Below are 275,104 nucleotides of genomic sequence, written 5' to 3' on the forward strand. Positions count from 1 at the left end.
TGAAGATTTTTTTTTTAATTATGGATTTTAAATATATATATATATATATATCTTTTTTCATGGGAACAGAGATGAGTTCCCTTGAGTTTTTTTTTTTTTTTTAGATTTTTTTTAAATATTATTATTTTTTTTATGGGAACTCGTCTCTTCAAGAGACGATTTCCTTTAGACTTTTTTTTTTAAAAAAATTGTAATAAATATTAAAAAAAATATTAATTTTTTTTAATGGGAAATCATCTCTTCAAGAGACGATTTCCCTTTTGAAATTTTATTTATTTTTTAAATAGAAATAAAATCTTCTTTTGAAAAGACGATTTTGGTTAAAAAAAAAATTATCCGTTTACCCTATCTTCTAGGTGACAAAAACTACCATATATTTCTAATAACTTGTTTTACTATAATAATTTAAGAATAATTTTTTTAAATTAATGTACTATTGAGAAAAGTCCCCTCTTTGACATATCAACCTCCATTTTGCTTCATCGGTCGCTGAAACCTGAAATTTCATATAAAAAAAAAAACGAAATTTTCATCCGTACTCCTTTAGTGCACATCGTTGTACTCTTTTCAAGTATATAGTAAAGTATTTACTAATATCAAGAACTTAAGATGCAACTTAACATGCGTTGAGACCGATAGATAATGGATTGACCTTACTTTAGCTTGTTACTCATCTATTCATCTTGTTTTAAGGTGAGCCGTTAAGTTTAGATAAATGTAAGATGGTCAGCCTTCGAAAAGTATGTTTCTCTTATTATTGTATATAATTTTGGATCGTGATATGCCTTGTATGGGCTTATCATATTACTAATTAAAAATCTAAAGGACTCATTAACTAATACATGTGAATACGAACCACAACCCAAAGGCATTTACCTTGATTACTCAATCATGGTTAATCCAACATGGTCGAGTGATTAGTTATAAAAACACTATTAGTCCCACCACATGAGGTTTATAGGAACTACTTAAAGAGAGAAGGTGAATAGTGGTAAGAGAAAGTCTTTGAAAACATAACATGATATAATGAACTAAAGTTTCATTAATAAATTTATTTATTATGATTTTGATTCCATTTTCTATCCTTATAAGTATTAATTATTATTTGAGCATTAAAGTCATTATTACTTGTATTATATGTGATTTTGGTACATTATGAGTTGTATAGAAAATCCAAATTTTGGGTTATTTGTAAAATAATAAGTAGTTTACAGTCGATTAACAAATTTGAGTAATTTATCGAAGATTGTAGTGTATTATATCTTAATTAAATAAATGATTTATCTTGATTATGATGATAATTTTCTCATAGTGAGTATACTAGTGTGTATAGTTACATATTAGATAAGACTTGCAGTGAATCATGACACTGGTTATCGATGAATTGAGATTCACCAAGCTACTATGTTGCATAGGTTTGAGATAATGTGTCATCTTTAATGATCCTAATGAATTTTTTATTGAAATTTTGACATATACTCTTGAAGATATAAATTATGTTAGTTGATTATATAATAGAAGATTTGAAACTTAAATATTAGAAAAGTCCTCTTAAGAAGTTTATAGTATATATCTTGCTAGATTACAAACATCAATTCATGAAAAATCTATATGAAATGGATAACAAGTCACAAACTTGAATTTATAGCTCGTTCTAGTATCATAGAATTCTAAAGTGTAGTTGATTATGTAGTGCGATGTTGAGTCATATTCATAATTGGATTATGAGAGAACTAGTATTTTCTCATAGGTTTCAATAGTCCTTGCTCGAACTCATAATACTTAGTGACACTTTTATTAAAGGACTTATGGGTTCTTTATTCATGTGTGTATAAGAGTGTGCTGGTAAAAGTGTCAGATTATACAATCATTTATGAATAGTTTTTTTGGATTAGGTTAATTAATTAAAAGCTAATAAAACTAATTAATTAACTATGACCTAAATGAATTATATTAAATGACTTAAACCTAATATAGACTCAAGTCACTTATGCTTACGGGAAGTCAATATAAACCCCCTTATAGATTAGGACTTCCAAGACACTTTGATATTCAGTCTTCTACTTGGTGGCACTATTTGGTTTTCGAGATTTATGATACCTATGATATCTGTTCTTTGGATTAGATTTGATCTTAGATATCCAGATCATAGGTACGACCTTCTCTTCTCTAGATAAAAGTTTTTAAATGGTAATACTTCCATTATGCATAGATGGAGAGAATTTTTTGCAAGTTTTTAAATGGTAATGCTTCCATTGTGCATAGATGTAGAGAAGTTTACGATTGCATAACGATCCAGGGATGGGAATGGATATATTTAGGTATTTCCAACAAATAGATAGGTTAAGCAATTCATATTGAGTTTTAACTTTATTTAGATTTTATTGATATCAATTACCCTTAATAAATTTAATGAGTAAAATCTAACTATTCCACACAAGAACACCAAATATAATATGGAAAAACTACCTACATAGTTTCTCCGTAACTCTATAGATCTAAAAAATCACAAATTGAATTATCGCAAATAAATCCATTAAATATGAAAATAATTTATATCGAATCCCATAGTCTTAGACAGGTGATAATCGATACAATCTTTCACATCCTTGATTTAGCTCTTCATGCTTCTTAGCTTATTCCTTAATTATATGTTGACACTAGTAGATCAATACCTTATATTTGCCAAAAAATAAAATAAAATAAGATAAATAAAGATTGTGCTTGAAAGCTTAAGCAATGAAGAACGAAGGTTATAAGGGTGGCTATGTTCTCATGTTTCAAATAAAACTAAATAAAATCTTCTATTTATATAAAAAAAATCTAGGAATTTGGAAAGTAATTTTAAATTTAATTTTACAAAATCACCCTTAAACATATGAAAAATGAGTTTAACATGTGTAAAACAAGCTTAAAAACATAAATAAGAGGGTCAAACATTTGAATGCCCTTCAGGGTAGGTTTGGACACTTCTTCGGTTCATTCAAATGTCTTGGTTCCCTTCTGTGCTCTCAACTTTTTTTTTTTTTTCTTTTTCTTGTTTGTGGTTTCTTCAAAATGTACACCCGGTAATCATGCCTTTTAGAAAAATGAATCATGGAATAGCTTGAAGTTGAATGATACTGATAAGACCTTTATAGGAAAGACGCATTGGATTTAGTGAGTATTGTCAACCTAGACAAACACATCAACAATCACCTTTTTTATAATTTTGTGAAAAAAAATAAAATAATACAATAAGGTTTCCCAATCTCTTATAAAAATTTCATTGATCCTAAATTTAAAATTATCTTAATTATCATCTATCATCAATATTTTCTACCTGTAATTTCATTGATATTTGCAAACAAAAAAAAAGTAAGAGTGAAGAAATAGATAAAAAATAGTAAAATATATCTATGGACAAAATCACTCCTTTTTACCTGATACGTCAAAATATGTGTGTGAAGAGTCAAGAAAGCAAATAGAGTGAGAGTAAAGCAATCAGTATTAGAAATATCTCACTTTCTCTCCTACCTAATACATCAAAGTATAGAAATTATTAATCTCTATTCGATTAAAAATGTGTTTGACAATTATTTTAAAAAGTGTTTTTAGTATCTTTAATACTCAAAATATAAAAATTTTCAAGTATTATAAATATTATAAACACTTCCTAAAATTACTGTCAAACAAATGGACCTGGGTAAGTCCTGGTTGAAATACCACTGACAACTTGAATACAATATGTCACACATTCTTGATCTAGATTCTTGTCACTATTGATCCTTAATTAACTTGGGTGAATGGATGTAGTGCTCATAACAATTGTGGCAATTGATCAAATAACATGTTACAAAAGATCGTGGATTGAATGATCAACAAAAGGAGGTTGATGCAGAGCTTATAATACAAGTATCGTGAAATTACGATGCAATATTGTAACTTAATTTTTTTTTTAGTAATCATTAACATTGCATTTCTTTTATTATTATAATATTTTTTTTGATAGTTATATTGTGAATTAAATTGATTAAAAAATTATGAAGTTAATATAATAACAAATATAACATTTTTCTATTTCATTATAAGACTTAGAAAATAATATGTAATATCATTATATTCTATTAATATTTCATAAATGTAACTATTAAAAAGTAAAAAAAAAGAGAGATATATTTGATTATTTACCTCTTATTAGACAAAAAAAAAAAAAAAAAAAAAAAATTGACCCCGAAGCCAGTCATAAGTTTCCTTTTGACCTTTGGATGAAAAAGAAGAGGGAAAGGGTAATGATGAATGGAGTTTGACCTACTAACTTGCATTGAGTGTCCCATTTTTCACGCGGGGTCTCTTTCATCCTATTTATTTGAATAATACCTCAAAGTCATTATCATATAATATCAATTAAATATTGTCACGCGGGCTATGCCATTCAGAGATGAAAGAAATACGCTGAAATAAGATGATCAATGAGGAAGTAATATTGTCAAAAAAAGAAAAAGACATTGGTCAACTCCTATGGAACAGAGTTTGAGCTGAAGATTTTACAACCACCCACTTGACAAAAAATATGGATTTATTTTTATTTTTATTTCTTTTCATGTTTTTGTTAAAGAGGACAATAAACTATTCGTGGTTGGTGCGGAGGGAAGTCAGCCATTGGAACCTTCAACAAAAGTCGTAGTTCTCTGTTTTATATAATTGAGCTTAATTAGGCACCCACCACCTTGAAATGGAGAGCCCAGATTTGATGTGTGGTTGGATGATATCAGTGCATCACCCCACACAACGCTTATTTATTTAAGCACCGGACCATTCGGTTGGTGAAAGTTGGCACCGGCCTCACCTTCTTTTTTCTTTTCATTAAAGGAAAAATATTGGCACAAAGTATCATACGTTAATTTGTATGCATAGGTGATATGATGTTGTATTAAATGACAATTTAGACATTAGTTCAATTGAGGTGCACGAATTTCGTACATCATAAATTCATGAAATTCAATACTCAGATCACAATGTCTCAAATATTTAAGTCACACCCAAGTAAATACCTTGGAATGGGCTGCCCTCAAAATGGTTGATGGGTTGTTCGTATTCTGGTGGCGTAATAAAGTTTTTGACTAATGTTCTACTCCAGTGTTATTTCAATTTATGTCCACTCTAGATATTTAGGTAAGATGCGTACCAATTTTAAGTAGCTTTTTTTTTTCAAGGAATCTTCACATCACATCAAGTCTAATTGTATTTGTACCACGTGTCTTTTAATTTTTTATTGGATTGAATTATCTTCATAATAAAGATATAGTATCTCTCCAATAATTGAAAATCGGATTAGTTAGATTTTTTAATTAATAAAATATTTGAATTAAATTTTAATGGTCAAAGAGTAAAGAATAGAAGTATATTAAGAGATGGCTTGTTTAAATATTTACCCAAATAAAATCATAAATCATTTAATTAAAAAAATATTTATAACATATAGTCTATTATTTGGAGGTTAGATTTTCTTAAAGATATTATAAAATTTGATTTTAAAGATTATCGGAAAACATCTTTTATTCAAAAATATAAAATATGTGGATATTTTATTTTGTAAATTTTTTTTTGAAAAAAGCCCTTTTAATTAACTTTTGAATTTCAAGTTACCCAAATCACATATCTATGAATAAATTGGGACAAAAAAGTCCAAAATATTCTTACTCATTATGGGAAAAAAAAAAAAAAATGAATGAGGTTGATCACATAGCAAGCCACCCTCATAAAGGGAGACATGTCATGCTGTTTTAAATCCTCCAACACCACTTCAACATTTGATGCATTTACATCGATGGTTGGCCATGAACATCGCCAATAATTAAGTTTGGTGGCACCCATGCATCAAAGTTGAGCAAGGGGGGAGCGAGATTGGACCTCGACCCGATGTGTATCAGTTTATGGCCCCACCAACCCATACCTTACCCATTTTAATAGTCTTTTGAAGTTAAGTCGAAATTAATACCAATAAAGCTTTGTGAGCCTGTGACACATATTTGGATCTTTTTGAACTCCTGTACCACACTCAGACGTGCAGCACTTAGGCACGATTAAGATAATTTTTTTATTTATTAAAATTTAAAAATTTAAAAATAATTTTAACTAGACAGCAAAATAAAACATAATAAGAAATTGTATTTTCTTGATTTTCTATTAAGTTTTTTTAATATTATATTTATTATTTTTTAAAATAAATTAGTTAGAAATAAAAACTTTTATTGACGTTAAAAACGAAAAAGTCTTTAACCTTTTTAAAATTCAAATCAACCAGGATAAGGACTCAAATCACTAAGTTTCTATCATTTTAAGCATGTAACGAATCATTTATAAGCGTGCTGGGACACTTGGGTGGGTCTGATTCCGTTACGTCTAAAGTGGAAGTCATTTCAGTGATCCAAATTTGTGGTGAGTGGTGGTGACAGCTGGGCTCGGGTGAGCGAGAGAACAGGCCATTGGTTAGTACCAGACTACCAGTGGCTGTCCATTTCACGGACTGGTCAATTATTAGAATGAGAACAAATTAATCTTCTTAAGTCAGATGTTCTCTTTGACATTAACTTATATACATCTAAACTACTTTTTTACCCATATTTTACAATTAATCCTCAATTTGATGTGGTCAAGTCGTTTTGTAGATGGCTCATTACTTTTAAATTGGAACGAATTTTCGCTTTATCTTTTGATTTTTCCTCAACCGAAGTTTTATTTATCTACTTATTTTGAAATAATTCCCGATAATATCAAATTAAAGTCATTATCTCATTATTTGAATTATTTTAAGTTTTTAATTACTATGACTAGACCCATTGAATTTTGTATTCAAAATTTTGAAAATAATAATAATAGAGTAATTTATTTTAATTTGGGCATTTTGAAAATAATTGGAAAAAAAGGAGCGAATAACGACGGTACCTTTAGAAAATAACAACAAATCATATAGAAAAATCATTCACAAAAGGTAAAAAAATGAATTGTGATGTCCTTTAAAGGAATTAAGAATTGTTTGAGGATGAGCGCGGATTTCCTCCGCACAAACAAAGGGAAAAAAAGATATTCCAGTAAAAAGAAAATCTTTTAAGGGTGGTATCTCTCAAAATTTACATTTATGCTGGGAAACTTGGAGAGCAAGAATCATGAGGGCACTATCGTAAATACCAACAACTACAGCTCTAATACTGACAAAAATCGCAGCAAACGGTAAAAGAAACTGCTAGACCATACGTTGCCGACTCGCGGCACAACGTTTCCTGCAACGCTGGTAAGCTATCGCACCCTTCTTATAGGAGCGTGGACTCACGTTTAGGAGAAAAGAAAAGGCCTTGCGCTTCAACTTTTGATTCTCGGACTCCTACGGTTGAAAAGGAGCGTGGACAGCAAGCAAGGTGGTAGGTGATGGGGGGCGAGTTAGCCAATCCTAGTGGCAGGTCATGGCAAGATATGCATGACATGGGATGGGATGGTCATGCACCGTAAATGTGAATGTGCCTTAGGCCATGCCAGCTCATCCGCATTTCAGCATATTTATTATTTTATGTTTATGAATTTTTCCTTTATAAAATGAGAAAATCAGTATTTATTTTTATTTGCTCTGCTTTTTAATTCATTTTTTTGACCGCTTGGGAAAAGGTGAACGGCGAGGGGGCAGGGATAGAGACGTGAAGGAGAGAGTGCAGCAAATCTCAGTAGAGAGAGAAATTAAAACCAAAACAAGGTATAATATTTTTGTTTTCGATCTTCGATAGATGTTTTGTTTTTTAATTTTCTGCTGTTTTATTGTATAGAGATTTGCGTCGCTCTCTGGTAGCAAGCATTTCTCGCCCACCCTCATTTTTTTTTTTTCCCTCTCTCTGTAAACGAGTCTATATCACTGTTCTGCACAACTGGTAATAACTCTTAACAGATCCTTGTCATATTGTAGAGAGAGAAAATCGTGGCCATAGATTCGTAATCCTCACTTGTGTTTTGTTGGGCTTTATATCTTAGGCAATCTCATTCGATTTTGCTCTTCTTTTCTTCCTTTCCTCTTGTGGTAGCAAGAACAGTGAGAGGCTGCGTTTGTGGAGGAACAGAGCAAGAGAGGCTGAAGAGGGGATTTATGTCGGCTGAGTTTGTTTTGGTGGTGATTGGGGCTCTATTGCAGCTCTGGCGTATTTGTTTCTCAGTGTTCTACGTTCACTGCATGCTTCTCCTCTGTTTGCAGCAGAGGACCAATCTAGTGTTTCCATCTATTTCGATGCGTTTGAGACCAAGAAGGTAATAAATCGCTTATAAACCTTCTTTTTTCTGTTCCCTATTTTTATTGGCGAAGGATCTGAAATGGGTTTGTGGGGTTTTGTGTGGGTTTTGCAGGACTTGTTCTGGAGTAAAGTGTTTTGGGGGTTTTCATATAAAGCGGTTCTTCTATCGTTTCCTGTTTTTGAGAGAGGCTCTCACTTGATACTTCTTAGATCTTGAGGCTTTTCCCAGTTTTCTCCTAATTTTTGCTATTTAAAAAAATTTTCCTAAAATTTTCTGGTATCTTTCTGTAATTTTTGGGTGGAAATATTCCATCGGATGCCTGAGCCTCGGAGACAGCCAATGATTCAGGATATGCCTTTCAAGAGAGCTAAAGAAATTTGCTCTGACTTCAAGATGAGAAAAATCCGGGTTATATGCTATGATCCGGAAGCGACTGATTCTTCATCAAGCGAAGATGAAGGAGGAATTTCTAAAAGAGAGAAGCGTGGGAAGCGTATTGTCAGGGAAATCAATCTACCCGTTGCTGGGTCGCCGCAATCCAATGCCATCGAAACGGAGTCTTCCTGTCAAGATAGTAACAATGGTGGCAAAAACCCTAAAAAGAGGTTTTTACGAAAGCCCCCATCTTCGAAATACAGGGGCGTTCGCCAAAGGAAATGGGGCAAATGGGCTGCGGAGATTCGAGACCCCTTTAGAGGTGTTCGCGTCTGGCTGGGCACCTACAATACTCCAGAGGAGGCTGCCAAGGCTTACGAGTCCAAAAGGCTCGAGTTCGAAGCCATGGCAGCATCGGCCAACAAGAGCCAAAATGTTTCTTCCTCGGTAGTTGTCTCCCAGTCTCAATCCCATAACCCTGCTGTTTCCGACGACTCTGATAGCTTGTTATCGCACACTTCGCCTTCTTCCGTACTCGAATTAGAGACCTCGACTTCACACTATAATGGAGGCGGCCACGGCACTGATACAACCAAAGAAGGTGTCGGAACCAATCTTATCCATGCTAATGGGGCTGAGCAGCAAAAACCCATATCTGATTTTGCGGAGGAGCCATTAATGGCGCCTCCAATCGGGCAAGAGCTGAACATGGAAGCAGAGTTCGAATCATTCTTTGACGACAACAATTGGGGCAGGATTCTAGATGACTTTAACTGCTTGGATGATCTTAGAATTTTCGGTTTTGACAATGAAGAGCCCAGCGACCTTCCCGACTTCGATTTCGACCTGGGCAATGACGAGTTTGCCTGGATGGATGAACCCCTCAATATTTCATGCCCATAAGTTTTGCAGCTAGGAATAATCAGTGGTAGTATTATAGTGGTCCTTTTTATCTATAAATGCAACAAAAATACATCTCATGAACGGTAAGCTGAGTTCTTGAGATGGTGAGTGCCTGTGTGAGTGATTTTTATTTATTTGTTTGTCGAGAGACATGGAGAGGAATGAGCTCATTGTACAAGGAGAGGGAGTCCTCTGGGTTTTCCTGTGCTGTTAGAGCAGTCCAAGGGCTTTCCATCCTCAATCCTCCCTGGAGGGTTGCAACAGGGTCACCACAGTTTTGCTCATTTTCTCCTCCTTTTTCCTTCTATAAGTTTTATATCTATATCTATAAGTTTTATATGTTTGGTGTTCAGTTCTTATGAATGATTTGTTAGAGCTAGCTTGTGCTTTATTCTTGAGGTCTTTTCGCTGAGATTTTGTAGTTAAAAGGGATTGAAAGATACAAGTTCCTAATGCTTTAATTCCACGGCAACGTTGTTATCACTGGACTTTGGTTGCCACATGTTATCTACCCAGAGTGGGAGAGAGAGAGAGAGCGCAGCAAGATTGGACTCGGCGGATATAGCGTAAATGAGAGGAGGTGAGAGCCATGGGATGTGGGAGCGTGTGAGGTGATATTGGAAGTGGGCCAAAGTTGGTTTTATTTTCCCCATTTTATCTTTTGACAAACAAGCAGAGAATATCTGCAGCCTGAGGGGCAGGAAAGGGAAAAAGGTTATCCATCTAAGCTAGCTGTATTCCAATTGCACTGCAACACAACTTGGTCCTTTGGCACAACTCTTTCAATGAAACCTTTGAGGGGCCTTTCTTGCTAAGGGGCTGCATGCATGTAGTTTGTCTGATGAATCAGGATCGCATTCTTGGTGTACGTCTATCATAATTAATATTAGGAGTTTAAACTCAAATTTATAATTAATTTGTTGGTTACTTTTGATTAGGGTAGAATTCATAAAGAAATGGTGTAGGAAATTTTCTGGAATCTTTTAAATATTTGTAACACGTGCCATTAAGTACCAAGATAAGAGTATTTTTCCTTAATTTTTGGGGAAGGAAGATCGCATCAATAGTGGTTGTTATACTACTCATCATTTTGTCATTCTATTTTTCATGCGTTGTAGCAGATCTACAGAAGGGGTATAGCATGAAGAATCACTGCATTGGAATCCCAAATTAAATTGGGACAACAGTTTCGGAAAAGTCAGTCTCATATTTTTATTACTTAATTAATTTATTATTGAATATATGGAGGACTAATTCGCGAAAGTAGGTTAAATTAATTAATTCAGCTTACCAATTTAAAAATGTACGAAATAATTTGCGCAAATACAGCTAAAAAATTGACTACTTGGAGGCGTTCAAATGTTTAACGTCGAAACTAAAAAAGTGTCTCAAAAAAAAAAAAAACAGCAGTCCATGCAAGTTTATATCACATTTGCCTTAAATTGAGGGGCAGCGGACTTCCCATCAGGCGCAGTTCCAAGCAGGCGGGTACAAATGAAGTAGCCGTACACCCAATCGATGTTGCAGCCTGCAGGAATGAATGCTCTCACCTAGCCTTTGCAGGTCTTTTAAGACTTCCCAACTTGAACAAGCCATGCCTGTGTAAATATGGCAATCTTTTCCAAGTATCACACCCTACAGGTCAATTGACTTCGTCAGTGTGACAGTGATTTTCACTTTGAAACACACCAAAACATAAATGGGTGACAGAATTAAAGCAGGCACTAGGAACCTTTAGATTTAGCAATACTGCCCTAAAAAATTATTAAGGTAACAGTCAAGGAATGAAGGTCTGATGAACCAAGGGTATTTTATTTGGTGCTAATGCCTGAAAAATGCATCAACTTCTGACTTTCGAATCCGTGGCCAGAACGAATTTAACTCACTTGTTCATAGATCAGAAGCATTAACAAGGGGTAAACAATAACTCAATAAAATGTACAGGCGAAGATCTGAGGCTTCCAACTCCTAAAGGGACTATCAATCACAAAGTTGATGACGTGAAGATTGAGTAAATGGGGTTACAATCAGTCTTTGGTATGAGGAGGGTCTAGGGTTTTGTGATCTTTCTTTATTAGAAGTAGGGTTGCATGTGGCCCGATCGACCTCAAGTTGTCCTAAATCCTAATAGCTAGCTTCAAGTTCTACTGGGTCAAACTCTCATATACTTAATGATATGAACTGGTAAGCGCAGTCCTCATTAGCTCGACTTAGCGTAAGCTCAAGTGTGTGTATTTCCAAGGTTGTACCTATTTTTTTTGATATACAACAAGAACGTGCAATAAAAAGCAAGGTTGTACCTATTATTTGGTTGGTCATCCTTGATGATTATGTATAAAATACCACTGATTATCAAAAGCGAGCCGTATGGTTTAAGACTTAAGAGGGATTTAATGGTGAGTACCATTCAACTGTTAGCGTCTACTTCCTACATTTCTCTCTAGCCTTTTTTTTTTTTTTTTTTCCTTCTTATTAATTTCTTATACAGTGCAATTGACTACCTATGACTTATTTATTGCTGAAGTGCTTGGTAGTTGAGATCTGGTCAGTCATGAGAGTTTTCCTTGAACCATGAATGTGAAGGAAAGAGCAGTGTAGCACGCTTTATATTAAGTTCCAATTCAAACATGTATAGCTGTAATCCAAATACGACAATGTGATAAGAGACGAAGTTTCCTTTATAATAAGTTTAATAACTGTATTTCAGACTTTTGGAAGCTATACTGACTTTTTGAGTCTTAATATAATCAATGTAGAGATATTTCTATTGAATGTTGGCTCCATATTTGTACATGGCCATTACTAAATACTCCTCAAAGATTCGGTTCAGTAGACCTTTTTAACAATCATGGAATTCTTAAGACCTTTTTGAAATCTTATTTAAAGGTGCTTAACAAAGAAAAAAAAGGGGGGGGGGGGGGGGGGGGGGTGAATTCGAGCCACAATAGTTTCATGAAATTGAGGTAGTTGTACTTAGAAGTGAAGTGAGACTTTTTATTGTCCTATGGCTAATGGAATACCTTTTACTGTGCTTCTGGCTACATGGACTCCCAAGTACCCTCATGTGATTCAGTGTTCAGAGCATTAGGGCTGGTCCGTAGTGAATGACAGCCCAGCCCAGCCCAGCCCAGCCCACTTAACCCTCAACCTTGGGCTCCATTAGGTTGTTGATGAATCTTTCCTTTTCTTTAAGATTTATATTTATTAATACCTTATTTTCAGTTTTGAATTAGTGATACATGACAGAGTTCCAAGTTCAGGGTGTTAGGATTTCTTATAATTATGCAGAATGATTATAAGCCTAATTCTTGCATAACAATCATAATCCTGGTCTTAGAACTTAATGATTTTCACAAAGTAAATAAATAATCAAGCATGAAATTGATCTTGAAGGTTGGTTTTGAAAAAGAAATTCCTTGCAGAGAAAATAAATTTAAGCATAAAAACTAACAAAGGTGCAAAAACATATATTAGGGACATCACATGCATGGATCTTTGTTTTCCATTTCAGGAAAGAGTTTCGTTATTCTCAATATTTTCGGATAATACTAGTCCAGAAGAAGTTCGCGGAAGACCGTATGGACCTTACAGAAAACCTTTGTCTTGGAAACTTTTGATGCAGTCATCGAACATTTGAGCAAGCGTTTTGAAGGGAGGAAGCCCCAACTGAATAATTTTGCTGGTGTCCATGCTATGTGGGTGGCTATCTCCTTCGCTGCTGCTACACCTATAATCCCATCACAACTCATTTCAGGCAAGGCAGAAGTAAAAATATATGGGATTGGTCCTGCACGTTGTTTCATCAAAGATTGCAAGAAAAGAGTTTGAGTTGGGGGTTTGCTCACTTGCTTTCAAATGGATAGGCTGGATATTTGGCCCTGAGCATGTCAATGATCTGGGACCAGTGAGCTACTGAGCTTGAGCATACAAGCCTGCCTGATGCTTTGCTTTCTTCCATAGCTAATATGTGTGCAGCAATGACGTCATCTATGTGGACAAACCCCACTATCGTGTTTGGGTATTCCCCACGTAAACCTAATTAAGAAGTTGAGGAAGTTATGACAAATTTGTGTACTTCTAGCACAGGAGCTCAAAGCATAAACACTCCAAAAAGGATTGCATTTCTTCACTACTCACTTAGCTTGAATCATCATACTGAATATCGTATCTCCTCTATAGTCACTATCTGGGGTTAGGCCATTCACATCTGGTGTCCCATTCTTATTGTCTTTTTCATGTTCCCATTATGCAGAATATACCACACTTCGTTTAACAGGGGAAAAACAGAGAAGGGAACTTAGTAATATGTCTGACCTTTAACTACGGACAGTATCATGTGCAGTGTGCTGGTTGGCTGCCGAGCAAGCAAGGGACCAACCACAAAAGATGGGTTCACCACCACTAGGTCTATTCCATTTTCCTTTGCTAATTTCCATGCCTCTTTCTCTGCTTCTGTTTTTGCATATGCATACCACAGCTGCATCCAAGCAAGTGTTTGACAAAGAATTAATTAGCAACTAACAAAACTAAGATAATTGTACTTCAGCATAGCATCTGTGTTGGGAGGAGTGTAGTTACATTGTAGCGTTTGCAGTATTCAGGATCACTCCAGTGAGACTCATTAAGAGGAGAAACTTGTTGGACATCATCTCGGTATCTTATGGAAGAGCAGGAAGAGGTCAACACAACCCTTTTCAGACTGCTAGATTTTGAGCATGATCTCAGCACATTCAACGTTCCATTTATACAAGGATCAATCAAAGTTGCCTGCGTTACATTATCAACATATAAATACAATTGATGCACATATGGGTTTCGATGTTATCCTTACCTTAATGTTCTCATCATATGGCACAAGAACTGGAGAGGCAGTGTGGAAGACCCCATCAACGCCTTGAACAGCCTCATCGAAACTTCCTTCCACCATCAGATCAGCTTTCATAATCTTCAGTCTCTCCTTGGCTCCACTCAATTCCCAAAGAAAACCAACTTTCTCAACATCCCCTGGTGAAATAAAGAATCCACAGAAATAGTGACCTAATTTTACTGATGGGTCTTGTGGGTGGGTATCCAGTGAGGTTTAGGATTGAAGACTGGAAGAGTTGAAGTAGCAGAAAAGCTTCTTTCAATTGAAACATACCTGGGTCTCGGACTGTGGTTCGTACGCAGTGACCATCTTCCAGCAAACGCTTAACCAGGTAAGCCGCTATGAACCCAGTTCCTCCTGTTACACAAAAATTAGCCATCTCTCTCCCTCCTTTTCTCTAGTGCTCGATGCAGCTGATTAAATAGCGTTGATTTTGATGGTATCGTAGTGTCACACGCAACGCATTTCACCTTCTTTCAAATTTTATACATTCCTGGGTAGAGAAGCATGTGGGCAGATCATTCATTCATCATTCGTGGCTTTCTTTCGTGGGCTTGTTTAGCCGTATATGGTTGAATTCTTTGCTCAGAAGCTCCCGTTCTTGAATCTATTTTATGTACCCTTTTGGCTTATCTTATCGCAGTCTTTCTCTACGGCCTCCATCGGGCGAATGCTTGTCATGATCCTCTTATATAAGCCAAAAACCAATGATTTTTTTCTCTTTTCTTGTATTTGTTTGTTATTGTGGACCTGCATTCTTCACGTGCGTTTTCGCTTGACGACATGATTGATTTTTCATTCGTTTAGTGAAAATTTGATTTTTAGAAAAAGATTTGGAGTCGTCGCTTATTTTTTAAAGGAAAAAAAAAGAAGAAAAAAAAATGTGATTCTTGAAGGAAAAACAGGTTTGTGAAAAATTGAGTCTGGATTCGGGGGTCAGGTTACCTATTGGGAAGGTACGATGGGAAACCGTAACACTCCTTTAAGCTTGTATACGTACGACCTCTACTAAATGAATTAAAAGAATTGTGACAATTAATTAATTAATTATGGATATCAGGAAAAATAATCATGCAAATTAATATGTACAAGTCATAGTGAAAATCAATATACACAAAAATAATGATGAAATCTAATTACAAGAATATACAAAATAAATAACAAGATAATTATGCAAAATGATTTATTGAACTAAAAAAATATTTCAAAAGAATGGTTTTCAAGAAATTTTAAAGAATTTTGTTAAAAACAATTTTCAATTAATGATTTCAATTTATTTATTTACAAAAAAGAGTCAATTTATTTTATTAATTTCATTTGTATTTAATTTTTAAAAAAGTTATTTACATTTATTGTATCAAAAGAATTTATTACAAAATTTCAATTTGACAATAAAAATTATTTTACTTGCTTTTACAAAAAATGAATGAATTTTTACAATTTTATTTACAAAAATATTTCAATTTGTTTTCATTTAAGAAAAGTGATTTATACAAATTATTAAAAAAAATATAACTTTATTTGCAAAATAATTTTTAATTAAAAAATAATTTTTGGGACAATTTTATTTACAAAACAATTTTTGGACAATGTTTATTAAACAAAGAAATTTTCGAACAATTATTATGAAAAACAAATTTTCAAATTCTATTAAAAACATTTTTTTGGATTTTTCTAAAAGTTTTTTTTTTTGAATTTTTATTAATAAAAAAACTTTCTTTTATTAAGAAGAATATTTTGAAATCATTATTTTTATTAAAACGTATTTAGTGAATTCTTCCTCTTATTTAAACAAAATTTCTAGTTTGTGCGATGTTCAATTCTGTACACACTCAATAAATATATACAAACGAATATTTATAAGAATTAATAAAAATAAAAACCAAAAGAAAAGTGAGAAATAAAATATATATCCAAATAAACTTACAACAAACTCAATGTCTTCCTATGACTTTTCAAGTCTCACTTTCTTCCATGAAATTTCGTGTTCCACGTGTTATAAATTTGTACTCAACCAACAGAATTGCAAAATGTGCTCATGAAAAAATAAAAATAGTCCAAATGTAAATATCCAAAAATGTACAAAATCCAAAACAAATATTTGAACCCAAATCCTAACTTCAAATTAGTCCTATAAATTTCACCAATTAAAAATGGGCTCAAATTAACAAATATAACCTAACAAAAATATCTCATATGTCATAGACCCTAATCCAAAGTTTCCAAATTAATAGCTAAAATATAAGCTCAATTAACCAAACTCAAAACATGATAAATTAAAATAAATCTCATTAAGCCTAAATCTAATATCTCATAATCCAAGTCTAATTTAATATGTAAACTTAAATCCACAACCAAAATAAAACCAATTTAATATGCAAACCCACATCCAAAATATACTACAATATTACATTATATCCAAATTAAATAATTCAAATGAGTACAACCATAAAAATTATCAACTAATTTAACCCAAATTAACAAATTCCAAATTAATTCACCAACAACAAATTAGCCCAAATTTCATATTAATTCAACAATTACTATTAAAATAAAGGAAATTAATAACAATAACAATAACAACAATAATAATAATAATAATAATAATAATAATAATAATAATAATAATAATAATAATAATAATAATAATAATAATAATAATAATAGAAAATGAGTGGGATGAGAAAGTGAGAGAATGAGAGAAAATGAGAGGGGGTTGTCGGCCAACAAGGGGTCGCCAGCTGCGACTGGCCGGTGATCTACTGACAGTGAGGGTTGATGAGTTTTTGGGAAACAAAAATGAAATAAAAATAATAAATAAATAAAAAAAGATGATAAATAAATAAAAAATGGGAGGAAGAAAAAATGGAGAAAATGAGGATGGAGGGGTGTCAGAAATGGCGTCGGTGTCACGCCACCGACAGTGATGATGGAGTTAGGTGGGGATGTGGGCATTGGGGCAAGCTAAAAGAAAATAAAATGGAAAAGAAATGGAGGTTGGTCGTCCATATGTGTTGTGGAGGAGGAAAAAAAAAATGAAAAAATGAAGTGGGGAAATGGGGAAGCACGGTTGGGAATCAGAGTTGGGGGGTGGTTAGAAAGAAGAAATCTATAAATGGGGAGAATGGAGGTTTGGGTGAGGTCGTTCAGTTGCCAACCCTAAAAGAGGGAGAAAAAAAATGGAGGGACCAAAATGGGAAGCCTGGAAAGTGGGTAAGAAGAAGAGAAATAAAATAAAAAAATGAAAATGATGGAAGTAAGGTGAGAGGGGCATGTCTCCATGACGTTGAAAGGATGAAGAGTAGGTGAGAGTAGGTAGAGGAGAGAAAAAAGAAGAGAGAGAAAAGATGAGAGATGAGAAAGAAAATAAATAAATAAATAAATAAATAAAAAATATAAATATAAAAATATAATTTAATATAATATAATAATAATAACAAATAAAAATAAAAGTAAAACAATTTACAAAATAATAAAAATTAAGAATTACAGGATGAGTGGGTAAAAAATATCATATATAATCGGGATTTAAAATCTAATGATAAAATTGGACTCAAAATCAACGTAAAAATAAAAAATAGGACAAATTTTGGGATCTACAAATATGCCCCTCTTCGGTAGAGTCCACGAGTGAATTAGTGTATACACAAACGAAACGAAGTGAACTTTGCTGAAGAAAAAGAAAGACCACCAAATTTGTCCCAGTATGACACGGGGTCTTTTAAACAAAAATAAGAACAAAGAGGCTCTAAAACCCTATAAAAATGAAATGGCAAGAACGGAAACTCCTAAGGTGCCCTTAAATTTACACTATGGATCCAGGCTCCCTTTTAAAAAGACCTTTAAAAAGTGGCTCAAAAATCGATATCGAAGTCGAGTAGTAGTCGAACCACCAAGAATGTAGGAATGAGTACAAAGGGAAAAACCATACGTGTACCATATGAGGACACAAGACATAATGGGTACCAACAATACAATCAAGACACATACTATGAGCTTACAGAGCTATATCATGTACAAATGATGAGAAGAAACTCTAAAATATCATAATGAAGTAAGAAACACATATGCAACAAAGAGAAGTAAGATGGAATGTGAAACTGTAAGAACAAAACATGTAATGCTAGTGATCATGAATATCATGAACTATGACTTTGAATGACAAGACTAACTTTAAATGCTAAACTGAGAAAAGAATGGCCTGTAAGCTAAACCAAAAAAGCTAACTCTAAACACTAAAGTAGAAGGCCTATAGGTGAAGACCTACAGTGGTGATACAATAGAAATGCCCATAGATGCCAATCTATGGTGGTGATACAATTGAAATGCCCATAGATGTCTAATCTATGGTGGTGAGATAACTGAAACAAATGCTCATAGATGAAAATTTATGATGGTGAATCTGAAATACCCATAGATGTCTGATCTATGGTAGTAATAACTGATCAAAGCCCATATATGAAAATCTATGGTGGTGAAATAACTGAAATGCCCATAGATGAAAATCTATGGTGGCAAAATAACTGAAATGCCCATAGATGAAAATTTATGGTAGTGAAACTGAAATGCCTATAGATGTCTGATTTATGGTGGTGAAAACTGATCAAGGCCCATAGATGAAAATCTATGGTAGTGAAACTGAAATGCCCATAGGTGTCTAATCTATCGTGGTAAAATAACTGAAATGGCCATAGATGAAAATTTATGGTGGTGAAACTGAAATGCCCATAGATGTGTGATTTATGGTGGTGAAAATTGATCAAGGCCCATAGATGAAAATCTATGGTAGTGAATCTGAAATGCCCATAGATGTCTGATCTATGGTGGTGAAAACTTATCGAAGCCCATAAATGAAAATCTATGGTGGTGAAAACTGATCAAGGCCCATAGATGATAATATATGGTGGTGAAACTAAAATGCCCATAGATGTTTGATCTATGGTGGTGAAAACTGATCAAGGCCCATAGATGAAAATCTATGGTGGTGAAATAACTGAAATGCCCATAGATGAAAATCTATGGTAGTGAAACTGAAATGCCTACAAATGTTTGATCTATGGTGGTAAAAACTGATCAAGGCCCATAGATGAAAATCTATGGTGGTGAAACTGAAATGCCCATAGATGTCTGATCTATGGTGGTGAAAATTGATCAAGGCCCATAGATGAAAATCTATGGTGGTGAATCTGAAATGCCCATTGATGTCTGATCTATGGTGGTGAAAACTTATCAAAGCTCATAGATGAAAATCTATGGTGGTGAAAATTGATCAAGGCCCATAGATGAAAACCTATGGTGGTGAATCTGAAATGCCCATTGATGTCTGATCTATGGTGGTGAAAACTTATCAAAGCTCATAGATGAAAATCTATGGTGGTGAAAACTGATCAAGGCCCATAGATGATAATCATGGTGGTGAAACTAAAACGCCCATAGATGTCTGATCTATGGTGGTGAAAACTTATGGAAACCCATAGATGAAAATCTATGGTGGTGAAATTGAAATGCCCATAGATGTTTGATCTACGGTGGTGAGAATCACTAAAAGAAAGGGGATGCCCTAAACAAACTGATGAAAGAGAGGAGTGCCTTAAACAAACTGAAGGAAGAAGGATGCCCTAAACAAACCAACAGTAGGGAGATGCCCCTAAATAAATTGAAGGAAAAGGGGATGCCCTATACTACCTAGAAGAAATGGAGAATGCCCCTAAACAAGCTAAAGGAAAGAGGAATACCCTAAACAAACTGATGATAGGAGGAATATCCTAAACAAACTAACAATAAGGGGAAATGAATTAAACAAACTAGAAGAAAGGGGGATGCCCCAAACAAACTGACGGTAGAGAGATACCCTAAACAAGCTAACGGTAGGGGAATGCCCTAAACAAACTGATAGTAGAGGGATCTCCTAAGCAAATTGAAGAAAATGGGGAGTGCCCTAAACAAACCGACAATAGGGGAATGCCCTGGACAAACTAATAGTAGGAGGATGCCCTAAACAAACTAATAAAAGAGGGATGCCTTAAACAAAGTGACAGTAGGGGGATGCCCTTAAACAAATTAAAGGAAAGAGGGTTGCCCTAAACAAACTAAAAAAATGGGTGCCCTAAACAAACTAAAGGAAGAGGGATGCCCTAAACAAGCTAACAGTAGGGGGATGCCTTAGGTGATAACTCGTAAAGATCGACAAATGGGTTAACAATCATGAAATCAACACGAGATGTGGTAAACCCAAAGAGGAGGTATGTCCCAGTAGAAGAGCGCTAAAGGGGGTATAGCCCAACATGACGACTCACAAAGATCAAGAAATAGATCGAGTAATGAGAAAATTTGCAAAAGATTTGATGAACTCAAGGATGGGGGTATGTCCTAGTATGGCGACTTGCAAAGATTAAGAAATAGATCGAGTAATGAGAATATTTGCAAAAGATCTGATGAAATCAAGGATAGGGTATGCCCCAGTATGATGACTTGTAGAGATTAAGAAATAGATCGAGTAATTAGAAAATTTGCAAAAGATCTGATGAACTCAAGGATGAGGGTATGCCCTAGTAGAAGAGTGCTAGAGGGGGTATGCCCTAGTATGACTACTCGTAAAGATCAAGAAAAAGATGGAGTGGTGAGAAAATCTACAAAAGATCTGATGAACTCAAGGATGAGGGTATGCCCCAATCTAAGATAGTAACCAACATAAGACACAAAATGACACCATACAATACACTCTAGGATATGCTCAATGACAATGTAATGAAAAAGTCTAACATCAAAGAATAAATGCTTAAATGAAACTAATACAACACTGAAACTATGTTGACAAAGCAAAACTAAAACAAGGGACCAAACAAAAGTTGACCAAGACTCTAAGCCTAAAATGTAAGCGGGTCAAGACACAATATGTCAACTATCAACATAAAAACATCATCACAAATATATCAACAATCTAATAGACCCTACCATCATGGAAGATGTTGAACCTAATGTCCAAAGGCATGTGAAAACTCAACTAGAAAGCTCAAGACTAGTCTGTATCCTCCTCTGATCAAGAGAATATGATAAGGTCATGTAAGATGATGAAATATGTGGGCTCAAAATATGTAAGGCTTTGATAAGATGGATGCAGGTATAATGGTGTCAAATGTAGGATGTATGGGTGTGTAACAAAGGAAAGTGGGTATCCAAGTCGAACCAAGTATGTTGAGAAGACTGAACCCAAGGTGTCAATAACTCTATGATTCATCAAAAACAACAATCACAAACAGGAGGTTGAATCTCAATGTCAAAATTAGCAAGGTGGCTATGCTCTAGTATGAATGCATATTCTCAAAATGGGTAAACCCTCAGTACAAGATAATCTCTGGAAAGTATGTGTTTGGCATAAACTGTCATATCACAAAATCTATCACCAATGAGTGGGCTATGCCCTAGTGTAAGCATCTCCAAACCAAACATCGATGAGAGGAGTATAACCAATCATACATCATTTGATCAAAATGAATCTTCACTCCTCAAAGTCATCGCGGTAATGTGAAGAGAGTATCTAACCTCATCTAAAGAAATATCATGTCCCAATTTGAAAAAGATCAAGCAAAGTGGTATGTGATTGAGCCAAAATATGTGCTCTAATGGCACATATTCGATATGATTTGTGCACCAAAGGACATTAAAATCAACCAACTTGACCTATATCAATGCTAAGGCCCTAGCCATGAGTTTAATCTATACTTTGGAGATTTATCTCAGGTTCAAGGGAAGAAAATTGTGCAAATTGAATGACTTTAGATTTTAAAAGATCAAGAGAGGGCTAAATGAGGAAATAAGTGAGTCAAGACTCATTGAATGTAAGGAAAGGCAAAACAAGGATATCATGAGGTTGGAGGATGATAAATGACCATTATGGAGTAAGAAAGAAGGCAAGAAAGCATGGAAAATGAGGCATGAAACAAGATTCAGCTACATGGAAATTTAGAACTCAAAAATCTGATGGCATTATATACTCTGACTTTGAGGATAAATTTGGAGCACTTTCTGGAGTCCATTATATACATACTATATATCGTTTCGAAGCTCGGAAGTCAGGAGTCCAATGCTTCAAACAGTTTGCAAATCGGAGTTAAAATGAAGAAGTTATGGCCATTTGAAGGGAACTGCACCAAGTTAGAGGGTCATTTCGAAATGATTTCGAAATTCAACTTATGAATTCGAAATCCACTTCGAAATGACACCAATTTCGAATTCACCCACTGCTACTTTGATGTTCCGCCTCCTCTACCTCGGGAATTGCATCTAAAGCACTCCATCCACCCTAGGTGGACCCCACACGACTAGAAATCACCATTTTATTATTTTTTAATCATTTTTAGGAAATTATTTTGTAATAAGTGGCCAATGAGAGTGTGCCACATGTTAGGTAATTGAGGATATTATATAAACTCTCTCAATTCTAGGTTTTAGGGATCTTGGATTTTTTTCTGGAGAGTTTGACATTAAAGGTGGAAGAAGACGAGAACTTTGGTTTGTTTTCTTTTTCTTCTTTATTGAATATATTGTTTTTAGTTTCTTTTGATTCAAATTATGGATTTTTACCCTATTATGGATTGTGAATGTGACATCACCCCCATGAGAGGCTAAGAGCCAACTTGGGGCTTGAAGCATGAAAACCTAAGGGCTAGGAAACCTATAGGGACAATGGGTAAATTACTATAACAATGAGATTAATTATTGGTTGGGTGACAATTTATTATTATTTTTATCCTATCCTTGTGAGTTCGTTTAGGGAATGATACGGTAGGTTATTACTTGATACTAGTGATTCTTGATAATTCTTGATCATTAGTTATCCTCGTCTTACCTACCGTTATTTGCTCCTAAACAAAGCTATAAGGAGTAGGAAGGGTTAAAAAGCCAAATCTTAAATTGATAATCAATCTCATTCATTTGATGGTGTTAGGAATCTGTTTGAAAAAGGAAAAATTAGGTTTCGGATGCAATTTTGAGTTATAGAACCCAACTTGATCGCGAGTGGCCAAGGATCTCAAAACCCTAAGATCATATTACTTAAAATACCCTTGTTTTCTATAATTTCTATACCCTAGGTTGGATTGTGGAAAACCTCAAACTTGAATCAATTGAATTTAAAATCAATATTCATTTTCTCTTATTAATTGAATTTCTTTTACTTGGTTTTACATTATTCACATATTGTTTTTCACTTAAGGATTTAAACAAAAAAAAATTCATTTATTCTAGTATTGAAAATTTTCATAAGCCAGTCCTTGAAAACGATACCCGGAATACTACAAAAGCCGTAGTGACTCTTTCTCTAGTTTTTTCTTGACCAGAGTTACTACGTAAAAAAGCTAAGTATTTTGGTACAATAGAGAATTTTCGGTCAGTATGCCTCAACAAAAATGCACTCTGATATGATCATGCCTAGATGTAAGCTAGTATCTCTAAGATCAATCGCCAATGAAAGAGTTATGCCCCGGTATAAGGCAATCTCTGAAATGACTAAACTCTGCTGCATACTCTCACAAGTGTCTATGTCCTGATCCAATCATCTCAAAAATCTGTCAACAATGATGAAAAGGCTATGTTCCTATAAACACATCCAATAAAATCACCAAGTCATATCTCATACTCCAATGTGAAATGAATCTAATCACCTCCAAGGAACAATTATGCCTCAAAAACCATCATCGACTGAGAAATATACCCCTATGTAAAGTATACCAGATGAAATACACCAATCATGTCTCATGCTCCAATGTGAAAAATGACGTCTAATATCATCCGAATGATGTCCATGACTAAAAAATCCATCATCGACTAAGAGGAGTATGCCCTAGCATAATGGTCATCTAAAAAATCATACCCCGACCAAGAAAGGTTTGCCCCAATGCGATGTATCAAGCAGGATGGCTGCATACCCAATTAAAAAAAAAAAAACTCTCTAAGGTGGCTATGCCCTAGTATAGAATCATACCATAACTCTTGGTCCATCACAATCAGAATGCTCTCGAACCAATCCTAAGTATTGCCCACATAAGAGTTATCAAACACAATGTGTGATGTCATGACCTTAGGGTGGTTTTAAGACTCAAGACGTAACGTAGGCTAAGGTAATAATGTGAAAAAATGAATGGAAACTAGACTCAATAATCCTAATGTGAAACCTCATACCCTCGTGTATAAAATGCAGTGTGTAGAGAGTTTCACAAACCATGGATCTAAGGACGTCTAATATGAATATATTAGGAAGAAAGAATCCAAGATGAATGTATCAATGATGAAATAGAAGAAATGAAGAATATCGAATTGCTGATGGGATGTATAAGAATGATGTGTGGAAAATATCGAACACGGAATGTAAATCGATATGAACAAAAAACAACGTAGGCAAGACGAATGAAATATCATGAGAGGAACAAATAGATTGAAGGAAAATGAATTAGCACTAATCCACTCAAATCAAGCCATGGAGTACAATCAATTCACTAATGTATGTAAAGATAGAGAGTACAATGATCTGGAATCCCTAGGAAAATGTCACTTGTCTCTTACATGTAAAATACATAACAAGATAGACACAAGAAGATGATAGTCTCTTGAAAGTTCACATACGAACTTTCATAAGCAACTAACTCAATAAAGCAATCTCAATGACCAGTATATACACTCAATGGAGAATGACACTATCTACATACATAAATGCATTTTTTTTTTGCGCATACTCTGAATATCAACAAATGAACTCCATTGAAAATTCGTAATAAAATGGATATACTTTTAAACAATGATGTACATGAACTCTCTCTGACAAAATGACCTTCTCAACTAAGGATCTCTAAACCAATGTCCATGAGATATGAGTGGAAAGGGACATGACTGTCTTCCATGCACTGAAATGTGAAAGATCATCACTCATGGCATGAAAAAAAATGTGATAACAAAGACAAATGATAGAACAAAGGATATAAACAATGAGGTATGATAATAAATGATGGTAAGACAACAAAAAAATAATGAAGAAGATGAGTCAATAAGTCCATGGCTCATGAGACTCCCAAATAAAGCATATATACACTAAAAGGCCCCTATCCCGGTGTAAAAAGTGAGCAAGAATATAAGAAAGAAAAGACTATGATGCTCATGCGAGGCTCAAAAGGCTAGCAATGGTCTAGATGTTAATAAAGGTAATAGAGTGTGAGCTAACCGAAATGAAGGCCACCCATCCTACGACCATGGTCTCAAACATCGTGCTCTCAAACCCTCAAATGATCAATACTAAAGATCGATGCCCATATGATATAACCACATCAACCCTCTGGAATTGTGCGCTAAACCACACTCCAAATGCTCCATAATAATATCAAAGATGATCCCCTAAAAATGAAATAAACAATGATCTCATCAAACACAAGTGCTCATGCCAACTCTCATCATACAAGATCCATCTTTATACTCATGGCAGAATAAGCAATAGTCTCATCAAGCAATTGACCAATTTCACATCGTAAGCCGCCCAAAGATCATAAGTCATCCCTCGCCATGTAAGATCAACCCTAGGCTCAAACTCCTCAAACTCTACCTGGTCAGATAAAAGAAAATATATGTAAAGCTAGAACAACTGATGATGAAAGGATCATGTAATGGTGTCAAGGGAGGTGCTATGTAAAACTCACAATGGATGAATATAGGTCAAAGCAAAGTCAAGGTGTGAGAGTGGGTAAGACATTGCTCTGATCATAAGAAGATGGGTCATAATCTCAAACTCTCTAGGTCAAATCTCCGATCCTAGGCTAATAGACTCAATATCCTCAATGATAGGTCAGGCCTCAAGACTACAATGTGCAAGTGAAGAGATACCTCAAATCAAAAGTACAACATAACACATGATATATGGTCCTATGATAGCAATCTAAAATTGGATAAATGACAGAAACTCTAAGGCCATAAAGGTTTCTATGTGAGATGGCTACAAATGTGACTAAAGAATTTCTATCAATAATCCAGAAAATGAATGAGGTGTGAAAAAACAATACTATCATGAGATTGATACTCTATCTATAACAAAATATCCTTGATTCACTTTCAAACCAAGCTTAATAAAGAAAAATGATAAGGTGATAAAGGCGAACCTTTAAAAAATGGTGCAAATGTGAAAACATGTCTTTCACCTTCCTATAATAAAGATATCGGGTTGAAAACAATATTAGGCAAATCGACCAAAAAAATGAAGTATCGAGCCCAGGACAGGTGGAGAATGTAAAAAAGTGAGCTTGATTAATGAGCATATCCCAAAACGTCAAGAAAAAAGTGACAACGAAAACCAAAACCATAAAGGAAAGGGTGATCCAATTGATACTCAAATTTGCATGGATCTCTAAGCACTCATAACTGAAGACCAAAAAATAAATGGAGGATTGGATCCGAACTGTAACTAAGGAGGCTCTGAAGGCCCTCAGATGTACCCACGTGTAGGGAAGGAGGTCTTGATCGAAGGATTCAAGGCTCAACCCATAAGGTCAAAGTGGCTCTAAAAAGAAAAATGGTGGACTTTGAAGGATCCCTAACAGAAGTGATCGTACCCTCCAAGTGTACGCAACCCTCTGCATGTCTTCGAAGAGACGGGACACTTTCATGCAAAGTGGTCATCATCTCCATACATGCACTACCTTGACATCCTAAGGGGTTTCCTATGGTGAAAGCTCTCACAACTCTTAGCACTCAGTAGTCGACTAAAATGCATAATGAGTGGTGTAGGTGCATCCGAAAATCCTATAAAGATAAAACAGAAAAAAGAAACACATTGATCACACAAATATCCATAAATCTAGCTCTAAACTATACAAGTCTTCAAAGGTCGGACTCCAATCAGCATTAATGTGTTGGCTACCTCCAAAATGCTCCCAAACATATATATGACCCATCGTTAGACCTTACTTCTAATCACTAGCTCGGTCGAAGAGTAAACAAAACAACAAGTCTCATATCAAATACGAGATCAAGGAAAACAAAGTCGACTGAGACTAGAGACTTGGAGATAAGGGGATAGGTGTGTGTCCCACATAGACAAGCAACTCATGCAATCACACAAAATGAGAGAAGTCATGCAACAAACAGTCATGCAAAGCATATATATATCACTCATATCTACACACAAGCTAGTCAAGAATATGATAATCGAGATGAATATCTAGCAAGGATAGCATGCTCCATGATAATCAAGATAATATACAACCAAGAGAATCAATCATGTCAAGATGAATGGGATAGGCAACAAGAAGAATGTACATGTCAAAGTGAGCAGAATAATCATGGTAAGAGCAGAATCGATCAATATCATCAGCATGCCAATGTTACAAATGGATATAACAATCAAACATAGAAAATCACCACATCAAAATCCTCAATGTGCTATGGTCACTCAAGCATAGAGAAACACATAGGAAAGGTATCCATCAACCAACTAATTAAATGCCACATTTGCCTAAACTCGAGTTCAAGTTTGACCATCTACTTATCTCCAGCGGAGTTGCCATTTTGTAGACCCGCGTTCTTCACATGTGTTCCCACTTGACGGTGTGACTCACTTTTCATTCATTTAGTGAAAATTTGATTTTTAGAAAAAGATTTGGAATTGCCCATTATTTTTGTTTTATTTTTTAAGGGAAAAACAAAAGAAAAAAGAAAAACCCTAAGTGTAACTCTTGAAGGAAAAACAGGTTTGTGAAAAACTGAGTCTAGGTTCAGGGATCAGGTTACCTATTGGAAAGATACTGTGGTAAGCCGTAGCACCCCTCTAAGTTCGTATACGTACGACCTCTACTAAACGAATTAAAGAAATTGTGATAATTAATTAATTAATTATGAATACCAATAAAAATAATCATGCAAATGAGTATGTACAAGTCATGGTGAAAATCAATATACACAAAAATAATGATGAAATCTAATTATAAGAATACACAAAAAAAATGACAAGATAATTATGCAAAATGATTTATTGAACTAAAAAAAATATTTCAAATAAATCAGTTTTCAAGAAATTTCAAAGAATTTTGTTAAAAACAATTTTCAATTAATGATTTCAATTTATTTATTTACAAAAAAGAGTCAATTTATTTTATCAATTTCATTTGTATTCAATTTTTAAAAAAATTATTTGTATTTATTGTATCAAAAGAATTTATTACAAAATTTCAATTTGACAATAAAAATTATTTTACTTGCATTTACAAAAAATGAATGAATTTTTACAAAAATATTTCAATTTGTTTTCATTTAATGAAAGTGATTTATACAAATTATTAAAAAAATATATAACTTTATTTGAAAAAGATTTTTTAATTAAAAAAATAAATTTTGGGACAATTTTATTTACAAAACAATTTTTGGACAACTTTTATTAAACAAAGAAATTTTTGGACAATTATTATTAAAAACAAATTTTCAAATTCTATTAAAAACAATTTTTTAATTTATTTTTCTAATAGCATTTTTTTGAATTTTTATTAATAAAACTTTCTTTTATTAAGAAGAATATTTTGAAATTATTATTTTATTAAAACATATTTACTAAATTCTTCCTCTTATTTAAACAAATTTTCTAATTTGTTCGATATTCAATTCCGTGCACACTTAATAAATACATACAAATGAATATTTACAAGAACTAATAAAAATAAAAACAAAAATAAAAGTGAGAAATAAAATATGTACCCAAATAAACTTACAACAAACTCAATGTCTTCCTACGACTTTTCAAGTCTCACTTTCTTCCATGAAATTTCGTATTCCACGTGTTATAAATTCGTAATCAACCAACATAATTGCAGAATGAACCCATGCAAAAACAAAAATAGTCCAAATGTAAATATTCAAAAAATGTACAAAGTCTAAAACAAATATTCGAACTCAAATCCTAACTTCAAATTAGTTCGATAAATTTCATCAATTAAAAATGAACTCAAATTAACAAATATAACTCAACAAAAATATCTCACATGTCATAGACCCTAATCCAAAGTTTCCAAATTAATAGCTAAAATATAAGCTTAATTAACCAAACTCAAAACATGATAAATTAAAATAAATCTCATTAGACCTAAATTTAATATCTTATAATCCAAGGCAAATTTAATATGTAAACCTAAATTCACAACCAAAATCAAACCAATTTAATATGCAAACCCACATCCAAAATATACTACAATATTACATCATATCCAAATTAAATAATTCAAATAAGTACAACCATATAAATTATCAATTAATTTAGCCAAAATGAACAAATTTCAAATTAATTCACCAACAATAAATTGACCCAAATTTCATAATTAATAATAATAATAATAATAATAATAATAATAATAATAATAATAATAATAATAATAATAATAATAGAAAATGAGTGGGATGGGAAAGTGATGGAATGAGAGAAAATGGGAGGGGGTCGTCGACGGCGATTGGCTTTGATCTATCGACAGTGAGGGTTGATGGGTTTTTGGGAAACAAAAATGAAAAAAATAAAAAAAATAAAAAAGAAGATAAATAAATAAAAAAAATGGGAAAAAGAAAAATTGAGAAAATGAGGATGGAGTGGCGCCGAAAATGGCGCCGACGTCATGCCACCGACAGTGATGATGGAATCGGGTGGGGATGTGGGCGTTGGGACGAGCTATAGAAGAAAATAAAATGGAAAAGAAATGAGGGTCGGTTGTCCATGTGTGTTGTGAAGGAGAAAAAAATATAAAAAAATGAAGTGGGGAAATGGAGGAGCACGGTTGGGAATCAGAGTTGGGGGTGGTCAGGGAGAAAAAATCCAGAAATTGGGAGAATGGAGGTCCAGGTGAGGTCGTCTAGTAAATGGAGGGGCCAAAATGGGAAGCCTGTAAAGTGGGTAGGAAGAAGAGAAATAAAATAAAATAAAAGGAAAATAATGGAAGAAATGTGAGGGGGGCATGTCCCTATGATGTGGGAAGGATGAGGGGTGGGTGAGAGAGTAGGTAGATGAGAGAAAGAGAAAGATAGAGAAAATAGAAGAGAGAAGAAAGAAAATAAAATAAATAAATAAATAAATAAAATATAAATATAAATATAAACATAAATATAAAAATATAATATAATATAATATAATATAATAATAACAAATAAAAATAAAAGTAAAACAATTTACAAAATAATAAAAATTAAGAATTAAAGGGTGAGTGAGTAAAAAATATCACATATAATCAGGATTTAAAATCTAATGACAAAATTGGACTCAAAATCAACGTAAAAATAAAAAATGAGACAAATTTTGGGGTCTACAGTTATATATGTGAGATTTGAAAGAATAAAAGACGAAGAAATAGTCTCGTATTGAAATTGATGATTGTTAAGATAAAACCTTTAAAAACATAATATGATAAAACATTTACGAATTTATTATTTATTTATCCATTTTATGCATTATTTTGGTGTGATATCTTTTTCATTGTACATTGACTTAAATGCATTAAGAGTTGAAGAAAAACATCCTAGTTATGAGTTTCTTATAAGTAGATGATTTTTTTATAGTTGTAAAGTTAAACAATTTATTTGAGACTATAGTATATTATCTTCTAATTTAAGAGATGATTAGTTTTGGTCATTGAAATGAATTTCTCATGGTGAGTATACTAGCGTATTCGGTTACACATTGAACAAAACCTATGATAAGACATGATATCTGGTTATCGAATAGTCATGACCTCACTAAGTTACTATACTGCATGATCCCTCAACCTTAAGAGGAAACTCAACTTATGCTAAAGATTGCAGTGACTTTGAGTTATGGGTGAAACCCTTAGGTGGTCGTATCTTCCCTAAGGATTAGATTACCATCGATAGAAGTTGATATGTTTAGGAAATCTATAACCATAATAGTTCTTTAATTGAAACTCAACATATGTTCTTTATTACTTATTAAAGCATACCCTTTTGTCTTTATATCCAATAATTTATTAAGATGTAATTCATTGAAATATTGAATATTGATGATGATTGAAGCAAAAAATCTCCACTAAAAGTTGAATTGTAGGAAAAATTTGTAAAAATTGTCGATGTATTGATATGGCTAATAAAATTGGTGATGTTTCTTCTAGGTAGCGTGTCATCATAGAAAATCGGAGAACTACCGAGAAAAAATGGTGGTTTTTTTGGGAAAAATTGGCAATGCTTCCATTGTTTCACTCTTGGATCGAAACTAGGTTCTTGGATTTGTACCAAATAGTCTATACCATTGAACCAAAACTTATTTTATTTAAAATGTCCACATAAAAATTATATATATATTAATTAAAATGAAATTATTGTAAACAAATTAGTTTTAATTATCTTGTTATCTATTTTGTATTTAGTTAAATACACAACAAATATAAATTCAAAAATAAAATTTTCAATATTTTTAAATAAAAAGAATGCTTATTTAAATATCATTGTTTTGCTTATGGTAATTTATTATTATTATTATTATTATTATTTTTAAGAAAGCAACTTCAAATGTCTATTATTATTTCTTATATATTTCTTTGATTTTTTTTTTCAACATTTTCTTGAGTTTTGATTAATTTTTGTCTCATCAAATTTTTTTTTTTTTTTTGTCAAAATATATATCCATTGATATTTCTTGATATATTTATGATTACTGATATTTTTATCTTTATTCATATGCCATAATTTACTTGTAGAATAAGAAAAAGAAAAGTTAGGGAATATCTCTTTAAATATCCTAAGCTATAAAGGAAAAGGTTGTTAGATAGATATGAGCTTGTGAATGACTATGCATAAGAGATACAAATGAAAAAAAGAATGAGAGACACACACTAGAACTTAAGGGCTTGTAGTAAACTGCTTATGGCACAATGAATACAACGAAACCATCATTTACTCTTTCAATATCTATTTCAATTGTAAGGTTAGTCCATGATCTTTCAGAACAAATGAATCGATACCTGGTTTGTTCCACCATCCCACTCAATGAATCATTAAGATTCATTTTAGCTAGGGTGTTGGTACAAGGAATGAGGAAACATGAATTCATTTAGGGTTAAATAATTGCATTTGGTTTAGTTTTCACATGCATAACAAGTGGTATAAATGTTTCTATTCTCATAGCAACAAAATGATATAGAGTCCAAATCAAGAATTTTAGAAAAATTAAGGAAAACATAACACATATCTGATTAAAGACGGAATCAGTTGTTCTCTCATAAGAATATGATACAAAAAATGTGCATCATAAAGAAATGAAAGATTGGATTGATTAATTTTATCAAATATGGAGATAGTTGGAAATTGTCTCAAATTTTTAATTGTTATATATATTGATATGTTAGTCCCATACTAGATTTCCTTGTAAAATAAGTAATAATATTTGTATAAATATTCTAGATTAAGAGGAAAAAGTTATAAGATGAAGATAAACTTATAAAGACTAGGTGATAGACAAAGACTTGAGGAAGAATGAGAGATAGGTAACTTATGGTTCATGGTTAGGGTGTAGATATAAAGAGTGGAGAAATATGAAATATTTTGAAATATAATAACTGTAACAAATTTTTATCCTTTATAATATTATTTGTGGTATGGTGAAATGATTTTCTCTCATTCATAGATGTAAATACTATCGGTTAAACTATATTAAAATATTATATATGTACCTTTATGCGTGGATTGTTCTATCTTTGTACTTTACACTAATATGTTAGCATTAAAGCTTTTGCATGCATAACATATGCAACATTTGAATTTAGGTGTCATTTATTTAGGTTTGGATGATTTTAGTAAAGATATCGTCTAATATGACTCCTTATTGGTTTGATGCTGTAAAGAGAACGACGGTTTTAGCATTCATAAGTAGCTTTATTATATATGGGCATTGTTCATGATTTTGGTATTTATAATCATATATAATTTTTTGGTATTGAAGTTCGATGAAGACTAGTCACATAGAAGAGAAATATTTTTTTCTTTTTTAAGTTTGTGAGAACTATATAGGGCACATTCAGATGACTATTATTTTGAAATTAAGCATAGTTATGAATGTTGTTTTAATTTCTCCTTAGATAAATTTTGGTTAGGCTCTTAGCACAAATTGTAAGGACTTTTTTTTTTCCTTTCCTTTAAGGTTCCGGAAAAGGTGTTTTTGAAAAAGTTGTGAAATTTTGTAATGTATATATTGATGAGTTCATCTCTTGGCTAAGCACTTTTTTTTTTTTTTTAATAGGTCATATGACTCATATCTAAAGTGCCTTTTAGTTGATTTAACATATGCATTTCATTTTTGCATGGCTCCAAAGATTGTTCACCAATTTTCTTTTTTGGTTTTTTAGGGTCTCAAAAAGCTCCAATTTTTTTGTCATAAGTAAAGTGATCATCTTATTTAGAGTATAAGTTAGGATAATATAAAGATTTGATATATATTTTTTCTTTTATTTATTTATTTATGACTATGATGTTTTTTTGTTAGTATTTGTTATGAATATGGATGACAATCAAGATTGGGTTTGATTTTGGAATATGAGTGCTTGAAAAATGTCATGGCTGGTGGGATAGTAATTTTGGAATTCTAACAAAATTTTCTTTAATTATTTTAAATTTCACCTATTAAATTAATTTGATAATTTACAATTTTAAAATTGCAGAGAATTTAAACACTAATCTTTATACCAAAGAGTTCGAAGAAGATTAACTCTTAAACAAAAAGTGATAATCAAACTTCAAATAGTCAATACATGTAAAATTATATTCAAGTTTACCTGAGAAAAATTTAATGTCTAAGTTATGAGTTAAACTTGGCCATATTATGAAATATTTAATGAACCATTTTATAATTCTCTTCTTTTATTTTATGTTCTTAATGATTGTATTGGAATTTCACACTAGCAGTGTTCTAGTTTAAATTATCAAATTAATTGTTGAATTAAGTTATAATAAAAAAAAGCAAGTTTAATGGATTGACTTAGACGATAAATTATTATTAGGAAAAAAAGAAGCATTTGTATTATATCTTAAATATACATGATAATAGGTCATATATGTGTCATTTTCACGGGTTATTCGTATTAAACAAGTTTATAAATTCAACTTTAAGCAAAAGTTGAAGAGTGACAATTAAGACAGTATACATGTACATAAATGGTCCATGTAAATCAAAGAGTGGCAAGAAATTTGCCTCTTCACCGCCATATTTAATCTCCATTAAATTAGTTATAGCTATTTCATGCATTGACTTTACCAACGGGTCTTGAACTAATATGGTTTGTTACTCACAAAAGCTAACTATTTTGAGGCTGATGTTTTGATTTGAAAACATGAGCTTGAGTTTCGCTTTGTGAGGACTTTAGTCACTTGATCCAAGGACAATACATGGTGCACTTCATCAATTTTCTCTTGTGAGTCATAGTTGGGAAGCCAATCTTTAACAACCCCGTACAAGGAGGGCCAATTTGCCACGATTCAATGTTTAATTGTGACCTCCGCCACCGCTTCACTCCAATTCGCTCAATAGATCGTAGCAAGTAGGAGTAGCCCAGTCTCACCATGAAAAAACAAGGAGCCGTGGCCCATTTTGTAACATCAGACATCAATTTGGCCTAGTACCATCACAAGCTAGAACAGCTGTCCATATAAACCCTACCTCAAGTTTATTTGGGTTGCTTTAATCAAATACAGCCAATCTTTAAAGTAACTTTCAAAACATGATATTTTTTAAATTATTTCAAATGTACAATAATTTATGCTATTTGAAGAAAAATATACAATAATTTTTTATTAATCATTAATATAGACATTTGTGTCCTTGTCCTCCTTTCTATATGGTCAAAATAAATAGTACTGTCTTTATTAATCTAGCTCACTGCTCACCCATCTCCCAACAGTCAGAATGTTGACAGCCAACGTACTGAAGACAAATACACTTGTTCGGAGTCCGGACAAAGCATGAGTTGTCGACCACGTCAGTTGGAGAGGCCGGGTTAAATATTGGGTACATAATATATATTTCATGTAAAAGAAGGCCAAGGAAAAATGGGGAAATGGACAGGAAACTTAAGAGGAAAAAAAGAGAGCGTTTGACGGGCTCGATTCGAGCCATCACGACTTTCATTGTTAGGAAAAAAAGATGGTCATTGCTCAGGCCATCAGTCGAACTTTTTCAGGTCAGGATCTGCACAGTGTCAATAGTTATACTTAGCCTTTTGTATCCTCCGTGAAGAAACAGCAGTATATAATATATAGAAACTAATTTGATATGAGTCCGTTTTCTTTTTATAAAAAAAATATTATAGGAAGGGTTTGTGCCCTCTTAAGTCAACAATTTGAGAAGCTAAATCTCAGTTGATCAGTAGGAGAAGCACCCATTTTGGTGGGGAACAAATAATAAATGGTACATATAAACGAAATGGGTGTAGGCTGTAGAGGAGGCCAAGTAGCAAAAAGGGAATGGTGTTGGATTTAGCTAAAAGCTTTATGAAATTAAATACCCAACTAAGCGACCGTTGAGTGACGTCAGAGTTTCATTAAATCTGCTCATCTGCACCATTCATTGCTATGGTCCCGTGGGCCTTTATATCCACACCACCCTTTCCAACTAAGCTCTTCACTCATTCCATCGAGGTGAAGGCAGTGCTCCTCTCTTGGGTCTCACTGGCTCACTCACTCAGTCACCGCCAAGATGCCTCAAGCCTCGCCTGAGCTTTCCAGCTCCGTCAAGCTCAAGTATGTCAAGCTTGGCTACCAGTATCTTGTCAACCACATTCTCACCCTATTGCTCATACCTATCATGGTTGGTGTTCTCATTGAAGTTTTCCGTTTGGGTCCAGACGAGATTCTCAACCTTTGGAACTCTCTTCATTTTGATCTTGTCCAAATCCTTTGCTCTTCTTTTCTCATCATCTTCGCTGCCACTGTCTACTTCATGTCCAAGCCACGATCCATTTATCTGGTAGACTACGCATGTTACAAGCCTCCGGGGATGCTCCGGGTTCCATTTGCGACCTTCATGGAGCATGCTAGGCTCGTCTTGAGCTCGCAGCCTAAAAGTGTTGAATTCCAAACGAGAATTCTGGAACGATCCGGGCTTGGAGAGGAGACTTGTTTGCCTCTCACGATCCATTATATACCCCCTAGGCCGACGATGGAGGCAGCGAGAGACGAAGCGCAGCTTGTTATATTTTCTGCCATGGATTCTTTGTTGAATAAAACTGGGCTTAAGCCTAAAGATATCGATATTCTTATCGTGAATTGTAGTATCTTCTCACCAACGCCGTCTTTATCGGCTATGGTGATCAATAAGTACAAGATGAGAAGCAACATAAAGAGCTTCAATCTCTCTGGGATGGGGTGCAGTGCAGGACTGATCTCCATTGATTTGGCTCGCGATCTTCTCCAAGTTCATCCCAATTCCAATGCTATTGTTGTTAGCACAGAGATCATAACACCGAATTGTTACCAAGGGAATCAGAGAGCAATGCTTGTTCCCAACTGTCTATTCCGAATGGGTGGAGCTGCTATTCTTCTAACCAACCGTAGATGGGAACGCAGGCGGGCAAAGTACCGTCTTGTTCACGTGGTTAGAACCCACAAAGGAGCCGACGATAAAGCTTACCGCTGCGTGATGGAAGAGGAAGACCCAGAAGGCAAAGTAGGGATATCGCTCTCCAAAGATCTCATGGTCATAGCTGGAGAGGCTCTCAAGACCAACATCACCACCACTGGCCCTCTCGTCCTTCCTGCATCAGAGCAACTTCTGTTTCTTCTCACACTCATTGGCCGCAAAATCTTCAAACAAAACTGGAAGCCTTATATCCCAGACTTCAAGCTAGCTTTCGAGCACTTCTGCATCCACGCTGGCGGGCGTGCAGTGATCGATGAACTACAGCAGAACCTGCAGCTCTCGGCCGAGCACGTGGAGGCATCACGGATGGCGTTGCACCGTTTTGGGAACACATCTTCATCATCACTATGGTATGAGCTGAGCTACATTGAAGCAAAGGGGAGGATGAAGAAGGGTGATAGAATTTGGCAGATAGCGTTCGGGAGTGGGTTCAAGTGTAACAGCGCTATTTGGAAATGCAACCGCAGCATCCAGCCACCGACGGATGGGCCTTGGCTTGATTGTATTCACAGGTACCCAGTTCACATTCCTGAAGTGGTCAAGCTCTAGCCTGGATTTATTTGTCTCTGATTTAAGGGTCCACGGAACAAGTAATTACATTTACTTCTATCATGAAGTCCTCAGCTTCATCTGCTTTCTCTGCCAACCCCTTATTTTTACTTGGTTTTGCTGTTGTATTTCATATATTGACTTGATAAGCCCTTTAATATATGTTGTTGTGTTCTCGGAAAAAAGACGTCATAAACTATGTATTCTTGTTGCCCTTGAAGCAAGAATATAATTACAAGCATGAAACAATCAAGTATAGCTGTGCCGTTTATTAAATGGACGTTGTTATGCTTGTTTTGACCCTTTCCTTCCTTTTTTTTCCGTCACGTTTCTTTCTAGCATCGTTTTGTTTGATTAGAGGTCATTGAAGACTATCACTAAATAAGAATTGGGCAGAATTTTGAGAAGATTGTATAAAAAAACCCATCAAAAATGAACTTCAATATCATTAAAAAGTTAAATCAGAGAATGAGCTCACGGGATTCATAAGCAGGCCAAATTCCTTTCCCCTGTTGCATGGAGGGATGAAGACTGAGGAGCGCACCTCTTCATGATGGACATTAAAATGAGATGAGAAATAACTCAAAAATGGCCTGAGGAACAAGTAGAAACTATAGAGTCCTATCAAGTTTCGTAATGGAGCTACCTTGAGTGAGTTGGTAGCTACATGTTTGCTGTAATTGATCTGATATTTTTACTCCATTTAGCTTCCACCAGTCAAGACAATATCCTTATCCAGGTGGATGACAAGTTGAACGAGACGCTAGAAGAATTAATATGAACTACATATAGCATTATATGAATGAGATGAAGCACAACTTGATCCAAAAAATAAAATAAAATAAAAAGCTAACGGTGGTTTCTGCTTGCATAGCAGAGATGCATAAATAGACTTGGCTGCTGCTACCAAACTGATTTTTGCTGTTTGTGAATATAATGTTCTGATCAACCATTAAGGCGACCCCAAACTGACATGTTAAAATTGATATCTGAACTAACAGTTGACCACTTAATATGAAGCTAGATGAACTCTTAGAATCTAGTTACATTCAAATATTTTGTGACTCATTCAGTACAAGCCTTAAACCCACTTCAATTGCCATGGGAATGGGTCAATTGGACACATTAGGCCTACTTTGTTGTCAAAAGAATAATGTGCCTCTTGGAGCGTGCGGAAAATCCCCTCATTTCTTTTGTGATTTTAGATAAGATTCACTCTATTAATGAAGTTTGTTTGCCAACAAGATATAAAAAGGAACGAAACTAATGATAAAGATGGTTGGGTCAACTTGACGAATGTTTCAAGTAATGGGAATAATATTAATGGTGTGTAGATAGGAAGTAATCGGAATTAATACATCGTTTGTATGGTTTATAGTGACAATTCAGAAGCAAACATTTTAATTCTGTGATGTTGCTATAGTGGGGGCAGCTTGCACCAACTTTTTATAAATGATGGTTGTGTGGAAGACAGCCACGTAGCACTCCTTCAGTCTCTCAGAATGCAGCTTTTTCGGATTGAAATCTCAGTATAGTTCAGTACATAAATATACAAACACTAACTCTTGACTGTGTTCAGTACATAAATATTGGGAGGCCGGTCACATCTCTCCCTTCACATTATTAGTTCGGTATAGGGATGGCAACGGGGCGGGTTTTTTCGGGTACCCGCCCCGCCCCGCCCCTAATGGGACGGGGTTAAAATTTATTAAACGGGTTTGGGACGGGTTTGGGATTTTTTTTTTAAACCCGGGGCGGGTTCGGGTATTGCCCCACCCCGCCCCGCCCCGCCCCGCCCCGTTTACATATAAAATTATTTTTAAATTTAAATTTAATTTAATTTTAAAATTAATTTAATTTAAAATTTAATTTTAATATTTTTAATATATAGATAATAATAAATTTTTTTAAAAAATAAGTTATAAAAAATATAATAATTTTATTATTTATAAAATATATTTATTTTAATGTAATTTAAAATTTTTAAAGTAAAAAAAAAAAAAAAAAAAAAAAAAAGCTAAACGGGGCGGGGCGGGGCGGGTATGGGAATTTCCCATACCCGCCCCGCCCCGCCCCGCCCCGTTTATTTTTTTTAATGGGACGGGGATGGGAATTGATTTTGCTAAACGGGGCGGGGTTGGGATAGGGGCGACCCGTCCCGAACCCGCCCCGTTGCCATTCCTAGTTCGGTACATAAATATACAAACACCAACTCCTTCGGTATCAAAAAGCTAGGAAAGGGGGGATTGTGTTATTCATTTTTCTTTTAGGCTAAGGGAATGATGCAATTGCTTTCATATAACTGTCACTGCAATTAGAAAAGCCCTATTCTGATTTTACTCTTGATTTTTGTTTTCTCTCTAGAAGTTCACAGAATTGGAGGATAAATGAGTTGAAGACATCAGCTTTTGTTATCTGACAGTTGAAGAAAATTTTAGAACTCTAATTTTTTTAAAAATGGAATAAAAATATTTTATTGATTTGGTAAATCAACAATATTCACTTAATATGTAATCAGTCTTAAATATTTTCAGCCATTAGATTAGGAGTATGAACTTTAATGAGAATTATCTATTATGTTCACAACATTCTATGCCATTGTCCATTTATAAAAACAAGATTTTTCTATGATTGGAAAATTCCACCTACTTCTCTCAAAGCTAGAAAATTTTTGATTATGTTAGTTTTTTTCACTATTTTCTTAAGTGACTAAGATTTCACTAGTTTAAAAGGGTCTCCAAAAAGCCCATGGCCCACGGTCCGGCCCAGTGGGCTAAAGCCCCGCCCGAGCCCATTTCTGGATGGGTCGGGCCATGGGCCCCAAATTAGGTCCAGCCCGTAAGCCCGCCACTTTAAAATATATAAATATATATATAAAAATATTCAAGAAATAGAAAATGTTACATTAATAAAAATATTCATTGTTAACTATTTTATTCATTGAATGTATACATTACATTTGAAAATGTGGGAAAAGTTTACATTACTACAAAATAAATACATCCCAACTAGGTTGACACCTACTTATTTGTCAATCATTTGTACTTTTCAACCATAAAAATAAAAATAAAAATATGACATACATTTAGTAAAATATTTTAATCATTATCTCCTGGCGGTGATGGCGAACTAGTGAAATTGAAAGGTTGTTCTGCTCTTATTATATAACGAATCATTTCTTCACGACAATAAGATTCATCGTAAGAAAATGTTTTTAGATTTCCACTTTCATCTTTACCTAATTGCATATAATTTCTAATATATACATTATTTTTAGTTTTACAATTTTCATGATGCCTTTTTAAATGACTTGTACCTGCATTTGAGCCACCACTAAGAAGTTTGTTACAAATTTTACATTTTGCTTTTATTTCTTTTTTATTATTTTCTAAATTTATTTCTATTATATCAAAAAAAATCCATATATTTGAAGTAAATTTTTTGCTATCACATGCATTAGATGAAGAACAAGAACCACTTGCCATAATTATAATTATTGATAAAATATTATGCTAAAAATAATAAATGTAAAATTAAAATGTAACAAATAAATAAAAGAAAAGGTGAAGTATGTTACTAAATTGGAGAGCCGAAGCAGAAATTCCTTCAAATTTGAACTCTTTGAACCACCAATGCTTGTTTTTCACCACCAATAATATTGAATAATTTGAGACAAAATGCAATAATCGGAAATATTGTGGAATGGGAGAGAGCTTAAGAGTTGAGAGAATAGAAAAAAATTGAGGGTATTTAATATTTATAGGGATTTAAATATTAGGATTTAATTTTAAAAAAAAAAAATTTCAAGACCGTTCAACGGTCATAAATTTGAAATTGAATTATGAGTGACATGTTCAACGGTCATGTGACCGTTGAACAGCCAACTCACTTTTATTTCTTTTCAAAAATCATACAACATTTCTAATATATATATATAACTAATGCAAAATAGTTACACAAAAGAGGGTCAGTTCAGTTGGTGGCTAGCTCCCTTATGGTTCCATAAGGGAAGGGGATAAACCCCTTCCCTTCAAAACTGAAAATTATTTTAATTTTTATCCCGACTCACCAGCTTGGCCCGCCGGCCCAGCCCGCTAAGCCCGCCCAGCTTGAGGGCCCACGAGCTGGTCCACGGGCCTTATATATATCAAGGGCCCGACCCGTTGACCAGTCAACGGGCTCAGTGGCCCGCCTCGGGCTAGGCCATGGGCCTTACTCCTCTGGGTCGTGCAGCCCGGCCCGGCCCGTTGGAGACCCTTAGTTCAATCCATCAATTCAACAAGATAATGTCGAGAGTTATTGAGGTTATGTCTCATGGGGATTATCAATAATTGGTACCCGCACATAGGGGGATGAAAGTAATTTTAGAACAATGTGTCTATATGTGCCTCTCAAAAATAGGTTAGTTTTTGTTTTTCTTCATTTATTTTATTTTTTTCATGACTCATTGGTACTATATCAATATTACTCACTTTGGTTTACAACCATCACAATCACATTTATGACTTTAAAACATATTTTTAAAAGTACTTTCCCTTATAATAAGAAAGAACTTCTCCTCGAGTGATGTGCAATGTCATAACTCATCCTCTCTATCTTCATAAGGTAATTGACTTCATTTGTTTTTGGCTTAAATACCAATTGTCATGACTCATCAATGTTGCGTAAATATTATTTGTTTTGAACCCATAACCATTTATCTTTATGATTTAAAATGTCTTCACATAGTTCAAAGGTACCAATCTTTATATATAACCATTATGAACTTCTATTATTAGATGATATGTGATATCACAACTCACCCTTTTATGTAAGTCCGATATCCTTGTTGGTCTATGACTTACAAATTATAGATGACTTTGTATGCTTTCTAATAAGGAGTGAGTTTGATATTATCTATTATGAACTATTTACATTGTGTGAATATTATCCGTTTTAGGCTCACAACCATTACGATTATGATCATGACTTTAAAACACATTTACATAGATATTACAACTCACCATCTCATACGAGTTTAATGTTCTTGTTGACCCACGACTCACGAGGTGTAATTGATTTTGTATACCTTTTAACCAAGGATTAGTTTCAATAACATCTATCATGATTCAATGATTGAGTATTGTTTGCTTGGGACCTACAATCATTATGATTTCAAAACATATTTATACGGTTCAAAGGTATTACCTCTTATAATAACTAGAAACTTTTCTTTCCCAAGTGATGTGAGATGTCACGTATTTATTGTAGTCTTAGTTTATAATTTGATTTATATGGTGTTAAAATTGATGTGTTTTCTTTCCGTTGGAAAATTTTCATAACAATTAAAGCTACTATCTTTCCTAAGTGAAAAACAAAATATAATTTACTTTCATTTTTTAATACTGAAATCATTTAAACAAAAAATGAAAAATTTTATTAAATTCAATTAAAAAATTTGCAATTTTGATAAATTTAGATTTAGATGTGTTTTGATAAAATTATGAACAAAAACTAATATGGTTTTGTTTATGTTATGATTCTAATAGGTATACGTGGAATTATTTTGGTTATGTTTGAGTGTTAGAAAACATAGAATATATGAGTTGTAGTTTAGTAATTGATGCTTACCTAAGTTCTGGGGAGAAAAAAAAATGTTATGGGTCCATGTATCTAATTTGATTAATTTGGCATTACATTTTCTTTAGGTTGTGTTTGGTTTCTAAAAAGTACTTTAAAAAAAATAAACACTAAAAAAAATAATTTTCATATGTTTGATTGTATTAAGAAAAAAATTTTAATATTTATATCAAAGAGTTTAAACACGTTAAATGAATTTGAAGTCACCTATAAAAATAATTTATTTATTTTATTTAATTTTTTTATTTTCCATCTTTTTTTCTTTATTTTTATTTTTTTTCTTTATATTTTCTCTAAAAAATTTTAGGAACCAAATATAGCCTAATTATTTGGTGATTTTTATATTATCAAATTTTCCGACTATAGATCCTAGACTTGATACTTCATGATTGGTAGGAAACATGCCATGGTTTTTCTACTTTCTAATACTTATCCATTTATTTTATTACATGATTTTTTGTTTTTTACATTCATATAGTCAAAACACTTTGGATGTGAAAAGGTATATTGTAATAAAATTCATAAAATTACCCCTCAAGTAGTAAGTAATCATTTTTAATATATATATAATTCTTTTATCGTAATATTTTACATAACAACAGCATAAAGGAGGATTATTAAAAAATATTATTATTTATAATTTATGGTATTTAGTCTTATATTGATTTATTGTTGTTATGATAATTGTAAATTTTAGAGTTTGTTTGATAGTAATTTTAATAGATGTTTTTAATATTTTTAGGATTTAAAAATAACTTTTTTAATAAAAATTTTAAAATATTAAAAATATTAAAAACATCTATTAAAATTACTAACATATGGACTTTATTTTCCTTTCAACTCTACCATGCAAATGATTTTGGCTCTCTTTTGTGTTGCTTTAAGAAGGTCCAAAAACTTCTAGTGGTCGTCCTCATTTTATAGATTCTTGAAATGCGGTATAACCTTGGGCCAAATTGAAATTTCATGTTGTCCATTGTTAGGAACTTTCTTCCTAGAAAGTTCTGTTCTAGGACAATGTAAGTTTCAACCTTAGAGAATTATGAATTTGGCCGTCTATTTCATTTGGGAGAAATCTTTTCGTTTATTAATTTAAGATACTGGCATGTTTCGATGTTTCGTCATCAATTAGTTTAATATTTGGTGGCTAAAACGCAAAAGAACCAATTTTACAATATTATAGTCTCATTGGGATGCAGCTTTTACTTTTTATTTTTTAAAATAAAAAATAGTAATAATTTTCATTTAAAAAGCAAAAAAAAAAAAAATGTAAAAACTATAAATTTATCTTATATTTTCTAAAATATAAGATTATTAAATTTTTCTTGATGCCTCAAATAGTTTTTAAAAGTTACTATAATTAATTTAAGCTTATAAAAGCTTTTGCATTTTATACAATGTTATTATTTTTTATTTTTAAAAATAATAATATTTCAAATCCCATCTACTCCTCTCAAAGTTAGAAAAAAATTAATTCTATTTACAATGAGATTGAGAAGTTTCCATCAATATTTCCCCTTATATCTATAAAATTAAAGGATCAATATATTTATAAAAATCGATATTTTTATTCTTCACCTTTATCATTACCCCGTTATAAAAACAAAATCTTTATTTATCTTTCGCAGGGACTTGAAAATTCGAAATGAAAATCCCACCTACTCTTCTCCAAGCCAAAAAACAAATGATTCAATTATTTCCTATTCACTATTTTTTTTATAACAAGATTTAAAAGGTTAACTCAATATTTTAGTGAATATATGTTCATAGGGAAGACACTACTGTAAGCCATTTAAATTACACACTGAGTGACTATCGACCACCGACACCACAATTAATGTGAACCTATACTTACCTTACTAGTATCTTTTTAAAACATGTCAACTTTTCTTACCTCCATTTATTTTACTTATCTAACTCTCATCAGTTAATTTATGTGTGTTAGAATTTATGTATTTTTTGTCCAAATAGAATTTGATACGTTTGGATAGTTCCCTTAAATAAGAAGTATGTGGGTTGTTCCCAGTTGGATGGGGAACCAATTAATGCTTTTGGCTGGATTTTAAGGCTTTTGCTACTTAAAAATGAAGAGCATAAATCGGCCGAACTTTGATTTTTTATTTTTTTTTTTCCCTCTAATTAAATTACAACATTCTCATGTCCAAGTCATCTAGCTTTAAAAAGGTCTCCCTGCTTTATAGATGTAGATTTTGAACATTATTAAAACTAGCCATGGGTAATGATAGCCATGTCTACATGTATTTTTGCAATTTTTTTAGATAGGATGTAGAGATATCCTTTTCAATTAGGCACTGCGATGGCTTTCAAACTTATTCGAGGGTAGAACCCGTAACTAGGGTTTGGTTTAGACAGATTCAAAGTCAAGGGATCTCAACTGCCACCAACCTCCATTTCACCATCAAACCATGTCTGCACCTTACAATTATTTATTTTCGTTCAAAGCATTTACTTGTACAAGAAAGAAAATATCTCTTCTCCTTTGCGATTGTGCCTTAAATAATGCAAACCTAAACTGGGTAATAGAACCGGCCTAGAAGTTAGCACGTAATGAACTCCCAAGAGCCGTAAATCCTAAATAATGATCAAAGTTCATGTTCCAAAGTCATGAAACATCCGGTTTCAATGGATTGAATACATTGAGGAAGGTGGGTCTGACACATGGGGTGCTTGGCAGCCAGTGTGTTTGTGTCTACCTTTGTCTACTTGGGACAAGCTAATACCTTATGCCTGCAATCAAGCAACCTTTACACCGGGAAAGCCGGCAGTCAAACGCATCCGGAAAAAGAAGCATGAGAATTGAACTGTTAGCACACTGATTCCGCAGGACTCGTCCTTATTAAGACAGGCATCTAATAATAAAAGCTTGGAGGTAGGTAATCTGACCAAAGGCTTGTGAATCAAGCCCATAAAATGGGACAAGTGAGATCTAAGGGAAGAACCAAAACCGTAAAACGTCCGCGTTCTCGTTTTTCTTAAAACGCGACACCTCACGCGGCACCAACCCCCCTTTGCCACGGACCCTACCGCGCGCTTTAAAAGACAGCCAGAACTTGCATGCGCGGCTCTGTCTTCATTCTTTCGATTATCTGAAGAGGAGAGATATACAGAAAGGGGCATGGGGAAGACCAGTTCGTTGTTGGAGGATCTGATAGAGAAGGCTGGTGGGTGCGCCGTGGTCGATGGAGGGTTCGCAACCCAGTTGGAGATTCATGGTGCAACCATTAACGACCCTCTCTGGAGCGCTCTTTGTTTGATCAAAGACCCTGACCTCATCAAACGGGTATTTCTTTCTTTATCTCTCTCTCTCTCTCTGCGTGTGTTCATATAATGTGAATAATGTTGTGATGTTTGATTTGAGATTTTACGAAAACGGGACTGTTGGTTTTGTAGGTTCACTTGGAATATTTGGAGGCTGGTGCCGATATATTGGTGACTTCATCTTACCAGGTTTGTCCATTTTCGCGATATGACCCTTTTTCTTAATTTATTTGGATTTTCTTCTGTAAAGCGAAAAAGGAACTGAAATCATCGATTGCAAAGTTTTTTTTTTTATCAAAATTTGGGAAATCTAATATTGATAGTATGGTATGGATGATTCTCACATCTTACAGTTCTTCTCTTATTTTGACTCTGTTAATTTGTTTTTGTGGAAAAGGATTTCTGAAGGAAAAAAAAAAGTGTTTGGTCTGTTTTATTTTCCCTCTTTCTTCGGTGACAAAAATGAAACCGAAAGGTTCTTTCATCTTCATGGATGAAAATTTCTCTCTCCATGCCTTAAAATTGTCGTTTTCTCAGTAATTTTGTCCGATTCCATCATGTTTAGGGGATAGTTAGGTTTCATGTTGAGGAGATAGCCCAGTGCACTTTCCCATCACAACTTGGTTAGTTTTTGTAACAGGGTGCAGGGCTGGAGATAAATACTTTACAACATTAGAAATAAGTGACAATTTAACATATGAATAGAAGTAAAAGACCATATAAAGAGTAAGTGGGTATTTTTAACCATGGCTTTACATTTCTCACAAATTGGTAGAGAAGATAACTTGATGAACTGTTCTTGAATCCTTCTCTCGTTCTAATTATGAAACTTTTTTCACTCGTCTTTTAGAAGAAATCGTAGCCCATGTTTGGAATTTTGCTTACACATAAATATTTTTCATGAATTCAGACTTCTGATTTCACTTACTCATAAGTGAATTTAATTGTCATGCTATGCTTTCTTGTTGTATAAGATGTCACAATTGCTTCATTCTTTGTTTTCCAGGCCACAATTCCTGGATTTCTGTCTAAGGGACTTTCCATTGAAGAAGGGGAGTTGTTACTTGAAAGGAGTGTCAGATTGGCTGTTGAAGCACGTGATAAATTTTGGGATATCACGAAAAGGGTTCCTGGACATGGCTATAATCGAGCTTTAGTCGCAGCTTCCATAGGAAGCTATGGAGCATATCTTGCTGATGGTTCAGAATACAGGTGCCAGTCATCAGCCAACTCTTTTCTTAGAAACAGTTGGATCATATACAGATTAATCGTTGCTGATATCCAATATCCCAGTTACATAAACAATAATGTTCTTGTTAAATGAACAACTTGTATTGTAATCTTACTTGTAATTCATTTATCTTTTTCTCCAGTGGGTGTTATGGGCCAGATGTGAATCTAGATAAGCTGAAGGATTTTCACCGGCGCAGATTACAAGTTCTTGTGAGATCATGTCCAGATCTGTTGGCCTTTGAGACCATTCCTAATAAACTTGAAGCTCAGGTTTGCTCTTCTACACAGTCCATTATACACAGTATTTTAAACTTTGAAATGTGTAGATTATCAGATTACATTATTGAACGGGATTAATGCCCTTGAGAATTATTTATTATGTGGATGTTCTGAGTCTTCTGACTTCCAGCCAAAAACGGAAAAGAAAAATGGCAGTCTGACTAAACTTTTCTCTAGTGAATAATGGTAAGTGCTTTCCATGACATGTCTGGTGCCAGAAATTCTACGCGTTTCCGTCAACATATCTGGGGCCAAGACTATTTTACCTTTCATGATTTTATTCATTGATTGCATGCGCTTTCTTTTATGGTTCTTTTTACTAACAGTAGAAGATAAAATTCCTTCTTCAGTGTATTGTCATTTTCCTTTTTCTTAATCCTTTGTTGCTCATATGAAAATTCTGAAATTGACATAATATGTGAAAGGAAGTCCATTTTCGGACGCTAATTTACTCTGTAGAAAGGACACGAGACTTCTGCTAAATGACCGCCAGAGAGTAAAGAAAGTTGTGTAATATCAAACTCTGAAAGGATCTATACAATGGCTATGAATGTGATTCAATTTGGTCAATGATGTGGAGCATTTAGCCTAGTTGATTTTCTTTTTCCTTGAAAATCACCGACATGGGTATCCTAGTATGACACAGGTCACACAGCTATCTAACAGGCACCAGGATCCCACAAAACTGGCTAAAGAATTTCTTGATAAGCCAACCTGGTTTAATTACACCACATGGGCTGTCAAGTGGGTCTCCTGGTATGATCAAACCTGCAATTGAAAGTCGGTACCCTTTTATGGTCAGCAGTGTGGTTATCATTGAACCATATTTAAACTTATCCGCATTATCATCTTGTTTCTAGCAGGTCATAACTCATATTTGTATATTATAAGATAATAAAAGATTTGCACCCTTGAGATAAGCTAATGAATTTAAAACTTTTGCGTCTAGATTGGATCACAATATTTAATGGTAGCATCTTGGTTTCTGAGATTTTCAATTTTTTTTTTTTGCGGGGCCTCTTATTGCAGGCTTGTGTTGAGTTGCTTGAAGAGGAAAATGTGCAAATTCCATCTTGGATCTGCTTCAGCTCAGTAGATGGTGAGAATGCACCATCAGGAGAGAGTTTTAAGGAGTGCCTAGATATCATAAATAAGAGTAAAAAAGTAAATGCAGTTGGAATCAATTGTGCACCACCCCATTTCCTTGAGAGCCTCATCTGCAAATTCAAGGAGGTAACTTTCAAATTTACTACTGAATAAATATTATAAAATTGATAAACATAATTAGACAAAAAAGTAAAGCACCAGGATTTTCCTTCTCTGTTTATAAATTCCATAATCTTATGAATTGAACTTCTAGTTGTTTCCATGTTCAGTTGACTGAGAAGCCAATAGTTGTTTATCCCAATAGTGGTGAGGTATGGGACGGTAGAGCCAAGAGATGGCTGGTGAGTCCCACACTAAATTTCTCATCCGTTATGTTGTGAATTTTTTATAATTTCATACGCTAAACCAATTTCTCTATGGTTTTGATTGGCAGCCATCAAAGTGTTTCGGTGATGACAAATTTGAGTTGTATACAACAAAATGGCGTGATTTGGGTGCTAAACTCATTGGAGGGTGTTGCCGGACCACACCTTCCACCATTCGAGCCATTTCAAAGGTTCTAAAAGAGATGTCCTGAGCTCTCTTTTTCCATTCGAGAGAGAATCTACTCAGTAGTTGGCCATTTAAGTTAGGTTGTTCGCCGGGTCATAATTTATTTTAAGTTACATGTATTCATTGGAATAATATATTTAGAATCATTCATATTCCTTTTTTCTGACGATGGAAGGTAGGGAAGATGCATTTTTTCTGGTCAATTAACTCATACAGACGATAAATGACATTCTTGCAATTGTATGTAGAACAGACGGACCGCAGTGACCAAACATCTTCTAGCTCATAGAATCAATTTTGGCCTGCTGAATACGACTCAAAATTTTAAAAGCCAGTCGTAGTCACAGGTTAGATGATTCCTTCCACTAAATTAATGAACTTTGTGAAAGCTTGGGCAGCTGAAAGTGAAAACCACAAAAGCCTCCACGTCTTGAGCTGAATATTTTACGAACATTTGATGTGAATAGATTTAAAAGCATTACACCAATCCCCATGAGTCAAACTAGCTTTGGCGTCCAAGTGCGACGTGCGGGGCTCCAGTTGGAAGGCCTTCCAATCCCAATTTCAGTGGTTGAAACTTCAAAGTTTTGACACTAAACCCATGGCTACTATTTTTTTATTTTCCTTTTAGAAAACAAAAGGCGTCACCAAAAAGAGGTATATAGTAAGAAGGAATGGTGGGGCTGTCTTTGCCTTGACTTGGCCGTCGGTGGTTGACATTGATTTGGCACATCCAGGGTCCTTGTCATGCTTTACGGGTCTCGGTTGTTTGATAGAAGGGCCATTGATATAGGAAGGTGGTTGGGATTTCAGAGTTAGCCACAACCGTTGCAGCCAGAATAATTACTTTAGCAATATTCCCAAACAGCGCCAATGATAAGAGGGTCCATCTGAAGACCGCTATGTGTTTTGTTTCCGTGAGCCCTTGAGCTACAAGGACAAATCTGGAATGAATAGAATTAGACTCTTACGCAACCTTCATAACGCCAAGCTTTCTCTCGAGGCATATTCACTCAAATCACTGAGTTGTTACCTGAAAGCCTCTCCACACATAAGAGGCAGTCCAACACCCTAAGACGTACTTTCTATCTTCTAATTCTACGAAGGGAAGCATGCATATGCCCCAAACTAGTAATTTTGACAGGTCATGGTATAAGCAATAATAAACACAGCTAGATGTTTCTCTGCTTCGTTAACTCCCATTTTTCAGCCGCTTATTTTTCTAAACACATATAATAATGATAATAATGAAAATGAAAGTAATACCTCAGCTCATTTCTAGTTTAGTATGAATGTTGTTTAAAACAGAAGGCCGAAAACAAAGTCTAGACTAGCAAGGAACAAAGACAAGCTACCCCGCAGTTTAACAATTTCCTGTTTCTCACTCCAGTCACCAAAAACGCTGATGCAAATCCAACCACCAGAGCAACTCCACAGGCCTTCATAACAGATCATCGTCGGGGTGGACCACGCTTATCATATGGTCCCCAGACTCCACCATAACCATCACCAAATGCACCACCTGGATATCTCATCTCAGGACTTCCATTCAGCAGTCCATAACCACCACCACCACCTACAGAAAGACAATGAAGCTTAAAAAATGAAAAAAAAACAAAAAAAGAACAAGCTTTCCAGTGGTTAAGAACATTAGAAGGCTTCGAAGGTATGGGGCACATATCAAAAACAAATAATGATGATAATAATGAGAACAAAAACAACAACAATAATAAAGCAAATAATATCACCATCACAAAAATGATAATCATCATCATAAAAACAACAAAAGCACCAGCAGCAGAAGATGGTTACCTAGTCCCCTTGCTCTCCTATCTGTGTTCAATTGATCAGCTCGTAGTTTCTCTATTTCGCGAGCCATCGAAATGAGGTTTTTTTCCATTGCTTGCTTTTGTTCTAATTGCTCCTCGTTTGCTTTCTTCTCATATTCAAAAGCTCTCCTACAAATGGTATAGCCAATCCAGTTAATACAGACAAAGCACTGTCTTTTTTTTATCCCACTGGTTGTTACCCAGCCTCTCAACAAGGGTAAAGATATGAAAAGGAAAAGAATGCAAACAATAAGGACTTCACCTAGAATGGATTAATTAAATAAAAAGAAGTCTAACTATGAACCTGGCCTCTGCTAGTTCCTTGCGCATCCTATCAATATCAGCCCTCATGGCAATAAGTTGTTGATTCTCAGCTTGCAATCGAGCAACATCCTGCGTGAGACCCTGAACTTGTGCAGACAAATCTTGACGTGAAGCGTTTAATTTCTGGGCTTCAGCTCTTAATTGAATAACCTCAGTCCTCAGAGGCTCGACAGCACGGAGATCAGCTTCTAGCTTCAATCCTCTGTCAATCAACTCCCTGGCCTGTACCTCCCTGTCAGCACGGAGTTTCGGAATGATCTGACCCAATCTGTGAATGTCATCTTTCGCAGCTGCCAACTCACTCTGAAGCATTGTATTATCATCAATCACATGCCGATTCTCCGCAACAATCCTCTGGAGTTCTCTATGTTGAAGTTCAAGTTCCTCCTCCAGAGCTACAGGGTGAAGAGGAAGTGGTCCTGGTCCACGGTTCAAAACAGGCGGAGGGCCATCACGAAAACCTCGGAAACCATCAGGATTAGGAGGGCCATCACGAAAACCTCGGAAACCATTAGGATTACGAGGCATACGGTTTCTACCTGCCATGCTCAAGATCCTGCAGAAATGGTATCACAGTCACCTAAGACAGTACAAGTTTGACATTTTCAAGCTAGACCGTAGAGAACAACGATATAACAAATTATCTTCAACCGCAAAGATGAAGCAGCTCAAATACATATATCGACGAAGGTACAAAAACATCCTTGATTTTAATTAATTTCTGCACTTCTTTCATGGTGCTAATAATGGAATTGAAGAGCAATGCATTATAGAAATGGATGTCTATTTTCACAAACCACCATAATCATAGCTCCGCATCAAAGAAGGGCAGACAACCCAGCAAATCCTAATCAATAACTAAAATGTCTGGTGTCACATCTTGGCTACCCAAGGAGTAGCTTAGATGTTAAAATCACATCTTTTGGTCCATTTAAATCACTAAGGGCAACAGATCTGATAAATGAAGATTGATTATTTTCCCCAGTTAATCTTCCATCCAACCACCATGTTAATCATTCATCAATATGAGAAGTAAAATTTCCAGTTTACCATCTTAAAAAAAAAAAAGTTCATTACTTCCAAATAATCCTACATAAAAATAATTCTCAATAGTTCAAAGTGGTTGGAGTTCATATTTAGGAGCCAAGCAGTAAACAGTCTCTGGTAGTCAGTTTAATCTCACTCAATATCTCTCTTTTCCCCTTTGGCAATGAAAGGATCCCATGAGGAGAAATGAACTAGTCTCCACATCTGTAAGTGAAATGATAAATTTCAATGAAGAAATGGTTAAGTACAATTCACGTAAAACTTCTAACAGTAAAAGCTTCCCTCTTCTTCAACTTTAAGGTTATGTTCGGTTCTCAGAAAGGTTGAAGGAAAATGCAAGGGAAAGAAAATAGAGAGGAAAAGTAGAAAAAAAAAAAAAGTAGGAAAACAAGAAATAGGTTTAAAGTTAATAAATTATTTTTATATACTACTTCAAACTTTTTTTCACTTATTTGACTCTTCTATTTAAAGATTCAATAATTTAAAAATATACTAATTTCTTAATAATTTTAATTATATTTGACTTTCTTTTGCATTTTCTATTGTAAAACCAAACATGAGAAAATTGTTTTCCTTAATATTTTATTTTGTTTTCTAATACTTTCCAAAAACCAAACATAGCCTAAGAGGGGGGAAAAAAGAGATAGAAAGAAAAGAAAGATCAAAACAAATGACGCCCATCTCCATAGGCTAAAAAATAACGTCAACAAAGCCAAGTTTCAAAAAGCAATAAAAGGCTTCTTCACAAATAATTTCTTGTTATTTCTTGAAGATATGGGTAAAAGACACATGTGAACTATGCAAATAAGGGCACCCACCTTTTATGGCAAAAAATCAAAAGATGACAACAACAAAATCAAATTCCCCAAAAAAAAAAAAAAAAGAAAGAAAAGCAATAAAAGAATTCTTACAAAATAAATTCCGGTTGTTTCTTGATAATTTAATTAAAAAAAAAAAACCCACACAAGATAAATGACCCTAAACAAAACGAAATAATTGCCATGCTAGTAAAATAGGGCATATGGAATGAATTTAATTTGACAAAACTGAAGTTATATACCAAAGTCCTGATCAAGAGAGTGCTTATTGAGTAGGAGAAAAAATTAGAAGTCACCCTCAAAGGGCTGAGAATTATGGAATAAAGGGTGAGAAGGAGATGGCTAATATGTCAATAACCCTTATAGGGGTTCTCGCAAATGAAGGATTCTTGGTAAATTCAAAGAACTGAACTTCCAAACCAGGAGTGTTCAATTGATTGCAAAAAAATTAAAAAAATTAAAACAGAAGAAGAGAAAAGAAAGAAAGAAAAACAAAGATCATTCTCTAGGCCTACTTATGGGGTTTCTTGAAGAGAACCAACTAGGCACCTACTTATGGGGTTTCTTGAAGAGAGCCAACCAGGTTACAAACCTATGAGCCAATGAGATGATGCTACATGGGTAGCCAAATAGCCTTTTTGGTGAGAAATGTCATATCCGCCTCAAACCTTTCCAAGTCGAGTCCGATACCTAATACTAGCTTCAACATAGACTCGGCCAAGAATGGGGGAAGGTTCTCACGTTGGATAGGCTGCAGAGAAGAGGGTGGCAATTCCCTAACCGGTGTTTCTTGTGTGGATGTGAAGAGGAAACAATCAATCATATCTTAATTCATTGTACAGTGGCAAAAGGATTGTGGGATATCATTCTTGCGTTGTGTAGTGTACAGTGGGTCTTTCCAAATTCTGTAAAGGAGGTTCTTAGTAGTTGGAAAGGCTCTTTTGTGGGGAGAAAAAGGAAAAAAGTGTGGAAAGCCATCCCGCTATTCATTTTTTGGACAATATGGAAGGAGAGGAATAGGCTAGCTTTTAAGGGGGGAGTGTTAGCTTTTCAGAAGTTAAAAACTTCGTTTGTGTATAACTTTTGGGGTTGGGCTAAAGTGTACATTGATATGGAGTCGAATTCCCTAATAGGTTTCTTGGAGTGGTTAGCCTCCAATTAGGGGTTGGGTTGTTTTTTTTTTTGATTGAGGGGTTTGTAGCCTCGTATACTACCTGTATGCTTTGCGGCTTCTAAGCCTTCTTTAATACATTCGCTTGCTTATCAAAAAAAAAACATAGACTTGGCCAAGAATCGGTTAAACTCGGTTGACTCAGTCGAGATTTTGAGTCGACTCACTCAAAATTCTAAGTTGAATCGTCGAAGTTATTGAAATATTCTCTTATTAAACCTCGAAATATTTTCTTTCTTTTCCAAATCACAACAAAGAGTAACCAAAATTAAGAAATCTCTAAAAAATCAATAACTCTCTTCAAAATGAAAAATTTTTCAAGACCCATTATTCTACCTATGATGATGAAGAAGAAGAAGAAAAAAAAAAAAACATCCTTCATGCCAACGATATCATTGTGGTGACTACCTCATTGGTGGGAAACATCATATTCTTCCATTGAAGGCGATTTTTGCTTGTTGGTGTTGCCTCTCCTTGCTCCATCTCCATAGCATCTATGGTGGTGTGGGTGTGCGGCAGAGGAGGCTCTCTACCTCTGCAAACCGGGAACCCTCTCTCTCTCTCTCTCTCATGGCGTGGGTGAGCGTTAATCGTGTTTGGGATTAATTGGGAATTTGAAGTTATAGGCAAAATATATTGTTTTACCCTATATGCATGCTAAGGTGTTTAGAATTGGGAATTTGAAAATTATTACTTTATATGTTAAGTATGGTATGTAATGTATTATTTTATATGGTAATGGCACTATACATGGTGTATTATTTTATATGCTAATTTATGAAACCATTCTATTTATTATTACGTTAATATATTATTAAGTTTATTAGTTTTGTTAACTCATTTAATTATATTATTTTTTAAAATAACTTTTATAATTTTTTTTAACTTTTTAACTATCTTATTTTGTGTATCGCCCAATACCGAGCCGAGACACCGAGATTGATGTGCGTCGGAACCCTTCGAGTCAATGCATGATACCACGATTTTGAACCTAACACGTTCTACAAATGGCTCCACAACTATTTAAATCCAACCAAAATAGGCCTCTAGTGTTGGGCTAGTCTTGCCTCAACAATCCTCCAACATTAATGCTCAAATCATCTCCCATACCAAAGGTCAGGCCAGTGAGCCCTCTAGAAGCCCATGTCACGCTCCTCGAACCTTGTTCTAGAGTTAGGCAAGTGTCAGGCATCAGGGCATTGCGCACAAAAGTCAGAAGATATTCTAGTGTCACAATAATGCCTTCAGACATCCACATTCTTGGAGGCACTCCCTTAGTAGGGAGAGAATAGATCAAGTGAAGTTAATGATTAAAGGTGGGGAAGTAACATCTCAACATAGCAAGTGAAGGTTAGCCCCCACCTTAGCATGTTGAGGGTGATATCCATTTCACCATTTGGATTTAACTTCTCTTGCCAACCAACACAAGCAATCATCAATATATCATAGGCATTGGAAAATTCAGGAACTCACCTGAAGGCCAGTGATCATTACCCATTTTTTTAAACCCTAAGGAGTTCCAAGACCACCTTCCCTAAGCCAAACAGAACAAATGGCCCTTAACTCATCCTTCAATTATGGTTGAAAAAATGTGACTATATTCAGGTTTGATAGGTTCTTGGTTGGCAAGACACCAAACAACTCATACTACATTGGTCCTGGCCACAACTGGAATTGTAACAAGTAATCTATTGAAACAATGAGCTACTCCTCAATTTACTTGCCTCAAAGCTAGCTCACTACAGAATGAGCCAGATCTAATTTTGTGCTCTAAATAAATAAATGATAAGAATGCTGTTCAATAATTACCAAAGTTAACACTATGGCACCAGGAAATCAAGCGCAAAATGGAATTCCAAACTGGACAGAACACATAGAATAACAAAGCGCAAAAAATTAATCCGGCTTTCTAAACTATAGATAATTTCCAACAAAAAAAGCAACAAGAATACATCATTACTTTGATCTGAAACAACATATTAGAAGCCCGTTCCCCTTCAAAACATCACTACATTTCTTGGAGGCCACGATCAAACAGATGGATAACAGTGATATCATAAATGAATCTTTAAACAGCAAAAGAAAAGGTTAAATGAAAATATTAATATTTTGGCCGTTTGCCCTAGACGGAGAAAATTTCCTAGAAAAAGTATTCCGGCGAAAAAAATACTTGAGGCCTCAAAGGAATAATTCTCCATCAAGCCAAACGAAGACGGAGCAGAAAGAGGAGAAAAAACTTACAATCACGAAGTGTTCGAAACTCGAGAGAATCAAGGGGAACGCTTGCGAAAATTTCCCGGTATTCGATCAGTCCATCTCTGGGATTTAGCTAGAGACCACTCCAGAGCAAAAGCAACCCTACTTCTTAATTACTAAATTGACCTTATCGGCGGTCCTTTAGAAAATTGAAAATTCATTATTAAACTTTCATGGGCCGGAGTAAAACTTTATGGGTCCGGTCCCGCTGCGTTGGTCTTTACTTTTGGGCCCGTGCTTGAATTGAGAACAGAAGAAACTCCAACAACTTTCTTCTTCTTATTATAAATTCACATTGGATTTTGTAATTTGTGATAACTACACAATTAGCCAATTATATTTAAGTTTACAATGAAGAACTAATTGTGCAAATTTATGGAAAGCTTATATGAATCAATGGGGTACATTTTGAAGAAATATCACCAATATGCAAATCATGCGAAAAGATATGGAGCTCCAATATCTTGAGGAAGAAATATGGAGAATAGTCACCCTTACTTGTCTTCTCTCTACAGTTATTTTTTAAATTAATGTTAATTATTTTGGTTTTCTAATTATTATCTTTTTAATATAAATGTTATTTACATTATCTCATAGAATAAATGTTATTTATATTAAGTTATGTAGACAATTTCTATTTATATTATTGTTTTTGTTCGAAAAGTTCTCTTTGGAAGGTTCTTAACCTTTTATAATTTATCAAGGAAGAAACATATCCTTTATTGATGAGTGTGCCTCCTAATCATTCATATTGTAGTTGAATAAGAATGTTCGTGTTCTCGAGAATGCAGGAGACTCATTTCGCGATAACACAAAAAGACTAAATTATTTTACCAAGCGCAGGGATAATTGTGCTCAAAACCTATATCCATTACAATTAATCATCATTAGAAATTATGTAGATAATTTCTAATTTTTTATGGTATATTCATTTAAGATATTAAATTTTTATTGAATATTATATTTATTAATTTGATAAAATATCGTCAAATCATTTTGTTCATTTTACCCCACGAATTTCCATTCAAGCAAAATTTTGTTGAAAGTTTATTTCAAAAAATTTAAATATGTTTTGATTAAATTATTTAATATATAGTTTACTAATAGAATTGAATTTTGCAAAGCTTAAATTTATTGTCTTGGCATAGGAAACATAGCATCCTACATTACCACACTCATAACCCTTTGTCATCACATTAACAAAGAATGAAAAAGTGTCTCATGGTCAAAGGCCTTTTCATCGTTTAGAATTATCTGAGGGAATGACATGATAACCAAAAAATGATAATATTTCTTATAACACATTATAATTAGATGCACTTGAAATCCTAATACTTTTAATTATGTTAGTGACTACAACTTGTATTATCCAAAATGAGCTTCAAATTGAAGCTAAGTAGAGAAAAAGTTTCTAAAAAGGATATGCTTGAAAAGATAGCCACTATTTGTCATGTCTTGAATATGCTTCTACAACAACAAATATCAAGAATATTGATTAATTAAATATTTTGAATTAATTTCATATCTTCTAGTAGATGAAAAAAATAATGATCTTTTGTTGAAAAATTGTATTCACCTCATCTTACTAGGCCTATTTTATTGCATGAAATAAATTTCATATTCTTATATCATCATTGACATGATCGAGATCGAGGACACAATCATGATCTTAGTAGACATAATTCTTGATTCATAACTTAGAGTCATTATCTAAAAATTAAATGAACAGATCTATAAAGCAATGAAGAATTTTGTAAATGACCCAATAATTATGTCGGGTGATTTTTAGACTTATGATGAAGAATTAATTGTACAAGAAACAAAAGCTTACAAACAGGGCACTTTTTAATTCTAAAAAAATTCATTTGAATTATCTTTTTTCTACAACCTTTTAAAATTCACTCATTTAAATTCATTCAGTGTTATCCTTTCTCTTTTAATTTTCCTCTGGTTTCCAAACTTAGAAATTTACTTTAATTTCAAGTTTTCCTATTATTAATTTTTATCATAATGTTGATTTATCTTTGCTTGGATATCTAAATTAAACATAAGTTATTAATTATTATTGGATTTATTTTCTAGTTCAATTTTAAAATTTTCAATACTGAATTCATTATCAAATGATGTCGTTAGCAAGCACTTGATTTGCCAGTCGAGAATCTGACCCGCTCCTAGCTTTAAAACGCATCTGCAGGGTTAAGAAGAGTCCATACTTATATAGCACCAAAAACTTTCCCTCATATCTGATGTAGGATGTCATAAACACCCCCCTATATAGATATAACATCCTTATTGTGTCCCACGGGATTGCGGGGCCAAATAGACGAATACCGTTTGTGGCAATTCACTCCCGACTGTGTAGATATTGTCCACTTTAGATCCAAAAGGACCTTCACGACTTTAAAACACGTCTACAAGGTTATGAAAAGTTCATACTTATATAGTACCAAGAACTTCTTTCCCATATCCAATGTGAAATGTCACAAACACCTCCCCCCAATACAGACATAACGTTCTCGTTGTGTCTCACGGGATTGTGAGACCAAACAAATGAACACCACCCCTATATGGCCAAACAAACCCTACACTAAAGTTGGAGATCGGTTCTAATACTATTTGTAATGGTCTGGTCTCAATCGTGTAGATACTGTTTGCTTTGAGTCAAAAGATCCCTCACGACTTTAAAATGCGTTTATAGGTTACGAAAAGTTTATACTTATATAGCGTCAGGAACTTAACTTTCCTCCTATTCAATGTGGAATGTGAGAGAGAGAGAGATGGACGGAGATGTCTTTGTCAAGTCCATGAGTTTATGAAGCTTTTCCGTGTAAAAGTCCAAACTCCACAAAGATTTTCTTGTGTGGGTTTGATATGTAGAGATAAGATAAGTACAACATCATTTCTGTCAATTACTGATCATGATACTAAACAAACATAGGCAAATACTAATCAATGAGCCTGAAAAAAGATCCCATTGTTAAATAAGGTGGAGATTGATCAAGCCCAACAGCATAGCTGTCCTTACATAATACTTAATTTCATTTACAAAAATGGAAGACTTTCAATCACATTTGTCATAAAATTATAAAATTATAAATGTAAAGATATCCAATTCACTTTCCGCATGCTTAATTCTTCATTGACAAATCCAGTAAGCTGTCCCCGTTGAAAAAGAACTATCGTGTGGCTATGAATGGGAAAAGAACAACGAGACAGAAGAAGATTTACTCGACGGTGTAAAACGCCATGTGGTGGTGTACTCGTTCTGCAGAACAGACGTCCTGATGCCCAGAAAAGCTTATGCCTGTTACTGTAGAATATTTCAACTTTTGTTGGGAAGTGCTTTTGGCAATAATGGATATGAGTTCTAATTGATTGATTTCTTTCGAATTCAAGTGAAAAGCGCTAACTAAGGCAATCCACCTTTCCCTGACATGGTTGCACTCCATGTATGGAAAGGGTGAGGTGCACATACACTGAGTAGTCTCCTGAAGGAGAGGGCTGTCTTAACCCTAATGACATGGCATGGTGTGTTTATCTGAAGAGATATAAGTCAAAATCTTATCCTAATTTTATCATTATCAGAATCCGATATCCATCTCTTCAATTTCATTTCCCATATTTGCAAAGACATTTGGACCACTAATTAAAGCGAAGTGGAAGTAAAATTAAAAAGAAACACGCACCCACTAGTTACAATTCTCAAAGATTGACCCCGAAGCATTCAACAACAGCCCACTGATCCCTAGAATCAATTGTGAGCGGCCTTACCTGTCTTGGATTTCGAAGTTTCATTTCATTTCCATCTAAAACAAACGGTCAAGTATCAGTTAGTCTAATCACTCCTCCATTTCCTAATAATAATAAGTTTGCCCAAAATTTAAAATGAATTATTTTTTCCAAAAGATTGAAGGACTCCATGAATTTATAAATATCAAAAGGTTGAAGGAATCCATGACTTCATAAATATCTCAAGAAGTCCTAGTATAAATATCCTTTGAAGATAAATATCTTCTCCCCATGAAAATAAGGGTAAATAACATATGTATATACCAAATATATCGTCTTCAACATATTTGGAGAAAAGACTTGCTGCTGAGATATATATGTGACTATTAAAGTCACTCTCCATTTAAACAAAACCCCGGCACTGTGGACGAGGTTACTTTGTTGCACACCACTTTGGCACGTTGCCTGAAGATATGTTAGCTAGATAGCCGAACAATGACATTCAGTTCTGCGTGTAACCATCAATCTACAAGACGGGGAACATAGACAATAATTTTATAGGTAATTTCTTAGACCTAATGGTTTATTTCTATTAAAGTAACAAGAAATGATTATACTCCTCAGTGATGCTGATACGGATAAATGTCTTGAAGAAAAATTGGCTTCTTTTTTAGATGATTTTGAGGAAAATTAATGAAGCTGTCTTTCCTATTAAAAAAAAAAAAAAAAAAATATATATATATATATATATATATATATATATATATATATATATATTTAGCACAAGCTCAAAGAAAAATGGATATTTGGACTTGTAGAAAAACAATAAAACGTTTACAAAGAGGGTAATTTCCTTTTGTCATTGTCCCCTCCTCAGCTAATTTTAGCTTATGGGCTTCATAGATAGAATTAGGATCTGGAATTTTGAAGAGTATATCAAAATTCAAATGAGATAAAAGTAGAGTTGCTTAAAAGTTCAATCAATCAATCCCAAATGGTGAAACTTTACTGGAAAGTTGACAATTAAATGTGGAAATTCACTTAGTGGCAGGTGGCTAAAATGGATTGGGCATGGAAAGATTGAGAGGGGGACCGCAGGGAGGAGTCCGACCTCAACGGAAAGCAGGGGTATACTCGAAGAAGAAGGCAAAGCAACAAAAGGGTCTCGTTCAAATTTTAGCCAGGAAAGGATGGATGGTATCAATGACTCATTCTCATCCTCAGCCAAGGGCCCCCACCAGAAATCCATTGATGAGAGAGGTAGCCAATGGGAAGGCGCAGATTAGGATGAACTTTATAGGTTGAGCCAATGGGAGAAGAGATAAGGCCTTGTTGTGGGTCGTGGGTCCAAAAGCGAAATCCTCCTCTGCTGGAAACTCCCAAAAGTGCATCGAAGGCAAGGGCTGGACTGTTAAATAGCCTGTAAAAGCGCGGTGTGTGGGTCACACCCACTCTCCATGTACCCAATAATTGTACCATTTTGTAGGTCTCTAAACCGAGAAAGTTCACTCCCAACGTTTCCTATTAAGATTTAGTTTGATCTTCTTGTGTTTGTGTTGTTGAGGTTCCAGGTTTGATTTTGGATCAGCTTTTTGTCTGATGATTTCTGAAAAAAATGTGGCGAACGCCGTCGGTGGCAAGACGGCCAGGGCCTGTGATAGCTGCATACGGAAGCGTGCTCGATTTTACTGTGCTGCCGATGATGCCTTCTTGTGCCAGGCGTGCGACATGTCGGTGCACTCGGCCAACCCTCTGGCTCGTAGGCATGAAAGGGTTCGCCTTAAAACAGCCTCTCTCAAACTCCCGGGGGCGGATTCACTGGAGAACTCTATGCCCTCATGGCACCAGGGTTTCACTCGAAAGGCTCGGACACCGAGACATGGAAAGCCTGCAGCACATCCAGCTTTTAAATCAGATGAACTCACGCGAAACCCCCTTCCGTTCGTACCGGAGATCGGAGCCGATGAAACGTCGTACGATGACAACGAAGAGCAGCTTCTTTATAGGGTTCCGATATTTGATCCATTTGTTGCGGAGCTCTGCGCGTCAACAAATTCGAATGAAGCTGTAACAACAGTTGCTAACGATACAGAAACTGCAGATGTCACTAGAAGCGAAACGAAAGCCTTGGTAGCTGGCCGTGGTCATGATGTGGATTCTTTACATGGATTTCTTCCATCAGACATGGATCTTGCAGAATTTGCAGCTGATGTAGAAAGCTTATTGGGTAAGGGCCTTGACAATGAATCTTTTGGCATGGAAGGTTTGGGGCTAATAGATTGTAAAGAGAAGGAGTCGGTGGAGTATTCTTTACACAGTGGAAGAGTGAAGCTTGAAGAGGAAGAAGACATAGGAGGTGTAATGGCCTGCCAAGCCGATGCAGAGATCGACATGACAAGAGAGCCCTTTGAGTTGAACTTCGACTACGGGTCTGCAGCAACATGCGAAGAGGAAGAGGAGAAAGTGGCAGTGGGAGCAATGGACATGAATAATAAAGTAGATGATCCAAAGAAGAAAAATAAGATATTATTGAGGCTTGATTATGAGGCAATCATTACAGCCTGGGCCAGCCAAGGGTCTCCATGGACCAACGGCCATCGCCCAGAACTCGACCCCGATGACTGCTGGCCTGACTGCTTGGTATGTATGCTTTTCTCCATGCTCTATCAATTTTAAGCGCATGTACCCACTTCATTTTTTTTATTAATTCATATATGGTCTGGAGCAGAAGATCTAAGATCTGAAAGTTTTTACTCAATCTCACAACACTTAGCCCAACTAAGCAGCTGCTTAATAAGCCAAACTCAGTGGGGAATCGTTGGATTCCAATGCACATAATACTGCGTCTTCTTCCCATCCGACTGCAGCAATGGGAGAGTCACGACAAACCAACTGTAACCCTCGAATGTGGGGAGTACGATTACCCTTCAGTTCCTGATACCACCAATAAAACCCAAAACTTCCAATACGTAATCCTTTACCAAATTAATTCAGACTGATAGAAACAAATCGAGCAGGAAGAGAGAAGTACAGTTGTAATGATAATTGCTCTTTCTTTATGCCTCTCTCCGGTAAAATCATCGATTCATCATTCGCCCGTTATTGACGTGAACTGACGTGTTTGTTTGTGAATTCTTCAGGGCACTTGTGGAATACAAGTCCATCATCCATATGGAGAGTTTGGTGGAATGGGAGAACAACAGGCAGCAATGGGAGATGGAGGTAGAGAGGCAAGAGTGTCCAGATACAGAGAAAAACGGCGAACAAGACTCTTCTCCAAGAAAATAAGATATGAGGTTCGGAAACTGAACGCAGAGAAGAGACCCAGAATGAAGGGTAGGTTCGTGAAGAGGGCGTCCTTTGGAGGACCCGCAGCTTTTCCTTTGCTCAACAAATAACTGTCAACCGCCCAGTTTGCTTTGTTTATTTACCAGTAAACTTGGATGTGTTAGTTAGGCCTTCAACGGCACCGTCTTCAATCCAACAGTTGATGAGTATAAGCTGAAAAGCTTTTGTCACATATTGTTAAATTATATATATATTCCCCGTAATCAAACCTTAGCTTAAAGGCTTTGTTTAAGGAATCCTCGGATGATCCCATGAGTTTGCCAGCGAATTTGACCGTGCAGAAGAAGAAGAAGCCATAGATGCCATGCTTCTATGGCAGGAAATGACGTTGGGGCATGGAAAGGAACTACAAGCCAAGTGGAGCAGAATATTTTGCGGTAGAGTCCAGGGACCAATCTCAATTTTCCATAATCCAGTGGGCTCCACTGACAATACGGGAATCTAATCTCTATCAATGATCATGGCAATTTTGACATTTTAGCAAATTATTAGAATTGAAACTTATTCGATGGGAACATAAAGTTTGAAAAGTGGGATGACGGATGGCAATTGGCACCCTGTATGCTATTTACCATTTCCTGTTTCTATATATGTGGCAGCATATGATTTTTCCTAAGCAAAGATGCGATTTAATGATTTATGCCCAGGCCCCATAATATTTTTGGAAATAATAAAGGGGAAGTTGCTTTTCATTTCGATAATAATGGGAAATTTTGTGACTTGATGGTTTAGTCATTAGAGTCTTGCTGGCATCGGCTGTTTCTTCTCCTTTTATTTGTGAAGAAAAGTACTTAGTTCATCATATTTATTTTTATTTATTAGTGTGTTATAAATAAGAAAAATTATAGTTTTGAATATGTTAAAATAAAATTAATTTTAAAATGTTTCTAATTGAAAACACTATCAAAACTTTGCTAAGGTGGGATTTGTTTTTTCCAGCTTAATTCTAAATAGAATTTATATTTAACTTGATATTAAATAATGCTTAATATTATTAAGTATTAAGTTATTTATTTTTTTAATATTAAGCATTAAACTGAAAATCAATATCTTAATATTTTAATGTATTAAAAAAATATAATTTAACGTATTTCTAAAAATTCAAAATAATAAAATTGTTTTAATAAATAATTTATTATTATCATCCTTACAAAAAATAATTAATATATTTATTTTTTATATAATTAAAATAAAATATTTAAACTTAATAATCTAAAAAATAATGGATTGATAAAACCTAAATCAAATTATTTTTAAATGCTTTTTTATATTAAGCATTATTCTAGTAATTTCACTCCCACTTTCCTCCTTTTTATCCTCTATTTTGGCCTTCCGTCGAAGAGCAAATTAGGGTTTCGATTGGCCGTAATCCTCCATTTCAAAATTAGGGTTTTGTTTTCTCTCTTCCCCCCTAGGGTTGGGGTCTGGGATTTCTTCATCGTCAATGGTGGGGTGGAGGAGGCATCTGGGTTTTACATCAACAAGGTGTTGACGGACGACGAGCTTCGGGCGGTTCTGGCGAAACTGCAGAGCAACAAGGATAAAGAGGTCTTCGAGTTGGTTTGCAAGAGATGGTTACATTTGCAGAGCATCAAGCAGAAGAAGTTGTGCACTAGGACGGGGCCTCTCATGCTTCGCAAGATGGCTGCGAGGTTCTCGCGGTTGGTTGAGTTGGACCTGTCGTAGTCCGTTTCCCGATCCTTTTACCTTGGCATCACGGACTCCGATCTCAAGGTTATTGTAGATGGGTTCAGTTGTTTGCGCGTGCTTGCCTTGCAACATTGTAGAGGATGGGCTTGGGTTGGGCGTCAGGTTGATTTGGGGAGATTTAAAAAGTTTGATTTTTCTATTTAGTCAAAAAATTTAAAAATTCAGTAATAAAATTAGAAAAACAAACGTACTAAATTCTGAAAACAAATTACTTTAAGTAAAAAACAAAAAAAAATAAATGTCACTCATTTTTCGTGACCAAAATAACATGCTCATCCTTTTCTTGGAAGATTTTTGTTTGAATCTAATTGTAATCTTAACCACCCTATATAAGTCGAAAATTAAAATTAGAGTAAGTATTTCAAATGTGGTAAAGAGTGCTGTCTTTTGTATGAAAGCAAATCTCACAGAATGCATAAGCTTTTATTCACAGGAAACATACCGTTTTTTAATAGGTTAATTACAATTGTAGGCTCCATACCCAAACCGACCTTAGCTCAGTTGGTAGAGCGGAGGACTGTAGTGGGTCAGCCTGTTAGTAATCCTTAGGTCACTGGTTCGAATCCGGTAGGTCGGATTATAATTTTTGGTTGCTTTTAAACCATAGTTTTTTTCACTATCTTCCAGTTGAGTATATCCTTGAGCAAGGATGGGTAAAACCCCTTAAAATTTGGACTTCTCAAAATGATCTCCTCTAGCTGTCCACATACTTATTTTTTCATTGGATTTGTAAGTTTAAATAGGTATTCATAATGAAAAGCAGAAGGTGAAAATTTGAGGGAAAATGTCAATGTCAATGAAAAAAAATAGAGAGGAAAAATTAAAAAAAAAAAAAAAAGTGAAGGAAAATTAAATATAAAGTTAAAGATGATAAATTATTTTTATTTGTTACTTCAAACTCATTTTATTTATTTTAACTTATCACTATAAAGATTAAATAATTTGAAAATGCATAAGTATCTAACTAATTTTAATTATATTTAATTTTCTTTAAAATATTTTATAGGACAACCAAATATGAAAAAAAATCATTTTCCTTGACAATTTTTTTTCTTTTCTTTGTACTTTTCGGAACCAAACATAACGTTAGGGTTTTAAGGTAAATTGGTAAATGGTTGTGGTGAGTTCAAGTCTTGGTTAAGGGAATTATTTAGAGGGGCCCAAACAAGTTATTCCTAAATTATAAATTTTATCCGATTTCAATAAGTTTAATATCATTGATTTTAATTAAGAATAAAAGTCAATCATTTCTACATGCCTTGGTTATACGTAAATAATAATAATTTTATTCCATTTTTACATAATAAAGATTAACAAAACCTCCAAATATCCAACTTTTAGATTGATATTTTACTTTTATGAGTGCTTTAGAGTATATTTAGAAGTGATTCTAAAAAACGTTTCTAATATTTCTAATACTTAAATAATAATAAAAAAAATTAAGTATTAAAAATATTAAAAGCGCTTTCTAAAATCACTATCAAACAGACTCTTAGTTAGGATGGTAATTCAAAATCAAAATCTCCAAATGTGTTCCCAACTTGAATCTTTCAAATCTTTTCTCAATTGTTTGCATAATAAAAAACTTCAAGGTATTGAAAGCGTGTAAAGGTTAAAGTATTTAGTTGAGGTAATGAATGGAGAAAATAAAATCAACCATGTTTTTCAAAATTAATAGAAATCTTTTAAATAAGCTTTGGGAGACTTGGATAATTGTTTTTTTTTATAAAAAAAAAAAAAAAAGTATTTTTTGTGTCATGTTTCAAGATTGATCCCAATTTATATAAAATCGATTTATCTTCAACTTAATCTTTTTTCAACTATTGGATTAAGGATTCTTCTTCTTATTTAAACCCAAAATTTTCATTATGGGGCTAGAGAAAAAAAGTAGTTGTCACTCTTAATTTTCTCGAGTTCTCTCTTCAATCCATAGTGGTTATGTTTGGTTGTCAAGAAAATTCTTTTTAGTTTTTATCTACAAATTAGTTTTTTCATAAGATTTTCTAAAAAAGAAAAGAGTTGATTCATTTGGATTCTTCCATCCATTTCTTTTATTCTCATTTGATTTGTGTTTGTATTAAAATTCAATTTCTTCTTGTACAAACTCAAGAAAAGATTGAGGTTGAACTTGATGTGAACTACAAATGTGTTTTGAAAGAAGATGTGTAGTCGAAGTTGGAAGGTGTTAGTCAAGTAGTCTGGGAAAGATTGATAGAATTGAGCTGGTAAAACCTTGTACTCAATTGATTTTTCTTCATAGTAGATGCTCTTAATCGCTTGTAAACCCATGGTTTTTTATTTCTCAAAGATTTTTCACATTAAATCTTAGTATCATTATACTTATAATCTTAATATCTTCTTTACTTAATTTCTTTGCGTTTATCTTAGATTAAGAAAGTCATGTTGTTCGAATAAATATATTATAAGAGAATTTGAGTTAAAATTTTGCTTAATAATCCTTGCAATAATTTGAAATAATCTCTAAAGTGGTTTAGAAAGTAAATAATATTTGAATTTGTGATTTGTGTAGTTGAAAATTGATATAATTTTTATTAGAGAATGTTTGCATTTGCATGTAAATTGCATTGATATACTCGTTAGGAGAGTCACGATATATTCATTTTGCATGTGTTTTGACTTGTTTATAGGAAAGAATTGAAAGATAAAAAATTTTAAACAATGAAAAATATTAAAGAGGGAGCATCATTATTAAGAGAAATTTTTAAATCGTTAAAAAAACACTTATTTCCCTCGCGGATGTAATACACTTGATAAATAATTCTTCAAAAATATATATATATTTTTAAATTACAAAAGCATTTTGAAGAAAAATACTATCAAATGAGCTTATAAAGAGCTACTTTGTCTTTTTTTTTTTTCAAATTTATTTATTTATTTTTGTTTGGGTTATTTAGATTTTAGACGATCCATTGAAGTGGGCCCTAAGTCGTGTGAATATAAAAAGAACACATAATCTCATGCGCATTCCAATCATATTTTTTTATCAATGAAATTAAAAAACAAAAAAGAAAAATGGAAAAGAAATATCATCCATGAAAGGAAGGAAGACAATATAGAATCTCTAAGAAATTTTTTGCAAAGGCCACAGACTTTCATTCCATAATGCACAGTCGTCTTTCATTTCCAGGTTGGGTTGGAAAAGACAAACCCAAAAGATGGAATTTGATGTTGAGAGTGGCCCATTGGAATTAAATTTCAACCTTGGCCTTTCCCCACCAAATAACATGCCTCTATGCTCGGTCCCTACTTGAAAACTCAAAGCTTTTTGGATTTTGAAGATAACCCAAAATCACATTAACCATCAAATTAATGTACCCTTCTCCGATTTTCTTTTTTTCTTTGCAAGTGAAAGCAACCCATCAACTGCTTCAGAAAAATAAATAAAAAAAAATAAAAAATAAAAGGAAATTCTATGTGTGGTATGTTATTTTCAAGGTCATTCCCTTCTCGTCTGGGATCAGCCTGGGGTCTGGGGTTGGGTTACAGTATATCCATGTGGGTGGTGGTGGACAATTGACTGATTGGGTAACACAAGGGACATGATTGGTAAGACTTAGGAAGGACATAAAAGCTGTTCACTTTTTGGGGGTGAATAGGGACCACGTTATGTCTCTTCCATTTAAGGGCACATTCGATGACAGCCGGTCCTGACTCCTGGGCCCTAACATATTATTTTTTGTTGCTACCTACTTGAGGCATGCATAGGCGTGACTGCCTTCTGTCTGAATGCAGTTTTTCTTACCCTTGTTGCCCTGTTTTCGATTTACTCGGGGGTTACAGGGTGACCCAAAATATACTCTTGAGTGGTAATATTTTTAAAACTAGTATAATATGGGTGCTCATTGTAATTTAAACTGCTATGCCACTTTATCTGCACGTGATTGTTCACCAAAACCATTCTTACCTACCACAAATGTGGCTGGAAAGCAATCGATATTCGGATGCTATGTAGGGATGACAACGGGATGGGCTTTTTCGGGTACCCGCCCCGTCCTTAATGGGATGAGATTTAAATTTAATATATGGGTTTGTGATAGGTATGAGATTTTTTTTTTTTTTTAACCTGGGACAGGTTCGGGTATTGCTCTGTCCCGATTACATATAAAATTAATTTTAAAATTTAATTTAAAATTTTATTTTACTATTTTTATTATTAACAAAATATATTTATTTTAATATAATTAAAAATTTTAAAAATAATTCATTTAAAAAAATTAAAATTAAAAAAAAAAACTAAACGGGGCGGGGTTAAAATGGGAGCGACCGGTCCCCATTCCTAATGCTATGCATCTTGTATTTTTAGTTTTTTTTCCTTTTATCTATGTGAGAGAATCTCATAGTATAATTACCAACTTACCATCATCACTAGAAATTTCCCATGTGTTGATAGGAGCACTCTTGACATGGTCCAGAATGACACTTTTTTTTTTTTTTTTGGGTGTTTTGTGTAATTTTGATTTAGAACTCATTTGACAGAGCTTATTTTTTAATATATGAAAGTACTTTTTTTTTAAATGGAAAGTAAAAATAGAAAAAAAGAAAAAGTAAAAAAAAAATTATAATCAATAAATCACTTAATTTAACTCATCTATATAAATATTAACTAATTTAAGAATACATAAGTATTTAATTAATTTTAATTATATTTAATTTTTTTCACAATTTAACCAAGTATAAGAAAATCATTATTTTTAATTTTTTTTTTTTGTTTTTCATATTACTTTTCCAAAACCAAATATAAACTAAAGGTTTTCTGTGGGCCTAAGCACCCAATACCAAAGCCCATCCTAAAACCAGTTACGGCCCAAACATGAAGTTATTGCGTTCGTAAAGATGGAAATTGATAAGCCTGAAGCCAAGCTTTAGCCCACCCAAAACTTTTGGCGAAAGCCTAGTCCACGTTTGGGATGATATGGCGGGCCTGAGCCCGGCCCAAGCATTGACGCCCAGTAAAATCCTAAAATAGCATGCCTTAACACATAATCTCATTTATTAAATTGTTAGGTTTAGAACCGGCCCTGGACTCACATTTAAATTTCTAGCAAGACCTGGAGGCTAGCCTAAGCTGAGCCTGACCTGAACAAAGAGGCTAAAGCCCGGTCCAGCCCTGTCCATTCACATGCTTTTGATGATTTGAAAATTTAGAATTATGGTTAAAACGTTTTTATTAAAAATACATGCAAAAAAAAGTTCTTTGAAAATTCACCAAATACCTAATTTATATGTATATAAAAATACTTTTAAATATTCCCAAACATACTCTTACTGTAACCAAAATAATTGAGCTGTTTTAGCATGACAGCATTGGGATACTGAAGTAGTGTTCCCAAGTCTGACTTCTTCTTTCCAAATTAAAAAGTCAGTTCGTCGGCGGCTTCAAGTTTTTCATGTACTTTACCCAGTCGTATTCATTGTAAGTGTAATAAAAAAATGAACCCACAATCAAGTGGAAATTGAGAAAGATTAATGGGCTTTATTATAATCCCGGTGGCTTCTTGTAAATTTGTTCTTGATTCATGCACCAGTTTGTTCCTAGTTCATGTCAAAGGAATCCTTGTACTTAAAAATGCAAAATTCCACATCAACCACCGCCTTGTTCCCTTTTTATTAATTCCTACTTCTTCACAGTCTCCCCTAGGCCCTAGGTCAAAGTTCAAACCATTGGAGGCGCTTCTCCCAGGTATTTACAATACAACTATTAAAGTCATTCTATACTATTAAAATAAGACATGTGCAAAATTCCCAATATCTTACGACTTTTCCTTTAACATGCTTAATGAACGAGATTAATTTTTCCCAATTGTTATGATGTGTTAATTTATAGAGATCTATGCAAAAGAGTAGGGAATAGTTTAATTGTGGGACAAAATCCACGGTTTTGCCTAAAACCAGATTTGCTATATGTAGAGAATCTTTTTTGGGGTTTCTCCTAAGCTAACGAGTCATCAATTCCTAATGTATGTACTCGAAATTTTGTGTTAGTTTTTTTCCTAAGGGCCTTTGGACTTGTTGGGTTCTACAATATAAAAATGGGGGCATTTCAATTGGGTTCGACCAATAGTTGAACCCATCTAATCATCAACTGGTTAACAATTGGGTCTTATGTTTTTCTTACTAATATAGGGATTGACGCATGCTTAAGACATAAAAGAAAGATTAGTAGCGGTCCTTGCTACGTGTAGTAATTAAATGAATCATTGGTTAAAAAAATAATATGATGACTTCAACCGAACTTATTTCCCTTTTTTTAATGATGACTGATGAGATCGTACTGTAAGGGATGAATTCAATTCATCACCCACCGACCCCTAATACACGTTTTCCTAACATGGTAAATAATACTCCAATAACTTTTTTTTTTTTTTGATAGATGATTTTGGGGTAAGAAGGGAGGTGGGAGGGAAATGAAGATGAAAGTGTGAAACAACATGATTTCTTTTATCTTTTCCCGATTAATATTTTAATTATTTTTAAAAATATTTGTAATTAAAATAATTTTTAATAATTTAATAAGATTAGTAAATAAATAAACAAACATGCAAAATGCATGATTTCATGTAAACTACTATAAGGTGATTTGAATTCATGACCTTTTATAACATCAAGTTTTGATATTATATTTAAATATTAATTTTTTTTAAAAAAATTAATATAAAAAATAATTATAGATTAAACTTAAACGAGTAATATGAATATCTTCTTACTCCTCAAATAACTTAAAATATATATATAATAAAGGTCCTCTACTATTTATGGAAACTTGGGCAAGCAATTTAAAATTTGAAAAAACAATATGAAAACCTAATGATTTTGACAAAGTTGAAAATGCTCATCAATTCCCACATCGATTTATTTTAAAATGAAAGGATAGATGGTCCACCACGATAAACACATGAATTCTAAAACGTAATTCATGACTTTTCTTATTGTTTTCCGGCCCAAGTTTGTGGCTAATTAATACATACCATATTTCAAGGGAGACGTAATCAACACTCGTGTGGTTGCCTACCACATTATTTTACATTTTTCAAATCAATATTGACCAGACTGTCCCACAAAATTTGGGTGTGACATCGGTTCCTGACTAATCAATTGATAAAGCCAAGGCTTATTAGGGAAGAGTGGGCTACTTTGAATAGAAAAAACGAAGATAAGAGGGATGGTATTAGTTGTAGATAAGCTCGAATCTATTGTCAGATAGATGGTATTATCACCCATTGTTCCGAAGCATGTGGGATCCAATATTTCGTGCAGAAAATTTTGACCCGTTTCTGCTTTTGAATTTTAATTCCACTTTTCTCAACAGTTTTTATACCGTCATTAATAATCTTCTTAATTTTCTATGAAATAAAATTCTCTCGTGAAAGTGATTAATATGCCAATTTTGTCAAAATAAATAAATAATAATAATAATTTTACTTATTTGTCCTTTAACTTAAAGTTCAAGATTTATTTACTTATTAGATTAATTCAGTAATAAGAAATTTGTATTATCGAATTCACTTAAAAGGTCGTAGTGGATGGTTCCCATTTTGGGTTTTACCAAACAAACTTTGACTTGGGGCTTACGTCCGCCATTGATAGTCATGATTTGACAAAAAAATAATCGACGAGTACCAAACCAGGGCTGGAATTTTACTGTGAAGGGCGACTGACTGATGAACTAGACCCAGGGCAATGCACCTTCTGTTCTTGATAATTAATTAAGCATATATAAATACTCACTCTTACCCCCTTATTTTCTTATCTCTCATCACTTTTGGTGTGAAGAATTGGACCATGAGAACAAGCTGCAATGGGTGTAGGGTTCTTCGCAAGGCATGTAGCCAAGACTGCATCATCAAACCTTGCCTTGAGTGGATCAAAAATCCTGATTTCCAAGCCAATGCTACTCTCTTCCTTGCCAAATTCTATGGCCGTGCAGGTCTCATAAACCTCATCAATGCCGGACCCCAACAACTTCGCCCCGGTACTTACTCTTTTGACTCAGCGTCTTCCTTTACCAAGAGTTTGTATTTATTTTATTTATGTTTTTAATTGATTACAGCCATATTCAGATCGCTGCTTTGGGAAGCTTGTGGACGGGTAGTGAATCCAATATATGGGTCCGTCGGATTGCTCTGGTCCGGTGACTGGAACCGCTGCCTCGATGCCGTGGATGCAGTGCTCAGAGGTGTTCCCATCGCCAGAAAACCATCTGAAGCTACCTCCAGCAGCCCGAGCGACCATCCTGTAAAGGCCTATGACATACGTCATGTCTCTAAGGATTTCAAATTCCCTACTACTGAAAACCTCAATAGAGTCACAGCCCCAACCCCAAAACCGTTCAAGCGTTCTTCTAAGTCCAAGCCAAAACCTCAAGCCAGCTTGGTTTTCGACTTTGCAACCAAACCAGCCGCAGATCAGTCTGATAAGTTTTGTGACGTTAGATTGCCGTGGCCTAGCTCACACGAGTTCAATCAAACGCCGAGTCACGGACCGTCGTTAGGTTATCACCTAGAATGGCTTACAAAATTAGATAGGGAAAGTGATAAGAGCAAAGTAAAGTTGGAACTGACTCTTGGTTCTGGGACCAACTTTTAGCACCCATTTGGCTGCTCCTTTCAAGGGCCGGGCAGAGATGGATAGTTGTGGTGCTGAATCGCCGGAACAGATGTCCATTTGTTTGTTATTTTTATGATATGGGAATCAATACATTATTAGCATTTCGCAAAATTAACCAAAGTTAGAGAGCAAAGAAAAGGAAGCAACATTACACTTCTAAAATTGATAAATACTTGGGATGATGAACTATTAATCTTTATTTGTCAATTTTATTGCAGTATCACTCATTTTAACTGGAATGGATGATCGGCCCGCATGCATATATGGCGGCTCATTGACTAGATCCTGTCAACAATCATCATTTCAAAACACAGATTCCATCATTTTTTGTGTTTATGTTTCATCCATTGAAGGGCATGGCTGCAAGCTTCCCATGCTCTACAATGAAATGAAACTCCCTAGGGTTCTAATTCATTCATGTTGTAGATCGTAAAGCAGCTGCATGACTTCCGTATGGTCTAGTTAATTTCATCATGCATGTCGCATTCAGTACATTTCATTCCAAACATCCCAGATGCTCCGCCGAAAAATATGCACACAATTTTCTCAAACTTCCACGTTTGGTCAGCCCACATCATATTCCATTAACAACCGACTACGCGGCTTCGATCCAAGTCTCAGCAATTGGACACGGTTATAATTTCTTCATTTTTGCTCCGGCGGGGTCGTGGGTGTTGCAGTCACTTTCATTGACCTGCAAAACTGTTATGAAGCTTGATCACATCTTAATACATAGTAGAAAAAGAACCAAAATTATAACTTAATTGCTTATTTCTCAACTACATTTTATTATCCTTTTATGAAACTGAAAGCATTCAGATACTGAATTTATCAAACATATTTCATGGATTATTCTTGTAATCAACATAATTCAATGTGATGGAAAAGCTATTTACTTAATTATTGATATGAGGTGCTGCTAGGGAAAATACATCCAAAAAATCTTAATTGCGGGGTGAATTTGAAGATTGTTAATCCACCTTGCCCTTGAGTGCAGGGCACATCCCACTAAACTAACATTATATCACTCGTAAAAAGCAGTTCGTGCTCGTCCCGAGTACAGATTTATGTTCAACATCCGTACGTTGGAATAATAGTACTTGTTGAAGTTGGCAGATTTTCATTTCTATGTTTATGTAATCGGTAATACAAACCCAATAACATGGTCTACCGGGGCATCATTGCATAGCTGCTGTACGATCGGGCGAAACTGAAAAATATTGCCACCTTCCACATGAATTTCACGTGTGATAATGATTGTACCAGCAGCAGAAGAGGCCAGTTTCAACGAACTAGGAAGATGCGTTTCATATTTGTATCCCAAGTATTCCAAGGGTCCACAATGAGCGTGCGCTAGATGATATCTTAAAAAATTTGAGCGTCTCTTTTTTCTCATTCGGAACATTTCCCTTCTTCGACACAGTTTCAATCATTATTTTAGAGAATCCGTTTTCTATTTACTTGCTGAATCCAAGAGAAGTTGATTTTTCTAAGGAATCATTATACTAAGAAACACCATGGATGAGTATAATTGTGATGCAAATTTGCTATCATCCTGTTGAGAATATGACAATGCAAATGCAACTCGTTACGGACGCTCCATTGGAGTTGTTGGCACTGTGACATGTGAAACTGCATTATTCTATATCTGCCCATTTTAATAATCAAATTTTTAATCTTTGAAGTCTTGTCATTTTTATAATTAAAGATTTAATCTTTACATTACTTTGGACGTAAATCGCGAGATTTCATCCATAAATATATCAGCAAATTAAACCATCATGACTCATGAGTATTGATGCGCAGAGGATACTAAGTTCTCGAATATGATATTCAAAAAGTAAGGTCTAAATATTGATGCTCTAACAATTTGTTTTCAAAAATAACTTTTTTGTTTTTAAAAATAAAAAAAGTGAGAAAACATATTTGATAACTAAAAAATAAAAAAATAAGATGTTTTTGTCAACTTATTTTAATTATGTTCAATAATTTTTACTTACTTTTTAGGATTTTTTTAATAAAAAAAACTATATAAATTGAGTGAATGATTGAAAATAAAATATTATAAATAAAAATTATTTTTTAAAATATAAAAACAAAACATTTTTTAATAAATTTTTGTTCTAAAAAACATATTATTTTTCATAAATATTTTTTAAAACACTATTCAAATAAAACTGTCTTTTATTTTTAAAATTTTTTTAACTTACGTAAAACATTTAGTATAGAAAACAAGGAACATGATTGGAGTTTGAAATTCTTTTATGGAGGGACTTTTTGGCCAATGAAATTCAATATTTTAAAATCAAATTTTACTCAAGATTGTAGGACGATAGATTATTGAAGAAAATCAATCAAATTGTCTTAAAATTTTGAAGGCAAATCCACATCGCCTTTGTGATGATCGATTGGTCTCCAAGAGGGATCAAATAGTGTGCAAACGTTTTGATCTACATTTAGTCACCACCTAAGGAGAAATCTATTCTCCCTAGAGGATGATCGATTTTCTCTCTAGTTGCTCTATTTTCCATAATTTTCTCTCTGAATTAACTTCATCATTTTCCATCCTCACATTATGTCATCTCTCTCATAGAAAAATCTTGAAACACCTGAAAATTCTAGTTAGGAATGAAATTATCAATTACACAAAACACAAACCTAGAATCATGCGCTATAATGCCATATGTAGGTATTTAACTAATTCTAATTACCATTTTTATTTTCTATTATCCAATTATGTAATAATTTAACTTAATTTTGGAAATAATAAATGAAAATGATAAATAGTATCTTTAATCTCAATTTTTTTTTCTATTATTATTAATATCTTATTGATATTTAACTTTGGGAGATAAAATTTTCAATTTAGCTTTGGTGAAATCAACAGAATTTGAAAACATTGGATTGAACAAATGAGAATTAACGTAAAGGTGCACAAAAGGCAGGGAAAGCAGCAAAAAGTTTGAAGATGTTCCCTCAAACTTAGTGCGGAAGGCGTGGAACCCTTGGTTAGGGGAGGTTTAGGTAGAAAAATTGAAGCTCAGTTCTGCAAGTTTGACCTAAACGTATTGATTTAGGGGTATCGGGAAAATCAGTTCATTCCACGATCTCAATATTCGTTCCGTGTTAAATCGAACCATTCCATCTTTGTCAACATTAACACAGGAGCAGGATGCTTTTTCTCCTGGTCATACTCCACTAACGTTCCATTAATTGTCAAATTTTCTGTTCCTCCCAGTAATGCTTCCCATATGTTTATTATTCCACCATTTATAGTAGCTGTTTAGATCGATTATGGATCCAGTCATCACCATGTTGGACCCCCTTTTTTAACAATCTTTTTGCAACGGGCAATGCTTTATAAAATGGAATATTTATTGAGATTCGAAGCCATAATGGCGTATACTTGTTCTTTTGAAAGTAGCTCTCAAATTTAATGGAAGAGTCCCTGATTAATTTTTGAAGAGCTCTCTCTCTCTCTCTCTCTCCCCACACCATTTCCAAAGAGAATTGCGTAGCAAATTCAACCAAGTGCAATATTTTTTCCTTTTATGGTTAGATAGAATTGCTTCTACTTGATAGACACCTTCCCCACTTTTATTTGTTCATAAATTTCTCTTTCAATCGTAATGAGAGGTGCAGGGAGAGTTGATAAGTAGATCCAAAAATCTGGACGTGTATAACTAGTCTCATCTATTTAGTGTCAATTTTTCGGAGTAAAGATTTCTTTTTTTAAAAAAAAATATAAACTTAAAACAATTTCGTTGTGCGATATTGAAAATTAAAATAAACATTGCATAAATTCAATCAGAATAACAGTTTTAACTACTTAATTAACCTTAAAACTCAAGAGGAACAAGAGCCACCATGATAACCATGCAAGAAATTAAGGAAGTGGGCAATGAGGCAGAGAGCAAATAACCCAAAGCTCAATAAATAAAGCAGGCCTAAAGACCATGAAGCAAATTCGAACGAGAAGGTAATTCATTCACTCACAGATGAACTGAGCGGTCCCGTTTTTAAGAAAAATTGGAACTTGAAATCTCCAAAGAGCGAGGGCGATGCATGAAGAGCAGGTGTCTGAAAATACGTGCATGTTCGCCACGATACGTATACGTGGAAACACTTCACCACGACTCACTCACACCTTTGATTTCTGAACATAAGACAAAGTCATTCTATATTCAGCACTGTCACCCCTCAAGTCTTCATCATTACCACGCCAGCAAAAAAGCATACTTGGTGACAAACCACATTTTTTAATGCAACAGTGCTTCGTCCATATCTCCCATCAAGCCAGACTGGTTCAATGCTGCTGTACTTATCCAATTCATTTGCAGCAGCACATCACGAGAGAGTAGATGATGGAATGCCAATTTTGGCGATGGTCTGAGATTGAAAATTGAAATGCTTTGGACAACATGTTTATATTTCTTGTATATGGAATTTCCAGATTTGGTGATGGTCATAGATTGAGATTCAAATGATTTTGATAACATGTGTATATATTTCTGTGTATCCATCTTTTCTGTTTCGATTATGCACCCAAACACCAGAGATATAGAACTTTTAAAAGAAGGAGAAAGAAAAAGAAAATGTGAAAGGATGAAACTAAAACAGCAGGAACTAAAAGATCTCAACTATTGCCCTATCCTAACCCCAGGAGAAGATCAAGGGGAACGAGTTGAACCCCGACTAAGCTGCCAAACTTGCAGTGCATCAAGGCCCCAGCTCCAGCTTACACGCGTGGGGGCGTGAGATTGGATAGAAGCCAAGAGTGAGTTCCAACCCAGCCTCGGTTTTATCGGTTTGGCCATCGGATTTCAGAAGTTGGTTTGGTTTTGGGGGAGTCGCCAGCGAAGCCTCCACGGTTTCCACAGAGAACATGCTGTCAGTCTCCTGCTGAATCAGAGAGGAGTCGTGACTGGGCGCTCGGTTGTAGTCGACCGGGGAAAACTGGTTCCATCCAGGGTTACAAAACTCAGCCGAATCCAAATGGGGTTTGGATCGAGCACCACACCGCTTGAACCGGCTTCGAGTTTTAGCCTTGTGAAGGTCATGAGGAGAGTTTGCGTCCTTGGATAGGTGGCGTATGTCATACGCCTTGAGCGGAAGGATAGGGCGGATCGCAGCGGTATCGCAAGGGACTTCCATGATCTGCGATCCTCCAAGCACTGCATCAACCGCGTTTTGGCAGTGGTTCCAGTTCCCGGACCATAGCAACCCCACCGATCCATATATAGGATTGACGATTCGTCCACAGGCCTCGTAAAGCAGTGATCTGAATATGGCTGTGATCAACCAAAACGGGTAAAGAAAAAATACAGATCATTTCTCAAAAAGAAAACGTAGAAAAGAAGAAAAGTTTTAGAGAGAGAGGGTGGTGGGGTTATCTTTACCGGGACGGAGGTGCTCAGGCCCCGCATTGAGGAGGTTCATGAGACCGGCACGGCCATAGAACTTGGCTAGGAAGACGGTGGCATTGGCTTGGGATTCAGGAGTTTTGATCCATTCAAGACAGGGTCTGAGACTGCAGTCATCACTACAACCTTTGCGAAGAACCCTACAGCCATTGCAGCTCATCCTCATGGCTGTAGGGCGTTGCTGCCGTTGTTGCAGAGAGATTTATAGTACGGAATTGAAAAGGGTGTGAGGGATGTGTATTTAAGTGGAAAGGTTTGAGGTGGTGTCTCAGAGGCTGTGGGGGTGTTTGTGGGCGGTGACTACAGCTGTTTGTCTAAAGCGCTAGGGTTTAACTTCACGCTACCTGTCTTTTTTTTTTTTTTTACTTCCCATCCAGTAAAGTTTGAGATGCCATGCCTTCTTTGGAAATAACCCCTACTTTTGGACATTTCTAGGTTTAAGGTTTACCTTGCTACACTACCTTTAACATCATAATACAAATTCATTATGTCCTCTAATTACGCTTGAAATTGATACTTAATGTATGATAATTAATAATTCACCCTGAATATTCTTTTCTTGTATAAGGGTGCACACGACAGAACATTTATTATAATAATGCAAAAGCTGTACCAAATAGAATTATATGATGTGAGTAATGTGGATGATTTATAAATGAAATCCATGGGATTTTAATCATTTGATTATTCAAAGGATTGATTTTCATTGTCACAAAATGTTTCATTCACTCGCCGGGGTGTGGCATTTCGTTTTCCCCTTATTCCAAGAGGGACCTCCTGAGTAAGACCTCAGCACTTCTAATTAAACCATCCAGGGGCAACAATGCAATTAGGACGGAAGAAGGAGGGCAAAGTAATTCGAGAAAGAAGAGGAAGTGATCAATCAAAAGAAGAGGGAGGGCACACGAGAGGTGGGAGCGATGGGCAGGGGAGACTGGGGACGAGAATCTAAACTAAAGGACCGGGGCAGGTTGTGGCGCGTGTCAGCCACGAGTTTGGGTCTCAAACAGCGTGCGCCTCGCCACATAACATGGAAAACGGGCCCTCCGAAGCTCCCTGTTTTCGGGAGTTCGTACAAATGGGCCGTTTTCTTATTGTGGTTTCCCTCTTTCCTCCCAGAGCCACTGTGGGCTGCATATGGGTTTCGCCTCTGGTTTTGGTGTTTAATGCATTATTCTGTGTGTGTCGGCCCCAGGTAATTTTCACTCCTTCTAGAAAGGACTTTCCACGAACTTTCCCACACGAGTAATGCTACAGAATTCATTAAATATGCTATACTCAGAGGATAATTTTTTTTACAAAATTATATTTATACCTTTGAGTATATCAATTTACGACAAAATTATCAGATTTTTTACAGAGCGTTTCCCTCTTGGGATTCATCCAATCCCATCTTTTTCCAAGAAAATTTAATGAGACTAAATTTATTTTCTTCATTTTACAAAAACGGCTGGGTATATAAACGTAATTCTTAGTAGGCCAGTACCAATTTTCCAATACATGAAGGTAAAAATAATTAACTGCACTTTCAGATGTTGAGAGCTTCACGTGAGACATGGAGGCATGGAGGCATGGAGGCATGGCCCCATGGTTTGAATCCCGCGCATTTGGGATTGTTGGAGTTGAAGAAACGTAAAGCTGTTTCTGAACCTCGAGTCCAATCAACCACCTTCATCCCATGTCTCATTCTCACCAAAGTTGGCTCACCGGGGCCCTTGGATCAACTCCCTTTAGTTTAGTCAGACACAGCAAATTTGCAGGAAGGCATACTTGCAATCATTAGAAAAGCAAAATGAACAAGTAAATAAATAAATTTTCTTAATGATTAGGGAGCAGATTGGGAAGTGGTACGGGAGAAAAAAAAATTATGCAATTTGAAGTTATCCGATGCAAGTGGGAGCACATGGACCTCTACAAATAATGAACTATTTCTCAATTCTCACCGTCTCTCTCGTCCTCTTCCTTCTTGGTTGTGGTAAAAACGTTATTACTTTTTCTTCGCTTCAACAAATGATTAAGTATGGTTAATTAATCATCCCTGCTTAAGATGGGGACCGGTTATTTAAATTTGAGTTATTTTATTTGGCCCCAACCAAAGTCGCAATAATATTGCCTCGGTGTTGGTGAGGTTGATTGTCTTTACCAATGTAAGGTTGTACATTTCTTTTTATTAAATACCAACTTACATTTGACACAGGAGGAGACATACGATATGAAGGGGCGGAGGGTGTACATTCCTCCACAACACAGCAACCAGCAACGTGGATGTTTCGTTTGCTAACCCTTTCTATAGTATCAACAAAAACAATGGTATTTGGTTCTAACCTTGTTCCTTTTAAAACAAAATTCAGTGCTTTACTATGTTTTATTATTAAGGTTGGTGGGGGGGCATAAAATACTGGTAAAACTTAATTATATAACTAGACATTGCCTGATCAAGTCAGATCAACTTATCAACACTAAACATGGATTGGGCTGTTTCAATCCAATACTGAGAAGGGCTACAGGCCGCGGGCCCAATGCTAACGAGGGTCCATTCACGAAGTATGGGCTAGTGACATTCATATTGTGCGTAAGGTGGGCAATAGTTTTGGCAGTTATGCCTGTTTATTGGGGGGGAAAAGCTTAGTAGAGGACCTGAAACATACTAAAAAAAATATGATTAGAGAAACCAGGCCCGTGCCCCGTGCCAAGTCTAAATTAAATTTCAACAGAAGCCCGAATCTAAAATCAGGCCCGTGGATATAACAATAAAAAAATTGCACCCCTTTTAAGCATCCTGCTCCAGGGTCTGGAGTTGTCTTGAATCTTGATGCATGCGGGATTAACTTGCATTGTAATGGGTATGTTAGCACAATGGCGACATGTGTTGCTCGCCAAGTAGTTCTTGTTTTAACAGAAAAGATACTTTACCGTGTTTTCGCTAGCACGAGAGGACTACGCCTATGCTTTTCAACTTCCACCTATGTTTTAGGCTTAATTGCATTGAGACCACAGAGTATAGCCCAAATTCCTCCTCAATTAGTTAAAATTTGTTATTTGATTTAAAATCAAATTAAGAACATGAATGAGAATTGCTACTTATTTAGGTTTTTTATGTTAATTAGGAGTTTTGATTTAATTATGAATTAGAGTAAGATTGTAAATATGATTAATTTATTATAAATATAGATTTATTATTATGTTGATGGAGAGTTGAATGAAATAAAATATCTTTTGTTTGTATGTTGTAGATGTATAGGCGCTCAATGTGCAATCTTGTAACTAATAGCGAGTTAATATGTTAATTGTATGAATGATATCAATTTTGGTGCCTTAAATTTCATTTTGCAACAAGTGTTTTGATTGTTAATGCTTACCAAATATTAAAATTGCATAGGTGCTAATATTTAATATGCAATTGTATGGATTTTAATTATTAGAAATTTGTATTAGGCTTTAAAAGTTTTCAAGTATAATTTCACACTAGGTTCTGTTTGACAACGGCTTCATGATGTTATTTAAAAATTCAACTAAAATTAAAATAAAATTCATATTTATGGGTAAAATGTACGGCTAATATAAACACAATTACCAATGGTTTAAGCAACATTGACATAATAGGGGTCAACAAGATACCTATAAACGTAATTTGGAAAGATATCAACCTTGATAGATGTGAAAACCACCCTTGACACATGAGGCATATGAGGTGACCATAATGAGATATCCCATGTTTTGGTACTGTGATCATCATTATCGAAGACCAACATAAACCACTCATTTTGAAAGATATTCCTGGTAATCATGTTATCAACTATACAAACCATTTGTCTAGACAAAATATCTATAAACGTTGTGTTCACGCCAATACATCCATGCAAGCCCAAGTGACATCTTTTCTGTTATGAGCAATTGTCACCCAATTCAGTCAAATGACAACACGTGAAAACTTAAAAAACATAAATACTAGAAAATATTCACAAAGAAATTTAATGTATTTACAACATCAATTGTGACATAACTAGAAATCGTTGACAGAAAGGGGGATTAACAATGAAATGTAAATATATAAAGAATCATGACAAATATAGGTTTTTCTTCAAAAAGTTGCACTTTTAGCAAAAAAAAATTATAGTTCTAATAGACTAGAAATTAAATCAATCACAAGCATTTAATAGTTCATTTTAATATAAAATCACCTACCCCACTCGTTGTGGCCAAAGTTTTTTAGTCTCTTTTTTTAGGTTTATTCATCAACGCATATGCATATGTTGATAGCTATGATATGTAACATCCAATGATTGGAGACCTTTAGGTTCATCTTCTCGTGAACATGATCCTTAAACTTGTTTTTTCCATACCATATATCTACATGGATCGTGTTCTCAAGAATGACTTGAGTTTCATCTTTGAGTCCTTCACTTGTCTTTTTTTTGGTCTTCTAAGATTTCTTTTAAACCATAAAGGTGAAAAAACCATCAATTTAGTATTTATGTTTTTTGCTAGCCCGTGTTGTTAGTGATACTGGCCATTTACATTGATCCTTCTTGTAATGCTAAGAACTCGGACTTTCATTCGTCTCTGTCTCTTTCTTTCCTTTCCCTTACAGCTCCTGAGACAGATATTGAGGTCACCCTCAATACAGAAGTGAAGGAATTCAAATTTATCCATACATTAATTGTTTCCCCTATTATGGACCACCAGTCAATGCTTTCATGCTTATTACGTGCATCTACATGATCGGTGCTCATCAATGAAAACAACAAGGGCTCACCCCCTTTTTATAGCTTCACACCAAACACCATCCTTCTACTTATGACATTTATTCCACATTCATTTCGCTGTGTTGTAATTTGTTCCCATAATAACTACTAATCTTGGGCTGGGCCCTGGTAGTGCTTAACTTAAAGCCTTGTTAACAAGGTCCAAGGTCCAACATCTGAATTATTGTTGGACTTGGAGTTGGCCCAGTTAGCCTCCCATGCATGTGCAGCCTTTAATATCTAAAAGGAGAGGGGTAGGTGGAACCGTGGAAGGGGAATGTTGCTGTCCACCACAGGACTACATTCCTCATACATGTTAGCCTACTCTGCAATTTGTGTGTAATTGGGAATTTGGGAGGACCACCTTCCAGCATTAAATAAGACCCCGTTGCCAGTATCGTAAATCATGATGACGACCTTAAAATTATACCCTGATAGAGAAATACTGAGAAGAGAGTTAATTGGATTCCAAATCCAAACCACTAGCCGACGAAACACGCGGCTACCATATCACTCACCCCCTACTTAACTTCTTCCGCCGCACAATACGTGGCGCTTTTCCACATCGGTTTCCCTGCTTTTCATCTTTCCTGTTAAACGCCCACACACTCAGACTGCTACACCTTTTTCCACCATATCCAAACACCCAAACACTACGATATATATGGTGGAAGAATATCGAAAATACCCTTCAATAAATTGTCTGCTGTATCAGTATCACAGGCTCGATCACCACTCTCTCTCTCCACTCTATAGTATTTTGTCTCTCTGTACTTTTATCATATGACAAGACAAACATACACTGGGATATAAGCAGTGGAAAATGTGAAAATTTGAATTGCCCAGAATCCATTTAAAAATCAGACTCCAGCACTCCTTTAGTAACTGTATTATGGAATCTCAACTTCAAGTTCTCATGAATTATTGATTTGATGAAGACATGAATCAACTGTTTCATTGGCAGGGGGTGAACCAAAATATTATATAGTCTATGGATCAGACGGCTATGATCATCTGACTGAAGTTAGTTGTGGAAGAGTAGCACATTCGGGTTGAAGATAAGAGAAAAAAATTAAAAAATAAATAAGGAAAAGACAGGTGAACAATCAGATTTTACTTGTTATGGGAAAATGAGGTACAGCACTGCAATAATGGAAAGCAAAATTAAACAAAGAAAAACACTACATGGATTACCACAATTGCAAGCTGGGGATTGAATTGTCAATAAAGTCAATACTGATTAATACTGCTTTGAAACAAATTAACAAGCTTCTCTGCATTCTTCATCACCTCTAAAAATTGGGTCCTGCTCTGTATTGATGCAGTACTGTAGAGACATGAATCTCTCTTTCTCTCGCTCTAATTACATTGCTCCCACTCCTTTCTTTCTCTTCTTCTCCATGATTAAAACTAGAAAGGTTTATGAAGAGATAACACAGAGAGATTGAAGCAATACAAAGTCACCAATATTGATCAGTACTGTAGAGCCAAAATCTCAGCTTCTATACACATCATGATCGTCCTTTTTTTTTTCTTTTTTTTTCTTTTTTCTTTTGGATCCTCCATTCATGGAAAGCACTTAAGATACCAAAATACCCCCGGTTTCCTGCCTAAAATTACGTAAATCCATCAATATACTATCAAAAATAATAAGAAAAACGCGGGTATTTTGGATATAAGCTGAAAAAAACAAAACAAAAAAATCAAAAAAAGAAATTCGAGAGAAATAATTCTACTTGTTGTGAAGAGGATCTGGGCAACTGGGTACTCTTCTTTTGCTCTCGTCAAATCCTTTTGCAGTTCGGTTAAAAGCAAAAGCTCTTCCATTGAAGAACTTGCGGAACAAATCCTCATTGCTCTTCCTAGCTTTCATTTGGTGTCTCCCTTTCTCCTCTCCGACGCCGTTTCCGGGAAAAATCCGCATCGCCCCAGCTTGGCAGTCGCAGCAGAGCCAAATATGGAGCAGCGAGATGATCAACAGAACCACCAGAGAAGAGAACATGATTCTCCTGCCGCTTGCAAACGACATCGCCGGAAAACCAACATAAAGTTTGACAATCACTCTCTGTTGAAACAGTAGAAAAATTTAGGGGTGAGATTGTTGTCTTCTCAGGACAATGGCCTCCCCCTCTTTTTCTGTGTGTTTGTGTGTCGCAGAAGAGGCTATTTTGGGCGAGAGCGAATGATAGAGAGAGTGAGCAGGAGAGGGAGCCTCATGGGTCATGCAGTATTTCAGGGCCCACGTGATGAGAAGAACAGTGGTATTCTACTTCTAGCCTTAGTCTTTTACCATTTCGGCCTTCCTTCACTGTCAAATTTACTCAACTGCCACTTACCACCAATCACAGCATCGCGTTCAGCTTTGCATGTCGGTGATAAAATTAAGGAGCCAAAAAAAAACAGACCCACGCGCCTCATGTTACTTGGTCTCTGGAAATACAAAAATAGAAAGGAAAAAAATTCTCGCTTTTTGAGTGGTAAATGAAATGATTTTGTGACGGAAGGGGTAAGAAACAAGCAACATTACATAGATGCTGAGAGGGTAAGACACGCGCCATAAAAAATCTGTCCATAATATGTTAGAAAGGATTAAATTAAGGTGAGGGTGGCCGAGAATCTCGCCACGGTGTTGGAGACTTTGTTTGTCGACGTACGTAACAAGGAAATGTGACCCAATTGGCCTCGTACTATCTAGGTATCAATTTTGATGCCACTCCTGTGACCACTTCAAAACCCTAATCTCTCTCAATCCCCCTTCTGTTTTTCTTGTTTCTACAACCCCAAAAAGGTTTTTTTATTTTTTTATTTTTTTATTTTTTTATTTTTGAAAAAAAAGCTCTTGGCCCCAAGTTGCGAAAGACTCAGAGTCAATAGCCTCAAACTCGCAGACAAGGCATTCAGTACCACATCAGTAGACTGAGATATAGGCCTATCCTAATGGATGATAATGATAATAATAGAAGTAATACATCAGCTAGCCTTCTGTTGCCAGGCTGCCAATAGCCCACGATCCACTAGCTTACATAAACTTAGAGCATGATTAGTAATGAGGACCCCTGCATTTGGCCAAGGTACCCACCACTAGTCCACAGCTTAAGTCAAATTAATCGGTTCAGACCATGTGTCATGAGCATGCAATAGGTCATAATTTTGAATTTTCTATATATTAAAATCAGAATACAAGTCAGCGTGGTCGACATAATAACAAAATTACAAGGAGGTACGGCCAGTGTTCAATGAAGAGTCATTTCCATGTTCGCTCACCACAAACCCAGCGACCCTAAAGAAAAGGGGACTCGAATTTCTCTCGGACGAGGTGTTGGTAATTTTAGATGAAGCCCAGGGGGCTTTTAATTTTGTAGGCATGGGGTTGATATGCTATTTGATACAGCGTGGACTACACGGACTATTGTATGGGAAAATCGCCTTTTTATCAGAGTTTGAACCATGGGAGCAGTGTTTCGTGACTTTCGCCCTCGTCCCACAATGGGCAAAAATAAAAATAAAATAAAATATTAAAAGGAAAAAAAAAAAAAAGTGGGTTTTGTTTCGGTCTGTCCCTGAAAAGGAAAATGGCACCAAACCCCAGTCTAAAAAAGCCTATCTGATCCTCTGCTTGCAATAAAGTTCAAATCTTTTAGCTTCTACTTGGACTTTGTACTCTATTTTCATCTTTTTCTCCTTGTATCTTTTCATCATCTTGGGTGTCCTGTGCTGCTTCATTTGCCCTTTTCTCTTCGCCTTTACTCCTCATTTTGCCTCTTTCCCCTTGCCCTACTCTACTTCACTTCTCTCCATTTAAATGCTCCCTCTGTCTCCTGCATTTTCCCTTTCTCCTTTGCCTTCCTCTCTCTTGCCTTTTCTGCATCCTCTGCCACTTTTGATCTTCCTGCCTCTCACTGCTACATCTTGCAAAAATTTCGAATTCTTTATGTGTAGTACAGGAAGTCAGTTTAAATGTTTTGCCGGTGTCTTGAAAAATAACAAGAAAAAAAGAGTTATTCATATGGGCACGTAAGATAATCAAATGGGTTGCTTTGTATGTTCACTTTCTAATTTATCCTTGTCAAATTGCTGTGAAAGGGGAATTGGGCTGCTTCAATTTTCTGGAGTCAGCAGGGGATATTGGGAAGCTTGACAGTTAGTTGCATCGCAGAATCAATAGACTGATTTAATTGTTAAAAGTCTGCCTCACTCTTCAATGGGCAAATAATTAGTAATAAAAGCAGTCACATGCTATCAGAAGTAGTTGGTATTTAAGGTTTTTTATAGTTGAGTTGAGCTTTGACGGCCCAATGGTAAAAATATGAAAAACAATTCAACTCCAAGGGAGTGGTGAATGCTTGATATTGTCCAGAGGGATCTACGGTGGTCCTTTGAAACATCTGGTTAAAAATCTTCACATGAAAGAACAGTGAAAACAACCAAAATCTAGAACTGGGGCAATTCTCTCTCTCTTTCATTCTTTTTTTTTTTTTAGATGGCTTCATCTTATACTATGGATTTTTCAGGTTTCAAGTATGATTAGAGCCACTAGTTTTTCATGGAAGGTCTCAAAGCACTTACATGAAAGAAAGCCCGCTCTTCTTCTTCTTCTTCTTTACTCTGCCATTTGCATAACACTGATTACCGTACTGACGCAACCCTAAAGAGCTACTTTAGTATCTATCATATATATTTTGCCCCATTTTGATTTTTTGCGCAGTCTATCTCTGCATGCTTTAAACAAATTGGATTTCTGTTGATTGACTATTTTTTTGGGGACTGACTTCTTTTGCATCTGGGTTAGGCGTCCCAGCGAGACAGACAAATTAGATGCCATTATAGGCTTGTAGAATTGATATGGAATCAGGGATGTCTGCCCATGTTTCGGCTGACATTTCACGCCTGACAATGTCCTAAATTTTCGACCTTTTCAGACTGATTCTGGCTCTAAGAAATTTTTAAGAGCTAGACATGATTGACGAGGACTCTGGAACTTTTCCTATACACCCCATGGGCTGCTGGATTGTTTCCTCTTTCAAAAGTTTGTCTACTCTTGCTTCCCATTTGATACCGTACAAGGCTTCTCGGCTTCTTCTATAGAGTGGATGTGCATAGATATAAAGGCTATATACCTTGAAAAGTAACAATCACAATCCCTGAAATCGCCGGCATGGATTCTTGTTGCCCTTGCCAAAACTACCAAAATTCGAAAGGACTGGAATAACTCTAGATATACAGCATGTCCAGAAGAAAGATGAACTTGGAATTTTCATTTCATTTTCATTTTACCTTTTTTCATTTGGATCAAGGAAAAAAAAAAGTGAAAGAAAAAACAGCTTGTGAGTGTTTACCTTGGTTGGTAATTTCAAACAAAATTCTTAAGTATTTCCTAACTCGGTTTTTCCAAATTCTTCTTCAGACTACTTGCCTAATAAAGATCAAAACATTGAATGTTCTAAGAAACCAAGGTATGTAGTTGGATGGTATTGAATCAACCATATTATTTAAATATTGTTTTATTTAAAATATTTTTTAAGGAATTAGGAAGGTTTAGGAAGCATTTTTTTACTAAGTGTTCAAAATACCATGTTTCAGGATTGATTTAGCTTCAAGTTGGAGTGATTCAGGTTGCACTTTCTTGATGAAATCTCATATGTTGGATTGAGGGTTTCCTTCATTTAAAAACCTAAAATTATTTCATGTGTTGTAGAGAGAATACCAAAGAGATATAAGTTATATAACAACAGTTATCCCCTTCGGTTTTTCTCCTTTCCTAATTTGGTGTGTTTGGTTGTCAAGAAAATCTAACTTTCCTATCGTGTTTTAAACGGTTTTTAATGAATTTTCTTAAGAAAAAAAAAAGGATCAATTCTTCATTCATTCATATCAATTTCTAATCTATTTGGATTTGGGCAAAAACGTATTTTCTTCTTATGTGGATTCAAGAAGAGGGTGAGATTGAGTTTTGTGTGGACTCCAAGTGTGTACCGGAAGAAAAATGTGAGAAGTTGAAAGTAAAATGTACTAGTCAAGTAATCTATGAAGAATTGGTAGGTTTGAGTTAGGTAAAACCTTGTATTCAATTTTTGTTCTTCATAGTAAACATTTTTTATTGATCATAAACCTATGGTTTTTTATCTCTTCGAAGTTTTTCACATTAAAATTTGGTGTCATTGTCTCTTTCTCTCATTCTAATCTTTGATTTATTTTCAATTTTTAATATCATTGGTTACTTGGACATATATATATATATATATTGAATGGAAGAAAAAATGAATTGAAACATGTGTGATTACCTATTTGGTGTCTTCAAGAATTTTTCTATTCATTTTAGTTAACGATATCTTATGGTAATTGGAAATGAATTAAGGAGATATTTGTTTTTATGAATTAATCTTGGGGATGTCAAAGCATTTGCATGTAACTTACATTTGAAATTTATTGGGGGAGTGTTATTATATTCATACTTGCTTGTAAATTTTATGCTTTATTGAAAAGTTGGAAGAAAATTTCATAGATTGAAAAATTCTAATGTTAGATATATGTTAGGAGGCTTTTTTAAAATTATTCAACATCTATTCACCCTCCTCTCCATCATTGAGATTCACATTTCACAACTAAAAAAGGTAAATGTAGTTTGGACTTGAGTTAATTTTCCCTTTCATGGTTCCTTCCTTAATTTTTACTCCCATTTTATAGAGTTACTTAAAACTAGTTCTAAGTAATCTATTATCTTTTCTTTTCCTTTAAAGTTCGTTTAACTAATTAAACAAGAGAATTCAAGCCATTTCTTTTCTTTTACTTTTCATTTTTTTTTCTCTTTTTTTCTTCTCTTTTTCCCTTTTTTTCTTCTCATACTTTTTGAGGTACAACCTAAGCACCAAGGAAAAGGGAACAACATAACTATTGTGCCCTAGCTTTCCATAACAGATTTTACTCCTGCATCTTGCCTTCAACAAATATTTGTATTCACAACACCTTATATCACTAAATAACCAAAATCTGCCAGTACACAATTGCACTATACTATCATAGAGGCAACACAGACTCATAACATCAAGAGACAAAACCCAAAAGCTACCCAGTCCTTAATTAATCAAAACTATGCATACCCAGTCATTCCAACAGTTGAGCTTGCACGATTTGCTTTGCGGACTGCTTGAGTATCAGTAGCTTTTGAAAAGTACATGTAGTAATAGACATTGAGAATCATTGTCGCAACCACAAACACTGCTCCAGCAATAAAAACACCCTTCCGCAATGTTTCACAGGAGAAGTTCTGGGCATAAATCATTCCTCGATACTTTGTGTGATAGGCATTCTTGGTTGCACCTGCAATTAGACATGCTTCTGCAACCAGAAAAGTCATCCTGCAGATGCACAAACAGAAAGAAGTTCTTGAATTTCAGTATCATTGAAGCTGGCAAGAACAATAAACTATATAATCTATCCAGATGCCAAATTAAACACATTTGGTTGACCAAAAAACTATCCCAACAGTTACCCTTCCAATGATCATATTCCCTTACATAAAATCAGATTTTATTACCTATTACAAACAATTTGTAAAAAGGGGATAATTGCAAAAAAAATATGCATAGAAGCCTCTAGTGCAACAAGAAGAGTATAAATACTCCTTCCAGTTTGAATAACTCACAAAAAAAATGTGAATATCAGGCACAGATCAGATTACTCGAATAGTACTGCATCAAATTACATTGGATTCACTATTAAATTAATTTTATTTGAATAAAAGACCTGCCCAATCTTAGAGATCAAGAGGTTAATATTGATGAGTGATAAATAAAAGGGCCAAGTCCCAGATAATGTCCAATATTATCATCACAGAAGGATGGAAGGATGATGCACAATATGTCAGATTTCTCACCATGATGAGACAAAATAGATGATGGACCAAGCCCGATTTCCACCAGGAGCTAAAGGTCTCCCAAAACACATGCATTTTGTCACACCCATGAGTAGTGATTCACTTGTCAGAAGGAACAAGAATCCGCCCACCCCATAGCCAGTGGCAACATCAGAGTTGTAAACACAGTAGGTAGCATTTCGATCATCTGTAACTATTGTACCCTGTCATGCACAAAAATAGCTATCTTAATACTACAAATCAACTCAATAAGTAGCAAGACCCTGCAGATTATTGGCAATAAATACCAAACCAAGCTCAAAGTGTGCTCACACCCTACCGGCAGCAAGGAAGAAATTGGAGTTGTGGGATGTAGTATACTACAAATTTGAATTATGCCTTTACGGTACAAGAGTGATGTGGGACCACATACATTACCAAAAGGCGAAGTTAATGTGGGTAGAGGTAGCCCCACATATAAGTTCTACCATCGCTAGTAATCAGTCCTATGTTAGACACTCCCACTCAATTGCTGACACCCACATCAGTGAGCACAGGGTGAGTCAAGCCAAACCTCGCTCTGATACCAAATGATGCAGAACCGCATACACTTCCAAAAGTCTAAGTTAATGAGGGGTAGAAGCAAACTCACACATAAGGTACAACCAATGTTACCAATCAACTGATGTGGGACATTGGAGTTCCGTCAATCCTATGTCAAATAGTGTGTAGAACAAAATTCTAGTTTATCATTGACCTGGACAAGATCTGATGATGCAGGAGCAGTACTGTCCTCCACAGATAATCTTCAATAAAGCAAAACTCATTTTAATTTCAGGGATATTGGAGACTGATGAATGTATTCTTCCTTCCTTTTCTTTCTTTTTCTTCTTTTTCTTTTCTTTTTTAATCATTTTGTTCCATTTTTATCCAAACACTAATTATTTTGGAAATCTTTATGCACACCACAACTAATTAATTGGAGTGCAGCAACATATTGAAATTTCTTCATAAACTATAGCCTCAACATTAGTGTGCCCAAGGTTTTGGCTTCCCTTGCTAGACCATCAACCCGCCTAAGTTAGAACCCAAGCAAAAGATGATAACTAGGCCCTGGCATGGAAAAAAAATGGAGTTCCAATTGTCACCTGAAAGTTGTTTACCAAAACATTTCATAGATGCTGGGGCAAGAAAACGATTACTGGCAGGAGAACTTAGACAACCAAATGATCCCTGGGGATTTTTTCTGCCAAAGAACAGCACATTGAATGATCTTAAACCTCCTCTGTGTGAGTAGCTTCATAATAGCCAATAGTGTCGGTGCACAAACTCCTGGAGCCAGGTTCACAATTGATCTGGTCCAAAAGTACTGAATAGTGACTAGTCGATCCACCTGCGGCCGTTTAGTGTCAGCACCAAGCTGTAGGCAGCCCAACCATGTCCTCCAACATTCAAGTTTGAATCAGGTCGAACAGGACAGACCAGAAAATGATTGGCCTAAGGCTCAGAAGAGGAGGAGAGGATGGAAGAGATGAGAAGAGAACCAAGTGTGTAGGTGTGGATCAGTGAGGGGTTGAGCTTCAGGGAACAGACTTTGCCTTTCTTGAATGTTGAGACTCATTTATATAGTTTTCCTTCGTTGTGCTATGATTGGCTAGGTAGGTGAAAGGTCAAAGTCAACTCTTGCCTCATGAAGGAGTTGCTAGTTGGTCAGGTATCCCTACCACAGCAGGGAACATCTGGGATATCAGGCTAAGTTAGTCATTGGCTGCTCAGGCATGTATCAAGCATCGACCTTACTGTACCAAGTCATGGAGGGTTTTGCAGTTACTGGGTGTTCCTGCCTGGCTTTCCTGGCCTAGCAGGTGAGATACCAGTACCATATGCTTTTGCTCAGCTATCTGGAGACATTTTGCACACAGCGGGTCAGCTCTAGGTATCGCCTAGGTAAAGGGACCAGTCACCTGGATGCGTGGCCAAACCCGGGTACATGACTCTCACATAGGTTTTCAATAGTTTTCATAGCAAGGGAGCATTCCTGGTCAAACAATGCCTGTTGGTTATAGAAAGTCATGAGTGTATGGCCAATCCCAGGTGACAGTGTTCGACCATGCTGTGATACATGTATTTTTCAGGGATACACTAACTGGATGCTTGCATTTGGTCATACAGTTCAGATAGATCTTACCAGGGTGGGGGAGGGGGATATTCACCTATACAAGCTTATCTTACCACAATTGTTATTAATAATAGAAGGTTGGAAGCCAATAATTTATACGCCCTACATGAGCAGTTTACTTGGTGAAAAGATGGGGATAATTGCAAATGGAAAAGCATCTTTTGTCACATCAAACATTTAAGATATTTAGAATTACTTTTTAGCATGTAGAACAACTTAATCTACTATGAGTAGAACAGCCACTGGTGAAAGAAAGAAGCAGAATATAAAAGGGAGAGAATCACACAGATTTGACATGGTTCCCTATACTTCATGTATGCCCACAGGCGGCATCAATTCCACTAAGCACTGATGCGGAAAGAAAATCAAGTAATTTGCAATAGCCCTGTGACACTTATCAAATACTTGGTCCTTGCATGCATCCGAATTATTCCAAATAACACAGCTCCAAGCCTGGTTATAAAAGTCTCAACCATGTCTCATTAGGAGTTAGCATGGAGGACAAACCAGGTTTAAAATCTTGCACTGGAAAAAAACTTGGGTGCAATTACAGAAATTCCAGAATCACCCAAGAATGAAATGGGCAGGGCAGAGCAGGTTTCCCAGTTTAACATGTTCTATTGCCACCCCTATTTTAGACAAAGTCCCCATATCAAAGGACAAAGAATCCAAACCCTTAAATTGTTGGCCTATTGTTGCCAGTCTATTTTCTCACTTATCAAAGCCAAGAAAGATACACAATCATCAAATATCTAAAAAAAATTTATCCATCACCATAAAGTGGGCGGCATTAGACCAAACTTATCCAACTAAAAAAGACAATTAAACTTTTTTTCTTATATTAGAACTGAAAGACTTGCAACTTTGTGCCCAATACTCCCTCAGAAGCTATATAATATTGCTGAAAATTTGCCAGTGCCAATATAAATAGTACACGCACTCCTCCACATTTCATAGAAAAACTAAGAGCCGAAACTCATCATCAACACATTTTGCCTCCATAAAATCATTTTCAAAGCACAGATCTCTAGTAATCAGATCTCAAAAACCCTAATGCTCCAGTAAACAAACACAATCAAGCATTTGTAACAGCACAGATAGATTCAAACAGAGAACGCGGTTCACACTGAAACAGAAACCAAAGTACAAAATGCAAGAGCGAAATGCGCATAAAACCCTCACTTGGATCACAGTTGAAAGAGTAACAAAGACAAAGAAGGGCTTACGACGCTTCTGCGGCGCTCAGCAGCAACGGCAAAGCCAAAGGCGACGAGACTCAGAACCACCACAACTAGATGGACTAGAGTGGAACCCTTTCCTTCTCCCATCTCTTGGTCTAGAGAGAGAAAGAGAGGGTTTCAGAGAGAAAGAGAAGGCGAAAATAGAGAGAGAGACAGGTGAGAACAAGAAAAAGCAGTGTGAGACTGTGAAGAGCGCTTTAGTTAAAAGAGCTCACAGTGTGAAGCAGAAAGCCGTGGACACCGTTTGGGAAAAAGGAAAATGGTAGACCCACTCCAAGGAAAAAAGAGCGTCCACGACACGCGACTTTCGAACAGCTTTCTCATTCACGATTCAACTCCTTCATCCAATTAAAAAAAAGTTAAAAAACTTGGTTGCCACCCGGCGAAAAACGTGTGGTAAAATATTACTCCTACCGAAACCATCCTCTCATCCTATTAGATCTCCCCGAATACATGCTTGATCTGGGGCCCAGCGCAGCTCAGCCTATGTCGGGAAGCGATAAGTATTATTATATATGTGTGTATAGTGTATACACTGGCGGAGCCAACTGCCAAGTCAGGCTCGGGCGGGGGTTGTTGGGGCACGCCATGTTGCCCCGTCAATTTTCCAAAAATAAAAAGAAATTCCCCTATATGTTAAAAAATTTTTGGAAAATCAAAATCAAAATGAAAATTTTGCCCCCTTTAAAAACTATAAATTTAATTTTAAAATTTTTAAAAATATAAAATAATGACAATTGAATATTATTACCCAAAAAATAATATTTACTATTAATTACTAATAAAATATTAAGATTAAACTAAAATTAAAAAAATAAATAAAATCTCATTTAAAATTGATACTTATTTTTTCTTGTTCATTCAATCTTCTTTTAATATGTTTGTTTTTTTACAATTTTGTTTTATTGGGATTAATTAAATCATAAAAAATAATACTTTTAAGTTACTATTGTTTTAGAGATGATTTATTTTTAACTATCTTATATTTAGTTATTTGAAAATTTAAAATATATATATATATATATATATATATATATATATATATATATATATATATTTGATATTTATGAAAATCTTAATTTACATTTTTGAAAGTATATAAAAAAAAAATTAAGCCTTTTACATAAGTAAATAAATAAAATCAAATTATAAGATAATGAAGCCTTTAGGGCACACCTTTTCCATTTGAAAAATATCAAAATTTATAATAAAAATGATTGAATGCTTTAAAATAATTTTAAAGGTTTTTGTTATAAAATAATTAAAATTATTTAAAAAATTTAATGGTTTTTTTCCATTTTTTATTTCTTTTGAAAATTTTTAATATTTAAATTTATATTAGTTTTTTAATAATAATAATTACCATTAATTACTTTATATATTATATAATATTTTTTTCATTGACAATACGTTCCATAGAAACTGTTTACATGAAACTATTCATTGATTTTTAGGTCCTAACAGAATGTTAGAATTCTAACTCTTTTATAAAGTGTTATCTCATTAATAACCCCTTTAAGGGAGGTTAGGAAATGCTCAAAGTTGATTCGAATGAACAACGAAGTTTCATAAGTTATCCATGTAGGTAATTCGCATTTTCACAGACATGTCTATTTCATTGAATCTCTCTCCAAGACGGTGCAAGTCCCTAGCTCCACCACTATGTATATATATAGAAATATATGATATTAAAATTGATGCCTAACTTGAAATGCAATTGAAGAAGTGGGATTTTTAAAATTTAATAAATGGAAATTATTGATTTGGATACAAGTCAAGTAAAATATTAAAAGGACAATTGTGTTTTGGACTCGGTTAAACCCAAAAATTAAGTTTTGATCCATATGAGTTGTATAATTGATAGGAATGATATAAAATATGAAAAGACCAATATACCATTCAAAACTATTTTCTATTATAATGTTTGATAAATTTTTTTATCTTAAACTTTTCTTTAATAATTATTCTAAAAATTTATTATTTTTAGAAAATATTTTTTAAAAAATATATTCAAAAAATGTATTATTTAAAAAAAAATTGACATATTTTTAGTTATTTTTTATATACACAATTTAAAAAATATATATTTTTCAAGATATTTGATTTTTAAATAATAGTAATAATAATTTATTTTTATTTTTTTGGAAATTTGTGTATTTTTTTCCAAATCACTAAAATATATTAAATTTTATTGAGGTTTACAAAATGAATAAAATTTAAATTAATATTTTTCTTTTTTTTTTTCATAGTAAGCAAGGGTCATTTTTGAAAAGATAAAAAATTCATATATTTTCTTTTAATTTTTACATTTTTTTTAGGTTTTTGACTTAAATGATGAACTTACATAGACCAAAACTTAATTTTTGAACTCAACTGGATCTAAACATAATTGTCCCGATATTAAATATGAGCCACAGAGGGGGAGAGAAAATTTTATTTAAGCCACGTTGAAGGTGCTTGGACACGGACCAATAATACATGAATATTGAATATAAGGATTAATTTTTTAGAATTTTAAGCCGATAATTTTTTTCCAGAAGCGATTTTGTGTTTGAACAAAAACTTTATTTTTCTTCTCCGACCGAATTATTTACATTGCCTCATAAGTGAAGTGCTTACCACAATTTAGTATCACACTTCAAACGTTAAGAAATATCTTGTCTTTCCCGGTTTTCAAAACTGGTTTCAGTACAAAAAAATCTGCAATTAGTTATTATAATTATTTAACGTAGCTCGAAAATAGCATCTTTAGCTACAAATTTTTACGCGACCGGTCGGGATTCAAATAACTGGTGGACATCTAAGTTGGGCCTCCTGTTCACAAATCTCTTGAACGTCTAATTGGGGCAGCCCAAACTCATTTGCTCGAAGCCAAGGCCTGGGCTTGGGAGAACCTCATTAAAATTTAAGAGTTAAAGCCGCTGGGTGTTTTAGCCTGATCTGGGTTACATTTGGCCCATCTCAGCTTGGACCAATTGACGGGATTACCCAGCTTCTAGTACCCAACAACACTACATGGCTTTTTCATCCTGGGCCCACTATTTCTTTTATCCCTCACTATTATTAGAAAGTATGCAGGAAATTCTCCTACATCTTCGTAATGTGCATTGATATTTTTTTTTCTTTATTATTTTGATGGACATTTAGTCCATTAGTTCACTGAGTATATAATTTAAATGTAAATGAATACATACAGGATATGACTATGAGTTCCTTATAAACTAATACTATTATTCACAATAATTCATTAATCGAGGTAGTTCATAATGTTGTGACCTACTATCTCTTATGTAGGTGAGATAACTTGTTTTAATTATCGAAATGAGTTTTGAAGTGGTATACTAGAACTTTAATCGAAAGAGTATAGAAAAAATATAAGAAAAAAAATACTAAAAGGCATGCCTAAGAACCACAAATTTCAAGCAAAAATAATTTAATTAATGAAATGAAAAAAAAAATTGGTTGGATTTCATTTCTTTTTCTATTATTGCTTGTAAATACAATGCTAATCATCATAAATATATATATAAAGATTAGTACAGTGAAAATATTAAAATAACATTTTACCCATCAATTTCCAATAATAATGAAAGACACCGTTGATCATCCAAAACAAACAGAATTCTTTGAAAAGTCGAATCTTTTGATATCATTTCAAATCGAGGATTGTTACTTTCGTTTGGATTTTTTTATAATCCTCCCTTCAAATCAATTAATATCTATTTTCACGCCGTAGGGCAGCGAGAATAAGGGGAAAGATGTAATGGTCAAGCCTAAAAGCGGGTTGTTCAACGTCGGTCGGCAAATCGCACGCAGCCTGACTAACGTGGGCCCAAAAACCCATACGAAAACTTTTGTCGGTTTTTACAGGGTTGACAGCAGAAATTCAGGCGCAGCTGTGGAGTTGAGCCCAATGCAAAATAGATCCTAATCCTATTGATATTTGATTCCACTTGAGATGTTCTGAAAATAGGAGTGAACTAAAATCACAAAACTTGGTGTTAAATTGGTACTTGCTTTATTAGAAATTTTGGAAAAATCAGGAGAAGGAAACTAGGGTGCTACTGCTACTGGTACAGTAAGAAAACACCAAAACAAAGTCTCTACCCCTCTCTCATGGATTTGGGATTTCTGTTATGCTCTTCAAGTTCCAAACATCGTCTTCCCAAACAACATCACTATAAAGTTGATTATAAGCATCACCCATGAACTCCATGTCCCAGCAAGGGAACCACAACAACCCCCATGACATCTGCTCATCCACCACCCCACTCGACAGCCATGGCTCCTCCTCCCATGCCACCACACTCTCCAGCGCCACCGCAATGGATTCTCTGTCATCCCTCTTCTCGTCTTCCACCTTCCCCACCTCCTCCTTCACTCTCTTCTTCGTCTTCCCCACCCCATACTTGAGCACTTTAACGTGATTCTCTCCATCTCTCGACTTGGGAACTTTCACCATATTTCGTTGTCTCTTCATCACTGTGGAGTCGTGATTGAAACACTAAGGAGAGTGAAAAATGAGAAAGGAAGTGATATATATTTATAAAGAGGGGAAGGGGAAGGGTGAAGAGGAGGGGTGTTTTGGAAATTGGAGTGGTGCAGTACATGGTTTACAAGTTTCCATGATCGCCATTTCACATGCAACTTGCTTTGTCCTCGTCTACATATCAGCAGCCAGCCCACTGCACCCTCCCACGCTAAGCTGTTGACACCAAGGTATATTTGTCATTTGGACCACTGTTCTACCTGCGACCCCATACAATGAATGTTTGGGGATCAAGGGACAGCCCTGTTACGGAATGATTACCCATATCCAATAGGAACTTCCAGGGTGGAAACAAAGATGGGCTTTGATTGCTCAGACTGTTACTCAAAGTTAAGAACATATGTATTTCTACAATTTCCTCCGGTTGACCCTAGTGTCACCATTTGGCCAAACTTTGGCCCCATTGATCATTGAAAAGGTGGGGACCATGGGACTGGCTCTGTGTGAGGTGCACTGACGCTGCGACCTTTCACGGGCTTCGCCCAGGCTGGTGGGCCAATGGGCTTGAGCCTAGATAGTTGGGCCAACAGCTCAAACTTAAAGGAATATTTGGTTAAAATGACTCCACGTCAGCAAGAAAGCAGCAGCTCTTCATTTGTTTTTCCCTTTTTAATATTCTTTTTTCCATTATTTCCTTCTTTTTTTTCCTTAGTTAAGAATTTTTTATTTTTTTTTAAGAATCAAATATCCCTAAAAGCCTTCTTTCGACTCTTGTTAAAAAAAAAAAAAAAAAAAAAGGACAAGACCTTCAAATAACATACTTGAGACTCGAAAATTAATGATAAAATATCTTTGCACAAAAACTTTTGATAACCATGATAAAATTAAAATATTATTAAGTACACTTCTTTTTTTAATTGGAGCTTGAGTAAAAGGCATCAGTGCATCAATCAAACTCATGGTGACCAATACAGACCTTTTTAACCTTTCCTAATTATTAGGTCATGAAATTAACTAATTCAAATATGCAGTGGATGTGAAGATTATTTAATTAATATTTTCATTTCTTTTTAATAATTTATGTTTTTCCTTCAAGTTTAACATGGGTGGGGGTAAGCATAGTCAATAGTAGGAATCATGATTTGACAGAAGCCGTTGCCGTAATCCCTTTATGTAATTATGATAATACGATGGCGTTTTGAATAAAGGAAAAGGCATGGGATGAAAAAAAGCTAGCAACTTTGTCTACTACCACACCAGTATCGCGCACCGCAATGAATAGTATTCCACAAAAAAAGTTGAAGGGAATGATTCAATTCTAGCATAATTTCCTATCACACTGGGGTCCGGAATGTGGATAGGTGTGAAATTTCATTTGGATTTGGATGAGAAGGCATAAATAGTTTACAAATCCCGGAAAAGCTGTGATTCCAAGAAATTTCTTAGCTAAAATCATATGAACATCGAAATATAGTAATTAAGCCATTGAAAAACATAAATTTCCACATTTATCTGATGATCCAATTCTTATTCTAGGACGAACATAACAGGGAGTAGACCGTAGATCCCTGGAACATGGATACCTTAATTGTTGTCTATATCTCAAAAGTTCATGCACCACCCACCCCCCACCAACCTTGAAAGTCGATAGGCTATAATCAGACCACCTCGCGTTGGCTCGTGGGAGAGTGTCATGTGGGGACTTGGAGGCTAGCCCATACATTAGGCTTTTCTAAACATGTATGCGTGATTGGCTTGGTAGGACTATGGACGTTGCAGAAGCGGTCTGGATTCAGAGTTTGAGCTGATCATTGTCATTCCCCTTCCCCGATTCCATAATATATCACTGGACCATAGGGATTCATGTCGGTACCCTTGACCCTCCTGTTGGTGGAACTAATAATAGGGAGCAATTGGTGCCTCATGTGGGCGAATCCCTTTGAGACATAAATATGAAAACAAAAATGCTATTTGGAAAGAGCAAGAACTGGGTTGCATTCTAGAAATTTTCTATATTATTTTATAGAAGCAAAAACCTCCTTTATGTTCTGCCAGAGGGTTATCATAACATTGGCAGTGATTAAACCCATAGGTAATTTATGACGAAGTTTTGTGCATAATAATCCTTGTTGTATAATACCCTGAAGTAGGAAGGCATCAGCCTTTCTTTTGATTTTCATTTTCTAACAGAGTTGAACAAAATTTTGGCTCCCCCACATTGTTTTTCAATTTAAGCTTTGGTACGTGGGGATATCAAATGAGGGGGCAGTGAAAATGACTGCTGGAATCGAAGTAAAGAAGAATTTTGGTGAGCTGGATCCACCCAAAGGGAGGATGAATGTGGACCTCCTCGAGATTTTTCATACATGCCGAGGTGTGATGCTGACGTTACTGAGCCTTGCGCCAACCCAGAAACAAATAAAAATAGAAGAAAAGGCCAAACAGATTTGGGTATCTGTTGGCAGGTTGAGATGTCACCCAAAAATTACCCTTCGGCCTTCACCCTTTCAGACCCAGAGAGGCCATACTCGCGTGATTCATAAGCAACATCAACACGCATCATAAAAGAGAGAATGCCCAATGGAATCCAAAGGGGAACAGTTATATTTACAGTGTAAATGGCCCGCTTAGACGATTCCATACCAACTTCATTTTTACAGATTATCTTCATAAGCCGCCCATTAACTTAGGAAAAAAGAGACCCAAAAGATAAATTAAATGAAAATTTCCCCTCCTCACAGACTGTTACTTACAATACAAGGAGGACATGACAACGACACATTATCAGGCCAAACCAAACCTCCCAAACAACCTAAGCGACTGGCTCCATTATTTGGTCAACATCTCCATTTACTTACAGACACATGATTACATACAAAGACACCGCTAAACTTTATATACACTACCACTACTAGTAAAAGGATCTCAGCTCTCACACTCCGGAGAATCTCAAAATTCCTCTGCTGCTATCAACGTTTGTGTTTGTCTGTTGTAGTTGTTTTTGGCGTGTTTGTTCTATGTACTTTGTTGGTGGTTGAAATGGGTTCTAAGCAAGAGCAGGGATGCTGCAGTTTCGCCTATCCCTGTCCAGGCAATCGAACCCCTCGATTCTCACTGCCGGGTTGTTCCCAAAATTCGCCCTAATGCATCCTCCTTTCCTTGCAGACGAAGATGGAGAGGATGACAGGCCAGAGGGGACCGACACCAAAGGCGGCGAGATGGGGTTGAGTTTCTCATCCCCGAATCGAGCGTCTTGAATTAATGGGTTAGCAACTCTGCTCGGCGGTGACCCGCTGAAAAATGGGGGCGACGAGGCTACTTGTGTGCAAGATTCTGCACCATAACCACCCTGTAAAAGAGAATAAAAAAATGATCACTCCTCAATTTCATATCCACCACTCGACTATGAGATGACACAATCCACAAATTATCAAAATATCATACCAACAAGGATTTTCTTTTTCCTTTTATTTTTGTCCACACAATGGCAAGAAAAGTGCTTCGATTTTGCTAGAAATACGGGAAGTGATAATGGGACTTTACTTAGAGATTTTTCCCCATTTAAATTATTTTTTCAGGCGATTCATGTGCAGAATCACGAGCCTATTTAACAAGAAAGAAATAAAAAGCTTGTACAAAAAACAAACATATGAAGGAAAAAGATTGCACCTTTGCTAGGATGATGTCCAGAAGATCAGTCCCTGATTTTGAATCGGAAAGCTCCGTTTGATTCCTGTAAGTCAAAAACAAAAACCAGTTAAAAATGGGTTCTTCCCAATTAAATAACAAAGAGAAAGATTTTTTTTAAAAAAAAGAAAAAAGAAAAAGAAAATTACGAGAGATGCCATCGAATGGGCCTGAGGGGGTCGACAATGGTGGCATTCAAGAGACCGAGACGGCGAGGCTTGGGGCAAACCACCGGAGCTCTCCTCTCTGATGCAGGCACAGAGCACCTCATTTCTTCACAAGCTGCCAATGCGCAGTATTGATTCATTTTTGGATATCTTCTCTTACTAATAACGCCTGTTCAGAAACCAACACCTTCTCATTTAAGACACAATTAAAGATCCGTTAATATATTTTATTTTTTTATTTTTTCTAGAACAGATCCGAAACCAAATGAAGCTCAAGATCCAGTCAACCCAAAATCCCAAAATAATACTAACAATAAATAAACAAAAAATAAACATTAAAAAAAAAAAAAAAGCAAAATTATCTGTTTCCTTGAAACATTGAAATCAACCAAAACTTTTTGTATGTATACGAAATTCAAAACCTCGCGAACGAAGATTTTTTGAACAAAGTTGAATTTTTTATATTGAGATGAAGGATAGAGCACCCATATATGTCTGAAATGAGCAGATCAGGTAAGATCTGCCAAAACAAGTATGCAAAAAAAGGGAAAGGGATTTTATTGCTAACGATAATTGTTTTATTTGTTAAGAAAAACTTGAAATGATTTGAGATTTCTCCAGATCAGAGGGGAAAAAGGAAAAAAAAAAAAAACACTTCCGTACGAAAAATAAGCTCAAAAAGGAAAAATCAACACAAATGAAGCTTTTATTAAATCCATCCATTACCACGAATTTTGAGAAGCTCTGCGCAAGATCCATGAAAGGGAAACAAAATTACAGAGGGTCTTGATCTCAAATCCACAAACCATGAAAGACCCAAAAAATATATATACATCCCCAGGTGTAGACTAACAAGATGCAAAATTCAAAAGACAATAAAAGGAGAGATGGGTAGCTTTACCTCAGCTGTACAGCTCTCTTCCTGAGGAGGGACTCCAACCAAAAAACAAATGAGAACAAAGGGGGGAAAATGGAGAGTTGGGAGCGGAGGAAAGAAGGATAACAAAGGAGGGGTTGGGAGAGATTTATAGATGGAAGAAGCAAAGAGAATCAACAAAAGGAAAAAAGAAAGATAAAAAAAAATAGAGAGAGAAATAGAGGGAATTGGGCAACAGAGGGAGAAGAAAAAGCAGAGGACGGAAGGAAGGGTGAGGCAAAACCTGCAAAGCTGCAAAACAACCTTACCATTTATTTAACCAACCTCCTCCTTTTTTATTTCTTTTCTTTATTTATTTTTAATTATTTTTTTGACTCCCTCACACAGGCGGTGCGTCCCGCGAGAAGTCTCATCGGTTTTGGCACCAACTCCTTAACAAAGTATTAATAAAATAAAATAAATAAAAATCTGATAAATATCGCATCACACGTAACACCCCCGTCAATCGCTGCCTGCCTCCCACTCTCTTTATGTGTCCTTATTATAAAATTCGAATTTAAATTTATTCCTTGTTTTATTTTATTTTATTTTATGGGGATAGGAAAGTGCTAAAGGCGAAGTAAGGTCGGTGAATCGATGAACATTAATTAGAAAAAACTTCAAAAGTAAACGGATTAGTATAAAATAAAAATCAAGGTGCTACTTTTCTGTCAAATTTTTAGTATGGGAAATGAAAATTGCCTCCTTATTAGAAAAAAAAAAAATTAATATAGGAATTGAGAGGTAAAATTATTTATTTTAATCGTATTGTCAATACACAATCAATAATATCTTTTTTGATAAGCCTATTTCAAACCAACTGCAAGTCTTTTTAAAGTTTAAGTCTATTTTTGAAAGAGACCGACAATAGTTTTTTAAAAGAGTTTATTTTTTTATACTTGAAATTTGATATCGAGTGATCTTTTATTATGATAGAATTATATTGTTTTACATATTTTTTAATATTTTAAATGTCTATAATTGATTTTATAATAATGATTTTTAGGCTTTAAGTCAAACTTTTTTTATTCATGATTATCCCTAATGTAATGATTCAATACATTTATTACATGCGTAATAAATATAATCGTTACCCAAATAATTTTTTATCTATTTAATACTTAGACAGGATAAAGACTTATATCTAGACGAATGTAGAGATCCATACTATTCATAAAAATATTTTAAATGGGTCAAAGGGGTAATATTCATAAGGTTAATATGTTGATTATAATAAAGGTTAATTTTAATAAACTATTTTGAGTTAAAAATGATTATAAAGACAAAATCTAATGATTCGTAGTTAATTTGATATTGATTAACACAAAAAATGATACTTATTAAGATATGCATAGGATTCTCATATTTTATAATAAGATAAGATAACTATGTTAAATTAACTCAATTCTAATATAAGGAAAAATAAAATACAATATATATTCTCAAATCAAATAAATTTATAATTTTAAGCATTTTGTTTTTAGGTTTCAAAATAATTTCTTATTCTATATTTTCTTTTGTCTTTTCCTTTATTTAAGATGATTCGGTTATTTAAGTTAATGACTTTATTGATATTTTTATAGCATTTGTACTTATAAAATTAAATGAATCATTTATTATAAACCTCTCCTCATCCCACATGTGATTTTAGATGCAATTTCATGAACATTCTTCCTTTAACCACACATTTGACCACAACATTCAACACCCTTTAAGCAATGTAGTTTAACAAGATAGATTTAACATTAATCATGTTTTATCATGAGATTAGTAACTTTTTAGTGAGTTAATTAAACATTGATACTAAAAAAAAAGATTGGGAACAAGATATGCTCGTGAATGAGGCTAGTGTGGAAAGCCCTAGCCGCCAATTCCAAAAACTTAAATTTTCTTATTCCTCTTGTTCTAATTTGGCATGTCGAAAGGTGCTTTTTAAAATTTTTGCTATTGTTGTATTGATCCAAATTTGAAATCTAGCTTCTTTGGTATGCATAATAATGGGTACAACATTTTCATATTCCCTTTGCAAGAAACCACCATGTATATTTTTAAAGCTAGGTACTATTAGTGACGTTACATCTATTGGTCATTTAGTCAAACAACTATCACTGAAAACTTTTTTTAAAAATTTTTTCACACCATAAAAGAAATCAATTTCAATTGGGACATTTTTCTTTTGAAACAAAATTCAAATTTGGGAATGACGAGGAACAAAACATAAAAGGAGAGAAAATAAGTGAATTTAAATGGCATCCCCGTAGTTTTAACTTGTAAGTATAGTTTGTGTAAAATAAAAAAAAATAAAAATAGATGTATAATTTATCTTTTCAAGTACATATAAGATTTAAGGGGTGTTTGATAAAACATAATACTTATTATTTAATGATTTTAAATTAAATTATATTTAAATTATTAATTTAAAATTATTATTCAATTTTTACTTTAAGTATTAAGCTGATTTGATAAATTTAATTTAAAATTATTGAATTGATATTTATTTTAATAAATTATAATTATGGTAAAAAAGATCAAATAACAATGGAGGTCGTAAAATAGTAAAAAGAAATTGTAGAGGTAATTAAGATAAATGAAGTTAAAGGGATAATATGAAAATATGAATTTAAGAATAATTTTTTATTTATTACTTAAAATTGTTTTTAATTTTAAGTCATAATATTTTATTTTATCAAACATAATTTATTTAATAACTTAAAATTTTCAGGTTATTAAGTTGATTTACTAAACACCTATTAAATCCATTATTTTTATATTTTAAAATATATATTAAACATAAATGCTTATTTATTTACTATTGAAATATGATTTAAACTAATTAACTGAAATATAATTATATAACTTTAAGGAGATATATTTTTCATGTGTTAAACAAACTCAATCAATAAACACTTCCTTCCAAAATATTTTCTTCCTCCCATTGCATTTTTACTAAAAACTTCTTAACTCCTTGTTTTGTACTTTAAAGTGCTTTAACGTGCATTGGTGATCTAAACTAGTTATTTGGATTGATAATTTAATTTAAATATTCTTAAATTTGACTTTATATATTTTCGGGGTTTTAATAGACTTTGAAATCACATTAATGAGTTCATTATTAGAGTTGATAAGGTAAATATAGTTGGGTTACTACTTAAAGGTATATTGTGGGTTAAGATTTATAATATGTTTGAAATAAAATTAGAAAAATGAAAATGAAGGACGAGCTTTTGAGTATGCTTACAAGGTACGTTTGAATGCGCTTAAGTGTTTGTGCTATTTTTTGTGCAATTCCTTATTTCAACCGATTGCATTATAAAGTAGTTAACTAGTTTGGTTTAAGGTTTGAAACTTCAGACAACTTGTGTTAACCTTTTTGAAAAGCTTAGAAATAAACTAGACCGGGGTTTTAATTTGAAGTAAAAAAACCATCCAATTATTTGATAATAATAATCTTTTTAAATTCAAGAAATAATGAATTTAAAATTTAAGTCATAAAAATAACTTAGACTCAAGTATACTAACAAATAACATCTTACACATGGTTTTAGGTCACTTTAAGTCTGCAAGCATCTCAAATCTTCAAAATATTGATATTCTTTTATGGTTATTTGAGTTTTCATTGAATCTTTCCTAGTAAACCTGAAATGCTTAACTCGATTTGAACCACTAATAACTATAATTTTATTTTATAATCATTAAAACTCAATTAAGATAACCTATGAGATAACATTTGAACTATATACATGTATCACATGTAATTGTCCATAGTAGAATTATTCTTTGTTTTATTAAGTAAATTCAAATATTAATTAAAAAAAGAAAAGAACCTTAAAAAAAAGTTAAAAATTTGAATTTTTGGATTATAATAGGTAGTTTCGAGAGAAAAAAAATCTGCACTTTCCATATATAATTCAGTATTTTATAAAATATCTTTGCGTGATTAAAAATATATATTTAATACTATGGAAAAGCTTTTTTTTTGTCAACAATTTTTTTTCTTACTTTATTCATCAAATATTTCCAACCTCCAACTTCAAACCTAACAACGTCCAATAGAATAAAGGCAACTATCAATGCCCAAAGAAAATCTCTCTTTCAATTTTCAGGTACAAAAAAGACCCTTACCTGCAAGCCATACGGACCTACCATACCCAACCAAGCAAAGGTACCGTGGCAGTATGGAGGCCAATCGTGAACCGTCAAATCCTCACATAATATTGAATTTTAAACCATAATTTATTTTTTAATTTTTTAAATAAAGTTAAACTTTATAACATTCTCTAAAAAGTTTAAATTCAAAATCAATTCGAAAACTAATACATCATTAAAATATTCTCCCTTTTTCAGCCACAAATATATTTGACTTATCAACCGGAAACACTTTCCTAATGAGACATACAGGGTAGTCAAAATCAGAATCTCAAATATTTGCCTTTTGAAAGGATTATTACACGCTACGTGTTTCAAAGTAATATCTATTTCTGTTAGAAAAATGGAAATGAAGGCGGTGCGGACCTTCTGTTCCGTTGTGGGATATTTTCAACCCTTCGTTGATTTCAATTTTATCCGCAGTGTTTATTGTTTTTCAAATTTTGTATTCTTCTTTTCTTTAATGACGGAGGAGGAGCTTTCAAGGAAACAGAAAACCACATGTTAGCGGCCGTTGCCGTTTTATACTGAGAATAAGATGACGTATTTTAGCCATGTGGCATCCATTAATGCATGGGAGTGTAACGTTCTGGAAAAGTCGGAGCGGATCTCATCGTCTAATTGCTGACTTGTCCCTTTCGATTTTTGCCTTTCTGGTGTTAGGTTTTAACTTTTTAGACGGTCGATATATCACAAGGCCGGTGCCCAGCTATCAAAATTTGACTCTGCATATTTACAGTGAACTTTGGTTGTTCAAATTTAAAGAGAAAATAAAATTATCCTGTGGGGTCTGGAGAATCTGGACTATGATCTCAATCTGACTGCTTGTGATTTTCCCTTGTACCAAGTGTCTTAAAATAGAAAAAAAATATATATATACATCAAGAGTTCATGGATATTTTGGGCATAGAATGGGAATGGTTTTGATATTTTGGTGTGTCATATGGTCAGATTTTAGAGGGGTTTGAATTCATCTTATGGATTTTCAAAGATTCCACACAGCCTTTCAAAGGAGCTGAGAATTGTGAGCGATTGAGTTTGTCAATGGCCATGCCCATGCTATTATTTTGTTGTCAGTGCTGTTTGCTTGTATATAAAGGGATAGATAATGCCTCTTTTGTGTTTCTCTTTTTATATACATATATATGAACCCTATGTTTGAATAAATCATTTCCTCGAGTTTTCATATTGGCTTATAAGCTTAGTCTTAGTGAAAAAAAATAAAATAAAAATACAACCATTATCCTTTCTAATAATCTAGTTTGAAAAAAAATAAATAAATAAATAAAATGTTCCGAACCCCATTTTGGTCTCATTGAAATAAAGCTTAAATTCAAAGCAATCAAGAGAAATACGATAACATCATCATTTTTAATACCATTTCCATGTATTAGTATTAACATAAGTAGAATTGTACCTAGGGTGACAATGATTAAAAGCATGACTTTCATAACAAAAATTGATTTATTACCTTGAGACCCTATTTATATAGGTTCGAAAAAATAACTTGAGTGACGGATGTTATGATTCTTTAAAGCTAGTTAATTAAACTAATAATAGAACATTGTCGATGTTTTTCATTAAGTTGATAACTTTATTTCAACCAATACAACTTGCTTTCTTAAGTTGTAATGACTATTATCTAATTCATGTTAGTCAAGCATCAAACATTGAATATGTTCTTGGAGATGTAAGACAGAGTAAGAATAATTTAAAATAAAAAACAAAGAAAAACCTAAAATTTGGAAATGTGATAGGAAAAGCAATAACATGACTTACACAATATTTAAATATTTTCTATGAAATGTTCAAATATCGTCCTAGCGCTTGAATTCTTTTGAAGGTATGGTTTGAATCTCTTACCATAAGTCAAACATCCCTTGCAAGCATTTAAATTAGAAAAATTGATACTGTTTTTTTAAAAAATATTTGAAAATTTTCTTTTCAATGAAACCTTCCTTTCCAAAGTAGCTTCAATTAGATTTACTATGATGCACTATAAAAACTTAGATTTAAGGCTTAGAATAAGAGGATACATGGCAAAGATAATAAATATTTTATATGATTGTCAAGCTCTCAAGACCTTTGAAAATCCTCTTGGTTAAAAGGTTAGGTGGAACACCGATTTATTGGCTTCAACATAGAGGTGAGGTGTTCTGCAATGGACATGAAAGAAGAACATATACTTTAATTAATATAAGACCTAAAATAGTTGAGTTCGAATAACATAAAACTATGTACTTTCTTTTCATAATTAGTCAATGTGATTCAAAGTTGGTTGCTTCGTGGTTATTTACATTTACAATCAAACTTTACGTAACTTAATGTAAAATAATTAGAATTAATTATTATTATTATTATTATTATAATAATAATAAACTTTAAGATATTTGTCGTGAACATATATTTATATTGAATTTTCTCTAATTATAGAAAATTTGGAAAAATACTTTAGTGTTTGGAAATTCTTCTTAGTATTATGGCAATGCAAAGAATCCATAAAAGTACTAACGTCCAACACTTGTTATTTCAAGTATATGTGAGTGTGTCACCACACCTTGCCATTCTCACACAACATGCCCCCGAGTCATATAACATGTGTTACTAACATTATGTGTGCTTGCAAAACTGTCCACTGTCCATTGTCCATTGTGCAAAGCTTCGTTGCACTTGTGCTACTTAGTTTGCTCTAATCTCTTAAGGTCACCTTAGTCAATTTTCCATCTATGTGCGTTCTTGGAAGACATGATAAGTTTTCCAAGTTACAACACCTTGCTTGAGTTTAAACATGTCATCACTAAGATGTATTGAGTCGTGTGTGCGCAAGGTGTTGTCATGTATATCCATTTCATACTTTCCAAGGGATTGGGTGCTAACACCGAGGATGTAAAATGTAGAATGTTCTTTCATATATTAAAATTAATAAGTATATTTTTTATTATTTCGATCATGGGAACTTGTGAATATGCTTGAGAAAAATTTGTGGTTTGGGTTTGATATAAATCTTAAATTTTAAACTCATTATTTATAAATAATTAACCATACCTATAAGATTCATTACCATTGAAGCATTCCATTAGGGGAAGACATTTATGAACTAAATTAAATGTGTTAGCTGACAAATCTTCACTTTGATAATTCCTTTTTAAAGTTTTGAGAGATTGAGTGTTGGATAAAATTTAATACTAATTACGAAATAATTTAAGTTAAGTTATTAATTTAAAACTTATTACTTATTTTTTACTTTAATTATTAAATTTATTTAATTAAATTAATTTAAATTTTATTCTAAATTATTAAATTGACATATTTACTTTTATTAATTTTAATAAATATTTATTTTCATGGATTTTAACTTATTTATTTTCATTAATTTTAAACTATAAATTTATTTATAAAACATTTATATTTGATGTATGATAGATGTATAAGAAAATAATAAAATATTTATTACAAAAAATGAGTGATGAATGTTGAATTATAATTCTAAAATATACTTTTATTAATGTGGGCATGAAGCAAAAAAGAGTGAAAATAAATAATAAGTTAACTAATTTGATTTAGTACTTAAAGTTAAAAATAACTTTAAATTGTAATATTAAGTTATTTTATCAAATATGCTTAATCTACTCAATAATTTAAATTAATTTATTAAGTCATATTATGATTTACCAAACATCCTTACCTAAGTTTAACCTCCAATTTATTAAATGTTAATCCCATGAATATATGAACAAGGAGTAAAGAAAGATTGAAGCATTGGATTTTGGCCCTATGATACTCTCAAAAGCAATATTTTTGAATTTTAAAATATTGAAACATTTTTTCTATCTTAAAAAATAACCTTAACAATTTTTTTTTATAAAAAAAGCAATATATTGATTATTTTATAATTAATATAAAAATATTTGCAAAGAAACCATTTTCATTTTTATTACCAAGAGATCAACCCATTCATCACGGCCAGATTAGGTTCGTTTAGGTTGGCATTAGCTTCAGAAATATATTGCTTTGGATTCCATTTCGGACCGTCATCCAAAACCAAACCCAACAGAAAGACCACCAAATATGCCGGAATTTGTTGGCCAAATGTTAGCCTAAGAAATAAATTGAAATGGCGCAGTAAAAGCTTAGCTTAGTAACATAAAACTGGAAATAAAAGGCAGTCATTTTCCTAGAATCCTCTTCCCTTGGAGGAGTCAACTTCCGTAGCTCTGTCGCTCTCAAAACTTGGCTTTTCTCCAGTCTTATACAAGGCTGATGGCATTAGATTTGCAAATAAAAGTCCAGCTTTATCGATATGATTGGCGGAAAGCATGAGAAATGACACGGAGAAAAGTCCAATGTATCAAATGGTTGAGGTTGGCTCCGGCCTTGGCCATTCTATTTAATAATCGACCTAACCCAGAAGCAGAGTACCGACCGTGTCTTCCACAATCACCTCCTCACCTTGAATAATTGTAGTTATTGAAAGAGAGAGAGAAGGCTGCATCGTCTTTAACGTTTTCCCCTCTTAGGTTTATTGTCACACCCAACAAGTTAGCTGAGGCTAATATCTTGGTAGGCACGACCAACCATGTTCCCACGTATTTTCTCTTAAACCAAACACATATCTACAGCCACACACTTGGCATCTTTTTCCCAAAGCGCGTGATATACACGCGTATCAATTCATCCTTTGTCAAAAGAAGAACAGATTCAAATCCGGAGATTTAATTGAAGAAAATCTTGCTTGCCCCATTACGTACCAATTTTATTAAAATACTAGTAAAAACTGCACGTGCAATGTAACGGAAAAGGACGGATACAAACACTAGAGTAGGGCGAGCAAGTCTGATGTGATATGATTTGAATTGACTATTTTTAGGCATAGCTTGATTCTTATGTGAGATTTGTGGTTTCAAATTAAATAACGACCATGTAGATCATAACTTTCAACAACCCCCTCCCTGTGCGTTTAAATATCATCACAAAAGGACATTGTAACTTTAGCTTAATGTAACCTTGGGGCAAGAAAAGAACCAACATGAGTTAGTTTCAAGTAACTTTTAGGAGGGTAACGGCAACACTCTAGGCCAAACGGAAGACGCCAACTCAAATTTGAATCCAAAAACAGTGAGAAAAGGGAAAAAGAATAGAAGGGTTAAAACCCTCGAATGTCTTGTATGGCACTTTACATATCTCAGATATTAAGAAGAAAAAGCGGGGGGAAAAAGGGACAGAGCAGTGTGGCTGACAGGGGTTGCTCAAGAAGAAGCTTGTTCTGCTGCAGCTCTTTTCTTGGCAAAATATTCTTCAGCACGTGCAAGATTCTTAATAACTGATGGCTTTAGCCACTTCTTCCGGCCTGGTAGTACTGTGATAGAACAACCAGCAGCCTCGAGCTTCTCCTTTGCTGACGATGAGAAGGCACGGGCCTTTATATTTAGCTTCACACTTAGTTCCCCATCACCTAGAATCTGAAATCAAGAAAGAAATTAACATCTTTCCCCAAGCAAACATGAAAATATTCGTCTGATGTTTGTTCTACTTTCTGGAATTTACAATGCTTTCTACTCACTTCCATCTTGTAAGGTACATCTTATTAATTATGATTTCAATCATGTTTCAGCTGTCGCAGATAGGATATGGATAGATGAACTAAGTTTGTGGGTCTCTCTGGTGGAAACCATGTTTCTAATGTGTTCAATTTGGAGTTAGATAATTTTATTATCAGATGCTCAAAGAGCATGGGCAATTTTATGTAAAAAGATAAAATGTGTCAAAATCAGGCCTTGCATGGGCATTGGATAAAATCATGAGGATGCACTTTGCAGAAAAACCTAAAGACTGGGGATTGGTGTATTATTCTTTTATATCCTGTAGACATGAGGGCTAAAAAATTTGAAGGTGCATTTGTACACAACATGCACTCATGCAGTATAGGAAGTATATAATATTCCATCTTTCTTCTCTTTTTCCTGAGTTGGTTTCAATTGCAGTGTTTAAATTCAGGTCGATTTCATTTACGATGTAAAGAATGAGCTTCAATTTCAAGTATAAGTTTTGGTCATCCTTTTCATGTCCTATTTGATTAATATTGATACCCATTTTTACAAATTTTATTGCAATGATCTGCAAACCGTATTAGGAAATGTTGTCACATCAAGTTTTGTAGGGATCATGATACCTGAGAATTTTTCTGTGTGTGTGTGTGTGTGTTTAGTATTGAATCAAGTTTGTTACCACATGAAAAAGACCAGGAAAAATAATTCAATTGGTAGGTTACTAGGTTTCAAATTTTAAAAAATTCCATTGATCTCAACCGCCAAGATCTGTTGTAAAATGTTTAGCTCAATATGTACCTTCAAAGGGAGTCTCCTTTCTCTTCCTGATGGGTTGATCAAACCCTTCTTCTTCAAAGAATCCAGTGATACCTCTTCACCTTCTTGAAATCCAGCTGCTTCTATGTCTTTTAAGTTCACAGGGACATATTTAGGTAAACCCGCATGCATACCTTGTAAAATGAAAAAACAAGTATGGATAAGTAATCTGAATTTATAACAAGTTATGCTTGCTCTGAACTTGAGCTGAAATGAGTCAATCCAAATTTAAAATAAATGTGCTCCGAAATACATCGTGAGTAAAATTGACCTGAGCAAACATTTGTACAATTTGTCACTCCACTTTTTTTTTGGTTGTATTGTTTTAAAATATATGTAATCTTGATAGGCCACGATTTGAAAGCATTCAAGCTCAAGAAGAAAACAAGTACCCATAAAATTCAACCAGCTAAGCTATTTGGCCGGCAATTGGGACGTAAAAACTCATGCTTCTCACAACTTTGGTTACAAAAGTTGACTGATTTCTCATTCCAATAATCATATTTTTTGGTTCTAATGTTTCTACACAATCCTAAAGATCTAGGGGAAATGGAAAGCATTCTAATTTCCACACACCGGTTTGGTGCCCTAGAATCAAAGATTGACAGAATGTGAATGATCAGCTATGACAGTCAAAATGTATAGTAATAAACAATTGAATTTTGGAAAATTTTGGTTTTTGGTCAATGACAGAGTATGAAAGAGGCGTCAATGCTGTATTAAACTGCCCCAAGTGCTAACATTTAGGGCTGCACCAAGTGAAGCATTTTCTCAAACACATGCTCCGCATGTAATTCTACTCAAACGAGTGCCCAATTGTCTTAGACAAAGCAATGAGTTAAAAATTTCAAAGGACAGGACTGTGCTCTCCTCATTGAAGTTAGAATGTATGAAAAGAACCCAACACACAACACAACACAAAAAGAAGCAATCATGGAACCACTGCAGCCATTCATTACCTCCCGCAATTCCTCGCAATTTGGGGATTCGCCGGTAAAGGGGCATCTGCCCGCCCTCGAAGCCCTTCATTACCCCAGGACCAGACCTCGATTTCTGACCCCTCATCCCAAACCCACAACTGTTCCCTTGTCCCGCTGATATACCCCTTCCCTTTCTCTTGGCTTTCTTCCTCGACCCTGGTTGTGGCCCCAGATTGTCCAGCCGAAACCGAACATTATCAACAACCGAAGACGGAGAACCTTGGCTCGCAACAACCACTCCAGATTTTCTCACTTTTCCCTTTACCTCGAGCTTGATAGTCAGAAATTGACATGGGTTTGCCTTGAGATTTCTCACATTTCCCTGCACATAGGAATAAACAAGTCAGAAGAACATGATGCTGACGATTATATTGCGAAAGTGATAGAGAACATGAGAACATGAGAACCTTGAATGGAGAAGAAGGGTGATGCAGAAAGAGAGGTGTTCTGGACGAAGGAGCTGAGGAGACGGAGAGTAGAGCTGCCATGGGTGAGGAGTTGAAGTGATGTGAGGCTGTCTTCACTCGCACCAACACCTGGATAGGGGAGTTAGCGGATCCAATCCCCTACGATTCATTTCACTGCAGTCTTCGCAATTAGGCTTTGACACGTCACCATACCCCATGGAGATGAACTCGAAGCAAATATGGGCCGCCAGTTTGAGCCTGGACTCCTCCACCCATTCTTCCTCTAAATTAATGTCTAGGCCCATATAGTTGGGCCTGGACTTGGGTTCAAATTTCAAACGCAAGAAAGCCTCAAGCGCAGTTTGGAACAGAAAGATTACCAGGCAGACCTTCATTAAGTGTCCGCAGTCCCCATACACAACCATGCGTATATAATTTCATACGCACCGTTTTTATTCAAACCATGAGAGAAGTATTTTCCAATATTTATTTATCATTAATTCAGTTCTCTATTGTCCTAAAAAACAAAATGGAAAAGAAAACAGTTCTTTAATTACAAGGATAAAGGTATCAAACTTTACTGTAATGTACTCATGGATTAGAACATGATTGCATAAAAGCAGACTCCGTTTTGAGAACATCCAACCTTGCTTGGATCTTAATGATCTCATATTGCCCTGGTAATATAGTTTTAATAACTCTTTGGGGGTGAAGAAGAGTCCTTTGGCATTCTTTTTTTTTGTTCCCCTTTTCTTCCTTTTCTTTATTCTTTTGAGTCATCTCTTTTAGGCTATGTTTGGTTCCCAGAAAATTTAAAGAAAAATGTAAAGGAAAGAAAATACAAAGGAAAGAAAGAGTGAAGGAAAATAAAAAATAGATTAAAAGTTGATAAATTATTTTTTTTGTTACTTCAAACTCATTTTATTTATTTTAACTTATTAATATAAAAATTAAATAATTTAAAAATATATAAGCTTTTAATTAGTTTTAATTATATTTGATTTTCTTTGATATTTTTCATACGACAACCAAACATGAAAAAATCATTTTTCTTTGCATTTTTTTTCTTTCCTTAGTATTTTCCGGGAACCAAACATAACCTTAGAGTACTGCTCAAGACTAAAACAATGATGATATCATTAGACCTGTTCACTAGATTCCTAATATCTTGTGACCCTTCATTCTGATTCTTAAGGGAAAAAAAATGCAAAAAAAATTCGTAACTTTTTGCCCAATAAGAGCTAGAGAATGACTTGGGTTTCTCAATTGGTGATTGCACATCTTTTCCTCTTTTGTGATGCAATGTCATGTCCTGATTCACACATAACTCCTGACGTCTATGTCTTTGTTGGTGTTGGGACATTGGTCAGTAGGGTTTAAGTAAAATTTTGGATTAGCTAGCTTCTTCTGTGGAGCTCAAGATTTATTGACTTGTGATCATAACTCATATGCAGGTAAGATGTTTGAGAGGAGGAAGATGAAGTTATTTGCCTTTTTAATAAATTCTGAACTTTCATCCCACTAAACCTACAATCACAAGAGAGAGAGAGAGGAAAAAAAATCCACATTCTCTGAACTCCTTACAATACGAATCTGTTACACTGGTTCTCTGGTTATTTAACATATCTACTAAAGCATTAAAGAGACTGCATTTTCTTGCCTTCAGGGAGGTGCCCATAAATATATGGCTATTACCTTATTTTGCCAAGAAAGGCCTGTTCTTCTTCTATCTAATTGGAGATTATTGTACCATTAGTCATTTTAGTTACCTTCACACACGTTATATAGGCTTAACCAAATGTTAGCAGATGCAAATATATGAAGCGCAGGCCTTGACAGAACTCACTGTCTGCCCAAGCTCATCCACGATTCTTCATCCATGAATCTTGTGGTGGTTAAGAAGTTTAGGGGTGTAGAATCTACATGATAAACTCCACTAATTCTAGACAATTAAAAGAAAACCAGCCGGGGTTTTAATTTTTGACATTGATTGAAAACGACTACAATCAATCAACATACTAGTTCCAACGGATAAAACAAAAGTTGAGTGTGGTTGATGCAATCCGAGTTGGATCATTAAAACCCCTGATAAAGTATTAGATAGTGATGGTAACATGACTTCCAAGAGGCATAGCAAAGCCCAGGGTACTACGATACAAAGGGACCTTAAGCTACATGTGGACCAACATCCCTACCATGCCCTTCTCATTCAACATAGTGACCAGATCAGCGCCATGTCTGCAAGGCTTTGCTTGTCTTGATTGCTCTCAAGTTATAAATGTCATGTTGGGATACTGGGGCTTGCTTTAATGCAAGATGCCTCAAAGGACATGGGGGTGGACCGGTTGTGAATTGGGTGAGTTAGAAAGTTAAAAAAGCTACTATGGTAAACCCGTCTATCAAGATGTTTAACTAGTGACAACTCAACTTGAGGTTTAGTTGGAAATCCCCAATCCACGCAAAGCTATAAGCCATGGGCAACTCGGGTTCCAGGCTTTCATGGATTTCTAGAGGTTGTCAACAAGAAGTTATTGAATAATAAAAAAATAAAATTTAGAGTTTATAAAATATAAATCATATTACAAAATAAGAGATTAAAAGTTAAATATCTAATATAATTAAAATAATACAGAGTTTTTTCTTATATTTTTGTATTTTATATTTAAATAAAATAATATATGGTATAATTTAAAATAAATAAATGATTAATACTGTGGGGTTTGGATTTGGGTGGGTTTTCTGTATTTTTAATCAGTCAACCTTAATATTTTTGAGTTGGAAGCCTTATCCATGTCAATGTGAGTACAGATTGGGCAGAGGTTAGGCAGATCCCGCCCAAATTTAAAGCATAGGGGTGATGGAGGGGTGGGGGTGCTTGATTTTGTTATGTGTTGTGGTAAAAGATTTAATCTACGATGACATTAATTTAGGCACTTCATTTGATATTCCAATATGATACTAGCAGTTGATACGGAAATAGACCTAGACCCTTGAGCAAGGAAAAAAAAAACTAAGGCCACGTCCCTCTCATTATCTCCCCTTCTCTCTCGACCCAACCAAATCACAGTAGCACCTGTCTAAGCCTCTCGCCCCACCTCCTCCCTTTTTAAAGTCACGAGACCGACTGTCCCCTTTGTTCTTTCAATTTGTGTGTTTGAGAGAGTGAGAGAGATGTCTCCAGACGGCCTGGCAGAGAAACTGAAAGAGAACTTTCAAGCTCCTTTCTCCACCTTCACTCAACTAGCCTCTATATTGCAGTCTCAAACTGAAGTCTTATAATTTTCCAAGCTTTAGTTATCTTCCATCTGAAGTGTTCGCCTCATATTTTCTGTCTTTCTCTGTCGGTACCATGTAGGCCTCCCCACAACCTCCACACCTGCTTCTTCCAATCCTCTCCTCTTTTTCTCTTCTACTTTTTCACCCCCAACCCCCCTTTTAACACTCTTCCTTTATCTCTCTGTCTCTTCTTCTTTGTTTTGCAGGAGACCGGAGAGGAACCCCCTAGACCTCAACAACTTGCCCGAAGATTTCACTAGAGACGGAAAACAGGTCTTTGAGGATAGCTCCTCCTCCGGTGCGTACGATTTTCTCACTACTTCTAATCACCTTGGAAAACGATACCATCTTACGATTTATTTATTTATTTATTTTAAATTTAGAAGAAAAAAAACAAAAAATTAAAAAGGAAACAAATCCACATTCTTTTTCCAATTTCTGAAGAAAAAAAAAAAAAAAGTCCTGGAACTTCAAATGGTGGGTTGTTTATGCAGTACAGTTTCTCTTCCTGATTTTGGCATTTCACAAAAAAAATTACATTTTTGAAGCTTCAAAGGAAGAAACCTAAAGAGAGGAAGAGGTGAAGCAGAAAAAGGAGACTGTGGAGTCTAGTTTATTTTCTTAATAAATATATATGGATGATGTGGAGAATTAGGGTTAGGCTTTCGGTATAAGAATTGTCTCATCGAAGTTGCTTTAATTGGTTTTGTAGCAGGCTGTAGGAAAAAGAAAAGCGGCGGAAAGGATGGAAAAGATGAGTGTGGGAAGGTCTATGAGTGTAGGTTTTGTTCCCTCAAGTTCTGTAAATCTCAAGCTCTAGGAGGACACATGAACCGCCACCGCCAAGGTAAGTCTTCAAATATCTATTAAATATTAACAAATATTTATTAGAAAGAAGTCTAATAGCTACCTTCTCCTCAAAGAAGCCGGAACATGTGCACTATTTTTATATGGAGAGAATGTAAAGTAGTTGTTAATGATTTGCCATGAAGCGTAGTCATGTCAATCTTGTTTTTCCCAAGGGAAAAACAAAGTTGGTGCTCGCGGAAATTCTTGGTGGGGTTTTCTTGAGTTTTTGATTTGATTTGATTTGAATTGTGTTGCTGTGTTGGCGGTCAGAGAGAGAGACAGAAACACTGAACCGGGCTCGTCAGATTGTCTTCAGTAACGAAAACCTAGCCGCCCAAGGCCCTCATCTAGGGTATGTATGCCTCGTCCATGGACTACTGTCCCTTTGATTCTTCTTCTTCCTCTCCCTCTTCTTCACCTTCTCCTTTTCTTTCGTTTTTGACTTCTTTTCAGCATTAAAGTAGGAAGAAATCAAAATGGCCCAAACACTTTTAAGCTGAAAAAACACCCACTTGATCTCATCAACTGTTAAAGCTTTTTCTCTGTTTGAGTTCATCCTTTTAACACAGAATATAGAGAAATCAAATGACTTGGACATCTTCTACAACCCAAGAATATATATGTGCACACCTGATTTTGGCAATGTTCAACAATATAAAGATCCGTCTTCTTCATTTATATAACCTTTTTAGTTGATCGTTTTAGAACAAAAATATAGAAACCGACACGACCCTTAACCTGTTTGAAGCTAAAGCTAGAAGATGACTTGTGGTGATCTCATCAATGGTTTTCATTAATATAAGGATGGTCTTCTTCCTGTTTTTCTTGGCTGCAGCGGCCAACCTATCGCACCAGGGAGCTTTCATCAAACAGGCAACATGGGAGATCCAACACTACCCTTCAGATCAGTCTACCCAACAAGAATGTTTTCGGGTTCTTCATCAACACTCTTAACACCACCACCACAACCATATCTATACGCTTCGCCATCGCGCTTAGTCTCTTATCCATCACAGTATCCTCCACCCTCAATGAATGATTACTATGTAGGTCACGTCCTCAGCAGCGGCTCACAGTACAGTCATCCGGGTCTAAATTACGGAGGTGCTTCAGATTCAAATTACACCTGCATTGGAGCTCCAGTGGGACATGGGTTCCCACCCAGCAATGGAGGGGGACGGGGGTCCGAATTGGGTGGATCAGGAGGAGGAGGAGGAGGTGGTGGTGGTGGTGGTAGGGACGGGTCACTGCAGAATCAGGAGGAAGGGTTGAATTGGGGAAGGAGCTATGCAGGGTCACAGCAACGTATGGACCCTTCTTTGATCAATCGGTTTCAAGATGGGTTCTAAAGATTTTTTGAGTGCGAGTGGAAGTTTTAATCTGCTGTGACACGCCACTTAGAGAGAAAGAGAGGGAGAGGGAGAGAGAAGCAATAAACTGACAAATGTGGTCATGCAAGAAAGAGAAGGAAGTTTTGGTTTTTCTACAGGTATGGGACAGCTTTTGAGCTCATACAGAGTCTCAGCTAGTTTGGCTTGGAGCTTGGGATTGGAGGGCTTGTATTGGTGTGTTGTACCAACATTGAAAAGGAAACCAGAGATGGTAAGAAGAGGGACTTGTGCAGGTGGGACAAGGAGTTAGATATGAACTGAAAGTTTCCAACCCTTTTTTGCATTTGGAGTTCGTTTTGCATGGCAATGAATTTTTTTATTTTCTTTTTGTGTTTTTGTGCCTTCTCTACCTCCATCTTTGACCAGAGATGAGAGGAGGAAGCTGCTGTTCGCTCTCTCTCTCTCTCTCCCTCTCTCCTTCCCTCTCTCTCTACATAATAGGCATTTAAGTCTCTTGATACTCTAATGGCCTCACCATGCTTACACAATACGGGCAATGAACTAGACAGTGTTCTGGGATTCTGTTGAACTCGTTTTTGCTGAAAGTTTCCTGATCAGAGCTAATCAATTCTGTCAAGCAATGCCTGTATAAGACCTCTTTCTTGAAGCTTTTCTTTTCTTTCTTTTTCAGATCATGTTAGTTAATCACATGTAGCATTAAATGAAGTGCTGGTAGAATAATCATGGAACTGTATCCACAAGAAAAGAATAATCATGCAACAGCTCATTTTTCTTCTGCTCCCTTTCTTCTTTTGAAGCCTTTTTAAGGAATTAATCATATGGCCAAAAGGGATACCTCAATTTTTAGTTCCCTATTTTATATTTTGGCTTTCTGTAATGTTCCTGAATCAATTCCCAAAGAGTTTAACCAGGTAGATTGCCAATAATTGATTTCATTTTTCCAACCTAATTTCTGTCACCCATTGCTAATCAGCATTCTTCCCTGATCCAACCAAATCTTATATAAGGTTAATGCATGAATGCATGATAGGCATCTCCCTCATTATACTGCACAGGTTATGGTAAAGTAGGATGATGTGTAACATGTGGTTGGTACCTTAAACAAGTTTAAATTTTAGGATAGTATTTGATAGGGAAAAAAATGGAATTGATGTGCATGAGTTTGTAACTTAACCCTAATTTTTTTTTTCACTTTCTTATTTTGAATTAAGAGCGATATTGGTTTTTCCATTCGTTTTCAATGAAACTGAGAAATCTGATGGTTGAAAATGATAGAATCTTTTTATTACTAGCAAAAACAACTAAATTGTTCCATTTAGTTCTTAACTGAGATTTGTAATGGAACCATAAGCAAATTTAAGACAATCATGTAGTTCATCACGTTTCCTAGCCTGAAAGATTTTTGATGATTTACACTAATTAATTAGATAGACATACTATCATGATTCAGTATATCTCACTTTCATTACCTTACGAACCCTTGTCCCCTAATGAAATTCAACATTGTGTTAATACACTTGATATTGCTTCTGATGTTTAACTTCTGGCTAGCAGTCCTCATAAGATGTTTATGTTGAAAACCAAAATCTTGGCCTGCCCAGTGGTAAGAGTGACTGCTGGAGATTTAAATTTCAATCTACCTTGTACCTTCCAACACATTAGAAACAAGAAATGGAAAGGAAAAAAGCAAAATAAATAAATAAAAAGAAAGTAAAAGCCATTCATCTTGGCCATCGAGCAACTTCGACATCAAAGCTTCTAGCCTAACAGAAAAAATTTCCTTTCAAAATAATAATTCAGACTCCAAGCCCAGTTCATCAAACCCTAAGGAATATTTAAAGCCCTCTTTAGGCACTCATTTTCTGTCTGGTGCGTTCAAACTACTTGACCCAAGAAGATCAAACATTTGGGTACTTAAGAGTGAAGAGCTAATTAAAATACATGCGGATCCGGAGTAGGGTTACCAGTAACTGCACTCCAACTGGCTCAATGACAAATATACAGCGACGGCCGCACAAGAGACAATACTGTTTAATTATGAGAAGTTAATGATGGTAACCCTAAACCTAACTTGTGCAGGCAACTCAAAGGGATAGGTTAAGCTGGACTGCGACAACCCCCTCAGGGCCACCACTTGGTTGCACTCTGATTTCAGCGTGTCGCCTGAATGAGTTACAATTGAAGCCTATACTGCCGTTGCTTAACCTAATATGGTAACCCAGTATTGGAAAACCAGCTTGATCTGACAGCTAAATGAAATAGACTATCTAATACTTCTTAAAAAGCAAGCAAAATAAAGTAGAGAGAGAAGAAGATAATTTGGGTAGGTTTAGTTTTCCCTTGGATTCTCCAATTAAGTAAAGTGGCAAGTACCATCTCAAAAAAAAAAAAAAAAAAAAAAAAAAAAAAAAAAAAAAAAAAAAAAAACAAACAAACAAACAAAGGAAAGACCGGAGTAACCTAGAGTCTTAGGGATATCCTATATACCAATCATAAAATGCGAAAAAAGAAATTGTGTTTTTATTTTATTCATCTAGTCATCTGTAGTTGGAATTGCACCATGGATGTTGTTGCATGTTCATTTATTGAAGCATTCTTAAGAGATTTGTCATTATTCAATGAAAACTTAAAATAATTATTTTAAAACATAAAAAATAGTTGATTTTTAGTATATTCGATTAACCTAATAGAGCTTATAATATATATTTAATATGCTCATGCAGTGGGATTTATGCTTTGGAAGCATGGAAACTATTAACGGTGGGAATCAGGAAGAGAGAATGTTCCAATAAAGATTGTCACTTGGCAGGACCACCAGAGGTCCACAAATTGGTCCTCACCTCTCTCTAATCATCAAAACTAATAAGGGACGTCAACTCTTTGTGGGTTTTTTCTTTTTCATAAAAATTAGAGGCATTTACATATTTGTTTCTCTTCTCATTCCAAAACATTGGATTGTTCGAACTCCAGTTGCTGAATATCTAGTCAAATAATGGCATGAAATACCAAAATACCCAAAGAGTCGGACCATTGAAACACCCACATTAGGCCATTACCTGGGTCTAGTGCAATAGACTGAATACAAGACTAAATGTGAGAGAAATTGGGATTTCAGAAAAATAATTAAAGATGAATTAAAATGGAACAAGGGGTTGATCAGTTAAGAGCAAAAGGAGTCAAAATGTGCTGTTCTCCAGTAGAAGGAATTCCCAACAGTATTCTGAAGGATTTCTTAATGGTACTTGAACCAGAGAAACACATGTCACCAGAGGTTTCAAAACACGAACCCCATCTTCCATTTCATATCAAAAGAGAGAGCCATAGAAAACTCATCATGGGCCGAAACAATTCACTGTTGAGTGACTGTAGCTCTTTCACTCCTTCAAAGGATCTTTGTCAACCTACAGTCTCGTACCTTTCTCGAATATATCTCGGGATTGCACCAGAGAGAGAGAAAGAAAGAGAGAGAGAGAGAGGACATTGATAGTGTAGATCTTTGTAGTATATATAGGCTTGAGCGACACTAAAAAAGTTGTAGCTAACTGTCAATACTGAAACCTGAGAGAGAGAGAGTGTGTGTGTAATACACTAGGATAGCCCGCAGTAAAAGTGGACGGCTATAGACTCAGCTTATTCATGCAAATAACAAATGAGGGAATGTTTAAAGCTGCAGCATGGCTTGGTTTTCAATTTTAAACTTTGAATATTTATCTTTGTTTTATCTTCTTGCTCCAGAATCTGATAATTATATCCTTTTTTAGCAGCTTTTCCAGTGGTTTTTCTATCACTAACTCCATTCCTCAGTTGTTGTTTCATAATTATCTATGTTCTTTTCCCTTCCCTCTCTCAGGCATGAAAAAAGATACTACGACTTTTCCTTTTATTTCTCTAAAACATTTTTTTTGGTTCGTACTCTTCTCATTCAAACATGCATTAATTTCTCCAGAGACAATGCCTGTTTAGGGCGGCCTTTACATTGTCCCAGCCTTTTCAAAAGGATATCTTTATTTTTTAATATATGTATATAATATAAAAATAACTGTACTAATAATCAACATTAATCATTTTTCTTTGACATGAAAAATGTAATGATAATGGTCCTGTCATTTTGTGCAACACATTTTTTGTACTGCATTTGAGCTCAAAAAAATTAACAAAAATCAAATAAAATCCAATTATTTATTGGAAGCTAAATAATAAAAATACTGATTTTAATAAGTATTTCTAACTTTTCGAATGCTTGAAAGATAAATATATTTTAAAATTAATTTATCTAGTTGCTCAAAGGATGCATCAATCTTCTCCGGAATCATTTCTAGATATCTTATTTATATTTGTTGCATACTTTGATACCCAAATCTCTTTTTTAAATTGTATTTGTGCTAAGAAAATGCTTGTTGGCTAAATAATAGCGAAAATTTTATAGTTTGGAGAGAGCTATATGAAAATAGTTTTTGAAGAAATAGAGTAATGAAGAATGCACAATATGGATGGTAGTCTTTCACAGGAAGGGGAAATTACTTTAGCTTTCCTCAAACTGGTACTATGATCAGCACAAATTTATTTATAGATAAAAACCAAGCCCTAATCCTAGTCTAGATGTATGGTTGGTTAATTGGATGGTAAAACCCCCTTTTAGCTGTGGCTTTTTCTCAACCTTTCCGAACGGTTCTTATTTTCTTAATAATCCAAACTCTGAAGCAAGTTGATGTTTCAATTTGTATTTGTCACTCCATAAGAAGCTCGAAGCAGTTGGGAGTCTACATTAATATTGTGATTAAGGGTGTTTGCTTCTTTTTCTTCCATTTTCTATCACATGCAAAATACGTGGTTTGTACATGACTTTACTAGTTCTAAACTTCTACTGCTATATTAGATTCTTGTAGCTGGAGACGCATTTACTGCTTCAATGTCATCATTGATGACATCAACCTTCCATTACATTTTGCAGATTATAATAACTTTCAGCATCAAGGTTTTCCCAAAATGATGCATCATCGTTGAGGTAAGAAGATGATTTTAGTATTTCTACAACCTACCACGTTCCTCATTCTTTACAAAAGAAGTTTGAGGAGTATTTTTAATGGTTATAATCAATTAATAAAACACTATAAATTGCATGATACAGAAACCAAAAGGGTGATTGGTAGTATGATGTTATTTTTTATGAACTAAGGAGTGTGACACTCCTTGCTGAGACTAATCTTGTAGAGCAAAAGTGAATATTAAGATGTGAAGCCTACAAGTGAACCATATATATCTTCATGTCATGCAAAATCATCAAGACATCCATAATGTTAGCATATCTTACCTACATGTTTTGTTTCCATAATTACATGTTTAGATTACAGAGATGGATGAAAAAATTCATGTAACTAAAAAAATAATACATGAGAGATTATTACCTTGTTGATTCTAAGAAGTCCATTAGTGTCAAATTGATGTACAAAATCAAGTACAAGTCAAGTGGAAAATGAGCTATTTTAAAACAAGGTTGACAACTAGGGTTATAAGCAAACATTAGGTATTGGTTATTTTGAAGTATTTGCACCAGTTGTTAGACCTAACACTATTTACGTGATAATTTCTTTCACTATATAAAGTAATTGAAAAGATTTTGCAAATGGTTGTCGATATTAGCTTTCTTAAATGTGACGAATTAGAAGATGGGGTTTATGCTAAACAATTTAACTAGAGAAAGATTGAAGAACGAAAGAACAAAAGGTCCATAAGATAAAAAAAGAAATGTCTTGTATGAATTCAAATGAGCACCAAGAGTATGATATAGAGGCATGCTTTCCTATTTTGTTATGAATGAATTTTAAAAATGTTTATTTGAATTTACTTTATAAGTGAAATTTAATTTGCAAGTGAAATTCTTATTGTGCGTTTATATGTGAATCATTTAATGATTACTAATAGCTAGTAATCTGAAAATTGTTGGAGAATTTAAAGAATCAATGATTGGATATGATAGACATATATAAGATGGATGTGTAATATATGCAAGCAAATAATGATATCTTCATTTTTTTTCTTCTAAAAATTAAATGCAAATAATATTAAAGAAGAAAAATCTAAGATGAAATTATGTAAGTCGAGTTTAACTTCAATTAAAGAAACATTGAAATATAACATAATCAAACTTATATGTTAATAAAAAAAAGTTTTCACATTTGTTGATATTAACAAATAAATAAAAAATAAATTAAAATAAGAAAATAAACTAAGAAGAAAAGGCATATAAGTAAGAAAAAAGGAATTTCACAGGTTAGATATTTATAAAAATTTATAAAATTATTAAAATCAAACTATTTTAGTTATTATTATTTTTTAAAATGGTAATTAATACTCATATAAAATAAAATATGTTTAATTGTTTTGATTAAAAATGTGAATATATTTATTCATTGCATTATTGTTGAGTTTGTACTTTCCGTAGTCTTATTCCCCTTCGAGATGAGTGGTAACTGGTAAGTTCATATTTGTACAGTTTTTTCCTTTAAGTTTTTACACTCCAGTTCTTCCACTTTAGTTTTGCAGTGATGCATTATTGGAGATTCACATCCTAGAACAAAATGCAATAATTGATAAAAAGCAGGTGAATACTCACAAATTATATTTTATACATCTAAAATGACATTCCCTATTGCACACCTTCTGACTCAGTGACAGGAGGGGCTGGACTGTGGAGCCTGGAGGAGGTATCAAAGCTAAATGGTAGGGTCAAGACACTGGAGAAGCACTTACACATTAGCAGGCATGCAATAATAATGATCACGCCCCCCCTCCCTTACTAGTCCAGCTTGTGGACAAACCCGGGTTTAGCAATGGTGGACCATGTTGAGCCATACCCAAAATGGAAAAAGATAAAAGTTAAAGCTATTCTTCCTAGTTTATGTCACAGGTTTATGTTGGATCCCCCCACCCAAATTTCAGATCACCTGTGTGGTAACTATTCTACAACTCTTCCCCCCCCCACCCAAACAGGTTATCATATTCTTTTCTTTTTCCTCCTTTTTCATTTTTCTTTTCTCTGAAGTGAAAAGGATTAAAGGAGTCTAGTTTTCCCACAGCCCTACTGATGTATTGACCCACTTTATGTATAGCAGTTACTTTAAAGATCTTTTCCCACGAAGAATCTCATGTTTCAAAATGGGGGTGGAGTTGCTTTGGCCGCCCCAGCTGCGTCTAGGTATGGAGGCTTCCACATATGATAAGGTTAAGGCTGATGATGACAGCCTATTTGTTCTGCTTAAAGCTCGGATGCGGCCTAGTGTGAATCGAGTTTTGCCCTGCGGCTATGCCTGTTTTTCTTTCTCACTACAGGACAGTGATCACAGTTGGCATCACCACCTCAGGATATATGAATCAAGATAATGATAAGCTTTTATAAATTGTTTCCCAAATTAGGGTTATTTATGTATTATAATCATGCTATATTTATCCTTGCTTATTATTAATAAAATGCTTTTTTTTTATTATTCAAATTCTTTGAGTGGGAGAAAATACTTATTTGAATTTTAAATAAATTACAAAAAAAAAAAAAAAAAACAAAAACAAAAACAAAAACAAAATAATAATCAGATAATAGTGGGCTTTTCATAAATACCACTGAATCAACTTATTCAACTTTTCCCACAAAGATAGGAATATTTCTTTCTTTCTCAATTAATATTTTCTATTGTGCCTCCCTTTCAGGTAGAGAAAGTAACCAGCAAGTGAAGTACCTCCTCCATTTATATCCTTCGTCTAAAATTTATCCCCGTTGAGCGAAGGTGCCTTATTGATCTGGTCTACCACCAATCAATCCCCAGCCACTCGTACAGTGATGACAGTAGCTTTGCACTGTTAGCTAGCTTTTACCTTATTTTCCCTTGCTGCTTTTATTTTCCCCAAACAAAGAACCAACTACTCCTTTAATTTTCGTCTATGCGTGCCACCCACCAAACTTTTGCAGTCATTCCTCATCAAAGGAAAAAAAAGAAAAAGAAAGAAAGAATTGAAAAACAACCCTCCTGATTATCTTCCACCCAGTAACAAATAATATAATGTAAAAGAAGGGAGAAAAAAAGGGAAAAAGAAAAGAAAAGAAGGGAAGATCTTCACCGACCAATGGAAAAAGATCTCCGTGTTAAAACGAAATTCAAGACGAAAACGACTGTTCATATCAACAAAATCAATGTGGGTTGCGAGTAGAGATCACGCGGTGGGGAGGTGTTAGTGGATGGGTGGATGTTATGAATTATGATAATGCAGAAGAGAGGTATATTTTGTATTGTTTATTGGTTTTGTTTACTTGTGGGCTTAGTTCTCCTGCTGACTAATGTAACATCTTTGTCACCACCATGTATGCATGTCCCGCCTTGTCTTTCTCTATCTCTCTCCATCTGTGAATAAGGTACGGCGTGATACACAGCAGAGGGCAGATGTGTTGGCTGAAGTTTCATGTAAAAGTGTGTCTTTTATGAAATAGACGTGGGCATTGATGGGTTGGTGCATGAGAAGTATGTTGAGAAGCGTGATTATATGGAATCAGCTATACAAACACGTTTCTCTGCATGCATGCCCCTGTGCATTTCGTATATAACCTGGGGATACCTCTGTGTTTTTGTGTTTGTGTCTGTGTGGGGATGTAGGTCACCTGTTTCCAGTACCAACAACAATGTTTTGGTCTCTTCTCCCCCCTCCCCTCTACAAACCCCCACCCTTCTCCTTTTCTGCTCACACCAATTGGCCTTTGCCACTTCACACTCTAGAGTTCTATCTTTGGGTTTGCCTGATTTTGCTGGGCTGGGCCGCATACTGGAAAGTTTTATTCTACTATATGCCTATAACAAGGTTTCAATTTCAATAATTGTGTTTTAATATCAAATACAGGCCATTAATAATAAGATACCATTTGGGTTTAGGACATTTTTTTTTTCTTTTAAAGCCTGGTCATAGTTTATCTTAGTCATATTCTTAATTTTATATGGGTATAAGGGAGTTTGAATAAGGGTATTATGATGTCTGTATGGTTCAAAGATGGACCCATTTGTATGAATAGGGTTGAACTGTAACTAACTATTAGTTTCTTCCTATCATCTACATGTATATACTTTTGTGTTTGGCAGAGAAGTACTGTTAATTTATGGTACTTCTGCGACTCTAAAATAAGGGTTTGGAGTAACAAATTGATCTGAATCCCTTCCCAATACTATATTTAGGTTCATGTAGTACAACTTTTTCATCACTTGAAAGAATTCCATTGACTGTTAGTTGATAACGGTTCAAATGCCACCTGAAGTTCTCTACAGTAAGAGGGATTCTTGTTTCTTTAAAAGGAGTTTATGGTAAAATGCTTCGGATTCAACGTTCCTTGTATACCAAATATACATTGTTAAATCCTTTTGGACCGATTGCTTATTTAATATGGTTTCAGAGTCTATAAAAGTTAAAAGTCCCCTGTCCCTTTCGGCATTTATTTGTTCATATTTCATCACTGGGCACCGCCCAATAGGAGAAGGTGTTAGCATGTCAAATATTTATGGACCTGTTATTTACAAGTTGAAGTTTTGACTTGTAATCCAGAATATCATACACCCCAGAAAATTTCCCAGATTTTTTGCATTTAAAAAGCGTATAATTAGCAGAGCTGTGTAGTCTGTCGATTTGAGTTACATGAACATTCTTTCCCAACTCAAGGAAACGGATTGAACAGTAACTGTAGGACAGGAACGGGCATTTGGTGCATTTTTACATGAAGGGGCAATTTCAATTCTTAGTAGAAAACCGAAAAAAATTACCAATAAAATGCATCTTCTAACACATCAGAGAACTTTCTAGACAACAGAAGAGTGCATTAGGAATGCCAGGACTGAATTCAGAGCTCAATCCATCCATTTTAGCCCTTTGGAGACTGCTCTTCCTCTAGCTTCCATGGTCCAAATGTAATATTTGCCAGCTCAGCAGCTGCACGGGCAGCAGCTGATGCACGGTCTGCAGAGGCAATAGCAGCTCGAGCTCTCTCCAAGATGTCAGATGATTGTGATCTTGTCTCCTTAGAATCACTTACTTGTCCTGCATTGTAACTCTTAATCGAATGTTCAACTTCATCAGGACTAGACAATGACTTCTTGCTGGCCGTGTTGGGAGAGTGAAGGGCTTGGATTCCCTGTTGAATAGTCCTACTCGAAATAACATTTGGCTCACTGGTAGGTGGACATTGAAGAGAGCTTTGTATGGAGGGAGCTTGAGAAATTGCACCTCCACTGCATACTTGCTTTGAACCATCCTACAGACAACATCCATTTGATGAAGATAATAAAGCAATCAATACCAATGTTTAATAGAAGCTTGTTAGAATGGGCAAGCAGTTCACCATTATCACAACTACAACTAATATAGAATTGTAAGAGGACATATATCAGTTGACATGCAGCAATAATGCTAAGATCTGTGTTCAATTCCAACTTACACACGCACAGAGATCAGGAGAAATGTATCACTACTTCAACTTGATTGTAATTGATGAAGGGGTAAGTGGAAGGAGGTTTTTCCTCCACTAAAGACCATTAGATCAATAATCCCTGCATGCTAAAACTTCTTGCTTTTCTTCTTTGGATGAAAAGGAGATTTAGGCTTGACCATTTATTGCATACAACACAACAGTAATAACAATAGAAAATTTCAAATAGCGCTCATACTTCTATACGATCCATGTTTTCCCTTTGGACCATATCTAGCACACATCTGACCTAGCTATCAGCAAGGCTAAAACAATTATCATGATGAGAATGACTTTGACCCAACATTTTTTTTTTTCATGTTTTTTAAGATGGTGGGAAATCTATGAAAAAAGCAATGGCAATCAAAATTTAGAATGTGCAGAATCAATCCATCATGATGATATTAGGAATTAACTTACCTAACAAAACCACAGCAACTATGATATTAGTGTCTGGTTATGGAACAAATAACATCAGAAAATTCAACAAGACCTAAATCAAAGAAAGGAAGCAGGGAAGAAGAGGAAAAAAAACAGCATTGGAAAAATACCAGCAAGTCCTCGTGTTTTTTGCTGAATTCTGCTTCAGTGTTAGAAGAATCCCATTCCAGATTGTACTCCTGAGCGATTTCCTTCAATTGCTTTAGCTTTGCTTCTCCAGTTGGAGTGCTTACTGAAAGCTTTTCTATTATCTGTAAAAAAGCAGAAATAATCAAAATGGATCAAGTTAGAATGCCATTCCTGCAGACAAATAAGGAGGAAAAAAAATTCTAGAAATGCTTGAGCAGTTAACTGCACGGTTGACGCTTGTATCAGGACGCAGCTCAGAGGCAGCCAATATGAACTCCTTCCCATATTTTGCAGCAAACAAGTTCTTGATCTGCAATAAATCTGGCACATCTGAGCATCTGGGAGCAGCAAAAATTATACTAGCAACAGCTTCTCGCAATTCTGTAGGACACTCCCTGTTATGAGGAAAGAGACAGTCACAACATTGAGCTGCATAAATCTTATTAAAACCAAGTTTTGGGCTTGCACATACTTTTCTACAAAAATATATTCTGAAATGCCACCTGATCAATGCCAACCAGAATATCCTTCAAACTTACAATGTTATCAGATTTGTGCTCACAATATTTACAACCACGATGAAAAAGCAAGGGGGGAACAGCCTTACTTGAGATTTTAAAATGGACGCAGAACATTGCCCTAGGAAGTATGTATATAGTTATTCAAAAAGTGTTATGAATATTGGGAAAGCAGCTCTAGAGTATAGCTTCTATGCATCCCAAATAAACTTCATTACATAATGGTGCTGAATTATCATTTAAAAAAAAATACTTATTCTGCAACATTGTTTTTGGGCACTTGTGATTCTGTTTAAGAATGATAACTGATCTATATGAAACTGTGTTTTTGAAAAAAGGTAAAATAAAATAAAACTATCAGAAAATCACCTAACCTTGAGCTCTTTCACAAAGAGAAATATTTGCTGATTTTACTCCATATTAGTATGTGGAAATGTAAAAGCATGCATGCCAGTTTTTATGTTTCAACCTCACTTGTCTCTCTTATCAAGACACTCTTTACCTTCTTCCTAGCAATGGTTAGGATGAAAAATGCTATGAGCAGTAACAGTTAGAGATGCCAACCGAAGTCATGAGACGCTCACATAATGTCAAAGGAAGCAACTTTTGTGTAAAAGGAAACATAAAATAGCAAAACTCCTAGCAGCTATAGCAAGAACAAAGGAAAGGAAATATGTAACAGCAGCTTTTGGGGCAAGTCCAGCGGCCAGCCTCTCCATAATTAGGGATTGTAATTCAGAGTGGATAACTTTTGCAGCTTGAGAGCTAATTATCAGCAGGATGGTGGACATTGAATAGTCCTACTCCTAAGAATAGAACCATGGCAAAAAGGAGCATGCAAATAGATGATGGGAAAGTAAATATGAGGTACAGGCATAACAAAGATGCTTTATGACATAAATAGAGACAACAAATTGAATGAATATTGAATGACATCAGAAATTCAAAAATAACATTTCTCCCTATGGTAGAAAAAATCTACTGAGATCTTTTTTTTCTTTTTTCTTATATTTTCAAGTAAATGCATACATGTACAGCCAAAGGTTTCAAAATCCTTATAACTACATCTACTTCAATATGAATAGTGTGTTTAGTTTCTGCGTATGGTGAAGTTTGCTTACCAAATAGTTTTATAAATTCAACTTATAATACAATATGTATTAGCACATATAATGACATTTAATTATAGAATACGAAAGTTTAAATATGTTAGAGCTCGGAGGGAAACTGCTTATACCGCATATCCATGTCTACAACCAAAAAATGTAAGAAACCAAAAAAAAATCATCACTTTATCAGAAACCTCAGCAAGACATATGGTCCCATAGAGCTTAGGGTGTCAAATCTCATGAAAGACAAAGAATGTCAAATGTTATCTTCATTGAACAACACAATCCTGGTAATCAATGGATTTACCTCTGAGTTTCGAGAATAGGAACACGTGCGAGAACAAATTCACAAAACAGCTCCAGAATCTCATATGCAGCCCATATGTTTTGTTCTCGTATAACATGCTCCACCTAAGAAAGATATGCACAAATGGTAAACAAGACAATCAGATTTTGAAAGAGAATCCCAGTTAATTGAACTCAATATCATGAAGTTGAAGAGGTACCCGTATTCGAGCTATTGCTTCTTGGCCTGTCTGCAGAAATTGAGCTATCTCCTTGCGCATCTGTTTAAGATGCAAACTTCTCTTGTTTTGCAGCAATTTAATGCGAGAGATTGCCAAATTCAAGCACGTTTTGCTACAAAACCACCCACAATTTTTAAAATACACAGACAAACATATTTTGATATGCATTCACTCAATTTTAGAGCAGAAAATTGCAAATTTTTTCGTTAATTTAAATGTTGAAATTTAAAACAATCAATTAACAATTTACTCGACATTGTGACCACCTTTCTGGAGACGTTAGAATTCCAATTAAAGCAAATTTAAAAAATAAAGTATGCATAAAGAATTGAGATTTTTGCCAAAATCCTTTAATGGCTAATGGGTATCTGGTGGAAATGAGCCTCTCTCAGAAATGCCAAAATTTTACATGGATTTGAAAGTTAAAGACACTATAAATTAATTTACAAAAATTATTAGCAGATAACAGAAATTGAACTATAATAAAACGAAAATCCACAAATCAAGTTCTTAAATCTTCTCCATCAGATACAGTTCCATTCAGTTTCCAAGAAAAAGGTGGGCACAGAAAATAAACAAAAATTTTCAACCTTAGATCTGCCACTACTTTGGAACTCAGAAAACAAAAACCTCAGCTCAACTAAACCTAATACCAATATTTGGGTTAGCTTTGATGAATTTTTTCATTTCCTGAAAACCAGAAATACAGAATTTCATCCATTTGTTTTCCTTGGTTTCCTGGCAATCAAAAGGAAGGTGAAAGAAAGGAAAAGTAAAATGAGAGAAAAGGGAAATACAACTGACCATTTCGCGCCAAGAATTCCTCTGTTGAAAAGCTGATTCAGGAGTGACATCGAAGCCTCTGTATGTAATTCAAGATCGATCCTTCTGTGTATGATCGATCTCTATGGAAGGGGGGGTCAGCCTCAGCATACGATACAGTCGCTTTGCGGGTAAAAATGCCTTTTGGCGTCTTTTTCACAAATTAGAAAAACGCGTTTCGAGGCGAAAACAAGTTTTGGCTCCGTCTCAAGCGGTCAAGCCCGTTTCGACTCCACTACAAACGACGTCGCATAACTCCCTCGTCAGTTTCTCCGTTCTTCCCTTCTAGTGAAGCACAAGCATTGAACTTTCTCCGTTGGGCCGTTCCTCTGCCTGTGGAACAAGAGTTTCTCCTTCTTTAAAAGCAACATCGTATTCATATCCATCACCGTCCCATGTGAACCTCTCCTTCTTCTTTGGCTCTCTGCAACTTGAAAGCCTATATTAAGAAATATACAACCTACAACTTGCAAGAACACCACGGTGCCTGTTTTTGCAAACAACCAATACTTCGAAATTTGTTTTTTGAGTTTTGTTTTTTTTTTTTTTTTATAAAACATAGTATTTTCGAAAATAGATTAAAAAAAACAGGTTTTTTTGTAATTTTTTATACATCAAAAATCTATTTCAAAATATAAATGTTTTCAGTCTGTTTTTAATACTTTTAAGCATATTTTTTAAAATAATTTTTATATTTAAGATTTCATTTTTAATTATTCCTTATGTTTTATATAATTATTTTTTAAAATTAATAAATAAAAACAACGAAAAATAATTAAAAAATATTGTCAAAAGATACTTTATTTTTTACTTTTAAAAATAAAAAATAAAAAACAATTTTTAGTTACCAAACATCTTTTCACATTTCTTTGTTTCGAAACACAGAAAACTGTCGTAACCAAACAAAGCCTTCTTTTCATAATTTTTTTGTAGCCAACACGCCCGCAGTCTCACTGCTCAACTCCTTTGCTCCATAGCTGCAAGCAAAAGGAAATGAAAAAACGCAACTCAAATGGACAACCTGCGAGATGCTATTCATTTGCTGGAAAGAAGTAACTGAAGAAAGAACTGTGCGAAAAAAGATGCATGTCTGTGCACAGTTGTATTGTTTAATTTCCCAGTTAGCTGCATAACATTCACAGAAAATTTTTTCCTTTTTATTGAGAAATACAGCCAGTTCCTGGGTTGGGAGTTTACAAGGGCTCGATAAAAGCCAAAGGCAAAGGAATGAAACATTTGGAACATCACATCTTTAGGGATTCAAGCTACACTGGACTAAGGAATAAAAAATCTGAATCAGTTTTCCCCTCCAGATGAGGGAACTTTGATGTGAAGGGAGCCTCTAATTTAGAGAGCAGTGGGAATCAAGCCATGCAATAATATCTCTGAGGACTGTAAATATTCTATCATCAGGTTCCCCTTCCAGAATGCAGTGATAACCTTCTTCATAAAGCTTTAAGGTTTTATCCTTACTAGAAGCCTTCTCATAAAGGAACTGGCTCACTAGTGGATCCGTCACCTTATCTGCAGCTCCATGAAGAATCAGCAATGGCGATGAAACCTGCAATACCTCTAAAAATAGTAATTCTTTGTCCAAATGAGAAAAGAAAAGAAAAATGAATGTATGCATAACTGAGGTAATAAGCATGCAATAATTCTTTCTTCTGGAGAAACTGACCTTCTCCAATTGCATCTCAATATCACTTGTGGCCTCTAACAGCTCCACAGCAGTCCTTAGTCGCATTTGATCGTTGTATGAGATCACGTTGTAGGCAGCCTAACATAAAAGAAAGGAAGAACTATAATTCATGTCTTTTTAACCCAGAAATCTAAAACTCGACAACTAAATCAAACCAGTGAACTTGTGGTTTTTGTTTTTGCCTGAATCTAGAGGCAGCTTCTTCTGGTTGTCAGTTGCCATGAGTTTTTTGCCGTTGCCTTTTCCATCATTACAACAGGAACTACCTTATTTGGGACTTTGGGAGTTGTTATCCATTTGTAAAGAGAGAAGAGAAGTCAACAATACAAAAGTAACTTCTAATTGTTGCAGCATGTTAAGAGTGGGGGGACAGAGAACTTGATAAATGAAACATATAAAACTAGGGAATTTTACTATGAGGATCATAGATTTAAAAGTGCTAGTGATAATATGATGATGGTAATTGTCCATGAGGTGATCAATCCAATTAGGATTACCAGTTGATCAAGGCATAACCAACATAAAGTTATGAGAAGTTCTGAGTGATAATGGAGTTCAACCTATCTCCAGGGAAGCCTCAGCCCAAGTATGTCAGGTGATATCCAACAGACTTTACCAACAGTTTAAAGGAATGCGGCAAGCTTGTGAAGGAGAATCTATTTGAAATAATGGAATAAGATCTGTTTAAGATAGGTGATGCTCTATTTTCTGAACAGGTGGCTTGAATCACTTCTCTGAATGCACGAAAGCATAAATCCCCCAGATTGTATATAGATAAGTCATGTTTCCGAGTCTATCCGAAAGGCAATTTGGAGCAACTATTTGGAAATCTAATCATTTCTCATCAATGGCTTCTCTGGTGAATATCAAAACAGGATCTGTCTAAACACAATAGGAGTTATTTGAACTCTTCATTTAAATCATAAATTCATTGAAAAAAAAAAATGAATCTTCTTCTCAAGTTTGAAGAGTGTTGTTTCCTTAACAAATAGGTTGGAGCAAATACAAACATAAATTCTTTACGAAGTAGCAAGGAGTAAATATAATCAATGAATAATTAGCTAAAGCAACAAAAATATCTCCTGATAAATGAGAGTCTTCTACCAATTAACTTAGTTGGTCAACCATGTTTGACATGCCAAGGACATATAGGATTATGTACTCAACCAAAGAATTAAATTTAAGTGCAATGCCTCTGCTCTCATTCAGACAACTAGCAAGCTCACAGAGGGCTTGATCCTTTTATTTTTTTCACTTCTCCTTCTTTTCTTGCCCTAGGCTGAGGTGCTTTACAAGTTTTGATCACAACAGAGGCTTATTACACCTCTGAAAGTGAAAGATGTGTAAGTGGCTCTCTAGACCATATTGATGTAAAGTACCAGCTCCTTCTGCCATTACAATGCTATGCAGGTGCACAAATGTCAAAAAAAGTAGACACTGAACGAACCATTTTCCTTTTCCTCAAATCTCTGAATGCTAGCTCAGCTAGATCTTTCTGTGGGAAAAGCTTGGCCTTGGGCATAGCTTTAGACAACAGAGTCAATACCTTCAGCACTGCTGCTGGGGGTGTCACGTCTTCTGCAATCTTGGCACAACTCAGAGTCAGCAAGTTTTTCTTTGGCTAAATGAAAGTTTATTGTTTCACATACAAAGCTTAATCATAAAACTTGGCTGAAGCAGGAAATAGAAAAACTCAATCTTAGTGTAAATTCATTTTATAGAGTGGAAGACAGCCATATGATTGTCATCCTCCCACCATGTGGTAAAATGTAAAGGAACAAGCATAACATATTTGTTGAGCATTAAAAAAAAAATCAATGTGGTGCAGGATTTTATACTACACTGGAATTAACCAAATTGATGTGGTAAAATGTATAGGAACATGCATACCACATTCGATGAATGTTAAGAAAATCAGAAATTCCATGTGGTGCAGGATTTTATAATACACTGGAGTAGTTGAATTGATGTGGATCTTCCATAAGCTGATTTTTTAGGTTGCTCTCTCCTGAAGGCACTTCTACATAAGATCTCTAAACCTCATATCAAAACCTTATTTCAGGTATTTGTTCCCTTAAAATAAAAACTGTGTTCTTTTCAACAGCATATGGATATAAAGATGGATGATTTTATATTGGTGCGTTATGCTATAAGAAAGAAAATTGCTTCACAATCCCCGTTTTTCACTGTAGAGCACTATTGAAACAACAAACATGCCACATTTTATTTATCTTTTGATAAGCTAACATGTCATATGATAAATTCTTAATACCCAGACATTCATGACCTAGAGCAAGTGAAACTGAGATTTATCTATCTATAATTCCATGTTTTGAGCCACCACTAGTCTGTTTTTCAAATCAAGAAGAAATGAACTTTTCAAACAAGAGATTCATATGAGTTCATTGGGGAAGAAAAATCCAAATAAAACATTTCCATATAATTAGATTTTCATAAGATGACCACAAAAATATCAAGCTTTGTCATCAAATGTTTTGCAATCAAGTAACAGCATATCCATAATATGAGCACTCTGCAGAGATCAGTATGTTTGGATGAATGGGTGGCAAAACCAAAAGGAACAATTTGGAAATAAATGCTCTTGCAAGTGCTTAAAAGTTGCCACCAATACCTAACAGGACCAAGGAAAGCCAACTGAGATGACCCAACCATAAGCAATTAACAAATCATTGCCGCAATAGGTATGAATGATATGGTTCAAATAGATAAGCTATACAAGTGCAAGAAAAAATGAAATAAACATGGCTTTGTTAAATTTGATTATTTTTGTTAGAGCATGATGCACATTGTTATTGCAGTTACTGCTGTCTGTGCCTTGTGCCTCCTACTTGTGGGTATGAGGCCACATATGAGGGGGACGATAGAGTATGACATACATTATAGGTCCAAATCGTAATAGCTTAAGCCTGTAGAGAATTTTACAACTTGATGATTTTGATATTCCAATTGAGCATCAAGGACTCAAGATAGGCACAACTTAAAATTTCAAACAGAAAAATTATAATAGAAAGTCAAAATGAATAAGAATAATAAATTCATCTAATTATAAAAATCTTGGAATGATGCAAACATTCAAGTTGTTAAAATTAGGAACAAAATAAGGAAAAAGAAATGCATTGATGGCTCAACAGTTAAAATTATGGGCTTTCCATATGACCACAAATAAAGTAGGTGCAAGGATGGAATTACTTTACACATTGGGGCTACAAGAATCACTCCATCCCATCCACTTGGTTCCTTTAGATGAGCTTTGAGAGTAACAGCTCCTCCCATTGATTGCCCCAATATAAAGTGAGGCAACCCTCTCAATTCTGGTCTTCCTACCAGTCATAAATGAACAAGATGAGGAACAGCATTTGATATGCTAAGGCAATAGATGGAATAATGTACAAGCAAGATTATAGTGATGTGATTATGATAACAGGCAATACTTTGAATACCATACCTTTGATTTTTGTATAATGTTCAATAACATCATCAACTAGTTCATCAAAGCTTGAGATATAACCGTGTAATCCGTCAGATAGACCAAAACCTGGATAGTCCAAAGCATATACAGCATACCCAGAAGCAGCAATTTGCTTCGCAATACCTGAAGATCCAAATTCTCCATACAATAATGTTATTACACAGATTTTAAACTTGAGTACTGGGGTGAACAAATTTTTCTCTCATTTTTGTTTGCGTTGCTAATCTTTGGAAGTAGGGAAGGAAGTTGTTTCTAAAACAATAGGATATGATTCAAATTAGCTTCAATAATCATTTTAGTCATTCAATTTAGATTGTCCTTCCCTCACCTTATAACATTCTTTTACTCCTCATCTCCAATATTTGTGTGTAGGAAACCACTGCCAATTATGATGGTGCTCTGCATCTATCATTATATCAGACTCTTTCACCCTTCTTTAACCAATAACTACACCCCACCCCTCACCCAAAAAAAAAAAGGCAAAGAGGTTGTCAATCTCCCAAAACTTTTCATTTGTCATCCTGATCTCCTAACTCTTGCTCAGGTTTGAGTTTGAGGCCACCATCAAGTCCTGAAACCCAACACTCACTAGGGGAAGAAATGCCAACAATTTATCATGATAGCCAAAGAACCAAGTCTTACCACTAATGTAAACAATCAGCAGGGAAAGTGTGAAAGACTCCAAATATGAGTTGAATGAAGTGTAGTATACCAGCTGGCACCAAGTTCACCAGCTCATCCACTGGAAACTGGACTAATGTCCATAGGGATCAGATCTTGATGACTACAAGGGCAATCTCCTAGCATGAGCTCTAGCATACAGTAATCTGACCAATGACAACCAAAAAGGAACTAAGTCACTCATCTCACATTTCTGTATTCTTATTTAGTAACTCATTAGGTTATTCATTTATGTCTGGAAGTTTGTCCTTGTGGTGGTCACAGTAGTTTACTTTTGGATTGGGCTGAATTGGTGAGCAGCGAACCTGGTGGTCATGGGTGTGTTTCCCTTCAATCAATATGCACCTGGAACAATTTGCAAATTCCCAAGATGACTCTTTCAAAGTGCTTGTGGTGAAAACACTGAATCTTTTTGAAGATCTCAACTCTATTTTCGGCATATATACAATAGATTGTATGCCTGGTTTCACAATTCTCTCAGCTTAGAATCAGCTCAGACAAGTGTTTTAGAGGTCAGGACAGGAATTGTGAAGCTTGAGACATAAAACAGTTTTGGGCTTTAGGCGTGAAGAAGGGTGAGAGAGCCTACTGATAATTTTCTTGAAGGAAAAGATCAGGGCAGTAGGTAGTGGTCATCCTTACAAAAATCTTAGAAGGTGAGAGGGAATGATTGATTTGAGTCAACTGCATCAGACTTCAATAATCATTGGTTTGGCATTTACACCTCCCTTCCCATCCTGAGGTTGAAAACTATAAAGATCTGTTCTGAAAACTTCTCCACTGCCTCTTTTAATAGTTTTAGGTTTGAAGCACCAGTGGTTAATTCGAAAAGAAATTACATAAGAGATGTGCAGAATCACTAACCTTCAAAGAAGAAAGTGCAAGTGTCACCATATCCATGGCAGAAACACAAGGAGCCTTTCGTTCGAATTCCCGGTTTAGGCAACCAGCATTTGCTGAAAATTTCCAAGCCCCTTGAATTCTTTTCATACCACTGCAAGACTTGATAACAATTATCAGAATGGTTTATGCTTTACATTGTTTTTATTTCCTAAAAATAAAGAGACTCAAGTCAGCCAGCCCAAAATGTTGTATGGGCAGCGGAAGAGAAAAGAAAAGACAATCTTCCATCTTCTCGTTTATTTACCTTACGACTCAAGAAATAGAAAAACCCCCGGGGAGTCATGTGATTTGAATTTTCAACTTATTTTCCTTCCCAACCCTACAATTTCTTAGCAACCAAATAAAGCATTAATTGCTCTCTGTTTACTACATATTCTCGGTCACTTAACAAAGCAGAGTATTGATTTCTCTTCTTTTCTTTTCCCACGTTATTTCAGCAACCCAAACAGAGCATTTCAAGAGAAAATAGCACAAAGCAGTTTCAGCGGTAGCATTGCTTACCTCCTCAGTTCTGATCCCAGTAGGAGCGATCTACTCGCCAATTCACGTCAAAAAGAGAAATAAAAAAGATCAGTTGCTCGTATCTTAGAAAAAAATCTAAACAAATTGGCGAACACAGATCAAATAGCTGCTAAAAGCGAGTACCTTGAACCAGCAATGGTCCAGCTGTTGCTGCACGTCCAGAAAAGCGGATCGAACCCGCCTGCGAGCGGATGCAGAGTCCAAGCTCTGTGAAGCGATCGCATTCATCTCTTCGCTGACACCTTCAATCGATGACCTTTTCTTGGCGGTGATCAGGACACGAGTTTTGGGGACGGAAACAATCGGAGTGGGTTTCAGTTTTGGGCGGAGAATAATGGGCAAGTGATGGTATGGCCGAACTTTGAGGGGAGTACCAAGTGCCCGGCAAAAGAGATGGAGTTCCGATGATCGGAATCTGGAGGACATGGAAAGTTCCATGGCTTTACACACTGTTTTTTTAAGTGAGCCGTGCCTATGGGGAAAAGNATGTATAGCAGTTACTTTAAAGATCTTTTCCCACGAAGAATCTCATGTTTCAAAATGGGGGTGGAGTTGCTTTGGCCGCCCCAGCTGCGTCTAGGTATGGAGGCTTCCACATATGATAAGGTTAAGGCTGATGATGACAGCCTATTTGTTCTGCTTAAAGCTCGGATGCGGCCTAGTGTGAATCGAGTTTTGCCCTGCGGCTATGCCTGTTTTTCTTTCTCACTACAGGACAGTGATCACAGTTGGCATCACCACCTCAGGATATATGAATCAAGATAATGATAAGCTTTTATAAATTGTTTCCCAAATTAGGGTTATTTATGTATTATAATCATGCTATATTTATCCTTGCTTATTATTAATAAAATGCTTTTTTTTTATTATTCAAATTCTTTGAGTGGGAGAAAATACTTATTTGAATTTTAAATAAATTACAAAAAAAAAAAAAAAAACAAAAACAAAAACAAAAACAAAATAATAATCAGATAATAGTGGGCTTTTCATAAATACCACTGAATCAACTTATTCAACTTTTCCCACAAAGATAGGAATATTTCTTTCTTTCTCAATTAATATTTTCTATTGTGCCTCCCTTTCAGGTAGAGAAAGTAACCAGCAAGTGAAGTACCTCCTCCATTTATATCCTTCGTCTAAAATTTATCCCCGTTGAGCGAAGGTGCCTTATTGATCTGGTCTACCACCAATCAATCCCCAGCCACTCGTACAGTGATGACAGTAGCTTTGCACTGTTAGCTAGCTTTTACCTTATTTTCCCTTGCTGCTTTTATTTTCCCCAAACAAAGAACCAACTACTCCTTTAATTTTCGTCTATGCGTGCCACCCACCAAACTTTTGCAGTCATTCCTCATCAAAGGAAAAAAAAGAAAAAGAAAGAAAGAATTGAAAAACAACCCTCCTGATTATCTTCCACCCAGTAACAAATAATATAATGTAAAAGAAGGGAGAAAAAAAGGGAAAAAGAAAAGAAAAGAAGGGAAGATCTTCACCGACCAATGGAAAAAGATCTCCGTGTTAAAACGAAATTCAAGACGAAAACGACTGTTCATATCAACAAAATCAATGTGGGTTGCGAGTAGAGATCACGCGGTGGGGAGGTGTTAGTGGATGGGTGGATGTTATGAATTATGATAATGCAGAAGAGAGGTATATTTTGTATTGTTTATTGGTTTTGTTTACTTGTGGGCTTAGTTCTCCTGCTGACTAATGTAACATCTTTGTCACCACCATGTATGCATGTCCCGCCTTGTCTTTCTCTATCTCTCTCCATCTGTGAATAAGGTACGGCGTGATACACAGCAGAGGGCAGATGTGTTGGCTGAAGTTTCATGTAAAAGTGTGTCTTTTATGAAATAGACGTGGGCATTGATGGGTTGGTGCATGAGAAGTATGTTGAGAAGCGTGATTATATGGAATCAGCTATACAAACACGTTTCTCTGCATGCATGCCCCTGTGCATTTCGTATATAACCTGGGGATACCTCTGTGTTTTTGTGTTTGTGTCTGTGTGGGGATGTAGGTCACCTGTTTCCAGTACCAACAACAATGTTTTGGTCTCTTCTCCCCCCTCCCCTCTACAAACCCCCACCCTTCTCCTTTTCTGCTCACACCAATTGGCCTTTGCCACTTCACACTCTAGAGTTCTATCTTTGGGTTTGCCTGATTTTGCTGGGCTGGGCCGCATACTGGAAGTTTTATTCTACTATATGCCTATAACAAGGTTTCAATTTCAATAATTGTGTTTTAATATCAAATACAGACCATTAATAATAAGATACCATTTGGGTTTAGGACATTTTTTTTCTTTTAAAGCCTGGTCATAGTTTATCTTAGTCATATTCTTAATTTTATATGGGTATAAGGGAGTTTGAATAAGGGTATTATGATGTCTGTATGGTTCAAAGATGGACCCATTTGTATGAATAGGGTTGAACTGTAACTAACTATTAGTTTCTTCCTATCATCTACATGTATATACTTTTGTGTTTGGCAGAGAAGTACTGTTAATTTATGGTACTTCTGCGACTCTAAAATAAGGGTTTGGAGTAACAAATTGATCTGAATCCCTTCCCAATACTATATTTAGGTTCATGTAGTACAACTTTTTCATCACTTGAAAGAATTCCATTGACTGTTAGTTGATAACGGTTCAAATGCCACCTGAAGTTCTCTACAGTAAGAGGGATTCTTGTTTCTTTAAAAGGAGTTTATGGTAAAATGCTTCGGATTCAACGTTCCTTGTATACCAAATATACATTGTTAAATCCTTTTGGACCGATTGCTTATTTAATATGGTTTCAGAGTCTATAAAAGTTAAAAGTCCCCTGTCCCTTTCGGCATTTATTTGTTCATATTTCATCACTGGGCACCGCCCAATAGGAGAAGGTGTTAGCATGTCAAATATTTATGGACCTGTTATTTACAAGTTGAAGTTTTGACTTGTAATCCAGAATATCATACACCCCAGAAAATTTCCCAGATTTTTTGCATTTAAAAAGCGTATAATTAGCAGAGCTGTGTAGTCTGTCGATTTGAGTTACATGAACATTCTTTCCCAACTCAAGGAAACGGATTGAACAGTAACTGTAGGACAGGAACGGGCATTTGGTGCATATTTACATGAAGGGGCAATTTCAATTCTTAGTAGAAAACCGAAAAAAATTACCAATAAAATGCATCTTCTAACACATCAGAGAACTTTCTAGACAACAGAAGAGTGCATTAGGAATGCCAGGACTGAATTCAGAGCTCAATCCATCCATTTTAGCCCTTTGGAGACTGCTCTTCCTCTAGCTTCCATGGTCCAAATGTAATATTTGCCAGCTCAGCAGCTGCACGGGCAGCAGCTGATGCACGGTCTGCAGAGGCAATAGCAGCTCGAGCTCTCTCCAAGATGTCAGATGATTGTGATCTTGTCTCCTTAGAATCACTTACTTGTCCTGCATTGTAACTCTTAATCGAATGTTCAACTTCATCAGGACTAGACAATGACTTCTTGCTGGCCGTGTTGGGAGAGTGAAGGGCTTGGATTCCCTGTTGAATAGTCCTACTCGAAATAACATTTGGCTCACTGGTAGGTGGACATTGAAGAGAGCTTTGTATGGAGGGAGCTTGAGAAATTGCACCTCCACTGCATACTTGCTTTGAACCATCCTACAGACAACATCCATTTGATGAAGATAATAAAGCAATCAATACCAATGTTTAATAGAAGCTTGTTAGAATGGGCAAGCATTTCACCATTATCACAACTACAACTAATATAGAATTGTAAGACGACATATATCAGTTGACATGCAGCAATAATGCTAAGATCTGTGTTCAATTCCAACTTACACACGCACACAGAGATCAGGAGAAATGTATCATTACTTCAACTTCATTGTAATTGATGAAGGGGTAAGTGGAAGGAGGTTTTTCCTCCACTAAAGACCATTAGATCAATAATCCCTGCATGCTAAAACTTCTTGCTTTTCTTCTTTGGATGAAAAGGAGATTTAGGCTTGACCATTTATCGCATACAACACAACAGTAATAACAATAGAAAATTTCAAATAGCGCTCATACTTCTATACAATCCATGTTTCCCTTTGGGACCATATCTAGCACACATCTGACCTAGCTATCAGCAAGGCTAAAACAATTATCATGATGAGAATGACTTTGACCCAACATTTTTTTTTTTTCATGTTTTTAAGATGGTGGGAAATCTATGAAAAAAGCAATGGCAATCAAAATTTAGAATGTGCAGAATCAATCCATCATGATGATATTAGGAATTAACTTACCTAACAAAACCACAGCAACTATGATATTAGTGTCTGGTTATGGAACAAATAACATCAGAAAATTCAACAAGACCTAAATCAAAGAAAGGAAGCAGGGAAGAAGAGGAAAAAAAACAGCATTGGAAAAATACCAGCAAGTCCTCGTGTTTTTTGCTGAATTCTGCTTCAGTGTTAGAAGAATCCCATTCCAGATTGTACTCCTGAGCGATTTCCTTCAATTGCTTTAGCTTTGCTTCTCCAGTTGGAGTGCTTACTGAAAGCTTTTCTATTATCTGTAAAAAAGCAGAAATAATCAAAATGGATCAAGTTAGAATGCCATTCCTGCAGACAAATAAGGAGGCAAAAAATTCTAGAAATGCTTGAGCAGTTAACTGCACGGTTGACGCTTGTATCAGGACGCAGCTCAGAGGCAGCCAATATGAACTCCTTCCCATATTTTGCAGCAAACAAGTTCTTGATCTGCAATAAATCTGGCACATCTGAGCATCTGGGAGCAGCAAAAATTATACTAGCAACAGCTTCTCGCAATTCTGTAGGACACTCCCTCTGAGTTATGAGGAAAGAGACAGTCACAACATTGAGCTGCATAAATCTTATTAAAACCAAGTTTTGGGCTTGCACATACTTTTCTACAAAAATATATTCTGAAATGCCACCTGATCAATGCCAACCAGAATATCCTTCAAACTTACAATGTTATCAGATTTGTGCTCACAATATTTACAACCACGATGAAAAAGCAAGGGGGGAACAGCCTTACTTGAGATTTTAAAATGGACGCAGAACATTGCCCTAGGAAGTATGTATATAGTTATTCAAAAAGTGTTATGAATATTGGGAAAGCAGCTCTAGAGTATAGCTTCTATGCATCCCAAATAAACTTCATTACATAATGGTGCTGAATTATCATTTAAAAAAAATACTTATTCTGCAACATTGTTTTTGGGCACTTGTGATTCTGTTTAAGAATGATAACTGATCTATATGAAACTGTGTTTTTGAAAAAAGGTAAAATAAAATAAAACTATCAGAAAATCACCTAACCTTGAGCTCTTTCACAAAGAGAAATATTTGCTGATTTTACTCCATATTAGTATGTGGAAATGTAAAAGCATGCATGCCAGTTTTTATGTTTCAACCTCACTTGTCTCTCTTATCAAGACACTCTTTACCTTCTTCCTAGCAATGGTTAGGATGAAAAATGCTATGAGCAGTAACAGTTAGAGATGCCAACCGAAGTCATGAGACGCTCACATAATGTCAAAGGAAGCAACTTTTGTGTAAAAGGAAACATAAAATAGCAAAACTCCTAGCAGCTATAGCAAGAACAAAGGAAAGGAAATATGTAACAGCAGCTTTTGGGGCAAGTCCAGTGGCCAGCCTCTCCATAATTAGGGATTGTAATTCAGAGTGGATAACTTTTGCAGCTTGAGAGCTAATTATCAGCAGGATGGTGGACATTGAATAGTCCTACTCTTAAGAATAGAACCATGGCAAAAAGGAGCATGCAAATAGATGATGGGAAAGTAAATATGAGGTACAGGCATAACAAAGATGCTTTATGACATAAATAGAGACAACAAATTGAATGAATATTGAATGACATCAGAAATTCAAAAATAACATTTCTCCCTATGGTAGAAAAAATCTACTGAGATTTTTTTTTTCTTTTTTCTTATATTTTCCAGTAAATGCATACATGTACAGCCAAAGGTTTCAAAATCCTTATAACTACATCTACTTCAATATGAATAGTGTGTTTAGTTTCTGCGTATGGTGAAGTTTGCTTACCAAATAGTTTTATAAATTCAACTTATAATACAATATGTATTAGCACATATAATGACATTTAATTATAGAATACGAAAGTTTAAATATGTTAGAGCTCGGAGGGAAACTGCTTATACCGCATATCCATGCCTACAACCAAAAAATGTGAGAAACCAAAAAAAAATCATCACTTTATCAGAAACCTCAGCAAGACATATGGTCCCATAGAGCTTAGGGTGTCAAATCTCATGAAAGACAAAGAATGTCAAATGTTATCTTCATTGAACAACACAATCCTGGTAATCAATGGATTTACCTCTGAGTTTCGAGAATAGGAACACGTGCGAGAACAAATTCACAAAACAGCTCCAGAATCTCATATGCAGCCCATATGTTTTGTTCTCGTATAACATGCTCCACCTAAGAAAGATATGCACAAATGGTAAACAAGACAATCAGATTTTGAAAGAGAATCCCAGTTAATTGAACTCAATATCATGAAGTTGAAGAGGTACCCGTATTCGAGCTATTGCTTCTTGGCCTGTCTGCAGAAATTGAGCTATCTCCTTGCGCATCTGTTTAAGATGCAAACTTCTCTTGTTTTGCAGCAATTTAATGCGAGAGATTGCCAAATTCAAGCACGTTTTGCTACAAAACCACCCACTATTTTTAAAATACACAGACAAACATATTTTGATATGCATTCACTCAATTTTAGAGCAGAAAATTGCAAATTTTTTCGTTAATTTAAATGTTGAAATTTAAAACAATCAATTAACAATTTACTCGACATTGTGACCACCTTTCTGGAGACGTTAGAATTCCAATTAAAGCAAATTTAAAAAATAAAGTATGCATAAAGAATTGAGATTTTTGCCAAAATCCTTTAATGGCTAATGGGTATCTGGTGGAAATGAGCCTCTCTCAGAAATGCCAAAATTTTACATGGATTTGAAAGTTAAAGACACTATAAATTAATTTACAAAAATTATTAGCAGATAACAGAAATTGAACTATAATAAAACGAAAATCCACAAATCAAGTTCTTAAATCTTCTCCATCAGATACAGTTCCATTCAGTTTCCAAGAAAAAGGTGGGCACAGAAAATAAACAAAAATTTTCAACCTTAGATCTGCCACTACTTTGGAACTCAGAAAACAAAAACCTCAGCTCAACTAAACCTAATACCAATATTTGGGTTAGCTTTGATGAATTTTTTCATTTCCTGAAAACCAGAAATACAGAATTTCATCCATTTGTTTTCCTTGGTTTCCTGGCAATCAAAAGGAAGGTGAAAGAAAGGAAAAGTAAAATGAGAGAAAAGGGAAATACAACTGACCATTTCGCGCCAAGAATTCCTCTGTTGAAAAGCTGATTCAGGAGTGACATCGAAGCCTCTGTATGTAATTCAAGATCGATCCTTCTGTGTATGATCGATCTCTATGGAAGGGGGGTCAGCCTCAGCATACGATACAGTCGCTTTGCGGGTAAAAATGCCTTTTGGCGTCTTTTTCACAAATTAGAAAAACGCGTTTCGAGGCGAAAACAAGTTTTGGCTCCGTCTCAAGCGGTCAAGCCCGTTTCGACTCCACTACAAACGACGTCGCATAACTCCCTCGTCAGTTTCTCCGTTCTTCCCTTCTAGTGAAGCACAAGCATTGAACTTTCTCCGTTGGGCCGTTCCTCTGCCTGTGGAACAAGAGTTTCTCCTTCTTTAAAAGCAACATCGTATTCATATCCATCACCGTCCCATGTGAACCTCTCCTTCTTTGGCTCTCTGCAACTTGAAAGCCTATATTAAGAAATATACAACCTACAACTTGCAAGAACACCACGGTGCCTGTTTTTGCAAACAACCAATACTTCGAAATTTGTTTTTTGAGTTTTGTTTTTTTTTTTTTTAATAAAACATAGTATTTTCGAAAATAGATTCAAAAAAACAGGTTTTTTTTGTAATTTTTTATACATCAAAAATCTACTTCAAAATATAAATGTTTTCAGTCTGTTTTTAATACTTTTAAGCATATTTTTTAAAATAATTTTTATATTTAAGATTTCATTTTTAATTATTCCTTATGTTTTATATAATTATTTTTTAAAATCAATAAATAAAAACAACGAAAAATAATTAAAAAATATTGTCAAAAGATACTTTATTTTTTACTTTTAAAAATAAAAAATAAAAAACAATTTTTTAGTTACCAAACATCTTTTCACATTTCTTTGTTTCGAAACACAGAAAACTGTCGTAACCAAACAAAGCCTTCTTTTCATAATTTTTTTGTAGCCAACACGCCCGCAGTCTCACTGCTCAACTCCTTTGCTCCATAGCTGCAAGCAAAAGGAAATGAAAAAACGCAACTCAAATGGACAACCTGCGAGATGCTATTCATTTGCTGGAAAGAAGTAACTGAAGAAAGAACTGTGCGAAAAAAGATGCATGTCTGTGCACAGTTGTATTGTTTAATTTCCCAGTTAGCTGCATAACATTCACAGAAAATTTTTTCCTTTTTATTGAGAAATACAGCCAGTTCCTGGGTTGGGAGTTTACAAGGGCTCGATAAAAGCCAAAGGCAAAGGAATGAAACATTTGGAACATCACATCTTTAGGGATTCAAGCTACACTGGACTAAGGAATAAAAAATCTGAATCAGTTTTCCCCTCCAGATGAGGGAACTTTGATGTGAAGGGAGCCTCTAATTTAGAGAGCAGTGGGAATCAAGCCATGCAATAATATCTCTGAGGACTGTAAATATTCTATCATCAGGTTCCCCTTCCAGAATGCAGTGATAACCTTCTTCATAAAGCTTTAAGGTTTTATCCTTACTAGAAGCCTTCTCATAAAGGAACTGGCTCACTAGTGGATCTGTCACCTTATCTGCAGCTCCATGAAGAATCAGCAATGGCGATGAAACCTGCAATACCTCTAAAAATAGTAATTCTTTGTCCAAATGAGAAAAGAAAAGAAAAATGAATGTATGCATAACTGAGGTAATAAGCATGCAATAATTCTTTCTTCTGGAGAAACTGACCTTCTCCAATTGCATCTCAATATCACTTGTGGCCTCTAACAGCTCCACAGCAGTCCTTAGTCGCATTTGATCGTTGTATGAGATCACGTTGTAGGCAGCCTAACATAAAAGAAAGGAAGAACTATAATTCATGTCTTTTTAACCCAGAAATCTAAAACTCGACAACTAAATCAAACCAGTGAACTTGTGGTTTTTGGTTTTGCCTGAATCTAGAGGCAGCTTCTTCTGGTTGTCAGTTGCCATGAGTTTTTTGCCGTTGCCTTTTCCATCATTACAACAGGAACTACCTTATTTGGGACTTTGGGAGTTGTTATCCATTTGTAAAGAGAGAAGAGAAGTCAACAATACAAAAGTAACTTCTAATTGTTGCAGCATGTTAAGAGTGGGGGGACAGAGAACTTGATAAATGAAACATATAAAACTAGGGAATTTTACTATGAGGATCATAGATTTAAAAGTGCTAGTGATAATATGATGATGGTAATTGTCCATGAGGTGATCAATCCAATTAGGATTACCAGTTGATCAAGGCATAACCAACATAAAGTTATGAGAAGTTCTGAGTGATAATGGAGTTCAACCTATCTCCAGGGAAGCCTCAGCCCAAGTATGTCAGGTGATATCCAACAGACTTTACCAACAGTTTAAAGGAATGCGGCAAGCTTGTGAAGGAGAATCTATTTGAAATAATGGAATAAGATCTGTTTAAGATAGGTGATGCTCTATTTTCTGAACAGGTGGCTTGAATCACTTCTCTGAATGCACGAAAGCATAAATCCCCCAGATTGTATATAGATAAGTCATGTTTCCGAGTCTATCCGAAAGGCAATTTGGAGCAACTATTTGGAAATCTAATCATTTCTCATCAATGGCTTCTCTGGTGAATATCAAAACAGGATCTGTCTAAACACAATAGGAGTTATTTGAACTCTTCATTTAAATCATAAATTCATTGAAAAAAAAAAATGAATCTTCTTCTCAAGTTTGAAGAGTGTTGTTTCCTTAACAAATAGGTTGGAGCAAATACAAACATAAATTCTTTACGAAGTAGCAAGGAGTAAATATAATCAATGAATAATTAGCTAAAGCAACAAAAATATCTCCTGATAAATGAGAGTCTTCTACCAATTAACTTAGTTGGTCAACCATGTTTGACATGCCAAGGACATATAGGATTATGTACTCAACCAAAGAATTAAATTTAAGTGCAATGCCTCTGCTCTCATTCAGACAACTAGCAAGCTCACAGAGGGCTTGATCCTTTTATTTTTTTCACTTCTCCTTCTTTTCTTGCCCTAGGCTGAGGTGCTTTACAAGTTTTGATCACAACAGAGGCTTATTACACCTCTGAAAGTGAAAGATGTGTAAGTGGCTCTCTAGACCATATTGATGTAAAGTACCAGCTCCTTCTGCCATTACAATGCTATGCAGGTGCACAAATGTCAAAAAAAGTAGACACTGAACGAACCATTTTCCTTTTCCTCGAATCTCTGAATGCTAGCTCAGCTAGATCTTTCTGTGGGAAAAGCTTGGCCTTGGGCATAGCTTTAGACAACAGAGTCAATACCTTCAGCACTGCTGCTGGGGGTGTCACGTCTTCTGCAATCTTGGCACAACTCAGAGTCAGCAAGTTTTTCTTTGGCTAAATGAAAGTTTATTGTTTCACATACAAAGCTTAATCATAAAACTTGGCTGAAGCAGGAAATAGAAAAACTCAATCTTAGTGTAAATTCATTTTATAGAGTGGAAGACAGCCATATGATTGTCATCCTCCCACCATGTGGTAAAATGTAAAGGAACAAGCATAACATATTTGTTGAGCATTAAAAAAAAATCAATGTGGTGCAGGATTTTATACTACACTGGAATTAACCAAATTGATGTGGTAAAATGTATAGGAACATGCATACCACATTCGATGAATGTTAAGAAAATCAGAAAATCCATGTGGTGCAGGATTTTATAATACACTGGAGTAGTTGAATTGATGTGGATCTTCCATAAGCTGATTTTTTAGGTTGCTCTCTCCTGAAGGCACTTCTACATAAGATCTCTAAACCTCATATCAAAACCTTATTTCAGGTATTTGTTCCCTTAAAATAAAAACTGTGTTTTTTCAACAGCATATGGATATAAAGATGGATGATTTTATATTGGTGCGTTATACTATAAGAAAGAAAATTGCTTCACAATCCCCGTTTTTCACTGTAGAGCACTATTGAAACAACAAACATGCCACATTTTATTTATCTTTTGATAAGCTAACATGTCATATGATAAATTCTTAATACCCAGACATTCATGACCTAGAGCAAGTGAAACTGAGATTTATCTATCTATAATTCCATGTTTTGAGCCACCACTAGTCTGTTTTTCAAATCAAGAAGAAATGAACTTTTCAAACAAGAGATTCATATGAGTTCATTGGGGAAGAAAAATCCAAATAAAACATTTCCATATAATTAGATTTTCATAAGATGACCACAAAAATATCAAGCTTTGTCATCAAATGTTTTGCAATCAAGTAACAGCATATCCATAATATGAGCACTCTGCAGAGATCAGTATGTTTGGATGAATGGGTGGCAAAACCAAAAAAGGAACAATTTGGAAATAAATGCTCTTGCAAGTGCTTAAAAGTTGCCACCAATACCTAACAGGACCAAGGAAAGCCAACTGAGATGACCCAACCATAAGCAATTAACAAATCATTGCCGCAATAGGTATGAATGATATGGTTCAAATAGATAAGCTATACAAGTGCAAGAAAAAATGAAATAAACATGGCTTTGTTAAATTTGATTATTTTTGTTAGAGCATGATGCACATTGTTATTGCAGTTACTGCTGTCTGTGCCTTGTGCCTCCTACTTGTGGGTATGAGGCCACATATGAGGGGGACGATAGAGTATGACATACATTATAGGTCCAAATCGTAATAGCTTAAGCCTGTAGAGAATTTTACAACTTGATGATTTTGATATTCCAATTGAGCATCAAGGACTCAAGATAGGCACAACTTAAAATTTCAAACAGAAAAATTATAATAGAAAGTCAAAATGAATAAGAATAATAAATTCATCTAATTATAAAAATCTTGGAATGATGCAAACATTCAAGTTGTTAAAATTAGGAACAAAATAAGGAAAAAGAAATGCATTGATGGCTCAACAGTTAAAATTATGGGCTTTCCATATGACCACAAATAAAGTAGGTGCAAGGATGGAATTACTTTACACATTGGGGCTACAAGAATCACTCCATCCCATCCACTTGGTTCCTTTAGATGAGCTTTGAGAGTAACAGCTCCTCCCATTGATTGCCCCAATATAAAGTGAGGCAACCCTCTCAATTCTGGTCTTCCTACCAGTCATAAATGAACAAGATGAGGAACAGCATTTGATATGCTAAGGCAATAGATGGAATAATGTACAAGCAAGATTATAGTGATGTGATTATGATAACAGGCAATGCTTTGAATACCATACCTTTGATTTTTGTATAATGTTCAATAACATCATCAACTAGTTCATCAAAGCTTGAGATATAACCGTGTAATCCGTCAGATAGACCAAAACCTGGATAGTCCAAAGCATATACAGCATACCCAGAAGCAGCAATTTGCTTCGCAATACCTGAAGATCCAAATTCTCCATACAATAATGTTATTACACAGATTTTAAACTTGAGTACTGGGGTGAACAAATTTTTCTCTCATTTTTGTTTGCGTTGCTAATCTTTGGAAGTAGGGAAGGAAGTTGTTTCTAAAACAATAGGATATGATTCAAATTAGCTTCAATAATCATTTTGTCATTCAATTTAGATTGTCCTTCCCTCACCTTATAACATTCTTTTACTCCTCTTTAATATTTGTGTGTAGGAAACCACTGCCAATTATGATGGTGCTCTGCATCTATCATTATATCAGACTCTTTCACCCTTCTTTAACCAATACTACACCCCACCCCTCACCCAAAAAAAAAAGGCAAAGAGGTTGTCAATCTCCCAAAACTTTTCATTTGTCATCCTGATCTCCTAACTCTTGCTCAGGTTTGAGTTTGAGGCCACCATCAAGTCCTGAAACCCAACACTCACTAGGGGAAGAAATGCCAACAATTTATCATGATAGCCAAAGAACCAAGTCTTACCACTAATCTAAACAATCAGCAGGGAAAGTGTGAAAGACTCCAAATATGAGTTGAATGAAGTGTAGTATACCAGCTGGCACCAAGTTCACCAGCTCATCCACTGGAAACTGGACTAATGTCCATAGGGATCAGATCTTGATGACTACAAGGGCAATCTCCTAGCATGAGCTCTAGCATACAGTAATCTGACCAATGACAACCAAAAAGGAACTAAGTCACTCATCTCACATTTCTGTATTCTTATTTAGTAACTCATTAGGTTATTCATTTATGTCTGGAAGTTTGTCCTTGTGGTGGTCACAGTAGTTTACTTTTGGATTGGGCTGAATTGGTGAGCAGCGAACCTGGTGGTCATGGGTGTGTTTCCCTTCAATCAATATGCACCTGGAACAATTTGCAAATTCCAAGATGACTCTTTCAAAGTGCTTGTGGTGAAAACACTGAATCTTTTTGAAGATCTCAACTCTATTTTCGGCATATATACAATAGATTGTATGCCTGGTTTCACAATTCTCTCAGCTTAGAATCAGCTCAGACAAGTGTTTTAGAGGTCAGGACAGGAATTGTGAAGCTTGAGACATAAAACAGTTTTGGGCTTTAGGCGTGAGAAGGGTGAGAGAGCCTACTGATAATTTTCTTGAAGGAAAAGATCAGGGCAGTAGGTAGCGGTCATCCTTACAAAAATCTTAGAAGGTGAGAGGGAATGATTGATTTGAGTCAACTGCATCAGACTTCAATAATCATTGGTTTGGCATTTACACCTCCCTTCCCATCCTGAGGTTGAAACTATAAAGATCTGTTCTGAAAACTTCTCCACTGCGTCTTTTAATAGTTTTAGGTTTGAAGCACCAGTGGTTAATTCGAAAAGAAATTACATAAGAGATGTGCAGAATCACTAACCTTCAAAGAAGAAAGTGCAAGTGTCACCATATCCATGGCAGAAACACAAGGAGCCTTTCGTTCGAATTCCCGGTTTAGGCAACCAGCATTTGCTGAAAATTTCCAAGCCCCTTGAATTCTTTTCATACCACTGCAAGACTTGATAACAATTATCAGAATGGTTTATGCTTTACATTGTTTTTATTTCCTAAAAATAAAGAGACTCAAGTCAGCCAGTCCAAAATGTTGTATGGGCAGCGGAAGAGAAAAGAAAAGACAATCTTCCATCTTCTCGTTTATTTACCTTACGACTCAAGAAATAGAAAAACCCCCGGGGAGTCATGTGATTTGAATTTTCAACTTATTTTCCTTCCCAACCCTACAATTTCTTAGCAACCAAATAAAGCATTAATTGCTCTCTGTTTACTACAGATTCTCGGTCACTTAACAAAGCAGAGTATTGATTTCTCTTCTTTCTTTTCCCACGTTATTTCAGCAACCCAAACAGCGCATTTCAAGAGAAATAGCACAAAGCAGTTTCGCGGTAGCATTGCTTACCTCCTCAGTTCTGATCCCAGTAGGAGCGATCTACTCGCCAATTCACGTCAAAAGAGAATAAAAAAGATCAGTTGCTCGTATCTTAGAAAAAATCTAAACAAATTGGCGAACACAGATCAAATAGCTGCTAAAAGCGAGTACCTTGAACAGCAATGGTCCAGCTGTTGCTGCACGTCCAGAAAAGCGGATCGAACCCGCCTGCGAGCGGATGCAGAGTCCAAGCTCTGTGAAGCGATCGCATTCATCTCTTCGCTGACACCTTCAATCGATGACCTTTTCTTGGCGGTGATCAGGACACGAGTTTTGGGGACGGAAACAATCGGAGTGGGTTTCAGTTTTGGGCGGAGAATAATGGGCAAGTGATGGTATGGCCGAACTTTGAGGGGAGTACCAAGTGCCCGGCAAAAGAGATGGAGTTCCGATGATCGGAATCTGGAGGACATGGAAAGTTCCATGGCTTTACACACTGTTTTTTTAAGTGAGCCGTGCCTATGGGGAAAAGCCGACGAGGAAGGAGTTAGCTAGCAGTAAGTTGTAGCCTGTAGGAGCTAGGAACAAGACCACGGTTGAGTGGACCATACCTGTACCAAAACCGGTACCAAGCCAAGTTCGGTTTGGATTCGTCCATCCACCGCATTTACTAGAAACGTGTAAGGAAAGCATTTGGAGTTTTGGGTCAAAACGACCCATTTATTAAAAAAAAAAAATATAAGATACAAACCGTAATTGCCTATGAGGCTTCATTTTTGAACTCTCAATTAAAACTTCGTTTTTTAACTAAAGCCACAATTATCGATTGAGACTTATTTTTAAATTGTCAATTAAAGTTTTAGTTAAAATTTTTTAAATTTAAAATTTAATTAAAAATTATTAAATTATAATTTATGATTAAATTTTAAAAATATACTTAAATAATAAATTATTTATATTTAAACTTAAAAATCTAGTATTACTTCAACAAACATAAATTGATAAATATAAGATATTATAAATGAATGTTTTATTTATTAATAAATTAATAATCTTAAAATAATAAACTTATATAATATATAAATAATATATAAAATTATATAATTTATTAATTTAAGATATTTAATTTGTTGTTTTTTAAGATATTAATTTATTTGTATTATGACAAATTTATCTTTATCAAAATAATAGTATACTTTTAAGTTATAGTTGTTAACTTAGATTTCACTATTAAATTACAATTTATTATTGAAATTAATTAAATTTGAAAGTAAAAAAAAAAATAATAATTGAAATCTCAATTAACAACTGCGGCTTAAAAGTATACTATTATTTCGATAAAGATAAATTTGTCATAATACAAATAAATTAATATCTTAAAAAAGAAGAAATTAAATATCTTAAATTAATCAATAATACAATTTTATATATTATTTATATGTTATATAAGTTTATTATTTTAAGATTATTAATTTATTAATAATTAAAATATTCATTTATAATATCTTATATTTATCAATTTATATTTGTTGAAATAATATTAGATTATTAAGTTTAAGTATAAATAATTTATTATTTAAGTATATTTTTTAAATTTCAATCATAAATTATAATTTATTAAATTTTAAATTTAAAAAAAAAATAACTAAAGCCTCAGTTGGCAACTGCGACTTTAGTTTAAAAATAAAACCTCAATTGACAACTGCGACTTTAGTTCAAAAATGAAACCTTAGTTGACAACTACGATTTCAATTCAAAAATGAAATATCAATTGTCAATTGAGGTTTTAATTAAAATGATGAAAAAAATATATTTTTTAATGACATGACATTTACATGGTCTCAAAGAGACCAATTTGAACATAAGTTTCAAAAAATAGTTAGATTTTTTTTTTTTTTCTTAATAAATGGGTCATTTTGACCCAAAACTCAAGTATTTGACTCGAAGTTCAACAGTCACTCTCCATTGGCTCTGGCTCTAAAACACTAGTACAACAAAATGCACCTAGTCCACACGAAACAACTAACTAGTTAGCAAACAACTTCTTTCCTTGCCTTTTTCCCTAGAATTAAAAAATGGTTTTAAAATTAATAAATTATTTTTACATATTTCCTAAAATTTATTTTGTTTATTTTTTATATAAGGATTAAATAATTTAAAACTAAAAAAGCTTTTAATATTTTATTTATGATAATTCAAATATGAGAAAATAATTATTTTTGTAATATTTTTCCCTTATTTCACCGGAGTTTTTTTTTAAAAAAATTTTAGGCTATACAAATTTATGATAAGGTATTAAGGGTAAAATAGTAAAATCAATTTTTCAAAACCTATGTAAGAAGTTTTCATTTACTTGACATTAAAAAAAAAAAATAGAAACTTGTGATGAATATCTTGAAGTATCTAATAATCACCCTTTAGTCTCCCAAATTGAGTTGGTGTGTTTAATCATGAAGATTGAACTCCCTTCCATTTTTATTCCTTCTAAAAAATAAGTTGCTTCCTAAACCAAGCTATGATTTCACTTGTTGAGAACTAGGTGTCACGGACTTAGTCGTTCACTAAGCTCGTGCGGCATTTAGACAAGTTAAGACGCTTGATCTTGCTAAGTCAACCTTGCTCCCCCAATGCTTAGCTTGCTAGGCTAAGACACTCGCGACTAAAAAGCTTAAGAAGCTTGGTAGGCAACTCCTTAAAGAATGGAAACTCTTATTAACTCAAGAAAGCCTTTACAAGTGCTTGGATACTCACTTGCTTGGTTAGAAAGTGATTTGGGTGGTGCCTTGGCCAAATGAGGCCCTCACCTATTTATAGGCACCAAGGGAACTCTTTGGAACCTTGGAGAGTTCCTTACAAATCAAGAATATTTTAGAACATCCTACCCTGTTGACCGAAAATTTCTCTATTGTACCAAAATACTTAGCCTTTTTACGTAGTAACTCTGGTCAAGAAAAACTAGAGAAAGAGTCACTACGGCTTTTGTAGTATTCCGGGTATCGTTCTCAAGGACTGGCTTATGAAAATTGTCAATACTAGAATAAATGAATTGTTTTTGTTTAAATCCTTAAGTGAAAAACAATATGTGAATAATGTGAAACCAAGTAAAAGAAATTCAATTAATAAGAGAAAATGAATATTGATTTTAAATTCAATTGATTCAAGTTTGGGGTTTTCCACAATCCAACCTAGGGTATAGAAATTATAGAAAACAAGGGTATTTTAAGTAATATGATCTTAGGGTTTTGGGATCCTTGGCCACTCGCGATCAAGTTGGGTTCTATAACTCAAAATTGCATCCGAAACCTAATTTTTCCTTTTTCAAACAGATTCCTAAAACCATCAAATGAATGAGATTGATTATCAATTTAAGATTTGGCTTTTTAACCCTTCCTACTCCTTATAGCTTTGTTTAGGGGCAAATAACGGTAAGTAAGGCGAGGATAACTAATGATCAAGAATTACCAAAAATCACTAGTATTAAGTAATAACCTACCGTATCATTCCCTAAACGAACTCACAATGATAGGATAAAAAAATGATAAATTGTCACCCAACCAATAATTCATCTCATTGTTATAATAATTTACCCATTGTCCCTATAGGTTTTCTAACCCTTAGGTTTTCATGCTTCAAGCCCCAAGTTGGCTCTTAGCCTCTCATGGGGGTGATGTCACATTCACAATCCATAATAGGGTAAAAATCCATAATTTGAATAAAAAGAAACTAAAAACAATATATCCAATAAAGAAGAAAAAGAAAACAAACCAAAGTTCTCGTCTTCTTCCACCTTCAATGTCAAACTCTCCAGAAAAAAATCCAAGATCCCTAAAACCTAGAATTGAGAGAGTTTATATAATATCCTCAATTCCCTAACATGTGGCACACTCTCATTGGCCACTTATTACAAAAAAATTTCCTAAAAATGATTAAAAAAGAATAAAATGGTGATTTCTAGTCTTGTGGGGTCCACCTAGGGCGGATGGAGTGCTTTAGATGCAATTCCCGAGGTAGAGGAGGCGGAACATCAAAGTGGCAGTGGGTGAATTCGAAATTGGTGTCATTTCGAAGTGGGTTTCGAATCCATAAGTTGAATTTCGAAATCATAAGTTGAATTTCGAAATCATTTCGAAATGACCTTCCAACTTGGTGCAGTTGTCTTCAAATGGCCATAACTTCTTCATTTCAGCTCCTATTTGCAAACCGTTTGAAGCGTTGGACTCCTGACTTCCCGAGCTTCGAAACGATATATAGTATGTATATAATGGACTCCATAAAGTGCTCCAAATTTGTCCTCAAAGTCAGAGTATATAATGCCATCAGATTTTTGAGTTCTAAATTTCCATGCAGCTCAATCTTGCTTTATGCCTCATTTCCCATGCTTTCTTACCTTCTTTCTTACTCCATAATGGTCATTTATCATCCTCCAACCTCATGATATCCTTGTTTTGCCTTTCCTTACGTTCAATGAGTCTTGACTCATTTATTTCCTCATTTAGCCCTCTCTTGATCTTTCAAAATCTAAAGTCTTCAATTTGCACAATTTTCTTCCCTTGAACTGAGATAAATCTCCAAAGTATAGATTAAACTCATGGCTAGGGTCTTAGCATTGATTTAGGTCAAGTTGGGTGATTTGAATGTCCTTTGGTGCACAAATCATATCGAATATGTGCCATTAGAGCACATATTTTGGCTCCAATCACCTATTCTATGTACAACCCTATGTACAAGAATATACAAGAGATTCCTAAAAGTCTCTAGAAAGCTTTGGACTTCTCCCATGCCTTCCTCCATAGTGTAGAGATGTGTGGACATCTCTAGGCTTTTCTAGAACCTTCCACACTCTTCGCACCAATGGCTTAGTGTAGATGGCTCCAGGAGTCTCCAAAAGCTTCCCTTCTCCTATATAAGCCCATGGGGAGGGTCATTTGAAGCATCCTGTGACACTCTCCCCCACTAATGCCGTCAACGTCCTCGTCGTTGCCTCATTCTAAAACCTCTGATGTGTTTCCAGAACTTTCTCAAGGCATTTGCATGTTCCCAGCTTACCTGCCTCTTAGGTAGTCATTTCCATCGGACTAGATACTCTATCACAAGAGGAACCCCTTGTCTCCTGGTGACCCGTTCAGCCGGGATATTCTTCACCTCCTTCTCTCGTGAGGCTTCAGATGGATGCAGACCCGTGCGCTTTCGATGCTTAGAGTGCTGCTTCCTCTTACCCATTGAGCTCACCTTTCCCTTGGTGACCTCTTCCATGTGTGTGCGGGCTACCTCAGCTCGCTCCCATTTTTCCTCCTTTACTTGCACCCCTGCTAGTAAGGAGGTCTTAGGCGTACTAGGCTTTGGGTTGAATTGGAGGGCACCTAGTAGCTGCATTGAGTCCATATGTGCTTCGTCCTCCTGCTCCCTCTCCTCGATCATGACACTAAACGCCTTCCTCTTTGGACAATCCCGTGCCCAATGTGGTCCGTCACATAGGAAGCATTTGATTTTAGGCATGGACTCCTTCCTTTCCGCCTTACACCTTCCTTCTTGGACATTAGGCGTCTTGCCTGATCTCTTTTTAGGAGCATTGTGGTCTCTTGGAACGTCGTCTCCCCCACCCATAGCGTGGCTATCCTCCAAAAACTCATAATTGGAGGAGTCTCCCCTCTTATAATCCGTTAAAGACTCTACTACTACCATGGCAGTGGCTAAGTCTTGAACACCTCAATGCTTCAATTCCTACTCGGTCCACCCTTGTAGGTTATCCATGAAGTTGAATAACAACTCCTCCTCAGTCATGTTAGGAATCTCAAGCATGAGCGAATAGAATTACTTGACATAGTCGCGTATTGAGCCTGTGTGCTTGAGACGCCTCATGTTTTTCCTAGCCAGGTAAGCCACGTCCTCGGGGTAGAATTGCCTCTTGATCCCCCTCTTGAAGTCCTCCCACGTCTCTATGGTGCAAGTGTCTTTCTCCATATCGGCAAACCTCCGACGCCACCATAGAGTAGTTGTGTCAGTAAGGTAGAGGGTTGCAGTCCTTACCTTAGCCACCTCATCCGTCAATGCGATAGCCTCGAAGTATCGCTCCATATGCCATAAGAAGTTATCCAACTCTTTGGCATCCTCTTGCCACTAAACCCTTGTGGTTTCGGCACCTCCACCCTAGATGCCTCCTGTGTGGCCATGACCCGTGCTGACACAACAACCTTATAGATGGCCAATTCCTGCCGAATCTCCTGGTCTCAGGCTTCCATGCGTGCAGCCAAGGCCTCCATCCTTGACTTCACACTAGCGAACATGCTCATGACCTTGCCTTGGAAGGACATGAACTCCTCGTGTGACACCGGCTGAACTTGTGAGCCTAGCACCCTTCGCGAAGGTCTTGGATCTGCTCCCTTAGATCCTCTAATCCCTTCTCCATGCCTTGCTCGATCAAGTCCACCCCTTCCCGGGTGTCCGCCATGGCTAGCTCCACCTTGGCTAGCCTTGTCTCCATGTTGGCTAAGGCGTCACGAGACTTATCCTTCCTACCCCTGCCCCGTGCAGTAGGCTCGGTCTCCCTTCCACGGGTTTGCTCACTAGTCTCCTCTACGTTAGAGCCCGACATGCTTCCTTTGCTATACCCACCTCGTAACCGCGCTCTGATACCACTTGTCACGGACTTAGTCGTTCACTAAGTTCGTGCGGCACTTAGACAAGCCAAGACGCTTGATCTTGCTAAGTCAGTCTTGCTCCCCCATTGCTTAGCTTGCTAGGCTAAGACACTCGCGACTCAAAAGTTTAAGAAGCTTGGTAGGCAACTCCTTAAAGAATGGAAGCTCTTATTAACTCAAGAAAGCCTTTACAAGTGCTTGGATACTCACTTGCTTGGTTAGAAAGTGATTTGTGTGGTGCCTTGGCCAAATGAGGCCCTCACTTATTTATAGGCACCAAGGGAACTCTCTGGAACCTTGGAGAGTTCCTTACAAATCAAGAATATTGTAGAACATCCTACCCTATTCTATGTACAACCCTATGTACAAGAATATACAAGAGATTCCTAGAAGTCTCTAGAAAGCCTTGGACTCCTCCCATGCCTTCCTCCATAGTGTAGAGATGTGTGGACATCTCTAGGCTTTTCTAGAACCTTCCACACTCTTCGCACCAATGGCTTAGTGTAGATGGCTCCAGAGTCTCCAAAAGCTTCCCTTCTCCTATATAAGCCCATGGGGAGGGTCATTTGAAGCATCCTGTGACATAGGGGATACTTGATTGAAGTGGGAAATATGGAAGAATGTGGGGGGCACAGAGGCTGCACGGGCAGAGACCTCATATTCACTTGTACCAATCCAATTTTTTCCACCACTACCACGATAACAATACAATCAAAACAATAATTACCCAAATGAAATATCAACGAGGTGACATTGCATGTATCTAACATAAAAAAATCATTAAGAACCCTTCTTCCATTTCAACAGTAAACGAGAACACAGCCTTCACTAGCTTCTTTGAAATGGAGATCAGTGGAAATGGACTATATACAAAGAAAGAAACAGACTGTACCACAAAGCCTACCTCAATGGTTGAAGGAGGAACCTCCACAAATCAAGTGGAAGGAAACTTCAAACTACTCACAAACATCGCTCACAAACAATCCCTGTTTTCTCTCTTTTTCACTTCTCGAACAGCTTCCCCAAAATCTGGTTGACAGCCCAAGCTGCAGCCTATATATATTGGGCTCGAAAGCCATCCGCTTAAGTAAAGCTCTCATGGGCTGAACCCATGTGGGCGTAGCCCAACAGGTGGAGGCCATATTCGGCTTACTGCATTGAGGTGTTTGAGAGAGAACATGAGGGTATATAAAGAACCATATTTTGGTCATTTAGTCACTTTTGAATCAATTAAAACTATGAACCATTGTTATAAACTAAAATACTATTCCTAGGATATTTTAAGATGGAAAATCTTCTATTGAAGAAGGATATCACGCCTTTCGATCCTCCTGGAGGCAAATGATGCTCTACTGAGATTGATTACGCTTTTGAAAGTTTACACGGAAGAATTTAGCTCTGCTTCATGTCATTTCCTACGATTTCTTGTCTGTATCCAGCGGATCACCAATACAAATAAATTCGATCCACCAATCCCCATTAAACTCACTATTTTGTTCTCTCCACCTTCTTCACTTCTTATCTTCTCATTGTCTCCGGTTGTCCACTCATCTTTCTTCCAATCGAGACACCTTCTCCTTTTGATTATTTCTGCTAAAAATTGCGAACATTTCTCTGAAGCTAGCACCAAAGCCACCCCACAGGCTTCTTGAGGAGAGATTCATCTCACTCTTGCAGTCATGTAAGACCTCAAAACAAGTTCACCAAATTCAAGCCCAGATAATCGCCAACGGTTTCCAATACAACGAATACGTCACCCCTAAATTGGTCACGATATGTGCGACACTGAAGAGAATGACTTACGCCCGCCAGTTGTTCGATCAAATTCCCAACCCCAATATTGCACTATGGAACTCGATGTTTCGTGGGTATGCCCAGAGCGAGTCGTACAGAGAAGTGGTATTTTTGTTTTTTCAGATGAAGGGTATGGACATACGGCCCAATTGCTTCACCTTCCCTGTTGTTCTGAAATCTTGTGGGAGGATCAATGCATTGATTGAAGGAGAACAAGTGCATTGTTTCTTGATCAAGTGTGGTTTTAGGGGAAACCCGTTTGTGGGCACTACATTGATTGATATGTATTCGGCTGGTGGAACGGTTGGGGATGCTTACAAGATTTTCTGTGAAATGTTTGAGAGGAATGTAGTTGCATGGACTTCGATGATTAATGGGTATATTTTGTCTGGTGATCTGGTTTCCGCACGTCGCCTTTTTGACTTGGCGCCAGAGCGTGATGTTGTGCTGTGGAACATTATGGTTTCAGGGTACATTGAAGGTGGGGACATGGTTGAGGCGCGCAAGCTCTTCAATGAGATGCCAAATCGAGATTTGATGTTTTGGAACACTGTATTGAAGGGTTATGCTACCAATGGGAATGTTGAAGCTCTTGAGGGGCTGTTCGAAGAGATGCCGGAGAGAAACATTTTTTCTTGGAACGCATTGATTGGAGGGTATGCTCATAATGGCCTTTTCTTTGAAGTTTTAGGTACCTTTAAAAGGATGTTGAGTGAGTCTGATGTGCCTCCTAATGATGCCACTCTTGTGACAGTGTTGTCTGCTTGTGCAAGATTAGGAGCTCTTGATTTGGGCAAGTGGGTACATGTATATGCAGAGAGTAATGGGTTGAAGGGCAATGTTTATGTTGGGAATGCTTTGATGGATATGTATGCAAAATGTGGGATCATAGAAAATGCAATTTCAGTGTTCCGGGGCATGGACACAAAAGATTTGATCTCCTGGAACACCTTAATTGGAGGCTTAGCGATGCATAGCCGTGGGGCTGATGCCTTAAATTTGTTTTTTCAGATGAAGAATGCTGGACAAAAGCCAGATGGTATCACCTTCATAGGCATCTTGTGTGCTTGTACGCATATGGGTCTAGTTGAAGATGGGTTTGCATATTTTCAATCAATGGCCGATGATTATTTAATCATGCCTCAAATTGAGCATTATGGTTGTATGGTTGATATGCTAGCACGAGCAGGTCGTTTAGAACAGGCTATGGCTTTTGTCAGGAAGATGCCTGTGGAAGCTGATGGTGTCATATGGGCTGGTTTACTTGGGGCCTGCAGGATTTACAAGAATGTTGAGTTGGCTGAACTGGCTCTTCAACGGCTGATTGAACTCGAACCAAAAAACCCTGCAAATTATGTCATGTTGTCCAATATATATGGGGATGCAGGCAGATGGGAAGATGTGGCCCGGCTAAAAGTTGCAATGAGAGATACAGGGTTTAAAAAATTACCAGGGTGTAGTTTGATTGAGGTGAATGATGCTGTAGTTGAGTTCTATTCGTTAGATGAGCGGCATCCCCAGATAGAGGAAATATATGGAGTATTGAGGGGATTAGTGAAGGTTTTAAGATCCTTTGGGTATGTACCCGACCTTACAGGAGCTGGGCGAGGAACTTAAAGAAAGAGATCTTAACATTGTTGAGGCTTCATTTTTGGTGGTCGCATTTTGGTTCTGGGGTGTCCAAGAACATTATCAGGATTTGGGCTGCAACTCAAAGCAAGTTGAAGGAGGCTTCCCCAGCAAAAAGATCCATAACGTGTGCCAAAAAGTTCTTCTCCAGTATTGAAGATTGATAAAAAACAGTCCAGGATCTTACGGAACTGCCTAAATATTAGGCATTGGCAGCACGTACCCCGTATGCCATGAAAATGACGTAGATTTGCATACATTCATCTTCTTGACAGAAGTAGTTGCTCAGGAATATCGCATTTAGATAACATGCATCTTTTTGTTCATTAATCAAATATTTTATTGTTTGGATTATCTTTCTTTTTCTGGTTGCATAATCTACACCTGAGACAATAGAATACTTAGCTGCAGCCAACGTGAGAATGCACCATGCTCTAAACCCAAACCCAAGCCCTGAGTGCTGTCATCATCATGACATGTTCATTTTCTGCAACTTCATGGGTCCACCCTTGATGCGCGGAAGACCTCCATTTATTATGACTTCCTAGGAACTTAGTTACAACATAAATTCCAATTTTAAGATAGCATGAGAGTAATTTAAATATCACGTCTACCTCCCCAATCACATATATGTGAGATGGACTTGTTATCGCATGGTTGAGGAATCCCTTGATGAAATACAAATCAACACAAAACTTGAACGGGTCTATGCCATTCAAGTATGTGGAAACATATCAAAGGTGAACAATGCACCATATATCTTTTTTCAAATGTTCAATAATCGGGGACTCTAACTATCATGTCATCAACATAAAGTCGTCATGTAATCTATAGTCGAGAAAGGTTAGATGTATTCAAGGGTTTGAAATTCCTTCAGAGAAAAAAGTTTGAAAAATGAATCAAACTTATATAACTTAATTTGCTTTAAGTTGATCAAGCTAGTACCCACAATGAGATAAGATACACATTAATGTGGAAGTAGTATAAAATTCACCTCTCTAACTATAATAAATAAATAAAGGTTAGAATTTAAGTTTATATATCAATATGTAATAGTAAAATTGGGGGTAATGGTGCATATGTACCCTATGGCCAATGGAGGTAGAGATAGTTTATCATCAGTTAGAGCTATATGTAAAAGGTGAGGTGTGATAAATAGGAACCTATCCCATACCCATAACTAAAGTAAAATCAATGGGCTAAATATATCATGTGTATAATATGAGATGCTCGACACAATTGTTGATAAAGCAAACCAAATAGATGTCATCTTAGTTATAATTACCAATAGCCTCAAAATCATTTAGAAGTGGTACACATATAAGATGCACCTTATTTCTAGACTTTACTAAAAAAAAATAGATACTTCTGATGAGTTATAAGATATATGCCTTAATATAATGTCAAATAGATTCTTTATCAACATTCAGTGCCAAAGTAAGGAAGTTCTCACTCAGCCATGTGAGATGAAGGCTTTGTCCATCTATGTATCCATCTTTAGGAATGAGCCTTAATATAAAATGACTCACATGTCTCCAATCTAGAAATGTGTTACCAATAACCATTTATTCATCCACTAGTAGCCTAAGAAAAATGACAATGTCATGTAAGGTAATCGTGCACTCCCCTTGAGGGTGGGATGTAAAGCATGGGTCTTTGATTGTCATCTCTTGACAAATGCAGTAATAAAGTATCAATCTAAGGAAATGAATCCTAAGCATGAAGGACCATAGAAGTCTGTCTATTGCAATAAAGGAATAAAAAACCCATCTAGCAAGCAAGTGCGATGGAAAATCGCCTCACGACATCGATAATAGAGATCCTTTGAGTCAACACTTGTCCATGCTAAAGATGACTTGTATATGTCTTGTCCATGTAGAATTATCTTCATTCAATTTTTAATTATCTTGCAACTCCTCTCAATTTTTGCTTATACTTATTTTCACATGATTTCATATTCACTTAACATTTTCATAAACTCCATGACTCATGTCCCATGCTCATGTTTTGTCCTTTTTGGTTTTTCTTAACTTTCATCATGTTTCTCAAAGTCTCAAGCTTCTCTTTAAGCATATTTAATTCCTTAATCTTTCTTGATTGGAATGAACTCTTAGAACTTGCATCCTTTTTCCTTCCTTACACCTCAAATTAAGTTCAAAATACATGTTAGATTCATAACTAGGGTCTAACATCAATTTGAGTTAAATTGGATGATTTGAATCTCTTTATAGCATAAATCATATCACATATATGTAATTAAAGCACATATTTTGTCTCCAATGAGCAACCTCTACCGTGTGGTTCTCCATGGATCAGGTGCTAGGAGTCTAACACATAATTCAGATGGTCCAAGGAGCCACACATTGTAGCTGGACTATTTACTTGTCACAATGTTTGATGGAGTTTGTGTAAACCACCTTGCCCTACCAGCCTCATCCCCCACCAAAAGTTGGATCATGGTCACATACAAGTGCAAGCCGTGCCGGGGAGTATATGAGAGTAGTCAGGTTTCAAGCATCATACTCGACATTGGACAATGTGAGCATCCAGTTTCCGAAGAAGTCAAAGGACTTACTTACACTCTGCAGCTGAGGCCTGTTCGACCAAATGTTCTTTACTCGTGAACAGTTCAACGCCAACCTGAGGCTTTGTCTCTATCTCTTGTAGGATAGTTTCTGCATTACTCAGACATTTATTCGGCCTTCATTCATCCCAATTATTGTTGTCACTTAATTTTTCTCTCCCCCTCTTCATTTTCTCCTCATCCTATGTATATAATGCTCTTTTACATGTGTCTCACCTTCCTTTTACAAACAAGGAAGGTTTGTAATGACCAGTGCACGTTACAGTGTTCTTAACGGCCTGCATCAATTAGACCTCACTTTGCTTGAGATCCTCCTTGTGTATACCGTTCAACTAAATAAATGGGAGAAATTCGTATTGCCCGCTCAAAGTCATTCCCTTCGGTTCATGACTGACCTTCAGCATTAAAGTCAGGTAAGGGACTACATAATTAAGGGCAACGTGATAGTGTTCAGTTTTTGGGCGCATAGCACGCCATTCTCAAATCAAATGAGAGATGGAGAGGCAAGTATGTCTGACATGCGTGAATGGGTTAGGCAGTACTAAGCTAATTCGTCCGGTTATGGCTACACAGATGCTGGTAGGATTAGTCCCTCTAGGTTGAATTGTGCAATAGTGCTATTTCGGGACCCCCAACTAAGACATTAATGAGTAGATCAAACATGCGCAATCACGTGCCAGGTTTATTAACATTGGTTGTGCCTTGCATTTGGTGTGGTAGAAGGTTTGGGTCCTGTGGGGCACGAGCCCTCCAGCCCCACAAACACAAGGTCCTATGATGGCATTCGAGGTTGGCGCAAATGTCCAATTCGGGCCCCAAATTGTGGCAGCTTGGCCCACGCAAACCAAAAGTGAAAATAATTGAGGCATTAGGCCCATCGAGGGTCAGCATCCATCAGCCCACAGGATTCCACATTTGCACATGCTGTAAAGTGATGAGCTTTTCCTCAAATAAAAGCCCTCACATGGTGGCCCAGAGATCCAAACACATTCTTGGACCATGAACTTGGCCCAACAAATCAAACAGGCAAGTAGCTCATGTTGGCAAAAATAATGAATGATCCTACGCCCTCTGTATAGCACGTGCTAGTCATGCAACCATGTGCACATACAACTTGCCTAGTATTTTACGTAGTTTCAGAAACAGACAACATCATATCGCTGTAAGCCTGTAAGCCTGTAAGCCTGTACGCGTCCCCATTAACAACTTATAGATGAATTATTATTATTATTACTCTAAAACGCTATAACCATTAAAGAAAAGAATAAAGAATTGAAAATGAGAAGGTTGTCGTGTTGCCCCACCCCAATAGTTCTAAAACCGAAACCTAGGTTGTCCGTAATTTATTAACATTAATATTATTATAACTCCCCATGATAACACTTCATGCTTTGTACCTATTATGTTCACTAGCCGTATTCAATTATTATTAAATTCAATCCCTAATCTTCTCTAATAAAATAAAACATGCGACTCTTCATCATGACGACTGCGGCGGCCTTGAAACATTACTCAATTGCATTGTCCAGTTGTAACTCAGCCAAGTGGAGTGTATTAATCTAAACAACCGAACCAACATTTTAGGCTCTCTATTCTTTTTCTGCCAACTTAATCTTGTTTAGGTGTCCCTGTCACACGCATGCAACGTAATGACCCTCTTCTAACCAATGCCTCATCTCCATTTTTCCCACATTAGATTAATGCTTCCATTAATTACTGCAAACATTTGGAAGATCTAAAATTGCGTGCCTTTCTAGCTTCCTGCATTCCAACTGGATAAGTTTGAAACCCAACTGGTACTGATAAGACACCTTAGCTAATTTGAAAAAAAAAACAAACTAATTTAAATAGCTTAGATCGATAGAAAAATAGGATTATCTTCTATGTTGTAATTAAATTATTTGATCGTTAAGCAACATCAAATGACAAAAAGATTGAGACCCTTCAAACACTTCTAACCAAGTACTTAGACCTCAAACATCAATTCAATGGATAGGCTTCAAGTAGTTAGGCTAGTTGACTTGCAATTAAAATACAAGGATTGTGTGCCCCCTACCCTATAACCGTTTGCGTCTATAACTCAGCCATCTAGAATGGGAATATAAGGTCGAGTCAGATGGTAAAATATAAGATTAAGGAAATAGTTCGTCTAGATCAAGAATAGTAGATAGACTATCCTAAACGATTGGGATAGTGAGAATGGTGTCTAAATTGCCTTAAAGTATTAATTGTATGCTAAATAGGAGCTTTTATTGATGCAGTCGCTACAAGGATAAAACGTCAGTATTTAAGGCTCATCAAAACAAGACAATAGTTATGAACTGACAATCATTGTCACAGTAATGCATAATCAAGCGCGATTAAAGCACCATTAAAATGTCCGATGATACATTATATGTGAGTAAAAATAAATAGTCATCAATTTTCATAGGAAATGTATACTGTTATATTTCTAAAAACAACATTTTTTTGCTTAAGTCAACTCTCTTTAACTTAATCTTTGAAGGAGCGTGTTCGAAAGCACATCCGGATACTCCTTTGTTACAAGATAAATGACTATATCTGTTTTGGAAGCTAGTCGGAACTTACTCTTATCATCCATGCACCAATAAGGATTGCTCATATATAATATGAAGTTGAACTTCTATTCAAAATTGGAGGAAAATAATTGAAGAGAAGAAGATAAAAATATTTTAAAGTTGGGCTATGTTAGTCCTTAAGAAGTGTCACTAGAAAAAAAAAAAAATATATATATATATAATTAAAATTAATTAGAAATTTATGTATTTTTAAATTATTTAATTTTTATGTAATAAATTAAAATAAGTAAAATGAATTTGAATAAAAAATTATAATTCATTAATTTTAAATTTATTTATTTATTTTTTTCATTTTCCCCAAATTTCCCCAAAACCAAACATAGCTTTAAATTCCGCACTTTCATCCTAGAGTGGAGCCAAGACACAACCTCTACCTCGGGTGGAGCCGGGACACAACATCTGCCCCTGTGAAAAAATTCAAGGCTGGGCCATTGCGTAAGACCCGCATTTCTTATGATTCCCCCGGAGCAAAGTGCAGGGCTCCACCACTACTTCATAAATTTGGTTTTATTCACTAATTGGGGTAATGGGGCACACCAATTTTACTTTTCTTGGAGGAGAATTAATATAAAAGTCAATACATCACATTTTGATAAGACTGTCCTCCCTAATTGAAAAGGCCGCAGAAGGGAAGATGTGTACACATTTAAGATTATATAACCTGTTATGGACCCGCCACGCTGCTCTAGTCGGCACCATTCGTCAAATCAGTAGACTAGAGCTCACTCAAGTCTACGTCTATACATAATAGCCATGTAACCACTTCTTTCAGTCACCTTAATGGTTTGTTCTCTAAAATATTTTTAGATGTGTTTAATTAAGTTTTCAAAAAAAACTTATGATATATATATTATTTTATTATTATTATCATTTTCTTTGTTCCTCGAGTGTTATTTTAAAATATGATTATATAATGGTAGAGAATAATTGAAATAAAGTATTACAAATAAAAATTATTTTAAAAAAATATTTGAAAACATAAAATTTGGTTAACAATATTTGAAAATTGATAATTGTTTTTTAAAATAGTTTTTAAAAATTGTTATTTTATTTTTGTAAAATAAAAGTTTGTTTTGTTTGGAAACATAAAATATTTTTAATATTATTAAATATATTTTAAAAATAATTTTTATATTTAGTATTTTATTTTTAATTATTCTACATGTTTGTGTAATTATTTTTTAAAATAACTCTAAAAAAATAAAAAATAACTAAAAGATGTTATCTGAAAATCCTTATTTTATATTATTAAAAATAAAAAATAAAAACCAAAAACAGTTTGTAGTTGCTAAATATGTTTCTATATTTTATTTGTTTTAGAGAACATAAAATTATTCCTAAAAATAGTTACTGAATAGGTTCACAATTTTATTTTATTTTTCAAAGAAGAAAAAAAAATCATTTGGAAGCAAGTTTTTAAAAATTATTCTAAAATAGAGTATTTTTTAAAATATATTTTAATTGTTTTTAACAATTTTTACTTCGAAAAACTTCCTTTCTTAATGTAAATTTAAAAAATAATTATATTGAAAATAAATATTATAAATAAAAACCATTTCTAAGAAGTATTTAAAAATATAGAATATGTCCCAAATAGATTTTTTCTAAAAAGAAAAAGAGAATTATTTTTAAAATTGTTTTATTGCTAGCTTTAAAAAAATTTTGATTTTTTATTTTTTTAAATCCCATTTCCTTGAACTTATGGTTAGTTGAGATACTAAAAACAAGTTTAAAAAAAAATAAAAAGTGTAACGGATAGTTAAGTTGATCTGGCCTTAGGTTTACTCCCTAATGGTCACCCGTTCAAGTCTCCTTAGGGTCATTAGAGGTTTACTCGATTCTTAACTTTAGGGCTCGTGAAATTAATCGAGGTGCGTTCGAAAATCAATATTTTTTTTCTAATTTTATTTTAAAATACCATTATTAAATTTTATTCACTCTATAATTGACAAAAAAAAAAAACCCTTGAACTTATGTGTACATTAAAATGAGTCGGCATCATATATTTTAAAATTTTGATAAAAAAAAGTGTCTATTTCATGATATTTAGTACTTCGATTTTGCGGGTCCTCGCTCAAATGGGAAAAGGAATAAAGAAAAATAGGTTCGACGGGATGTTTCAACGTTTAAGTGCCCTTGTTGCTTTGCCTAAATATAGCAACTTGAAAGTATTCTGAAAACATCATGTCGGTGCTTATGAATTGTACCCTTTGTGAACTCCAATTTTTATAAAACCTTAACAGATTTAATGTTTGAAAACAGAAAAAGTTTTAAGTGAATCGACCGAACAAGATGGTATTATATGCATCTTCATTTTTTATTTTGGTTGTACAAGTGGAAACTTTAATGTAAATAATATTAGTTTAAGAACGTAAAGATAAAGCAATTTATACAAAAGTATACGATATTTTAACATTATTTAATTAATTATATTTACATCTACTAATAAAAAATAATCTTTTCATTATGCTATACAAAATATTACAAAAAACAGAATTAGATATAACTACTAGATTTCCAATAATTCTTCAAATATTTCATGTTTTCTCACTCTTTACATTCATACCTTAAACTATGAGTTCCCTCACTTTATTGGGTATCTTCAGTTTTTTTTACATCAGTATCCATCTCGTATGATCTTTACAAGTAAAATTCATCTTCATCTCATAACATTTTTGATATAAAATATTTATAAAAATATTTTTAATAATTTTTTTTTGTATAAAAAATAATATTATAATAATACATCAATTTAAGAAATATTCTATATAATATTTTTTATAAAAAGAAATCTACACTAACTAAGAATTTATGACACTTTCCAATATTGATCATACGAAAAATAACGCTTAGAAAATAGAAGTTTAAGTGAAAATCATATATGAGAATACTTGAGGGCTTTTTTTTTTTTTTTTTCCTATGAATTTGAGCTATGCATAGTGAAATTTGAGTTTGAAATCGATTGGGATTGATGATAGGATAAGTTTTTTTTTAGATATTCGTCTTGCAAATGAGTTTTTAGAAATTTTTGTTAAAGCTATATTTGAGTTCAAGGCAGGAATGAAACTTTATTTTATCTACTCTTCCCCTAATAATATATGATATTAAATAAAAAATTATTTTAATTATTATTTTTTCAAAATTTACATATATAAACATAAAATTTAAATTATCACAAAAAATAAATTATAAATATTTATTTATTTGAAGTATAATTTAAAAATTTTAAATTAAAAAAATGACATTTAAAAAAAAAAATTAAATAGGTAGGTGGGTATGAAATTTTTCTACACTTGTCCTGAAATTTATTTTGAATGGAAATAGAAATAGATATAAATAAATGGGGATGAGTGTGACGATCCAACCATCCTCATTTATGACGAATGGTAGTGTCCAAATCCCTAACCAATGCTCTCATAATTTGTTTTTTTTTTCTTACAAAAATGAAGTTTTTTTTTTAAATATTTATTAAAATATAATATATTTGGATCATGTCTAGGGATGACAATGGGGAGGTTTTTTCAGGTACCCATCCTACTCCTAATGGGACGGGGTTCAATTTTAATAAACGGGTTTGAAATTTTTTTAAAAAATCCGAGGCGGGTTCGGGTATTATCTCGTTCTACCTCGATTATATACAAAATTAATTTAATTTAAATTTTACTATTTTTAATATATAGATAATAATAAAATAAGTTATAAAAAATATAATAATTTAATTATTTATAAAATATATTTATTTTAATGTAATTAAAAATTTTAAAAGTATTTTTTTAAAAAAAGTTAAACGGAACGAGACGGGGGTATGAGAATTTATCATACCTGCATCCGCCTATTTAATTTTTTTAAATGGAACGAAAATGAAAATTGTTTTGAATAATTAGTGGGGTTGGGACGAGAACGACTCATCCCGTTGTCATTCCTAATCATGTCGAATTATACTACACTTTTTATAACATCAATTAAAAATTTTTAAAGAGCAAACGTTGGAAATCCCTTTTTTTTCAACTGGATTCTTTTGAATTGCCGTGGAATTAAAAATATATATTTTTTAAATACTATTTCAAAATCCCCTTGGTAAGTGGGAAAGTGAGTGTGAAATGATTGAAAAGTGAAGTGTTGAGTAGAGAAAGAGTTATCCGGTTTAGCTTCTGAAGTCATTGCAAGGTGTGCCATTGTGTTACTGACCATAGTCAAAAGTGATATATACCCAAATCACAACGATCTTCTTTCCCATGAAAACTGGGCTAGCTATTGCAATTTAATTACCGACCCTTTCGCTCATTTTAACGTCTTTCTAACTGTTTCCCCAAGCATGCGCACTGTCACCATATTAAATCATTTTATGGAGATCTAAGGAAGAAGGGGGACTTTCTGGCATGTTAAAATTGGTCAAACAAAGCCCCACCAACAAATCTATGGGAGCCCACTAATGATTTTCAGCACATAATTCAGTGGATAAAGGGCAGTCCATTCAAAGATAAGGTAGCCCAACAAGTCTTTAAGAAGATTTTTCTTTCAATTCTTTACATTAAAAGAGCTTCAAGCTAAATGCGACATCTCTCACAGACCTCACATCCTTACCCTCCAACGCCTACCATGGTCGGTTGATACCAAAATGAAAAAAGAAGCAAGTAATAGTATCCGTGATGATTTGATTCAACATCTTTCGGCACCAATCCCATTTGATATATCCATTGATGTATGATTTTGAAGAATTGGCCATGTTATCTGATGGAGTACTAAAGTAGTTGAAAGATGCTTTTTGACACGTGGGATTTGTGTTGATGAGAGGATGTCAGTGAGAACTCGCAAAAAGAGGCAAATCCCAGCCAATGATTACAATGTTGATTATTCTTGGCTTTAGATCCCAACTTTCCAACCCCCTTGCCATTTTTTCTTCAAGGGCAACCGTCGTCCCTTCTGCTTCAGAGTGTCACGCATACGTTTTTCTCTACATGAATGATTGCGGTATTTTTCAAACCTTAGAGGCAGAATAAGACCGATGCCATTCTCCATTTTTGAAGCCGTAACCCAGACCTTTAAGACTTACTTGAATAGAATGAAAGAAAAAATAACCAAGTGAATCATTCCATGGGATTCAAGTCTATCAACAATGGGGTCCTCTACCCTTTTGCCTTTTGCATATCATTATCTCACCGCAAGTTTGGACCCTTAGGGCAGGTCGACTCAACTTCAGCCGTCACATTGATGGAAAATCAATATTAGAATTTAGACATTTTACCTGTCATATACCACAAAATGAGGACCCAATATTCTCAATCTTTTTTATTTTTTATTTTTTATTTTTATTTTTTATTATTTCCGTTTTCAAACTCACTCATTGCTTGATTGACAAGCTACCCTCTGGCAGTGTGCAATGTATCATATAAAATTTCAAACATTGAATTACATCAAACGTCAGTGTATGCATGTTTTATCAGAGATGATCATATACAGAGACAGAGTACATTGTTTTTCAAGAATTATTTTTTCTGAATGGAATTTTATTAATTTGTATTATCTGGCTTCATTGATCTCACTTCTATGTACTTCTTGATCCTCAATTTTTCTGAAACCAAGAAGGCCAATATGTGAAGCCGGTCCACAGTACCAATTGCGGATCTAATTATTCGATTTGTGCTTTACATGGATGATCATGTTCAGGGCATCTTCCACGAGATAAATTGAAGGCGTTCCTTTTCCACCGAGGTTAATTTAGAGCACGTGTTTTGTAAGGTGGCGGCTCAAATTAAAATATTCAAGGCCGTACGCGTCGAAAATTTGAAAATTGAAATTTCATATTACCTTTTATGTGATTTACAAATAAAGCAGAAGATGAATTCATGATGGCTTTAAAGTGGGAGAATATTTTATTATATTTGAGTTCCACGTATGCAATGAAAGGTCAAGTTGGTCAATGACACTTCCATAATTAAGTTAGTATATTTCAAATAAAAATAATTGTTAAAGGTTAAGACTATCTTTTTATCTTATTAATCTCCCTACATTCACTTAAACTCTAACTTTGATGATCAGCATAATCCTTTTCCTTCTACTTGCAACCTATGAAAATAAAAATAAAAAATATGGAAAATACGGGAAATGAAGAGGTTTGACAAAGGAAGAAAAAGAGAGAGAAGAATTTAAGGATGATAATTATGGTTTTTTTCGGGTATCCTCCTTACCCTACCTCTAATAGAACTGATTTAAGATAAAGATAATCAAGTTTCAAACATTTTTATAAACCTCGGTTGAATTTAGGTTTCTTTTTGTCTTGTCTCACATTGCCTCGCCTTAATTATGTATAATATTAAATAGAAAATTATTTTAATTAATTTTTAATTTTCGTTTTTCAACATATATAAGATAAAAAATATTTTTATTAAAATAAATTATAAAAATTTATAATATTGATTTATTTACAAATCATATTTATTTTTAATGTAATTTAAAATTTTAAAAATAAAAATTAAATAGAGAAAGATGGGTGGAGATGAGAATTTCCTTTACTTATATTGCCTCATCCATTTGCCATCCTTTGAAAGGTTAAATTGTTAAGATTCTAACTAAATCAACATAAGGTAATTATCCTAGAAAATGGGTGAATAAAATGATGACCACCTTTGCAAATTTAAACTATATGAATGTAAGTAACAATATAAACAATAATATAACAAATATAATAAAAAAACGATTGTGTATAAAGTAACGAGAGTAGGGAAGAGAAATTTAAGCACTAGTTTTTATAATGGTTTAGTATAACTCAACCTATGCTCATTCCCCTCAAACTTCTAAGTGAGAGTTCAATTAATCCAAGGTTTCTAACACAACCCTTCAACCATCATAATTTGATTATGATTTCAATCAACCTTCCTGGACTAATGACTCTAAGTACTCTCTTGAACTTATGACTCTAAGTACCATTTATAATAAGATTTTTCAAAATAAAGTTTCCAAACTCTTTCCTCAAGTGACATCTCATACTTAAAGCTCACCTCACAAAGGTCACAAGAAATGAGAGGAAATATTTTCGTAAAATCTTCGCATAAAATTTAGGCTTAAATGATATAAGATAAACAAAGATTAATATACACTAATGGATATGTGAGTTTTAAAATAAAGTGCACTCAAAACACTCCTTCAAGGCTCAAATAATGTTCATAAAAGATTTAGAACTTTTTCTTTCAAAAACAAAGAAGTTTGAAGCTTTTACATAGAGTTTCGAAGCCCAAACTAATGATTATGCAAGTTTAAGAGTCAATCGAGTTGAGAAATTGATTCAACAGGTTTATTAGTTATTGAGCATTTAATGCTTTAACAAGTGACTATTGAAGGTTAAAACACCGACCGGTTCTTGGCCAAAACTCAACCAATCCTCAATCAGTTGAGGCAGAGCCTCAATCGACTAAACATATGCTACCAAAAGTACAGAATATGCAAATGCATCTCGACTAGTTGAGTCCGACAAACTCAATTGGTTCCTTGGACCCTCAATTAGTTGCACTATAAAGCGCTTAAATAACCTAGTTTGAGGTTTGGAAACTCCATCAACCTATGATTAACTTTCTTAAAACCTTTAAAGCAATTTTAGAAATCATTTGACTTAAAGGTTTTAATTGAAAATATGAAATCATCCAAGTATAAAATAATTTTAAAACAATTTATCACTTGGATGGTGCAAGAATAAAAATGCATGATCCTAGTGCAACAACAAATTTACAAAGAAATCCTAAGAAAGGTTTTAAGTGTTTTTCTTTTTTGGGACTTTTTTTTCTTGATTTTCTTTTGACTTGATTTATTTTTATAATTTGTCATTTTGGAAATCTTCTTGTCTAAACATACTTGACATAAAACGTTAGTCTTGAATTTTATTTTGTTATTATTAAAATCGAGATTAGCCAAACTTTGGTTTCACTTAAATGATAAAGATGAAGAAAGTTTTTTTTTCCCTTTTTCATAATTATTTTTATTTAGAAAATTAAAAAGAAAAATATTCGACGATTTTGAGAGAGAATTGATAAGTGTGATTTTTAGATAATGAGTATCGTTAAATACAACAATTTTCCCTTTGTGTACATTATACACCTACATAATTGAAAAAAGAAAAAAAGAATAAGGTGGGTGAAATGAGAGAAATGGTAGATTTAATGAACATCATACTTGGATTACAGAGTACTCTATTGTATTTAAATAAATTACAAAAATAATCCCTATCTTTTCACTTATGTCCCACTTTAGTTTCTAGACTAATTTGATTTACATAATGTAACCACAAATTATATCTTAATATCAAATAAACTATCTTATTAAGATTGTTTGTTAAAAATAAATGAAGAAACCTTATAAAAAGCACATAGACGAGATAGATGTATGCAAACATATCATATAAAAACTTATGTGAATGTCAATATGCTTCTCATAGTGGTTTCTCAATGCAATTATTGATAAATAATAATAATAATAACAACTTAATAGAAAAGCTTATTTGACATTTGAAACATTATTTAGGGTTAACATTGCTTTAAAAAAAATGGTTATGGGTTAAATTGAGGCACATATGAAAGTACATAAGTGATTTTTGTAACTTAACCTATTTTGTTATTTGCTTTTTTGGTTTAGATGCCTAAAGTTATGACCATGTTTACCTTTGCCTTGTCTAGTTATAACTATGCTTGCTTTAACCAATCATTATTGAAGGTTAATGAAAGCAATTATTATTCATTTCATGATCAAGGAAAGGTATTGTCATAAGACATTACCATAGACAAGGATATTACCATTGCTTGCTTTAACCAATCATGATTGAAGGTTTAATAAAAACAATTATTATGCATTTCAAAGATATTACCATTGACATAACACATTTAATGCCTGAGAATGTCCTCTAAATGTTATAATTAATATAAGGGATGTCTTTTACATATCACAATTAATATAAAAATGACTATAAGTACCATGTGTCATTTATTGGGCCTCCATCCTAAGCCAATCTAATTGGTTCATTTCCTTGTTGTATTCACTTGATGATTAATCAATTTTTCTAAGTTATTTATGGATGGTCTTACTAGATAATTTTCTTATCACATGACACTCAGATTTGACTCGTACATTATTCCCTATTTCCCAAAGATTTGTATGTGGAAATTGAAAAGACATCCCATGTTTTCTAAATATCTGGTAATCAATGATTCCTTTAAGGGAATTAAATAGCTTTTTTACTAAACATATTAAATCAATGTTTTCCATCATAGGGTTAAAAGTCACATAGTGGTTCTCCGTATTTCTCTCAATTCAATTAAGACTACCTTTTTTTTTTTGTCGCTTGTTGCACTATTTTTTTTTAAAACTCTAGTCCTCTTGAATTATTGAGGGTAGGGAATTTGTGTTGGTTTCTAGCTTTGCCCTTAGCCTTTGTATTTTCTCATCTTACTTGTTCATTTTTCTTTATTAATTCCTTCTCTCTTTCTCTTCCTTCATTCTCTTTTCTATGGCAATGAATAACTCTTGAAGTTGTACCAATTGTTTTGCACCATGTGACCTTGACTCTCGTTTTTCATCAAATTATCATATTATGGTCCCATACATGTTCAAATAAGGGAGAATCTTGCAACATTCATCAACCCATTAGTAGTCATAGACTAAATACTCATTAACCCATCAGTAGCCACAAACTTAGTTAATAACACTTCAATAATAAATTAACATTGGTGATAAGAATACTAGAATTAGGGGTAACAAAATAATTTAGAGAGTAAAAAACTTACCCTTTTTTGTGTCTTTTTTCTTGAGTTTATTTTGGAATAACAACTACCTCACATTGTTAGGTAGATCTATTTTCTATAGTCAACACATCAAATGTTAGGAAGAACTAGTAGAGACAATCAACATCCTTCCATGATTGGCGGAAGGTTGAGTTGTGGATTGTTACTATAATAGAATACATGAATTTTTCACACATCCCCTGCTTGGTCTCCCACATGAGCAATTGTTTCCTTGTCGTATCCTAATTATCCTTTGGATACTTCTCCAATCTTCACTTATTTTAAAAATTCTAATAGTTTATGAGGCATCGTCCTTAATCATTCGTTTCCTATGTGACACTCAATAATTACCCAACATAATACATTTTCTTTTGTCAAATACACAGTAGATTGTTTCATTTAAAGAACAACGGAAATATTCCAATTTGAAGGAAATTAAATGCTAAACTAAAGACATGATTGATTAAAAAATTGGACCAAATAAAATACAGAGGTCCTGGATTGGCATGTTAATGTTCTGCCCGGGGGTGGGGGGAGTGGGGAATGAGATAGACACACAAGCATTAGATGCAGTAATGTACTGAGGTTGGCCGCTTAGTTTAGGAACATAAACTCATGAGGCCGTAACAAATTTATGGGGGCATGTGAGTGGACCACGCCCACTGTCACATTTGCACCACCAATCAGATGTGGTCAAGACCCCATGCCTTTCCCTCCCAGACCCCACCTCATAGTCGTTGTTGTAGGAGCGCCATTATCGCGACGAAAACTCCAATGTTTTCTGTCCACTCCAATAAAAAATCAATCATTTTATTTAATCAAATTACTTTCACGAAGATAATCAAAATATTTGACCCTCCTAACCTGTTTCGTGTCGGCGTCACCCAAAATTCTGAAACTGAAACGGATCCGAGACCACCACAGCCATAGCCGCTGCCTTAACTAGTAAAGGGCCTCATTGTACGGACAACATCCCCATCGTTCTCATCATCATCATCATACATATACATATATATATAATTAATTATGTAATGGGTTAGCTGATATAGTTCAAAAGCTAGGAAAGTATGAATAGGTTTCCAACTAACCATAGTTTATAACACGTCTCTTTAGCAGCCTATATAATGAAAGCCGACGTTCAGTAATTATAATAAAATAGACCTTCTAGGTGGCTCTAGATTTGAGATATACAAAATAAAGATGATTAATAAGTCTCAGAAGTGACTGTGGTCATATACTTTGACTAAGGAGTTTACAAAAGGTTAGGACAAAATAAGTAGATTTTCCGGTGGGATCAATGCACAAGTTTTGTATTAAAAGATTGTTTTGAAAATTAGTCATCTTTTGTTTATTTTTCTTTTAATTAATTTGAAAATATGATTGGTATAAAAAATAAAGAATATAATTTTAAAATATGTAATTATAAGCGGTAGTTTTCAAATAAATTTTTTAAAGATAAAATATGTGAGAGAATTGGGTCATTTGCCATTTTGAATCCGAGTCCAGAGAGAAAGAGAGTGTGAAATTGGCCGGCCTTGAAGAGGAGTTTCTTTGTCAATAAGAGGAATTAGCCCAAGCCCATGGCCTTGCTCTTGTTCTCTCACACGGAATTAGCAGACGCGTATATATAATAGAGCCTGCTCCAGTCCTCCTGCGCTCTCACCTTCACTAACAACGAAATATTCATTTGCAAACGAACAAAAGGCAGGGTCCAAAAAAACTGAAGACAACATAGAGACAATCCTCCAACGCCGCTGAGGCTGAGACTTTGCAATCTTGGAGAGCTCCCAGGGAGAAGATATATCGGAATAGTACTTCATTCCCACCCCACCCCGCAATACAGGCATGATGGGAGGTAACCTGGAGTCACCAATAGCAGCATGCCAAGTAAATCCTTGGGACTAAGAAGCCCCACCTAGCGCTCAAATGGAAATGCCATTCCCCTCTGTTCCACAACCACTATTTTTCTGTCCAATGACAGTTGTTGTACAGGTTTTTAATCCCACTCCATTTCCGCTAGGATTTCTATATGCCATCTCTGTCGTAATGTGAGGTATCTGTGCAGGACTGCACAAACCACCCCACCAAAACGACCGTCACTTCTATTCCTATGAAACTCCCCGTCCCCACCGGTTATCATCCATATTGCAGCAAAGTTCAAACGCTCCCACTCATACCGGCGATAAAGCCCACCTTCCCAAGATCCGGGTGGGCTCGCATGGATTCCACGGTCCGCCGTAATCGCACCAAGCACAAGGTCGTCGTTATCATGGGAGCCACCGGCACCGGAAAATCCAAACTCTCCATCGATCTCGCCACACGCTTCCCCGCCGAGATCATCAACTCTGACAAAATACAAATCTACAGTGGCCTTGACATCACCACTAACAAGATCCAAATGCACGAGCGACAAGGTGTACCCCACCACCTGCTCGGAGATTTCGACTCCTCCCACGCTGAGATAACCCCTTCCCAGTTCCGCTCGGTGGCTGCCGCTGCTATCTCAGACATCTCTTCTCGCCGCAAACTGCCAGTCCTCGCTGGTGGGTCCAATTCCTTTATTCACGCACTCCTCGTCGACCGGTTTGACTCCGAGTCTGACCCCTTCAATGGTTCGGACTCGGTCTCCACCGAATTACGTTACCGCTGTTGTTTCCTATGGGTTGACGTTTCATTTGCTGTTCTCTCCGACTACTTGTCGAAGCGAGTCGATGAAATGCTTGGCTCAGGGATGCTTGAAGAGTTAGCTAAGTTCTACGACCCGGATGAAGACGAGTCTAGACCCAAAACTGGGTTGAGAAAAGCGATAGGAGTCCCCGAGTTCGACAGGCATTTCCGAAAGTACCCTCCCGTCGACCAAGGAATAATCGCTGGAAATCCCAAGAAGAAGAAGGATGATCCAGAAATGGAAAGTTTTGAAGAGGCAGTGAAGGCCATCAAGGACAACACGTGTCATCTAGCGAAGAAGCAGATAGAGAAGATCCTACGGATGAGGGGAGCCGGGTGGGACCTCAAGAGACTGGACGCCACAGAGGCGTTCAGGGTGCTGCTGTCGTCAGATTCCGGCAAGAAGTCGTCAGAAATATGGGAGAAGCAGGTAGTGGAACCGAGCGTGAAGTTTGTGAGGCGCTTCTTAGAGGAGTAGGTTGTTCAGCTTTTTCTACCCGTCCTGTTTTCCTATGATCCAAAATTAGTTACCTAAATTACTTTGATTTTCCCCACTTTTTTGTCCCTCTCTATTTGAAAAAAAAAACCTTAACAAAATAAAAAGGTTTACTTACATAATGGGTTGGAATTTGGGAACCAGAGCTGCGACCATGGTTGGCCCAGAGGGCGAGTAATTTCGGGGACGCTGGGTTGGGGAGGGGAAGGTTTGCTTTGAAAAAAAAGGAAAGCAGGTGATATTTTGTCAAGGCTGAGAATTCTATGCATGTTTGGTTCATGTTTAGGAGTTTTGAGAGTGTTGTGGATCACATTTGGAGTGTGAAAATGTTTGTACGACTTCTTTGTGGGTCATGACTCATGAGGCACAAAAGTGTACTTTTTCTTTGGAGTTTGAATGTCGAAAACGGATTGAGTCACTCTGGGGCATGGTCAGGATGGACGGCACCCTCCCTCAAGTAGCAAGTTTGTAAAATGTTAAGCTCCCTCAAAAAAATTTTAACGTCGGTTAAAGATTGTGAATTTGTGTGCGACTACTTTTGAGTAAAATATAAAGACAATAAAAGAGCTAATGGAAACCATAATTTCCCCAGCATTTATGCAGAAAATTAGGTGAGTTTTGAAAGCTTGGAATGGGATGAAATTCTCCTTTTAATGGGTTCTCCCAGACAGCACCAGTTATACTTGGCATAATGGATACAGGCATGGAATGGTGGTCCTTTTCCTAAATTCCTAACAGTGGCATGCTATGTGTAGGTCAAGCACGGGGGAAGGGTGCCTTGTTTCCACTTTTGAACCTAGGAAGAAGGCTATTCCTCCTCTTGTCTGTGTCAAAGTAATTGCACCTCTTAGACTGGAAGAATCAAACCATGTCAATGTCCAAATTAAATGGCAACTGTACTTGAGTGCCTTTTCAATTTGGAGACAGCAAGAGAAAATTGCTGGACAACAATTTTGCAAAATTATTTGGGAATTCACTCAATATTTGTTGCCGAACTGCCATAAACCTGCTTCCTTTCTGGTTGTAACTTGTAAGATAGGTGGCATGCCCTAATCCCATGCTTACATATTTTTCCCTTAATTATTATATTTCTCAAATGCTCACTGTCCCGGGGTTGTGATCAATTTTTAATCTTCTGAAACAATTATAGAATCTCTAGTGATCCAGTGTTTCAAGACCATTTTAACGGTCCCTTTCTGAAAGCTCCAAATGTTTTTGGAAGTCTCTCAATTTCTTGTACATCGGCTGGTTATGTGGGACCAAACGTTACAAGTCAAAGCCAATGTAAGTGTGAGAGCTTTGGAGGCTGATCCCCGTACATACCCCATGAATAACGAAGAATGCTACTCCCTTCCTTTTAACCAGGGAAGCTAGTCGGACTGATGCAGCACAGGAGTTGATGCCTCCAGGTTCCAATCATAGCCAATGAGTACTCAGGACCCACCCACCTGTACACCATCTGGTACACCTCATTTCATCAGCTCCAGCTCCAATGGCTTCTTCACTGGTGATGGATAAAGACTCCTTGGAGTTAAACATTTGGCATTAACTAACTTGCTACATCTCAACCACCCCATTAACATATTAAAAAATACTGCCATGTAAGATGCGCTTTCAACCATCTTTTGGCCTTTCAAGCATACAAACGGATGGCATATAGGACAAACCTAAATTTTTCAATCAAATTCTCTGAATAAAATTTTCAGTGAGATATTATAATCACTCGACGCGCTATTTTATTCAGTGAAGTAGTTAGAACTGTGCATAAACAGACACTCACTATTTTATCATGCTTCAAGGGTTTCACTTCATCGTGGTAGTGTGTAGAAAAAAAGCACTCTTTCAGAATGGTATGTGGCCTTACAGATCACTGAGAAAATGCAACGAATGTAGATGGATGCTCTAGTTTTAATCAAATCATTCAAAGAATGTTGTTTGACAAGGAAAAGAGAGAGAGAGACAGACAGACAGACAGACAGACGGAGAGAGAAATGATGAGTGATGAATGGTAGATCCAAGGAGGAGTGAAAAGAGTGAAAGACAAAAGCATCGAGAAGAGAGGGTGAATGTATGAAAGCAGTTTATTTAATAGAGGGACATATCTAGAATACATGAACCTTCAATTAAATATGCAAGTAGTAGAAACACATGCTGGTATTATAGTATTATAGCAAGAATCGAGAGTAGGAGCTGTGGTGAGACTCAGAGGGGGAGGGGGAGAGAGAGAGAGAGAGAGCAGTGAGGTGAGTCAGTCGCGTGCGGTTCCTTGCGCACGATCCTATAACGCCATCCCCTCTTATTTTATACGTTTTTTGGGCTTTTGGTGTAATGACACTGCTTCTTCAGTTGTTAGTGCTACTGGCTCAAGTCTCACTGAGTATCTGGCTCAGAAGAATGTGGGGTTTCCACATCATGCCATTTTGTATTTTAATCACTCCCTCTCTCTCCCATTCATCTGCACCTTATCCAAGTTTGACTCTTCCCTTCATTCTGAGTCTGTTCTGGAAACTTAAGAGAGAAGCATCACAGTTTTTGAGCACTCCCTTCTTATTAAATTGTAATCAGGTCAGGTCAGGTTTTTTTTTTTTTTTAATTCGATATTCCCTGTTGCTCTATCCATTGATAATTAAACCTTTCTGAATAACTTTTGAATTGTTTTCTAGAAGTCTCGGGTTGAAGACCCGTCCATGTTTTGGACACGAATATGAGGAGCAATGCAAACTCAATCTTTCATATAATCCATCTTGGGCCCAACCTAGCTGAATGAGTTGGGGGGCCCAGATCCTGACCCGCCCAAAAGTTAAGCGCCATTCACGTGCATCTGACGTACTTTAGGTCCAATTCTTAAGTGAATGAATCCAAGCTTCAAGTTCAGTTTTGACACTAATCTTAAAAGTTGGGCTAAATATGAGGCCCATCGTGGGCCTGTGGCGGCACTGCAAAGTCGGTCAATATGGGTTAGCGGAGACTGTCTCCGCAGGGCTAAACCCAGCCAAAGTTTTCCACGGAATGTCCTCTATCTCTATGGGTTATTTAATCCTAATTTAATTCTGCTTTCAAGAGCCTGCCATTAAATGTCTTATTTCCCGTGTGGGAACATATCTTGTTTTATGTTTTTTTTAAAATAAGACAATAATACTATTTTTTAATAGGATGTCCAAACTTGTAGATGTTTACATTGAAAATAAAAACTATTTAAAAAAATAAGAAGACACTTAATCACGTGTTTAATTTTGATAATTTATTACAAAGAAACCATTAAGATATCCTTTACGTGACCATAATGTCTTGACGAGGGGTTTGTAGGCTTTAGAAGACATTTAATGGGTCATACTTGCTCTTTGAACTGGACCACTTGGGTGCCTTATTCTTATTTTTTGGTATCATTTAATTTGTAAATTAAATTGTCAACCTAGGAACAGATGGGCGTACTAGACCAGACGACATGGTACTTTTCAAGGAAAGAAAATCTAAGAAGTCGTAAAATATGGAGAAGGCAGCCGATTTTTGAAGTTTGACCATGACGACATATCGCCAATCAAAATGATCACAGCTTTAAAAGAACGGCGCGTCAGTTCGAGGAAATCCATCCGTCGCCTTTTCGTTCAGCGCATCATTGATCCTTCTAATGGGAATCCGAATTTGCAAAGGAATTTTAACACAAGAAGAAAAGACAATTTTGTCATTTTCAACTCTTCCGGCTCCCATTCACCCAAACATGTGGTTCATTAATTGCTATAATGATGCCCAAGCTGGAATCTTTGATTCTTTGGCGACTAATAGCGTATTAAGCCTCGTGCCGGTGTCCACCATAGGAAAAGAGAGATGAAGTTGGCAAATAACTGGGCCACACCATATGCTTTGCAAAACAAATATCGGAAATGACACCTTATTCAAACATGAAGAAAATCAAACGCTACGACTATTTATGTTTCATCTTTGAAACCCTTTGCCATATCTAGATTGTAAATTCGATTAAAAATCTAACAAAAATACCCATGAACTTATTCAAAAAGATCAATTGTAATTGGAATTTTTATTATCATGTGATAAATTGATTACGAGAAAAATAGTCTATACCTTCATTCCAACCTTAATAATATGATTAATAAGTTTTTTTTTTCATTTTTAGGAAGTATAAATTAAATTCATGATTGCCTTAAAAAATAGAGTTTTTAAACAAAGAAATGCATTGAAAAATGATGGATATATAAAACTTTTCAATAAGATAGTGCTTTTTCAACTCTCTAAAATGAAATCTATTACAAACATATATGTCATGATTCCTTACTTTGACCGGATACAAATATCTAAATTTGATATTTTTAGATATTTTTTAAGAGTTATTACAGATATTAAGTAATAGTCTAAAATTTATATCTATTTTTTATGATATTATGTATGGATCAAATATATCATGATGAATTACTTTTTTTCGAATTCAAGAAACAGTTTTTAAAAATCTTTTTTTTTTTTTCTTTTTTGAAAGATATAGGAACGAAACAATCAACCTATTCATATTGGAAGACCCAAAAGATTATCATTTATGAATCCTTTATAGGAAAGGATTAATGAAAGTAACATACTCACGATTCCAAAATTTTAATAATACCAATATAATAGTATGGAGGAAACTTCTTTATCTCATGTTCATAATATTATATCTAAGTACTCTTTTCAAAGGTCATCAAGCCATCAAATCAAGCCGACACAAATTCTTAAACTTGATTAGATTATTGTAATTAAAAATTTTAGGAAGGAATTAATAATTGTTATTTAAGTTTTGGTACTATCGATGAAAGCATGACGTGAAGATAACAATGGAACCAGCTACTAGACCCGAATGTCAATAGCTGTCCCCTTTGAATATTCATGCTCGACCTACTTTCATTGTCAAGATAATTTCCAAAGGGCATGTATCTACAAAGACATAATATTGTAAAAACTTCACTTGGAAGTTCAGGTACTCTTGCAACTATCATTTTCAGCTATTATTTAATTGAATGATATTACCAAATTAGTAGTCATGGCCATAAAAATTCCACTAATGTGCATTGATGTTGGCACATATATATATATATATATATATATGAGACAAATGCTATGGTTCAATGAGAGCCCAACACCGAACATATTTTGTAAATATATTGCAATTCTCATCTAAGATGAGAGAGTTTGTGACTTGAAGTTCAATTAAATTATGTTGGTCACAAAACATTAGTCATTTTATCTAAAAATCAATTATAAGACCAAACCTTTTTTCGTATAGTTTAATGTAACAACTCAAATATTTATAAATAATTGTAAAAAATAGTATTAGTTTAACTAAGATTTTTGCATTGCCTCTTTTAAACCAAGTTCTTCAAACTTAATCGTATTCATCATCTTCTTTAACTTAAACAATGTTACCCCCCTTGATTAGTTTTATAAAGATATCTACAATTTGATTTTTAGATTAGAAAGATATAACCATACTAGTTAAATAATATTACTAGTAGCTACAATATAATTGACTTTTTCTATTGACAAAACAACCCTTTAATGTTTCTTCAACGACCAAGAAAAACTTCTGAACCAATATTAAATGCACAACCCAAATAACTTTTTTGCTTTTCTATATCACCTACCAAGTTCTATCTATATATCCAACAAGCTCAATTTTGTTAGCACGCGCATACAGGGTTATTACTTTGCTATCTCTAATGTATAATAGGATACACTCTACTGATTCCAAGTGAAATTGACTTGAAGACTCCGTGATTATGCTTATAAGCCTTTAGTTTTGTACAAATTAAATAACACAAAATCTCAATCATTCTTAAAAAAATTTGTAGGATCAACAAATTCACTTGAGTTATCTTTTTTTTTTTTTAATTTCAATGTTTCTTTAACTCAAATTTTTTCAATGCTTATAGGCTTGCATGAGTCTATTTCAATTTTTTTTAAAATATCATTTGCCTACTTTTAGAAGGTAAAGATATCATTATCTACTTGAGTTACTCTAATTTAAAAAGGATAAGACATCAAGCTTATATTTGTCATCTAAACATTTTAAAAAATTCTTACAAAATAAATTTACCTTATAAATTGTATTAATAAGGACATTTTTAAAATCCATTCTTACTAAAATAATATTAATATGTGCATATCATGCTCTTGGAGCTGATTTTTATCTATATAAAGCTATATTTTTAATTTATTTTTTTAGCTTTTAGACATTTTTCTTCTTCCTCTTTTTTCATATACCCTAAAGGCTACTCAACATAAACCTCTTTCTTTTCTAATTGTAATTAAAAAAAAGCTTATTTGACATCCATTTGAAAAATTTTCCAATTATTTTTTGTAATAAAAGAAATAATCAAACGAACAAATGTCAAATTTAACAAGTACAAATATTTCAAAATAATCAATACCTAATTTTTGCTTGTAACCCTTAATATATTGATAGTATAAATCCTTAATCTATTACATGTAGATCCTTCAAAATTCAAAATTATTTTTTCAGTCCAATCTTGGAAAGTGGGATTGAATTGTATTATTGTTAATTGTTTATATATTTCATAATCAAATTTTGATACCAAGTGTGAGCAACAAAAAAAAAAAAAGAAAAAAAAAACCCATTTTCATAAAAGTACAATTTCTCATATATATTAATTACCACATACCAATTTTTTTTATTATTTTTATTAGTGTATAGGAATAACTATAAATCTAATTATAATGAAAACCAAACTTCCAAGGATCAAACTAAGATTCAAACCTTGAAAAAACTATCAATTCAAATATTAATAAAATAATTTTAATAAACGAAAGTAATATAGTCTAGGTTTAATTATCACTCTTACAAATTCTAATCTAATGGCCCCACAAAAAGATTATTGAGAAAATGATGACTAAAAGTATTCCAAATAGGCCATGAAATTGTAAGCGAATCAGATTTCATGAAGGAGGGCAGGGATTGGTCAGGCTCACTGGTGGTCAATTCCCAGCAAATGCGAGGGTCTCGTAAAAAGTCAAAAATAGTTCCCATTTAAATGTCAAAATTCACATTTCCCAGTTGGACACACCCTCTGTTCTAGATTCTAGTGTTGTAATCATGATGGGTGTGTCAAGTGGATCCCACACAATTTTTGTGTGTGAACGGCCACTTGCCTTGCACTAGGTTCCTGCGTCGAGGGAGGATTTGGAGCTGGAGGGCTCAGCCCTCTCCAAGCTTGGCATGCCTTGATGAGCCTGAATTATTAAATAAAAGTCAAGTGCTTGACTCTGGCTTGAGTTCAACCAAACTTGCCAAATTCATGCTTTAGATTCATTGACTAATGCAACCTAGAGCTGCGTTCAAATTTGATACTCTTAGATTTACAAATATCTTGTCAACTTGTTTCTTACGTCATTATATTTGATAAAAATAATAAGAAATTGGATGAACCGGCTCTTCATTTTCATCAATCCAATAAAGTCAAATTTTGTGTTATTTAATCCAAGCAATTTATAAAATAAATTAACTTGTTTTGACTAATGAATGATTTCAAATGCGGGGACTAATTAAAATACTTTGTCTTAGAGTTTGTTTGTACATCTTTCATCTCACCATAAATTAATGTACAAATTATTTTAAATTAAAAAATAATTAAAGTTTCTTGTAATTTGGATGGCCACAAGTGGCATGGTTTGGAATAGTGGATAAATATGAGCCTGAGCCGAAAGGAATGGAAATGAGAGTGCGGAAATTGCGAAAATACTTGGACAGAGCAGAGTGGTAGCTCCAGCCTCCAGCGGCGTGGCTGGCCAGCCGAGAAAAGCGGCCAAAAAACCAAATGGTGTTAGCGTCCCACAACTGCTTTCCTCTAAACCCTAACATTTCAACACCGCATGCCCCAATGTCAACGGTCAGAATCGCTGGCTATCGACTTTGATCCATATCTCACACCCTCACCCACACCCCTCAACTACTTTTCTATATATCCCTCTCTTTTCCTCTTTCGCTCTCTAAATCTCTCCATCTTCTCCTTGTCTCTCTCTCGATTTATTACAGATCCTTAATTGCTTCTTCTTCTTTTTTTTTTCTCTCTCTTTGGTATCTTTGTGTCTTGCTTTGTAGGAATTAAGGAAAGGAATCATGAGTCCCACAAAGTTTCTTGATGAGCAACAGCCGAGGAAGGAGATCAATGGTCCACGTCCATCTCCATTGAAGATCAACAAGGATTCTCATTCCATTAACAAACCATCATCCACTTTATCCTTCTCTAAGCCACCTGCGGCGAAGCATCAGCAGCGACATCCCGTAATCATATACACGCATTCACCCAAGATCATCCACACGCAAGCTCGTGATTTTATGGCCTTGGTGCAGAAGCTCACGGGTCTGTCTTCGTCCTCCGACAGTGTTCAGAATAATGCACCACCCCAACCGCAGGAGGCTGTCAAGGCTTCCTCAAGGGATGATAACGATTCGTCTTCGGTTCTTACTGATGAGCATTGCGGTGGTGCTGGCGATGCTCAGGTCAGCTCATCTTCCGCTTCTCCAATCTTCAACGCCTCCAATCCTTACCTTGCAGATATCCCTCTATTCACCCCGAATTCCACTGATTTCTTCTGCTCTCCCTACCCCTTTTATAGATATCCCGATCCGGCTTTCAGCTCCCCAAACATGGCCAATTCAATCTCACCTTCTGTTTTTGAGTTCATGAAAGGACTCCCAGAATATTGAGATGAAGTGATTTGTGTTTTCGGGAACTGATTCCCCCATTCACTTCTCTCCATTTGATTGACAATTCATTTCTTGTTCATAGGTTGTTTTTCCTTTTCCATTTTGTTGGTCAGTCTTCTCCTGTGTCCAATGTTAATTGAAGAGATCAGTTGTTCAGAATCATTTGTGACTTACAATAATTTAATTCATTCTTTGGCCGTCCATGAAAGATTGATCTCTCCGGATCGGTATGACATTTTTTTTTTTAATTCTCTGTAAAGAGTGCAGTACCATATACGGCGGTTCTTCACTCTCTTTGTCTTGGCTAACAATATTTACATATTCTTTCATCTTTGGGATTGGCATAGGAATCCGTGTTCATTGTGATCTCACGACTAGTCATTAAAATTCAGAAAATAACATATGGCACTGGTTAATTTGGGTATGATTCATTAAGAAAACCCATTTGATCAGTACCCTTGAAATCGAAATTCAACCAACTAAAAGTAATATTTAAATATGGTGGATGCATGATATAAATTATAATTATGAATTCCATTATGGGTGTGCTAATTAATAATGGGAATTAGTCCATATGTAATACAAATTTCAGGCGTGGAATGTGAAGCTGAAAAGGAACATGAGCAAATGAGTAATAGAGAGATTCAGCACATGCAAGGGTGGCACAAGAAGCATTATCAGCAGCATTTAAGGCCAAGCATTTCTAAAATTGGAGCCAATTTGGACCAATGACTAAAATCATGTTACTGTCTACTTCATAAACTACAACATGGAGTAGCCGAACACATGAGCCTAGCTGCCAACTGCAGTGTGCATGTATATTCTTGGAACAGTCATTGATGCTGAGCTTAACATAGTCCAGGCAGGCAGCTCCATACTAGCTTCCATAGAAACTGGAATGATGCATGCGAATACTCGAAAGTTATACTACAGGTTTTTCTTAGATCAATTGAGTAATTAGAGCTTCCGGGTTAAAAAATGATCAACATGAGATTTGGGAGCTGGAGAATAACATTCAAGTAATTCTTTTTGTTCCAAAGAATTAATAGGCTTGGAATTATGATTATATCGGCTACATCAGAAACAGTACTGATAATCTGATCAGTGGCTTCGTATGAAGCATTACTCAAAGAGCAAACAATGAAAATGCAAGGAATTCCATGTTTTTGATCCTTAGATTACGGCACTAGGCACTGCTTTGACGCATCACATTTAATTTAATGCCGCCTCAGTCTGTTGTAAGGCTTATTGGCAGGTAGAATGCTCCTATGCATCAGCCAGATAAGTGGCAATTAAGACGCTGATTAGGCAAGAACATATGGTGATTAATAAGCCCCTTAGGCCGAGTGTCACCTCAGAAATTGGTGCATTTGTAGTCAAGCAGGTAATGAGCGCAAAAGTAGCAGGCTTTTGTCATGATCATGGCCCTAGAAAGTTTTATTTATTTGAGAGAAACTAGAATTTGAAATGACAATATCACAGATTAGTTATGAAAATAACAAGGAATCAGCTCAAAAAATCTCCGTAAACGAGAATTTGGACTGCAGTTCAACCTTACTTGGTTCTTGTTAGCTTAGCTGGACATGTTTGGTTCATGCCATTTGTAAATCAAATGATATGGTGCCATTTTTGTGGATCAATAACACGTACACCACCGCATATATATTTAATTGATTTAGTAACAAATATTTTAGTAATTAATAGCTTTACGATGCTTGTTAAGTGGTTCCTCTTTCTCAATCTAATTGAGAAATAATGTAGCAATATATTTGAGTCAATTTTATTTTGAGAGGCTTTAATTAATCCCATCAATTTAAATCAAGACCCTCGAACCATCTCTATATGCTTGCTAGCGGGGTAGGCCTACCATGAAACCCAATGGGGCTCGCTCCCCAATCCTATTTCTGATTTGGGTAGGCATGAAGTATTCGAGTGATTAATGTAGGGAAACCTTACAAGTACAACATTATACAAAGCTCAAACAGTAGTAGAAGGGAAATGTTTGAAAATACCCTCATGATAAGGTAAAATACGATTACTAATATTAACACGTCTATATGGGAAATTAATGACCTGTTGTTGTATATCCACCCTGATATATTGTAATAATCTCTTTTTAGTATAATATTTGGTGAATACTTCCACGTTGAGACGAGTGGCTTGATTACATATGTTACAGCATGTACCCAAGGATATACAGGTAGCAAAATAAATAAGATCGTAACAAGGCTTGAAAATAAAGCAAATTACTTCCATACATGGTGGGATTCCATTGGTGTGATATAATCTCGTATGGAATTGGTAAAGATCAGGTAAGTTTTCTTATTTTATATTCAAACTTAAAGATGAAATAATTGATAGGATATATTATCCATCACTTTTTTTATATAAGATAATTTAATCCTAAGTTAAAATATAGGATATAAACATTCATCTATCATAAATTTATTTTTTTATATTATTTATTTTATAAAATAAAATTTTTTATTATAAAATTAAATTTGTGATAAAAAAATGAAGAACTAAAAAATATTTTTAAAATATATTCTAAAATAGGTTAATTTAGATATATATAATTTTTAAATATCAAATAACATAATATAAAAAATTTATTTACAACATTTAAATATTTAATCATGAACACTATTAACCATAAGAGAAATCTCATATTTTTTAAATAGAAAATATTAAAATGCAAAATAAATTTTATTTTAAATATTAAAAAATAATATATATTCCATTTTACTTTTTTATTCATTTTATAAACTAAATATAATCATGAATATATCTCATCCAAAATGTTAGGTTAAGATATCATACCCATTAGATTTAATATTTAAGGATATCATATCTCACTAAATAAACAATGAGATATGATCTTCTATTAATTATTTGATTTACATTATTTTAAATTTAGTTTTTTTTATAAAATATGTAATTTGATAACTAACATTTATGGCATTATTATTATTATTATTATTATTTTTAAGTATGAAGTATAAAAATTACAAACTAAATTGTAATTTGATCTTTATAATTGTATAAAAATGAGCATTTCATGGGTATTTAATTAATGAAAAATTTAAAAATATGTAATAGATGAAATGGGTTTCATTATTTTCTTTCAAGCAAAATGATCCAATATTATAATAATATCCTTAATTATTATCGAATTTTAATTTTTTTAAGGAAGGGAAAATTAGGTTTAAGGGTATTGAAAAAGATGCAATGGATTGTAGGGTACAAAATTTTAAAATTAGTGGAAAATCTATGAACGTGAGAAGATAAAAAAAAAAAAAAAAAAAAAACATAATTCTTTTTACCTTTTTGCATATTTTGTCTTTTCATTTTTTAAATTAAACCATTTATTTTATCATTATTTTTCTTTTTAGCTATTCATTTTGTTTATTATTAGTAGTTGTAGTAGTAGCAGCAATATAATTGAATAATAGCGATAGTAATTATAAAATAACAATTCTATTATTGACTTGTTGTTATTGAAAATAATAGTATTGGTATAAATATTCATAAAATTATTACTACTAATTAATAATATTTGTGATTATAATTGTGAATTTAAGGCTAATCAATTAAGAAAATCATTTTAGAGGGAGTGAATTGGATTTTTGAAAAAAAATTTCAAACACATCAAATTTTAAAAAATTAAAAAATTATGAATAAAGAGACAAGAGATACAAAAAAACAAATAAAAGATTTTATAGTGGTCGACACTTTTTGCCTACTTTACTCTCTTCAACCTCCAACCAAGTAAAGATCCCCCTATCTTTGGAGCAATATATATATATGAAAAAAACTACAAAATAAAATATCTACACATTCGATTGAAAAGAAAAATCGCAGTAATTTTCAAAACCAAATTTTATAACATCTTTAGGAAAATTCGACCTCTAAGTGAAAGATTCTAAATTATAGATACTTTTTTTTAGCTAAATAATTTGTTGTTCTATTTGTTTCTCTATAAATATGACATCAAATATAAATATTAAGGTATTGAGTTATCTTCCAAATATCTTCCATTAACAATATAATAGAATTATGATGGTTACTTTTTTTTTTTTTTTGTTATAAATATGTTTGAAGTTTCAACCAAACTTTCAACATTTTATACTTGGTTTTGAGCTTTAATGGACATTATAAGATCCCTTCAAGTATACATCAACTTGAAGTTTTAAATACTCACAACCTCATTTCAATAATCAATGAAAAAGACTCTTACTCTAGCTCAATAAATGAACAAATACATAAGGGAGGTTAACATGAATGACAAGGGTCCATTAAGTTGGTTTGCAAGTAAAGAATCAATGCACCGAAAAAACAAAAATGCTTTTAATGATAAACAAGAAGTTAGGAAGATGATTGTCGGTGTTCTTTATGTAATAGATGAAGTAGAGTTCTCAATTTATACATTTTTAACCTTGAACGCCAAAAGTGGTTGAAACTAACCTTGTTTGATCGAGCTCTAATTCAATCAATTGATTATTCGTTGGGTATTAAATGTACAGCAGATGACCGTTAGACTTTAGATTGAACCTCAATCAAGAAAGGTCCCCTTGGACCGAGAATGCATAACTATGGGATGAGAAATAAGATTTTTGCATTCCTCAGTTGATTCTCGACTAGGAATGCTTAATCGATTGACCAGTTGTCTAATCGATTGAGCAACTTCTTTGATTGATTCACCTATTTTGGTAAAAAAAAAAACCTATCTTTTTTTTTTCTAACACTTAGGCAAGGTTTTTAGGTACCTTAGTAAGTCAAGTTTAAAATTATTTGTCTGAGGTTCATGCGGGAATACTCGATTTTTAATGAAAAATCAACTTTATATGAAAATCGAGTTTATATGAAAGATGCATGAATTTATATGAAATTTCTAGGTGTATTCATGTATTCATCTTACAAAGGATTCCTAGGTTTTAATGGTCTTCATACACCCTTTCACTTGTACTCCTTTATCTCTTGATGACTATCTTGAATTTTTATTACAATTTCTCAAACAAAACCTGAAATTCATCTTAATTTTAAACCATTAGTAACCTAACTATGTTTTTTATTATCAAAATATGATTAGAAGAACCTTGAGTAAGAAAAAAAATAAAATGAGTAAGTTTAAAAAATAGAGCCAAAATAAGAAAGAAGATATGGCCATACCATTTTTAATATTTTACACATTTTCCCACCATTGTAAAGATTTGAAAACGGTATATTATAATTCTCCTTAAATTTTATTTACCCAAAAAAATTTAATTAAATATAAATTATGTAACTTTCATTCATCAAAATTTTATTTGATGGATGATAGGAAAGAATAAATTATTTTATCAATTGATATCAATAAGTTAAATAATAAAAATTTCTTTTTATAATATTATATAATCATCTTATATTGATATATAAGATATACATATCTATAACTATTAATCATAAATGTATTTGTTTCAAGCCATTTTATTTTTTCATTTTTTTCTAATTTTTTTATACTGCCCACTTTAATTTTTAGTTCAAAAGAAAAAAATTATTTAATATTAGTATACAATATTATTTAATATATACAAATACATTTATATATTCAACACATAATGTAATATATTTTTATTTAAATTTAAAATATTTTAATAAGGAATATTATCAATAAATAAATAAAAATTACTTATTCGAAATAATATTAAACAACAAATTTTATAAGTTTTTAACAAAAAATATTGTGATTTAAATATAACTTTATTTTTCAAAAATATTAATTTAAAATAGAATATGTTTTTTATTCTTTCAAAGGGTATTATGAATTCCAAAAGGCCAACATTACCCCCTTTAATTCTCTGACCCCGGTTGGTGCAACCACCACTCAGACGCATTGCTTCTGTACCAAACACTTTCCCAACCACCACCCATTCAATCACCGCCGAAGAAAAAGGCCACGGCAGTTTCGAAACGTGACATGTAAAGCAATTAAATTAAGATTTAAAGGTTTTAAATGTAGATTTCAATCTTGACTTTTACTCAATTATCAAGAAACTTCAAACTTGCAGTCGTGCAAAGCAACGCATAAGTAAACGAGATGAATATAATTTAAAAAGTAAATAAAATATTTACAGAGTGTGCTTCCAGACAAATTACAATTGCGTTGGATTTGACCATTTTACTAGTCTAAAACAGGTAAGACTTAACCGCGTCACAGCAACGTGACACAATTGATTCACAACCCTTAACCGCCCACTGGTCAACATAGTCTTTGTATACCATAACGGCGTCAGCGTCCCACCAGGTTCCTCCGTCGCATTCCGTTACATTTTGTAACGGTGAGCTGGCGTTCCTCATGTCTCCCACCGTTAACTCTCCCGTGACGTCATCACTGACATAAACCTTCTCGATGCCGCCGGTGCTGATGCTCACCCTTTTTCCCATTTGAGGTCTCCACTCGGCGAATATCGCCGGGATCTGACGCCCGACTCTCGTGTCCCACACTCGCAATGCGGTATTCTTGGCATTTCCTGTCATCGCCGATACCACTACAGCCGGCGACGTCACCGACACGGACGGAAACCAATGTGTCCCGCCAAAAAATGAGCTTTTGTTCAGATCCTTATTCAAATCATAAATGGAAACTAAACTGCCGCAGGAGTTATCGAGGGACAGGCCGTCCCAAAGCTTGACGACGCTCTTGCCTTTAGTCAACTCCGACAAAAAGAGGCGGTCTCCGATGCTCCGACGTGTCCGGAGCTTCGTTTTGTGACTTTGCGGTTCATCCTCGCAATAACCGACCCGAACATTTTTGTCATCCTCGATTTGAGACATGGGTTCGGCGTCGTCATCGTCATCGGAAGAAATCGATGAGCATGTATCGTCTTCGCTGTCACTGAACCCGCCGTCGTCAGCCTCTGAGTGCAGCGGTTGTGCAGCTAAAGAACTACGTTTCCGCAACCTTATGATCAAAATTTTGGTTCTATTGATTATGCTGGTGAAAGTAGCGAGTAGTGCAAGTATTAAAGCCCCCCATTTCCATAAACTAAATGGTTGAGAAATTTGAGAAATGGGGAAAAGGCGAGAAAGAACAGATGGATCATCGAAATTACTCATTCTGTTGATGATCGGGATTTCCATGGCAACAAATTCTCAGCACAGCCCAGAAAAAGGCTTGAATGAATGAAGCTCAGCTATGATAAATGCGAAGGAAAATAAGAAAAAAGCTTGTGAAGAGGAAAAAGCGTTGTTGCAGAGAGAGGAAGCGAGAGATGCGAACCGGAGAGGAGGGTTGTTAAGGCAAGGACTTGGGGTTTTTAATGGCGAAGAGAAAGAAAAGTAAGATTAAAATACTGGATGCTGAGATGGCGGATAATGATTGGCTACGTGGACAGGATATTCGGTCCACGTCAGAAAAGGTGGCGGGACTTTCGGACCCTAGTTGAGGAGATTGGGACAGTTGAGTCAGCACTCGGCAGATGGTAATAATAATAATACTAACAATAATAAGGGACGGGTCATTGATGACTCAGCTGTCAGAGGCAATAGATCTCAGCCGTGGGTTCCTCTGTGTGTCAACAATTTCTATTTTGTGGTGGTGGAGTCATAGGGATGGTTTCACCATTCAGATTTCGACACGCGGTTACACCTCATTGCGTCTCTCATCAACATGGTGCCACCATTTGTAGGTGCTTCTCGTATTGGTTTGAATACTGGATGCTTTATCTGTGGGGGCTGACCCTCTGGCCCCACCACCAACATAGGGTATCCTCCCGAACAAGGCCACTCTCCTGTCTTTTGCCATCCTCACACGTGTCCTACAGTCTATGGATCCAAAACTCTTGTAAATAAATCAAAATTCGCAAAGAAATGCGTCACTATGCTTATCTCTTTTTTTATATCAACCTCATTGTCCACGAGGCTCACATACCATGAATTCATGATTGCCTATTACTTTTTATGTAATTAAAGGTGGAGTTTCCGAGGGTTTTATTGGTAAATAGGATTGATGTTGATGGACGAGCCAGTGGGAGTCCTCAGGGCTCCACCACCATGAGCCCACTCTGGAATATGCCTAAGATAAACTATTGGACAAGAGGTGACGGGTGGGTTTTTGAGTTCCATTTTTTGGGGTCAGTGTTAGGTGGGTCATCATTGCTTAGACATAGACTTAAGGTCCTTATTAAGTCAGGATTTATTTAAATGTTGCAGTTCAATGATTCTCATTGGGAGGGTGATCACCCATAATTTCATTTCATTTCATGAATTAATTAATTAAAATAGATGAAATCATCTAGATTGCATCTTTGAATTTGAGCTCTCTAAATGCTATAAAAATACACCCACTGATTCAGGTACTTTAACCAATAAGTTTTCTTGAAGGACATTTCTATGGCTTTTCTAATTAATAAGCTCCTTATAAAATTGGACAGTTGTAACCATTTTGAAAAATCCTAAAGCTGATTGTGAGAAGGTGCTTTTGTTAACTCCTAATCTAGGGATTCTAGACACCTTTTGGGGTTCCTCTTTTCGTACTCACAAAATTTCTCTTCTAAATATGATTCTTGCTTGAGGTGCTTGGATTGTTTATTTCTAGATGGGATTGTTGCACTGGGAAGCCTTTATCTTGAGGAATTCTCATTCAAGGTATATATTATTTCCCCACAATTCTGGCTTTTCCATAATTATACTAATAATTAATTATTCATAATTGACCAAAACCCATTTACATTAAAGCATGTTGAACCTTTTTAATCACTTGTCGCATCCATCCAAGGAAAATGAAGGTTTGAGTTAGAAAGCATCTGATTGAGACCTTTGAACAAAACAAAAGCCTACCAAGGAAGAGGTTCCTTGTCCATTTGCCATAACATCATATCAAAAAGATGAGTCATCTCATCTCATAGCAATATTTATAATTTTATTTTCTCCTACACATTTGATTGGGTCATTTGGTGTGGGGGTGTCTTTATTTTTCTCAAAAAAAAAAAAAAAACAAAATCAACTTTTTTTTATGGATACTAGAACAATATATTAGACAAAATGAATGGTGATAAAAGAAGACGTCCTTGTATTTGTAACAATCAATAGGAGAAGAAAGCTTGTAAAATTGGTGAAATGTTTACGTGTATGAATAGTACAAGAAAGAGAGAAGTGAACGATATGGAAAGACCCCATCCTGAATAATTGTACCAAAAAAGCCTACTGACTTGCTCTATTATTGGCTTGGCTGCTTCTAATGAATGGACTGGGTTACATTCTAATGATATAAAAAAGTTTTTCAATCATAGTCAAATTTAAAAACATCAATTTTATTGGAACCTAAAATATATGAATATTAATTTTCTTAAAAATAAAAATAAATAATTTAAAATTTACTAACAATTACTTCCCTCTAAGCCCTTTTAGTGATAAGAATTATTGTAAAAATGATAATGAACAATGATGGAGCCAACTAGGGGCGGAGGGGGCGCCACTTGCCCCCCTAAAAATGTTAAAAATAAATAAATCTTTATTTATTATAACATAATCGAACACAAGACCCACATTAAGCCCCCTGAAAAATGTTAAAATTAGGTTGCTGGGTTAAGATTCACATTGTTTATAGGTGATAAAATTTATATGTATCTTAAAAGCTGTCCTCCTACACTGAAGTCTTGGTTGCGCCATTGACGATGAGGTAAGTTTGTTTTGATACATACCCTTTCCCTCCTCTCTCCTTGTGGGTACCAAACAAGTATAATAATTTTGTTATAATCCAAGTTAGATGCAAGTTGGATGGATATCGATCGTTTACACGTTTTCCTTCTAATTACTTGCAACATTATTGGGAGAAGGAGAAGTATAGAGGAGAGAAAGAGTAGCTCTTTGAGAGACTTTCAGAAGAAGATCAAGAGGCAAATCATTTTAGCTCACTACGCAATACGTTTGTTTTGTTTATTTGACTTGTAAATCTTGGGCATGAATTGTTTGTGAGGTGGGTTGGTCAGAAGAAACCACGTTAAGGCCTAGGAGGTGGGTTGGTCATGGGTCGACTTGGATTGAGAATGGACCCATGGCCCAGCCCACTACTTGGCGGGCTGCCTTGGCAAGCAATTCTTGCTTACCCTTGCTTGCTCTTCTCTTTCTTTGCAACAAAGATTACCAAAATTTGTTGAAAAAGGCTTGATTCCTCTCCAATGGAAGACAGGACATGACATCTTTTATTCATAATGGCTAAATTTATAATTTTCAAATTAAAAATATTATTTATATTTTTTGTTATTGTTCATAATATCATAAAAAATAATTAAAAATATTTAAAATTTATTTGAAAAATATGTTTTGACAACAAATTCTTAAAAAAACTATTTTTTTGTGAAATATTTGTGGAATATATTTATAAAAAAAATTCCGTTCTAAATATGGAAAATTGTTTTAAAAAAAACTTTGTAAAACAAGGCTTTAATGGTTTAGAATTTTTGTTTTTTTTAAAAAAAAGTTATTTGTATAAAAAAATAATGCTACTAGCATCTTTCACATTAGGGTTTACTTTTTAGAATTGCCATTAATAATTTGCAATTATATAAAAATTAATTTATTTGAACCGCACATATATATATGTAAGAGCTGGTTGTTCGCTGAATGGCACCTCCTTTCTCCACACAAATAAATGGTGTCCTGTAGAATTTCCAATTTAACGTTAATTTCTTTTAAGAATTCTGAATACCTTGAATGTTGTTTTGTTTTGTTTCCATATCCACAGAGAATCTCCTTATTTGAATGTTATGAAACCCTACCTTTTGGGAATCAAAAACCATTCAAATCACTCGCAAATCAGAATCCACCCATCATCGCACCCCCTGGATCCTGTCTTTTATGACTGCTCCTTTCCCTTCCAAGCACGTACTCACTATAATAGGAATACAGGGGGGGTCTTTTTCCTTGTTCAAATGACTTAATTGGACCTTTCAGATTAATTTTCTTATGCTCCATCAATGGTCAGATTAGTAAAATAAAAATGATATGGTGTGAACTGATACTATGAGATGAATCATCTCACTTTCCTGTGGCCAAAAAATTATAAGTTTGCCATTGTGGACCATGCAAAGATGTCAGGATCTTGGTGCACCGCTAAAATGAAAAGCTAATTTGAAAGCTCCAAAAAGAAATAAATTCTTCAGACAGTTCACACCAGCCCATCATGCCATATGTTTTAGTTGCTTTCCTTTTCTGGGTTCTCCTTGGTTGTTTTAATGTGTCCGTAAGGCAGAAAAACCCATAAATTTTAGGCTGAGTGGTCCTGGGAGAGAAGAAGAATGGAGTGTTACAGAGCTCCCATTCTAGCTTTTATGGCACTGATGTCTCTCTGCTCAGTCAGTCATGGCTGGGGTACAGACGGGCATTTCACCATTTGCAGGATTGCTCAGGTTCTGCTCTGTGTCTCTTCCACATTTGCAGGTTTTTTAGGCTTTTAATTCTCATTCTCATGCGAGTTTGTACTGTTACAGTCTCGATTGAGCGACGCTGCAGCGGATGCTGTGAAGGAATTGCTACCAGCCTCAGCGGATGATGATCTGGCGAGCTTGTGTTCATGGGCAGATCGTGTCAAGTTCCGTTACCACTGGTCATCACCCCTCCATTTTCTTAATACCCCTGATGACCTTTGCACATACCAGTACACAAGTAGGTTCCAAATCTCTTAGACATATGATATCAGCCTTTTCTGGGTACCATGGTTACCATAGATAAATTGCCTGGACATTCATATGAAGAAAATAAAATTTTATTCTTGCATCCTTGGTTGTATAATTGTTCACTAGGGATGTTTCATCATGTTCTTTACAATCAGATCCTTTTTTGAGTTGCTTTCGGTTAGGATGAGGTGATTGAAAGGAAAGGAATTGGAACTTTCTTTCTTATGGCATTTTCCCTGTGTTGGCATTTTCTGAAGAAAATGCAAGCCTAATAACTCTTACACTAACCAAACAGCGTTTCAAGTTTTGGCTTTGAACTTTACTGCACTGCCATTTTTAATCTTCAGGGGATTGCAAAGATGAAGATGGAGTGAAGGGTAGGTGTGTTGCAGGAGCAATTAACAATTACACCAGCCAGCTTCTCACCTATGGCAGTTCTCAAGCAGATTGTAAGCCCAAAAACCTAGCTAATCCCATCAGGTCTTTTGTTGATCATTAATTTTGTAAATTCCGGTTTGACTAGAAAACTTCGCATGATAAACTTATGTTTTTGTTTTTTGTTTTTTGTTTTCCCCCGTCTCTGATGCAATGAAATCGAGTACCATCAGATAATCTCACAGAAGCTCTTCTCTTCCTTTCTCACCTTATGGGAGACGTCCACCAGGTACTGATCGAGAACATAGCTTCTAACTACAAATACATGACAGTCACGTATGTTAATGCATTGTTTTTTTTATGTATCGGTCATTTTTTACCTTCATACAACTGACTGAAGTTAAGCATTGCAGCCACTGCATGTGGGTTTTACCACAGACAAGGGAGGCAATACAATTGATGTCAAATGGTACAACAGGAAGACAGTTCTCCACCATGTAAGTCTGGACAGCAAAATTCCAAGACATTAGAACAAGCACCTTCAGCAAATAAATTTTGCACTAATATCAAAGCTTTCAGGTCTGGGACACTAATATAATTGAGACTGCAGAAGAGCAGTTCTATGATTCGAATGTAGATGACATGATTGATGCTATCGAAAAAAATATAACGGTATTTACTGAGAATTTTGCCTTTGAGAAAATTCTTGTTCTTCCTGCATTAACTATGAGGTATATAATTTCTCCCTTTGTTCTTTCTCAATGTCAGACTGAGTGGGCAGATCAAGTTCCGAAATGGGAGATCTGTCGTGGGAACAAGACAGCATGCCCAGACATGTACGTTTAACAACTTTGCCATAGTAGAATGTGTGGGGAAGCTCATTCTTTTTGGATGAAAACAGGGGTGGTTTCTGCTTTCATAGATTAAACTTTGAAACCATGGACAGATTTTTAGTTCCCTTGTCTGAAACTAAATAAATCGATGCCTGACCATGCATCTGACTGATTTTTGAACAAACTTTTTAACAAGTGGAACTAAAGATAGGCTTAATTAATGTGAAACTACATTCTGCAGATATGCTTCTGAAGGTATTAAAGCAGCTTGCGACTGGTCATACAAGGGTGTAAGAGAAGATTCAGTACTAGAAGGTACAAAATATATGGTTTTAATTTTGATGATCATGCATGTTCATTTGTTTTACAGTATAAGAGAACTAACCAAAAAAAAACAATTGCAGATGACTACTTCCTGTCACGTTTACCAATAATCACTTTCCGATTAGCTCAAGGTGGGGTTCGGTTGGCAGCCACTCTTAATCGTATCTTTGGATGATCAAGATATCTGGTATTGCTCTATTATTGTGGCGCTGAATGAATTTGCCTAGTATTAAGCACAGTGTAAATTCATTGGCCTAGTAGTACTTGAATTCAAAGTTATGGGTATTGCTTAGGATGGGGAAGATGATTGTGATTGTTATGTGCCAAACCAAGCACTCTTCTCAAAGTATCTTGTTCTACATAATAAGGACCAACACAGATTCAATCTGTGAGTTGAATTGAAAGAATCCTCCTTAACTATTTTCCAGCATATGATTTTGGCATACAATAGCGATAATGTCACATCCTAGTTTTCCATCAAGTTCTATCAAAATAAAGACACCCGAAACTGTATCCTTTACTGCATTCAATAGAAGATAAGAGTTCACACTTATGTTTGAATACAATGCATGTACTCATCCACCGTCAAGCTTCATTCTTTTCACATTCATATCAAAGAAAACTTTTAAAACAACTTTTGACTGCAGCATAATTCCGAGTTAATATTGGAATTATACAATCAACTCGATTTCTTCACAACCAGTACAGGGCACTTAGCGTTATGAACGCAGTGGTTGCTCACGCTCCCTAGAAAAGCCCTGTGTCATTAAAAATTTCAGTTATATAATGTATATCTAAACCAGACGATGGACTCTCATGGAGATGAGATATGCATTCAATTTGACAATTGAAAAGAAAGGGTGGTAGTAACCTCTTTATTTTTCCAATGCCACGATCACCTAAAATAAGGAGAGTGATGTTCAACTTTTGAACGGCATCACATATGGCCTGTTGGGCATCCCCAACTTCAGAAATTGTCTCAGCATTCACCTGTGGAGACAAGAACTTTATTGTAACTTAACCGAACTAACTAATTAAGCAAATATCTTTTGTTAGGAAAAATGATGCAATGTGATTATACCCCTTGGCTAGCGCAGATACTCTTAGCTTTCTCTAAGAGAGCCGCTGAAACTTTCTTGTTTTGTTCTTGGACATTGTTGATAAACTCCGGAGCTGTCACACAGAAAAATTGAAACTTGTCAATAGCAATTCTTAGATCAGATTAGTCCCATATTTTTAATATCACCATCAACACCTGATAATCAATCAAAAACAAAAATAAAATAAAAATCACAAGAACATAGTTACAAGTGAAGTTCATATCTCCGAAGGAGAAGGAAATTTCTAAAACTAATCTTGTAAGTTGTTTCGGTTTCTGAAAATTACAGTCTGTGCCTTTGTTTCCTTGGGTCCCAGTGATGAAGATAGATAGATCAAAGAATCAAAATTTGGGTTTCTGTTCCTTACCTCTGACTTTCTGGGCAACCAAACAATTGAAGCAAGAAAATGAAAAAAACAGAGGCAAGGAAGGAGGACATAACCGGCAGAGACGGGACAGTACATGCGAGCAGTGCCGAGAGAGGCAGCAAAAGTGTTGTTACGGTAGGGAGGAGGCTGAGCGTTGAAGATGACGAGAGGAGAGTTGCCGATAGATTCTTTAAGATTATGGAGTACCCACATAAGAGCATGGTAACTGCACTCATTCTCGTCAATGGCCACCATTACCTTCTTGTGGACTTGAGGTCCTCCACCTTCCACTGCCATTTCCATCTGGGTTTTGTGTGGGGTTGCAATACAAAATCTATATATTGAACTAACGCAAGCTCTGATCTTTTTAAGTTTCAGCGATAGGTTGGTGGTTGGGAAATAATCCCAGGTCATAACGGTCAGTCAAATCCATAGAGGCTGATTTGGAATTCTATGGGTGGGTTTTAGTTTAAATCCAGTTTAGGGCTATGAAGTTAGGTAAGGTTTACAACAAACAGAGAACAAAAATGTATACGGGGTGAAGCCCAAGGTTTAGCTGGTTAGGATGTGTTTGGATAGACGGATAAGGGGAATCTTTTTGTCATTTTCAGTATTGATTGCTTGATGGATGTCCAAACTGGTGGATGAGTTTTCTGAATTTCAATTTAGTGTCTTCTTCTGTAGGTCCTGGGTTAGGTGTGTCAATTCCTGGACTCCGTGGTTTATGGAGACGTTTTGTCTGACATGGATGCTTCCAAAACGTCAAATATCTGTTGCCACGAGAAAAAAAATAAAAAAATAAACTTAATAATTAATAATTATTTTTATATATTATTAACTAATTTGAAAATAATTAGTTAACTCTCTCCTATAAATCTTAAATAATTTTAAAAAGGCATAAAATCTTAATTAATTTTTTATTTTCAAATAACTTTTTTTAAAAAAAATATGATTTTCAGATCTATTTATGTTTTCATGCAAATAATTATAGATATTTGGGCAAAGACATTGTCAATTGTTAGCAAAACTTAAAAAGTATTTAATTTTATGCTTAGCTTTTATATATAATTTTTGAGAAAGCATTAAAAAAAAGAAGAAAAAAAAAGTTGTTTAGAAAAATTATCATCATATTTACATATCATAAAAAAATACCAAATATATATATATATATATGTAAATCTTAAAATTTATCTCAATTTTATTTTTATATTAATTTTGAACTCAATTTTATGATTAAATTTTAAATTTAAATTAAATTTGATTTTCTTTTATTTATTATTTAATTATTAATTTTTATTATTTTATATTATATTATATTTTTATTTATTTATTTATTTATTTTTTACTTTTCTTTTTTTTCTCTCTACACTCTCTTCTTACCTTCCCCTAGCCCACCTATTTTCTCTCTCTCCTCCCATACCCCACGTCACCTCCCCCTTTTTTCTCTTCTTTCATTTTCTCTTTCTTTCTCATTCCTTTTTTTTTGTTTTGTTTTTTTTCCTTTTTTTAGTTTTTCTCCCTCCATTTCTCAAGATGGATCGGCCCCACCATTATGCTTCTTCCTTTTTTTTTCATTTGTTTTCTCTCCCTTTCTATTTTTTTTTTCACCTCCCCCCTCTCTCCTCTTCTTTCCTTTTCTCTTTCTTCTCATTCCTTTTTTTAGTTTTTCTCCACCAATTTCTCAAGAACGACCGGCCCCACCATTCTGCTTCTTCCCTTTTTTTGCCTTTTTCTTTTTGGAAAAGTTGTGTTCCGGGCCCATTTCCCAATAATATTGTTTTCAAAACCAAGCTTACATAACTCAAGATATGTCCACTATTTCAAGAAATTTTTTCCTTTCATGCAATATATATTCTTTATAATTATATTTCCGAAATTACCCCTCCATACATTTCCTTTTCTTGTTCTGTTTTTTATAACATTAAAAACCCATTTTAATAAAGCCCAACAGCTGCAATGGGAGGCCTCGGTTTTCTATGTCAATAATTTACTTTCCTTATCGCCAATTCTCACCGACCAAATAGAGCAACTAAAAGGATAAGGTAAGTAGATTGTCAATATTCTTTTTAATAAAAGGAAGTTTTTTTATTTATAAAAATTCAAAAAAATGCATTTAGAAAAATAAAAAAAGAATTTTTTTTAATAGAATTTGAAAAATTGTCCAAATTTTTTTTTATTTAATAAAAATTGTTCAAAAATTTTTTTGTAAATAAAGTTGCCCCAAAAATTAATTTTTAATAAAATTGTCCAAAAAATGTTTTTTTTTAAATGAATTCTTTTTTCCTTAATTAAAATGGGATTAAAAGTATTTTTTAGAAATAGATAATTTAATTTTTTTTCTTTTTAATTAAAATTTCTTTTGAAAATAAAGTTATGTCTTTTTAAATAATTTGTGTAAATCACTTTTTTTTTAAATGAAAATGAATCAAAATATTTTTATAAATAAAATTGTAAAAATTCATTATTTTATAGTAAAAGTAAGTAAGAATAATTTTTGTATCCAAATTAAAATTTTGTATTAAATTATTTTGATACAATAAGTGTAAATAACTTTTTTGAAAATTGAATACAAATGAAATTGAGAAAATAAATTGATTTTTTTTTGTAAATAAATAAATTGGAATCATTAATTCAAAGTCATTTTTAATAAAATCCTATGAAATTTCTTGAAATTTTTTTTAATATTTTTTTTAGTTCAATAAATCATTTTTGCATAATCATCTTGTCATTTATTTTGTGTTTGTAATTAGGTTTCATAATTATTTGTATGTATTAATTTTCATTATGACTTGTACATACTCATTTGCATTATTATTTTTCTTGGTATCCATAATTAATTAATTAATTGTTACAATTCTCTTAATTCGTTTAGTAGAAGTTGCACGTATACGGGCTTAGAAAGGTGTTACGGCTCACCATCGTACATTCCCAATAAGTAACTTGACCCCCGGACCCAAACTTGGTTTTTCGTACATCTGTTTCTCCTTCAGGAGTCACATTTAGGGTTTTTATTTCTTATTTTGTTTTTCCCTTCAAAAAATAAAACAAAAATAAGTGGCGACTCCAAGTTTTTTTTTTTTTTTTTTCAAAAAATCAAATTTTCACAAAATAAAAAAAATAAAAATTCGTTGTAGAGTAGGAACGCACGTGCGTGGGTCTACAATATGTAATTAAAAATTTCTATATTTTAAAATTATTTAATCTTCAAACACTAAAACAAGAACCATAAGATTTGTTTGGGAAGTGTTTTTTTATAATAATTTTTTTATTTTTCAGAACAAAAAACATAAAAAAATAATGTTTGTCAACTAAAAAATATGATATTTTTAAATAACATTTTTAGTTATTTTTTATTGTTTTCATTTATTTTTTGAAGGTTATTGTAAAAAATAATTATATAAATATAATTAAAAATAAAATACTAGATACACAAATTATTTTTAAAATATGTTTAAAAATATTAAAAATAAATTAAAAATATTTTTAATTTTCAAATAAGCTTTTGTTTTATAAAACTTAAAAAATAATTTTAAAAACATGTTTTCAAAAACTATTTTTCAAAATTATTTTTAAAAATAGTTATTAGACATGCTCATGGCAATTCTTATATAGAACATTACTTTAAAAAGATAATAACTTTTAAATAGTATTTTAAAAAATTGAAGTATTATTAAAATGTATAATCTCAAAGTTCATAAATAATGTTTAAGAATAAAGGTAAATCCATATTTCTTTTTTATATAAAAGTTACTACATTATTATTATTTTATTTTTTAAAACAAAAAATATGATACGTAACCAAAAAAAGCACCAAGGAAAATGAGTTAAAAAATATATGCAAAAATAATTTATTTTCTTTAAATTTATTATTTATTTTCCTTCCTTTTTTTCTTTTTTTTTTCTATTTATAATGAGTTCAAAAATCAAATAAAAATAATTTATTTTCTATAATTTTTTTTATTTTACATCCCTTAAATTGTAATTTTTTAAGAACCATACATAAGGTAAATGAACCACAAGCAATAAGAGGACATGTTGCATTTTGGAGGTATTTTGACGGAGAAAGGATGAAACGAAATGCAAGAAGATGGACTAAGAGCAGAATCCTGGTAGGAAGCTTGTAGCCCAGTGAAGTCAAAAGTGAAAAATAGTGGAAAGTTTGTTTTCTGGCATAGCAGATACAAATCCCATCAAGAATTGAATGAGAAAGGAAAAAGCAAAGAAGTGCCTAGAATATTTTGAACAATTAGATGGTGGAGATTACAATGATGCTTGAATTTTCGTATTGCGTGGCCCAATTGCCCAATAGTTGTAAAAATGTGTTTGCCCTTGACCATTTTGCCTCTGAATTTTTCTACAAAACCCATGGTCCTTGTTTTGCAGTGGCCTATTATAGGCTTGAGCCTCTTCCTCTAGAGTTTTGAACCCACCATCCCCAGCCAACTCCCCCTATTGGGAAGGCTGTAAGGACCACTAGAATATGCAGCGATTGTTTTGGTTGGAAGTTCTATTCCGCTATGAAATGCAATATATAACATTTTTTTTAGAAATGGGTAAAGCAAAGAGTATTAATTAAGAGGAAACGCCCAAACCAAAGTATAAGTATATATTGGCTGCCAAAAGGCTCAACCAAGTGGAGGAGGGAGAGAACAAAAACCATCATCAGCTCTCATTTAGAACCTATCCAATTGATAAAACTAATAAGAAAAGTAGGGTTCACATGGCTACCGAATTACTAAATAGATTCATGGATCTTACTATCCAATACACTCCCAGGAGTCTGAACCAAGAAGCCAACGAGATGGCTCAAGTTACCTCAGGAGTTAAGTGGCATATTTAAGAAACTTATCACGGTTCAGAGTGGCTCATTGGCTTCGATCTTTGATAAGGAAACTCCAATTTTGAAGTTATACGGGTTGACTCGAGTGAGTCAGATTGGAGAACTCCTATTATAAATTGACTTAAGAATCCTAGTGTGAAATCGGCCTAGTCCAAGATCACAAATTACAAGTAAAAAAGTATTTCAACCGATAACTCCACATTATAAAAAATAAGCCTGTTCTTTTCTTTCCAATCAGTCCAAAAGATGCATAAGAGAATCGAAGACATACCAAAGAGAGTAAAAAAGCAACTGTCAAAGAGCCCTTGTCCATGCACAATTTAGAAATATATGATCAAAGATTTCTTCAAGAACTCTAAATGATACTCCACATAAACAATAAAAGGTCACTAAGCACTCAAACCAAATAGAGGGATTTGACCGAAAATTTTCCACTTTTTGAAACCGTTCAAATCATCCAATTTTCTTCATCCCTATACACCCCTTTTGCCTGAAGAATCAGTAGAAAGCTCCAGGGTAGGTACTAACATGGTATTAAGCTGGTGATTCCATACCCCAGGGTAGGTACTAAATCACAAATCTAAAATCTACAAATCATAAATTCAGCCTGGGGTTCCTAAGATTACCCATTGACCCACTATTTTAATTTTTAAGAGAACATGGGTACTTTAGAAACCAGAGAGGAAATCAACTTGGACCATAGTTATTCACTTCACAAAGTAAAACAACTTACATGCCATTTAAAAACTCAGTCTCAAAAGAATACACATGAAAAGAGGTGATTCATAGGAACATATTTGAAGTTGATAATTACATAAACATTTTTTTTTTTCCTTTCCAAAAGAGACTATCACATGGCATTCGGAGAAGATGGATATGAATCTCTCACTCCGGTTTCCGCACAACAAGGACTGGGCACTTAGCATTATGCGAGCAGTAATTGCTAACACTTCCAAGAAAAGCCCTGTTCCAGCAAAATTTCATTACTGTTAAAACATGCAACAAGAAGCCGTACGTCAAGTGAAAAACCTGGGGAGGTAGTGAGTTACATCATGGAAAAACCATATCACCGAGACATGCAGCAGTGATTCAAAAATTGGAAAAAGCGAACATGGATATTAAAAGAACGCATTGCCAAGCGGAATGCATAATTCACGCCTCCTGGAACTAAATAAGGACTCTAATTCTGGGACTTACCTCCCAAAAGCACCACGACCATGGCTGCCTAGAACAAGGAACTGGATGTTCAACTTTTCTACTGCCTTACATATAGCCTCTTTAGGATCTCCAACTTCTGTAATTGTCTCTGCAACAATCCCACACTGTGGATGGAAAACTATGAATTCAGCTGCATATACAAATTCAGGGCCCAAAAAGAAACTTAGTTTTCCCCATTTTGAACATGTATTGCAGTTGGATTCTATTCTTTCCAACCCCACTAGAAAAAATCATTTGAACCCACAATATTCTGAAATATCTGGATGCCTAGAAGAAGTTAAGAACTGATTGTAGCATGGCACCTATGGTGTAACTGCCAAAAGAAAAAGTTTAAGAAGCCATACCCCACACTGAGCACATATTTCCTTAGCTCGCTCCAGAAGAGCGAATGCAACCTTCTTTTGCCTTTCCTGGACTGCTGTAATCAGATCTGGTGCTGTAGACAGAAATGTGAAATGTTACACTTACACTCCTCCAAAACTTCCAACTTCAATTCAACAATTTGCTTTTAACCTTAACAGAGAAATGCAAAAGTAACAATTTGCCTACATATAAAACCAATTTCAGGAGCTTTAAATCAGTTCATAAATTAACCAATTCAGACCAATACTGCATCAAAGGATTTTGCAGAGATGGGGTTCTTTTTTTCTTTTTGGTTTTTACCATTGATCTGATTCCTGGAAAATGAGGAAAACGGATAGCGGGTTCGTGGGTATGTGACTGTGATTAGGTCCAATTGATTTCTTTCAGTGAAGAGAAAGAAAAAAAATCTAAATAAAGAAAAGAAAAGCAAACAGAAAATCGAAGATGAGAAAAAGTAAATAGAGACGTACGAGCAACGCCCAGAGTGGAAGCGTGGATATAGGTGAAATCAGAAAGGGACTGTACAGTGAAGACGATGAGTTGGAAGTTGGAGAGGGAATCGCGAAGATTTTCAAGAGCCCAATTGAGGGCGTGGTGACTGTACTCGCTTTCATCTATGCACACCATCATTTTCTTCTTGTCGTCGCTCTTACTCTTTTCCCCAACTCCCTCCATTTCTACCGCCACAAAATCTATCTCTGATCTCCTCAATAGTCTGCTCAACTCGTATTTATAGCTCTTGTGGCTCAATATTCTGCTCAACTCGTATTTATAGCTCTTGTGCAGAGATGTCTCCGGCTTCTTCTAGATTCAGGCACCCCTCGAACCACCAATCAAAACCTCACGGTCAACGCCTACTGTCATTGTCTTTCTTTGCCGTGCTGATTTAGGATTCCAAAGTCACTAATTTGAGCAATTTCATTCGTCTGTGCTAGTCTTACTCTTTACAATGTCTGGTGGCAGACTAGTCTTACTCTTACAGGCCACGCGTCTTTTTATTTTATTTCTTTTTTACCATATTCCCCTTTTACCCCTTAAATGAAAAATAAATAAACAACCATTACATTAATATATTTGTTTACAGGAATTTTATATTTAAGAATTCAAAAAATTAAATATAAAATTATGAAATTAAAAACAGTTTCCAGATGGGGAATTTATCTCCCTAATGGAGATTATCGTCCCGGCCTCATTCCACTTTGTCAAAAGCGAGGAATGGGGTTAGACATGAGGAATAATTTTACAAGCGGGAAATGGGACGATAGAGCCTTCCCTGAACCTGCCCCACCCCGTTTCCGCCTCTAGATAATCATGTCTGCATCAGCCACCCATGGTTTTGGTGCATGCAATTCCATCCCTATATTCAGGCGGTTTATCTCAAGTCATACTTCAATCACATGCTACTAATGGAAATTAATCAAATTTAATGTATAACAAAATTGACTGCGACCAAAAAAAGAAAAAATTTCAGGATCTGAACAAGTCAGAAAGATCCATGAAATGGTATAAAAAATTATATGAAATGAAGTGAACCATGCTACAGATGTACTATGTTGTGGCAAAGGTAATTTAGCGACTGTAATGTTGATTTGTTCTTTCACATTTGAGAGAGAGAACTTAATGGGATTCCTCATGTCGTAGGAATTGAACCAATTTAGATCTTATCTCTGTTGGTATTCGAACGGGACGGTAGTTTTTGTCGAGACATACTGCTGTGGCCCTAGCTTCCAAGATGGGCTGGCCAACAAAAATGAATTCCTAAGCACCAGGATAAGCAAGGAAAATTGAAAATGGAACTAAGCAAAGGGGGCAGCAGCAAACCTCTTCATTTGGGAGCTTGAAGATGAAGTGTTCAAAGTATAAGCGGGCAGCTGAGGAATCAGAGACCCTCACCTTCACCACAAACCTGTCTCCACTCTGGTTGCACCAGAAACACCATGAAAACATCTATTAGCTTTATCTAAACAAGGGCGGTTTTTTCAAAATACAACAGCCTGAGTCCTAGCAACCTTAAGAAAGTGAATTGATGAGATACTTTTGCAACCTCCTACATTTTTTTTTTTTGAAAATGAATGCTATCCCATCATCACTCTTTTATCAGGGTGTGTTGTGTAATGTCTTATCTTCCCCAGTGGGAAAACAGGTGTAATTGCTTCTTCAAAAGAATAAGAACATTCAGGAAAACCAAGAAGAATTCAGGTTTAAATCTGAAGGCCAACAGAAATCATTATTCTTTTCACACACACCCCAAGACAATATTTACAAACTTCAATGTCAAATAGGTTCGAAGTGCTCCACACCCCGTTTGGCACTTAAGAAAATCAAGGAGTAAACAAGAAATTTGAGGACTAGCACAAGATCTAGTAGTGTGAATATAGTGATGAAAAATGTACTCTCAGAGGTGCAAGGAATTTGAGTGTCAGCTCTGAAAGTGCCAATGCATCACCAGTGCGAGCAACAGCATCAGCATTGACACCAATCTTTTCCAGAAGCTCATGCCGACCTGATCAGAGTATTGAAGGACAAGCAATCAGTCAATTTTAAACTCTTTAAGGGAAAAGAAATGACTCTTTTAAATGGTATAAGAAATACCAATTAACTTATTTTGGAAGGGTGAATCCAACTAATTTCTCAATCTCTTAGGTAATGTTCAGCAAGCAGTCACTTTTTGGAAGATTAAAAATCTGTGCCGCAGAAATTATTTAGCAAATCTTCATTAAGTATTGAAAAATGGCGAAGAGACCCTCAAGCAAACTACTATGTAATCTTCACCCATTCAGAATTAGAAGAAATACAGCATTCACAGTTTCATATTTATTGGAGATAGCCAATTTTAAGTTCATTTAGAAATGCAAATGACAGAGGGTGAGTCCAACTAATAGTCCAGTTTTACAACAAATGCACAAGATCTATTAAAGGATTCTCTTGTACTTTTCTTTCATCAAAGAGTTCAGATGTCACATTCAGCATCCATCAATTTGGAGATAGTATTAAGTGTTCAGTTGTATACCTCTAGGAAGGTCATTATTTCCCCAAAATCACCTACAATAGCTTTCCAACTTTAACTTAGTGCATGTAACCCTCATACTATAGCACTAAGAAAGATTAACCTGTCTGACTAACAAAATCCTGTGTGACAAGAGAGCAAGTTCCATATGAATCCTTTGGACAATACTTAATATGCATACCCCCATGAAATTCGAACCAACTAGACCATATGCTGAACATTCAACAAAATATTATTTCATCCAAAATTTACATGCATAGGCTGGAGTTTCTTTCAGCTACATGAATTCTTTTTCATCATTCAGTTTTATGATTATATTACCACCAATTTTTGACTCAATGACTTAGTACCTATTTGGGACGTGTTATTTAAAACAGTTTTTGATAATAGTTTTAGTGTTTTTAAAAACAAAATTGTGTTTGAGAACTGAATTCTAAAAAATAGCTTTTTGTTCTTAAAGAAAAAAACCATGTTTGGTTGAGTTAATAAACACAATTTTATAGGATCAATTTTAACTTCAATAAACAACACAAATTCCTCTCAAAAACCATAAGATCAATTTAAAAAATAAAAAATAAACTCCTGAAAACCAATCATAAATTTTGATGGATCTACCAAATTTCATATCAAGCATACAAATTTTCACACAATTGAAGCATTCCGCATTAGATCTACACAAAACACAATATCGCATTTAGATCTCCAAATTCCTACATGGACCTCACAAATACCATACACAACCAGCAGATCTGCCACACTGTCAAAATTATTTAAAAAAAAAAAAAAACCCACACAAATCACAAAACACAAAAACTACAAAGCTCAGTGGACAGATGGTGTTGGAGTGGAAGAGGAGAGGAGAGAAAGCAAAATGCAAAAAAGGAGAGTATTAAGTTTGATGGTTTCTGTTTTTGTATTACATGTAATATGTGGAGTTTGAAGAGAGAGAAGTTCAGTTGGAGAATGAAGACCTGATGGAGGTGAAAAGCAGCCAGCCAATCCAAACATAAAGGTTCTTCCCAACACTTCTCTTTGCCTAGGTCTGGAAAAATCACCTTTACTTTAAGGTTTTTTCCGAACACATTTTTTTTATCCAGCAAAATCATCCCCATTTTACCAGATCTAGCCAACAAAACTTCAAAATATTGAAAATAAAGGAAATACATAAAAAGGTATGCCAAGGACGTTCTGTTGGAGATGTGTTGGTGAAGACACTCTCAAGGTGTAGGTTCTTCCATCAACAAGGTGCAGTTTGTATGGAGACATGTTGATGGAGACACTCACACTGCAAGGAAGGGAGGTGAGAACATGGAGGACACTTATTTTGAAAACACAGAGAGCATCCGCCCCTTTTTTTAGTTCTCTAAATAGTGTCAAAAAGAAGAGAAACACCTTTAACTTATTCTCTAAAAACAGAATTTTTGAAAACATGGAGAACACTGAGAACAATTGTACACTCCTTGCCAAATGTGTTTTCTGTTCTAAAGAACATAAAACAGTTTTCGGAAACACTTTCCAAACAGTCCCCTAGCCTTCCTATAGATGTTTCTATCATAAAGTTCTAGATCTACATTAACTATGATCTCAAAGTGTATATTTTCAAGTTTTCCACTACTTAAGCACATGCTCAAACAATATATGAACTAGGAAAATACCAACTGAAAAAAGCAAGCAATGAACCTTGATTGTGAACCTAAGAGAAAAAACATTGAAAATTGATGATGACAACAAAATACTTTTTTGTGATAAGATCAGAAGCTTTCAGTTGATGACTTCCATATACGTGTGTGTGTGTGAGGAACAATAATAGATCTATAACCAAAGTTGGCAATGGAAAATAAAGGACAAAACAAATTCAATGCATCTTAACTAATCTTAGTATGGAGAACTAAATCCAATCACTAGAATCTTCATGATTGATGTGATTTACTAGTGTTTCCTATACATTTGTTTGACATTTTTAGGGTCCATGACCTCTACTACTACTTTGCCCTGGCTATTTTATCCATACATGCACTCAAACTACACAAACCATTGTGGCTATGGCTACATAGGCTTTCAAAGATGGGAATTAATAATTTCTGGTGGGCAACTAATAGTTCCACGGGTAAAAACTTTCTGGATCTAGTACATTGTCAATGTCTGAAAAATGTTAGTAAGGACTTTGAAAGTGTGTTCTTGATATATGAAACTACTCGTGGGTATGGATAGATAGTCTAAGAAACTTTTTTGATTTAAGTTCAAATTTTGAAGTCTTTAACAATACAATCACATTAAGGTAATCAAATCATATCCAGAAATTTACCAATCATACAAGAAAACAAACATAGGCAGAAAGCCCTTTTGAAGCATTCTTTTCTTTGGGATAAAAATGATGGGACTAATTGGCTGCAATGAACTTCACTAGTTGAAGAATAGTCATAAAGTTTTATAGACCTTGAGAGACACACTACTTGAGGGACCTAACTATTATCTGCAATTGCAATATCTCCCGTGTTTGCTAAGTATAATCCACAATTGCCCTTAGTAAGTCTACTCCGACCCCTCTCTTTTGGGGCATTCATCCAACTCCCTTCTTGACCTGCCAAGACTTTATCTTTCATAATGTAGGTCAATGCATAAACCACCTTGTTATTGAGATATTTATGGATTTTCAACTTAAGATGATGACATTAAGATTTGAGCGAAAGAAAATCTTTATCTTTAAAACACAACTGCCTTGAGGGTTTTCTTCTGAAAAGTTTACTTATACCAAGAAAGATCCATTAGTTCAACCAGCTGTCTAAGTGTAAAAAAAGATAGCAACTTGGGCCAATTAAAAGAAGTTCGAATTTAAAACATGAGTATCAACTGATGACCCAAAAAAGCCCCCAAGTCACAGCTTTTGATTGCTTGATTAGAATTGAATTACTGACTCCTTCATATATATATATATATAACCCTCTTTTACTTTTTGAAAATACTCAAGACCAGTTTTTTATTAAATGCCAGCAATCATAAAATGGTCCTCTCTCCTCACATATATACCTAAATCACAGACCTTCTCCAAAGAGCCTCGATGCAACTCTGGCTTTACCAACTGCTAAGCTCTGGGAAGTAAGTAAACTTAGACTCTTGGCTTGGATGTGACTTGACTTCCTGGAACCTGTTTGACCTACAGAAACAAGCTTTAAACCATGGGCCAAATATCCTGGTTCCAACCCATAACATCTTATCATTACATAATATTTATGACTCACGATCCTCCTTTGGGGATGCTCAATATGTAGTATGAAATTTTGAATTCATGTTAAAACATGTTTAAATGTGTTTTTTGGAAAACCCATGTAAACATTTTTTCCTGAGAGCTAAAAGTTGAGAGAAGCATGAATTCTATTTTCACTAGTATGCAGGGATTCTTGACAAAATAGGCTCATGGGTACCCTAGGAAAAATGTTTGTTGCCAATTTTCCTCTTGTTAAACAATATTCACAAAGAACAAGCATTTTTTTTTACATAGTTTACAAAAGCAATGTTCATTACAATTGTATGTTTGAAAATATCATGAGTCCAAAAACCACCTAGGATAAACCCAAAAATTTGAAGTTTGTACCATCTGAAAGGATGAATAAATGCACCTCTCATAGCTAAAGGAAAACAAACACAGACACAAACAAAAACAAAAATACAAGCTTAATCAAGCAATCAAGCATTAACAGCTCAATCAAGCAATCAGCCAAATGATCAACATTCCAACTGTCCATAGGCATGCACCATGTCAATATTGGAAAGAAATTGTAGGCATATATAATTTTAAGTACAATGATAGAAAAATCTTAAAACAACAACTGAAAAAACCTATAGTTAAAGCATTAAAATTTCAAAATGGATTAGATAGAACACAGAAACTTGTCATGAAAACAGATTACAGTCCTGTATTTTAATAGCTAAGACATAAAATCCAAGCTGAGTGTAACATACAGCTAAATTTTCTGGAAAAAATGTTCACTCTGTCTTGGGGTCTAGATATAAGTTATAACCCATCAATAACTTTCTTTAATGGAGAGGCTTAGCATGAATAAGTTAAAAGGGTCTCACCATGTTGACAATAACTTGCATAAACAGCATTGTTTACAACTCCATATTGATCCAATTCATAATCCCGGACTTTGAGCTCAACATCAAGGAACCCACTCATTCTGCCAAAAGGAAAAAAGAAACGCCCATAACCCTGTCAATTTTTCTTTGCTTTGGCCACACCAAAAACACATGTTTCAAACTCATGTAATTTTAATATGTGACCTTAGAATTCACAAACCAATAAATTTGTTCAAGAGTTTCAAATTCATGTTATTTTAATATGCGACCTTACAATTCACAAACCAATAAATGTGTTCAAGAGTCCACTAAGACCCTGCGAAATTTTGATTAGATATGAATCAAAAGCTTTCCAATTTTTCAATTTCATGATTACCCTAAAAAGGTGGCGAAGTAAAAGGTAATAAAAATTCATACAAATGTGGATATCACCCAAAACCATGAACGAATAAGCACACATCCCCAATGAAATGTTACCAACGATACCACATATGGTGTCTTAGGTACAATATAAAACTCAGTAATTACTGAATCTACAATCTGAAAGTTTAGCATATAAAAAACATGCCAAGAGTTATAATTTTATACCCAGGAGAAAGAATTGAACGGGAAGAATCAATGCGAGTACCCTTTTCCGCCTTTGAAATCAAAAGCAAGTCCACTGGCGCTTCTCACGGCGGGGACTGATCGGAGACGTGGGGAGCGACAATTGCTAGGAGGCTGAGGTGCCGGGAGAAGAAGTGGTGGACGGTAGAGACGGAGGCCCCTTGTGTGGGCACGTGAGGCGGGAACCGCCATGTGCGTGGGGGAGAGGAGAGCCTGCAACATGGATTCTCAGAGTTGTTGGGGGGAGGGAGAGAAATTGGTTGGAGCCGTTGGGCATTTGTTGGCGTTACAATTGAGAAGGCCTGCGCCTCCCTTCTGCTTGTTGTCTGCTCTCACAGTCTCACCCTTCCCTCCGATTCCTAATCCTGCGGTTCTTATGAAAAAGCGTTTGGTTCTCAAACGTGTTTTTTGTTTTTTCAGGCCCTTAAATTTTAAAAGAAAGGGAGAGGTGGGCCTGGTCGGGTTTCTCCACTTCGGGTTGCCCATGGGCCTTTGATTAGGAATCCTAGGCTGAACCCATGCATTCCCGATCGAGTTTTAGGCCTTGAATCCCAATTTACATCCTCCCATGTGATTTTGATTTTTCTATATGTTAATGATTGTGAGAGTTGCTTTAGGGTTTGCTTATAAGTTTGAACCAAAAAAAAAAAGAAGATGAAAATAAAATTTGAAGAAATAAGAAATAAAAAATAAAAAATAAATAAAAACTCAAATTTTCCTCACATTTTTCTTTAAATTTTACATTTTTTTCAAAATAATTTGTTTTTTTTTGGGGGTTTGCTTCTATTCTCTATTAAAACAAGGTGAATGGATAGATTTCTCTATTTCCTTGCTAAAAACCTAAAAGTTTTCAAAATTATGGATATGATTTTATGGAAAGATAGACTTAATAGGATGTTTGATGAAGTTTAATTTTAAATGTTTAATGACTTAAAATTAAATTATATTTAAATTATTTATTTATGTCCTGATAGGATTTTTCTTGCCAACTGTTCATATGATAGTGGGTATTAAATATCAAGGATCTCCCACCTATTCTTGGGGACCCTGAATCTGCCCCTCTTTTAGTTATGGACATCCCATTCTCCAACCAAAATCATTAAACAATTGAACTTATGTGACCAAAAAAAAAAATCCGAGGACAATGGCCCTATCTATCTATGGAGTCTGGTGACCAAGTACTGATGGACCCAAGGCTTTCTAGTGCCTCCTTCTTGGTGCATGCATGCTTCTAAGCCTAGAAAAGGTCCAAAAGCAGTCAGCTGCTGTTTAGGCTCCTTCTTCCTAGTGTCACATTATCTGAGATATTATATCGTAAGCGAGAATTGCTAGGCCCAGGAGACCGCACGCTCACAAATATGCCCGAGGCTGTATAGTGTATTGGCTTTCAAAGGGGCTGGAGAAGGAGAACCCACATGACCCATTACCCATTCTCTTCTGGGAATTGAACTGGCCCTATTCAACCTGTCTTGTTCTTTGGGGTCTATCCTACTTCCATAAAGATGCATTGTACCTGCCTCCACCGTCTTTCTAACAACCACTTCTCGATCATTCATTAAATGAATTTCCAACACCAAGACTCTCCCTTTTGATCAATTTGTGGACCCAATGTGTTATTTTCATTATCATCATTCTCACTGTAGATGAAAGGCATGGAGCTTTGATCTTTCAATGATATAAAGGTCGGTTTACCTTCCACGGATTCCGGTGTTCAATTTTGATGCCTTTCAGTTCAAATCGTTATCCCCATCTACCCCTGTAACTGGACAAATCCAATCTTCAGGATGTGGTTGCCAATAATTTGCTTGCATTGTTGAACTTCAATTATTATGAACAGATTGGCAATCAAATCGACATCTTCTTTTTGCTTTGGTTCATTGTAATTATAGTACAATATCCGTACAACAAACTGAATTCAAATAAAGGAGGAATTACTAATTACCAAGCAGAATAAGCTTAAAATCCTTTTGGTTACTGATGTTTATTCAGTTGCCCCATGTGCGTGGGCAATACTGTGGCTCTGTGCACTTCTGCATTTGCTCTGCATTTAAGTAAAAGATTATATTCATGTGGCTTCATGGTTATGCAAAGTATTGGAAGCATTATTGCAGTCAAAAAGGCCATGTTGAGTGGAGATGAGAAGGCCCTCCATACCCTTCTTTCACCGACCTCTCCACCTCATGTACCTCATATGCATTTGTCCCCTGCAACATAAGAATTCCCCATTATGGGTTTCAAGTTTTGATGCAAGCATTACCGAATTGAGACATAAAAAGCTTGAAATTTAAAATTGTAGAATAATACTGCATGTTCAGAAAGATTTTCAAAACTAAGGACCCTGATATGTCCAAATAAAGCACTTAAAGGGGCACCTGCATGGTTTCCAAAGCTTCTGCCTCTGATGAGTTGAAGTCATAGAAGGTGCTTGCTGCTGAAAGCTTCATAGAGAGAAACTAAAAAACAGGAAAAGAAAAAAATAAATAAAGTTCCCACTTTTCAATAGGTTTGCATATCCATAATGAGATTAATTTCTTGATTACAACTCACTTCAATCTGGTTCTGCAGTGACTGGACATAATTGATTATCACATCCAACATCACAGCCATTCCCATAGTCTGCAAGCACATCCACACAAACCATATAATATGCACCATAGTTGTATTGATTTCATAATTAGTAAGATGTTGGAGGAGGGATTAATAAGATTAGTTCTACCTTATAGCATCCTGGAACCAGGTCCTGCAAGCATCTCAGTTTCTCGTTTATTTTCTCTCTTCTTACCTAGTACGGAACAAGAACATACATAGACAATTAATGGATAAGTTGTTTAGATTTTCATAATCATGGAAATAAAGTTTTGAGGAAATGAGGAAATGATTATATTTAGTTTTTGTTTTGCAAATAATTGATGAAGAATTTTGAATTTTGAATTTTACCCTTTCCGCCAAACTGTGACTATCAGTAGCTTGGCCTCTCTTTGCTCTCACATGGATAACTTCTCTTGGTTTATTGTTTTCTCTCTCATTGCTTCTCTTCCTCTTTCTTCCACCCAAGTTCTGCAAATATCAAAGCAAAACAATCCTATGCTTCACATAAAAGACTGATGCATCAAAGCCTGAAAATAGATACAACTAACAAAAGCATTAAACAAAAATTCGAGGTGCATTATTTCCCTGAAGCTTTAACCTTATTATCTCCAAGGAACTCAGACCCAGAAGCTGGAGGAGATGATACAAAAGTCACTTTTCCAGTCTTTGTTTCCTGGCCAAAATCTCCGGGCTGCGATGAGAACTGAAGAACTTGGACAGCACTTAGACCTCCAGCATGAACAGGGCTTTGAGTATTATCCCTGAAGTTCACTGGGAACTCTTGTTGGTGATGTATAGAGAATCCCACATTGGAGAAAGCCATGAATCCGTGACCATTCATGTGGGAATTCTCTGGCGCACTCCTGTTGTTCATCAGTTCCATGTTTGAGTTCATTTCTAAGGAAGAAGGTTTAAGGCTCTGCAAGTTTGCTGTAAACTCTGCCATGAGACAGAGAGTCAGAGACCCAATGGATGGTCTTTAAATAATACCAACATTTGGGACAGCATATATAGGGAGAGAATTCTTGTACTTCATTAGCTTATGAGATATAATTTCTCATATTATTATAGCTAAATCTGTCTTTATAAAAAAAATAGAAATTGAGACAAGTGGAGGCACTTGAAAGGGCCATGTGGCAGTTCTAGCTTCTGTAGTTGCATTGCCTCTGGTCCACAATCAGTTCATTGTTCATCCATGTATGGGACCATAACACATCTTTGATTAAGTATGGTGGAAATTGTGGATACATTGATGTAACTGCCATGATAGGACTTCTGGGAAATGATATTATTTTAATTCAAACATGGTTTTCATTTGGGAATTGCAAGAAAATTTTTATTCTATGTGAGGCTCAATTTGTTCAAATTTATAACTGAATTTCCATATGTTTTGGTAATTGATGAAGCCAAAATTAACTAGGCAGAAAATCATCCAAAAGAAGGGTAATGTTAATTATTGATGGAGCCTTCTAATATCTACCATGAATGTCTCTCTCCATGAGATCAAATCTTTGACAGAATTGGACTTTGCCCTTAAGTTTTCATAGCAATTCTAACTGTAATTCATTACATTCAACTGTCAAAGTTCATGTCTCCCTTCTTCTAATGTTGATCAATCTCAATTCTTTTACTTTACTAGTTGCAGTCTTGCAGATATCCATGAAATAACATTGCATTTGGAAGGAGGAATTGCAGACACAGAGATGTGGACAACACATAAAAGCGTGCATTCTCTCTGGCCAGTCCTGTGTCAAATAAGTTGGTTGTATTAGATATCTAATCAAATTATTCATATACGGATTGGAAACTTATGCCAAGCACATTTAGCCCCAGTTCATTTAATGAGACTACAGTTTGTTAAATGGGGCTTATAGACACAGATGATCAATCAAATCTACAGATAAACATGTCGCATAGATATACTCCATATCGACTGCCTACAGAGAACAGGCAATTGAAGGTATGCAAGTCTCTGTAAATATGCCAAATTCACAAGGAAAAAGCTTCAGTAACTTTTAAGGTCACCTTCGCACAATTTGATCCAAATGAAATGTGTTCTAGGTTATACACTAGTCCCCAAGGTCTTTTATCTTTTAGTATGCAAAATTTTCAGGACCTACACTGAATGTAATATCGTTGGATGATCACAGCCACCGGCCAAATCGGTAAGACAAACAACAACCAAACAAACAGTTGGACTTTCTCATTGAAGGGTTCCCATTCAAATGCTCCCAACTACATATCACAACGTTTTCTTATACAGTTAATTAGCATTAACTCATATTGTATATATTCAATTCCTTCAATTCTCCATTACTTGATGTTCCACACCCTTTATGGACCATAACATGTGAGTTGTGTGTTTGGCATGAATCAGTATATTATATATCCACTACCCCAATATTTTAAGATATCTCATTTCCTATGGCATACAAATACAAGATCTGAAAACTGAAAACTTAAAAGGGAATTGTATCCTCAATCAACATTAAATTGGTTTAGACCAAATTTATTTCTGTTTTTTTTTTTTTTTTTTCATGGTCCAAAAGGATACAGAGTTTGAGTTTGATAATTGAAGTTTTTCTGATGAAGAATATAAGTAGATCATGCATTTGGTTCACACATTTTGGGAGGCAGATCATGAAGAGATCGTCTTAACAATTTTGACTCAGAACTTCCCAATTGAGGAATGTCTTTCCTCTATTGGATATGCTCTAAGTCCCATATTCAAGCCCCCTATAGGCAGTCTGTGAGAGAGATTGCTAGACACTTAGAATAGAGGGAGAACTAAGATATTTATGAAACAATCTTCTATGTTCTTTTTGGAAGGGGTGCATTTATGAAGCAATCTTCACTGTAATAACCCTGTGATTCTGCTGCCTCCTATGTCAATTCTGACATTTAAAACCCTGCATGTTCTTAGATCAAACCGTCCCTAATGGTTCTGATAAGAAGCTGTTTTATAGCTGGTGACTGAAATAAGTTTTGCCATAATCTGAATGGTGTGATGCAATGGAACTCCTACTGTCCTTGTAAAATTTGTTGAGGCATGCCCAGATGGCTTGTCTTCTAATTAGTGATTGATATTTGGTCAGGTCGTGACTTCATCCCAACCCTGGCCAGTTTATTTCTTCTTTTGGTTTAAAGAGGAAGTTGAAGATTCAACAAAAGGCGAAAAAGGAGATGCCTTTATTGCACAGTAAACTAACTTATATCCTCTCAAATTATAAAGATTAACAAACTGATTTTCGGCTTATTTATGTAGTTATAATTAAATAAATGATCAAATAAGGCTTCTAGGCTTCACAATGCTAACAAACAGGTCAAAATTCACTCCAATTTGCACAACTTTTAAGTGGTTATATTTGTTTCGTGACAAACAAGATGTTAATGAAGCCTTTGCTTGAAAGTCTTGTTTGAAAGGGAAGTAGAAAAGCAAATAATCAATGAAAAAAGCAATAAATTAGGAGAAACCAACTCATGGTCCCTAAGAATTTAATCAATTGAAAGCGACATGGTCCATGAATGGACCAGAGAGTTGATGATAATCTCTACTAAGACGTACCAAAACTAATCATATTATCAATGACAAGGGACAACCTTTTCCACTAACGAAGAAATTAACTACTAACTATATATATATATATCCTTTTAAACATTATTGTTATGGACAAACATAAATCATTCATGTTCAATAATTCATGCAGTCTTATTATATTTGTTTGAAGAATTAAGAATCCCTAATTTTAGGGGTTTATTGGTAGTTTGAAGTGGCCCTGGTGGATCGACCAATGTCCCCTAGGCTACAAGCCTTGGCCCATGTTTGAGGGGATTCCGACCTCCTCCATGTGGGTTCATCATGGGGTTGGCCCAGTGTGAATAATGGAGCCATGCAAACTACCAAGTCCCAACCCAAGCGTGGCCAGTTGGATCATGGACTTCTATTGGCTGTTTGGGAATCTTTATATCATCAAAAGCCCAAACTAGAACAAAGAGAGTTGTAAAGCAAATGGGGATTAAGTAAAAACTAAGAGCACCAAAGATAAAGGCATCGTCGGCCTCATTATTGTTTGCTGCTGCCACAGCAAGTGAAGCTCACGTTTTGAAAGTAGGAGTCAGTTCCCCACCGCAGGACACTGTGTGCTCATTTTAGAGGTGTCCATGTCAACCTCGTCACAATTATTGAAGGAGTGTGTCCTATGACCAGTGGTTCAGTCCCTTCTCTGTCCAGAGTCTGGACTAGTCCTGACTATCTTTTACATTCAAAACCAGATAAATGACAAACCAACTCTGTCCACTAATAGAGCCATTGCTCATTATGGAAATCTCTCTTTTTCCATGGGGACGACCACTGCCCACACAAGCATAATCCCCCTCCCCTTCAATAATTGATCCTCACCTATCTCATTTGAGATCCCCACCAGGGCCAACACCCATTTCCAATCTCCCCATTGTGGCTTTTCAGTAACTTTTACTTTGAATGACCACAAAAACAGAGGCAAATCATTCTAGTAGAAAAGTGCTTGGTGAGTGAAACTAACCACTACTACACATCCACTCAATTCCAACTTCTGTAATGGTCTTACAATCATACAACTGTTGACCTGGTATGCATGTGAACAGTCCTCTCAAAGAGTCAATTTTAGCTGCAATGGCAATTTCCGCTTTCACTATATGACCCTCTTTGGGTTTTTGAGGACTCCAGGATGCAGAAGTGCATAAAAAAATAATAATAATATTTTTGCTTGCAGCTGCGGGCTTCCTTTATCTTCTAAGGCAACCAGTATTTCAACATTTCTAACATGCATGTATATTCAATTATCGCCGCCTTGTGAAGGAAAACCGAAACGTCCCAAAGTTTTGTTGTGATGTCCTCCATATAATATTTTGTACAGTCAGGCACGTTTCTCCTTATAGAAAACCTAGTGATACAAGAAAAGGGAATATAGTCTGCAGGGCTGCTGACCTTTTATCTTTTTTCCTTTCCTTTTACCTCCTCTACCACTTGCTATGGATAATTGACCCATAAAAAAGTACTATACTTTGGCAGTTTTTTCCCATTCAAATATCAAAGGACCAACACTACCTTTATCCATATGCAACACCTATATCTCAGTCTCAAAAACAGTGGTCAAGGTCTTCTTTTGCTTCAGGCCTTTCTCAGTTCCATTAATCAGCCCATGAAAATACATTTGATGGGAAGTGTTGTGGACCAAAACCACTGGTTTAAAAGCGTGGATATGCAACTAGTATAATATAAAGGGGGTGGGGCACACCACACCCAGTTGATATATCAGACAGGTGATCACGATCATGTGATTTCTCTTGGATCTTGATTGGTGGTTGGGGAAAAGACTCTGTTGCTTTTGGGCATGGCAAGGGGGAAATATAACCATAGATATAGGACTAGGACACATCTTAATTTTATGTCCACCCACAGTAACGTGTTGATATGCCATCAAGACACGCTAAGATGGTTCTGACGAGAGGGTAAGTTTGTGAAGTCACGTAGCACATTATCCACCTAGCGGTGACCAACCCCAGCCCGCAAAATTCTATTCATTAAGTATCAAAAGGCAAAAGCACGTGGAAACATGAAATGGGGATTGTACTTTTCTAGTTTTCGAGGTGGAGCTTCGACCATGTTGGAGTCTATAAATTTCTAGCTGGCTGTAGTTTCACTTGCTTTTGGTAGACACACGGGAAACCTCATTGTCATACTCTCTCTGTCTTTCTTTCTCCCAAGTGTTGTGTTGTTACGTATGGCCACAGTTGCAAAGAGGATTAACAACTCTAGTGAAGAAATTGAGCTTCGAAGAGGACCATGGACTCTTGAAGAAGACACTCTTCTCATCCATTACATTGCTTGCCATGGTGAAGGCCGTTGGAACCTGTTAGCTAAATGTGCAGGTAAAGAGCTACTCAGTGACATGGATTACAAGTTCATAACCAATACCCTGATTCTGTTGCTTCAATTTTTCTATTTATGTCTAATTTTTTTATTTTTCATTTTCAGGATTGAAGAGGACTGGAAAGAGTTGCAGATTAAGATGGCTGAACTATTTAAAACCAGACATCAAGCGTGGAAACCTTACTCCACAAGAGCAGCTCTTGATCCTTGAACTCCATTCGAAGTGGGGTAATAGGTGAGCTTGGGGATTTTGATTTATTTTAGACAATTGAATTTGGTTTATCCATAAGTGCTATTTTTTCATGAATTTTCTAATTGGATTGTAATTTCACATTCTTATGGTTATTAGGTGGTCAAGAATTGCACAACATCTACCTGGAAGAACTGACAACGAGATCAAGAACTACTGGAGAACAAGGGTGCAAAAACAGGCAAGGCAACTCAAGATCGAGTCTGATAGCAAGAGGTTCATTGATGCGGTTCGGCGTTTCTGGATGCCCAGATTGCTCCAAAAGATGGAGCAAGCCTCTACTTCTTCAACTGCTGCTGATGCTGTGACTACCAACACTACTAACACCACTACCGTGAATTCCCAGAGCTCGACTATTCCTGCTCTGCTACCCAACCAGATCACTGTCTCATCATCTCCCCCACAAAGCTCAGTCACTAGCCCAAGTATTTCTACATCAGATTCCATGAAAATTCCACTGCTGCCAGAAATTTCGGAACACCCAACAAGTCCTTCTCAAGCTATTGGCAACACCGTCCACAACAACCCCGTTATAAATGATTGTTCCTATGTGGACAGCAGTATCTATGACATGGAGCCTTTGGCTCCTTCGTCAGCAATAGGGACTTATGACTTTTCATTGTTCTCTGACTACCAAATGGCAGAAAATGATTGGATAGATCTGTGGAATGTGGATAAATTATGGTAGTTTAGGGGCACCCAAGAAAATAACGGGAGAAAAAGAGAAGGTTGTGATTGTTTAGGAAGTTAGAAGACACGGGCATCTAGGGTGGACTTGCTGTTATGGGAGGGTCCACTATCAGTTCATGACTGAGACATGATATTCATCTACATATAGGGTTATTTTACTATTTGATAGCTCAAATATTATAGTTTTAGGTTGTGAGTTTGTGACGTATATATGTAATCAACTGCAATAAAGCGAAGCATTCCTGTGGGTGTAGCTCTACTGATCTGTCTTATAATGGATTCTCTGTTCTGAACTCACGTCTAGGAATCATTGAATGTATTGATGCTGAGAAGAAAATACAAGTAGTATTCTGTACGTGAAGTTGATTGAAGTTGGAAATTTCTATTTTTCAATCGAGGGCAAGTTTATGTATTTTCATTCATTGGTTGTCATCACTGCATATCTACAGGGGAATGAAATTATTTGATCCTTGAACCACTCTGATGCTAATGGGAAATGATCAAAGGTGTAGTCTATTCAATGGAATAACAGAGAGGAAATGTCACCTTAAAGGATCAAATGTGTTGTCACTTCATCTAATCCTGCAGATGCTAAGAATTTATCCAAATGTTTGTGATGGGCACATGGGGGTTGACCCAGCAAGTGGCGGACCGGCTCACCACTAGGACCCGAGAAAATGATTAACTGAACCAGAGTTTGAGGATGTGGTAAAAGATCTAGTTTTAACAAAAGGTAGAAAAAGTACAGTTTGATTTTCATTTTTCCCCTTCAACACCTTCTACGAGTGTGATAATCATCAATAAGTTGTCCTTATAATCATTCATTCAGTTGATAGAATGGCTATGTTAGAGAGTCAAAAAACTCAAACTAGCAAAAATCACAGCATTCGCAGTAGGCTATCAGATAAGATGGATGATCATGGTGAGCTAAGGCAGAAGTTATTTTTTAAAGGATTGATTTGACTAATGACAAGCATGCAATGGAGTTCAACTCAATTTAAGAAATTAATTGGAAATTTTGGAACTTCCACTTTGTCGGCTTGTAAAGCCTTCCTAGCAAATTAGTGCGTTATTATCAGATAAAATGACTAATATTAAGGTCTACGGTCTACCCCAATAAAAAATTCCTGCCTAGAAAAAATAGCTTATTTCGAGTCATGCATAGCCAATGGCAAGCTTGAGGTAGTACTCTGCACCCGGACGAAGAAAAGTATGAACTAAAAAATCCCTGGTAAAGGAATTCAGGAAAGTATATTTTGTATTGTAGCAGTAGAAAGAATTGGAAAGATATGGATGGACATGACCATTCCAAGAAAGATTGATATGATTTAATGAGAAGGCCTTGCAAGGGTTTGTGGGAGATTCCAAGTTCAAGTCGCAATGGGGACAAAAAACTTACCTATCAAGAAAATGATTTAATGAGAAGGTGAACAGTCTAAACAATGCCCGGGAATTTTCCATGGCCAAGAAAATAGGTGTGATTTAATTTGAGAATAGAGAGACTAAGCACCCTTTAAGAATTTCTTGTAAATGGTTGACATTTTTACTGGCTCGATGATCTATAGAATGCCTAGAGGTAGTCCAAAGAATATGGCCATTTTAGCCATGCGGCAAGACCACTCATATTGCCTGTTAATTCTTCAAATAGAGAGAGATTGAAGTTTTTTCGGAGTGCCAACTGTGTAAAAGGAACAGCAAATGTAAACCTGGAAAGAATGGAAAGAATTCATTGCCGTGTGCTAGATACAACCAAGGGAGACATTTGATGCAAGATGGATCCAAAGCATTCACTTTCTCCCCATGTCTCACGAGAAAAAAATGGGAAATGCTTGACTTAATGGGAGAATGGAACAAATGGTTAGGGAGAGACGTTCTAAAACAAGAAAATATGCACCATCTGTGTGAAATCAATGACCATTTACGGGTCCAAATGGCAACTACCCAGGAAAAACATAGTGGACCATCTGGAATGAGCCAGGCTGGAAAAAGTTTTATGTATACCCGGCCACACTATTCCTTTAATAGTTCAAAGGCGTGCTGATGAGTAGTTAGTAAACCATCATGCAAGCATCTAAAATACTTGATGATAGACGTTCTCGTAATCTATAAGTTCTCCCTTGTCTTTTATTCAAATTCACAGAGCGTCAGATCAGCTAATTATCCAAAACAAACAAGTCACATAGGCATGCCACCAACCAGCTAAGTTTTCATGTGAGGATGGAACCTTAAAAGTGAGACCCCTCCCCTATCAAATTTCGATCAAATCATCATTTCATTATCAAAGATAAGCGTGAAGAGACTGGACCCGCACAGTAAAGGCTCTACTTTTCTTGCTTGAGGAGAGTTCTTGGCCAGTCTTATGGGCCCCAATGACCCAAAATTCCACAGCCACCCCCAAAAGCCCCCATATCTCATATTCATGGTGGTGGGTCCAATGAGTTAAATGCCTTTCCTAACTCCCTAGTCCCTCCAAAAGAATCATTTAGCTCTTCATGCCCAAATACGGGTATTAGTTCATTTTCCATCTCTAGCATTATGTCAAGAAAGGGAATCCCATTCTTTAGGGTTCTGATACCCTTCTTTTTTTTTTTCTTACCAGGAAAATCTTAATACATGTTCAATTAGGGATCGTAAAGTTAGGAACAAAAAAGTGAATGGCCTGAGAGGAGCATGAATTTTCCTTAGTGTGCTGAGTATAGTTGTTAAGACAACTATAGTTAATTCGGGATTGGAAGTAATACTTTTAGGATATGTTCAAAACACTGGAATAGAGAATGAGAATAATAAATTCATGCTATTTCTCATTCATTACTCCGTTTGGATTACTTAGTAGCAATAGGAATTCAAATCAAAAATTTATTTTCACAGAAACCAAAACCTACCCTTACCAAGATTTTATTCCTCTCTTCTACGTTGTATTGTGATTCACCTCCATTTTCATTCATATTCCCACCTTTAGTTCTCTATACCAAACATGCCCATGGAGTTCATAACCGATAATATCTATAAAATCTTATCTCAAATTATCTTGATAATAGTTAAAGCTTTTTCCCTCTGACAAGTGACAAGTAATTGCTAACAATGTTAGATAGTAAGATGACTACTATTTTTCCCAAGTTTATAACTGATATTATCAAACAATATGCATAAATATACATAAAATCATATAACATGCATTAATTGAATATGAGTGTTCTTACTATAGGGTTCATCTCCATGTAAGTTACATAAAACTTAACAATCCAAAGCCAACCCAACTTAAAGTGAGGACTCAAACCTTAGGCTAGTGCAAGGGTCCAGGTCAACAGCATTCCCTTCAAACCCTGCTACTCGTCCTTCCAACTTTCATCAACATATAAACTGCAAGTATGTGCTAAGCAACTTAAGGCCAACCCTGGCATGAAGAAAATCAGAAAACAAGTCACCTTCTAACATATTATTGCTCAAGCAAATATTAAAAGTTCAAAAGTGAAATGGGTGTAACTTCACCTAGACACACCAGTGTCATAAAGGAGAGAGACCAACATATCAAATATGTGAATGTCAAATCCAACATGATAGCAACCACAGCTCAGCCATAGCACCACAAACCTTGAAAGAACCCAAACTTTTTTTGCTACTGAATGAAGCATCTGGAGATTAAGAACTATTTGAGAGTTTTCAAGGAGCTTGCTACTTAGGCTCATTCACACATCCAAAGTACCATACAAGACAAGCTTCTTTCAACCAATGTAAATAACAAACTTCCATTAATATCTCCAAGTGTATGGATATATAAAGGTTACAAACTTAATTATGTATGAACTTGTTAACATCAGTCTTCAATTATATTTTATACATCAATAAAACATTCAAAATGTGTAAATTGTCACTCCTGCTGCTTGCTCACATCCCATTTCCCATTTTGCTTGTGCTTTACCTATTGGCTATTTCCCACCTTTGCTGTAGCTATCTCGTAGTGTAACCGTACGATTGAAGACAAGTTTTTCAGAAGTGGAGTCCTTATCTACCACAAAATAACCTGAAACAAAAAGTTAAATAATCACACTTGAAAGCAAAATTATGATATTTAATCACTTTGATTTTCAAAGAAGAAATATATTCAAATTTATACATAATCGAAGTTTGGGGCGGTCATAGCAAAAGTTGATTAGAGGCTTTTCGAAAAACAGAAAGGGAAATTTAGTTCCCAAATAACAACATTGATGTGTGCATGCAACACCCTAAAAAGGTAATTGATTGACAAAGGGAAGTCTGTGAAAATGACTTTAGTACTCCCTTTCTATTAATTAGTAAAAAGATTGATGATGAAAAAAACAGAAACTATTAACCAATAACATGTCAAAGGACAGTTTTGCTGTCCACACTTCTTTCCTTAATTTAGCTCACAATTGTTTCCTTATTTCTCCATTTATTATTCTGTACAGTTAGCATACATTATTTGACAGATTATAGTTTATATGTATAAGGCTAGAATCATGCGGGAATTTATTTGTTTTTATTTGCTTTCCATGTATAGCATCCTTGTAAAGTCTATATATAATATACAAAACTCAAGGTCAAGGTATTCAGCCATTCACACAATATTTTGACATGGTATCAGAGTTTGTGTTCTGAACCTAGAGTTTACATGCTAGGTTTACACGCTTTCTAGTTTTTCTTTGGGTTTTCTCGGATTTAGCCCTAAGAGCTCTCGGATTTAGCCCTAGGGGCTCTCGGACTCTAGCCCAGCTTTTGGGTTCTTTTTCCTTTTTTTCTGGTGGTTGTGACAACACATCTGTGGTGTGATCTTGAAGTTTTCTTTGGGTTTCTTCGATTCTAAGCTCTTGGATATCTTCGATTATTTGGAGGTTTGTTATCAGATTTAGGCTCTTTGACGATTTTTTTTTTCCTAGGCTATTTCTGTCATCGTAATGTCTGGAGAATATTCTATTTTTTGTTTCAATGGCAAAAACTATCTTAGTTGAGAGTTTTAATTTAAGATGTTTGTGAAAAGTAAGAAGCAAGACAGAGTCTCTAAGTTATCTACGGAATCTGAGTACTGGGCGATGTCTCTTGCTTGTTCTAAAATCATTTGGCTTCGAGGTTTGCTTGCGGAGTTAGATTTTTCTGAGACCGATCCTACACCTCTACATGCCGATAATACAAGTGCTATTCTGATCACGGCCAATCCTGTCTATCATGAGCGCACAAAGCATATTGAAGTGGACTGTCACTCTATCCGTGCAGCCTTTGAAGCTCGTGTTATCACTCTTCCACATATTTCCACTAACTTACAAATTGCTGATATCTTCACCAAGGCTCTCCCTCGTCATCGACATTGCTTGCTAAGTAACAAATTGATGCTTGTTGATCAACCTGCATCAATTTGAGGGGGGCTGTCAAAGGACAGCTTTGCTGTCAAAGGACAGCTTTGCTGTCCACACTTCTTTCCTTATTTTAGCCCACAATTGTTTCCTTATTTCTCCATTTATTATTTTGTACAGTTAGCATACATTATTTGACAAATTATAGTTTACATGTATAGGGCTAGAATCATGCGGGAATTTATTTGTTTTTATTTGCTTTCCATGTATAGCATCCTTATAAAATCTATATATAATATACAAAACTCAAGGCCAAGGTATTCGGCCATTCACACAATATTTTGACATAACAATTCTGCAAAAGTTGGTCAAAAGTGATCATTCTTTCTAATCTTTAAAAACAAAAATCGATCCTCCTCTCCAAAAAGTTATACTCTACAAGTTTCATCTCTGAGATGTTTCAATTTTTTGTCAATTTAAGAACAATTCTCTAGAAATATTTCAAATCAATCCTTTCCTCCCAAAGTCTAGCCCCCCAACCTTCTTTGAAAATTAAATAACCATTTGACAACTTTACTTTGTAGCAAAACTCAACAAATAAATAACAACCTGAAGAATATTCCAAAGCAAGTATCCAAAACAGAAAACATCACTCCGATGATTTTCATGGATTACATTGTACATTGGGTCTACTATTTTTTGTACTGCAATAAAGGGTAAAATGCCCAAAAAAAATTGTAAATGAAATAAACTAATGGTACACTTAATTGTGTAGGGGTTTGGGGGAAAGAGTTCTCAAGTACTGATGCAATAACATTGAACTTCCAGCACTAAAGATTTTCTTGAGTTACAAAATGAGATTAAAAGATCAAGGAAGACCACAAAAAAGATTAAAAAAAAATCTTAATCATACCAAGGTTTCTAGGCATTCGTTTCTAAGCAATTTAGGTTCCCAAGCAATCTCAACTTGAGGGAATGTAATCACACCTTTCAAGAAGTTTATTCCTCACTAAAAACTTTCATAAATCCAATTTGACGAATTTGAAAAAATATATTTCCCAATTGAATTAGAAGCCAAAATAAATAGATATTTAACTAAGAAAACAATGAAAAAGAAAAAAGAAAAAAGAAAAAAATAAAAAAAATAACTCTGGGCTGCTAGTTTAGCCCATTTGAAAATTACTAAACTGCAAAAGATGCTTCCAAGTTGTTCTCCATCAAGTACATATAAACCAAACTTATAACTTTGCATTTAGGTAGTTTCCTCTTAGGGTTGAATAGATGAGAGTTCTAAGCATAACCTCTGAGGTTTTTTAACCTAACAAAGGAGTTAGAATTTCATATTGAGGTATGATGAACATTTTTCATGCTGGTACAGAAGTTCAAGCACATATTTTCATTTATCCTAAGCACCTCTATATCAGGCCATTCACACTTAGGAGTAATTTAGGAGTGTTCTAGTTCATGGTCTCTGGTGTTCTCCCTGTTTAAGAGTGTCATAGGTTCTTCTCTGAGCACCTAGAGACATCCTACACTGTTGGCACAATAGTTTCATGGATCAGAAATGCAAGGTGGTGTGTAAACTGGCTCCTTTAACTTTGTTTTGGATAATATGGAAGGAGAGGAGGAGATCCTTTGATCCTTCGAAGCAGTCAATGTGGGTTGTGAAGAACATGTTGCTTAAAACTCTTTTTGTGGGCTAAAAGTTTAGCAGTGGAGATCATTACTTTGTTAATAGTTTAGGGTTGTGTTGAAGCTGCTGGTTCATGGTTTTCTTTTCACTTTATAAGCATTCTGTGCCTTATGTACTCCCTTTATATTTGGGTCGCACCCCTCTGTTAGGCACTTACAATCTTTGCTTTGCCAGCTATAAAAGGATTCAAAATCTTTTCTTCTTATTTTATAAACCTTGTGTGCCTTATATACTTCTTCTCTACACAAAAACTCAGAGACAATCTTGCCTATCAAAACAAAATAAACACTAAAAAGAGGATTCAAAATTTACCAAGCCTTTCAAACTGAAATCTGTCCCCAACTGCAGCAGTTCGAAGTGAAGGCACAGCATATGCTCCAGGTACCACCACTTTGGACTCCGGGTTCAGATCAGCAAGCCAATTGTCCAGTTCAGCAGGATTCTAATATAATTTCAGAGAATGGGTAAAAACTCTGATGCTTCCAGTAAATGAGAAAAAAATAAACTTACTCTCAGAAAGGGAAGTGATTATCAACCTCAGAAAGGAAGAGTTTGTCAAACAGCCTCACTTCAACCTTAAGTGGATCAATCCCAGGAGAAGGTTCTGCAACCCAGTGAAGAACACCCTGCATAAAATAAAATAGAACAACACATAACCAGAATAAAAATTTGGAACTTTGAATGTGTCAACCATTTTAAAATAACTGAAAATTCAGCATAAATAAAAACCTTTGGCTTTGTCTTCTTTGAAGGATCAAACTCAGCCCGGACCTCAACAACAGTTTCTTTATCATCACTGAGGATAACTTCTGTGCACTTTATAGGGAAAGCATATCTGCGTGCATGAAGAAAATTCTCAATCTTCTGCTTTCTTATACTCAAGTAGATTGGAAATACAAATTTAAACTATAGATACCTGAGCAGGACAGATTTACCAGGAGCAAGCCCATAGTAATCTTTCGAATCTTTCATCCGAAAATCAGTGTGCTCAATGTACACAATATTAGAAAAGGGAACCTAAAGGAGGGGGAGAAAAATGCAAAATCACTCAGAAGTCTAAGGGATCCAACACTAACAGCAATATGTGATATAGGATCAGAACAGTATAGTGATCAAAATCGGAAAATAGCTTATCACAAACTAAGTAATTTTGTAACATCTATTTATAAAATTAAATAAATCAAAATCCAACTAAGAAACCTGGAGTCTAAATTATTTCAAAATTTATAAAACAGAGCTAAAAAAGAAATGTTCAATAGAAATGAACTTATTTTTTTAATAGAAGAAAAAAAATCTTGCAATTGATTCAAACTACACAAATCAGTGTTTTCCCTCAAAGAAAATAGAACTGCAATGTTAACTTAGAAATCCAAACCTTGTAAAAGGAAGATGAATCTTCTATTTGAGCATCAGGCCATTTCTTTGCATCAAGATCCATCATTGAACCATCTTCAAGGTTGGTAATAACAACCTGGAACCAGAGAAAGAATCCGTTGAGCACTAACAAAATGATTAGTGAACACAACTTCAAATGAGAGATGCACCTTGAGCGGATGTAGCACAACCATCGTGCGAGGTGCTGTTTTGTTTAGTTCTTCTCTTATATGAAACTCAAGGCGGTCCAAACGTATCGTACTACTATCACTGTGGCAAAAGGTAGCATTAATATCTATGACAAAAGCACATGTGGCATGATAAAATTTGATATTTTTTGAACTTTTGAATAAACACCACAAGGAATATATCGACCTTCTAGTGATTCCAATTCCTCGAACGAAAGCATTTATGGAGGTCGAAGTCACCCCTCTACGTCGTAAACCAGCTAATGTCATAAGACGAGGGTCATCCCAACCATCAACCCACCTTTCTGTCACCAAACGGTTCAACTACAAACAACAATGCTAGTCACAAACAATGGGAAAAAACATTTGCATGCAAGGGAATACATGTTTTCAAGCTTTTCATGCACAAGTGTTAAATACTTTGGTTCACCTTACGCTTTGACATCACTGTGTTAGTGACATTCAACCGTGAGTATTCCCAGACATAAGGTTGGTAAAGGCCAAGTGCATCTATCAACCAGTAGTATGAAGCACGGCGTGTTTCAAATTCGAGTGTACATAGCTGCATAAAATACACCGAAAGTTGAATAAATGACATCATATTACAAGTTCATTCAAATGCAAACTCAAAAGGAGCTTCACAAAACTGATTGTCAAGAATGTAATCGACAGTTTTGCACAAAATTCAGATATGGAATTTAGAGTTCGATTTTTGCAAGGAGATCAACTCATGAAACAAAAACAATCTAAGATCTGACCTCATAAGCCTAGGTCATTAACTGATCAGCCTGCACCCAAAGGAGCAGCTCAAGAGTGGAGATACTCATCTATCATATATTTCATTCAGTACAATAATGAAGGCTAACCAGCAATTTTTATAATCCAAATTGTTGACAAAATTGTAGAAGGTATTCAATCTATAAGACAAAAATACACCTAAAAATTTTGGAAAATGGAAAATTTTAAAATATACAAAAAAAAAAAAATTGAAAAAAAGAAAAGAAAAAGAAATTGTACTTGTTAAACAAAGTCTCAATCTGACACGGTAATAATGAGAAGAATCTCTTTTGTGTGTGTGTGTGGATAAGAACAAAAAAATGTAATTTGAATAAAAACATGTTCATAAAATAATAAAAAAAATCCTAATACTAAATATAAAGCCCGGGAACCACAGTGAGCAGTTAGCAGGACCTCAAAACCTGAAACCTCACATAAGGTAGAAGTAGGGAAGCTCACGTTTGAGTACATTGATCCAAAAGGAACAATAATGAAAATTGTGGTATAAGCCTGTCCATTCTATTTCACACTAAACACAAATATGGTTCAGTTATGAAGCCCTTCTACCTATTTGATCAAGTAAAAGAATCCAAACAAAAGTCACAAACTATACTTGAAAGGAAACTCTATTTGAAAACACTAATTTCTACACCTAACAATATATGAGGATGGGGATGGCACGGGCAATACCTGCAATGCATGATAAAATAAGTTCTTCGTATAAAGAATGGTCACAAAACTGCAAATAGTGCTCAAGGAAGGAAATCCAGAAACTTTAAGAGAAGAAAAGTTTCCTTTCCAGGATTTTATTCACCAAATATAATGCTTATGTATTCGATTGTTTTTGTTTTTTCCCCCTTTCTAAACCACTTGCATTTCAAGGCCATGAGGTCAAAAATGTTAAAACTCAGTTAACTAAAAATCTTCAACACTGAAATGTTAAACAGGACTTACTACAGTAAGCCAACAATAGGTAATGCTGATCATGGCATTTTGAGCCACATTTTAGAAAGCATGAGAACAACAATTGAATAGACAAGGAAATTCTTCTAATAGTAAACAATTCCTAGTCCCTAACTTTTGGGATAGACTTCTTACAATTGAGAAGCTAGTATAACCACTCTACAATAAAAATCATCCACTAGATGGAGATCCAAAAGAAAATGCTTATTAGAAACAAACTTACCAACCCTACTTCATCTAGTCAAGATGTCATATATTATCAGTGTTAGAATTGTAGCCCATATCAACTTGATATACATAGTTGGCTCATTGTCACCTATTAGATTAAGCTCAGGTCAATTGGGAGTCTAATGTAATAGTATAGCCTTGTTTTTGGGGAGGTGATGATTTCAACCTCATTGTTTGTTTAATTCCACCATTTATTGAGCTCACATGCAAACCTAGAGAACAGGCGGACCTATGTTTCTTGATTTTAATAGGAGTCCTTGCAAGCAGTGTAAAACAAGGTGTCAAGTCTAACAGCTTAAACTCTTAGGTCAATCAGTGGCTTAGGAATCAGTATAGGACAAGTAAAAAATAGTAAATAATACCAAAATTTTCATATCTGAGCCTATCCAGATATTGCTAATATATAATCAAGATCGATGTGTTAATGGTTTCTTTGAAAACCAGACTTGAAGGGATTTGCTTTCAATATAAAGAAATACATGAATAGGCATACTTTACAGCAATGGAAATGCAAACATGAGAAACATCTTGAAATATACAAGAAAAATCTTAGTAACAGAAGGAAACTTATCAAAGCAAGGAACATACCGAATGTGTAATATTTTCAAGAGAATCCACAATGCAATGAGAATAATCATAACTTGGATAAATACACCACTTCTCCCCTGAATGTGGATGAGGGGTAAACTGGACGAATAACAAAAATGTCAAACCCTTGAATAAAGAGTAGTACCTTGAATGTGAGCTACAACATGTTCAAAGGTTAGCACTTGCCTTGATACGATATGCAATGAGATCATACATATTATAATTATCACTCTGCATGTCTTGCTTCATTCTGAGTGTCGCTTTCCCTTCTTCAATCATTCCCCGTCTCATTTGATCAAAAAGTTCCAACGATTCTGCAATTGGTCTATCCCTCCAAGGACTGTTCATCTTCTTTTCCCTGTACTCTTTTATTTCTTCAGGAGTCTAGAAATGATATTTATTACCATCAGTAATCTTCAGTTAAACCAATACCAATGAGTACGAGGTAAACATGCTAAGACTAAAAAATTTCGCTTTCACATGCACCATTCTAATTCACATAAAAAATTGGAAATAACTCCACCACAACTTGGCTACATCATATCATGCAGTTATCATTATCAACCCATGCCAGATAAAGGTAGGGACTGGGCTCAAGAAATAGCATTAACTGAGCCCATGGCAAATTGTAATTTCTTGTACACCAATCTCATTTGTATCATGAATTGGAAAGTAGATAACTCCCCAATTTGATAGTATTGACTAACAAAGTGGGAACCAATCTACATTTCATATGAAATTAGTGGTTAGGCCCAAGAGTAAAGACTTGATGCTTCAGACTGAATTAATTGGAAGCAAGAGGAAAATAATTAAAAAATAAAGAAAATAAAAACAGAAAAAAGCTATAAACGGGCAAGTTTCTTTAAACTTCCAGAAAAATGATTTCGAGAGTTTAGACTCATAATAAAAAATCAACCTGATGATCAACATAGGCATGATTCCTTCGTATTAGCTCCACTGCTAGATCATACAAATCTTGGAAATAATCACTGGTGTAAGTAACCTGCACAATTTGAGAAATATCAAATGTTGTCTTGACAATTCTTAGTGCACCAATAAGGACTGAAAATGGCACCTTGAAAGGTTCCCAACCCATCCACCGGACAATTTCATCAATATGATCAATATATTCTTTCTTTTCAGCTTCAGGGTTTGTGTCATCATACCTAGCAGTGGAAAAGTCACAAACAAAAGCAATTTAAAACTTCTTTACTAATTTAGGCCCAGATTTCAAATGGAGTTCATTCAACTTTTCAATTTATAGACTTGAGTGACCTTGTTTGTGGCACAAGGCAAGATACAGCAGTCAGTTCCCATGTTTAAACTTATATATTAAAGAGATATCCTGCGGATAGGACTTGTTATAAGTTGATAAACCATAGAAGTATTAAGCTAAGAAAAAACTTAACTGAAAGTGTAGTCAAATTGATTAAAGTCTGCATCTAATGGAATCAAAACAATATATATTACAGCACCAACCATTCCTTCAAAATGGTTGTTGACTGAAAACCATTGTCCTAAACCATATTAAAGCATGATCAGCCCATCCTAACAGTTACAGTTAAGTCTGTTCCATCATAATACAATTATGAAAGAGGGAATTTTAAGTGTACATTTAGTTTGACACTAGAGTACTCAGTCCCATAATGTGTAAACTACAATCATAAGTGCAACTGTGCAAGGCTCCTGGTTATGATGCCCCAAAGTTACTCCCAGTGTTCATGATTGTTTCAGTTCTTGGTCTTCATCATTTCCTAGTTTCTAGATGATAAATCCCCCTTTTATACCCTTCCTTTCATTCAATAAATTTCATTTCTCATGACTATTGGGAGGTATGATATCTCTGCATCTAGAGTACCTCTCTAGTGGTGGATTATGCTTTTTATAAGCAACGATATTATATCAAACCAGGGAAGAAAACACAGAGGGGGACAAAGTGACCCACCTAAGCATACGCAAGACTTCAATGAAATAAATACAGGTCACCCCCAAAAGTGGCCCTACCACACCATAGCAAACCGATCATCAATGACTTCATAAAGGAAAAAAATCCCCCATAATAAATCATATCCTGGTAAGCTCCACTAGCCAAGAAGAACACTTCACCATTTCCCATCCAATCAATCCAAAGACATGACACTAGCATAATGGTCTGTCCAATGATGTAGTCATATCTCCATCTGTTTTTCTAGCCTAAGAATGATTTATTTAGATTAGGGCTGCAACTTGGGCGGGTTGGTTAGGTTGATGGCTAACCCGCCCAACCCAAATTAAGAAACAAGATCAATCCAACCCAACCTCTAACCTGAGGCACTTGACCCAAGCCCAACCCAACCTCATTTTTCTAAATTCAAGTTGCACTCGGGTTAGTCAAGTTAAACTTGAGTTGATCAGGTTAAACTTGGATTGATGGGGTTAGACTCAGGTTGTTTGGGTTCATTGAGTTGCAAGATTCAAAATTCATCCATAATGGTTTTTAAAAAGCTCTTTTTATACATATTTATACCAAAATTTAAATAATAAATAACACAAAATTTCAATATAACAATAAAAAGGTAAAAATAAACTTATATATATCCTTTTTTAATTATAATTTGATATTTTTTCTTTAAAATCTAAAAAGAAAATAAATATTATCATATAGGATAATAAACATTATAAATATTATAAAAAATATTAAATCGGGTTCGAGTTAGGCTTAGGTTGTCCGAACCTCGGCCCAAGCCCAACTTAAATTAAGCTCGGGTTGAGAAAACTTAACCCAAGCTCAACCCGAGTAATGAAAATGTTTGCTCAAGCCCACCCAAAAAATCATGTTGGGTTCAGGTTGGGTTGAGCTAACCTGTCCAAGTTGTACCCCTAATTTAGATCAAATATCAATAGAATAGGAATATTAGAAGAGGCTGCCATTTGCATTGATAGTCTTTCAAACATGAAAATGATACTTATTAATAATCCTAATGATAATGATAATAAAAAATAAAAATAAAAACCACATAAAACAAAAATATCTAAATGCTGGAATAAGGGGAAAATTTTTCAAGGACACTGGTTCTTTGTTCCAAAACTTGAGCTTCTAGTTTAAAGATTTGAAATCAAAGAACTTCTGTGAGATCTAAATGTTTTCACTGTTACAATAATATTTCTCCATATTTGCAGAACAATGCATTTGAAATAAGGAAAACAAATTAAGAAGACTAGAAAGATTCAAGACAAATCATATGCATCAGACACCAATAAAGTTAATAGCCTGCACATAAATCAAAGAAGATTATGAGAGCAATTCTTACCTCAGGTAGCAGCATCCATCCCGCTCTTTTGCCAGGCCAAAGCTAACAAACATTGCCTGTAAAATTGCCATTGGATTAAAGATTATTTTTGGTTCATCTTCATATAATTTATGACTACTAAAACAGATAATGGATCTAAAATTTTCATAATTAAATATAATGATTACCTTGGCATGACCAATATGCAGATACCCATTTGGCTCTGGTGGAAAGCGGGTAAAAACTCTCCCTCCTGTGGCTTTTAAATGTTTTTCAAGCATTTCCCTTGTGTTACAAACTCTCAACACCGGGCGATCACTAAAAAATATTTCAGTGTGAACCTGAGAATCCACTATGGAGTTAGGATCCATTTAATCATGTTCTTATATATAGCTTCAAGTATGGTGGAGCTGAAAGAGTTGTATATATCATGAAATATAGCAACAAGGAAAGGAAAATAGTATTAAAATAAAGTTCACAAACTAACTTTGATCCTTATATTAAAATCTTATGGAGAATCAAAACTGATTGTTGGTCAATAAGTTTACTCAAAGTCTTAAAAAACATCCAATAATAAGCATGTGTTATTACTAAGACAATAACACATTAATAACTTAACAGAATACCAAGTGTTGGACACAATTGATGAGCAGAACTTCTGAAGTTAGGATATAATAGACCCTTCCACGAGCCATAGCAGCAACATAACAATAACCTCAACTTCTAGTTATACAGTTAAATCATTTGGAATTGCAAGCATATTAAAATAGAAAGTATTTTATAATGAAGAGGCTTAAAAAATCAATATGTCAGCAAAAATATGAGTACTGATGCAAAAACTGAAAACCAGGTAGTAGAGTACCTTAAAATTCTCCTCTGGCTGGGGGAATATCAAAAATGGATTAAGCTCTTCTTCAGATGTTGGTGCTGGATGAGTATCCACAGCAATTGACTGATCCCATGGAAGTGAAAAAGAGAGAGAAAAATCTCAATCTATCTATCTAATAAAAAGGACAAGTATTTAAGAAACAAGAAAGTGAGTTCACCTCGCTTTTAGCTTGTTTTTCTTTCTTCTTTCTTGAAGGCTTTTCATCATCTGCTGCAGTCTTCTCACCAAGCAATCCGTATAATTTCACATCTATAAGTTGCTGTTCCAAAAACAGAGAAACACCAAGGCAAGCAAAGAAGAATGATAGGACCATTGTTTTAAAATAATTTATTAATTCACAAACTTATTTCAGATATTGAGAACAACGTGCAAATAGCCACCTTCACAATCTTTGGATCAGCCCAAGGGTGACTCTTGCGAACATGCCCAAATAAATCACCAACTAGAAATAAGACAAAATGATTGATTATCAAATTCAGAATCCAGTAAGTGAGTGGGGAAGGAAAAAAGGAGTGAGCAAAAAAAAAGAAAATAAACGATAGAAAGAGAAGGAAAGAAAGAACTGCAAAAATGAGGCAAGAATATTATTCCAATCCCCATGGATTATTCCAGTGAACTACAGAGAAAAATGAATTTTACCATAGGACAACAATAGGAAATTAAGCCCACAGGAGCTTCACAAATATACCACAAGACTCAGAAGAAACACAAGCTCAATATTATGAATGCACAATTTCAAAGTCTATTAAGATGCAGTTCTCAAAGGTATCTGGCACTTATAACTGAAGGAGATGCGACCTTTAGCAAATGTTACAAGAGGATGAGGAGGACATGAGGTCCAAACATATATATATATATATAATTAGAAAAAAAAATGATAAAAAGACAATCCATCTCTTTGGGTTAACCTATTTTAGAGAATCTGAAACACTTTGAGGCGCTTTTAAATGAGAAGGATCACAATCATGGATGATTAAGATCCTTTATCATTTACATTTTTACATCCAACTGAACTTTAGACTATCAAGATCTTGAATCACCTATTTTAACTACATGATAATTGAAGCATTTGTAACTTTTCTAAACTAGTCTATAATTCAGAAGAGTAAATATGGCAACACCATAACAAATCACTAAAACAACTTCATCCATTTTCTGCAACTTAAACATTGCAAAAGGTAAGTCATTGTAAATTATCATGATGGCGTTTGCAATTTAAATTTTCTAACAAGGAAAGTGGACAAGTTACAAAACTCTCTCCCAATCTCATGTTAGATTTTCGTCCTGCTCAACATCCACTCAAATATGACAGGCAGACAATGCATATGGCAGTCCTCATGCCTCCCATCTCAGAATCACCAAGTCCAAGGTCACACACAGCTATGCTAATCCCTCGATTGGATAATTTGGCCCTTCAAAGAGAGCATTTCCAACTTCAATAGCATACAGCCCTTTAAGCCTTGAAGGTTCTAAGATCAATATTTTGACATCCCCACAAGCACCAAATGTAAACTCAGTACCTAACTCCTATACCTATGACACAGAACATACAACCTTACAACTCAATTCAGTGCAACTATCTACATAAAAAAATTTAATAGCAATTCAAAGATTGCTGCAAATACTTACTAAATATGCAACAGTTTTGAAAGACAACCAGACATAGACATGAAAAAATTATACAATTGACTCCCTAGCTTCTTGATTTTTATATGGTTATCAAAGTTGTATTATACAGATGCAACTGCTAGGTTTGATTGCAATAAAATATACAATATTATATATATGGGCACATCATTAGTTCATAGTCACTTTGCATTCTGTTTTTCTGATATTAATGAATTTCTTAAATACTCAACCAGAAAATAATTAAATTAAAAAAAGAGAGCCTTTTTATAGGAACTAAGGAACATGATAGTCTCAAATTTTATGCCCAACAAGGAACTTTATGACCAAGAAAACACTAACCATTTGTTCGGTAACGTTGCCCCAAAATCACATTCTTGTTCTCCTCAAAAATCTCATTAACAGTGCGTTCAATATCTTCAATAGGAACATCGATACCTGCTTGCAAGTACAATATATTTGTCAACTAATATTTCTCTAGATAGGAAATTGAGGAACTGGAGAAATGAAAGAAAAATTCAAACTAGCAGCAGGGAAATGCTGATGGCAGTAAATACAAAGTTTAAGCAAAAACGGCATATGGTTGCCCAACTTGGGACTCCTATGCAGAAAATGCCAAAAAATAAATTGTAGAACACAAGCCAAGACCTCATGATAATAAATCTGACGTTAAACTTGGACAACTATTTATATATGATGTTCCATCAAGGGTTAAAGGAGGATTGAATTGCCATAGCAATGATGAAAATATTCCATATTTGCATGGACCTTTTACCATAACAGCTTATTCAAATCTATCAAAAATCCAGATTTTTCTTCATTTAAAAAGGAAAAGGAAGCAAAGGGATAGCTTTAAACATGTACAACTTAATTCCATAAAAAGAAACAAGAAATTAAAGACATGTTAAACAAGGAAGAAGAATTGAACATACATGCAAATATATGTGTATAGTATAGTATAGTATAGTATATATATATATATATATATATATATATATAGAGAGAGAGAGAGAGAGAGAGAGATGCCTATTTATGGTATCCTAAATTTTATGAAAAATTAGGGAACAATGAGAATTAGTAAAATAGCTTGCTAGCCAATTCCTAACAAATATCTCTCCCATTTAGCATAATCCAAATCATAAATATTTCTATTCATTTCTTCTATTCCCTTTCCCCCCTTCATTTCACACAAACCAAATGGATATTTAAATATAAGTTTTCCTTCTTTTCCCTGCAAATCCCAGGTTTAAAGCATGATGAAAAAAAGGAACAAAAAGCAAAGTGAACCAGCATAGAAATAGAAAAAGAAGATACAATTATTTTTTGGGTTTAAATTTTACAAATATATATATATATATATATATATATATATATATATATATATATATATATATATATATATATGTATATGTATATATATATAAATATGTATGTATGTCAAAATTTAGGAATAGAAAATTTTTTTAAAAGGAAAATTAGGATAGATGTAGTAGAATAAGCACCAAACAAAAAAAGGTGGGCACAACCCATTTACACAAAATCCATAGAGGCAGCACACAAATAGAGCAGAAAAGAAAAGCCTAGCAAAATTTAGGAATAGTAAATTTTGAAAAATAAAAACAATACTTTCTCCCAGTATCGAGGTTTAGAACCTTGTTTGACTTTGTCAAGAGTGCACCAGGTTAGAGGATAATAACAGGAGTTCTAAAAATTCATGTTATGATTATGGAGATATGAAAAAGGTTGACAAAGGTGGCTGGGATTAGGTAAGACACTACACAAATTAAAATGAAATCAAAGTAAACTACAATAATGCTAATTATTAATTATTAGCAACACAAAAAACCCTTGAATCTCAGTAAAGTACCCAAGAAAAACAAAATCTTCCAAAATGAACTTTTATCCACCAAAATGTACAGATAACTAATCATGTTATCATACCAACACCACATGATTCTTCAAATTCTTTTAACTCAAAGTTCTCTGAACCAATGCTTGAATAAATTGAAAATGCTGCTTCTAACTGGGCTGGAGTTTTAATCTGCAAAAATAGAACTGCATAAGAATACTTCAACGCCAAAATAGGATTTTGAGTTTGCAAAAGTATAACAGTATAAGACTATTTTATCACCAATTTAAGTTAAATCATCTCCCTTGGATTTCCAAAGAGATGTGATTAATTATAGAACCCAAGTGCAATACCAACTAATCATGTTAAATCATGAAAATAAAGATTAAATTCCTGCATAACATTTAAAATAGATAATTGTAAAAGAACATTGTAAATTAAGAGCCTATGAAGATTGTTCAAACCTTTGATGAGACAATATATTGCAAAAGAGTTGGACGATGCACAAGGGCATTTGCTGGAAATTTTGTAGCAACCTGTCACACAAAAGGTAAGCACTGGAGGACAGAGAGACAAGAACCTTTGGCAAGCATTATTTATTAGTCATTTCTACTGTAAATTTTCATCATAAGAAAAGGGAAAATTTTGATAAGTTTTGCTAAAACTAACTGAAGAAGATAAAGTTTCATAAAGCTTCCAGTTCTAGCTGCAAATGGAAAAGCTAGGAAAATATTTCCTTTCTCAGGTAAATGTTGCCAAACCGTTTTATTTCAAAATGTTTAATTAACTAACTGTGTACAGAAGATTTCCAACTGTACGATTGCATCCATTAGTGAGCGCTGCCTGAAAACAGAAAAGGGAAAAACATAAATATGAAATATGAAAACATACACACACATAAAGTGCGAAACAAGAATAATCTTAAACATAGAAGACGATCGAAGTTTGAATTTGGTCAGCCAGAAAAAGGATAAAGTGAAATAGGACGTTTTTTCAGTTGTTTAGCTGCTAAAAGACGAAACACGAAAAATAATTGTCCAATTCTTTGATGAGTTTAGTTATTTCCTCTCCAGGAAACAATACAACGGAGCAATGTCCTTTCACAATGGTTTCTTGGTAACCAAACAGAGGTCAACGAAAATTCTGAAACCAAATGCTGACTATTGACTTCAAATTAGCGATTGCATGCGATGAAAAGAGTAGGTATTAAAAGTGGAGTACCTCGTGAATCACAGCCGTCAAATTTGCGGTGACCTTATTATTGGCGATGGTGTTCTTTGCAGTCCTCTCATCTAAACCAATCTTGAGAAACAGGTCCAGAGGCTTCTCTGAGTTGTCGTCCTCAACCACCATTTTTGGAACCCTAGGAAAACTAGAATCAGAAGGGCGTTAAGAAGGGAATGAAGAAGCGTTGCGCGTTTCCTTGGCAGAATATTTTCCTCGGATATGGATACTTAGAGATATTTAATTTTTAGTTATGGAAACATCTTTCCCTGGAGGCTGGAGAAGACTGAGGAATCTGATGCCAGCTTGCGTGGGAATGGAATCTGAATCTCCTTTGTCTTATTAAGGAAGTTGCGCCAATGGGACCCAGCTCAGCCCAGAGCCTGGACTCCGACTTTGCTTGGCTGACCCGGTGAAGCCTACTTGGAGAGGAAGTTACAACTTCCATCTTACATGGCGGGCGTGAGTTTTGACCTTCGCTCATTCAATCTTCTAAATAACACTTTGACAGCCACCATTTTCAATGATAAGCAAAATCTAATTGTTTTTAGTATCAGGTCGCTACATAAATTTAAATTTTTGTTTTGTATTATTTAGATAGAGTCGACATTAATATAGAAGTTTCTTTTGGATTACACAGCATTGAACCTGTGGTATGCTCATTTGCTATTCCCTTTCCTGTTGATTTCAGTATTCGAAAACTTGCCTTCGAGTCCTTGTCGCCCATTTCAAAGAACTGTGGTCACAAAATTTAAAGCTACAGGACAAGCAAAGGTTGTGAATTGTGACGGCAGAACTTGGCTTTTGCCCTTTCTTTTTTCTCTCTCTCTCTCTATTTTTGAATTTATTACAAATACAAATCACAAGTTACGAAAGACCCTACTGTTGACTCCAGCCCTATACAATTGTAACTCCATGGATGAAGCCGCTATCCTAATCTCCATATTGGCAGGCACAAAGAGAACCGAACCCTCTCCAATCACATGTTCTCCAGCAAACCCTGCATGAATTGTTCCCTTCCCAGCCATGATTAGAAATGGTGAATGGTCCTGGGACGGATGGAAAGACCACTGATGCAGCCTGAGGAAGAATACAGCAATCAACTTCAAATTCATCAAAGGGTGGGAGGTTTCGTTTGGTGTATGGGTTCATGGAAACTCCAACCAGAATTTCAGGAAACCCCTGCAAAATATCATTATAGAGATTTTAGCGCACACAGCTCGTACACTAGCAAGTAACAAACTCTTCGGCTGGGAGATGGCTTTGACTTTCTGTTTTTATAATATCAATGACGATGGAAAAGCATTCAGCACTGATGATTTGATGCCAAAGAAAAAGCTAACCACAATATCTTAATGCACTCAGTGGGATACTAATATAGTTCAAATGCGCATGCAACTGCATATGTGCCCTTCTTTTAAAGGATCTACACAAGATCAGGGGGGTGATCAATGTGACTATGGGAAACAATTGAAATGAACTAAAATGCCCTGAAAAGTAGCAGTGACCACCTTATATTATGCTCCCCTTGGGCTATCAATTCTGGCGTTTGTAAAGAAACAAGGGTAAGCAAAAGAAAATGTCAAATGCAAGATAAGAAACTATCATGTGTTTTATCAGACATTCATCGCAGCAGACATGCACGCAAACTGAAAAGGCTAGTGGTCTGCTATGTTCACATTCTATGCTATTGACAAATTCCGGCTCGCTCAAATATGAGACCTAATTTCTCAAGTACAAAGCTCTTGATGGTGCCTTGGTCCCTTATTCCTTGACAACTAACACTTTAGAATGTAAGAAGACACAGGTCAAGATCCACAAGAACACCAAAACAGCGGTATGACAAACTCTTTCTAAAGATTAGTGCAAGTATCTAAAATTTTGTGATCTATATTATCCTGTCGAAAATTTGAATATGTTTCTATTTGATCAAAAAGCAGAAAAGTTTTCTTTGGGGAAGATTTCCACCCTTATACGCCTTTAGGTTTGTCTCCTTCATTTCGAGTGTTCTGCCGAATGCTCAAATATATGTACATTGATGAGGCTACTTTAATAAAAAGAAGAAAATGATGAACATCAAATCTTGGATGGCAAGAAAATATAGAAAAGACACTCATTCCAAATGAGCAAAGAGGAAGCAACATAAAAGATCTAGAGTGAATCATTGTGTTTTGAATAGGGCAAAGGTATCCTTACCTGTTGGTATGTGAGCATAGAAAAAAGTGTTCGGATATCCCGGTGTTTAGAGGTAAGGCCAGCACGAATGACATTGTCCGAGGTTGCCATGCATTCAATACATTCACCAGGGATGTATGCATTAGGTTCATTTGCCCCTAGATACAATGCTTCACCACAGTTTAGTTTCACATAGTTTAGAAATAGTGATGCTATGACACCCACATCGGTGGGATATTGACCCTCCAATCTCAGCACCAACTGTTATGTATCTGTTAGCTTCCTTGTCTGATTAGGTGAAGCACAAAACAGGAAAATCAAAAGAAAGCCTAGTAATGCAATCAACAAGGAGTAAGAACAGAAATTTCAATTAAACAGGTGATTATATAAGAGAACAGAAAACAAGGAGTAAGAACTTGTATCAATCCAACAAGGTACAAGGGAGTATAAATTATAGGTGTATGCTTGTATTGATATAAGATAGCATCTGAGGAAGGAATCCTTAAGGTGCTGGTAGGACAGGTCTAATAAGCAGAAAGGGTTTTAAGTTCCCTTCCTTTGGTGTAAATACCAACTACCTCTCATTAAAACTCACCTTCTCCACACACAAAAGTTAAATAACTTACCATCTTCTATGACTAACTTGTATATACACATGCATGGCATGTGCCATATCATCATATGTCAGCTTTATAATATGGGTGCTCCTGGATGTCCCTTAAATATATATTCTAGGCACATTTGGGCAGTTTAATTATGTAGCTAGAAACTAGGTAGATTATGATTATACCCCAGTAGAGGGATATCTTTTTTTTTAATTACAAGTAATCCTCATCAAGCATAATCTTCTTCTGAAGTAATAGCAATTTACACAGAAAATTAAAATTCACGGAAATTATTTTAAACTACCTCCTTTTCCATATTCAGACGCGGTTTTATTTTGAATATCAGTTCAGATATTGTATCTTTATTTGATGACATCAATTGAGTGAAGATAAACTCTAAAACTGCTTTCACTTTTTCTTCCCCCACATGTTCATTGGGACGTAACACTTGCTCCGCATCTGCCTTCCCAATCAATTCTACAATCTCAGGGACACCACAAAGCACATCCTTAAGCTCCTGACAAATGAAATAGCAATGACTAACAGACTGAATCACAATAAGACAGAAATTCAGACAGAACAATATCAGTGTAATTTTTCTGGTTTTTCCCCACTTCTATTTTGTGTTCATATTGTTTCACATAAAAGCCTGCAAATTTATAGGTTTACTACTTTGATGCCCTTCATCAAGTTATGGCTCCAAATCAAGGAATGTAATCAAAATTCACAGAGGGAAAGAAAGAGAGGAACCCATTTCACTACCATGTGATGTAAATCTGCAATCTATACCAATGATGTGGAATGAAATGGAGGGGAAATGAACGCAAGCACCTCTCAATCATACACTTGAAGAATTCCATGGCTCTAATGATTATTAGTTTCTATTACATTCTAAAGCACTCAAAATAAACTTCCTCTCACCCTTTAGTTAGTCTTTCTATGAACGAAATTCTGCAACAAATCATTTCTAATAAGGGAAGTTATCATAGACCCCAACACACCCCCCACCCAAAATAAATAAATAAATAAAGGAGTGCATTACCTTGAGACCAATAAACCCATACAGGGCCTCAAACTCTGTAAGTGCCAAGGCCATTTCAGGCTTGTGATTACCATCCTTATAAATATTTGGCTGCATGCAGAGTCTCTGCCAATTCTTTATCTGGGTGAGCCTGCATTGATAAAGCCTTTCCAACCGAACGCACCTAAACTTGTCACAGAATCAAAGAGCTCATGTTAATGGAATTAGATTTAAGCACTCCGGGCCCCAAATCCAACAAAATAATCGTATCAACATTTCTGAAATCCAAATCAAACTGAAGTATATAGTCTCCAAAAACCTCCTTTTTTTCTAGGGTCACAAACAAAATCAGAGAAACAAAACAAAAGCGATTACGAACACAAATCCAGATTCAAACACAGACCTTGAACAAGAAAGGAAGATTACAGCCCCACTTGTTCAAAACCTCATTGCCGAGCACATTGGGGTTCCGGGAGATCCACGACTTGAGAGTCACAGCCTCCCCACATTCACGGGCTCCATTGACAAATGAGGGTCCAGATTCATGGGTTCCGGTCCAGATTCATGGGTTCCGATCCAGAACTCAGCGTATGGCTTATCTGGGTCGATAATACCGGACCCAGAATTCAGAGAAAACAACCTCCCAACTTGTGAGTTTTCACCAACAATGCCCCAATCGTAGTTCTGAACTGAACACCTCAACCTCAAGAGGCGGTGGTTCTTTGAATTTGAATTGCATTCCTCCATGTGTTCATGTCTGCAGCGTTTGAGAAGACAATGAGTCCCAAAAGACCAATGATTCTGGTTCCGGGAAGAGAGAAGGAGAAGTGGTATGAGGGTTTTGTCGGTTGCATGTTACATTGTGGAGGTTTTCTGGTTTCTAGTGGGTCGGATCTGGTCCAGCTGAACGTGACATAGAGGATGACGGACAACACATCATCTCCACCGTTACAGCTGGATGTCTTTGAAGATCTTAATCTATAAGGACCAACCATAAAATTTTGATCACGCTGTAAAATTACAGAGGCACCAATCAAATATCAAACTTCTTTTGTGAATTCATATTCATCCCAACATCACATACTCCCATTATGAATTATTCAAATGATTTTGTTACAACCTTCTCCCATTTTTCACACTTCCATCAGTCTGTTACAACAATAATCATAATTGTCTCTGTACTCATCCCAATAGTTTTATTAAAAAAAAATTATTTTATAACTTTATTTTAATTCATAAAAATTAAAAATTCAAATAAAAAAATATATCACTTCTTACATAAGCTTCATTTTAGCTTATACCATAAGCTATTTCATATTTAATAAAATATATATAATATTAATATTATTTTTCAAGACTTTGATTTAAGTTTCATACAAATTAAAAACAATTTTTTTTGGCAAATACAATCTTCTTAAAGGTCTTTCAAAACGAATATGACCTGAATCGATGGGCCTATGTTCATTTAAAACTTGGAAGGAACCAGAGCTTATCTTACAGTAGGCGTAGAGACCATTGTTAGAACAAGCAGTTACACTGTGTAGGATAACGCTGCCTTAAGTACGGACTTGGATATACCATGAAGCCTAGAACAGCCTTTAGTTGGCGCAACCCTGTCCATTTCCCCATTGCTGGGACATCATGCCTGCCTCCAGCAGTAGCAGCAGGAGTCATTTTCAACCGCCAGAACGGTGTGATGAAAAGCAATCTCTGTCTACCATGAGTATGACCTTGTTACAGGTTCCATCATAACCTCACTTCTAAAATAATGCTAACCAAAACCATTGACTATGGAAAGAAAAAAATTTCCGAGGATAGGAGTGGAAGGAGGAGGATCCATAAATACAAAATATAGGAGGATGCCAAATGAGGGGTGCAGAGCAATGTGATGAGGGGTTCACGTAACATGTTGTGCCGAGGAATGAACACTACCAAAGAAGTGCTGTGACAGACTGACATGACTGCATGTCAGTCCTTCCTTGTTAGTACACCATGTGGGATGCGTTTTGGATCTCATATATTCACTAAAAAAGGCCTCTGTCCAGATTGTCCACTTGGCAAACCAGTGCAATAATGACATTATTAATAATATCGAGAAAAGGGGGAGAATAAGGTAAGGTTTGAGTTAGACATAGCAATAGTGAACTTGGTTTATCAATTATTATCCACCCGTTGCTCCTTTTTTACGAGTTACCACATGTTCTCCTAAATCACATGTTTCTATGTGGAAATATTTATGTCCCACATTCCCATCTTCACTGTTTGTACTTACTTTCTAAGTTTCATCTGTATCAGTATCAGTAACACGCCTATTTATATAGGTGAGAGAAAGAGGTGGCAGTGGGGGGAGAAGCCAGAAGTGAGAACGGTCCAGCCAAATCCAATCTACATGCGGACCGTGATCATACGGGTGGCTGCCGCCAAAGTATTTATGCCGCATTTTCTAAAGCAAAAGCTTTGCGTACATAGAAGATCCTTTTTTTTTTCTAGCCTTTCGGTGCTTGAATTCAATTCCTCTCCCTCTTTCTTTTCCTTTTGCCTCTTCTTTTCCTGATCACTCTTAGAATAATGGAATCTGAGTGTTTCAATTCTGCTTCAATTCCCACCAGATGTTATTATCGACATTGGAGGAATCTCTAAGCTCGCACAGTAAAGGAAAAAAAAAAAAAAAGGCAAAGCCTGCTGTTTCTTACCTTTTCTTCCAAACGTTCTATTATTGAGTTTGAATCTCCAATTTTGGTCTTAATTTCTTGCCTCTCTTCAGGCAATTTCCGCAATGGCCATTGATGTCTGTTCTGAGATCTCCAGCGTTGGGATCAGTCCCAGAATCTCATTCTCTCATGATCTCAACCAAAACGACGTCGTGCCAATCGACCACTATCATCGCCGATTGGATGCCTCTCTTCTAGATTCCGCCTCCGATTTCGATTTCTGCATCGGTGATAGTGTCGTGCAAGAACCTTCCACCGCCGATGAGCTTTTCTCCGATGGTAAGATCCTTCCAGTCGAAATTAAGAAGAAGCTCGTTACAATGGAGCAACTCCGGCAAGTTGAGGCCGTTCAGTCGCGTCCTCAGCGTCCTCTTCCTCCTCCTACGACGGAGACCGCCAAGAAGATGAGATTAAAAGAATTCTTATCCGTAGGTTTTGATGAAGAAGAGAAGCCTGCATCCAAGTCCTTCTGGCAGTTCAGACGAAGCAGTAGTCTCAATTGTGACACCAGTCGGAACAGGAGCTTAATTCGGTCGTTACAGTTTCTGTCGCGAAGCAATTCGACCGGTTCAGTACCGAATCCAAAACAAACAATGCTTCAGAAGGAAAATCAGAGGCAAAACTCTCAGAAGCAACCCCCTTCCAGGTCGCCATTGTCGTCTTCCACTACATATTATTCTTATCCTTCCTCTCAGAAGCCTCCGCAGAAGAAGAATTTCAGATCTTACGGCGATGGTGTACGGATTAGTCCTGTCCTGAATCTTCCACCTCCATACATTTCCAGAGCAACTGTGGGTCTGTTTGGATTTGGTTCACTATTCTGTAATGGCAAGGATAAAAAGAAGAAGAAATGATTTAAATTATGTTTTCCGTCGTGCGTGAATCTTCAAGTACAGATCTCATGGTTTCAGCTTCATGTGTATATGGCTAGTGAATTATTATGTTATCAAACTCTGTATGCCTGAAATTTCAAGTGAGGTGAAAGTTTTCAGAAATCTCAGAAAAATGAAATGAAATGTGGTTTATCATGGTGATTATGGAGAGTGAATTCCACAGTGGATGGTAAATTTTCATGCATATCAATATGTCACAGGCCAAGGAGACAGAACAACAAGGTACCCTTCTTTCATGGCTATCCCATCCTTTATTTCTTTTCCTCTTTTCATTGTTTTTTCTTTATCTTAATAATTAAACGTGGCTGTCTTTTGTCCTTTTGAATTTTGAAGCCTTTTTTCGGTCATCTTTGCTCATACCATTATAAATATATTCGTTGATTTGGGTTCCTCTAATTTTCTTCTTTTTGTTTTTATCCTGCGACATTAAGACAAAAGAATTGGATCAAAGGAGTGGGTTTTAGGGAAAGAAGTAAATGATTATGGGGTCCCTCTTAACTTTTAGTTTCCTTGGTTTATTAAACTATTTGTCTCTCTCTTTTGCTTTTCCAACCACTCTAACGTGACCTATCTCTTGGATTCCCAATCTTTTATTACATGACACATTCTATGAAGCTATACCTTTTATCTTCTTCTTTTTTTTAAATAAATATATATAGGAATTTGGTGAAGAACCCTTTCACTTTTTAGTCATCCATAACGACTTCTTTTATTATTTGAAGAAATTTTGCCAATTGCCATGATACCTTCCTTAAGATTTGACCAATATATGAAAATTGTGTTGCACTGGTTTTAAAAAAAAAAGGTATGACCACTTCCCCAACAAATTGGCAAATTCAATTCATGTCAGATTTTGTGTTGGGAGAGGGATAGGGAGGGATATATGGCTATGTCCTATGTGACATGACTTGATGCGCATAGTATTCCATGTTGTAGGGTTGGGAATCTAGGGATGTGGCATGACTACATCTTCCTTTAGTTGCTTTAGTTTGACTAGTCCAAACATTTTTAAATAGTCTCCCCGTGATCATGAGGGGAATTATATCAAATATCTCTGTTTTTCTATTTCCACTGTAATCTCAAAATCTATGATTTACTCCATCTACCTTCTTTTCACCTGTTCCCCTATGCCTTGCCTTACGCTCATATACCATATGCTTCTTCCACACGCACAAGATTTTTTTATCTGCAGCTGCCCACATGACCAAATCCAGCGGGTTCTCCTCTAGTTTTTCCTTCTTTTTTTTTCTTCCTCTATTATATATAAGGTGACTGGTGTCTCTTTCGAGATTCATTTCTGAGTATATCCAATCCAATCATGTTATTATTTTATTATCTCAATTATGCATGGTTGTGATACCTGCTTTGGGTTTTTCTCACATGAAAATGCACATGAATGGGCAGAGATGCCTGGTATTGTTTTTTTCATATTAGAATTAAAACATACACTAGAATGGTGAGAGATAAACTTAGTAGGGTAACTTTTGTACAAATAAATTAATGGATATAAATTATTCATTCTTGAAATGGAAAAAACTAATAAGGCTATGTTTAATCCTCAAAATGAGAGAGTAGATAGGAGAAAAAAAATAGAAAAAATATATAAAAGGAAACAAAAGTACAAAAAAAATGAAAAATAAATTTAAAATTAATAAATTCTTTATATATATAAATTAAATAATTTTAAATATATAAAATTTTAATTATATTGATTTTCTTTACTATTTTTATGGTATAATTTAATTTCTTTGATTTTTTTTTTCTTACTAGTTTTAGGAATCTAACTAACCTAAAAATCTGAATGATATTTCAGTACTTAGTAACAACTAAATTCAAAGTTTTTTTTTTTTCTTAAATTTTATGTCACTCCAATAAAGAAAGAGGAATCAAATGTATATATGTATAAAGCACCGCCCCTCTCTATTTCTGAGTACAAATCAATTGGCCGAGAAGTTCCTCCTCATTACTTAAACCACTAAAACATCATTAAAAACAACATCTTTCTTTTAGGCTATGTTTGGTTCCCAGAAAATGTGAAGGAAAATGCAAGGAAAAGAAAATACAAAAGAAAAGCAGAAGGAAATAAAAAGTGAAGGAAAATAAAAAAATAGATTAAAAGTTGATAAATTATTATTTTTGTTACTTCAAACTCATTTTATTTATTTTAACTCATCAATATAAAAATTAAATAATTTAAAAATACATAAGTTTTTAATTAGTTTTAATCATATTTGATTTTTTTTTATATTTTTCATAGAACAACTAAACATAAAAAAATCATTTTCCTTTACATTTTTTTTCTTTCCTTAGTATTTTCCGGGAACCAAACATAACCTTAGAGTCCTGAAACAAATCTACTAATCATAATAATAAAGATATTAAAAAAAAATCCATAATTACAAGTATGCACTTACGTGTGTATATATATATTACTACTATTTTCTAATTAAAAAAAAAAACAGAAAGTATGCTAACATACCACCTAACAATGTTTTAGTGATGCAAATAGTAGAAGCAAATATATACATAATTTCTATTTTTGTTTTAATTATAAAATATATGTGCTTTTAGTCCACATACTTTTTATTTTTATTTTATTTTAATTTAAAAATAGTAGTAATTTTACATTAAAAAAATATAAAAAATTATATTTTGTCTTTAAAAATTATTTTTAAAAAAATTAAAATTTGAAGTAGCAAAAAAAATTTGAATTTTAAAATTTTTAAAAACTATTATATTTTTAAAATAAGCTTTTAAAAGTTTTTATAGGTTATATATAAACCAAATTTCTATCCTTAATTCTTAAAGCTAATACATGTAAAAACAAAACAGTTTTATATATTTAGTACCTTCTTGTTGGAAAAGAAAATAAAACATATTAAGAAAAATAAATTTTAAATAATGAATAGATAATCAATCATTTTTCATCGTTACCCACTTACATTTCTTTTTTCGATAAAACATATTAAGAAAAATAAAAATAAGTTTTAAATAATGAATAGATAATCTATCCTATCATCTTGTTGAGGAAGCTCAATTCATACGTGTAAAGAGGAGTTAATGGTCAAATTTTCGTGAAGAAAATCCAGTCCAAATTCTGGGTTCTCTTGACCGGGAGTAGGTAAAATAGAGAGGAAGCATCCTCGAGTCAGCATTCAATGTCAGACCGTGTCAAGATTTCAATTCATTCTTTATCCCAACATTTCGTTTTAGCTAGAAATTGGCGGCATGGCATGGGAGGATAGATGGGCCGCACATAGGGCCCTTATCTCATACTTTATAAGCACGTTTTTGTCATTGGAGAAGGATGACTTCAAGACCACACACACTGCCGTAGTGCGCGTGGGGCATGGACCAGCACCACCAGCATTCAAAGTTCTGTAAAATCAAATTATCCATTGCCTCCAATAGAAAAACTCGCTTTTCAATCCAGAGAATTTTTTTTTCTTAATTATAATTATTATCTACCAGTAAGTCTAGGAAAGGAAATCCCTAAGATTCTATTTCAAAATTTCCGAAAGAAAATGTAAATAATCATCTACAACTGGAAGGCCACCAAGCAGTTTCCCCTGTTCCTCTTTTAGGACTACAAGAGGCATAGCAGAACAAGAAGTAAATTGTCTGAAAGCCTCAGTCCCCAGATGAACAAATTCAACCCCAGAAAATAGATTGACGAACCAAGTTGAAAGTTTTTATAATACAGTAGTATCTGAAATACAATATACACAGACTGAGATTGTCAAGAACCAAAAATAAGTAATATCCATCTCAATGCAGTTTCCATGTTTTCTGCTAGTCTCATTAATGGTTAAATCAGAACAACCCGGAAATATTTAAGGCAACGTCTTTAGAAATGGAACTGTATTCAATATGCAAAATGTGGGCAACATACAAGAAAATCATGATAGATGATGGCTTTATGGCATCCAACAAATTCAACAATCAATATATACAGAGAAATTCCACTGTGACTGTACCAAAGGCCAAGTCAATATAACAAGGCAAAGAATATGGGTGTTTCTCCCCCATCTGTAGGCGAGCTCTAGATTTGTTAGTAGAAGCATGTCAATGATAAGAAGCCAATTTTATTGCAGTGCAGGTTAGAGTTGGCCCAAACAAGAAGCAACAGAATGCAATGGGTATAACTTGCTAACTCCAACAAGCCACATCAAGCACCAAAAGATAGACATCCAGAAACAGCCATTGTACTCATCTTTAGCTGAGGCATATGAATAATGAGAGAAAAACAGAGAGATATGCTATAGCATGACCAAACTCCAGAACAATTTCCCTCAAAACCTTTGTCCCTCCCCAATCTCACTACTCTCAACTCTCAACTAATTTCAGCATCCTAGAGTACGCATTCTTAATCATGGCATTTCTGCATACTGAACACGAACAAATGAAATTCATGGAACTGAAGATCAAAATTTGGAATTCATTGATATGAACAAATGGTAAGAAGCATAGTCAGAAAAATTGACTACAAAGAACAAAGCATCTTCTTCCATCCAACAACATCGACCCATCTTTTCTTTATGAATTTTTATTGCAACAAAGGAAAAAAGAAATATGAATCATGATCTAACTAAACAAGTTCAAAGAAACTCAACTAAGGGAAATTCAACAGTTTATCAAAATTCCCAATTCATAAAGATGGTGATGTGCTATACTTCTAACTAGGGTCATAATTTACCAGCCGTCAGCGAACAAGAACCTTTAAACTTCTAAAAACCAGCTCCTGCCATGTATTTACTATCTCTGCCAGAAAAAAAAGTATATGTATTGTCAGGGGTAAGATAATCTCCAACTTAATCATCCTGAACCAGCGAGAAATGGCAGGAAAGGAACAAAGTTGAAATAAGAGCAAAAGGAAATCGAACAATATCGCATACCTTTCCGGTTTCAGGAAAGTCGGGAACTTTGTATGAATCTGGTGTAACTTCGGTCAACCACAAGCCTGGGAAAAGCGTCTGCAGAAAAAGAAAAGTAAAGATCTAAGCAACATGAAGATCCAATACATATAACAAACAAGAACTAATAGTACTGATACAAAATTCAATTCTAAGTCGTGAAACTGATTTCACATTTGCCAAGAAAATGAGAGGAATAAACCAAATTAAAACTTTGAATCTCAGATTCCCGCAACTTGAAAACAGGAACCTCCATTGAAATTGGGGTGGGTTTTTCGTTTTCGTTATCTAAAGCCCAAACGAGAATTTGAAAGACAAGGTTGAAAATTTTATTCTCACAAGCCAAAAACCTGGAGATAAACGAAAGCAATTTGATACTCACATCCAATTGCTTCTGCACATTCTTTGCCCTCTTCTTCGGCCTCCTCGCGGGCCTGTGTCCCGTCATGGCCATAAAATCCTCCTCAATCTCTTGCCGAGAAAGTGAAACCGAGAACTTTGCCCTCTCTTTCTTCTCACCTCTTCTAGGCGCCGACACATCAGTCCTCGACGGCGAAGAACCAGGCTTTCGCCTCTCGATCGTCAAACTCTTCCCTCCTCCACCACTCGGCGACGGAGCCTTACACGCAGCTCTCCTTGTCCTGAGATTCCATGGCCTCGAGGAGTCCTCCTCTTCCCCGTCCTTGAAAATAGCAACCTTCATCTTGTCGGCGGCCGCTTGAAGATCGAACATCAGCTTCGCCCTCACCGCTTCGATTCCGTCGTCGCCGTCGATCTCATCCCCCTTTCCTTTCCCCCCAATCGGCGACGACCGCGTCGGCGACTCCTCCAAACTCTCCGAACAAGTCAGAGATCTACGTTTCTCCGACTCGGATTCTCGCCTGCCCCTAACCAAATCCGAAGATCTGCCATCATCGGCGGCCACTTCGCCATTGGAATTCACTTTCATGCACCTTAGGAACCTCTGATTTCCCCACTTCAAGCTCGGCATCGCGAAATTGTGGAGAGGTTTCGATCTTTCCGGACCCATCGTCTTCAACTCGCTTACTCTCTCGCCCTCAGAACCTGTAATCACCATTGAACAGCAAACACAATCTCGAGATCAAATCTTCAATAAAATCTCGCATAAAATTTTGCGGACTTTGAGAGAAAATCAAAACAGAGTTTGTTTTATTTTTCTTCTGTGTGGAATCACCGGGAAAATGAAGTTTATATACTACTATGAGAGGAGAGGGCGGTTTTAACGTTCGTTTTTCTCACGGGACTTGCTTCTATACTACACCATCGTGCGCACTGCGCACCCCACCTCCTCACCGCCGTTGATTAGTAAGGCCATACCTCTTTACAGCCCTTGATTTTTTCAAAATTTTTCCCATTTCATGTGTGTTCTTGGCCTTTCTTGATAAAAATGAAAATCAAATTCAAGTTAGACTCTCATTTTGACACAACTAATCAATCCATTTTATGAGTTCATTCACATTATTTTATTTTTATAATTATAATTTAAATCTTTCCCATATACTATTAAGATAACAAAGTCATAAAATTCAAAATTTAGCGTCAAATTGAATTACTAATAAAACGAGCAATGTTTTAAAATTTTAATATTAAATTTTTTAAAGTAAAAACGAAGTAATAACATTCAAAAATATCATGCCATAATAGGTATTAGCACAACCATAAAATTTTTAATGAATATTAGAAAATTTAATCAACGACATTTCATTACACTTTCAAATTTTGATTCGTTATGATGTATAAAAAGGCATAATATTTTTAAAAATTACAATACATGCCATCAATACCATCGAAAACCAATTTTAAGAATATATGATTTTTTTTGTTTAAACTATGCGTAGAGAGCATTTTTTTTACAAAAGAAAATATTTTGATCATATTCCAATAAACAAAAAAAATTAACAATTACATGTCATTAAGCTTAAATTTATTAGGAATACATAGTAATGATGTTTGGTTCATTAGAAAATATAACTCTAGATTACTATTTAGGTGAATTGAACTGCAATGAGAAGTCAAATTACCTCAACCTCACCATAAGTTAAAAAAATTTCAATCAATTTGACTTTTCATCATATTATAATTCAAATAAAATGGAAATTAATTCCTAAATATACCTAAAAACAAATTTTACAAAATAATGCATATGCTAAGCATTGCATTTGTAGTACTATAAATATCAAAACATGATGAGAAACAAAACAATGACAAGTTTTTTTTTGGCTATTTGATCATTAAGTAATCAGTATTTTAGTAATGTTTGAGATTTTAATTTAATACATTACATGTATGTGTTTAATTATAGTTTTCTACAAAATGTAGTGGTTGAAAATTTTATTCAATTCTAATTTAAAATCACAAATATAATTTGTGTTTTATGGTTATCATTCATCTTTACTTTCAATTCTACTTTAAATTTTTTAGTTACTATCTTAATAATGAGTATACTATTAATCAAATAACAGTTCTGTCAAGGAAAGCTTTAATACAAATATATTAATTAAAAAAATAAAAATATAAAACAATCACATACTTTTATTATGATTTAATTCGGTCAACCAGGACTACATTTACAAATGAAAAATAATTATTTTACTATACCACAAAAAATATTATAAAAGACAAAATCATATACAATTATTGGATTCTTGAAATATTTTATATTTTTGTACTCTTTATATTCACCGTGATCCCCCGTGTTTCCTCATATCTCTATTTATTTTGTTTAGTTTTTAAAAATACATTTCCATGTCGTAATATTTTTCCCTTATGACTTAGAGTATTTAATATTTATAAAGATATTCTTAATAATTTTTTTTTATTTTATAAAAAAAAATTAATATTACAATAATATATAAAAAAAAAATATTCTATATAATATTATTTAAAAAAATGAATATATACTTATTAGAAATTTGGATACTTTCCAACAATAATTTCAATATTTTTCATTAAAATTACATTGAATTCACTTCTAATTAGAAGAATATATCATACTTTAACATATAAGCGTGATGATATGATGCTAACACTTTTTCAATAGTCCCTATAATTAGGGGTGCGTCACTTAACTTGTTTTTTGCTATTATAAAATTCCTATAAAAATAATCCCCATTAAGTTTTTTATTTTTATTTTTGAAAACATCCATATCAATTTAACTTAAAGGTCATTGTCATCTTTATAATTGTTAAGAATTTTGAGTCACATTTTCATTTTAATATTCTACTTTCTCTATCTTCTAGGTTTTATTTACGCATTTGAATGTGACAAAAAATGAAATTAAAATGATTAATAACTTAAAGTTAAAAATGACTTTAAATATTAAATTAAAATAATTAACTTATTTATAATTAAATCAAAGATTATGTTTATAAAAAAAATTGAGATTGATATAAGTTAAGTTTTTAAATCACTAAATTAATTTACCAAATACTCTTTTAATATAATTATTTTATTCATTATATTTCGTAGTTCAAAAATGCAATTATGAAAATCTAAAATTCAAAAATCTTAACTCCATGTAAGTTAATAAGTTAATTCAGATATAATTTTCAATCGATTAATATGATGTACCAAATAGCATCTTAATTATTTTCCATTACAAGTTCTTATTAGTTTTTAGACTAAAATCATAAAACGAGGCAATATATTTCCATTTTTTGGGTCAATAATTCTTCTCCCATCAAAGTTTGAAATATTTTAATTTTATTTTTCTTTTATATTGACCATTGCTGACACATTCACATCCATTTCTAGAAGCAGTAGACAAAGGGATGGAGTGGGTTGAAAGACACCCAATTATTAAAGTATTGGATACCTTGTATTATCATACCAAGGATTCAAGAAATCTTTTTTATAACTTTCAATTAATACAAAGTTACATTGTAATTACACAAATTTATACGAATACATAATAGATTGGATTTCAAAATTTCTAGGGTTAGATCCAAAAATGAAGTCCCACCAAAATTTGATCAAATGTTAAGGTTATGTTTGGTCCTTGGAAGTGTCAAGAAAAAAAATGTTAAGAAATGTTATTATATTCATATTTGAAATATTTGATTGTACTATGAAAAAATGCGAAAAGAAAATTAAATATAATTAAAATTAATTAAAATTTTATATATTTTTAAATTATTTATTTTATATATAAAAATTAAAATAAGTAATATATATATATATATATATATATATATATATATATATATATATATATATATATATATATTTAAAAATATAAAAAATAATTTATTGATTTTAAATCTATTTTTTATTTTTCTTTTCTAGTATTTTTCTCTATATTTTTTTTTTATATATATATATATTTATCCTTCAAATTTTTAGAAACCAAACATTAAAAGTTTATTTTAGTCATGTACATGAAAATTGACATTAAAAAGAAATTGATTTATATAAACATCAAATATGGGACGATTGACATGGTGTTCAACTACTCAGTATTATGTTAGCTAGACTTAATGGGTGTTTGATAAACCAATTTAATAACTTAAAATAACTTAATAATTTAATTTAAGTAATTAAGTAAATTAAGTATGCTTGGTAAAATAACTTAATGATATGACATCAAGTAAAAAATAACTTTAAGAAATAAGTAAAGATAATTAACTTATTATAAAATTCATATATTTTTATCTCATTTGTCTTAATTACCTGCACGATTTCTTTTAGTATTTTCGATCTTCTCTATTACTCAACTTTCTTTATCATAATTATAATTTATGAGGATAAATACGTCAAATTTGATAATTTAAAATATGTTTCAAATTAATTTAACAAACAATCTCAATACTTAAAAATCAAAATTAAATAATAAGTTTTAAGTTAATAATTTTACAAGAATAATTTAATTTAAAACCAATTTAAATAATTAAATAATTAAATAATAAATATTAAGTTTTACCATTATAGAGTTAAAAAGGTTGAAACGGTAAGCGTGAAAAATGATATACATTTTCTACCAAGAGAATGCTCTTGATTTCATGTATTTTCATATGATGAAAGCCCTTGTATCACCCTATCCCGCCTGCTCAATTATCCACACTCCTTTTTCAAATTTTAATCATCTCTTGAGAGACGTGGTCGAATGGCTACAAATCTTGGATGAGGCCAAGAGGGGGCGGTGGCCAAAATTGATTAGCCCAACTAATGGGGATTTTTCTCAATAGTACGGTAAATTAAAAAAGTTATACTTAAATTACTGTAGTAGAAGAAGTTATTACAAATATACGGTAGTTTTTGCCACATAGGAGAGAGGATTTGCCACTTAGGAGAGAGGAGAGAGGGTGAACGGATAATTTTTTTTTAAAACCAAAATCATCTTTTCAAATTTCAAAAGTCAAAAGGAAAATCGTCTCTTCAAAATACGAGTTCTATTAAAAAAAAATTTAGGGCCTGTTTGTTTAGTGTTTTCAAGAACTGTTTTCTGTTCTTGAAAACAAAAAACACCAAAAACTCGTTTGGTTGAGAGAGTCGTTTTTGTTTTTGTTGTTCCCCGTGTTCTCAAAATGGCACTGTTTAGAGAACAACAAAATGTTGTTTTCCCAGTTTTTCTACTGTTTACATAACAAAATTAAACAACAAAAAACTCATCTGTTCTCCGTGTTTTTTTTTTTTTCTTCCCGTTCTCATCTCTTCTCCTCTCCAGCACAGTCGTGTGGCCTCTTCTTGATTTTTCCCATTTCTCAGTTTTGATTCAGGTTCGTGAAATTTAAATCCAATGGCACAATAGCAAAGAGACCCCTAAAACGGATCCAGAAAACACAGGGAGCAAAAGAAAATCAATTTTTTTGGTTTTCTTTGGGGGTTTTGCATGGATTTTCTCGGAAATCAAACGAGGATGAATTTTCCCGGAAATTGAATGGGGCATGGATTTTCTTGGGAATCAAACGGAGGTTGAAAAAAAATAATAATAACACGATTAGATTAGTACCTGCGAGGATTGAGAGTGGCAGAGTGAGAGAAGGCTTTTTTTTAGGGATTTTTCCGGCTGGAGGGCAACTTCAGAAAAGGGCTTCTTGATGGCAGAGTGAGAGGGCTTTTTTAGGGATTTTCCCGGCTGGAGGGCAACTTCAGAAAAGGGCTTCTTGATGGCAGAGTGAGAGGGCTTTTTTAGGGAGAGGGCAACTTCAGAAAAGGGCTTCTTGATGCTCGAGTGAGAGAAGAGGGTGGCATTTTGAATTTTAGATTTAGTAGAGATAAAAAAAAAAAAATTAACAAACCACGAGAATAATTTTATCTCCAATATGCTATAATTTTTAATAAAGTTAAAGATTAAATAAAAAAAATATTAATAAAATGATTTTATTATGTTTGATTTATTTAAAAAAAATATAAAAAATATTTTTATTTTAAAATTAATAAAATAAATAATTTTTTAATTTAAATGAACTATATATCTAAAAATTATTTATAAATTTATAATATAAATTACTTGAAGAAAATATTTTATTAATTAGAAAAGAAAAAAAAAACATCTTTCAAATGTGTTTTTTGTTTTATTTGTTCTAATTCTTTTTTTATTAACTCAACCAAACATGTTTTTTTGTTTTTGAGAACAAAAACTGTTTTTCAAAATTCAGTTCCCAAACACATTTTTTTTAAAAAAAAACACCAAAAACTGTTCTTAAAAACTATTCTCAAAAACTGTTTTTCAGAACAGTTTTCAAAAATAGTAACCAAACAGGCCCTTAGTATTTAAAAAAATTCCTCATTTACAAGGGAACTCGTCTCTTCAAGAGACGAGTTCCATGAAAAAAAATATATATATTTTTTTAAAAATTCTCAAATTATTATTTAAAACAAAAAAAAAAAAAACAATTCCTCAAGGGAACTCGTCTCTTCAAGAGACGAGTTCCATGAAAATATATATATATATTAAAAAAATTCCCAAATTATTATTTAAAAAAAAAAAAAAAACAATTCCTCAATGAACTCGTCTAATACGAGTTCCCATGGAAAAAAAATTCCCAAAAATTCCCCAACGGAACTCGTCCCTTCAAGAGACGAGTTCCATGAAATATATATATATATATATATATATATATATATATATATATATATATATATATATATATATATATATATATATATATTAAAAAAATTCCCAAATTATTATTTAAAAAAAAAAAAACAATTCCTCAAGGGAATCTCTTCAAGAGACGAGAAAATAAAAATATTTTTTTTAAAAAAAAATTCTCAAATTAAAAAAAAAAAAATTGAACTCGTCTCTTCAAGAGACGAGTTCCATAAATATATATATTTAAAAAAATTCCCAAAATATTATTTAAAAAAAAATTTTTAAATATTTTTATTTTAAAAAATACACAAATTTAAAAAAAAAAAAAAAAAAAAAAAACAATTCCTCAAGGGAACTCGTCTCTTGAAGAGACGAGTTCCCATGGGAAAAAAAAAAAAAAAACAATTCCACAAGGGAACTCGTCTCTTCAAGAGACGAGTTCCCATGGAAAAAAAAAAATTTTAATATTTTTTTTTAAAAAAAAACCCAAATTAAAAAAATAAATAAATAAATAAAAACAAACAAACAATTCCTCAAGGGAACTCGTCTCTTGAAGAGACGAGTTCCCATGGGAGAAAAAATATTTTTTTTTAAAAAAAAATATTTTTTTAAAAAAGTTCCCAAATTAAAAAAAAAAAAAAAAAAAAAAAAATCCTCAAGGGAACTCGTCTCTTCAAGAGACGAGTTCCCTGAAAAATAAAAAATATATATATTTTTAAAAAAATTCCCAAATTATTATTTTTAAAAAAAAAAAACAATTCCTCAAGGGAACCCGTCTGTTGAAACAATTCCTCAAGGGAACTCGTCTTCAAAAGACGAGTTCCCATGGAAAAAAAAATATATATATATTTTTTTAAAAAGTGCCCAATATATATATATTTTTAAAAAAATTCCCAAATTATTATTTAAAAAAAAAAAAACAATTCCTCAAAGGAACTCGTCTCTTGAAGAGACGAGTTCCCATAAAAAAAAATATATTTATTTTTTTTTAAAAAATCCCAAATTATAAAAAAAAATATATTAAAAAAAAATTCCTCAGTGTAACTCGTCTCTTGAAGAGACGAGTTCCCATAAAAAAAAAAAAAAAAAAAAAAATTCCTCAAGGGAACTCGTCTCTTCAAGAGACGAGATCCCATGAAAAATATATATATATATATATATATTTCTAAAAATTCCCAAATTATAAAAAAAAAAAAAATTCCCAAATTAAAAAAAAAAATTCGTCAAGGGAACTCGTCTCTTCACATGAAAAAAAATTAATATATTTTTTTAAAAAAATCTCAAATATAAAAAAATCCAAAACGGAAATCGTCTCTTAAGAGACGAGTTCCCTTGAGGAATTTTTTTTATGGGAACTCGTGTCTTAAAGAGACGAGTTACATTAAGAAATTTCTTTTTAATATATATTTTTTTATAATTTGTTATTTTTTTAAAAAAATAAATATATTTTTTAATAATAATTTGGGAATTTTTTTTAAAAAAAATATAATGGACCCTTGAGGATTTTATTTTTATTTTTTTTTTAATTTGGGAATTTAAAAAAAAAAAATTTAAAAAAATATATTTTTTCTCCCATGGGAACTCGTCTCTTGAAGAGACGAGTTCCCATGAGGAATTGTTTTTTTTTTTTTTTTCTTTTTTAATTTGGGTATTTTTTTAAAATAAAATATTTAAAAAAAAATTTCCCCATGGGAACTCGTTCCTTGTGGAATTGTTTTTTTTTTTTTTTTAATTTGGGTATTATTAAAAAAAAAAACATTTAAAAAAATTTTTTTTTCCCCCATGGGAACTCGTCCCTTCAAGAGACGAGTTCCCTTGGAATTGTTTTTTTTTTTTTTTTTTTTTTTTTTTTTTTTTTAAATTTGGGTATTATTAAAAAAAAAACATTTAAAAATTTTTTTCTTTCCCCCATGGGAACTCGTCCCTTCAAGAGACGAGTTCCCTTGGAATTGTTATTTTTTATTTTTATTTTTTAATTTGGGTATTATTAAAAAAAAAACATTTAAAAAAAAAAAAATTTTCCCCATGGGAACTCGTCCCTTTCAAGAGACGAGTTCCCTTAGAATTGTTTTTTTTTTTTTTTTTTTTTTTTTTTTTTAAATTTGGGAA

The 275,104-nt window shown here is 34.7% G+C and overlaps 30 protein-coding genes, 1 non-coding gene and 2 pseudogenes across 38 annotated transcripts; 13 read left to right on the plus strand and 20 right to left on the minus strand.

The window, feature by feature from the left end:
* Positions 1-7,623: 7,623 nt before the first annotated feature.
* Positions 7,624-9,910, plus strand: LOC117922014 (ethylene-responsive transcription factor ERF118-like). 4 transcript variants are annotated; one of them, XM_034839992.1, is made up of 4 exons: positions 7,628-7,726; positions 7,797-7,898; positions 8,049-8,268; positions 8,365-9,910. In XM_034839992.1, exon 4 carries the CDS (start codon positions 8,569-8,571, stop codon positions 9,529-9,531), a length of 963 nt encoding a protein of 320 aa, XP_034695883.1. In that variant the 5' UTR covers positions 7,628-7,726; positions 7,797-7,898; positions 8,049-8,268; positions 8,365-8,568; the 3' UTR covers positions 9,532-9,910. The 4 variants fall into 4 exon arrangements, with proteins under 4 accessions (XP_034695874.1, XP_034695883.1, XP_034695889.1 ...); XM_034839998.1 differs by having other exon boundaries at positions 8,053-8,268; XM_034839983.1 differs by lacking the exon at positions 7,797-7,898 and having other exon boundaries at positions 7,624-7,726.
* Positions 9,911-12,889: 2,979 nt separating this feature from the next.
* Positions 12,890-15,054, minus strand: LOC117911189 (tetraketide alpha-pyrone reductase 2). Of its 2 annotated transcripts, none has more exons than XM_034825442.1 (6): positions 14,672-15,054; positions 14,363-14,535; positions 14,110-14,298; positions 13,846-14,008; positions 13,381-13,566; positions 12,890-13,258 (listed from the first exon to the last, which is right to left on the minus strand). In XM_034825442.1, the coding sequence occupies exons 1-6, from the start codon at positions 14,775-14,777 to the stop codon at positions 13,080-13,082; spliced, it is 996 nt and encodes a 331-aa protein (XP_034681333.1). In that variant the 5' UTR covers positions 14,778-15,054; the 3' UTR covers positions 12,890-13,079. The 2 variants fall into 2 exon arrangements, with proteins under 2 accessions (XP_034681333.1, XP_034681340.1); XM_034825449.1 differs by having other exon boundaries at positions 13,377-13,566; positions 14,672-15,052.
* A 20,984-nt stretch (positions 15,055-36,038) lies between these two features.
* Positions 36,039-37,896, plus strand: LOC117906903 (3-ketoacyl-CoA synthase 6-like). Its single transcript, XM_034820215.1, has one exon. The coding sequence runs from the start codon at positions 36,096-36,098 to the stop codon at positions 37,584-37,586; it is 1,491 nt and encodes a 496-aa protein (XP_034676106.1). The 5' UTR covers positions 36,039-36,095; the 3' UTR covers positions 37,587-37,896.
* An 8,087-nt stretch (positions 37,897-45,983) lies between these two features.
* On the plus strand, positions 45,984-49,822 carry LOC117919210 (homocysteine S-methyltransferase 1). Its single transcript, XM_034836344.1, has 7 exons — positions 45,984-46,506; positions 46,617-46,673; positions 47,491-47,696; positions 47,858-47,987; positions 49,026-49,229; positions 49,373-49,444; positions 49,537-49,822. The coding sequence occupies exons 1-7, from the start codon at positions 46,342-46,344 to the stop codon at positions 49,678-49,680; spliced, it is 978 nt and encodes a 325-aa protein (XP_034692235.1). The 5' UTR covers positions 45,984-46,341; the 3' UTR covers positions 49,681-49,822.
* Positions 49,823-50,872: 1,050 nt separating this feature from the next.
* LOC117919218 (protein FLX-like 3) lies at positions 50,873-57,207 on the minus strand. Its single transcript, XM_034836356.1, has 4 exons — positions 57,086-57,207; positions 51,789-52,364; positions 51,468-51,613; positions 50,873-51,231 (listed from the first exon to the last, which is right to left on the minus strand). Exons 2-4 carry the CDS (start codon positions 52,352-52,354, stop codon positions 51,107-51,109), a joined length of 837 nt encoding a protein of 278 aa, XP_034692247.1. The 5' UTR covers positions 52,355-52,364; positions 57,086-57,207; the 3' UTR covers positions 50,873-51,106.
* Positions 57,208-62,245: 5,038 nt separating this feature from the next.
* On the plus strand, positions 62,246-64,878 carry LOC117915910 (zinc finger protein CONSTANS-LIKE 16-like). The gene is made up of 2 exons (XM_034832044.1): positions 62,246-63,469; positions 63,970-64,878. Exons 1-2 carry the CDS (start codon positions 62,429-62,431, stop codon positions 64,225-64,227), a joined length of 1,299 nt encoding a protein of 432 aa, XP_034687935.1. The 5' UTR covers positions 62,246-62,428; the 3' UTR covers positions 64,228-64,878.
* Positions 64,879-66,373: 1,495 nt separating this feature from the next.
* TRNAY-GUA lies at positions 66,374-66,464 on the plus strand. The gene is given in 2 exon segments: positions 66,374-66,410; positions 66,429-66,464. It is a non-coding gene; the product is annotated as a tRNA-Tyr (tRNA).
* Positions 66,465-73,640: 7,176 nt separating this feature from the next.
* Positions 73,641-74,632, plus strand: LOC117922709 (LOB domain-containing protein 42-like). The gene is made up of 2 exons (XM_034840907.1): positions 73,641-73,877; positions 73,956-74,632. Exons 1-2 carry the CDS (start codon positions 73,688-73,690, stop codon positions 74,489-74,491), a joined length of 726 nt encoding a protein of 241 aa, XP_034696798.1. The 5' UTR covers positions 73,641-73,687; the 3' UTR covers positions 74,492-74,632.
* Positions 74,633-78,999: 4,367 nt separating this feature from the next.
* LOC117921529 (LOB domain-containing protein 40-like) lies at positions 79,000-80,181 on the minus strand. The gene is made up of 2 exons (XM_034839432.1): positions 79,912-80,181; positions 79,000-79,803 (listed from the first exon to the last, which is right to left on the minus strand). Exons 1-2 carry the CDS (start codon positions 80,099-80,101, stop codon positions 79,232-79,234), a joined length of 762 nt encoding a protein of 253 aa, XP_034695323.1. The 5' UTR covers positions 80,102-80,181; the 3' UTR covers positions 79,000-79,231.
* A 5,583-nt stretch (positions 80,182-85,764) lies between these two features.
* Positions 85,765-86,899, minus strand: LOC117919689 (CLAVATA3/ESR (CLE)-related protein 27). Its single transcript, XM_034836919.1, has 2 exons — positions 86,417-86,899; positions 85,765-86,290 (listed from the first exon to the last, which is right to left on the minus strand). Exons 1-2 carry the CDS (start codon positions 86,707-86,709, stop codon positions 86,260-86,262), a joined length of 324 nt encoding a protein of 107 aa, XP_034692810.1. The 5' UTR covers positions 86,710-86,899; the 3' UTR covers positions 85,765-86,259.
* Positions 86,900-91,583: 4,684 nt separating this feature from the next.
* On the minus strand, positions 91,584-96,135 carry LOC117924579. The gene is made up of 3 exons (XM_034843241.1): positions 95,938-96,135; positions 92,554-92,756; positions 91,584-92,035 (listed from the first exon to the last, which is right to left on the minus strand). Exons 1-3 carry the CDS (start codon positions 96,037-96,039, stop codon positions 91,768-91,770), a joined length of 573 nt encoding a protein of 190 aa, XP_034699132.1. The 5' UTR covers positions 96,040-96,135; the 3' UTR covers positions 91,584-91,767.
* A 3,812-nt stretch (positions 96,136-99,947) lies between these two features.
* On the minus strand, positions 99,948-100,552 carry LOC117925000. The gene has a single exon (XM_034843780.1). The coding sequence runs from the start codon at positions 100,430-100,432 to the stop codon at positions 100,067-100,069; it is 366 nt and encodes a 121-aa protein (XP_034699671.1). The 5' UTR covers positions 100,433-100,552; the 3' UTR covers positions 99,948-100,066.
* A 2,451-nt stretch (positions 100,553-103,003) lies between these two features.
* LOC117922718 lies at positions 103,004-105,429 on the minus strand. Of its 2 annotated transcripts, none has more exons than XM_034840929.1 (4): positions 105,197-105,429; positions 104,278-104,482; positions 104,111-104,174; positions 103,004-103,790 (listed from the first exon to the last, which is right to left on the minus strand). In XM_034840929.1, the coding sequence occupies exons 2-4, from the start codon at positions 104,433-104,435 to the stop codon at positions 103,488-103,490; spliced, it is 525 nt and encodes a 174-aa protein (XP_034696820.1). In that variant the 5' UTR covers positions 104,436-104,482; positions 105,197-105,429; the 3' UTR covers positions 103,004-103,487. The 2 variants fall into 2 exon arrangements, with proteins under 2 accessions (XP_034696820.1, XP_034696811.1); XM_034840920.1 differs by having other exon boundaries at positions 104,278-104,464; positions 105,197-105,428.
* An 8,892-nt stretch (positions 105,430-114,321) lies between these two features.
* Positions 114,322-117,237, minus strand: LOC117916110 (50S ribosomal protein L15, chloroplastic). The gene is made up of 4 exons (XM_034831998.1): positions 117,107-117,237; positions 116,679-117,021; positions 115,702-115,853; positions 114,322-114,816 (listed from the first exon to the last, which is right to left on the minus strand). The coding sequence occupies exons 1-4, from the start codon at positions 117,185-117,187 to the stop codon at positions 114,604-114,606; spliced, it is 789 nt and encodes a 262-aa protein (XP_034687889.1). The 5' UTR covers positions 117,188-117,237; the 3' UTR covers positions 114,322-114,603.
* Positions 117,238-120,114: 2,877 nt separating this feature from the next.
* Positions 120,115-123,211, plus strand: LOC117912017 (zinc finger protein JAGGED-like). 2 transcript variants are annotated; one of them, XM_034826435.1, is made up of 5 exons: positions 120,115-120,457; positions 120,589-120,680; positions 121,095-121,229; positions 121,502-121,583; positions 122,067-123,211. In XM_034826435.1, coding segments are annotated over exons 1-5 (825 nt in total). In that variant the 5' UTR covers positions 120,115-120,455; the 3' UTR covers positions 122,581-123,211. The 2 variants fall into 2 exon arrangements, with proteins under 2 accessions (XP_034682326.1, XP_034682333.1); XM_034826442.1 differs by having other exon boundaries at positions 121,098-121,229.
* An 8,949-nt stretch (positions 123,212-132,160) lies between these two features.
* Positions 132,161-137,077, minus strand: LOC117926002 (IST1-like protein). Its single transcript, XM_034845098.1, has 6 exons — positions 136,601-137,077; positions 135,776-135,908; positions 135,577-135,680; positions 133,866-134,037; positions 133,624-133,764; positions 132,161-132,859 (listed from the first exon to the last, which is right to left on the minus strand). Exons 1-6 carry the CDS (start codon positions 136,648-136,650, stop codon positions 132,470-132,472), a joined length of 990 nt encoding a protein of 329 aa, XP_034700989.1. The 5' UTR covers positions 136,651-137,077; the 3' UTR covers positions 132,161-132,469.
* A 610-nt stretch (positions 137,078-137,687) lies between these two features.
* On the minus strand, positions 137,688-159,163 carry LOC117928642 (caffeoylshikimate esterase-like). Its single transcript, XM_034848624.1, has 9 exons — positions 159,082-159,163; positions 144,037-144,385; positions 143,893-143,922; positions 143,353-143,482; positions 141,784-141,930; positions 141,528-141,658; positions 139,765-139,902; positions 138,297-138,395; positions 137,688-138,179 (listed from the first exon to the last, which is right to left on the minus strand). Exons 2-9 carry the CDS (start codon positions 144,349-144,351, stop codon positions 137,961-137,963), a joined length of 1,209 nt encoding a protein of 402 aa, XP_034704515.1. The 5' UTR covers positions 144,352-144,385; positions 159,082-159,163; the 3' UTR covers positions 137,688-137,960.
* On the minus strand, positions 146,872-151,742 carry LOC117928790 (IST1-like protein). Its single transcript, XM_034848841.1, has 6 exons — positions 151,316-151,742; positions 150,491-150,623; positions 150,292-150,395; positions 148,578-148,749; positions 148,337-148,477; positions 146,872-147,570 (listed from the first exon to the last, which is right to left on the minus strand). The coding sequence occupies exons 1-6, from the start codon at positions 151,363-151,365 to the stop codon at positions 147,181-147,183; spliced, it is 990 nt and encodes a 329-aa protein (XP_034704732.1). The 5' UTR covers positions 151,366-151,742; the 3' UTR covers positions 146,872-147,180.
* On the minus strand, positions 152,402-159,145 carry LOC117928705 (annotated as a pseudogene).
* Positions 159,164-166,450: 7,287 nt separating the features above from the next.
* LOC117906833 (pentatricopeptide repeat-containing protein At1g08070, chloroplastic) lies at positions 166,451-169,027 on the plus strand. The gene has a single exon (XM_034820102.1). The coding sequence runs from the start codon at positions 166,995-166,997 to the stop codon at positions 168,609-168,611; it is 1,617 nt and encodes a 538-aa protein (XP_034675993.1). The 5' UTR covers positions 166,451-166,994; the 3' UTR covers positions 168,612-169,027.
* A 16,225-nt stretch (positions 169,028-185,252) lies between these two features.
* Positions 185,253-187,239, plus strand: LOC117912426 (adenylate isopentenyltransferase-like). Its single transcript, XM_034827004.1, has 2 exons — positions 185,253-185,563; positions 185,637-187,239. Exons 1-2 carry the CDS (start codon positions 185,498-185,500, stop codon positions 186,714-186,716), a joined length of 1,146 nt encoding a protein of 381 aa, XP_034682895.1. The 5' UTR covers positions 185,253-185,497; the 3' UTR covers positions 186,717-187,239.
* Positions 187,240-194,708: 7,469 nt separating this feature from the next.
* Positions 194,709-195,652, plus strand: LOC117921543 (VQ motif-containing protein 8, chloroplastic). Its single transcript, XM_034839457.1, has one exon. The coding sequence runs from the start codon at positions 194,854-194,856 to the stop codon at positions 195,442-195,444; it is 591 nt and encodes a 196-aa protein (XP_034695348.1). The 5' UTR covers positions 194,709-194,853; the 3' UTR covers positions 195,445-195,652.
* A 5,856-nt stretch (positions 195,653-201,508) lies between these two features.
* Positions 201,509-202,722, minus strand: LOC117933581. The gene has a single exon (XM_034855053.1). It carries the CDS (start codon positions 202,561-202,563, stop codon positions 201,610-201,612), a length of 954 nt encoding a protein of 317 aa, XP_034710944.1. The 5' UTR covers positions 202,564-202,722; the 3' UTR covers positions 201,509-201,609.
* A 3,775-nt stretch (positions 202,723-206,497) lies between these two features.
* On the plus strand, positions 206,498-209,034 carry LOC117913232 (endonuclease 2). The gene is made up of 9 exons (XM_034828194.1): positions 206,498-206,831; positions 206,913-207,087; positions 207,446-207,547; positions 207,707-207,762; positions 207,887-207,970; positions 208,053-208,145; positions 208,242-208,309; positions 208,548-208,621; positions 208,711-209,034. The coding sequence occupies exons 1-9, from the start codon at positions 206,721-206,723 to the stop codon at positions 208,803-208,805; spliced, it is 858 nt and encodes a 285-aa protein (XP_034684085.1). The 5' UTR covers positions 206,498-206,720; the 3' UTR covers positions 208,806-209,034.
* An 89-nt stretch (positions 209,035-209,123) lies between these two features.
* On the minus strand, positions 209,124-210,487 carry LOC117913241 (universal stress protein A-like protein). Of its 2 annotated transcripts, none has more exons than XM_034828205.1 (4): positions 210,192-210,487; positions 209,712-209,803; positions 209,502-209,620; positions 209,124-209,388 (listed from the first exon to the last, which is right to left on the minus strand). In XM_034828205.1, the coding sequence occupies exons 1-4, from the start codon at positions 210,331-210,333 to the stop codon at positions 209,310-209,312; spliced, it is 432 nt and encodes a 143-aa protein (XP_034684096.1). In that variant the 5' UTR covers positions 210,334-210,487; the 3' UTR covers positions 209,124-209,309. The 2 variants fall into 2 exon arrangements, with proteins under 2 accessions (XP_034684096.1, XP_034684093.1); XM_034828202.1 differs by having other exon boundaries at positions 210,172-210,479.
* Positions 210,488-215,619: 5,132 nt separating this feature from the next.
* Positions 215,620-217,399, minus strand: LOC117913258 (universal stress protein A-like protein). The gene is made up of 4 exons (XM_034828214.1): positions 216,989-217,399; positions 216,500-216,591; positions 216,135-216,253; positions 215,620-215,901 (listed from the first exon to the last, which is right to left on the minus strand). The coding sequence occupies exons 1-4, from the start codon at positions 217,191-217,193 to the stop codon at positions 215,823-215,825; spliced, it is 495 nt and encodes a 164-aa protein (XP_034684105.1). The 5' UTR covers positions 217,194-217,399; the 3' UTR covers positions 215,620-215,822.
* Positions 217,400-217,903: 504 nt separating this feature from the next.
* On the minus strand, positions 217,904-224,588 carry LOC117913249 (acyl-acyl carrier protein thioesterase ATL3, chloroplastic-like). The gene is made up of 5 exons (XM_034828210.1): positions 224,231-224,588; positions 223,603-223,703; positions 218,912-219,021; positions 218,340-218,435; positions 217,904-218,255 (listed from the first exon to the last, which is right to left on the minus strand). The coding sequence occupies exons 1-5, from the start codon at positions 224,428-224,430 to the stop codon at positions 218,136-218,138; spliced, it is 627 nt and encodes a 208-aa protein (XP_034684101.1). The 5' UTR covers positions 224,431-224,588; the 3' UTR covers positions 217,904-218,135.
* Positions 224,589-226,046: 1,458 nt separating this feature from the next.
* Positions 226,047-227,780, minus strand: LOC117922588 (transcription factor bHLH75-like). Its single transcript, XM_034840751.1, has 6 exons — positions 227,396-227,780; positions 227,146-227,265; positions 226,925-226,990; positions 226,756-226,824; positions 226,581-226,661; positions 226,047-226,412 (listed from the first exon to the last, which is right to left on the minus strand). The coding sequence occupies exons 1-6, from the start codon at positions 227,741-227,743 to the stop codon at positions 226,320-226,322; spliced, it is 777 nt and encodes a 258-aa protein (XP_034696642.1). The 5' UTR covers positions 227,744-227,780; the 3' UTR covers positions 226,047-226,319.
* A 4,657-nt stretch (positions 227,781-232,437) lies between these two features.
* Positions 232,438-234,066, plus strand: LOC117922245 (transcription factor MYB62-like). The gene is made up of 3 exons (XM_034840304.1): positions 232,438-232,707; positions 232,814-232,943; positions 233,058-234,066. Exons 1-3 carry the CDS (start codon positions 232,560-232,562, stop codon positions 233,644-233,646), a joined length of 867 nt encoding a protein of 288 aa, XP_034696195.1. The 5' UTR covers positions 232,438-232,559; the 3' UTR covers positions 233,647-234,066.
* Positions 234,067-237,365: 3,299 nt separating this feature from the next.
* LOC117917392 (glutamine--tRNA ligase, cytoplasmic-like) lies at positions 237,366-254,275 on the minus strand. The gene is made up of 23 exons (XM_034833660.1): positions 253,620-254,275; positions 253,191-253,241; positions 252,863-252,934; positions 252,491-252,590; positions 250,892-250,987; positions 249,304-249,365; positions 249,081-249,182; positions 248,897-248,986; positions 248,223-248,375; positions 248,056-248,111; positions 245,841-245,931; positions 245,682-245,768; positions 244,952-245,149; positions 244,766-244,864; positions 242,640-242,771; positions 242,397-242,533; positions 242,192-242,291; positions 242,023-242,118; positions 241,564-241,664; positions 241,377-241,482; positions 241,184-241,273; positions 240,960-241,089; positions 237,366-237,669 (listed from the first exon to the last, which is right to left on the minus strand). Exons 1-23 carry the CDS (start codon positions 253,749-253,751, stop codon positions 237,575-237,577), a joined length of 2,376 nt encoding a protein of 791 aa, XP_034689551.1. The 5' UTR covers positions 253,752-254,275; the 3' UTR covers positions 237,366-237,574.
* Positions 254,276-254,372: 97 nt separating this feature from the next.
* Positions 254,373-258,191, minus strand: LOC117917401 (annotated as a pseudogene).
* Positions 258,192-259,737: 1,546 nt separating this feature from the next.
* LOC117911768 lies at positions 259,738-261,411 on the plus strand. Its single transcript, XM_034826194.1, has one exon. It carries the CDS (start codon positions 260,200-260,202, stop codon positions 260,986-260,988), a length of 789 nt encoding a protein of 262 aa, XP_034682085.1. The 5' UTR covers positions 259,738-260,199; the 3' UTR covers positions 260,989-261,411.
* Positions 261,412-264,875: 3,464 nt separating this feature from the next.
* Positions 264,876-267,150, minus strand: LOC117931407. The gene is made up of 3 exons (XM_034852435.1): positions 266,323-267,150; positions 265,923-266,000; positions 264,876-265,788 (listed from the first exon to the last, which is right to left on the minus strand). The coding sequence occupies exons 1-3, from the start codon at positions 267,016-267,018 to the stop codon at positions 265,783-265,785; spliced, it is 780 nt and encodes a 259-aa protein (XP_034708326.1). The 5' UTR covers positions 267,019-267,150; the 3' UTR covers positions 264,876-265,782.
* Between the last annotated feature and the right edge of the window lie 7,954 nt (positions 267,151-275,104).

Source organism: Vitis riparia, chromosome 1 (assembly GCF_004353265.1).
Source record: "Vitis riparia cultivar Riparia Gloire de Montpellier isolate 1030 chromosome 1, EGFV_Vit.rip_1.0, whole genome shotgun sequence".
Lineage (NCBI taxonomy): Eukaryota > Viridiplantae > Streptophyta > Magnoliopsida > Vitales > Vitaceae > Vitis > Vitis riparia.

Excerpts from the sequence above, each read along its gene's own strand:
- LOC117922014 (XM_034839983.1), top strand. The coding sequence starts at position 8,569 with ATGCCTGAGCCTCGGAGACAGCCAATGATTCAGGATATGCCTTTCAAG.
- LOC117911189 (XM_034825442.1), bottom strand. The coding sequence starts at position 14,777 with ATGGCTAATTTTTGTGTAACAGGAGGAACTGGGTTCATAGCGGCTTAC. Across the intron at positions 14,536-14,671 it reads AACCACAGTCCGAGACCCAG|GGGATGTTGAGAAAGTTGGT; the intron begins GTATGTTTCAAT and ends TTATTTCACCAG. Across the intron at positions 14,299-14,362 it reads CATATGATGAGAACATTAAG|GCAACTTTGATTGATCCTTG; the intron begins GTAAGGATAACA and ends AATGTAACGCAG.
- LOC117906903 (XM_034820215.1), top strand. The coding sequence starts at position 36,096 with ATGCCTCAAGCCTCGCCTGAGCTTTCCAGCTCCGTCAAGCTCAAGTAT.
- LOC117919210 (XM_034836344.1), top strand. The coding sequence starts at position 46,342 with ATGGGGAAGACCAGTTCGTTGTTGGAGGATCTGATAGAGAAGGCTGGT. Across the intron at positions 46,674-47,490 it reads TGGTGACTTCATCTTACCAG|GCCACAATTCCTGGATTTCT; the intron begins GTTTGTCCATTT and ends TTTGTTTTCCAG. Across the intron at positions 49,230-49,372 it reads TCATCTGCAAATTCAAGGAG|TTGACTGAGAAGCCAATAGT; the intron begins GTAACTTTCAAA and ends TTCCATGTTCAG.
- LOC117919218 (XM_034836356.1), bottom strand. The coding sequence starts at position 52,354 with ATGGCAGGTAGAAACCGTATGCCTCGTAATCCTAATGGTTTCCGAGGT. Across the intron at positions 51,614-51,788 it reads AAGGAACTAGCAGAGGCCAG|GAGAGCTTTTGAATATGAGA; the intron begins GTTCATAGTTAG and ends TACCATTTGTAG. Across the intron at positions 51,232-51,467 it reads TAGGAGAGCAAGGGGACTAG|GTGGTGGTGGTGGTTATGGA; the intron begins GTAACCATCTTC and ends GTCTTTCTGTAG.
- LOC117915910 (XM_034832044.1), top strand. The coding sequence starts at position 62,429 with ATGATTTCTGAAAAAAATGTGGCGAACGCCGTCGGTGGCAAGACGGCC. Across the intron at positions 63,470-63,969 it reads ACTGCTGGCCTGACTGCTTG|GGCACTTGTGGAATACAAGT; the intron begins GTATGTATGCTT and ends TGAATTCTTCAG.
- LOC117922709 (XM_034840907.1), top strand. The coding sequence starts at position 73,688 with ATGAGAACAAGCTGCAATGGGTGTAGGGTTCTTCGCAAGGCATGTAGC. Across the intron at positions 73,878-73,955 it reads ACCCCAACAACTTCGCCCCG|CCATATTCAGATCGCTGCTT; the intron begins GTACTTACTCTT and ends AATTGATTACAG.
- LOC117921529 (XM_034839432.1), bottom strand. The coding sequence starts at position 80,101 with ATGAGGATGAGCTGCAATGGCTGTAGGGTTCTTCGCAAAGGTTGTAGT. Across the intron at positions 79,804-79,911 it reads GCCTGAGCACCTCCGTCCCG|CCATATTCAGATCACTGCTT; the intron begins GTAAAGATAACC and ends GGTTGATCACAG.
- LOC117919689 (XM_034836919.1), bottom strand. The coding sequence starts at position 86,709 with ATGTCGTTTGCAAGCGGCAGGAGAATCATGTTCTCTTCTCTGGTGGTT. Across the intron at positions 86,291-86,416 it reads CCAGATCCTCTTCACAACAA|GCAGGAAACCGGGGGTATTT; the intron begins GTAGAATTATTT and ends ACGTAATTTTAG.
- LOC117924579 (XM_034843241.1), bottom strand. The coding sequence starts at position 96,039 with ATGGGAGAAGGAAAGGGTTCCACTCTAGTCCATCTAGTTGTGGTGGTT. Across the intron at positions 92,757-95,937 it reads CTGAGCGCCGCAGAAGCGTC|GGTACAATAGTTACAGATGA; the intron begins GTAAGCCCTTCT and ends TGTGCATGACAG. Across the intron at positions 92,036-92,553 it reads ATCTATTTTGTCTCATCATG|GATGACTTTTCTGGTTGCAG; the intron begins GTGAGAAATCTG and ends GTGCATCTGCAG.
- LOC117925000 (XM_034843780.1), bottom strand. The coding sequence starts at position 100,432 with ATGAAGAGACAACGAAATATGGTGAAAGTTCCCAAGTCGAGAGATGGA.
- LOC117922718 (XM_034840929.1), bottom strand. The coding sequence starts at position 104,435 with ATGAATCAATACTGCGCATTGGCAGCTTGTGAAGAAATGAGGTGCTCT. Across the intron at positions 104,175-104,277 it reads CCCATTCGATGGCATCTCTC|GAATCAAACGGAGCTTTCCG; the intron begins GTAATTTTCTTT and ends TTTGACTTACAG. Across the intron at positions 103,791-104,110 it reads TGGACATCATCCTAGCAAAG|GGTGGTTATGGTGCAGAATC; the intron begins GTGCAATCTTTT and ends TCTCTTTTACAG.
- LOC117916110 (XM_034831998.1), bottom strand. The coding sequence starts at position 117,187 with ATGGCAGCTCTACTCTCCGTCTCCTCAGCTCCTTCGTCCAGAACACCT. Across the intron at positions 115,854-116,678 it reads ATTGCGAGGAATTGCGGGAG|GTATGCATGCGGGTTTACCT; the intron begins GTAATGAATGGC and ends TCATTTTACAAG. Across the intron at positions 114,817-115,701 it reads AAAGGAGACTCCCTTTGAAG|ATTCTAGGTGATGGGGAACT; the intron begins GTACATATTGAG and ends TCTTGATTTCAG.
- LOC117912017 (XM_034826435.1), top strand. Across the intron at positions 120,681-121,094 it reads TGAGGATAGCTCCTCCTCCG|CAGGCTGTAGGAAAAAGAAA; the intron begins GTGCGTACGATT and ends TTGGTTTTGTAG. Across the intron at positions 121,230-121,501 it reads CATGAACCGCCACCGCCAAG|AGAGAGAGACAGAAACACTG; the intron begins GTAAGTCTTCAA and ends GTTGGCGGTCAG.
- LOC117926002 (XM_034845098.1), bottom strand. The coding sequence starts at position 136,650 with ATGTCACTCCTGAATCAGCTTTTCAACAGAGGAATTCTTGGCGCGAAA. Across the intron at positions 134,038-135,576 it reads CCTATTCTCGAAACTCAGAG|GGAGTGTCCTACAGAATTGC; the intron begins GTAAATCCATTG and ends TCCTCATAACAG. Across the intron at positions 132,860-133,623 it reads AAAAACACGAGGACTTGCTG|GATGGTTCAAAGCAAGTATG; the intron begins GTATTTTTCCAA and ends TGTTGTCTGTAG.
- LOC117928642 (XM_034848624.1), bottom strand. The coding sequence starts at position 144,351 with ATGGAACTTTCCATGTCCTCCAGATTCCGATCATCGGAACTCCATCTC. Across the intron at positions 143,923-144,036 it reads TGGACCATTGCTGGTTCAAG|ATCGCTCCTACTGGGATCAG; the intron begins GTACTCGCTTTT and ends ATTGGCGAGTAG. Across the intron at positions 138,180-138,296 it reads TTGAGATGCAATTGGAGAAG|GTTTCATCGCCATTGCTGAT; the intron begins GTCAGTTTCTCC and ends GAGGTATTGCAG.
- LOC117928790 (XM_034848841.1), bottom strand. The coding sequence starts at position 151,365 with ATGTCACTCCTGAATCAGCTTTTCAACAGAGGAATTCTTGGCGCGAAA. Across the intron at positions 150,624-151,315 it reads GGAATTCTTGGCGCGAAATG|CAAAACGTGCTTGAATTTGG; the intron begins GTCAGTTGTATT and ends GTGGTTTTGTAG. Across the intron at positions 148,750-150,291 it reads CCTATTCTCGAAACTCAGAG|GGAGTGTCCTACAGAATTGC; the intron begins GTAAATCCATTG and ends CATAACTCAGAG.
- LOC117906833 (XM_034820102.1), top strand. The coding sequence starts at position 166,995 with ATGACTTACGCCCGCCAGTTGTTCGATCAAATTCCCAACCCCAATATT.
- LOC117912426 (XM_034827004.1), top strand. The coding sequence starts at position 185,498 with ATGGAAATGCCATTCCCCTCTGTTCCACAACCACTATTTTTCTGTCCA. Across the intron at positions 185,564-185,636 it reads CAATGACAGTTGTTGTACAG|GACTGCACAAACCACCCCAC; the intron begins GTTTTTAATCCC and ends GTATCTGTGCAG.
- LOC117921543 (XM_034839457.1), top strand. The coding sequence starts at position 194,854 with ATGAGTCCCACAAAGTTTCTTGATGAGCAACAGCCGAGGAAGGAGATC.
- LOC117933581 (XM_034855053.1), bottom strand. The coding sequence starts at position 202,563 with ATGGAAATCCCGATCATCAACAGAATGAGTAATTTCGATGATCCATCT.
- LOC117913232 (XM_034828194.1), top strand. The coding sequence starts at position 206,721 with ATGGAGTGTTACAGAGCTCCCATTCTAGCTTTTATGGCACTGATGTCT. Across the intron at positions 207,548-207,706 it reads TGGCAGTTCTCAAGCAGATT|ATAATCTCACAGAAGCTCTT; the intron begins GTAAGCCCAAAA and ends GAGTACCATCAG. Across the intron at positions 208,622-208,710 it reads AGAAGATTCAGTACTAGAAG|ATGACTACTTCCTGTCACGT; the intron begins GTACAAAATATA and ends AAACAATTGCAG.
- LOC117913241 (XM_034828202.1), bottom strand. The coding sequence starts at position 210,400 with ATGGAAATGGCAGTGGAAGGTGGAGGACCTCAAGTCCACAAGAAGGTA. Across the intron at positions 209,804-210,171 it reads GTACTGTCCCGTCTCTGCCG|CTCCGGAGTTTATCAACAAT; the intron begins GTTATGTCCTCC and ends TCTGTGTGACAG. Across the intron at positions 209,621-209,711 it reads GTATCTGCGCTAGCCAAGGG|GTGAATGCTGAGACAATTTC; the intron begins GTATAATCACAT and ends TTGTCTCCACAG.
- LOC117913258 (XM_034828214.1), bottom strand. The coding sequence starts at position 217,193 with ATGGAGGGAGTTGGGGAAAAGAGTAAGAGCGACGACAAGAAGAAAATG. Across the intron at positions 216,592-216,988 it reads TTCCACTCTGGGCGTTGCTC|CACCAGATCTGATTACAGCA; the intron begins GTACGTCTCTAT and ends TTCTGTCTACAG. Across the intron at positions 215,902-216,134 it reads GGTCGTGGTGCTTTTGGGAG|GGCTTTTCTTGGAAGTGTTA; the intron begins GTAAGTCCCAGA and ends TTGCTGGAACAG.
- LOC117913249 (XM_034828210.1), bottom strand. The coding sequence starts at position 224,430 with ATGTTGCAGGCTCTCCTCTCCCCCACGCACATGGCGGTTCCCGCCTCA. Across the intron at positions 219,022-223,602 it reads TGCAAGTTATTGTCAACATG|GTCGGCATGAGCTTCTGGAA; the intron begins GTGAGACCCTTT and ends TACTCTGATCAG. Across the intron at positions 218,256-218,339 it reads TCAAGCTCCCAAATGAAGAG|CCCATCTTGGAAGCTAGGGC; the intron begins GTTTGCTGCTGC and ends TTTGTTGGCCAG.
- LOC117922588 (XM_034840751.1), bottom strand. The coding sequence starts at position 227,743 with ATGGCAGAGTTTACAGCAAACTTGCAGAGCCTTAAACCTTCTTCCTTA. Across the intron at positions 227,266-227,395 it reads AGTTCCTTGGAGATAATAAG|AACTTGGGTGGAAGAAAGAG; the intron begins GTTAAAGCTTCA and ends TGATATTTGCAG. Across the intron at positions 226,662-226,755 it reads CACTGCAGAACCAGATTGAA|TTTCTCTCTATGAAGCTTTC; the intron begins GTGAGTTGTAAT and ends CCTGTTTTTTAG.
- LOC117922245 (XM_034840304.1), top strand. The coding sequence starts at position 232,560 with ATGGCCACAGTTGCAAAGAGGATTAACAACTCTAGTGAAGAAATTGAG. Across the intron at positions 232,708-232,813 it reads CCTGTTAGCTAAATGTGCAG|GATTGAAGAGGACTGGAAAG; the intron begins GTAAAGAGCTAC and ends TTTCATTTTCAG. Across the intron at positions 232,944-233,057 it reads CATTCGAAGTGGGGTAATAG|GTGGTCAAGAATTGCACAAC; the intron begins GTGAGCTTGGGG and ends TATGGTTATTAG.
- LOC117917392 (XM_034833660.1), bottom strand. The coding sequence starts at position 253,751 with ATGGTGGTTGAGGACGACAACTCAGAGAAGCCTCTGGACCTGTTTCTC. Across the intron at positions 248,112-248,222 it reads TGCATATTGGTCATGCCAAG|GCAATGTTTGTTAGCTTTGG; the intron begins GTAATCATTATA and ends GCAATTTTACAG. Across the intron at positions 241,274-241,376 it reads CAAAGAAGACAAAGCCAAAG|GGTGTTCTTCACTGGGTTGC; the intron begins GTTTTTATTTAT and ends TATTTTATGCAG.
- LOC117911768 (XM_034826194.1), top strand. The coding sequence starts at position 260,200 with ATGGCCATTGATGTCTGTTCTGAGATCTCCAGCGTTGGGATCAGTCCC.
- LOC117931407 (XM_034852435.1), bottom strand. The coding sequence starts at position 267,018 with ATGGTGATTACAGGTTCTGAGGGCGAGAGAGTAAGCGAGTTGAAGACG. Across the intron at positions 266,001-266,322 it reads ATGTGCAGAAGCAATTGGAT|ACGCTTTTCCCAGGCTTGTG; the intron begins GTGAGTATCAAA and ends CTTTTTCTGCAG.